General features: G+C 47.5%; 10 protein-coding genes and 2 pseudogenes across 16 annotated transcripts in view; 8 read left to right on the top strand and 4 right to left on the bottom strand.

Annotated features, from left to right (window-relative positions):
• The first annotated feature begins 4,556 nt into the window (after window positions 1-4,556).
• Window positions 4,557-22,159, top strand: LOC114607557 (zinc finger protein 777-like). Its single transcript, XM_028750868.2, has 6 exons — window positions 4,557-4,829; window positions 11,951-12,343; window positions 15,080-15,206; window positions 17,221-17,334; window positions 18,817-19,071; window positions 20,716-22,159. The coding sequence occupies exons 1-6, from the start codon at window positions 4,800-4,802 to the stop codon at window positions 21,855-21,857; spliced, it is 2,061 nt and encodes a 686-aa protein (XP_028606701.2). The 5' UTR covers window positions 4,557-4,799; the 3' UTR covers window positions 21,858-22,159.
• Window positions 22,160-24,691: 2,532 nt separating this feature from the next.
• On the top strand, window positions 24,692-49,057 carry LOC114607221 (zinc finger protein 783-like). Of its 2 annotated transcripts, none has more exons than XM_077936618.1 (8): window positions 24,692-24,745; window positions 26,904-27,009; window positions 28,332-28,721; window positions 33,761-33,887; window positions 34,730-34,843; window positions 35,561-35,677; window positions 37,504-37,617; window positions 46,846-49,057. In XM_077936618.1, exons 3-8 carry the CDS (start codon window positions 28,347-28,349, stop codon window positions 47,865-47,867), a joined length of 1,869 nt encoding a protein of 622 aa, XP_077792744.1. In that variant the 5' UTR covers window positions 24,692-24,745; window positions 26,904-27,009; window positions 28,332-28,346; the 3' UTR covers window positions 47,868-49,057. The 2 variants fall into 2 exon arrangements, with proteins under 2 accessions (XP_077792744.1, XP_028606040.2); XM_028750207.2 differs by lacking the exon at window positions 46,846-49,057 and adding an exon at window positions 40,498-41,985.
• A 2,635-nt stretch (window positions 49,058-51,692) lies between these two features.
• Window positions 51,693-69,402, top strand: LOC114607590 (uncharacterized). Of its 3 annotated transcripts, none has more exons than XM_077936620.1 (9): window positions 51,693-51,877; window positions 52,958-53,125; window positions 53,285-53,685; window positions 56,723-56,849; window positions 57,709-57,816; window positions 59,413-59,535; window positions 65,649-65,750; window positions 66,901-66,999; window positions 68,090-69,402. In XM_077936620.1, exons 3-9 carry the CDS (start codon window positions 53,293-53,295, stop codon window positions 68,806-68,808), a joined length of 1,671 nt encoding a protein of 556 aa, XP_077792746.1. In that variant the 5' UTR covers window positions 51,693-51,877; window positions 52,958-53,125; window positions 53,285-53,292; the 3' UTR covers window positions 68,809-69,402. The 3 variants fall into 3 exon arrangements, with proteins under 3 accessions (XP_077792746.1, XP_028606753.2, XP_028606752.2); XM_028750920.2 differs by lacking the exon at window positions 51,693-51,877 and adding an exon at window positions 51,882-51,938; XM_028750919.2 differs by lacking the exon at window positions 51,693-51,877 and having other exon boundaries at window positions 51,969-53,125.
• Window positions 69,403-72,775: 3,373 nt separating this feature from the next.
• Window positions 72,776-73,939, top strand: LOC144324934 (uncharacterized; annotated as a pseudogene).
• Window positions 73,940-80,636: 6,697 nt separating this feature from the next.
• Window positions 80,637-102,905, top strand: LOC114607166 (zinc finger protein 212-like). Of its 3 annotated transcripts, none has more exons than XM_028750097.2 (8): window positions 80,637-80,777; window positions 83,407-83,808; window positions 85,359-85,485; window positions 86,652-86,765; window positions 87,865-87,975; window positions 88,536-88,649; window positions 89,050-89,148; window positions 99,582-102,905. In XM_028750097.2, exons 1-8 carry the CDS (start codon window positions 80,754-80,756, stop codon window positions 100,940-100,942), a joined length of 2,352 nt encoding a protein of 783 aa, XP_028605930.2. In that variant the 5' UTR covers window positions 80,637-80,753; the 3' UTR covers window positions 100,943-102,905. The 3 variants fall into 3 exon arrangements, with proteins under 3 accessions (XP_028605930.2, XP_028605931.2, XP_028605929.2); XM_028750098.2 differs by having other exon boundaries at window positions 80,669-80,777; window positions 83,404-83,808; window positions 99,585-102,905; XM_028750096.2 differs by having other exon boundaries at window positions 80,669-80,777; window positions 83,404-83,808.
• Window positions 102,906-105,639: 2,734 nt separating this feature from the next.
• On the top strand, window positions 105,640-113,355 carry LOC114607167 (zinc finger protein 212-like). Its single transcript, XM_077916642.1, has 6 exons — window positions 105,640-105,795; window positions 107,472-107,861; window positions 108,254-108,371; window positions 109,661-109,837; window positions 110,912-111,022; window positions 112,373-113,355. The coding sequence occupies exons 1-6, from the start codon at window positions 105,772-105,774 to the stop codon at window positions 113,341-113,343; spliced, it is 1,791 nt and encodes a 596-aa protein (XP_077772768.1). The 5' UTR covers window positions 105,640-105,771; the 3' UTR covers window positions 113,344-113,355.
• Window positions 113,356-118,622: 5,267 nt separating this feature from the next.
• Window positions 118,623-136,387, bottom strand: LOC144324969 (uncharacterized). The gene is given in 3 exon segments (XM_077916599.1): window positions 118,623-127,672; window positions 129,561-129,693; window positions 135,623-136,387. Coding segments are annotated over 2 exon segments (3,804 nt in total). The 5' UTR covers window positions 129,658-129,693; window positions 135,623-136,387; the 3' UTR covers window positions 118,623-123,965.
• A 28,815-nt stretch (window positions 136,388-165,202) lies between these two features.
• Window positions 165,203-171,970, bottom strand: LOC144324972 (stonustoxin subunit alpha-like). Its single transcript, XM_077916616.1, has 2 exons — window positions 171,780-171,970; window positions 165,203-169,835 (listed from the first exon to the last, which is right to left on the bottom strand). The coding sequence occupies exons 1-2, from the start codon at window positions 171,874-171,876 to the stop codon at window positions 167,653-167,655; spliced, it is 2,280 nt and encodes a 759-aa protein (XP_077772742.1). The 5' UTR covers window positions 171,877-171,970; the 3' UTR covers window positions 165,203-167,652.
• A 10,298-nt stretch (window positions 171,971-182,268) lies between these two features.
• LOC114607877 (GTPase IMAP family member 2-like) lies at window positions 182,269-239,119 on the top strand. Its single transcript, XM_077916673.1, is given in 4 exon segments — window positions 182,269-182,347; window positions 183,954-183,978; window positions 238,093-238,389; window positions 238,392-239,119. Coding segments are annotated over 3 exon segments (636 nt in total). The 5' UTR covers window positions 182,269-182,347; window positions 183,954-183,959; the 3' UTR covers window positions 238,712-239,119.
• LOC114607677 (GTPase IMAP family member 2-like) lies at window positions 182,272-185,919 on the top strand (annotated as a pseudogene). Its single transcript, XR_013390287.1, has 3 exons — window positions 182,272-182,347; window positions 183,954-183,978; window positions 185,007-185,919. The product of XR_013390287.1 is annotated as a GTPase IMAP family member 2-like (transcript).
• Window positions 188,004-205,168, bottom strand: LOC144324968 (uncharacterized). Its single transcript, XM_077916598.1, has 3 exons — window positions 204,635-205,168; window positions 195,417-195,549; window positions 188,004-191,950 (listed from the first exon to the last, which is right to left on the bottom strand). The coding sequence occupies exons 2-3, from the start codon at window positions 195,511-195,513 to the stop codon at window positions 188,235-188,237; spliced, it is 3,813 nt and encodes a 1,270-aa protein (XP_077772724.1). The 5' UTR covers window positions 195,514-195,549; window positions 204,635-205,168; the 3' UTR covers window positions 188,004-188,234.
• A 2,256-nt stretch (window positions 239,120-241,375) lies between the features above and the next one.
• LOC144324967 (uncharacterized) overlaps window positions 241,376-244,000 on the bottom strand; it is a 6,995-nt gene continuing 4,370 nt past the window's right edge. Inside the window, exon 2 of the mRNA XM_077916595.1 lies at window positions 241,376-244,000. This exon is cut by the window's right edge and continues 1,078 nt beyond it. Within this exon, the coding sequence (XP_077772721.1) occupies window positions 241,396-244,000 (2,605 nt within the window). The 3' untranslated portion in view covers window positions 241,376-241,395.

Here is a 244,000-nt window from a genome sequence, read left to right as displayed (position 1 = left end):
GACTGTAGATCTTACCATACAACAAAATGACAAGACTGCTGTCACACTGCAGTTCCCCTAGTCACCAATAGGTGGCAGCACCAACTCCAGCATAGCAAAATGGCAGCTAGGCGCGTGAGCGAGTGAGCAAGTCGTACGGGCAGCCCAGGTGACCTGTTTAAAGGAGGGTGGGATCCACTTCAGAGAGCAACGGGGCAAAACTGTGAAGGGAGCAGGAGGGGAGGTTTGGGCGAGCTGGGAGGGGATGGCTGAGGGAGTGGATAAAGTGTGGGGGAACGGGGGTTGGCAAAAGGATTGGTGGGCTTGGCGGGCAGGGGGCAGAAGCCCCTAAAGGCAAAGGTACCCCTGACCATTAGGTCCAGTTGTGGACGACTCTAGGGTTGCGCGCTCATCTCGCTGTATAGGCCGAGGGAGCTGGCATTTGTCCGTAGACAGCTTCCGGGTCATGTGGCCAGCATGAGAAAGCCACTTCTGGCAAACCAAAGCAGCGCACGGAAACGCCGTTTACCTTCCCGCCGGAGTGGTACCTATTTATCTACTTGCAATTTGGCATGCTTTTGAACTGCTTGGTTGGCAGGAGCAGGGACCAAGCAACAGATGCTCACCCCGTCACGGGGATTTGAACCGCCAACCTTCTGATCGGCAAGTCCTAGGCTCTGTGGTTTAGACCACAGCGCCACCCGCGTCCCTAGCACATGGCTATTTGACTGACTTAATACATGTGCGTTTGTCTGCATAATTTAGCTGCCTTTCAGCGGGCTGGACTAGATGAACTTGGGGGTCCCTTCCAACTCTGCAATGGCGAACTCCGCTCTTTTTGATGCAGAATCCGGCTCGCTTCGCCCCAGTGAGACCTTGGGCTCTCTCCTTAACACCCTGCAGAATCCGAGACGCTTGTCACCCCGTTTGTTGTGGGCGGCTGAGCTCATCTCAGAATAAACAGCTCTTTTGTGAGAACGGCCTTCGTCCAAGGGACTTTCCGGCTGACTCAATGACATCCTTGTTCAGTAAGAGGGGGAGATTCAGTGGGGGGGAGCGATGCCTCAAGCGCCACCCACAAGCCCTTCTGGCCCCCGGCAAGGGCAGGGAGATGCCTCTGCCTGGATACGGCCCACCCCCCTTGCTGGTGTTTCAGGAGCTGATCAGGAACCCCCCCCCCCATTTCTTAAGTGATTTCCAAGACTATTTGGCCCTCTGCCCCCTTGGTTCCCCTTGGTTTGCACGACCCACTCGGGAAAACAATAACACATGCAAAACTCTGCATCGCTTCAAAATCTAATTAAAATTATTTAGTTCCATTAAGTATATCTGAAGGAGCGTCTCCACCCCCATCATTCTGCCCGGACACTGAGGTTCAGCGCCGAGGGCCTTCTGGCGGTTCCCTCCCTGTGAGAAGCCAAGTTACAGGGAACCAGGCAGAGGGGCTTCTCGGTGGTGGCACCCGCCCTGTGGAACGCCCTCCCATCGGATGTCAAGGAAATAAACAACTATCTGACTTTTAGAAGACATCTGAAGGCAGCCCTGTTTAGGGAAGCTTTTAATGTTTGATGCATTACTGTATTTTAATATTTTGTTAGAAGTTGCACAGAGTGGCTGGGGAGACCCAGCCAGATGGGTGGGGTATAAATAATAAATTATTATTATTATTATTAATCCCACAAAACGGATGACTTCAGTCCAGTGGTTATCAGCTACCCAAAGTCTGATTCACCCCTCAAGTGCCCTTCCCCATCGCAGAATTGGAAGTGATCTATATATATGGAAGGGATATATATGAACAACAATAAAAACATCGCAGTGCATGCCTTTTCCTTGAAAACAGTCTGTTCCTAAAAGCCTGTTGGAATAAGGTCTTCGCCTGTTGTTGGAAGGACATGGAGGGAGGCAGCCTGGTTTCTTGTGGTAGGGAGTTCCAAAGTTGTCTTGGAGCAGCCACCACAGAGAAGCCAGGGAGAGAAGGGCCTTCCCCAGAGATTTCAGATCTTGGGTAGGTTTGTAGGAGAGTTCTTTCAGATAGCCTGGACCTAAGCTGCATAGGGTTTTATCATTGGGATTCCCGCACTGCAGGGGGTTGGACTAGATGACCCTGGAGGTCCCTACACATTCTGTGCTTCTTGGAACAATAACAGCGACATGTTCCCCCTCCACCCTGTAGGGGTCGCTGCGCCGAAAAGAGCCGCCCGGCTTCCCTTGCGCAATCTGCCGACTCTGGTCACGCGGAAATTCGCTCAGCACCAAGAGGATGGGTCAAGGACTCCGCGGGGGTAGAAGCTGCACTTCCGGCTTTCAGTTGACCCTGAGTGTGTGTGTATGGGGTGGGGGCTAAATGAAGTAAATCAAGACTTAAGAGGGGGCAGCCATAGATGGAGTGGGGCGGAGACGAGCATCTTGAGTCCCTTTTCTTTGGGGAACAGAACCTGGAGCCGGGATTGCATGGGGCAAATAAATGTGTATATAAATATGTATATAAATAATAATAATAATAAATTTGAATACCACCCTTCATCCGTAGCTCCATAACATATGGGAGGCGCCTTCAGGGAGCCTGGAACACAGATGTTGCAGTGCACTTAATGATATAAATAAATAAACGCAACTACTATTTCCCCAAGGCTTCAGCTCTGTAGCTCCCTTTATTTATTACATTTGTAAGATTGCCAGAAGAAATATCAACAACCTCAGATATGCAGATGACACAACCTTGATGGCAAAAGTGAGGAGGAATTAAAGAACCTTTTAATGAGGGTGAAAGAGGAGAGCGGAAAATATGGTCTGAAGCTCAACATTAAAAAAAACTAAGATCACGGCCACTGGGCCCATCACCTCCTGGCAAATAGAAGGGGAAGAAATGGAGGCAGTGAGAGATTTTACTTTCTTGGGCTCCATGATCACTGCAGATGGTGACAGCAGCCACGAAATTAAAAGACGCCTGCTCCTTGGGAGAAAAGCAATGGCAAACCTAGACAGCATCTTAAAAAGCAGAGACATCACCTTGCCAACAAAGGTCCGTATAGAGTTAAAGCTATGGTTTTCCCAGTAGTGATGTATGGAAGTGAGAGCTGGACCATAAAGAAGGCTGATCGCCGAAAAATGGATGCTTTTGAATTGTGGTGCTGGAGGAGACTCTTGAGAGTCCCATGGACTGCAAGAAGATCAAACTGATCCATTCTTAAGGAAATCCGCCCTGAGTGCTCACTGGAAGGACAGATTGTGAAGCTGAGGCTCCAAGACTTTGGCCACCTCATGAGAAGGGAAGACTCCCTGGAAAAGACCCTGATGCTGGGAAAGATGGAGGGCACAAGGAAAAGGGGACGACAGAGGACGAGGTGGCTGGATAGTGTTCTCGAAGCTACCAGCATGAGTTTGCCCAAACTGCGGGAGGCAGTGGAAGACAGGAGTGCCTGGCGTGCTCTGGTCCAGGGGGTCACAAAGAGTCGGACACGACTAAACAACAACATGCCACTTTTTCTTCCAAGGTGCTGAAGATGGTTCACGTGGTTCTCCTGCTCCTCCCCGTTTTATCATCGCACCAACCCTGTGAGGTGGTCCAGGCTGAAAGGCAGTGAGTGACTGGCCCCCCAGCCCAGGGAGCTGAGTGTGGGATTTGAACCCATGTCTCACCACTCTGTCCCACTGGCATGCATGCATGCAACCCCTCCAAGCAAGGCTGGGTACTTCCTCCTCCTCCCCAAAACTTGCATTAGTCTCCAGAGGTAGTGCAATGGTCAGTGTCGGAGTAGGGCTTGGGAGAGACCCGGGTTCGAATCCCACCCCATGCACTAGGCTCACTGGGGGCGTGGCCTTGCGGGGAGGTGGGGAGCAGTCTCACTGGCTTCTCTCAGCCTTAACCTACCTCACAGGGTTGTTGTTAGTGAGGGTAAAATGAAGATGCCGAAGAGGAGGAGAAGAGGAAGGGTGGGATATGAACGCAGCAATCAATCAATCAATCAATCAATCAATAAAATTGGCACAGCTGGCGGCATAAAAATGCATAAAAATTAAAAAAAAGGCAGAAAAACCGCCTTAAATCCGCTGGACGCAGGCGACGGATGTAAATGAACTAATAATAATAATAATAATACTGTAACAACAACAACCACGTGCAAAAAATAAAAAAAATCAGCACGGCCGCCTTAGATCTGCTGGACGCACCTGCCTGGGGCTATTCATTCCGTTAATTTAATTTCATGAAATCCGCATGGCATAGGTGAAAATTACCCTCCAAGCTGTTTAAGAAAAGCAAGCAAGCAAGCAAGCAAATAATAAATAAATAAATAAATAAATAAATAAATAAAGCCGTCGCCCCTTATTTCTTGTTTGTGTGTCTGTGTGTGTGTGGTTATTTGCTCCCCCGCAGAGGGCGCCGAACAGGAGCCGGAAGTTCCGGGGCGCCGCTGGCTGGCGGCACAGGGTGCTCCTCTTTACCCCTTGCGGCGCCGGCGGCGACAGGAGACGCAGCAGCAGCAGCAGCGCGTCAAGCGGCGTCGGCGTCGAGCCTCGGAGCGCGCCTCCCCGGTGCGCCTGCGCGCCGCCTCCCGTGCGCGCATGCGCGCCCCCTAGCGCAGAGCGGCGCTTGGCAAGCCTGTGGCTGCGTGAGGAGCTGCGCTCGGCGGCGGCGGCCGCCTCCTTCCCTCCCTCCTCCTCCTCCTTCCTGCCTCCCCTCGCTCCGTCCGGCCTCCTCCTCCTCCGCCGGGCGGCGGGCGGACCCAGCAGCCAGCCAGCCCGCCCCGCGCCCTCCCCGCCCGGCTGGAACCTCGTTGCGGCGCCGAGCCCCGGCTGAGGGGGGGCAACAAAGGGCCATGGCTGAGGGGGGGGCGACGCCCGCACAGGTGAGGCGGGGGGGGGTTTAACCCTGTCCTGCCCGGAGGGGGGGTGTCAGGGGGGGGACCCTTCCCAGGAGGAGGGGGGGCTGGTGGGGAGGGGGACATTCGCACGCTTGGCTTGGGGGGTCCTGGTGGGGGGGCAGCTGCGTTTGGTAGGGAGAAGGATCATCTATATTCTGGGGGGGGGGGAGAGAGGAAAATGTGTGTCTTTTTTGGGGGGTCCTTAATCTGCGAGTCTTATGAAAGCTGCGTTTGGTAGGGAGAGGGATAATTTGTCCTGTGGGGGAGGGAAATGTGTGTCTTTTTTGGGGGGGAGAGAGGAAAATGTGTGTCTTTTTGGGGGGGGTCTTTCATCTGCGAGTCTTACGAAAGCTGCGCTTGATAGGGAGAGGGGTGAACTCTGTACAGTGGGGGAAGGGAAATGTGTCTTTTCTGGGGGTGGGTGGGGGGTATAGCTTGTGCCTCCCCCTCCCCAGTTAGCTGCCTTTTGGGGGGGGCAGGTGGTGGTGCTGAGTTTGAGGGGTCCCCCACCACCACCACCACTTTCCCACCCGGTGGGCCTGTCAAAAGCCGGCCCAGACAGCTGCTTGCTGCAGTCCTTGGAGGCTGCCTGCCTGTACTGGGGGGGGGGGGGCTCTGTCGTAGCTCTTGAAATCTATGCAAAAGGGGGGGGGGGGACAAGCATTTATCCCTCTGTGTGTGTGTGTGTTTTCCGCCCCCCCCCCCCACTTTCCGATTTTCCCTGGGCTTCTCCTGCCACAGTTTGGCAGATTACACCCCGCCTTCCTTCCCTTAACCTTATTGCTACCATGCAAATGGCACGACCAGCTGGTCATTTGTGGCCTGTGCAGTAGAATGAGAAGGGGGGGGAGGGAGGAGGGAGGGAAGAAAGAGAGATTTGTTTACATCAGGCTTTGTTTTCGGCCATCATTGGGGCTCGGGGCATTTGCCTTTCCAAGGAGGGCTAGCCCCCCATCCCATAACCGGCCTACTTCCTTCCTGCAATCCCTTATCCCTAAACCCCCATTCCTGTTGGGAATATCCCTCTCCAGCGAGGTGGTGCTGATCTTTTAGGAAGAGGGGCGCAGAAGAAGAAAGCGTAAGCATTTAATCCTCCGGCCCTCCTTGCTTACACAGATTTCACCCAAGGCGTTGATTTCAAGCCTTGGGCCACACCGGCGTCTGTGAGAAACCCCCTGATCTCTTTCAACCCTTCATTTCTTTCTTCCGGAGCCTGACACAGACACGAATTCTGTCTCCTGTCCTGCATGTTTCTAACCAGCTGTCAGTAGCCTTGAGTGCAGGGAGAGAGATAGAGAGAGAGATGGGATGTTGTTGTTAATATTAAGGTGAAGCCAAAACAGATCTGTCTTTGGACAGGAATGAGGGGGTTCCTGCTCTTCGTTCTATAGACCAGTTTGGAGAACAGGGTGTTATTTCTGCCTCTTCTTTGTGTGGGGAGAGATATTCCATTAGAAAATGTTGGTGGGGTTCCTCAGCAGCTGTCCTTGTTATCTCAAGATTAGGTCTCCTCTGAACAATCTCCAGTTTTCTGAGTCTTGCTCTTAAACTGTGTCTGAAATCTCAGGTGAAGGCCAGCAACTGGGAAGCGTGTGTGTTTGTGTGTGTGTTGAGTTCAGCTTGCCCTGTGGTAGAATTGACCCTAAAAACAGTACCATGGCCAGGGCCTTGCATAGCCTCCCCTCCTAAAAAAATGGTAATGAGGAAGGAGGCGTGGCCACGGGGCTGTCTTCTGATGCACCTGAGGCAAGGATACTCCTGGCATAGGATTTCCCCCTGTTCAGTACAAAGTTATTGGCTAAGGCTGCAGTCTACTCAGAAGCAAGCCCCGCTGAGTTCAGCAAAGCTCACTCCCAGTGAAGTGCGATTACGACTGCGGCCTTACGCAAAGGAGTGCATAGACATTCTGCTTCTTAATTTAGCGCTCCCCTGGGTAGGGCGCACACAGGAAGCGCTAAGGTGTTAGCCAGGAAGTGGGGTTTTGAGAGTTGATGGGGGAACTGCAGCAACCCAAAGCCTCTCTGAAGAACCACAAGCCCGGCTGGAGGTCGAAGGAAGAGAGACTGACTCAAGCTGGCTTCTGCCACGGTTTTGTTATTTGTCAGGCAGTTATTAGGGCCTTTCCCCAGCTGGAGATTCCTGGTGGTTAAGCTGGTTCATGTCTGTAGTGCAAATGGGGCTGCCCCACCAGGCAGAAGGTTGCGCTTAGCTTTGCAGATATTGAATATGTCTCGGGGAACAACGGGGCACTTTTATTTTTTAACTCCTTACTGGGTTTTTTATTTTATTTTAAACAACCACCCTGCCTTTGATATATACAGAGTATCTTCTGAAATACATGTTGTGCGCATATTAAGATACATATGTGTCACTTGTGGTAACTGAGGGTACAGTGGTACCTCAGGTTACATACGCTTCAGGTTACAGACTCCGCTAACCCAGAAATAGTGCTTCAGGTTAAGAACTTTGCTTCAGGATGAGTACAGAAATCCGGTGGCGCGGCAGCAGCAGGAGGCCCCATTAGCTAAAGTGGTGCTTCAGGTTAAGAACAGTTTCAGGTTAAGTACAGACCTCCGGAACGAATTAAGTACTTAACCCGAGGTACCACTGTATATATTTCTGTGGATTTTTTTCCCCTAGGACCCACAATCCTTACTTCCAAGTTTAGGGAGCCAAACTTAAATTTCAACTGTCCTGGTTTCGGAAGCATCCATGCCAACATAAATTGGCTCTCGCCCCCCAACCTGGTGCTCTCCAGATCTGAAGACATCAGGTCTAGATGAGTGTCGTTAAAGCTTTAGCTTCTGTTAGAAGTTCAGTGAGATGTTGAATTACAGGAAGGTACTGTGTCTCTCTCTCCACACACACATGCACAAAGTTGCACCATTTTTATTTATTTGTATGCTGGCTTTCTGCAAAAAGCAGCTCTATGAAAAATTCTAAAACCATCAATTTGAATAACTCGCACGGACAAAATCAGTTCTAAAACACCAATCAATATGAGCAGCGTGGGCATCGGTGATGACAGGGAGCATTTTGCTAGCCCAGTTCTGTTCCAGATCTTTCTTTTAACAGAGCCAAGCCAGGTAGCCTATACTCCTGCTGTAGCTCTCCTGCTTCTGGGCTAAGCACAGGAGCCAAGTGGAATCATAGAATTGTAGAGTTGGAAGGGACCGTGAGGGTCATCTAGTCCAGCCCCCTGCAGTGCAGGAATCTTTTGCCCAATGGGGGCTTGAACTGAACCCATGACCCATGAGATTAACAGTCTCATGCTCTACTGACCATGCTACTCTGATGGAGCCTCACAGTTCAGAGGCAGTATACCTCTGATTGCTAGATTCTGGGGATAACAACAGGGAAGGGCCATGCCCTGTTGCCATGCCCTGTGTGTGAGGACTGAAGGGCATTTGGCTGCCAGCCAGGATCCTAGACAAACTGGAGCTTTGAGCTAATGGTGCAAGGTGATCTTTATGCTAGCCTTTCCCAACCAGATGCTCTCCAGAGGTTTAGGGACTACAATGTCCATCAGCCCCAGCATCATACGGGAGAGCTGATGATGGGAGTTTTCATCCAAAACATCTGGAGGGCACCTGCTTTGAAAACACTTGCCTCATGTAATGCCCTTCCTCTTGTATAGGCAGATGTTGCTGCAGATGTGTCCGTGCAGGTCAATGGGCAATGCGCTTGCCCTGCCTGTTGGTTAGCCCACAGATCAAAGAAATTCCAAATTATCATTCCATCATGCTTTTTGTATGCCACCTTTCCAAAGACAAAACCATGCTCAAGGCGGCTTGCAACATTAAAAAAACTTTGGTAACTGCAGACATAGCAAAAGTAGCCATGGACAATAAACAGAAGATCAGAAAGCACACAACTAAACTGAACAATTTCCACATGAATCCTAAGAGCCAAAAATAAAGATATAAAAAATTAACAGCAACAACTGCCCCCCAACAAGACCCTTCAAACAAAACCACAGCCCATTAAAATAACAGCTCCTGTACATTCGCACACAATTGCTTGCATGTTTACCCAACAAGGGGAGCTGCTAATGAGAATGGGACCTGTTTGCCCTGGCCTTTTAGCGCTGGATATATCCCTGGGTGACGCAGGTGGCGCTGTGGGTTAAAGCCTCAGCACCTAGGACTTGCCGATCGAAAGGTCGGCGGTTCGAATCCCTGCGGCGGGGTGCGCTCCTGTCGTTCGGTCCCAGCGCCTGCCAACCTAGCAGTTCGAAAGCACCTTCGGGTGCAAGTAGATAAATAGGGACCGCTTACTAGCGGGAAGGTAAACGGTGTTCCGTGTGCTGCGCTGGCTTGCCAGAGCAGCGATGTCACGCTGGCCACGTGACCCGGAAGTGTCTGCGGACAGCACTGGCTCCCCGCCTATAGAGTGAGATGAGCGCACAACCCTAGAGTCTGGCAAGACTGGCCCGTACGGGCAGGGGTACCTTTACCTTTTACCTATATCCCTGGGTGTGCCCCGTTTGCTCTTGACCAGCTGCGCTCGGCTATTCCATCAAACACATTATCTCAGCGATCTGGTTCTGTTGTGGCTACTTGCCTAGCAAATTGAGAGTGGGGGCTTGAATTGGGAGCGCCCAGTTCACATTCTTACTGCGCTGTCTTACAGGCGTCTCCTCTGATGTAAGCCTCATTGCCGTCCGTGGGACTTGCTCTTTTGGATTAGCGTCCTTAGCAAGGGTGGGGGGGAATCTTTTGCCCTCCAGGTGCTGTTGGATCTTCCAAATGCCACCAGCCATCCAAATGGCCAACGGTTAGGGATGACAGGGATTCATTTGTTTAAAACAGTGTCACCTTCATTGGGCACAATGAAATGAAACAACGTTAAGTTCAACAGGATTGGAGAATCACAGGTTTCTTCTTGGTGGTTCACAGGGCTGGAACATCCCTCCTCCCCAGCCAGTTGTAGTTTCAAGCATCCCAAGAGAGTGCACTGAAAATGTGGGCTGCAACAACAACAAAAAGTCTTTTAAGAGTGGCACCTCAAACTTACTATGGCATAAGCTTTTGTGGACCAGAGTCTGCTTCGTCAGAAGTCTTATCCTGACCTGCAAGTACATATATACTTGGTGGTAGTGGTGGGATTATAAAAAGTGAGGTCAGGAGGATTTGACGGCTGCTCCTCTGGAAATGAGGACAATGAGCAATTATTTCTGTCCTCCTGGGCAGAGAGCATTGGCTAAGACTTCCCTTTTCCAAGGCTGCCTATCTTCCCACGAGTCAGTGTAAGGGAATACGGATAGCCAGTGCTCTGCTTCGGGGCTTGGTCGGCCACAAAGCCAAGAACAGCAGTATCGGCCTACAGCGCAAGCCTGGGAACATGAGAAAAGCCCGGTTGCTGGATGAAGCCAAAGGGGACTCATCTAGCTCAGCATCTTGTTCTTGCAGTGGCCAACCTGAATGTCCAAAGTGAAGCCCAGGGGCAGGAACCCAATGCAATGGCATTTTCAATTCCCAGCAAGTGGTATTCAGCAGCGTTCAAAATTCACCAGGCGCATTTTGCTTGCGACCAAGTGAAGATGCCTGGGAGACAATACGGTGCTTGACATCTCCACCAACTGGAGGTGCATGCCTGGGGATCCTTGGATCTGGACTGTTTTCACACACTAGCAACACATCCTGTAGAATTCTATCTGTTGTATTTTATTTGTACAATCAGAATGGATTTCAGGAGCAAAAAAGTCATATTGAAAAATACAACTTTTGAGCTCCAAATGGCAACTAGGCATTCCGTTTGGCGACTGTAACCTTGGTTTAAGGATCAATTTGGCAACTAGCTTGTATATCTGAGTTTCTAACATGGGTATTCAGAGAGAATGGAGGTAGTAGGCATCCATCCCAACAATGTCTACTCATTTGTACTCAGGCCCATTGAATTTAATAGGGTTTCCTTCCAGGTGAATGGGGTTAGCAGCGCAGCCCCATTCGCCACTGAAGAAGCCAGACGAGCAACAGAAAAAGGGACATGGGAAAAAGGCACATCTAACTGCTTTAGAAAGTGAGGTGCAAATAAAGTTGTGAAACAACAACTGCCCAGCAACAATCACATCATATGCGATATGTTATGCCCTTGGTAGGCTCCTTTGGTGATACTGTATAAAAATAGTTGTAAGAAACATTCTAGTAAAAAAACAGAATGACCCACACAGAGTTCATGCTGGGTAACCAAAATGATCAAGGGGATGGAATGACTTGCCTATGGAGGAAGGTTGCAGCGTTTGGGACTTTTTAGTTTAGAGGAAAGGTAAGAAGCAACATGATAGAAGTTTATAAAATGATGCATGGCATCTAGAAAGTGGGTGGAGAAAAGTTTTTCTCCTTCGTACCTGTGGGCACCCCAGTGAAGCTGAATGTGGGAAGATCTAGGATAGATAAACGAAAGTCCTCTTTCATGCAATGCATAGTTAAACTGTGGAACTCAGTGCCACAGGAGGCAGCAATGGCCACCAACATGGATGGCTTTCAAAGAGTATTAGACAAATTCATGGAGGGGGAGAGAGCTGTCAACGGATACCGGCCACAATGGCTGTGTTCTGCATCCACAGGCAGAGACAGCAATGCTTCCGAATTCTTGTGGCTGGAGACCACAGGAGGGGAGAGTCCTCTTCCCCTCCTGCTGGCTGGCCACTGTGAGAACAGGATGCTGGGCTAGATGGGCCATGGGCCTGATCCTGCAGGCTCTTCTTATGTTCTCAAGTGTGGAGCAGGGCATTCATATTTTCATTGCAGGACAGTGAGCACTGGAAGCTGCTTATCCTGGATCAGACCAATGGTCCATCCAGCTCACTAGCACCTTCACCAGTCTTGGGGGACCTGTGGGCCTCTAGATGTTACGGGACTACAACTCCCATCGTCCCTGACTTGGTCATGTTGGCTGCTGGAGCAGATGGGAGCTGGGAGTCGATGTTTAGAGACCAACAGGTCTGCCACCACTGCTCTACACTGTCAGTGCCTCTCCAGGTTTTCAGACAGAGATTTTTGCCAGCCCTTGCTGGAGATGCCTGCAATTGAGCCTTGGACCTCCTGCGTGCAAACCAGTTGCTGTGGCTGTTTCCCCTAACCCCCGTCTTTTTCTTCAACCAGGCATCAGAACTGGACCGGGAGCCTCGGCGACGGTTTCCTCCTCGGCTCCCCACCGACCCCGACCAAATGTTCGAAAGGGAAACGCAGACCACCGAGATCTCTCTCACCTTGGTGGCGTCCTTCCAAGCGATGGAGAAGAAGGTGGAGTCTCACGCCACGCGGTTGCTGGATTTGGAGGGCAGGACGGGGATGGCGGAGAAAAAGATAATAGACTGCGAGAAAACAGCTGTGGAAATTGGGAACCAACTGGAGAGCAAGTGGGCTGCTTTGGGGACTCTGATCCAGGAGTACGGGCTGCTGCAAAGGAGGCTGGAGAACATGGAGAACCTCCTGAAGAACCGTAATTTCTGGATCCTCAGGTTCCCCCCAGGCTCCAAGGGAGAAACCCCCAAGGTAAGGGTCTCATTGGTGCTGCAAGATAATGTTGTATCTTCCACCTAGATCCGTGATCTGAGCATGAAAACCTGAGCATGAAAACAACTAATCTAGAATGCGGCAGCTAGTCTGGTGACTGGGAGCGGCTGCCGAGACCACATAACACCGGTCCTGAAAGACCTACATTGGCTCCCAGTATGTTTCCGAGCACTGTTCAAAGTGTTGGTGCTGACCTTACAAGCCCCAAACGGCCTCGGTCCAGTATACCTGAAGGAGCGTCTCCACCCCCATCATTCGGTCCGTACGCTGAGGTCCAGCGCCGAGGGCCTTTTGGCAGTTCCCTCCCTGCGACAAGTGAGGTTACAGGGAACCAGGCAGAGGGCCTTCTCGGTAGTAGTGCCCGCCCTCCCATCAGATGTCAAGGAAATAAACAACTATCTGACTTTTAGGAGACATCTGAAGGCCGCCCTGTCAAGGGACGATTTTAATGTTTGATGTTTTATCGTGTTTTAAATATTCTATTGGAAGCTGCCCAGAGTGGCTGGGGAAACCCAGCCAGATGGGCGGGGTATAAATAATAAATTATTATTGTTATTATTATTGCGAAGCTTTAAAAGGAAATTAAACAAATGCATGGTGGATGACAAGTCTGTGAGGCTGCAATCCTATGGACTCATTGAAGCCAACTTCTGAGTAGGCATGTGCAGGACTGCATGGTCAATGAAGCTTTATGGAACCTCCATGTGCAAGAGCAGTCTATCACTGAGTGTCAGTTAGTGGGGAGGAACAGCAGGATCAAGTTATTGCCTTCAGGCCTTCTTTGGGTGTATGGTTGACTACGGTTGGAAAACAGGACCTTTGAGTAGATGGACCTTTGATCTGATCTAGGGAAAACTGGGACTTGGGAAAACAAGGCCCTGTCTAATGTCCCTGGGCAGGGCAAGTCAGTGTTGAGATTGAAAGATTAAAAAAAAACTCTTGAGCCTTTATTCTGTTTCATCTTGGTTGCATTTAGTTAACTCACGTTGAGAGGAAAGGTTTGCAGAAATAGCTCACAAGAGGGAATCTAAATTTCTTCTTTTTTATTTAAAGAAGATGAAGTGAGACAGCTGTCTAGAAGAAGCTATAATTTACATAGAGATGGAGTCTAGATTTCTGCACAATTCAGACATCCAATTTCTGCAGTTTGAAATAATTTGCGACGGTGAAATCGGTTCTGCTTAATCTATGTCTTTTGTTTGGTGGCAAAGCTCACAGAGGGAGGAGAAACAAAAAAAATTCCTTCCAGTAGCACCTTAAAGACCAACTAAGTTAGTTCTTGGTATGAGCTTTCGTGTGCATGCACACTTCTTCAGATACACACAAAAAAAATTCCTTCCAGTAGCACCTTAAAGACCAACTAAGTTAGTTCTTGGTATGAGCTTTCGTGTGCATGCACACTTCTTCAGATACACACAGTGTATCTGAAGAAGTGTGCATGCACACGAAAGCTCATACCAAGAACTAACTTAGTTGGTCTTTAAGGTGCTACTGGAAGGAATTTTTTTTGTTTTGACTATGGCAGACCAACACGGCTACCCATCTGTAAGAGGGAGGAGAGTTCTTCTAAGGCAGGGGTGTTGTTGGACTACAACTCCCATCATTCCTGGCTATTGCCTATGCTGGCTGGGGCTGATGGGAATTGCAGTTGACAACATCTTGCACATTCCTTGGGAATAAGTGATACTGAGTTCATGGGAACTTACTGCAAAGGATTGAGCTGTTGGGGATGTTTTGAATAAGGACTAGGAGGTGAGGGACTGAGAGAGTTAGGGGGTGTGCTCACTCATTTGATGCTTGGGAGGACAACCATGGTGATACTGTAGTTAGTTCACCATTCAGTCATGGTGAAGATATACATGCATGGTTAGATACTAGTTCAGAAAATAAAAATGTTCAATCCAAGATCAGTCAAGAGAATGGGAGCATTAATAGCGGTCTTCACACAAAAACATCTTGGAGGTCCCAGGCCACAGAGAGGTTAGGATGGCCTCAGCCAGAGCCAGGGCTTTTTCGGCTGTGGCTCCAGTCTGGTGGAACGCTCTGTCCCAAGAGACTAGGGCCATGCGGGACTTGACATCTTTCCGCAGGGCCTGCAAGACAGAGCTGTTCCACCAGGCCTTTGGTCAAGGCACAGCCTGAACCCCTCCTTTGGTAATTCTTCACAGAACTCTAGCCCAATGGTTGCCATCAATTTGATTTGAACTGATTTTATAATGAAATGATTTTAGAATGCTGTATTATTTTACTGTTGTTAGCCGCTCTGAGCCTGGCTTTGGCTGGGGAAGGCGGGATATAAATAAATAATAATAATTATTATTGTTGTTGTTGTTGTTGTTGTTGTTGTTGAAGCGAAGAGAGCTACTATTCACATGTGATCAGTGCCAAACAGAAGCAAATTTGGAGAGAACCTGCAATCCATGCATTTGTTTTTAATATACCTCCACCACATAGTCCATTGGCTTAGCAGTGCCTTGCAAAACACATATCAAATGGGTCGATTTATCTGAAACCATGATACGCAAGGCCTTTGTGAACCAGATGTTAAGGGGGAAAGATTGGCGTACTTTTCCATAATGTTTCCAATAAGAGAACTTACTGTGATTGATTTTGGCCCAGAGGTTTCCAGCTGGGATCCTAGCTCTTACAAAAGCAAGTGTGAAATGTTGGTTGGATGAGAAGCTTGGGGAATACTGACAGCTCTTGTGGTTGCAGGTGCCTGTGACGTTTGACGACGTGTCCGTCTATTTCAACGAAAAGGAGTGGGAGAAGCTGGAGGAGTGGCAGAAGGAGCTGTACAAGAACTTAATGAAGGGGAACCACGAATCCTTGATCTCTCTGGGTAATGTTGCGCAAGGCAGTTGTGGACTCCAGCTGGCCTGGACAGGGAACTCCATGCATCCTTCCAGGGAAGGGCTGAATTTGAGTGCCAAGCCATTTGTCTCTGGGGCCAGATAATCATGGGGCACTCTGCTTATGCCGTCCCTACTTAAGCCAGATCATTTGCTTAATCTGCTGGAAGCTGTTTCCACTCTCATTACGTCCGGCACTCTGGACCATTGTCTGTTCAGCTGATTCTTTGATTGATTGATTGATTGATTGATTGGGGAATGGGCATCCCCACCTTCCAAATCGGAATTTGCATGGTTGATCTTGTCACGTTGATAACCACCCTGGAATGGCGATTGACGTTGTTACAAGCTTGTGTCTGAACCCAGTATTCCTGTGTCTCCCTACACACATTGCCAAGAGGTTTCAGACCTTTGGCCAGAGTTATAACACGTGTTCATTACAAATACTGTATGTGTTTACTCTCAACCTTATGCCCCAGGAAGTTCACGCACAAGAGGAATAAATCGGGTTTATTACATGGACTGAAAGTGAGAGGGTATAGCGATTGTGCCTCAGGCAGCGAAGTTATAAGCAGGAAGCAACTCGTGCGAGATACACACCTTGATCTAAAGAGTAAAGAAGGATCCCTATCAAAAGCAGCCTGTGTTTTGGAACATGCCATGAATTCCAAAATTCCAGTGGAATGGTCTCCCTTGGGAGGTTGTGGACTCTCCTTCCTTACAGCAGCCTTTCTCAACCTGTGGGTCCCCAGATGTTGTTGAACTACAACTCTCATCACCCCCAGCTAGCAAGGCCAGAGCTCAGGGATGATGGGAGTAGTAGTCCAGCAACATCTGGGGACCCACAGGTTGAGAACCGCTGCCTTAGAGGTTGTTCAGCAGAGGTTGCATGGCCATCTGTCAGGGATGCTTTAGCTGTGATTCCTGCGTAGCGGTGGGTTGGGCTAGATGACCTTTGTGGTGCCTTCCAACTCTAAAATTCTGTGATTCTGTGAAACGTAAAGGAGGCAACCCCTGGGCTTCCCCCCGTATAAAAGCTGCCAGTATGCCTTGATGGGGGATAGTTTAGGGGACTGTGCTTACAATGTTCACAGCTTAATCCTGTTGGGTCTTCCTCTCTGCCTTCAGTGCCTGACAGTGATGGCAGCTTCTGTTGCTCCTGGAGTGCGCAAAGGCCACACTTCTGCTGGTTGTAGGAGGCTGGCCAGGCAGAATGGGCCTGTGATGGTGATGCCTGTTGCAATAGGGAGCAGCAGAGGTGCATCTGGCTTGAAGACTCATTAAGACAGCACTCCTGATAGCTCTCCTGATAGAGTGTGGATGTGCCCCTAGAGCCTGAAATGAGGTAGAGTCTCCCAGAATACTCAGCGTTTGAAATATCCAATCGTTAAAAACACACATCCATATAATCGGGAGGAGGCAGAATACTTTCCATTCAACATCTTGTTTCTCTCTCCCCCCCCCCCCCCCAATATTTTTTTGGGAAGGATTATTTTAAAGATTTTTTTTAGGAAAAAAAAATTTTTAAGGACTTGATTCTTTTAAAAGACTTTTTTTTGGAAGAGTTTTTTAAATAATATTTTTCTAGGTTTCTTTTATTTATTTCGACTACGGCAGACCAACACAGCTACCTACCTGAATCTATTGGCTGCCTGTTCATGCAGCAATTTGAGGCTGTGTGTTTTTGGACCTGTTCATGAAAGTAGTTCACCTCTTTCTTCTCCTTTTGTCTCATGTTTATATTTATTTGTTTGTTCATGTGCAGAATTTCTCCCCTGCCCTTCTAGCGCCCATGTACCACTCACGGTGGCTTACAACAATTTTAAATTGCAACACAATCAATATACATTTATTTATTTGTCAAAATTTATTTGCCGCTTAATCAACAGAAATCTGTAAGCGGTTTACACATAAAACCATGTGAAACAGTCATTTAAAATGCTGACTAACTGCCTCCCACCCGTCTCCTAAACTGGTGACCGTCTTGTTCTTTGTCTCCAACAGACTATGCAATTTCTAAGCCAGGCGTTTTGGCCCAGGCAGAGCCTGGTACCGACTCGTGTCTTGGAGATGAGCAGGACTCAGAAGAGCAAGGCAGTCTTCCGGATCCTACTGCAGGTGAGCAACAGGTCTGCAGGATTTGTGCTGCAGGTCTGTCTCCGTGTGTGTGGGGTGTGTGTGTCCTGCAACAAAAGGCACTGCTTTAAGTTCAGACAGAACTGTTTAGTCCTGCTTCAGTATTTATTTCTCTCTCTTTTTTTTTTTACAAACAAACCCCACTGTCACAAAACAGGTTTTATGCAAATCGTAGCCATGATGGCTGTGCTTGGCCTCCAGAATTTGAGGCAGGGGTGCTTCTGAATCCTAGCTGCTGGAAACCACAGGAGGGGAGAGGCGCTGTTGTGCTCAAATCCTGCTTGCAGTTTTCTCATGCTAAGAGCAGCCTAGCTCCCGTCAGTACGCCTTTCAACCGATGTGCAGTGACTGGGCTCAATAGCTGGTTCTGCCCCGACTGGGCCAGGTGACTGGAGCACTTTCAGAGACCTTGCAATCCTGGAAAACAGGTCCCAGTGCTCTGGACCCACAACTGCGCATTGTGAGCACCAAACTCATGCAGAGTATAAATAATGCGGAAGCTAGCTGTGAAGCGTAACTCCTTTTATTTCTAATAGCTACTACAAACTAACGAACTACTGGCTTGCATGAGTGACATCTCCCACTCGGCCATCTAGTCACAACATAGATAAGACTCTCTCCACACACAGAGTCAGGCAGGAGCAAAAGTGTACAAGAGCAGTTTCCGCCCGTTTCTTTCTCAAAACATCAGATCAGGAGATTCTTGCAATGGGAGGGGGTGAAAATATCAACAGCTCCTGCACTTTGTGCCAGCTGCAGCTTTAGGGGCAGCCCCATGTAGAGTTTGGTTAAACTCATGCTGGTAGCTTCGAGAACACTGTCCCACCATCTCGTCCTCTGTCGTCCCCTTCTCCTTGTGCCCTCCATCTTTCCCAATATCAGGGTCTTTCCCAAAGAGTCTTGTCACGAGGTGGTCAAAGTCTTGGAGCCTCAGCTTCACGATCTGTCCTTCCAGTGAGCACTCAGGGCTGATTTCCTTCAGAATGGAGAGGTTTGATCTTCTTGCAGTCCATGGGACTCTCAAGAGTCTCCTCCAGCACTAGAATTCAAAAACATCCATTCTTTGGTGATCAGCCTTCTTGATGGTCTAGCTCTCACTTCCATACATCACTACTGGGAAAACCATAGCTTTAACTATATGGACCTTTGTTGTCAAGGTGATGTCTCTGCTTTTTAAGATGCTGTCTAGGTGGGATATAAAAGCGATAAATATATAAATAGGCTACCTAGTCTGGAGTCCGCGTGGAATGATGGTGCTGCATTCCTGGTGCATCCTAGTCTAGTGGCAGAACATGCAGGTGCTGGCTGTTGAAGGGGGTTTCTTGAGAACAGCAAGAGCCGTTGCCAGCCCCCTTCCTTGCTATGTTGTCGCTGCAGGCTTTCGCTGATCCTACTGCAATTTTACATTTTTGTAAAAAATTTTTTTAAAAAAATCTCTTCCTTTCTGAATCCTTCCTCCCGCAGCTGGCATCAGGGTGGTGATCAAAACAGAGGAGCCCCATTCCGATGATTGCCCAGAAGACCTGGAGCCGCACCAAATGTCTGGGAGCTCAGAGGGGGATTTCCAGGGTCTGGATCAAGAAGCCCCCTGCAGAAGTCCTTACAGCGCAGCCACACCTCTGGGGAGCTTTGCAGGGAATAACCTCGAGGAAGTGGGCAACTACGACATGGGCTTCGGGGAAATCAAGAGAGTAACTGTCCAGCACGGCACATGCACAGGTAACAGCTTGCAAAACAGGTTTATTAAATTTCTGAGAAATCAATCAACTTAACCAAATACAACTTGATGGTTGTTCCATCAATACTGCAAACAGCCCCAGTGTTCCAAAGGACCCTTAAGACAAATAGCATAGCCAATGGACTATTTCGCTCTAGTAAGTCTCTCTCTCTTGCATGCGATTGTGGGGGTCTTCGAGTTGGTGGCCAGGTTGCACGGAACAGCAATGGGTCCAGTCTCCCTCTGGCAGCATGCAGTTGATGTGTCAGTTTTTCTAATGCATACCTGCGCATACCGTGAGTCAGGTGTCAGACCCTGGCCTGATTTCAAGCATTTAGATACAGTGGTACCTCTCAATACGAACGGGATCCATTCCGGAGCCCCGTTCGCATCCTGAGCAGAACGCAACCTGCGCCTGCGTGCCGCTTTTCGCCGCTTCTGTGCATGCGCGTGACATCATTTTGAGCATCTTCACATGCGCAGTAAGCGAAACCTGGAAGTAACCCGTTCCGTTACTTCTGGGTCGCTGCGGAATGCAACCTGAAAATGCTCAACCTGAAGCGTCTTTAACCCGAGGCATGACTGTATTTCCATCTGTGCTGCTGGCAGTAGAGCAGCACAGGCGTCCTTTGATTCTCAGTGAAGTGGGCCATGGAGCCATCAAGGGAGTCTTTGGCTGAGCTGGGGTTTGCATAAAGGTTTCCCAGCTTATATTCTGGCTCTTGCCATCCACCTGTTGGTGCATGAGTACGAACTGAGGGTAGCTCTGAGGCTGGGGAGAGCAGCACCTCACAATCTTGCAGTGCAAAATTCCTTTCCCCCTACCACTCCCCCTTGATCAGTGGTGTTCCTGGAGGGGTGGGTGGTTACCTCTCTTCTTCTCTCCTCACCCCAGCCCTGCTAATAGAACAAATTCAGCCATTCCCCAAAGCCATATAACCACTCTGATCAAGGTAATAATAATAATAATAATAATAATAATAATAAAAAATTTTATTTATACCCAACCCTCCCCAGCCAAGACCGGCATAACACCCGATATAAAAGCAAATTGATTGAAATACAACTTAAAAACAAGATTTAAAACATTAAAATGCAGCCTCATTTCAATGGAAACTCAAATCAAAAACTTTTTTTGGGGGGTGTGAAAACGTCAAGTCTTCACCAAGGCTAACTATCTAGACTGGTCCTACGTGGGCCAGAAAAAAGCCAGGGAAGTCCCCAAATAGGAGTTCCGTCACAGAAGGAGAAAGGAAAAAAGAAGAGGGGAAGGGGATCTAGTTGATTACAAGCCAAAGGCCAGGCGGAACAACTCGTGTCTTACAGGCCCTGCGGAAAGAAATCAGATCCTGCAGGGCCCAGGTCTCATGAGGCAGAGCGTTCCACCAGGCCGGAGCCAGTGTTGAAAAGGCCCTGGCTCTGGTTTCGGCTAATCTGACTTCCTTAGGGTAGTCTGCGTGGATTGCAAAAGTTGCCATTTTTAAAAAAGAAAAGAAATTTCAACTCTTTAGAATTGAGAGGGTTGCAGCGACTCATGACTGCCAACAGACTGGCAGGCTGTTTCCTGTAAATGCTGGAGAAACTTTAACCCTGAAATGTTTCCCCTGCCGATCACTCCCTGACCTTTCCTTTTGTTTCCCTCCAAGATGGCGGCATTGTGATCAAAATGGAGGAGGAGGAGGAGGAAGAAGAGGAAGAGGAGGAGGAGGAGGAGGAAGAAGAAGACCCTGTCAACTTGGAGCCACGCGGGCTGTTCTCCTCGAGGGCGGAGCCCCCCTGCTCGCTGAATTGCAACGTGGAAGTGCTGCGGGAAGAGAAGCGGGTGGTGAAGCCCTCCAGGGCCACGGTGGGCATCTGCGCCCCTCTGTGTGAAAGGGACAGTGGCGTCGAGTCGCGGCCGGTCACCCTCCAGCAGAGGAACCGGACGCGCGAGAGGCCGTACATCTGCCCGGAGTGCGGCAAGAGCTTCATGCTGCGCATCAACTACATCATCCACCAGCGCAACCACCTCAAGGAAGGCCCCTACGAGTGCCACGCCTGCGACCTCAGCTTCCGCATCAAGCAACAGTTCCTGCTGCACCAGCGGCTCCACACCGCGCGGCGCGGGGTGGCTCCCCCGCCCCGGCGGGGCCAGGCCTACCCCGAGAAGCGCAGCCTCAAGCCGCAGCCCAGGCCCCCGCCGGCCCCGGGGAAGCCCTACAAGTGCGGCGAGTGCGAGAGCAGCTTCAGCCACAAGTCGAGCCTGAGCAAGCACCAGATCACGCACGTGGGCGAGCGGCCGTACTCGTGCGGCGAGTGCCGCAAGAGCTTCCGTCTGCAGATCTCGCTGGCCATGCACCAGCGGGTGCACGCCGGCAAGAACGAGCTGTCCTTCATCTGCCCGCAGTGCGGCAAGGCCTTCAGCCGCCCCTCGCACCTCCTGCGGCACCAGCGGACTCACACGGGCGAGCGGCCCTACAAGTGCAGCCAGTGCGACAAGACCTTCAGCGAGAAGTCCAAGCTGACCAACCACTACCGGGTGCACACGCGGGAGCGGCCCCACGCCTGCGGCGAGTGTGGCAAGGGCTTCATCCGCAAGCACCACCTGCTGGAGCACCAGCGCATCCACACCGGCGAGCGGCCCTACCACTGCACCGAGTGCGGGAAGAACTTCACCCAGAAGCACCACCTCCTGGAGCACCAGCGGGCGCACACCGGCGAGAGGCCCTACCCCTGCACGGAGTGCGCCAAGTGCTTCCGCTACAAGCAGTCCCTCAAGTACCACTTGCGGACACACATGGGGGAATGAGGACTGCTTCGCCCCCTTGCTCTCTCCCATCGCACTAAAGCCCGGGGATCGGGGAACTGACGGGGTGGGGAGCTGGGGGTTGGGGGGGAATCCTCCCAGCGCACCCCTCCGCCCTCTCCCCTGCCCCATGCCCTGGGAGCACAGACTCATGGTCTCGTCCTTCAAGTAAATAACGGGTTTCAGAACCAAACTAACCATACCTGTGTTGGCACCGCGCCACCTGCCAGCCCTGAACTCTCCGCCTTGCTTCTGCCTTCCCTGCCCTGTTCTGCTCTTTTTTTTATAATAAATGTGGAGTCTGATTTTTCTTTGGTAAGCAAATGCCTTCAGGTTTTGGGTTTGTTTCACGAGTGTCTGGGAACTCTGTATCCTGGGGAAAGCCCGGGTGAACAGAAGGTGCTAGTCCTGAGTGTGTGTATGGGCATGTTTAAACCCAAGGAGAGAAAGCCCCAAAGGAGCCTGTTCAGCAGGGACAGGAGGAACCCCCAGTTTTGCCACATTTGCCTTAAGATGCGTTGTGCGGTTTGGAGGAGAGGAGCGGCATCCTTGTGTGTACCTTGCACTGTTGTTGCAAAGTTTGGGTCTTCTTGGACACTGGGCAGAATTTGACATATTATTTGTTTCCCCTATGGGAGAGAAGTTTGGATTTGTAATTACTCAGGAGAGGGGAGAAACATGCTGGGTGAAGAAGCTGCTTGTGGTTATTTCAGGAAGTCCCCATTGGTTTTCTTCCCACTGGTACATATGAAGCATCCTTAAAGGTAAAGGGACCCCTGACCATTAGGTCCAGTCGTGGCCAACTCTGGGGTTGCGGCGCTCATCTCACTTTATTGGTCGAGGGAGCCGGCGTACAGCTTCCAGGTCATGTGGCCAGCATGTCTAAGCCACTTCTGGCGAACCAGAGCAGCACACATAAATGGCGTTTACCTTCCCACCGGAGCGGTACCTATTTATCTACTTGCACTTTGACGTGCTTTCGAACTGCTAGGTTGGCAGGAGCAGGGACTGAGCAACAGGAGCTCACCCTGTCGTGGGGATTTGAACCGCCAACCTTCTGATCGGCAAGCCCTAGGCTCTGTGGTTTAACCCACAGTGCCACCCGGGGTCAAATGGCGAGTCCTCCTAGCCTGCTTTGACTGCAGGAATTCTCAGGGCTCCTAGATCTCCCCCCCCCCAGTCCCTTTCTTACTGAACCTGGGACTTTTGCAACGCAAACTGCATATTCTGCCCCATAGCTGTAGGCCATATGCCTTTATTGGGGGCATTTTAAAACTTGTGATCAAGAGGGCTAGAAATTGGGATGTTATAAGACACCATATACGGCTATGTTGGTGCTATGAGGTTCCAGATACTGAAAAGGATGCCAACCAATTCTTCCCTGGAGCCTCCGAGGGTGAAATAAAGGAGTGAGGAGCTTTGTGGTGGCTTCATACTTCCTTAACTCCAGTTCCTTAGTCCTCTGGAGTGTTGATGGGAGACAGGAAGGATGTATAGTTTCTTTTGGCCAGGGTTTAGCAGTGAATGATTTATGTTCCGCCTCTGCGGCCGGAGGCAGCATGTCTCTGAATACCAACCGCCAGGAATCACAAGTGGGGGTGACCCAGGAGGCAGCAATGGCCACCAACCTAGATGTGGCAGGGAAGACCCCTTTCAAAGCCACCCAGTGCGAGGCCAGAGGCTGCCAGTGGGGCAGGGGTCTCTGGGACTAGCGTTGACAGGTAGGTAGCTGGCTCAAAAAAGCTGCCCAGAACCTCTCTGCTGCTGCAGGAGTCTCATTTTGGGAAGAAGGTCTTACTTCACAGTGCATAGTTAATCTGTGGAACTCCTTGCCACAGGAGGCAGTGAGGCCACCAACTTGGATGGCTTTAAAAGCAGACTGGGAAAACTCATGGAAGAGGAGAGGGCTCTTGATAACTACTACAATGCTTCTGAATCTCAGTTTCTGGAAGCCACAGGAGGGAGGGTGGGCTCTTGCGCTTGGATCCTGCGTGCTGGTTTCCCTTTGGGGCACCTGGTTGGCCACCGTGAGAACAAGGGGCTGGCCTGGACAGGCAGTTGGCATGGTGCTGTCTCTAGGCTCTTCTTAGCCTTTTACGGAACCTCCAGTTCCAGAGGCAGTCTATTTTTAGAGCAGTGTTTCCCAACGTTGGGACTCCAGCTGTTTTTTGGACTACAACTCCCATCAGTGTGGAGCCAGTGTGGCGTAGTGGTTAAGAGTGGTAGTCTCGTAATCTGGTGAACCGGGTTCGCTTCCCCACTCCTCCACATGCAGCTGCTGGGTGACCTTGGGCCAGTCACACTTCTCTGAAGTCTCTCAGCCCCACTCACCTCACAGGGTGTTTGTTGTGGGGGAGGAAGGGAAAGGAGAATGTTAGCCGCTTTGAGACTCCTTAAAAGGGAGTGAAAGGCGGGATATCAAATCCAAACTCTTTCTTTCTTTCTCATCCCTAGCTAGCAAGACCAGTAGTCTGGGATGATGGGAACTGTAGTCCAAAAACAGCTGGAGTCCCAAGGTTGGGAAAACACTATGATTTAGAGCTTTTGGTTCCTGGGGATATTTAGCCAGCGTGAGAACTAGATGGGCCGCTGGCCTGATCCAGCTGGCCTCTGCTTCCTAGAGCAGCGGGGAGGGCCTTCCTCCCATCGCACCCGCTCCAGGGAACAGCAACCAGCGGAAGAGCAGGAAGCGAATTGGCCCCACTTGCCACGAACTCCTCCCTCCGCAGGTGGCGCTGCGGCGCCTCCAGCGCACAGGAAACCTCGTATCTCTTTCCTCCTTTCCCCCCTCCACTTCCTCCTGGCCGCCGCGCGCATGCGTGCTGCTGCTTCCCCACTTTTTAAAAACAGAACCGCGCATGCGCGGCAGCCGTGTTAGTGAGACGGCTCTGGTGGGTACCTCCTCCTCCTCCTCTCTCCCCGTCTCTTCCTCACCCCCCTCATTCCAACTGCGCCCCCCCACCCCGAGACCCCCGCCCCGACAGAAGCCCCCCCCCAGCCCCGCCGCGCGTCCCCTCAGAAGCCCGCCTCGTCTTGCCCTCCCCTCCCCCCTTGCAATAGACGGAGCCTGATTGGGCCGCTCTCGACTGCCCCGCCCCCTTTCCTCCTGGGGAGGGGAGACAAAAGGCCCTGGCCGGGGGGGGGGGTGTCGTCGAGGGAGGGGGCGCCGCCTGAGGTGAGGCTGGTCTGGTCTCCCCCTCAGGGGAGAAAGGGAAAGGCAGCCCGCCCAGCCCCCTGAAGGGGCCTTCTGGGGAGGGGCCCCCTCGAAAGAGTTGGGGGGGGGGCTTTGCTGGGTGTGAATATTGGGGGGGGGGGAGGCTGGTGGTGTGTGTTTTTCCCTGAGGGGAGATATGGAAGCGCCGCCTTGGTTTTTTCTGTCAGCTGGGGCGGGGCTCCTCGGAGGGGGGAGGGGAGCATCCAGGGGAGGGAGAGAGAGAGAGAGGGAGCGACGTTGTAGGCCTTGGAGAGAGAGAGAGAGAGAGTGAGTGTGTGTGCAAGATGACTGTTTGTGCAGGGAGAGGGAGGAGGGAGGTTGGGAGCCAGGGAGGGGGTGCATGAGAGAGGGAGGGAGGGAGAGAGAGAGAGAGAGAGAAAGGGAGGGAGAGAGAGAGAGCTTAGTGCTGTTGGCCTAAGAGGGACTGGCTTGTGTGTGTGTGTGTGTAAGTAAATGTAAGTGTGCAAGATTGTTGTAAGCCAGAAAATAGCTTACAACAAGAGGACTGTTTCTGCAGGGAGAGGGAGGTGGGGAGCCAGGGAAGGGGGTGGGGTGAGTGTGTGCATGAGAAAGAGAGAGAGCTTAGTGTTGTTGGCCTTGGAGGGTTTCTCTCTCTCTCTCTCTCTCTCTCTCTGTGTGTGTGTGTGTGTGTGTGTGTGTAGGATGACTGCTTGCTTCTGCCTGGCAAGGGAGGGTGGGGGAGGTTGGTTAGGAGCATCCCTGAGAGTGGAAGCTGTGTGAGTGTGTGTGTGTGAGAGAGAGAGAGAGAAATTCCGCTGGCCTGTGCTTAGAAAGACTGCTTGCTTTGCATGGCACAGAGGGGGTGGGGGGTTCTTGGTCAGTGTGCTTTTTTTTGGGGGGGGGGAGTTTGCAGTGGAGGAGGGATTCTCTCTCCATGCAGCTTCCACGTCCAGAAGGATGTGCTTATTTTTTGTATAATGGGGGTTCTGAAGGACACAAGGAAAGGGTGGTTATGTCCTCAGTGTTCTGCTTTGATGGGAGACTCATCTCTTGGGACCGTTCTTGCAGAAGTGCACATTGCCCAGATGTGCAGGCCTGAGGAGTTGCGGCTAACATCCCATTTTGAGGCGGGCTGCGGCTTAGTGCAGGGTTCTGATGCAGAGGCAGGATCTCAAGGCTGGGAATAAATAGCCTCTTAATTTGAAAACTGTCACTAATAATAGAGTTTTTTTCCGTACCAAGGAGCCACCCTTAACTAACCAGCAAGATGGAATCCCCTTTGAACAATTTGTCTTCTCCCAGGACAGCCTTCCTCACCTTGGTGCCCTCCGAAGTATTTTAGAGTACATATGAACATTCTGGTTGGGGCAGATTAGAGTTTTAGTTCATAATATATCAAGGGCACCAGGTTGGGGAAGGCTGCTTTAGCTTGACCAGATGGAAAGAAAGACATGGATTTTGTAGTTATTTATTTATTTATTTATTTGCTTGCTTGCTTGCTTGCTTGTTGACTTATTTAAGTGAATTAGTTTGGGATCCATCCATTTGGATGAAGAGTGGCTTAGAATTCTTTAAAATAATTACGGTAATTTATATAACACTTTTCTGCCAATATGCTTAATGGTTCCACCCCCCCCCCCCCCAAAAAAAAGTTCACAGCAAATGCATTCATCCTAATAGACAAAATACTATTAAAAATGGGGTTTGGGGGGAGAGGGAAAAATTAATTCACTTACAAATCCTCAGGCAATGTTACACATTTTCTACATTCACATATGGAATAGCCACCGCAGGGATGTGCATGGGGGTGAGAGATGGCAAATGACTTGAGCTGAAATGATGGAGCGGACCTTGGTGTCTCTTCTCTCCCACAGATGCAGCCAAGTTGCATAGAAGAGGGAGTTGTGGCAGGTGCAGCTGTCATGTAATAAGGAAGAAATCTGCATCTACTGAAATTATCTCTTTTACCAAGTATTCCAGGTAAACGAGTTTTGTTGTCTTTGCACATGGTTACTTCTCTGTTTTCTTCCTCTCTGTATTTCTGCTTCTTTTCAAGAACCGAAACCCCTGAACAGCAAGAGTAACAAAGGAAAATGGGATGCTTTTAGTAAGATCCATCTTAGGCCAGGACACTACGCGCTTCTGTGTCCAAACACACCAGGTGAAGAGCAGTGGAATAGACAGTACAAGACAGTACAAGAATAGACAGTACAGTACTAGACCATTGGTCTAGCTCAGGGGTTCTCAAACTTCATCCATCTGCAGGTTGTTTAGTTTTTTTAAGAATCTATGTAAAAAAATCATCTTTAAATACTTAGTTTATTTCTCTGCATGCATTTCTAAACATTTTATCTTAAAATAGTACCTTTAAGATGCATTTTGGTGTTGTTTTTTTGAGCTAAAGGCTATTGCAAAATTGGGAGAAGGGCAAACCCAGAAGATAATAGCTTTTACATCAGTGTGCTAGTCTCAGAGGTGAGAATTAGATCAGATGGCTTTAAAAAAAGCAGGCGCCTTCTGTGCCAAGTTTTTTAAGCCGCTGGAAACTTTTCTGTTTTACCAGGCCTGTGCAGGCAAATAGGAGTACATCCCCCGCAATGGGCTATTGGTCTTTATTTTTAACGTTTTTCTTTTTAACTTTCTAATATTTTATGCTTTTCTTGGATAGTTTAATTCCTTTTTTTTTACTATTGTAAACCACTGTGATAAAGCGGCACATAAATAAACAAAATTAGAATGCAAACTAAATTCCTAGTGGGCACTAAAAGCATTCTGGTGTAAAACGTAGTTAGTAGTGTACAGAAAACTAAGGGCGGTGAGTGTGTATGTGAGAACCAGTCCTAAGGATTCCACAAACAAAGCATATGCCAACCCTGGTGCCCTCCATATGTTTTGGACTACAACTCCTGTCTGCCCCAGTCAGCATCCAGTTTGGAGAAGCCTGCATTAATGAAGCTCTAAGATGCACTTTTGAGGTGGCTTATAAGCACAAACTCAAATGTAAAACCTGTAATACCAATATAAGAATTTGGTATCTCACAGGAGCTCAGTGACCAAGCATCTGATCTGCATGCAGAAGGTTTCAGTTCAACCATCAGCACCTGCAGGTAGGGGAAGGAGATACTTCCTGAAACTCTGCTGGTCGCTCAAGGTGATCCTGAGTTAGATGGACCTGTATGGGCTGATGCTGTATAATGCGGTTTCCTGCGTTCCTAACTTGCTTGTGCTTTTGGGGCGGAGCAGACAGCTAGCCAAAACAGATGGACTGTATTGATCGTTCTTCTTCTCCTTTTTATAACCAGCTTCAGTGTTTCAACATGGAGCCCCGGCAGCCGGTGCCTTCGCAACCCGAACAGAATTTTGTCCGAGATGCCAAGCAGAACATGGCCGAGCTCTCTCTCTGGACGGTGGTGGCTGCGATCCAAGCCGTGGAGAGGAAGGTGGATTCTCACGCCACACGGCTGCTGAACCTGGAGCGGCGGATGGTGACCAACGAAAAGAAATACGTGGACTGTGAGAATGCCGTGGTGGACTTTGGCAACCAGATGGAGTGCAAGTTGACTGCTCTGGGGACGCTGATCCAGGAGTACGGGCTGCTGCAGAGGAGGCTAGAGAACATGGAGAACCTGCTGAAGAATCAGAACTTCTGGATCCTGAGGCTCCCTCCAGGCTCCAAAGGGGAAACCCCCAAGGTAAGGATACTTGGGGAACACACTCTCTATCTCCCCCCTTTTACAGCATTGTGAAAAGTTCCGCAGGCTTGGAGATGTGTTATTATTAAAGGCTGCCTTCCAGATCATCAGCCAGCAAAACTTTTGTTAAGTAGAAAGGTCTTTCAGGCTGTCGGTGTGCCACAAACAACTAGCTCATGAGCCCAAAGTCTTGAAAACTTGGTTAAGCCACTATACTTGGCTTTGGTGGAGATGGTGAACTGTGCTTGAAGGCTGTCAAAGGATGGAGTAATTCTCACCCGAGAGAGGAGAAGTGTGTGGTTCTGTGGATGGCCCCCAATATGCAGTCCACAGTAAAGAAGCGAACAGTGTCAAAATCTGCACAAGTTTATAGTTATGCCCACCACAGAGAGGCTAGTAAGACGTCTGTATTTATTTTTAAGGCTTGCATTATGTGACAACAGAGCATTGAGGTTTGCTAGGCCTTGCTTCTCACTACTTTGTGGCTTCAATCCTTGCATTATTTTTTAGGTTGCCATTTCGAGTTCTTGTTTTTAATTTACCTTATTCTAGATAGCTTCTGGCAAAACTCCATTACTGTTGAGTGTTAGGTGGGAGGATCTGTGGAGGGCTTTTTTTTGCGGGGAGGGGGGAGGGGGGAGACACCAACACAGTTTGAGTGTTTCCTTAGCACATCTTCCATGTTTAGATGCTGTTTGACTGACATTATTGGAATAGTTGAGAAATGCCTTATTTGCTCTTCTAAACTAGTGGAGAAACTTGTTTTCTGTTCAGCTAGTGCGTCCCCCAAGCTCTAGAAATTATGGACACATCTTTTCTTATTGTCCTTTTCCCATAACCTCCACGGACGAATAGAGTGGTGTGGTCCAGCTATGCCTGTTGGGATTCTCAGGTACCCTAGAGAATTGTTGTGAGAGCTGTTAAATAGCATAGAGAGTGCTTAAGTAACTGCAGTAGATCACCAAAGAGGATAAAAGGCTGATGCCTGCCTCTGGACATGCCCCCTTCCCACCCAAACGTCTAGGGTAAGATGCTATAATGTCAAATGAGCTTTATGAATATCTTACCCTTAATCTTCATGAAGCAAGGGGTTAATCGCTGCAATGTATACAATACTGAATATAAGTGGAAACCAGCTTTGGGGATCTGGGAGACAGATCTGGGTGCAGGGATATCTCCGCAAAAAATGGAAAGCCCTTTGGAACAAGAAGCTATTTGAGACTGCAAAGATATATGAGAATGTCTAAAAATGCATAATATTCTTGGTATCTTGCACCCTAGAAGCGTCAATCCAAATGTTGGAGGAAAGATTGTTCAGGATTAGGTACATGTATCCATATGTGGTGGGGGTTGTAAGGAAATTTAAAGAGTTTGAAGTATTCTTGGAACGTGCTGAAGTAGTTGACAAGTTGACAAATGACCTTCGTGGGCATTCTTAACAACTTTTGATGGAAAGAATGAGATGGTGCCATTTAAAGATATGCTGCCTTTTTATTTGTGGCTGCAAGACAGGTAATTGCAAAATATTGGAAAAGTAAAAATGGAGGTTCAGCACAAGAGTAGTATTGTTACATTTGGCAAAATGCTTTGGCAGAGAAACCGACTAAACAGATCTGAGCTTCAAGGTTGCCTGAATCTGAGGGTGACTTTGCAGTTCCGTGGTTTTATTCCATGAGCTAATAGACAAGGTGGTCTTTGGAATCCACCACCCACACTTTGGACTCTTATGGACTGGTCCAGTGTGATAGATAAAAGATACTCCTTTTATACTCCGGAAACTCAGATTGCTTTCCTCCTACATTTATATTGCGAAAACAACATCTTAATTTTTAAAAATATAAACCAGTGGTTTTTTAAAAAAGAAAAAATACCTATGCGTGGGAAAGGTGTCAGTACAGTGCAGTTTCCCTTCGAGGGAAATGATGGGTTTGGAGGCACTGATGAAGTTGAGTTGCCAGCGGACTTTCACATCAATTAAGACTTAACAGACTGATTAAGACTAACCAGCCAAATCTCTAAAAGGAGGTAGCAAAGAGGTGTCTTAAGCCCTATTGCTTCAATTGCACTGGGGGCACAACTTTCAGTGGCTCTGGGAAGAATGCAGGAATGGAATTGCCCTCATGTTCCCGGTCAGCCATTCCTCTGACATCCACTACAGTACAGGCAATGGTTTGCCACCTGAAACAATGATACTTCATTAGATAGGATCATTGCCCTGACTGGAGATAGTTGCTGTTCCTGGAAATGTTCCATTTCCCTTCTTGAAAGCCTGGTGGATCAGGGTTTGGATTTGGGCAGGAGGGGATCTGCTTTGGGCGGGATGCTTCTGGGTTGATCACCCCAAGAGAACCCAGCTTCTTCTCTCAGTATCAGTGGTGCAAATTTGCTTATAGGTTGTGCTTTGAATTTGGTTTTGTGTAGAACTTTGAAATGTTCGTCAGGGAGCAACGTGGGGTCAGCAGGTAGGCCATGACATACCTGCCCTGTGAAGACCTGAGCCTTTTGCCAATGCTTCCTGATTATTACCAAGCATAATGTCCATAACTATGAGGACTAGAAACTTCACCTGAAAAGTACAGCCTGGTAATTCAGGTTCTACTCAGGATAATTAGGTTCCATGTGTACTACATAGGGCATGATGACAAGAGAGAGACCCAGGCAACATTGTATGTGTCAGCTGTGAAACGCGCTTTCAAACTCTGCTCCCCCTTGGCTTTTTTTTGGGGGGGGGGGCTCCTGTTGTTGTTTCTTCAGTTTCTATACTTCCCTTCATCTTAGGATCACAGGGCAGTTTACAACGTAAAAAGCACAAAAATACATACTATAGTCATAGTAACAAACAAAAACAGTTACCCCCCATGCAGTTTAAAAGACCATAGATAGGTTAATTATCCAAAGGCCTGGGAGAAGAGGCTGGCGGAAATGACTGGCAGAATCCGAGATCAGGGATCGGTGGAAGAAGACTGGAAGAAATTTAAATATTATTTACAGAAATATTGTAAAATTAATGAATGTTAGAATGATGTTGGATTGAAATTAAGTGGTTTCTAGCTATAATGGTATAAAAGAACATGGAAAAATGGTTTTTTATAAGTAAAAATTTAATGATATAATAACTTAAGATTAAAGATCTGGGTAGAATAAAGAGGGAAAGAAAATGCTAAGTTAATAAATTGAACTGGAATACAAAAAAGGGAGGTATGAGGAGGTCCGGGAAACAAGTTAATGAAAAATAATGTGATGAAAAGATTGATTGTTTTTAACTATCTTTATTTTGTATTTTGTATTTTGTATTTTTCTTTTTGTAATTTAAAAACCCTAATAAAAAATTTATAATAAAAAAAAAACACCAAAGGCCTGGGAGAAGAGGAATGTTTTTGCCTCACACCTAAATGTATGTGACGAAGATGCCAGGTGAGCCTAGGAAGGGCATTCCACAAATGGAGCTATTGCAGAAAAGGCCCCGCTCTCATGTTGCCACCCTCCAGACCTCTTGCAGAGGAGGCACACGAAGAAGGGCCTCAGATAATGAGCTCATGGTCTGGGCAGGTTCATATGGGGAGAGGCAGAACTTGCGGTAATGTTGTCCTCAGCTTCTTAAGGCTTTATAGGTCAAGACCAGCACTTTTGAATTGGGCCCAGAAACTAATTGGTAGCCAGTGCAGTCGGTTCAGGATCGGTGTTATATGCTCACACCGTCTTGCCCTGGCTGCTGAATTTTGTACCAACTGAACCATCTTCAGAGGCAGCCCCACATATTACACATTGCAGTAATCTATCCTAGAGGCTACCAGAGCATAGGCAACAGAAGTTAGGCTATACCTGTTCAGATTGGGGTACAGCTGATGGCGCTCTGTGCCACTGAGGCCACCTGAGCCTCAAGCAACAGCAATGGATTCAGAAGTACCTCCAAGCTGCATACCTGCTCCTTCAGAAGGTGTGTAACCCCATCAAGAGCAGGTGACCTCCCATCCATTCGGTCTAGGGAACCGCCCATCAACAGTGCTTCAGTCTTCTCTAGGTTGAGCTTCAGTTTGTAGGCTCTGGTCCATTTAATTACTGAGTCAAGACTGCCACACCTGCAGATGGAAAGGAATAGAGCTTTGTGTCATCTGCATAAATGAGGAGTGGTTTTGCCAGTGCCTCCTTCAAGCAGGCAGGGACTACCCCCTCTTGCATTAATCACCTCACTGGCCCAGTCAGCTCTTCCCTCCCTGCTGGTTTTATCAGCCAAGAGGGGCAAGGGTCCAGAGCGCAGGTGGTCGCCCTGACTGATCCGAGCATCATGCCCACGTCCTTGAGCCTTACTAACTGAAACTCATCCAACATAATAGGACTAGACAGTGCTCTGAGTAACTCTTGAGATTCATCTGCAGTAACAGTGGAGTCGGGGTCCCAGCGGATGCAAGCGATTTTATTCTCAAAATGATTTGCAAGCAAATCACAGTGAGCTACCATCAGTTTTTTCACCACCTTTGGGCCAGACAGTGAAAGGTTCTTAGGCACTACCTAAATTATTATATATTGAAGTGCCACCTTTTTTCTCAGAGCTTTACAGAGTAACAGACAGGCAGTGGAAATGGAGCTATTGCATTGAATCTGGTAGTTGCTAGATTGCTTCTTAAAAGCTAAATTCAACAAAGTTTCTAGGTGGAGATATTTATCTGTCCATATCTGGATTGGATTTGAAATTGCTTTTATATATGCAGATGTATTGCATATGGTGTTACTGTATTGTGAAATCACTTTGAGACGTTTCACGGGAACGCTATACGTATGTTAAATAAATAATAAGAGTTCACTTCATACTGTTTTTTTCTTCAAATCTCTAAACGTTGGTTGGGGAGGGAAGCATAGGAATAGCTGGTGAGTCTGCTTGCTGAGGGGAGCGATAGGCTGTGCACCCTTTCCGCTTCTCTAGACCAGAGCAGTAACATTCTGGGCCTGCAGAAGGTGATGGATTTGGAGGGGAAAGGGGCCCAGGTAAGTGCCAGGCACTCGCCCTAGAAGGTCTAAGTCTGTGGCTGCTGTGATTCCAGGTGCCGGTGACCTTTGAGGACAACTCCGTCTACTTCTCGGAGCAGGAATGGGGGAACCTGGATGAATGGCAGAAGGACCTCTACAAAAACATGATGAAGAGCAACTACGAGTCGTTGGTCTCACTGGGTAAAGAACTGGTTATTGCTCTTTTTATTAGCTGCTGATGTAAGTCATGAGGCTGGCTCCCAAGTGGTTTTTTAAAATATCTATCTCATCTGTTATCTAAAAGTTTGCCATCTACTCCCTCGTGGGGTGCAAATAATAAAATTATTATTAATCCCTGTTGCTGAAAACTGCAGAAGGGGAAAGTGCTCTTGTATTCAGGTCCTGCTTGCGGGTTTCCAACAGCCAGGTGATTGGCCGGAACAGGATGTTGCACTAAATGGGGCGTTGGCCTGATGCAGCAGGTTCTTCTTGGGTTTTTCTTATGTTCCCAGTATCTCCAGGGTGGCACAGAGCATCTTTGTTAAGGTAGCCTAGCTTAAGCATGGACATTCTCCTGGGCTCTGATCCACGTTGCTTAGGCTTTCTGCCGAACAGTGGGCTGGTGTAAACACACAGTTGCTGTTAACCACGTTTGGGGATTACTGCTTGATTTTCTGCAAGTGATAAGCTGTGTGATGGTGTGGAGACTGTGCTGCAATGCTCTGCAGTGTCCAGGACCTTGGAAACAGCCAATACAAAGCAGGGGTGACTGTGGGGAAGTAGCTGGACTCCACGACCTCCATGACTTCTGCCTGTTCAGGGATACATTCCCAGTCTCTCCTCACCTCCCCACTTTGCCCTTCCTTTGTGCACTGCAGCACCTCTGGACCTGCTCATGTAACTTCTATGGCGCACCTGTCATCTCGCGTGTTCCCTGCGGTGAATTTTCAGTGGGTACGGTAGTGCTGCCAGCATCTCCCTTAATCCTGTTCAGTACAGCAAGTGGGCTGAAGGAAGCGCTGTGTTTTCTCTTTTTCCAACAGACTATGCAATTGCAAAACCTGACCTCCTGTCCCGGATTGAGCAAGGCGAACGCCCCTGTGTGGAGGAAGAGGAGGTCCCTAAGGAGAAAGAGATTTCTTCAGAGCCCAGCCCAGGTAAGCAGCTGGAATCCCAGAAGGGCTTGGGTGGGTGAATAGGATGTACGAGGCTGTCTTAACTGACCCTTCCATCTCCAGTGAGAGCCAGTGTGGTGTAGTGGTTAAGAGCGGTAGTCTCATAATCTGGGGAACTGGGTTCGCTTCCCCGCTCCTCCACATGCAGCTGCTGGGTGACCTTGGGCCAGTCACACTTCTTTGAAGTCTCTCAGCCCCACTCACCTCACAGAGTGTTTGTTGTGGGGGAGGAAGGGAAAGGAGAATGTTAGCTGCTTTGAGACTCCTTCGGGTAGTGATAAAGCGGGATATCAAATCCAAACTCCTCCTCCTCCTCCTCCTCCTCCTCCTCCTCTTCTTCTTCTTCTTCTTCTTCTTCTTCTTCTTCTTCTTCTTCTTCTTCCAACTGGGGTTCTCCCCTCCCACCCACTAACTTCAAAATGTGCAGGAGATTTTCCTCTCTCTTCAAGAGGGTCTGCCAGGACTCCCATGTCTGAGGTTCACCTTGGTGGTGTGGGCCGCAAGACCTGTGGCCCAGGACAGGGAAGTCTTGTGCGTCTGGCGTTCTTCCTGTTACAGCGGAGCGGAATGAAAGGCCATCTTTGTGCTCCTTTGGGGTTTGCGATCGAGTTAAATTGAAACAGGCTTAGCAAGTAGTTGCAGCCTGGTGCGAAGCGGCTGACCGAACAAACACCCTCTCGTTCGTGTCTCCCGAAACAGAAGCCTTGGTTTTTAGGCCTGGCCTGGCCTGCCAGATGGAAGGGAGAGAAAATGCACATGTCATTGGAGACCAGGAGAAAGCAGAAGGACGGGCAGCTCCGAGCGACCACAGTGTTGGTGAGTGGAACCTGTAGGCTAGGCCCTTTTTGTCCAGAGTATTTCAGGGTTTCAGAAAATACAAAATCCGCTCGGAAAAGAATCTTGACTGGATTCTCCTCACGGTTTTTGCAATGGGGAAAAAACATTGAAAAGTAAAACCTAGAGGGACGCAGCTCTTGCAGCAGGGTCTAAGAAAACTTCCCCTCCGCACCCACCCCCCAAACATGAATGCTAAATATTTTCAGCTGGAATTTAAAATATGGTTTGAATAGTTGGTCTGAAACATCGTAGGGAGGAACTACTAACCCCGACGGCCATGCCCTGCCTCCACAGTCCGCATACCAGCTTCTGTCGACTGCAAGAGGGCAGAGGACTCTTGGGCTTGGCTTGCTGGCTCCCCATGGTGGGTGTCTGGTTGGCCGCTGTGAGAAGAGGATGCTGGTCTAGATGGGAAGTTGGCCCTTTTAACCCAGCAGGCCTCTTCTTAGCTTGAAATGGAAATTGAATTGAAATACTTTATTGTCACTTGTACAACTTGTATGCAGTGAGATTACACAAGCACCCCCCACTCAGCTCTCTTAGTCTTAATTCCCCTTGTTTACTGACGCACACCCACCAAACCCAAAAGTCATTTGCCCTGTTGTTCTCTTTTCATTCAGCAACCTAACAGCCCACAGATAGAAGCCGTTCTTCACCCTGTTGGTGCGACTAATCCTGCTTCTATATCTTCTGCCCGAGGGCAGGAGATCAAGAAAGTGCCGGCCAGGGTGTGAATAATCATCCCTGAGAATTTTCCTCACTCTCCTGAAAGTACAGGTTCATTACTACATTGACTTTCAATGTGGTTCTGCAGAATAAAGAGGCAACAGAATTTTCCAGCTGAATGAAAAGCCCTAGATGCTCATATTGGATAGGTTTTTTTTGGGGGGGGGGGGGTTGTATTCCTTTTAAAACTATAGCTTATTTTATGGTGAGTGGGAGTGGCCGCTGAGACCATATAACACCGGTCCTGAGAGACCTGCATTGGCTTCCAGTACGTTTCCGGGTACAATTCAAAGTGTTGGTGCTTTAAGGCCTTAAATGGCCGTCGTCCTGTGTACCTGAAGGAGCGTCTCCACCCGCATCGTTCTGCCCGGACACGGAGGTCCATCACCAGGGGCCTTCTGGCAGTTCCCTCCCAATGAGAAGTGAGCTTACAGGGAACCAGGCAGAGGGCCTTCTCGGTAGTGGCGCCCACCCTGTGGAACACCCTCCCTTCAGATGTGAAGGAAATAAGCAGCTATCCTATCTTTAAAAGACATCTGAAGGCAGCCCTGTTCAGGGAAGTTTTTAATATTTAACGCTGTACTGTTTTTAACACTCGATTGGGAGCCGCCCAGAGTGGCTGGGGAAACCCAGCCAGATGGGCAGGGTATAAATAGTAAATTATTATTGTTGTTGTTGTATAAATAGTAAATTATTATTGTTGTTGTTGTATAAATAGTAAATTGTTGTTGTTGTTGTTGTTGTTGTTGTTGTTGTTATATTACCACACACCTGCAAATTGCCTTGACACACATATAAAAGGTGATTCATAAATTGATAACAATAAAAAACAGAGGGGTAAAAATGCCTTCCTTTGGTCTGCCAAGGGCCCTGTTCATGCCACCGCACAGTTGGAAGGCAGTGCCAACCCCCTGGCAGGATCTGTGCACCCTGTATCCTGCCAAGGTGCTTTCTGAAGTCCTGCAGAGACTCAGCCAGGTGATGCCCATGTTGCTGCCCTAAAGCGAGTTGGGGGAGGGGAGAGAGACTAAATAGCCCCAAGTTGAGCTTCCTCCTAACTGCTCTTTTCATTGGCACAGACTATGGGGCTGCCGGATCTTCCTTTGGCTCTCCAGGGAAGCGGGAGCAAGAGGTGAACCTCGAGGGCCCAGAGGGCACGGAGGAAGGCGAGCTGCGCATCAAGCCTCGCGCTGGTGAGTGTTGCACCTGGCGCACCTGGGTGCAGGAGGGGCGGTGACGTTGCAGAGGCGCTTTGCGTTTGGAGTGGATCAGGCTGCCAACCCTTCCAGCTGCTACACTTGAGCCTGAGGAACATGTCTGAGCAGAACGTTGTTCTCCCCAGCCCAGTTAGTGCCGCGGCTGTGGGCCCTGTGTTGAAGTGGCCACAGTTGAGCAAATGCGCATTTGCAGTGCATGGTGTTGAAGTCAGACCCTGGAGCAAGCCAAACGCCTCTGATGCTCCCTTCTTGTATCTTGAGGGGGCTGTGTTTTATGGGGTGTTGGCCCACAGTGGGGAAAAGGGCCTTCTGCTTCAAGGCTCTGTTTGTGATGATGTTTTATGGTGTAAAAGGGGTCTCTTTGTGTAAAGCAGGATAAAAATGTCACTGAGCTACACCTACTGCTTCGTGTTATTCTCCTCACCTCAGTATCAGGTTTGCAACCTCTATGTGAGGAGCTGCCTTCCTGGTAGAACTCTGTCCTGTTGGGCAGCATCCTGTGGCCTCACAGAAAGTGTTTGTTCTTGCTGCTGCTTCACGGCCCACCTCCCAGGCAAGGGGAGCTTCCTAGCCCCTGAGACAAATTGTTCTTGACCTTAACATAAGACTGGGGTAGCCTAGGTTTTCTGCTGCTCTGGAGGGGAGGACGCAAACCAGGGGATTCAAAGGAGATTCCAACCAAACATTAGGAAGGACTTTTCTGATATTAAGAGCTGCTCGGCAGTGAGACAGACATCCTTGGAAGGTGATGGACTTTGCTTATTTGGAGGTTTTTAGACAGAGTTTGTGTGGCCGTCTGCCGGGGATTCCTTTGCTGTGATTCCTGTGTGGCAAAGGGTTGGGATAGATGATCCTTGGCATCCCTTTGAAAGGCTGTGATTCCTCGATGTAAGACACACCGTGCTAAGGGCCAGGGAAGAGAGTAGTACAGGAAAACTCTATACGTTTCTCTGCTTCTTCAGCCCATTGGTTGTACCTCTGAGCCACGTCCCACCAGTACAGAGTCTTCCTCCTTCCGTTTCCCACCCAGCAAGCCCCCTTTCTGTGAATTCTGTTGTAATGTTCAGGATGAACTTGTGTCTTCTGTGTTGCTGGCTAAAATATTCTGAGTGCTTCCTCCCCTCCTTCTCTTTTATGCAACAAATCACACTTGCAGTATCCACTGTGATATTTAGCCACCGCCCCTCCTAGCGGTGATGTTGCCCCTCTCCACATCACCCGTGTGGTCTCCCACCCTCCACCACTTCTTGTATGGTGTGCAAGCAAAATGGTCTGCTCCTGTTAAAGCGTAACCCCTGCCTCGTGGTATTCTGGGCCCTCATGGTACCTTACATCCATGACAGAGCGATTAAAGTACAAAGAACCAGAGTGCGCCGGTACCATTAAAAGAAAAATACGAAGCAGCAACATCTCAGAAAGGTTTGGATGGTCTCATCTTGGCCACCTGTGGTGCTGCCTTCAGTCTACTGATCCAGCAGCCTTGAGGAGGGCAAATGCGCTTGTCCTGTTTGACTAGCAAAGGACGAAGGAGAGCCAAGACCTGCTTTCAGGAGCCGTTTTTGTAGTGGAGGCAATCCAAGCACGCGCGTTGCCAGCCCTGGGTCATTCTGGCGCTGGCACTGAGTGCCCCCCTGCCCCCCTCACCCGAGAATGGCAAGGAGACTTGGAGGGGCACTGAGGCTCTGAACGTGGAGAGGGGGAGAGGCTGGTTTAGAGCCCACCTGGACAAAGAAATGGGCTGCTGGAAGGATGAGCAGAGCTGGCTGGCGAGGCTGAGAGGAGACGCTGAAAGAGGGAGAGAAAGAGAGAGAATGAGCACGAGCCCTTCATGTAAGAACACAGCTACTGCCTGTCCCCCTTTCTGACTTGTCTCCTGCTCTCACCTGGCGGCCGTTTGCTGCTAGGCGGGGGCAAGCGCTGATCACGTTTCCATGCTTTCCTTTGCTCTTTCGAACTGTCAGTCGCTTGTATAAATGTACCCCGAATGTGGCTTTCTTCTAGGGTATGGGGGGGGGGGGAGGCAAGTGCTTTCTTGTCCTTTGACTTAAGAATATAGTAATTTCAGGGGTTGGGCACCTGCAATGCATACACTGAGCAAGGGTCAGAAAGACCCTTTTGAGTGCACACTAGAGAAGCGCATTTTATAAGCTCAAGCCCTGTACCCTGCTAGACAAAGGAGTCCAGGGACTTGGAGCTGAAAGTGTGGACAGGTGAGAGCAGGCCTTCTGTGGCTCTCCAGAGCAGAGAGGACTTCCCAGGCAGGGTTGACGTGAGCAATGGAGAACAGCTCATGAACATTGCAGGGGGTAGGACTAGATGACTCTTTGGGTCTCTTCCAACTCTGCAATTCTATGATTCTAACGTTTTTTGGGAGAATGGAGAGCAAGGCATAATGGGGCTTGTCAGCTTACAGACCCGGTTTCTTAGTTTAAAGTAAGTGCCAATAAGACTTTTAATAATGTGTGCAAATGCCCAGTCAGGCAGCACCAACCAGAGAGTTGCCTTGTTGCTCTTTGTGCACATTGCCTGATGGAAAAGGGACTCTGTCCTCGTGACGTGGTGCGGCAGAGAGGCCATGCTGGCTGCGGCCGCCTTGTGCAGTGGTCAGGCAGGAGTGCGCTGACGACTGAGCAAAGCGGGTTCCTGCAGAGCCACTCTGGGTCCTGCCCCCGCCCTTCTGCAGAACCAGAAGGGTTTCCTGGCCCTATAAGCACCCTCCCTCTGAACAGGCAGGAGAAGGTAGCTGGGCAGAATGTTGTAGGTTTCTGGCTCACTTTTTAAGAAACGGATGTTGCGCGCGTTTGCTGCTTTGGAGAAGAAGCATTGCACCAACGCTCTTTTCTTTCAACCCACCAGATGACGGGCTGGCCTTCAAAGCAGAGGTCTTGCAGGCCCAGAAAGCGCTGTGCGAGAGCTTGGGGCTGCAGTGCACCGAAGACGCCGTCCTCCACGGCCCCCACCCAGGGGCTGCCTCCCTCGGGAGCCGCTACAGCGCCCTGATGCACCAGCGGAGGCACCCGGAGAGCCAGGCGGACGAGGCCCTTCCCGGAGAGGCCAGCTTTGGCGGCGGCGGGGGCCACAGCCCCATGGCGGGCTTCCAGCGCGAGAGGCCGGGGGAGAAACTGTTTGTGTGCCCCGAGTGCGGGAAAAGCTTCCGGCTGCACAAGAGCTTGTTGATCCATCAGCAGAGCCATGCAGCGGGCGGAGGCTACCGGCCGCAGTGCGAGAAGAGCTTCACCTACAAGCAGCAGTTCACCCTCCACCAGCGCATCCACACCGGGGGCGGCGCCTACACGTCGGTGGCCTGCGAGGAGACCTTCAAGCAGAGCCACAACCTGAAAGCCCTGCCCAGGGTGCCGGCCGGGGAGAAGCCGTATGGCAGCGCCAAGTGCGTGAAGACCTTCAACCTCAAGTCGTCCTACCGGCAGCACCCGAAGGGGCACGGGCGGGAGAGGCCCTACAAGTGCAGCCGCTGCCCCGAGAGCTTCTCGCAGAAGAAGAGCCTGGTGACCCACCAGCGGCTGCACTCGGGCCGGGGCAGCGGCAGCTCCCTGGCCTGCCTGTACTGCGGCAAGAACTTCAGCCACCCCTCGGATCTGGTGCGGCACCAGCGCATCCACACCGGGGAGAGGCCCTACCGGTGCGGCGAGTGCGAGAAGAGCTTCACCCAGAAGCAACATTTGCTGCAGCACCAGAAGATCCACCTGCGTGAGCAGAACCGGCTGATGGGGACGGCCGTCCGGGAGGCCCTGCTGGACGCCATCTTCATCTAGCGGCCCCCTCCCACCGGCGCCGGAGCTACGGCTCTGCAGGGAGGGGGGGGGGAGAAGGGCAGGGTGGGAGGGGGTGGAGAAATAAGACTGTTACCTCAGAAATTGGGCCCCCAGGGCTGCGAGGGGGCTTCTCCGCGACCTCCCTCCTAGCCTGGAGTTTAGGATCCTGTAGACTCTCGGGTACTCGATAGGACCTTTTTATTTTAAGGGTGACTAGAGATTGTTCAGAGTTGCTGAAGAAGAAAAAAACAGTGGCGTTGGTAGTAACAAAAAAATGCTTCTGGGATTGTCTTTTCTGTCTCGTTCGGAGTGTACCATACTGTAGCTGCCCCTTCCCACTATCTCCTCCCCACCGCCCCCCGGTTGCCAGAGGGACATTTTCACTTCAGAATAACTCAAGACGGACGACTGTTGGCCCAGAGACGGCGCACCCGTTCACCTTTTCTGTAAACACCGATTTCTCAGAACTGAACACTTTTATATACTTTCCCCCTGGATTTTTCTTTTTTCTTTCTTTCTTTTGGTCTGTGGAAACTTAAAAAATAAACTAGAAATGTGGAAAAAGAAATTAGCTCAGCGTTCTGGTTAGTGAATGTTTTTTTTCCCCCTGGGGAAAACGGAAACACATGGGCACCACTTGTGTTTCGTGACATTGTGGGGTGACAGTGAGGGCGTCTTCCCTGGCACTGCTATCTGTTCTGTGAGATCCTCACTTCTGCTGCCACCGTCCACCCATGTTGGGGGCCTCATACCATCTGGAACCCTGGGAGAGGGAAGCCCCCGCCCCAGAGCAGGCTCCCCTTACACATGTCCAGGCCTGTGGGATCAGAGCAAGGAGGGCACACTTGCTGGCCCCTAAGGCACTGGGAATTGCACCTAATGATTTCAGCTTTTAAAGTCTTTATTTTGCAAGCTTTCTCAAAAACCTTTAAAGCAGTTTCCAAGCAGAAAGTTGTCTTCCAAGGCATGTGCCTGTGTTAAGTCTTGTATGCAAGTCACTTGCATGGCATCAAAACAGACTTGGGGAATATTTTGCAGTGCAGATTATGCTCACATCCAGAGGGTCTGCTTCAATCTGAAACGTTAAGAGGCTGTCTCCAGAGTGGCTGCTGTAACTTGAGACAGAAGGGAAATTACTATTGCTAACAGCCAATATCAGTCGAGACCATGCAAACGCATCTTTCTTTGTAATTAAACATGGCGAGGCCCTCTCCGGTCTAAAGGTAAGGCAGAAGGAAAGGCTTAAAGACGCTCTTGTCTCCCAGACAGCCCTTTCCTCAGCGCAGCATTTCCATAGGTTTCTCCAGATATTTCTGATCTTGCATTGGGAAATGCTCTTCTCTGAAAATCAGACCGTGAACTCCTCCGGGCAGGGAACCGTTCTTGCTAGATTTTGACACTGGATTTTTGTTAATGGGGGATTCAGCTTCTCTCAAAGAACTCCCAAGGAGGGCTCCCGGCTCCCTGCAGTGCAGGATTCACAGCTAAAGAATCTGACAGATGGCCATCCAGCCTCTTGTTTCAAAACCTCCAAAGAGGAAGAGTCTACCACCTTCTGAGGGAGTCCATTCTATTGTCAAACATCTCTTGCCACCAGAAAAGTTATTCCTAATGTTGAGTCGGAATACCCTTCCTTGTCATTTGAATCTGTTGATTCGGGTCCTGCCCTCAGGAGCAATTGAAAACAAGCTTGCTGCATCTTCCATTTGATACTTCCATTTGATACCCATCGTTCAGCCCAGAAACTGAGGTCCAGCGCTGAGGGCCTTCTGGCTGTTCCCTCATTGCAAGAAGCCAAGTTACAGGGAACCAGGCAGAGGGCCTTCTCGGTGGAGGCGCCTGCTCTGTGGAACGCCCTCCCTTCAGATGTGAAAGAAATAAGTAGCTATCTTATCTTTAAAAGACATCTGAAGGCAGCCCTGTTTAGGGAAGTTTTTAATATTTAATGCTGTATTGTTTTTAACATTCGATTGGAAGACGCCCAGAGTGGCTGGGGAAACTCAGCCAGATGGGCGGGGTATAATTATTATTATTATTATTATTATTATTATTATTATTATTATTATTACTACTACTACTACTTGAAGGTGTCTATCATGTCACACCTCAAGTCTTGTCTTATCCAGGCTGAGCACCCCTAACTCATGAGGCTTGGTTTCTAGACCCTTTTATCGTCTTGGGTCACCCTTCTCTGTACATGCTCCAGATTATCAATATCCTTAAATTGTGGTACCCAGAACAGGACACAGAACTCCAGGATTGGTCTGATTCAGGCACAACAGAGCAGTTATCACTTCCCTTGGCCGAGACACTTGACTCCTGTTGATGCAGCTTAGAATAATAACGTTAGCTGTTTTTGCTGCTGCATCACACTGCTGGCTCATGTGAAACTTGCGGTCCCCTAAGACCCCCTCGATCCTTTTCACATCCGTGTGTCAGGCTTGGGGAGTGAAAGGAAAGTGTCTGCACTGCCACCGGAGGTTTCAATATCCTGCGTCTGAAAAACGGGTTGCAAGTTGGGGGAAGGATCTTGGATTAGTGATGGGACACCTGCTTGGCAGGTAGAAGGTCTCCTGCTCAGTCTCCTGCGGTCTAAGTCAGCATCCGGAAAAGTCAAACTTTTAAGAAAGAGAAGGAAGGGTGGGGGAAGCAAGTTTCTCGCCTTATGATAAAGGAAATGGCATTGAAAAACTTCACCAGTGTCAACGGGCTCTCTGGAGGCTCACATTTTGCAGTCGGAATGAAGCCTGCAAATTGGTGCTGCAATGTCATTTGAGTGGTTAGGGATGCTCTGATTCAGAAGCATTTGCACACTTTCCCCCATCTCACCCTAGTCTCTGTCTGCTAGCCAGGCACAGATTTCACTGGGGCAAAATGTCAGGTTTTAGGGCTGGGATGGGGCAAGACTAGGTTCTCAAATCCCTGCTTGCTGTGGATATAACAGAATAAATTGCTAAGAAGTCATGCATAAAGGCAGCCCTGTATCGGGAAGGTTTTTGTTTAATGTTTGGCATTTTATTATTTTTTATATTTTGCTGGAAGCTGCTTAGACTGGCTGGGGAAAACCAGATGGGTAGGGTATGAATAATAAGACGGTGATGGTGCATTTTAAGAGCAGTTGTTGCGGTCACTGTTTACAAAACATCTCGTAATATCAGGACATAACTTGCAATTATCAGGACAGATGAAAGGAAGTGCCATATTTTTCGCTCCATAAGACGCACCTAGTTTTTAGAGGAGGAAAACAAGAAAAAAAATATTCTGAACAAAACAGTGGATGTATGATTTTTGTGGTTCACGTTGTGGCCACAGACATAATATATGATTTGATGGTGAGTTTGGGGTGACCCAATGCAAAAATACTGAGGATCCATGGGCTTTTACCTCTCCCCTCCCAGGCAGCCTCCTTTATCTCTAGCATCCCTTATCTCTTTCCCTATCCCACCGATCAGCTGCTTCCTTTCAACACTCCCTTCCCTCTTGTTTGCCTTAGTGTCTTTTCCTTAGCTGGAGCAGTTTTTTGCTCCTCCTTTTCTTCTAATTTCTCTCCTCATTGATTTAGTCTTCCTGTTTCCCCCCTTTGCAAGTTTGCTGTCTTTACCTCCCCCCTCCCAGGCAGCCTCCTTTATCGCTAGAGTCCCTTATCTCCTTCCAATCGCTTGCTGATCAGCGGCTCAGCGGCTTTGTTTCAACACCCACTTCCCTCTTTCAAAAAAAAATCTGCTTTTTGCCCCTGGGCAATTCGGCTCCAGGGACCACGCATTCACTCCATAAGACACACAGACATTTCCCCTTACTTTTTAGGAAGAAAAAAGTGTGTCTTGTGGAGCGGAAAATACGGTACTTCAGGCAGTGCAGTTAATCTGTGGAACTCCCTCCCACAGGAGGCAGTGATGGCCACCAGCCTAGATGGCTTTAATAGAGGATTGGACGAATTCATGGAGGAGGAGAGGGCTATCAATGGCTTATAGCCTTGATGGCTCTGCCCTGCCTCTATGGTCCGAGGCAGCAATGCTTGTGAATGCTCGTTCTTGGAAACCACAGGAGAAGAGAAGGCAGCCCGTGTGCTCACATCCTGCTTGCAGATTTACTGTAATGGGTATCTGGTTGGCCACAGTGAGAAGAGGATGCAGGACTAGATGGGTCACTGGCCGGATCCTGCACGGCTCTTCCTATGTTCTTAATAGCCAGAGAGAGGTGTGTGTCTGAAGAATAGTCTGCAAACAGTGCCCCCTTGTGGACACAGTGTGCCTTGCAGGCCTTCCTATACAGCCGTCCCAATGTTTTGGACTCACATCAGCCCAATCCTCAAGGGTATAGAATACTGCATCAGATGGGCAATATCCTCCCCATTGGGGGGTGGGGGTTCCCAGGCTGTGGGGAAGGCTGCTGTGTGTGGATTGGAGCAATTGCGGGTGGTTGGCATCCATCTTGGAAGTCCCAAGTCGCAAGGTGGTTAGATTGGTCTCAACTAGGGCCAGGGCCTTTTCAGTACTGGCCCCGACTTGGTGGAACGCTCTGTCACAAGAGACCAGGGCCCTGCGGGACTTGACGTCTTTCCGCAGGGCCTGCAAGACAGAGCTGTTCCGCCTGGCCTTTGGTTTGGACTCAGTCTGACCCTCATGTTTCCCTCCCCTTATGGTTTTGATTTATCAGCTACTTTAAAATGAGGCTGTATTTTAAATTGGGTTCCCCCCCCCTATTATGTTTTTACTGTAATTTTACTGGTGTTAGCCACCCTGAGCCCAGCTCTGGCTGGGGAGGGAGGGCTATAAATAAAATTTATTATCATTATTATTATTATCTGTCTTGGGAGACAAGGGAGGAGTGCTCCTTTGGGGGTGAGCTCAAGCTGTTGGAAGGTAGCAGCACCTGCCGTGGCTGCAGAGACCGATGCAGGAGAGGCATGTTTTGTTGTAGCCGGGGCAGATGAAAGCGTCCGGTTGTGCTGCTGCAGCTGCACCAGGGCGTTTTTTGTCTCTGCGCTCCTCCCAGCGGTCATTCCTCCTCTGGTCACTGCTCTGGATGCACGACCTGACCATCTGTCTCCAAGCACTGGGGTTGTCTGCAAGGGATTCCCACACAGCAGGGTTGACGTTGCCAGCCTTCACGTCGTGTATACAGACATCTTTGGTCTGCTAGTGGGAAGCCAGCTCCCCGTAGAGAACATCCTTGGGGGTCCTGCCATCTTCCATTCTGTATGCGTGACCAATCCAGTGTAGATGTCACTGAGACAGGAATGTGAATGCCCCGGGAACATGGGCTTGGGAGGAGAGCACACAATAGTAATAATAAATAATAAAATTTTATTTATATCCTGCCCTCCCCTGCCAAAGCCGGGCTCAAAGTGGCTAACAACATCTTGGTTTGGTAGGCATTCCAGATTTTCAACGTCTTCATTTTTGTCTTCCACTCTCCCCTTCCCTTGCAGACCTCCCGACGGACAAGGCGCCGATTGAAGCCAAGCGAGATCCCCGAGTCCCTGAGCCGTGGGGGCCCGAGACGTCTGGGGAGAGCGCCTTCGGGGAGAAGGGTCCTCCTCGCCCAGCCGTGTGGCTGGGGAGCCACCCGGGGGAGCACAAGCGGTTCAGCCCCGTTGGACTTGCCTTGGCCGAGTGGCCGAAAGACAGCGGTGAAGCCAAGTCTCACCCGTGCCCAGACTGCGGGAAGAGCTACGGCTTCCCAGGGGTCTTGGAGGACCACCGGCGCAGTCGCTGCAGCCTCGCCCCCTCTCCGGGATGCCTCCCGCTGTCGCCCTCCGGCGATGGGAGCCTCCCGAGGCCTGGGCTGGGCTGCCAGGGAGAGGCGGGGAGTGCCAAGCCCCTTTCTCCTCTTCCTGCGCCACCTGGGGAGAAGGCCTGGGCGTGCCCCTGGTGCCAGCAGCGCTTCCGGTTGCAGGTGAACCTTCTCATCCACCAGAGCAGCCACCTGGAGGCCGGAGGCGAGCTGGGCGGGCAGGACCGCCTGGCGTGCCGCTTCTGCCCACGCCGCTTCGGGCGCTCGGACCACCTCCTGCGCCACCAGATGAGCCACACGGGCGCCCGGCCCTACCAGTGCCCCTCGTGCGAGAAGAGCTTCACGGACAAGAGCAAGCTGACCAACCACTACCGCACGCACACCGGGGAGCGCCCCTTCCGCTGCGCCGCCTGCGGGAAGAACTTCATCCGGCGCCACCACCTGGCCAAGCACCAGCGCACCCACACCCGCGAGAGGCCGCACCAGTGCCACGTCTGCCTGAAGGGCTTCATGCAGAAGCACCACCTGCAGAAGCACATCCGCACGCACACGGGAGAGAAGCCCTACCGCTGCAGCCAGTGCCCCAAGGCCTTCTCCTCCCAGCAGCGACTGCTGCTGCACTGCTGCGCCCCGACGCAGGTGGTGGTGGCGGCGGCGGAGGCTGCAGGAGGAGGCGGCTCGGCGGCGGCCGCCACCGCCCTCCTCTCAAAACATTGATGTACCTCCTGTGCCGTTCACAAGAGACCAATCTTCCAGTCTCCCGCCCTCAGAAGGGGCGTGGGGAGCAGCACCCTCGATGCCGCCAGTTTGCTTGAGAGACCCCTCGCCAGACCTCGGCTCTCCCCTGCGAGCCTTGGCGGCAGAGGGTGCGTTGCAGAGCCTGAGCTGCCATGGCAAGGCGAGCGCCTTGCAGGACAGCAGCTCCTCTGCGCCTTCAGTGTAAATGGTAAATCACATAAGGGTGGCGTTTCCCCGATGGGGACTTTGGTCGTTGTGGTGCTAACGTGTGCTTAGAAGGGGAGAAGGGGGTAGCGCATGAATGTAAGTATTAAGAAGTCTTAAAGGTGGCCGCTGACGCTGTCTTTTCTTTTGTTTCCAAGGCAATCCCAAGGCAATCGCTGTCATTGGACTACAAACTCCTCCCATCTTTCCTAGCTGGCAGGACCCCAGTGGTCAGGGATGATGGGAACTGTAGTCCAAAAAAAACAGCTGGAGATCCAAGTTTGGCAACCTTAGACTAGGCCCTGATATAGCTCAGGTGTCTTTTCAGGGTTAGGGTGGTCATCCGAAAGAGGGAGGGGATTTAGGTCTGGGGAAATTTGATGTAAAATATTAAAATGGTGACTTAGTCAGCCTGGGACAGTGTAAGCCTGGGACAGTAGAGAACAGGCTTGTGTTTCACTGCGTTTAAAAGAGCCCTATCCAACGTCTTTGGGGTTTCAAACTCTTAACTGCAGCTGGAATGGCCAGGTGACCTCTGAAGCCACACACAACCCCAGTGAAGCAAAGCTCCTTCGTCTCTTTTCCAGATGTCCAAGAGGTTCCCCATGTGACTGGGCCACGGGGCTCTTATTCAGCTGTTCTCCCATGATGCCTTGCTTCCAGATTTTGGGAGTCTGAAAAGGGCAGGACCCAGGTGGAGGCACCCACCTTGCCCGAAACCTCACCCAATGGGACTATAACGACACCTCCTACAACGTGTGGCCGTTGGGACTGTGGAACTTCTGTTCTTTTCTGAAATACTTTTCCTGCATCGATAGATTTTTGTTTCTTTAAAAACCCAAACTTTTGTCCTTTAGGAGCTGGACATTCTGTGTTGTGGTTTTGGATAGATATATTTTTTCCTGATTTTGTAATCCTGCTGTAAAGGCTTACCTGGGGGGAAAGATACACACTGGAAATGCAAATGGGAGCGTCATGTGGTTTTTCTTTCTTCTCTCCTCCTCTTCCTCCGTTCCACATTTTCCTGTTTTTTAAAGGTATTAGAAAGAACTTCTGTTCTTCTGTCTTTTAACAATCTGTCCATCCCCGTCCGTCCCGCTCTTGCAAGGAAGCACTGAAATAATTACATTCTGTGTAGGTAGAGACAGCCTTGGCCAATCGGTGGCACTTTCCGGGTGCATGGAACTACAGTTCACATTTGCCCCAACTTGGGAGTTGCAGTCCATAGCAGCCGGAGGGTACCAGGTTGGCGAAGACATTTGTGCCCACATTCCGTGCTGTTTCGAACCCGATACCTGAGCATGAATCTCCCTCCTCTCAAAACTTTCCATCAGCAGGCTTTGCACCATGCAAGGCACTGAAGATGGGGATGTGGGGTTGTGGCTGGTAGAAATCAGGGACTGAGTGGCTCCCAAATAGCCCCTTTTATTATTTTGGCCTTTCACTTTTCCCCTTGGGATCCAAACAAAGGGGTCCGTTGGTGTCGCCGAAGACACTGGAGTGACAAGTTTTGCGTCCGTGCGCCCTTCATGTGCCAAGTGCAGCCACTTGGGGCAGGCAGATCTCTCAGGCTTGGCGGTCCTTCGCTGGTTTGCAACATCTGCTTGAAAAATATTTGGATTTCATTGAGAGTAGCAAAATGGGGGTATGCTGCCCCATCCTGTTATGTGCTGCCTACCTCCCCAAATATTCTGGGCTTAGCATACCTGCTCAAAGAACCTTGAACCTGACTTCTGAAGAGTTATCCAGAATGCAGCAGCTAGACTGGTGACCAGGAGTGGCCGCCAAAACCATATAACACCAGTCTTGAAAGACCTTCATTGGCTCCCAGTACGTTTCCGAGCACGATTCAAAGTGTTGGTGCTGACCTTTAAAGCCCTAAACGGCCTCAAAGGCCAGTAGACCTGAAGGAGCATCTCCACCCCCATCGTTCAGCCCCCCAGACACTGAGTTCCAGTTCCGAGGGCCTTCTGGCAGTTCCCTCCCTGCGAGAAGTGAAGCTACAGGGAACCAGGCAGAGGGCCTTCTTGGTGGTGGCACCTGCCCTGTGGAACACCCTCCCACCAGATGTCAAAGAGATAAACAACTACCTGACATTTAGAAGACATCTGAAGGCAGCCCTGTTCAGGGAAGTTTTTAATGTGTGACATTTTAATGTGTTTTTAATCTTTGTTGGAAGCCGCCCAGAGTGGCTGGGGAAACCCAGCCAGATGGGCGGGGTACAAATAAACTATTATTATTATTATTATTATTATTATTATTATTATTATTATTAGCACCACACTCTAACCAACTGAATGAAATAATGTGTGAATGGAGTTACAGATCTTTTGACTCCAGTGGAGGGCTGACAGGTGAGACATCATGATAGGCACCTGCAGGTATCTTTAGGGCTGTTGTGTGGAAGATGGAGCAAGGACCCGAACCAGCAGAGTCAAATATCAGGAAAGGAGATTCAGACCCAGCTTGAGGAAGATCGTTCTGGCTGCAAGAGCCGTTCAACAGACCAGCTCGGAAAGCGGCGGGCCCTCAATACCAGCGGTGGAGGCTGTTAAGGAGAGTTGAATGGCCATCTCTCAGGGGATCTTTAGCTGTGAGTGCAGCGGGTTGGACTAGATGACCCATGGGCCCCTTCCAACTCTACTGTACCATGAGAGGGTTAAGCCTGAGTCTTAAGCCACAATTACGTAATAATTAGTGGGGGAGGTGTGTTTTGAGCAAAATTGTTCCCCTCTCTAATCCATAAGGGGCTGAGGACTTTCCAGACTGTACTTGTCGTTTCTTTTTTTAAAAAAAATATTCTTTTTTTTTTTTCATTCATTACACACATCTCAAATTCTTAACATTTTCTATATATTCCTCCCTCCCTTCTAGGGCTTCCCCCAACTTCCACTTCTGGTTTGTTTCTCTTTTCACCCATTTTGCTATCTCTTAACGGAAAAAGTTATTAATAACATAACATCAAACCTAAAGACATAAAAATAACAGTGACTACACCATCATCTTTCACTATCTTCTAAACATTTTCTAATGCTAATAATGTGAATGTTTATTTCAATCCTGCCATCACGTCTGTTGACTTTCTTTGTTTCTGCAAACATAATATGAATGGTTCCCAATCTTTTTCAAAGTCTCTGTTGTCTTTTTCTCTTTGTCTGTCTGTCATTTTTGCCAGTTCTACATAGTTCATCAACTTCTCTTGCCACTTGTCGTTTCTGACCATTGAAGCTGGTCAGATGTCATTAAAGGCAACAAACCACGGAGGCTAATAATAATAATAATTTGTTTCCCCAGCCACTCTGGGTGGCTTCCAACAGAATATTAAAATACAATAGTCTATTAAACATTAAAAGCTTCCCTAAACAGGGCTGCCTTCAGATGTCTTCTAAAAGTCTGCAACAAATGCAACCATAAATAAAATGAATAAAATAAAATAAAATAAAATAAAAAGTCTGCAACAAATAAATGCAACCATAGATAAGCAACGATCAGCCCCAGCAAACGCGCCCCATGGAAAGGGATGATGGGAGTTGTAGTTCGACAGAGCCCGGCAGTGCAGGGATCTCCGCGCGGTACATGGAAGTGGGCGTGTCTATGCAAATTCTTCCACCCTGTGCGCCAATCCGGTGAAGCGGGGAGCTTGCGTAGCCCTCCTGCGGCCGGCTCCCTGCGCTTCTCCTCCTGCCCTGCAGGTGGCGGTGCGGAGTCGCTCCCGGGGAGCTGCGGCTTCGTCGCCCAGGCCTGGTCCTCGCGAGCATGCGCAGTGCCGGCCCCACGGACCCAAGGCAAGTGTGGGGCTGTGCGCGGGAGACAAAAGCGGGAGAGAAGCGGCTGGGCGGGCTGAGGGTATTGCAAAGGGGTGGGGGGTGAGCGCGGAGGGGCCGGTCAGTTGCATTTCAGGGTGTAGAAGGGCTGATCATCTGTATTTCAGGGTGCCTTGGGTGCAGAAGGGCTGATCATTTGCATTTCAGAGTGATTTGGGGTGCAGAAGGGTTGATCATTTACAATTCAGGGTGCATTGGGTGCAGAAGGGCTAGGCAGCCGCATTTCAGGGTGTAGAAGGGCTGAGCATTTGCACTTCAGGGTGCCTTGGGTGCAGAAGGGCTAGGCAGTTGCATTTCATGGTGCCTTGGGGTGCAGAAGGGCCGATCTTCTGCATTTCAGGGTGCCTTGGGGTGCAGAAGGGTTGGTCATTTGCATTTCAGGGTGCCTTGGGTACAGAAGGGCTAGGCAGTTGCATATCAGAGTGCCTTGGGGTGTAGAAGGGCTGATCATCTGTATTTCAGGGTGCCTTGGGTACAGAAGGGCTAGGCAGTTGCATATCAGAGTGCCTTGGGGTGTAGAAGGGCTGATCATCTGTATTTCAGGGTGCCTTGGGTGCAGAAGGGCTGATCATTTGCATTTCAGGGTGCCTTAGGGTGCAGAAGGGCAAGGCAGTTGCATTTCAGGGTGCCTTGGGGTGCAGAAGAGCCGATCTTCTGCATTTCAGGGTGCCTTGGGGTGTAGAAGGGCTGGTCATCTGTATTTCAGGGTGCCTTGGGTGCGGAAGGGCTGATCACTTGCATTTCAGGGTGCCTTGTGTGTAGAAGAGCTAGGCAGCCTTGGGGTGCAGCAAAGCACTTTGGGGGTTCCTTGAGGACGCCTTAGGCTGGATAAAGCAGAAGAGAGGCAGGGAAGATTCCTGCTGATTATTTTGGGGTGCAGCGAAGGTGCTGAGGGTACCGCTGCTTTCGAAAGATGTTTCTGGGGGTGCTGCAGGAGCCCTACTCTGGCTTGAAAAGGGGGGGGGAGTACACCTTTGCTTTTGGGTATGGGACTTAAGGGAGGGTGGCATCTAAGCTTTTGGCTTTCTTCCCTCTTGGCAGCTTGCCAACATTCCCCCAATGCCCCCTCTCCTAGGGTGAAGGGCATCCCCAACGCGGCACACATCTCTCTCCAACTTGGGTGTTTTGGTTCCAATAAGGGGCATCAAAACCTGGCAAGCGACTCTTACCCAGGACCCTGTCCCCAGTGGTGAAATTTCACATCTTCCGGTAAGCGGCCTCTGAAAGGCATTCCTTTTCCTGCTCTCTAATAATGTTGGAGGCTCGATTCTCGTCCAGTGCTTGAATCACACAGGGTTGGTCTGGATGACCTTTGGCGGTCCCTTCCGACTCTACAATTTCCTGATTCCATTTCCTCCACCCTTGCAGAGCAAGCCATGGAGTACGAGGTTTCAGAATCCGGCCGCCAGCTGCCGTCGCACCCTGCAGCGCCCTGCAAGGCCACGTTTAACGGGGAGAGGAAGGTGCCCGTCCCGGAGACGTCTTCGTGGTCTGCCGTGGAAGCCACGGACACGGGGCTTCCTTCTCACGGCGCCCGGCTTCAGGGCCTGGAGAGGAGGATGGTGGCTGCGGAGGAGAAGTGGGTTGTCTGCGAGAGGGTGGTGGCGGAGATGGGGCAGGAGCTGGAGAGCAAGCTGTCCGCGCTCGGGACCCTGATCCGGGAGAACAGCCTACTCCAGAGGAGGCTGGACAACTTGGAGAACCTGCTGAAGAACCGCAACTTCTGGATCCTGAGGCTTCCTCCGGGCATTAAAGGAGAAATCCCTCAGGTAATATTGCCCCGGCCTGCTTAATTTGCACTACAGATTATATGTACATTATGCAAACTATGTCTGTTGAATGCTCCTTCCTTGGAGGTTTTTATTGAAATACTTTATTGTCATTTGTACAACTTGTATACAGTGAGATTACATGAGCACCTTCCACTCAGCTCTCTTGGTCTTAATTCCCCTCATTTACCCACCAAACCCGAAAGTCAGTTGCCCTGTTGTTATCTTTTCATTCAGCGGCCTAACAGCCCACGGAGAGAAGCTTTTCTTTACCCTGTTGGTGCGACTAATCATGCTTCTGTATCTTCTGCCTGAGGGCAGGAGATCAAGAAAGTGCCGGCCAGGGTGTGAATCATCCCTGAGAATTTTCCTCCCCCTCCTGAGGCAACGTTTTTCCGCGATGTCATCCAGCGGATTCATGGGACAGCCCATAATATCTTGTGCTGTATTCACCACCCTCTGTAGGCACTTCCCATCAGATGATGTCAAACCAGCGTCCCACACCGTGATGCAGTAGGAAAGGACACTTTCTGTTGTGGACCGGTAGAAGGAGATCATCAAATGTTGGTTGACATCATTCTTCCGCAAGACTCTGAGGAGATGGAGTCTCGGTTGGGCTTTCTTAACCATCTGGGTTGTATTGATTTTCCAAGTAAGGTCTTCACTGAGATAAACTCCCAGGAACTTAAAGGAAGAGACTCTCTCCACACAGCGGGGCTAGTTCTCCTCTCTTCCTCCAAAAGTCCAACACCATCTCCTTTGTCTTGCTGGTATTGAGGTGCAAGTTGTATACAGGGACTCTTTCTTTCGCTGCTATTCTTCTTCTTCATTACTTTTGCATCCCTCCTTTCCTCCACGGAGTTCAAGGCGGCTTATGTGACAATCCCCATCTTATCCACACAACAGCCCTGCGAGGTAGGTTGGGCCTAGAGATTCCAAAATAAACGTCAAGAACTTTCTGAAGGGAAGAGGAATGGACTCCATCGGGAGGTTTATTTTTATTTATTTTGGACAAAGTAATAATCATAGAACTCCCTGGAAAAGACCCTGATGTTGGGAAAGATGGAGGGCGCAAGGAGAAGGGGACGACAGAGGACGAGATGGTTGGATAGTGTTCTCGAATCTACCAGCATGAGTTTGACCAAACTGCGGGAGGCAGTGGAAGACAGGAGGGCCTGGCATGCTCTGGTCCAGGGGGTCACAAAGAGGTGGACACGACTCAACGACTAAACAACAACAAACAAAATAATCATAGATAAATAAGAATAAACACGTGCACCCCACCACCGAGACCATTCCATTGTACTATCCAGCCTCCCAAAATTTCAACACCTCTTGCGATGGTTTGACCCCTTTCCGTTTTAGCAGTACAAATTCTACAAACACCCTCCATATCCCCTCAAAATAATTTATCCTGCATATTCCCTGTCTTACCTTAAAGGCACATGTTAATTTATCATTAATAGCTATATCCCACACTTCTTTATGCCATTTTTCCATTTTAAATTCTGCTTGCCCCTTCCACTTCCTAGCTATAATAACTCGTGCAGCTGTCAATAAATTTGTGAGCAAGTCCTTCACAGCCTCTGAACCTTCCACCCTGTCGTAAATTGATAATAATGCCGCCTCTGGACTTTCGGTCAGCTTTAACCCAGTGATTTCTGTTATCGCCTTTAACATCCTTTGCCAGAAAAATTGTACATCCCCACCACATGTGAACATACTTCCCGGTTTCCTGGCATCCCCTCCAACATAACATAAGGTTTTTTGAAGCAAAGGTTGGTTGGCCGTCTGTCAGGATTTCTTTCGCTATGATTCCTGCCTTTCCCGGGGGTTGGACTAGAGGACCTCTGGAGTCCCTCCTTGTTGTCCTTCCACCTGCAAGTGAAGGCACCTTTATCCCGACAGACCTTTGGGAATGGTGTGCTTTGGAAGAAAAGGACCGCCTGTCCTGGTATGCCCTGCGGAGGACCTTAAGGTCCACAAATGACAACACTTTGGAAGTCCCAAGTTGCAAGGTGGTTAGATTGGTCTCAACTAGGGCCCCGACTTGGTGGAACGCTCTGCCACAAGAGACTAGGGCCCTGCAGGACTTGACATCTTTCCACAGGGCCTGCAAGTCAGAGCTGTTCCGCCTGGCTTTTGGTTTGGACCCAGTCTGACCCTTATGTTTCCCTCCCCTTATGGTCTTGATTTATCAGCTACTTTTAAAATGAGGCTGCATTTTAAATTGCATTTTAACCTGTATTTTAAATTGGTTTCTTTTTTCTATTATGTTTTTACTGTAATTTTACTGGTGTTAGCCGCCCTGAGCCCAGCTCTGGCTGGGGAGGGCGGGGTATAAATAAAATTTACTATTATTATTATTATTATTATTATTATTATTATTATTATTATTTATTATGCTGTGCCTTATTTATCATCTGTGTTGTTATGGATTTTCAAACATTCTTTCGGAGTTTAATTTACTTTTTAACAACGATCCCTTCTTTTTAGCTTTTGGTATTCTAGCTGTGTTGTTTGAAATGGTGCAGAGTCCTGACCTGACATGCACTGGCTGGATGTGGGGAACCCCCAAGGGAACCCCCAGGGGATGAAGGCTCAGAGCCCAGTGGTCAGAGGAAAGGAGGGAGCAGTGTTGGGAGTTTGGTGAGGTTTGGTGAGCAGGAAGAGGCTGTGGCAGAGGTCAGCCCTAAATCGGAAGCTGCGTGTCGGCAGCCTGTGGAAGAAGACAGGGACCAGCTTGCCTCTCTCCTGTCTCCCAGAAGCAGTAGAGGTCTGAAGAGGGTGGAGCAAAGAGCGCCAAGACAACTGAGCCTTAGGCTGCTGGGGAAGGAACTGGGCAAGAATTTTTCAGTTTTCTCAGCTGCTTCCTTGGGACAAGACCTCTTGGGAAGATTTGCTGAGACCCCCCTAGGCCTGAGCTGCCGTTTTTTTTCCTTGAATGAAGAGATCAAAAGTGGGCGGAGGGGGAAAGATCTCTGGACACAACAGATGGAGGCGGACGGTCTGACGTTTGGGACGCTTTCCACCCCAGGTGCCGGTGACCTTTGGCGACATCTCTGTCCATTTTGACGCTCAGGAGTGGGCCAACCTGGACGAGGGGCAGAAGGAGCTGTACAAAGGGGTCATGCGCAGCAACTATGAGATGCTGGTGTCTCTGGGTAAGTGCGCACCGACCCTTCTCGCTCTCCAGGCTTCAGGAAGCTGTCCGCAAGCCGTGGGAGAGCTGCGCGACTTCGCGCAGCTTTCCCACGGCTTGCGGAGAGCTGCCTCCACCCCGAAGCCTGGTGCGGCTATGGCAATTCCCCCACCTCCCGCAAAAGCCCACAGGAGCCATGCACCCTTTAAGGAGTGTGCGGCTCCTGCGGGCTTTTCTACGAGGAGGGAGAAGGGGCTGACTGATGCGCCAGTCTGCCCCTTCTCCCTCCTGGGGAAAAGCCCGCCAGAGCCACGTGAAGCTTGTGTGCGGCTCTGGGGGGCTTTTCCTGCCTGCCTCCCCCCTGCATTCGCTCCATAGGACGCACAGACTTTCCCCCTTAGTTTTTAAGAGGGGAAAAGTGCATCTTATGGAGCGAAAAATATGGTGATAAATCAAATCTGTGCCACACACTTTCAAACGTTTTGACTTCCATTTTTTGACTGAGCACAGCTTGTTGTGTCATCCAGAACCGACAAATGGTGGTTTAGAAGATCACAGAACATCCCTTCTGCCATTGTGTGTATATTTTACTTGGATTTGTTCATGAGGTCCATAACTTTTAATATATGCTGAAAGGGGTAGGTTCCTCCAGTGTGCAGGAATTGTGATCTTTTCAACCACAAAGGATGTTTTGCTTTGTGAAAAGAATATATCTGTGCCACACCTGCTTTTAGGCACACTCCTTCTATATTCCAATTAATGTGCATTCTCTCCCGCCCCCCATCCTCTTCCTCGCGCCCCCCCGGCATTTCTGCCCATTGTGCAAATCCCACCACCCTGTTCTGAATGAGACTGACAGCCTCTCCTTTTCCCGTGGCCAGACTATGCCATTTCCAAGCCCCGGATCCTGTCCCAGATTGAGCGAGGGGAGGAACCCCGTGTGGAAGACGTGGGAGACTCTGAGGCGGAAGAGTTGCCTGTGGATCCAGGTAGGTGGGTGGGGTGATGAGGGATCAAGCCCCTTTCTCCCTTAAATGGCCCTCTCCACTTTCCTGGCAGCAGTGTTACTGTTTGGGCATGAAAACACATGAGGAAGATGTTGAGCCAGGCAGAAGCTGCGGTCAGGCAAAGAACGATAGACACCGAGAGACAGCAGGACTGTTCAAGGTGCCCCGACTATAAAATTGGAGAAATCGAGAGAGATATAGCTGCACCGGCAGCATATCTCTTCTTTCTCGTATCCAAAAATGCAAGAAGGGCCTTTACATTCGCCAGAAGCTTGGCTCTGCCCTCACCGGTCCTGGAAGGATCCTTTTAAAAAGTCCCATGTGCTCAGAGACTTTGTGCCTGTTCATTGGGGGAGATAGGAAGCCCAGAGCACTTGTTCTTTAGATGTCCCTTTTACGAAGAGGCACGTGGTGAGGCCATTGGTCCCCTGCTGGTGAGGCTTGCTGACCTCCCGGAAAAGCAAAAAATTGACCTTTTCCTGTTAGGCAAAGATCATAAGATGACCCGGATGGTTGCCAGATTCTGTGTACAGATCTGTAGGCGCAGACCGTCCCCCGATCCAAACTACCGTATTTTTTGCTCTATAAGACGCACATTTTCCCCTCCAGAAATTAAGGGGAAATGTGTGTGCATCTTATGGAGCGAATGCAGGCTCCTTGGCTTCAAGGATAGCCGCCTGAAGCCTCGGGAGCACAGCGGTTTCAAATCCTTCCTGTCACTTTGTCCAATTATGCATAGTCCATTAATTTTGTCTGCCATTCTTCTTTCGTTGGAATTTCTTCTTGCTTCCATTTCTGGGCTAACAATACACTTGCCACTGTTGTTGCGTATAAGAACAGTTTGACATCTTGTCTATTAATGTCTTGGCATATAATACCAAGTAAAAATGCTTCTGGTTTTTTAAAGAATGTATATTTCAACATCTTTTTCATCTCATTATATATCATTTCCCAGAAGTTCTTTAGTTTCTTGCATTCCCACCACATGTGATAAAATGTCAGGTCTTGCTTTGGGCTTCGCGTTGGGGCAGCTGGTTGGCCACCGTGATGGCATGATGTTTGCCTAGATGGGCCTGATCCAGTAAGGAAGACTCTTTTTTTAAATGTACAGTGGTACCTCGGTTTACGAATTTAATCCGTTCCGAAAGTCCGTTCTTAAACCGAAACCGTTCTTAAACTGAGGCGTGCTTTCCCTAATGAGGCCTCCTGCCGCCGGTGCCCTTCCACCGTTTATTTATCACTCCTGTCCTACAAAAATCTCCAAATGGGTCCGAACTTCAATGCCTAAAACTCCTGGTAGAGGACAAGGATCTGGAGATCACGCTCAGGGTGGCCAAATTCTGACCGACTGCCATAAAGCTTAGGGAACAAGCTGTACTACAAAAATGATTAAGGTTTTAAATGATCATTTTAGGTTATATTTTAGTGATCAACTGCTGCTATGTCTGAATTGTCTCTGTTATACCCAATTGCAATTCAATGTACCCCTATTGTGTTTTATGGTTTTCCTGATACTGTAAGTGACCCGGAACTGGTCTGTGACCGTAATAATAAAATTCATTCATTCCCGGTGCTCAGGATCCCCGATCGCTGCAACGGACGCTTCTTCCTGGGATGGGGAAGAGGTCAAGGAGGAGGTGAGGCCCTTTGACGACCCAGAAGAGAGTCAAGAAATGAACCTCGCTATCGACCCCGACTTGGGTGAGTCCTCTTGACCCGGGCAGGATCCCTCGATCACTTTACTGATTTGGTTATACTATTAGAAATACATAGACCGATAATTGTGAAATTATTGCGAGGTTTAACTGTTAACTGTTTATATTTGGACAACTTTTCTTCTGTACTTTATTGGAAGGAGAAAAAACAATCATTTCCCTAATAACAATTTAAGCAATTTATTTAACTAAAACAATAACATTATAGCATATGTGTCAGGGAACTGCCATCGGAAGGACAGGAGGTGCAAAGGCTCCCTCAGGTTGAAAGAGACGGAGCAGCTGAAGAGGGAACCAGTAGGGGGCGAGCAGGAACTTCCAGGGAAAGTGAGTCGGAGGGGTGGCTCAGAGACGTTTCCAGCGAAAACAGTGGAGAGGTCTCAGGACCTCCTATAGGGACACCCACGCCTCGCCGGAAACTGTCACGCAGAGAGTCCAGAAGACGTGTTTCCGTGAAAGAGCTTTTATGTTGGAAATGTTTCCGAAAGCAACCACTTTCGGATTCTACTAGCGATTGACGCAGCCATGCCGGAGGGGCTCCGTCACAGGCAGAGGTTTGAAAACCTGATCAAACTCTGAGGGACTTGCATTTTACGCACAAGCAGCTCATCATCCCACCACAGCAATCCGAAAGTCCCTGAAAGCCAGCTTGTGCAAGCAGCGGCATCATGAGCGACCCAGCCGGAACCGGAGGAGCAGGAGCAGCTGGAGGAGGTCCAAGCCTGGAAGAAAGGTACAGGGCGTTGGAGATCCAGCTGGGCATGCAAACGGCGAGGCTTGAGGAGAGGAGGGCTCAGGATGCAGAAAAGGGAAAGGAGAAAACCACCTCGATAGCCAGAAAGGTGCCAGGATTGGTGCAGAAATTCGGGGGAGATCCCAGAAACTATCATGCCTTTAGAACTGAGATGCAATACGCTCTCAACCTGCAGTATGATGACTTCCCCGACGAGGAATCGCGAGTGGCTTTTGTAATTGGCCATCTCGAAGGGGGGGGCGAAGGATTGGGTTCGGCCCCTGATGGCAGTGAATAATGAGATACTAAAGGACACGAGGAAGTTTTTTCGTGCCATGGACCTGATGTTTTCCAGTGACATTGAGCAGGGGGTGGTACGAAGGCAGTTAATGGCTTGCAAACAGGGGAGCCGATCTGTCCGTGAGTACTGGACTGAGTTTACTATGCTGATTCATAAATTGGGGTGGGACCTATCGGCGGAACCCATCCAAATGCTTTTTGAAGAGGGGCTTTCTTCGGCCGTTAAAGATGAACTTTCCCGGGGGCCAAGGGCGGAGTCTATGGATCAGCTGACCAAATCCGCGCTGGCCATAGGAGCGCGCCAGGAAGCGAGAGCTTTGGAAAGGCGGGAAGGGAAAGGAGAACGTTGGAGGGAACTGCGCATTCCGGACATTCCAGAGCCACCTTTCCCGCCGGCAGAGCCGATGGAAGTTGGAACAGCGCGGGCGCGCGCAGTTTCAAATCCCAGTGAAGGGCGGAAGAAGGAGGGAAAGAGCGCCAAGAAATGTTATCTCTGCCAACAGCCAGGGCACTTTGCCAGAGTCTGCCCACAAAGAAAGGAATGGCAAGGGATGGCAGGAGCTGTGGGGGAAAGGGAGGAGGAAAACAAGGAGCAAGTAAAAGCCAACGCCTGGCTGCCACCGTCGGGGCACAGCAGCCAGGCCAAAGAGCAGTGAAAGTGCCCACGCCAGAACCACCCAGACCTGCTTTAGTGATAGAAGTGTCACTAGAGCTGCCAAATGGACACCCCCTACAGGTCAAGGCGCTTGTGGATTCAGGCAGCTCCTGTAATTTTATGAGTAAGGAGTTTGCAGCTGAGCACCAGATACAGACCATCCCTTTAAGTAATCCCTTGCAGGTGACCACGATTGATGGCAGAGAGCTGTTGGGAGGAGAAGTTAGCCAACAGACTGTCCCGATGATAATGAGGGTGGCAAGGCACACCGAACGGATAGCGTTTAATGTGGCCACCTTGGGAGGAGCTCCCATCATTTTGGGGATGAGCTGGCTGGCGCTACACGATCCGCTAGTGGGCTGGCATCAGAGGGTGGTCTCCTTTGGGTCAGCGCATTGCCTAGAACACTGCAAGCAGGGGAAGGTTCAGGGCGGAGACAGAGTCACCCTAGCCGGGATGGAAGTAATGGGCAGAGGGAAGGTGCCCCCGCAATACGCAGATCTGAGCAACGTATTCAGCGAAAGGGAAGCAGACAAACTGCCGCCGCATAGACCCTTTGACTGTCAAATCAACCTACTCCCTGGGGCCCAACTCCCAGTGGGCAAGCTGTACGCCATGTCCGACAGGGAGATGCAGGAGCTGAGGGAGTTCATTGACAAAAACCTGAAGCGAGGTTTCATCAGAGAGTCCCGAGCGGTGGGGGGCAGCCCAGTGTTTTTTGTGGACAAAAAAAACACAGATAAGCCGAGACTTGTGTGTGACTTCAGGGCCTTGAATGCAGTGTCGGAACCCCTGGCTTTCCCTATGCCCCGAATTGATGACATTTTGACCAGGGTAAGGAAGGGAAAGATTTTTACAAAGCTGGACCTGCGGGGGGCGTACAATCTGATACGCATAAGGAAGGGAGATGAATGGAAGACCACCATGTTCACCCCTTTGGGAGCCTTTGAATACCTCGTTATGCCCTTCGGTCTACAAGGAGGCTCCGCGTGCTTTCAAGCGTTTATTAACCACGTTCTGGGGCCTTTGCTCTACAAGAACTGTGTGGCCTTTTTAGACGACGTGTTGGTGTATTCGGAGGATGAGGAGCAGCATGTGAGGGACGTTCGAGAAGTGTTGGGCAGGCTGCAAGCCAACCAGCTGTGGGTGAAACTGGAGAAGTGCCAGTTTCATACCAAGGAGGTGGAATTCCTGGGGTACCGCTTGTCAGACAAGGGATTGGCCATGGATCCAGGCAAGGTCCAAGCGGTACTGGAATGGAAGACACCGAAGACCAAGAAGGATGTGCAAAGATTCTTGGGGTTTGGGAACTTTTATCGGAAGTTCATCAAGAACTTTGCCCACTTGACGGCGCCCATCACCGACTGCCTCAGCAGCAAGAAGAAATTTGTTTGGACGGCGGAGGCGGAGCGAGCATTTGAAGAACTGAAAAGGGCTTTCGCCTCGGAAGAACAACTTCTGCATGTGGATTTACGAAAACCCATGAGAGTGGAAACCGATGCGTCCGACCGGGCGGTAGGGGCGGTACTTCTTCAACCGGGGAGGAGCATGTCAGAGTGGAGACCGTGTGCCTTCTTCTCGCGGAAGCTGAATAAATCCGAGAGGAACTACACGGTGTATGACAGGGAACTACTTGCCATTCACGAAGCGTTCCGGAGGTGGAGACATTTATTAATTGGGGCACAACACAAGGTGCAAGTGTGCACCGACCACAAGAATTTAGAGTATTGGAGAACAGCTCGAGTGCTCAACCAACGACAAGTGAGATGGGCACAGGAATTCTCTAAATTCAACTTTGAAATTTGTTATGTGCCAGGTCCAGAAAACGTCAGGGCGGACGCTCTCTCACGCAAACCAGAGTATTGGGAGGGGGAGGGGGCGATTGAAGAGAGACATGTCATCCCTGAGGACCGCTGGGTGTGTGGGGCGGCGCTGGTGGGGCAACGAGAACTGGTAGAGGAAACGGAAAATGATGAATATGCCCAGGATAAGCTCAGAGGACTCAGGGGGGAGGGCGAGAGCCCCGAAGGTTTTGAGGAAAGAAATGGGGCATTGTATTACAAAGGGGCACTGTATATACCCGAAGGTGAATTGAGGGGGAGAGTACTCAAGCAGTTGCACGATAGCCCCACGGCGGGACATTTTGGGCAACACAAGACCATGTGGTTGGTTACCAGGGAATTCTGGTGGCCCAAGGTGAGGGAAGATGTAAGGGAGTATGTAAGAGGGTGTGACCAATGTCAGCGAGCCAAAGGGGAAAGACGGGCGCCGGCAGGGTTATTAGAACCATTACCCACACCAGAACGGCCTTGGGAAGCGGTATCAATAGATTTTATGACGGATCTGCCGAAGTCCAAGGGGAAAACAGCCATCATGGTAGTAGTAGACCTGTTAACAAAGATGTGCCACTTTGTAGCATGCTCACATGCAGTCACAGCGGAAGAAACAGCGAAGTTGTTTGTAGAACACATCTTTAGGTTGCACGGGGCTCCCTTGAGGGTGATCTCAGACCGCGGCAAACAATTTACTTCCAGGTTCTGGAGGAAGCTCATGAGCTTGCTGCACGTGGAAGTCAATTTTTCAACGGCCCGGCACCCTGAAACCAACGGGCAGGCGGAAAGAGCAAATGGCATTCTTCAACAATATCTGAGGTGTTATGTCAATGACAGAGAGAACGATTGGGTCGAAAAGTTGGCGCTGGCAGAATTTGCCTACAATAATGCGGAGAATGTGTCCACAGGGATGAGCCCCTTTTTGGCTAATTACGGGTGTCACCCCAGGGCATTTCCAGGGGAGGGAGGGGAGAGATGGAGCGTTCCAGCGGCTGAACATTTTGTAGAAGAGATGGAAGCGATCCATCATCAGCTCCAGCTCAACTTAGAAAGGGCCAAGGCACAATATAAGAAGCAGGCAGACAAGAACAGAAGGGAAGGTGAAACCATAAGGGTGGGGGATCAAGTGTGGCTGTCAACCCAAGGGTTGCCGTTCAAAGGGGGTTGTAAGAAATTGAGGCCCAGAAGATTGGGACCCTTTGAGGTCATTCAGCAGGTCAACCCGGTGGCTTTCAAACTCCGGTTACCCAACCACATGAAATTGCACCCAGTGTTCCACAGGTCGTTACTGTCACCATACAGGGGGGGACGTGAAGGGGAGCACGTCAGGGGACCAGCCTTGGAAGAGAGGGAACGCAGCAACCATGTAGCGGAAATCCTCGATTCCAGGTGGAAGGGAAATCAGGTAGAGTATTTGGTGGCGTGGGAAGGGGAACCGGAGTCAGAAAACACCTGGGTGACTGCAGGGGAGGTCAATGACGAGGTTTTAACAGAAACGTTCCACCAAAGATTCCCTAGGAAACCACAGCCGGTAGAAAGGTTTAGGAGGGAGTACTTCGGCACCACCGACGAGGAACAGGAAATGGAAGGATTCACGGAGTCGGAGTTGGAAGAGGGAATAGACTCCGAAGACGAGGAGTATCGAGAGACGAGGGACAGTAGCAGGTGGAGGGAAGTGTTCGAAACTTCGGACGATGAGGAAGGTTCTTTCAGGGGTTTTACTTCCTCCCAGCCCGGAGGGGAGGAGACGGGAGGGGGTGAAGGGGGCCCTGGAGGGGAGGTGGATGTCAGGGAACTGCCATCGGAAGGACAGGAGGTGCAAAGGCTCCCTCAGGTTGAAAGAGACGGAGCAGCTGAAGAGGGAACCAGTAGGGGGCGAGCAGGAACTTCCAGGGAAAGTGAGTCGGAGGGGTGGCTCAGAGACGTTTCCAGCGAAAACAGTGGAGAGGTCTCAGGACCTCCTATAGGGACACCCACGCCTCGCCGGAAACTGTCACGCAGAGAGTCCAGAAGACGTGTTTCCGTGAAAGAGCTTTTATGTTGGAAACGTTTCCGAAAGCAACCACTTTCGGATTCTACTAGCGATTGACGCAGCCATGCCGGAGGGGCTCCGTCACAGGCAGAGGTTTGAAAACCTGATCAAACTCTGAGGGACTTGCATTTTACGCACAAGCAGCTCATCATCCCACCACAATATGTATCCATGTGTATTAACTGATGTGGTTAAACAGTTTTTTAAAAAACAACAACCTTAGATTTAGCATACATGAAAAACTTAAAACAAATCCATATTTCCTGATGAATAGCCTTTGTACTTTTAACGTAACTTAAACAGAAAACAATCTTTAGAAAGATCTTTCCTCTGAAAGCCTTTTATTTTAAAAATCCAATTTGGATCAAAAAAATCCAATTTTTTATTTTTATTTTTTAATCATTGATTTTTATCCACACTGGTTCTTAGCTGCACTTGGGGTCAGAAGTTCCCCAAATGCCATAGCAGAAAAAAAGGGGGGGCCTGAGGTTTGATTCCCAGAAAAATCATTTGGAGTATACAGTAATTTCCTCTTTGTTTCCCAAAGAACTCCAGATTGTTCAGGACGAGACGGGGCCGCAGATTAAAGAAGAGCAAGAGGAAATCCACATTAAGGAAGAGCCTGCGTCTCCCGCGAGCCCCAGCAGCGGTGAGTGTTGAGACCTCTTGGGCACAGAACCAGGACCCCTTCTTGGATCTGGGCCCTGGGATGAGCACCAAGAACAGACCACCCGCAGCAGTGCCGTTGACCGTTCTCCGGGTTGGTGAAGCTCGTTTGACGACAATGAGAAAACCGAGCCTTGAGCGTCATCGGCCTGGTCCTGCGGAACTCCCTGACACTAGAGATTCAGCAGGCGCCTTCTGTGCCCAGTTTTTCAATGCCTACCGTACTCCGCCCTAGGCAGGCAGTTATGAACACCTCCTTCCGCTGCGGTTAATTGGGCTCTGCTTTTAAATGGTCTTATGCAGGGGTCAGCAGACTTTTTCAGCAGGGGGCCGGTCCACTGGCCCTCAGACCTTGTGGGGGGCCAGACTATATTTTGAAAAAAAATAATGAAGGAATTCCTATGCCCCACAAATAACCCAGAGATGCATTTTAAATAAAAGCACACATTCTACTCATGTAAAAACACGCTGATTCCCGGACCATCCGCAGGCCGGATTGAGGCGGTTATTGGGCTGGATCCGGCCCCTGGGCCTTAGTTTGCCTACCCATGTCTTTACTCATAGGAACTATTAAAAGAAAACCTTTACAGAAAGTTAAAGCTTAGATCAAGGGTCAGCAAACCTTTTCAGCCGGGGGCCGGTCCACTGTCCCTCAGACCTTGTGGGGGGCTGGACTATATTTTGAAAAAAAATAATGAAGGAATTCCTATGCCCCACAAATAACCCAGAGGTGCATTTTAAATAAAATGACACATTCTACTCACGTAAAAACACCCTGATTCCTGGACTGTCCACAGACCGAATTTACAGTGGAAGGCGATTGGGCTGCATCCGGCCCGCCGGCCTTAGTTTGCCTACCCATGATCTTATGCTTTTGTTTCCGTAAGCCGCTTTGAAATATATTTTTACAATGCAGCAATATACATATTTTAAAGTGATTTGATAATCAAAAAAGCAGCTCCATGTGCGATGACGTTTGTCCGCAGCCTCTGCTGTCATTGGACTTTTTCTGCATGTCGGCCTTTTCCCATCGGTAAAATGATGGTTGGATTCGGGGGGGGGGCAGGGCAGCAGGGGGCATACAAGATTGCTGAGGAATGATGACCAGTTTCGGTCTCCCCTCTCATGCACAGGGCCCCTTGTTCCTGCTTGGATTAAACAGGAGGAGGAGGAGGAAGAAGAAGAAGAAGAAGAACAGCCCATCGAGGACCAGCAGGTCTTGGTTCCAGCAGGTGAGGGCTGGCTTGGGAAGAATCATAAAATCATAGAATCTGTTGAATCGGAAGGGGCTCCGAGGGTCATCTAGTCCAACCCCCTGCAAAGAGGAGGAAGGCCTTTTAGTTTTCGGCATAGGAGCTGTTGGGGAGATGTTGAGGCTGCCTAAAGATCCATAGCATTCTTCAGCCAGACCCACGTCCTGCAAGATCTTTACTCAATCTTTCAGTGTGGCGGCACCTAAACTGTGGAACTCCCTGCCTCTTGATAGCAGCCTTCACTATGTACTCCTTTCGGCACCTGCTAAAAACTTTCTTGCTTAGGAAAGCTTTCCCAGATGTTTAGAAAGTGCCTTCTGGTTTTAGTCTGTTTTTAGTCTTATTCTTATTTTAACTTTTCAAAAGTAAAAACTTTTTTATTATAAAATTTATTTATTTATTTGGTTTTCCAAATAATTTTTTTTACAGAGAATATATCACACATAAATAATAAAAACAGGATTCCAAGGAATCTCCTGGACTTCCACCCTCCCTTTTGTGGTTCCTATTATTATTAATCCTTTCCTCCCACATCTTTTGTGATAATCCAAACTCTTTACCTCTTCCATTCAAAAGTTAAAACTTCACAGTGGTCTCCAAAAAGAATAAGTCAGTAAGATTATTAGCAAAAACAAATTAAAACATTCGGGGAAGTTCCTGGCTGAATCCCCAATCGCATCTCTCGGCAAGGTGGGGGGAACCCTGGAGAGCTGCTGTCAGTCAGTGTGGGCAATACAGAGCTACATGGAGCAACACTCTGACTCCTTTGTTAAATCAGCCCTTGATTTAGAACAATGAGGACTAGAATCTTGCTTTATTTTTGGGGGAGCTCAGCAGTAGAGGCTCTGCTTGGCGTGCAGGAGGTCCCACGTTCAGCCCCCAGTGACCTCTCTAGGTAGGGCTGGGAATGTCTCCTCGTCTGAAATCCCCCACAACGGCTGCCTGCCAGTGTAGACAATACTGAGCAGGATGGACCCAACGATCTAACAGCTTCCTGTGAGCCTCAGGAGACGTTTCCTTGCCCCTGCCCAGCCCCCTTTTCCTAAAGAGTGTTTGCTTTTTGCCCCAGCTGGACGCAGGACGCCATGTAGGGCCGAGGAGGAGGAGAAGTCAGCCGCCCAACCCAGCGCGACGGAGGACCCCGAGCGGAAAGCGGTCGAAGGCAACCTCTTCCAGTGTGAGATGTGTGCCGCGGACGGCTCTCCGCGGACGGCCTCCGCCGACCACCCCTACAGCCGCAAGCGGAAGTTCCAGTGCACAGGCTGCAACCGGAGCTTTGCGTTCCAGGGCCAGCTCTCGCAGCACCTTCTGACACATGCTCCTGGTGCCCAGTTCCCGTGCGCCCAGTGCAACCTGTGCTTCTCCAGCCAGAAGTCGCTGGCCGTCCACGAGCGCGTCCACTCGGCCGACTGGGCCCTGCCCTGCTCCGTCTGCAGCAAGGCCGGCCCACCCGCCTTCGACCAGAACCAGCAGTCTCCCGCGCCCGGCCGGCCGGCCCCCTGCCTGGAGTGCAGCGTCTACTTCACTGACCCGGCCGCCCTGGCCGCCCACCGGCGGATGCACTCGGACGACTGGCCTTTCCGCTGCCCGCAGTGCGACCGGACTTTTGTGCACCAGGGGCTGCTGCTGGAACACTTGGAGAACCACAGCCGCATGCAGAGCCGGCGCTGCCACACCTGCGGGTCGTGGCTGTCCTACAAAGGGACCCTGATGCCCAGCGGGGCCCGCCTGTTCCACTGCAAGAGGTGCAACACGGCCGGACGAGTCCCAGGGGACTTGAGGGCCTGAGGCGGGAGAATTCGACCCGCCGTCATTGAGGGGGAGGCCCTCAAACAGGCACAGGGAGCGTTCTCCGTCAGACCCTTTGAGCTCAGCAAAGTAGCCGGGGATCCCTATCTCGGGAGGAAACGGGGCGTTCTCCCCCAAGACCCGCACAACTTTGCTTGTGGCTTTGTGCAGGTGGCAGGAAGGCAGACCGGTAAATTGAGAGCCAGGCTGGGGGTGAGAAGCGAGCAGAAAGGGCTGCCCAAGATTTGGCGCGACTTTCCCTGAGCCTGGCAGGCGAGGTGGCAGCGGGCCGAGAAAGCTCTTTCCCTGCTGGGTTTCCCTGGCCCGGTTCCCTGTGCTGGGGTTTAAGTCTTGCGCCTCCCGGGAACCTCACAACAGCCTTTGCAAAGCCTCGCAGAGCCCAGTAAGGTGGGGATAGTCACTCGGGTCGTGTGTGTGTGTTTTCCTGCCTTTGCGTGCAAACCTCCAAGACGTATTGTATTTTTCGCGCTATAAGATGCACCAGATCATAAGACGCACCTAGTTTTTGGAGGAGGAAAACAAGGGAAAATATATTCTGAATCCCAGAAGCCAGAACAGCAAGAGGGATTGCTGCGCAGCGAAAGCAGCGATCCCTCTTGCTGTTCTGGCTTCTGGGATAGCTGCGCAGCCTGCATTCGCTCCATAAGACGCACACACATTTCCCCTTACTTTTTAGGAGGGAAAAAAGTGAGTCTTAAAGAGCGAAAAATACGGTAATCCCCAGGGCCTAAACTGCAGGCCTGCTGCACCGCTCTCTTTTGAGTCCTCACATGGGTCAGAAAGTGGAGCAGCGTTCCTGGGATGGCCAAGCCTCTCGTTATGAAGGAAAGGGGTCTCTCTCCCTGGCCAAGATGGGCCCAGCTAGGATTTTGCGGTGTGGCAAAGCTGTGGCCACATGCCACCCGTGGATGCAGGCGGAGAGGGCCTTGTTAACTTTCCCCCTGCAGTTCTTCTCCGTTTCTGCGGCCTCAATAAGCCCCAGTTCCTTTTCCTCTGGCAAACTTTTCTCTTTTCTCCCAGGCTCTGTCCACCTGAGGGACGCACCTGCTTGACTTGCAACCTCCGGGGCATAGATTTCTGCCCGTCCTGCAGGGGGGCGGCACGCGCTGAATGCCCAGGGATCTGTGGGGCCGGGAAGGCAACAGCGCTGAGACGTGAACCCCCATTGATAGCAGAAGCTGCAGCTCTGTGGAAGGTCTGGCCCTTGGCACAGCCTCCTCTACCTTCCTTGGGGGCCACAGGCACAAATCCCTGCAAAATACCCCCAAACGGGGAGAAGGCCTTTGCAGTGACGTCTGCAGCGGCCAGTTCTGGGGTCCTCTCCTCAAAGACAGCTGCTGAAGCCCCCTAGAGTGGCACGTTGAATGCCTGGTGGTCTGTGGGGTCCAGGCATGAACCCAGTACAGTGGGTGTAGGGCAGGGGCAAGGATATATATTGGTAGTGCCACTTCCTTCCGCATCGGCCAAGGGAAGAGGCTCCAGAACCGATGGCTCGCGTTGCCTCCTCTGTTGAACCCCCCAGCGACCCCATTTCCTCCATGCCCGCTGCCTCTGGGCTACTGAAGGCCCCCAGAGCTCCTCATTAGGTGCTTGCCGCTGCCCCCTGCCCCATAGAGGTGGATCGGGGCCTTCTTAAAGGGGCAGCCGCTCTGACAAAGGTGACCCCCTGCGGATCTGCGATGTGTGCCAGCCTTAACCTGCCCGCTCTTCAGTTTTCTGGATCCCTCTGTAGGGCTTCATCCCAGACTTCAGAGGTTCTGGTTCTGCCCTTGCACAGAACTCTCACAGTTGCTATTGCCTTTCCAAAGCAGGGGTCCAAGGAGATGTTTTGCCACAGTTCGGTTGAAACAGGTTGGCTGCTGAGCCCTTCCTGTCGTCTCCATCGTATTACGGGATATTCAACCTCTGGAAGATTTCCTTATGCACACGCCTTTTATAAATAGGAACTTGGCTTGCTTCCTTAAGCTCCGTTTGTGGCTGTGGCGTCTTCCCCTGTCCCCTTGGAGTTGTGAATCGTGCTCCTTATACCATAATCAGTGGGTCATGGAAGAGGAGGGAATTTGCCACCAGCTGAAAGGCTTTCCTGCGGGTTCCTTTCCCCAAAGGTTGACCTGCCGCTCCTATCAGCCCAGTCCCCATGGCCTGTGGTCAAGACTGACTCTGGCACCATTGCTTTTGCCGCCCTTAAAGCTGCGTCGATGGCTCCTTCCCCATTGGAGAAGCGTAAAGTTCATATAGCAAGCCATCCCTTCGGTGGGGCTGGTTGATGTTGGTTGAGAGTCCTTCTGGGGCCATCTCGACATCTGCTTTGGCGCTGGAAGGAAGCTTCTCTGCCAAATTCTGGGTGGACTTAAAGGTGCTGTTCCCCTATCCCCGGTTTGGGATTAATTCCCACTCCAGGAATCTGCTGTAACCTCTTTGCTGTGGAGCCGATACACGAGTTTAAAACATTGCTGGAATTATGAAAATAAAAATTCAGAAAAACAACCTAGTGCGTAACTTTTTCATTTTGGAGTGCCTTGTTTGAAGGCAGACCTGTTAAGGGTAGTTGTTAATGTTTGGTGTTTTATCATGTTTTTATATTCTGTTGGGAGCTGCCCAGAGTGGCTGGGGAAACCCAGGCAGATGGGCGAGGTACAAATAATTTATTATTATTATTATTATTATTATTATTATTATTATTATTATTATTATTAATTATAATTCCAACAGCCAAGCTAGTGCCAAACATCTTGCTCTGATTTCCTTTGGACCACACTAGCGAGGCCGAGAGGGGGGTCTTGTCATCTCGGCAGCCCAGGACCTCCATATACCCTGCCCAGGCTTGCACCCTGGGAGGGTCCCTTCGGTGCTGTTAACCCAGTGGTTTAACTTCACCCCAAAGCACACTTCCTTGTCTCTCTAGACAGATGGATGCCAACAACAACTGATGATGGCCACACCATTGTTTTTTTCCTCATTTATTTTATGGCCCGAGTGTGAATTCTGTAGCCTGCGGGCCACATGCCAGGCCACTCTGGTCCTCTCGCCATTTGACCAATTGGGATGCTTCCTTGAACTGTGAATTCTGCTTCTCGCTTAACTGGATGGAGAGAAGGTGATGTGGCCGCATCCGGAAAGGAGCCCCCTGTACAAGGATACCATTTGCATTTGCTGCTCCTTTTTGTCTCTTGCCCCCGCTATGTTGTTGATGCGTAAGCATCATCTACTCGTGGGTTTTCTTCTCTTTTTGTGGCAGTTTCTACAGAAACGTTTTGCTGCATCTTTTACTTCTTTACCTCATCAGCAGCAACAGCAGCACTCCAGCTATCTCCTAGTGAAATCCCCATTACAGGAAGAAACACCATTTGGTTCTGTTTCTCAGAGTCTTTTTTATTTACAAAACTTTACACTGGCCATTAATAAAGGAGAAAAACCCAAAACCAAATAAACAAACACAATCTCTTTCTCCTTTTAGCCATCCGGCCAGAGACCTAATGCTGACTTATTCACACGCTCATTTAAACTGACCCAGACTCAGCTGATCACATGCCCTTATAAGGACCCCTGTTGCCAGGGGAATTTTCTGTTTCCTAGCAACTGTTCAAAGCCAGGTTTATTCTAATCTAGAATATTCCAACAGCCCCCTCCCCAACTTGAAATACTGCCATGGACACCTCGTAATTTCATTTTATTTCTTTATTCGGTAAGGCCCAATTCCGTAGTCGGCATTTTAAATTTCACAGCAGCCAATGGCCCAATTTCAGTGGTTCTGGGGAGGGGGAGGGATGGCGTGGGAGGAGGGGCAGGCCGGGCAAGGGGCACAGGGCACAGGCAGTTAGTGACCAGCCCCTCCTCCAACCTGGGGAATTGTGGTTGGCATATCAGCCAGCCCTTGGATCCACAACTGCTGCTGTTGAATGCCAGGTTGGCCCAGAATAAAATCTCCCTCATCCATTATCTGATTATGGATGAGGAGGCTGGTCTGGCTTGTATCACACAGACCTGGGTGGGTCAACAGGGTGGAGTTGGTCTCACCCAGCTGTGCTCACCTGGGTATTCAGTGCAGCATCAGGCCAGAATTGAGGGTCAGGGAGGGCGAGTTGCTGTGGTCTGTAGGTAAAGGTAAAGGGACCCCTGACCATTGGGTCTAGACGTGGCTGACTCTGGGGTTGCGGCGCTCATCTCGCTTTATTGGCCGAGGGAGCCAGCGTACAGCTTCTGGGTCATGTGTCCTGCATGACTAAGCTGCTTCTGGCGAACCAGAGCAGCGCACGCCGTTTACCTTCCCGCCAGAGTGGTACCTATTTATCTACTTGCACTTTGACTTGCTTTCGAACTGCTAGGTTGGCAGGAGGAGGGACCGAGCAACGGGAGCTCACCCCGTCATGGGGATTCGAACCACCGACCTTTCGATTGGCAAGCCCTAGGCTCTGTGGTTTAGACCACAGCGCCACCCACGTCTCACTGTGGTCTGTAAAGACTATCTCCAGGCTTTCAGTCCAGTTGAGGGTGGGAATCTAGAGTGTGTCTTCCTCGCATTGGGCAAATGGGACAGATTAGGGATTCTGTTGGTTTACTGCCCAGCAGTCTCCCTGCCTGAGATGACAGAGCTGGTCTCGGAGGCGGTGTTGAAGACTCCCAGACTGCTGGATCTGGGAGACTTCAACATCCATGCCAAGGCAGCTGGCTCTGGGGCGGCTCAGGACATCATGGCCGCCATGACGACCATGGGGCTGTCCCAACATGTCACTGGCCCACCACCACATGGCAGGCCACACTCTGGACCTTGTTTTATTGGCTGGGCAGGAAGAGGGTGATCTGAGGATGGGGGACATTGACATCAGTCCCTTGTCATGTTCTGATCACTTCCTGTTGAGATTTAGGATGTCAGCACCTTTTCCCCTCCGCAGATACGGGGGACCTATTAGGAAGGTGCGCCCTTGGAGACTGACGGATCCAGTGGAGTTCCAAACGGCTCTGGGGGGTTTTCCAGCTGATATGACTGGTGGTCCTTGTCAAAGCCTTGGCCGACCTCTGGAACACCTGAATGGCTTGGGCTATTGATATGATTGCCTGTGAGTGTCCTCTCCCACCTTGTGGAGCCCAATCAGTCCCCTGGTATACTCCAGAGCTTAAGACGAGGAAACAAGCTGTGAGACGGCTTGAACGCAAGGGGGGGAATGATCTGAATGAATGCAACTGAACACTGGTAAAGGCTCATTATCGAGCCTACCCAGTGGCAGTGAAGGCAGCAAAGAAAACCTACTTTGCTGCCTCCATTGCATCCCCATTATGTCATCCAGCAGAGCTTTTCTGGGTTGTACGGGGCCTTTTACAGGCTGGCCCAAAGGAGGTGACAGAACCAACGGTAGCTCGCTGTGACTTGTTTGCAAAGCATTTTGAGGATAATTGAAATTGAAATACTTTATTGTCACTCGTACGACTTGTATACAGTGAGATTACACAGCACCCCCCCCACTCAGCTCTCTTAGTCTTAATTCCCCTCGTTTACTGACACCCACCCACCAAACCCGAAAGTCAGTTGCCCTGTTGTTACCTTTTCATTCAGCGGTCTAACAGCCCACGGATAGAAGCTGTTCTTCACCCTGTTGGCGCGAATAATCCCGCTTCTATATCTTCTGCCCGAGGGCAGGAGAGCAAGAAAGTGCCAGCCAGGGTGTGAATCATCATCCCTGAGAATTTTCCTCACTCTCCTGAGGCAACGTTCTTCCACTATTTCATCCAGCGGATTCACGGAACAGCCCATAATATCTTGTGCTGTATTCACCATTCTCTGTGTTGTTGTTGTTTAGTCGTTTTGTCGTGTCCGCCTCTTTGTGACCCCCTGGACCAGAGCACGCCAGGCACTCCTGTCTTCCACTGCCTCCCACAGTTTAGTCAAACTCATGCTGGTAGCTTCAAGAACACTATCCAACCATCTTGTCCTCTGTTGTCCCCTTCTCCTTGTGCTCTCCATCTTTCCCAACATCAGTGTCTTTTCCAGGGAGTCTTCTCTTCTCATGAGGTGGCCAAAATATTGGAGCCTCAGCTTCAGGATCTGTCCTTTCCGTGAGCACTCAGGGCTGATTTCCTTCAGAATGGATAGGTTGGATCTTCTTGCAGTCCATGGGACTCTCAAGAGTCTCCTCCAGCACCATAATTCAAAAGCATCCATTCTTCGGCAATCAGCCTTCTTTATGGTCCAGCTCTCACTTCTATACATCACTACTGGGAAAACCATAGCTTTTTTTGGCGCGACTAATCCTGCTTCTATATCTTCTGCCCGAGGGCAGGAGATCAAGTAAGTGCCGGCCAGGGTGTGAATCATCCCTGAGAATTTTCCTCACTCTCCTGAGGCAGCGTTCTTCCACAATGTCATCCAGTGGATGTCATCCAGTGGATTCACGGGACAGCCCATAATATCTTGTGCTGTATTCACCATCCTCTGTAGGCACTTCCTATCAGTTGATGTCAAACCAGCGTCCCACACCATGATGCAGTAGGAAAGGACACTTTCTATTGTGGACCGGTAGGAGATCATCAAATGTTGATTTGACATCGTTCTTTCGCAATACTCTGAGGAGATGTAGTCTTTGTTGGGCTTTCTTAACCACTTGGGTTGTATTGATTTTCCAAGTAAAATCCCTTGCATCCACCAAGACCTTGACTCTGCTGTTATAGCCGATGAATCTCATGGGGTGTCCAGAACACAGTCTAGTCCTGTTGTGTTGGATGAGTTTCAGTTGCTAAGGCTCGAGGATGTGGACAAGGTGCTTGGATCAGTCAGGGCGACCACCTTGCCCCTCTTGGCTGATCAAAACCAGCAGGGAGGGAACAGCTAGCTGGGCCAGGAAGGTGGAAACCTACCTACCGGTAACTACCAGCCAGTTGCTAATCTCCCTTTCCTGGGCAAGGTTCTGGAGCGAGTGGCCGCAGACCAGATCCAGGTACTTTTGGAAGAAACAGATTTTCTGAATCCATTTCAATCGGAGTTTAGGCCTGGTTTTGGCACAGAAATTGCTTTGGTTGCCCTGTATGATGACCTCTGTCGAGAGAGATAAGGGAAACGTGTCCCTGTTACTTGATCTCAACCTCTCAGCGGCTTTCGATACCATCGACCATGGTATCCTTCTGGAGCAGCTCTAGGGGTGGGTGAGATGGTCGTTCCCAGCGGGTGCTACGTGGGGAGTGCTTTTCAGCCCTGTGGAACCTTCTATGTGGGGTTCCACAAGGCTCAATCCTTTGTGTGTGTGTGGTTACTTTAGATTTTTGTTTTTGTTTTAATTTTTATTTATTTATTTACACTTATACATCATACAAACAAGCATTGAATAAAACGAACAAATAATACAAAACCAGAAGAAAATACAAAAGCAAAATTACAAGGATATAAACATAAACTACAATCGAAAATATAAAACATTATATTCTCCTAAAAATAAAAAGAACGAAAAATAATACAAAAAAAGGAAGCTTCACTACAGGTGCTCTGCGTGACTTAAGCTTCACTGCACACATCACATTCCACAACCTTAGAACATGGTTTGAATGTGATTCCCTTCACACAACCCTGGCATTCTAGAAACAGTTCTAAAATTGAGATGAGCTAATCTTCTGTGGTATATAAATGAACACACTGATTATGAGGGGCACAATTAGCAATTGTGGATTTTGCATGGCTTGGCTTGCTACCTCATCCTTCTTAAGATTGCCCTCCTGAGGCTCAATCACATGTAAGGAATCTTGCAAATGTCCTGTAGCATAAAACTCTTCCCTTTTTCTAATTTCACATGCATCACCATCAAAACATATTTCAAATCCTGATGTTGCCAAGTTAATCAGACTCAACAAATTAGACTCCAGTTGTGGAACATAAAAAACCTCAAGCACTTCATTCCTTAAACACTTAAGCTTTACCTTTCCAATGCCAGATACAGGAATGTTACCACCCCAGCTAGTGCCATAGCTTGACATTTCACATATAGTTCAAAAAGTCAAATTGTGTCTTATCATTACACATATCACCCAATGCCCCCAGGTCCAAGACCCACCAACCTGAAGTATTACTCAGTCTTGTGATTAAGGCTTTATTCATCTCGGTGTCACATTTTCCAGATTTTGTTCTCCATCTTGCACCCCAGTCTAATTTCTCTTGCTTGTCCTGTGTTTTCTTCTTCTGTAGCAATGGACAGTCTTTCTTCAGGTGCTCTTTTCAGTCAGAATTAACACATTTCCTCACTTTCAAGGCTGTAACTTCAACAGTAGTCGCTGTTGTAAACCTGCCACCACTGCATCTCCTTGAAGATTTACTGCCTATTAGCGCTGACATTGTCTCTCTGCTGTCAGCCCATTCCCGGAGCTTTCCCCATTCAGTCAGCTATTTTCCTGTTACCCCATTCAACAGTCAGGTCCTCTTAATCTTTGCCTTCTACTAAAGTTGAAATGGCATAATTTTCATCAAAGCTTGACAGGATTATGTATATTTGGGATATGGGTGTGAAGCTGAATCCATGCCCCAAAAGATCTCCAAGTGTCTGCAAGTGGTCAGGAAAAGACACCCCCTGGCTTTAAATGTTGCTGGTATAATTTGTGAGTCAGTAAGACTTTACTGCCCGGGGTCACACTAAGATAAACATTCTGCAAGGCTTTCTATATTGTTTTGGTTGTTGTTTGAAACCGGATAATTGAGATCTGTGAAGCCTCAACTCCCAAAGTAATACTTGCCTGTGCTTTCCCATCATACATTTGCCATTTTTCAAAGTCATCATCATCATCTTCATCATCTTCAGGATCATTTGGACGACAGTGGATGCCACAAGGTTGAAGCAGATGGATATTTGTGGATGCAAACTGGTTGACATTCACCTTTGGAAGCCCATTGACAGAGGTTGGCAGGCCGAAGCCAAGGACAAAGTTGCCGTGCAGAAGCCAGTGGAGGTGTCTGAGTGGATGCTGCCGGATGGTAGCCATCCCACTCAGTTGTTTGCCTTTCAGGGACGTCCGAAGCCGGCGAGGTTTTCCCCAAGACCATCCATGGAAGTCATGAAGAGAACTGCAGGGCTTAAGCCAGCCAGCTTCTGTTTTCTAAAGAAACAAATGCCTTTCCTAAATTATTTCTAAATACAAGGTCTTTCTGAAAACAAATTATATGGGAAATCAAGCTCTCTAGGATCATGGGGCGCCCTCCCTAGTAGCCGTGTGTTGTAAGAGAATCTTTGTTTTCCGTATATCCTGGTCTGGTCTCTGCTTATTTCCTGACCGGCTTGAGCCTACAAGACGCGCTCTTTCCAAAGGTCCAGTGTTCCTTAAGAAGCTGAACCCCTTAACAGAACCTTTTTTTCGTTTATTTCATCGTGTCACAGGAAGAAGGGGCTGTATCCACTTGTGACATCACAGGGAGTTGATAGGCCTCAGTTGGTGACATCACAGGGAGTTATAGACGTCGGTTGGTGATGAGTATCATTGCTTTGGTTGTGTTCTATGCAAGCAGGAGCCTTCTCCCAAGGTTTACTCTGACCCTTGAACACTACATTCCCTGTTTGCTGCAAACCTTGGGAGCTAGCAGCATGGTCAACTCCTGTTTGTCTGGAAGACAGTGAGAAGGCAGAATCCAGAAGTCGCCAGATAGAGAACAGCAGAGTGGATGATTTAGTACTTGACACACCAGCAGGAATTTGGACGTTGGTAGACAATCATCAGAAACCTCCTTATTGAGTGATGACTTTGCATGAAATGGCTGAAACAGGTACCTTCCTGCTCTTGTGTGGCACTCCAGTTGACCATCTGCTGTGGTGAGGTCTGCAGGGCCTGCTCCCTTACAAGGCCTTACAATTGGAAGCCCATTGACAGAAGTTGACAGGGCAAAGTGAGGAGAGAAGTTGTCTGATGCAGCCAGTGGAGGTGTTTAGGTGACAGTGGCTGCCGCAAGGCTGAAACCGGCTGATATTTGTGGATGCAAGCTGGTTGACATTCACCTCTCTTGAGGTGAATTTGGCATGGTCCACACCAAGGACAGGACAAAGTTGCTGGGCAGAAGCCAGTGGAGGCATCTGGGAGGATGCTGTCAGATAGTAGCCATCCCACTCAGCTGTTTGCCTTTCAGGGACGTCTGAAGCGGGCGAGGTTTTCCCCGAGACCATCCATGGAATTCATGAAGAGAACTGCAGGGCTTAAGCCAGCCAGCTTCTGTTTTCTAAAGAAACAAATGCCTTTCTAAATTATTTCTAAATACAAGGTCTTTCTGAAAACAAATTATATGGGAAATCAAGCTCTCTAGGATCATAGAGCGCCCCTTCCTGGTAGCCGTGTCACTGGAAGAAGGGGCTGTATCCACTTGTGACATCACAGGGAGTTGATAGGCCTCAGTTGGTGACATCACAGGGACTTACAGATGTTGATTAGTGACATCACAGAGAGTCTGTAGCCCATGGCAACAGCTGGGGGGGGCACCTCATTTTTAATTAAAAATAAAAATGACTGCTGAGGTGCCTTCACAACAAAATGTATGCAATTTTTATGAAAGAAATAACAACGGTATTATTAGGAGTCCAGGTTCCTGTCTTGATAACACAGTAAACGTACGTAATTAAAAGGAGGAATTATTGCAAAAACAAGCAATTAGCTCCGGATGGCTCTAGCCAAGCCTCCGGCACCCTCAGTCAGTTGACCCTTCTAAAGAATCCTTCCGTTTCTGACAGAACTAACTCAACCTATGACCTTTGCATTTCTAATGTTGTTTTCTGTCAAACACCCTCCCCTGGCGATGACTTCCTGGCTCCTTGGATCCTCTCCTTCTTCATGAGTAGACAGGTTGTCAATCTTCTCCTTCACACCTGCCTGTGCCTCTTGAGAGCCCTGTCCGCATTCCAACATGGTCTCCGTGAGAGAAATCTGATCCCGTCGGTTGCAAACTGCGGTCTGCTGCCAGCTGCATTCCTAGGCTGGGAGCTAGCGTATTCATGACAGGTATAGTTTTCGCTGGCAGTTTTCCCTCAGTGGGAACTTCTGTGGGGCGGAGAAAGAAAGTGTGTCCATTAGTCAGGGGTCCGCCCAGTGCCGCAATGCAACTCCAACTCCCATCATCCCCTCTCCGGAGTGGCTGACGGCGCTAGCATTTGGACGACGGTGGATGCCGTAAGGTTGAAGCCGATAGATATTTGTGGATGCAGACTAGTTGACATTCATCTTTGGAAGCCCATTTGGCAGATGTTGACAAGCTGCAGCCAGATATTGGATAGTGACATCACAGGGACTCCATAGCCAATGACAATAGCCCACCTCATTTCTAATTAAAATTAAAAATTGATTAAATTAATTGATTAAATTAATTAAAAATTGATTAAATTAATTGATTAAAGTAATTAATTAAAGTAATTAAAAATTGATTAAATAAATTGATTAAATTAATTAAAAATAACTAAATTAAAAATAACTAAATTAAAAATAAAAATGACTGCTGAGGTGCCTCAACAGCAAGCTGTATGCAATTTTTATTAAAATCAAAATTATAAATAAGAACGGAAGAGTTCTTGCCCGCAGCTCAGGGGGGAGGAGAAAGAGAGCGCGTCCCATAGCCAGCCACGCCCTCAGGGGGCCGCTCGGCACTTCAACTCCCATCATCCCCTCTACGGCGCGGCCGGCGGCAAGGCATGACGGGAGTTGTAGTACCTCGGAATCCGGCGGCTTCCCGCCCAAAAAAACCGCCACCCGGGGACTGAGAATGGGGAGGCCGTTCGTTCCTCCCGCCTACTGGCGGCGCTGCGCTGAACGGGAAGCGGAAGCTGCCGCCTGCCGGTCTCGCGATGCGTCTCCTCGGCTTCCCGCTGGGTAGGCGCTGCGGCGGCAGTGCGCCTGCGCAGTTCGGCCTCCGCCGCTCCCCCCCCCCCCCACGCCCGCTGCATCCTAGCGCCGCTCGCCTTGTCTGTCTGTCTCTCTCCGGAGCCATGGCTGGGGGGGCGCCTGTCCAGGTGAGGCTCGGGGGGGGGGCGGGAGGAGGGACACACCTGACGCGAGGCCTTGTGGGAAGCAGGGGCAGGAGGAAGACTCAGACCCCCCCCCCCTGTTTTACCTCAGGGATCTCAGAGGGGAGGGGAGGGTCGCCCCTCCCGCTTTGTTCATCTCCCACCCCGACCCCCAAGTCCCTCAAGGCCTCCCCTCGGGCCTCGGGGAAACGAGGGAAGCCCCCGCGGAAGCCAGGAAGGACCCTCCCCGTTTGTTTATTGAATTTATATAGCGTCCTATATCTGGAGGTCTCTTTTTTATAAAGAATTTTTATTGAATTTCACATCATTATTTTTTATCGAGATACCCGGAGGTTTCAGGGCGGTTCGCAGAATATTATTATTATTATTATTATTATTATTATTATTATTATTATTATTATTATTTTGGCTGGGTTTCCCCAGCCACTCTGGGCGGCTTCCAACAAAAGATTAAAAACAAAATAAATCAGTCAATAAAAACTTCTCTAAACAGGGCTGCCTTCAGATGTCTTCTAAATGTCAGAATATAAAAATATAAAATAGAAAGCCACAATATATATAATCAAAATATAAACAATAACATCCCACCCCCAAAAAAACTCATTTTAAAAGGGCATTTTAGTGTCTAGTCAGTGAGTTCTCCATGCCCACAAGCGGAAGAGGCGAAGGTCCTGTTCTCTCTGTTGGGGAAGGGGGCAACTCCAGAATTCCTCAATAGTCCCAGATTCTGGAAAAGGGAAGAAAAACCACAGGTCTAGGATGCTATTTGTTTGTTTGTTTGTTTTTATGAGGTGGGGTGGGTAGCACCAGACCCTCCACGTGTCCCTGTTTTCCAGGGCCAGTCCCTGGCATTCCTGTTATCAAATGTTGGAGGGTATGGGGTAGGCGTCATGTGGCGGGATAAATTATTCCCTCCACCCGTCCAACATTTTTATGCCACCTGGTTGCAGAAGTCCATCTGGGTGGTTCACAAGGTAAAAAGCACACCCCTTCTACCGGTTTAATAATAATAATAATAATAATAATAATAATAATAATTTATTTGTACCCTGCCTATCTGGCTGGGTTTCCCCAGCCACTCTGGGCGGCTTCCAACAAAGATTAAAAATACATTAAAATGTCACACATTAAAAACTTCCCTGAACGGGGCTGTCTTCAGATGTCTTCTAAATGTCAGGTAGTTATTTATCTCTTTGACATCTGATGGGAGGGCATTCCACAGGGTGGGTGCCACCACCAAGAAGGCCCTCTGCCTGGTTCCCTGTAGCTTGCACTCACCAAGTGATTCCTCTGGTGCTGATGGGCAGCAAATGGGTCAGATACAGTTGTTGGCCAGGGAGGTACTTTCCTGCAGGGGTCCTGGAAGCAATTGACTTGGAACCCCGTCTAAATACACTATTTTTGATATTTCAGTGAATCTCTCAAAATGCAAGCCAGCTTGTTAAAATTTGCATGTCCTGAATACAATGGGAAGCACGCTGAGATGAGCAAGTGTTTCTTAATGGGTGATACAATTTGAACTGATCAAGGGCAGAAGCCCTTGCTCCGCTGACTTGCTCCTGTGTGAGCTGATGCACAGACAAAGAATACAGGGAGAGTCAGATCATATGTCCATCTAGCTCAGTATTGTTTACAATGACTGGCTTTGGCTCTCCCAAGATTTCGGACAGGTTTCTCCTCTAGCCTTAACTGGAGATGCCAGGAATCTTTTGCATGCAAAACATTGAGCTGTTGCCCTTCCCCAGCACTCCTTTAACTCCCCTTCCCCACATCCAAATGAGGGACGTGGGTGGCACTGTGGGTAAACAACAGAGCCTCTTGGGCTTGCCGATCAGAAGGTTGGCAGTTCGAATCCCTGCGACGAGTTGAGCTCCCGTTGCTCGGTCCCTGCTCCTGCCAACCTAGCAGTTCGAAAGCACGTCAAAGTGCAAGTAGATAAATAGGTCCCGCTCTGGCGGGAAGGTAAACGCCGTTTCCGTGCGCTGCTCTGGTTCGCCAGAAGTGGCTTAGTCCTGCTGGCCACTTGACCCGGAAGCTGGACGCCGGCTCCCTTGATCAATAAAGCGAGAAGAGCGCCGCAACCCCAGAGTCGGCCACGACTGGACCTAGTGGTCAGGGGTCCCTTTACCTTTACCCCACATCCAATAAGAACCATGAAAAAAGACTCTGACAGAGTTCCTTTCTTGCATTGCTTCACTTGCTGCTGATCATCACATAACAAGTGAGGACAAAGACAAATGCAGTTAAAGGTCACAAAGGGAGCAGCTTCTCTTGTGACTCATGCAGTAGCGACAATGATTAAATTGCATTTTGTCTCTTGTCTCATGTTGGCTAAAGTTCATAATAAAGGTGGGGGCAGAGCAGTGACCCAGCTTGATTCCTCCTCAGGCTGCCAGTTGTATGTATCGATACCCAACCGTTCACTGGGTTTGTTCAGTACTTGGAAAATTACCACTTAAATGGCAGTATTTTTGCACCCATTTTGCCCAAGCATATGTTGCTGCCTCTGACATTTCAGAAGGAGAGAATGGGGTGGGAGGTGGGAAGGATTTTTCTGATGTCATCTGAAACGCAGGATGGCCACTGACTTTGGGTTTCTGTCTCCGCAAAGCAGGCTATGGAGTGTGATGCGGAGCCAAGGTCTCTCCTGCCCTTCCAGTCCCTTGTGAACCTCAAGCAGGCCACTACGCGGGAGATGCAGGTGCAAACGTCCGAGGCTTCCATGTGGGCGGCGGTGGCGGCCATCCAGGCCATCGACAAAACGGTTGACAACCACACCATGCGCTTGCTGCGCTTGGAGGGCAGGATGGGGTCAGCAGAGAAGAAGCTGGGGGCCTGTCAAAATACCTCAACCGAAATGGAGAACCAGCTGGAGAGCAAGTGGGCTGCGCTGGGGACCTTAACTGAGGAGTACAGGCAGCTCCAGAAGAGACTGGAGAATGTGGAGAATCTGCTGAAGAATCGGAACTTCTGGATCCTGAGATTCCCCCCTGGTGTGAAGGGAGAAACGCCCAAGGTTAGGAGTATTATTAATATCATTTATTAAATTTGTTTGCCGCCCTTCATCCATTGATCTCAGGGCAGTTCACAACATAAAATGACAATATAAAAAACACAAAATGCAATCAGCCAAAGGCTTGGTTGTCACCTAAAGGTGTATTTGTTGTTTAGTCGTTTAGTTGTGTCCGACTCTTTGTGACCCCCTGGACCAGAGCACGCCAGGCACTCCTGTCTTCCACTGCCTCCCGCAGTTTGGTCAAACTCATGCTGGTAACCTCGAAAACACTATCCAACCATCTCGTCCTCTGTCGTCCCCTTCTCCTTGCGCCCTCCATCTTTCCCAACATCAGGGTCTTTTCCAGGGAGTCTTCTCTTCTCATGAGGTGGCCAAAATATTGGAGCCTCAGCTTCACGATCTGTCCTTCCAGTGAGCACTCAGGGCTGATTTCCTGAAGAATGGATACATTTGATCTTCTTGCAGTCCATGGGACTCTCAAGAGTCTCCTCCAGCACAAAGGTGTATAAGGAAGGCTTTGATGCAAGTGCAAAACATTCTGCTACCAGAGCTAGCAAACATTATTCATGTTTACTGCATGTAATTATGCAAATTACTCCAGTGCTATAGATGCGAACAATGTTATTTGGACTGCCAGGAAGAACTTGGAGCCGTGAAAAATATTTTAAAACCCAACTATGAAACCTCCCTGTAGTCATTTGAAGTCTATCCAGAATTCTCCTCCATAGCTCATTCCAGACTCAAGAGATCAGTAAGCATGCTGTTTTTTGTACTGAATGCATAGATCTGTGATTCACAGTGCACTATTAATGCCCCCAAAATTCTTCCTGGCTGCCACCTTGGGCTTTCTGTGGGAATGCTGGAGGTTCTTCCTTTTCCTTGGGTCACAGCACCAAACAGAAAGTTGCTATCACAGTATTCCCCACATCTGTATTCCTGAATAATAGACATGCTTTCCAGATGTTTTAGCTCTGCTTGGCAGTTCACACTGTTTTCAGTGGGGCTGCAGGATGCTGAGAACTTTTGGAAACTAAATTTATTTTATCTCAGTGGCCAAAATGTGTGGCCTTGAAAACAGGATGCTTTTGTCCGTGTCAGACAAAACAAGTCCTGTTAGCACATAAAACTAAGCTCAGTGTGAACGAGTAAGTATGCCGGTTCACAGAAAGAGAACTGGCTGCTTCGTTCCTCCATGTTTTGGCTTCATGTTACATCCAAACCTGAGCTTGTGGTTTATCACCCACAGACAGATCACAAGTGGTAGGCCAAGAACAAACCTTAGCTACAACAAATCATGAGCTCAGGTTCATATGTAATACCAAGCCAAACCGTGACTTAGTTCCCAGTAGCAGGGGAAGCGGCTGTGATTTTCGCTCTGTGCACTGATACACCTGCTCATTCATGTTTGGCTAAGTGTTATGTGTGCACCAGCCTCTTTCTATGTAGAAAGTGATTCTTCCAACACCATCCAGTAACATTTCTTGCCTACCAGTTAGGCCGACTGGGTTGGGAGTCAAGAGGGTGTTGAGCTTTAACTTCTGTTGTTCCAGGTTCCAGTGACCTTCGATGACCTCTCAGTCCATTTCAACGAGAAGGAATGGGGAGACCTGGACGAGTTGCAGAAAGAGTTGTACAAGACAGTCATGAAAAGCAACTATGAGATGCTGGTCTCGCTGGGTGAGATTTAAGAAACCCTGAGTTGGGATATAATGGGATGCAGGCTCAAAGTTCTTACTTGTTTGGGTGATCATTATCAGTATCTTGAGAACTAATGTGCTTTAGTGAATAAGAGAGGCGTCTCATCTTTGATTATCTGCAACGTGTGTATTAAAAAAGAAACAAAATAAGGGCATTTGTTGTCATGGAAGAGTGTGTTCAAGCCCCTGCTCAGGCGGAGAACCTGCCACTGGACCCCTTTTTTAGTTTCTGAGCCATTACTATGGGTTCATAGCTCCAAAGAGAGTTTTATAGGCCATGCTGTCCAACCCTTTGCTTGGTTCAGGAAATCCACAGCGGGGGAGAGCCTGGAAGTGGCAGAGCAACTGGGCTCCATGGCATCACAGCAGCGTGGCACTGGTATCCAACATATCCTGGGCCAGCTCAGCTTCTCCCACCCCTGGGATGCCCAGTTTTTGGTGGGTCACATGCACTCTTGGCAAATGAAGCAAGGAGGAAGCCAGTGGAGTCATTGATGGGGGTGGGAACGGAGACATCTGCCTCATCCGACACTCCCCTCCCTTCCCCCAGCATGGCAGATAAGGGATTTGGATTGCAGCAAAGCCTATTAGAAAGTCTGTAGCTTCCTTCCCCAACCTGCTACCCTTCTGATGTTTCGGACTGGAATTCCTATCAGCTCCAGCAAGCATGACCAGTAGTCAAGGATAATAGGAACTGTAGTCCCAGACATCTGGTGGTCACCAAGTGGGGATGGATAACTCATGGGCAGCAGCCATATTTTGGCTAGTTTTGCACCTTGAAACACACCCATTCTTGATTGTGGGAGCTGTTTGATGTTCAGCTCAAGGGAGGTTGCAGCTTAGCAGTAGACTGCACACTTTGCATTTGGCAGGGGTGACTCCAGTTAGTTCATCTTACAGATATTTTTTAATGGATCTCTGGTAGCAAAGCTGCGAAAGGTTTCTTCTGCCTGAAACCTTGGACTACTGCTGCTTGTCAGAATAGATGATACTGGGCTGGATAGACTGGTGGTCTGACTCTGGATAACACAGCTCTTTCTGTCAAAGCCACGGCTTATTTATTTGCCAGCCTTCGCAATTCTCTGAGCCTTTTGTTACTGAATGGCGTATAATGACCTCCTCTTTTCCCATTCATCGATTGAACAGACTATGCCGTCGCCAAGCCAGAGATCCTGACTCGGATTGAGCAGGGAGAAGAGTTGTGTGAGAAAGGACTTGGAGATTCAGAAGGCAGTGGTGTCCCTGAACAACTTGACGCAGGTGCGTTAGCAGGCCTCCAAAACACAGAGCAGAGAGTCCTTTTGCTGCCTCATCATAAGATAAATGTTATCTTGCAATTTCTTTTGACCTTTGCCACTGGCTGTGTTGGCACCATTTGGATATGACTTGCAAGTGAAGCCTGTAGACCAATGTGGGTGAGATCCAGCTCCTCAGCCCCACTCCTTTGCCTCAAAGGATATTGGTGGGAGCTTTTCCCCTCGTATGACACCAGGAAAGAAGAAAGTTGAGGGCAGGAAATGCAGCCTTAGTAATCCTTGTTGTGTATGGACATTGTGTAATTCCTGTTTTATTGGATTCGAGTGATTGTTTTATTCTGAGAATATAAAGTGCGTCTTTTCGGCTATGAAGTGGAATATAACTAATCTAAATGAATAAATAAATGCATGGGGACATTGGGCTGGTTGCCCCTCACTTGCACTTTAGTTGTACTCAAAGTATGGAAATGAATCCACATGTTAAATCCACCTGTTTCAGTTTGTTTACTTAGAGGGCTTGAGGAGCAGAAGTGATATTTGTGTTGCAAAAGACGCACCTTTTCCAGCACGTTGACTGTTTTCTTGTTGCCTCATATGCTTCATGCCTGTAGTGCTTTTGCAACAACCTTCATACTTGGCAAAAACGTGTTTCTTTCCTGTTACAAATATTAATTTTTGTTTTGGAAGAAGTGGCCTTGTATGCCCATGATGTTGTGTTTGCCCTCACGCACCTTTTGCATCAGTGTGTATAATCTCTCCTGCCTGTTGTTGGTCCTGGGTGATACCTTTTTAACTGCAGAAAGTTCTTGCATCCAGATTGGAAAGCCATCTTATTCCACCAGACAATTTGTACATGCAAGACCGCTTGGAGAGCCTGGCCGTTTTCAGAATGTGACGTGGGCTCTGTTACGGTGCAGGGATGGTTAGAAAATGAAGACTTCTTACATGGGAACCTGGTTAGGAAAGTGATTGGAATGTATTGGGTTGTGTAATGAAACACTAAGTGTTTAAACCTCAAGTTTGTGACCAGCAGGTTGTTGTGTGTGCATGGTTTTCAGTGTTCATCAGCTGATGCACAGCAACCTCTTCTCTCTCCCATTCAGACTGCCCCGCTGCTCCAGTCGATGTTTCTTTGTGGCTTAAACAAGAGGTGGAGGAATCCCAGAATGGGGAGGCTAAGCTTCCTGAGGAGACGAGCAATGGCTGCCACATGGGTGAGTATTTAACTGCATTGTGGCTTCTACTTAGCTTTTAGGCTGCCAGGCAAGAAAGCAGGCCCTTGACTTGAGGGCTTCCCTCTTCCCAGCAGGCTCTCTTTCATTATAAAGCCAGGATTATGAGGGAGCTGCTTACACAATTGGCAGCCTGCCATATTCATTTAGTCCTTTGTGGGCAGCTTTGGAGACACAAGGCATATTTTCCGGGTGGGACTATACTTCAAAGGTTTCTCTCCTTCCTCACCTCCACCACAACCCCAAGGTCACCTTTGCTGTTTTAACTGGCTGGTTTTATGGGTTGTGTTGGACTTCACTGTGCCCTTTAGCATTGCCCCTTGAAACTCTTTCTTCCAAACCATCCATCCTTTTCTTTGCTTCACCTCACCTCCTTCCTCTGACCTCTTTCACACTCTTCCCACTGACCTTCCCTGGGCCTCCTCTTTCTGTCCCCCTCACTTGCCACACATGCTCTTCCTCCTGCTGCCTGTGGCTCTGGATGAGTTTTCTCCTTGATGGAGAAGAGCAGCGCCCTGTGACCTCCTCTCTCCTATGCGCAGGTTCTCCCATGGATATAGTAGAGTCATCCTCGTGGATTAAAGAGGAAGTGGAAGAGGTGCGCTTTGCTCCTGAGGATGGCCAGGAAAGAGACCTCGGACACAAAGGCAGCCTGGGTGAGTCCTGTCTTCGATCTCCCTTGGAACCAATTATGCTTGTCTTGTTAGGAATGCACTGAATGCGTAAATCCTCATGAAGACATTGCAAGTGGGTGAAAAGAAGCTGATTTAAATTTGTAGTGACGGCTCTAATATAACTGTTGCAGCAAACCTTCAAAGGCTTGCAGTCCTTGTTCTTAGACATGCAAATTTTCTATCCCTGGCCATGTACCACCTTTCTTTTTCTTTTTGTTTGTTAACGACGTCCAAAAGCACCTGCCAGACTGCAGATTTCCCCCTGCGGTTTGGCTAGTTATTCTCCTCCCAAGATTCCCTCATAAAGATATTTCTGCTCTGAACGTTGTGGAAAAAGTAGAACGGGACAGCCTTGGTTGCAAATTTCCTTCTTCCTCGACAGAATATCAAACTGTCACGGTGGACGAAGAGCACATGGCGGAACCCCAGGAAGGCATGTGTGCGCAGGAGCCGTTGTTCCTTGGTGAAGGGCCTAGCTCTGGTGAGTAGCAGGACAAAATTTTTTTTGCTCTTGAGAGCGTTGGTCCTTAGATTCCTCCTTGGGTGGGGCTGGAATTCTTGCAGGTAGCAGCAAACCTTCTGGCCCAGCCAGCGTGCTCTGTCTTCCCACTGTACTAACTGCAGTGTTCTGTCTCACCACCAAACTGGCACATAGTTTGAAGCAAGAAAGCTGCATTCCTAAGCCAGTTAGGGGGGAAGATGTACCAGAGAGCAGGACTGTGATGTTTGGGGGGGCTTCTGATATGATGAGCATCGGCTTGCGGAGCCTCAGGGCTGGAAGGCGACCAGCCCCTTGAAACAACTCCACATGCTCTCACATGGTAGCTTCTTCTTGCTTAAGGGTACCAGGACTTTGCGTGCCTTCTCACAAAACCATTTTTCATTTTAAAGGTCTGGATGCTCTTTGTCTCGTGTCTTTAAGATGCACAGCCGTGAGGGGAATCGGGGGATCAGACTTGCAGTCGCACACATTTATTGCAGGAGGAAACAGACTGAACTTGTACCTGATGGAGAGAGACCTCTGTGACTCCTTTAAGATTTAGTGTCCACAAGGTCTGGGATCGCTCTGCAGAGATTTAGAAGTTAGAAAGTAACTAATGGGGAGAATGAACATCCTTGCACACAGTGGTAGAAAGGATGTTCGTGGGGAAATGCAATATAAAGTTTGTGGGGAGTTAACTTTCATCCTCCTTATAACAGCTGAGTCATTGTAAACTTGCTCCGGAGTTCTGAGTCTTAATTGTATCTGCTGCATTTCAGAACCTTTTAAGATGTGACAAATATTTGCTCAGATTAGTTAACAGTGTTGGGAGACTTTCAGGCACCTCTTAATGGTATTCATGGCATTCTTTCCTTGAGCCCACCTAACCAGGTGTAACCCCAAAGCTATTTTTCAAGCTGCCACCACCTATTCCTGCTCAAGACTAAATTCTGGAGTGTCTGGGTTGTGTTATTTTAAACAAAGAAGTATACATAGGAACAGAGGGCATTCCTGCTTTAAATTTCTAATAGTCCTAATAGATTCCAATTGAATCACACACTCCAAATGCCTCACGGGATCTAAAAAGTAGTTGGGAGGAGAAGTAACTGGCAAATAGTCACCTGTGCAGTCGATTTGCACAGCAGTCAATGCCAGTTTGGTGTGGTTAGAGTGCTGGGCTGTGACCTGGGAGACCTGGCTTCCAGCCCCCGCTCAGCCATGAAGCTCACTTGGCAACCTTGGGCCCAGGTACTGCCTCAAGTAATTTCGTTGTCCCCGAGAGGGGGCAATGACAATAAAGATATTATTATTATTATTATTATTATTATTATTATTATTATTATTATTATTACCTACCTCACAGGATTGTTGTGAGGAAAAATTGGGAGCGGGAGAGGCAAAATCATGCATGCCACATTGAGCTGCTTGGAGGAAAGATGGAATATAAATTGTTGTTTAGTCGTTTAGTCGTGTCCGACTCTTCGTGACCCCATGGACCAGAGCACGCCAGGCACTCCTGTCTTCCACCGCCTCCCGCAGTTTGGTCAGGCTCATGTTTGTAGCTTCGAGAACACTATCCAACCATCTCATCCTCTGTCGTCCCCTTCTCCTTGTGCCCTCCATCTTTCCCAACATCAGGGTCTTTTCCAGGGAGTCTTCTCTTCTCATGAGGTGGCCAAAGTATTGGAGCCTCAACTTCACGATCTGTCCTTCCAGTGAGCACTCAGATATGCAGATGACACAACCTTGATGGCAGAAAGTGAGGAGGAATTAAAGAACCTTTTAATGAGGGTGAAAGAGGAGAGCGCAAAATATGGTCTGAAGCGCAACATCAAAAAAACGAAGATCATGGCCACTGGTCCCATCACCTCCTGGCAAATAGAAGGGGAAGAAATGCAGGCAGTGAGAGATTTTATTTTATTGGGCTCCATGATCACTGCAGATGGTGACAGCAGTCATGAAATTAAAAGACGCCTGCTCCTTGGGAGAAAGGCGATGGCAAATCTAGCAACATCTTAAAAAGTAGCGACATCACCTTACTAACAAAGGTCTGTATAGTTAAAGCCATGGTTTTCCCAGTAGTGATGTATGGAAGTGAGAGCTGGACCATAAAGAAGGCTGATCGCCAAAGAATTGATGCTTTTGAATTATGGTGCTGGAGGAGACTCTTGAGAGTCCCATGGACTGCAAGAAGATCAAACCTCTCCATTCTGAAGGAAATCAGCCCTGAGTGCTCACTGGAAGGAATATAAATAGGGTAACATAAAAAGAATAAATATATAAATAAGTCCATCCTTAAAGTTAGTTCCAACAAAAACAACTCACTACGGCCAGGATCCAAATAGATAATGCTCATGCCAGGGAGAGTAAGAATTTTCCCTGCTAAAGAGAGAAGCCACTAATCAATTTGAAAAGCCCCTTGTGCCCAAGATAGTAAGAGATGCTGCTTTCTTCGCACGTGGATCTTGGGCACGCACACTTTTTGTATGCTGGTTTCTGCTAAGCAACTAACTTCAGCTTTGTGTATACTTTGCTAAGAAGTGGATCCTCCTTAGGCCCTTTGCTCTCTTCCCCAGTTGTTGCTTTGGCAGGGATTTGCAGCATACTGTCTTCTCGGAACGGCAGAGGGGATTGGTTGGAACAGAGCCCTTCTAGTCAAAGTGCGAGCAATGAAGCGATGCTTCTTCTAGAGCAGAAGAGGCAATTGCTGTGGAAGGTTGGAGGGCGTGGCTGCTGTGGTGGCATGCTAGCAGATCCCAACACTTCCTGGTCAGGCAAGCTACAGGCAAGGCCAGGATCACCAAGGAAATCTCACACTGCTCATTCAGTCCCTGAGAACCAGAATCCCATTGGACGTAAAGAGTGACAAAGCCCTTCCAGATCTTGCTGAAGCCCCTGGCTGCCAGAGGAGCCGAAGCTTTTGCAGCGAGCTAGGCTGAGTTTTGCTTGCAACAAATGGTCCAGAAGCGGACGCCACCTGAAGATGTCTCCCGCGGGAAATGCCACGGTTCAGAATGGTGCATCTTTAGCATTTCCCTCGGAGGGAGACGTAACTGCTGACATTTCAAGAACTTGAAAGAAGCCTAAATGTCACTGCTCTCTGCTGGATGCGTTTGGGAGGCGCTTGGCACTGGGAAGAAGAACTGTGCAAGCAAGTTGTATAATGTGGAGCCTGGCATCAAAATGTCTCTGCTAGGCCATTTGTGGGCTGGAAGTCTTGGAGCATAGAAGTATGATATAGACGGCCACGCTTCTATCTTCTGTTTTGTGTTGGGAAGCCAAAGTGGGGGCTACCAAGGGAATCCATTGAAGCAAGAGATCAGTTGTTTGCTACCAGTTCCCCCCGATGAATTTTTTTGCGTTACTGAGCGCCCCAATTTGGTAGCTGTTCAGCATAGCTTTGTGTGTCGGGAGGCTCCACCAAACTGTTGCAGCAGGCAGGAGTCTCTTGGAATGCTACCTTGAAAGCCGCCTGCCGAAAACTGCCTGAAAACTGGAGGAAGGCGCCAGAGAAGAGGCAGCAGCCCAAGACCCAGTGGCTTTCCTAGGTTCCCAGACCCAGCCCAGTTTGCCCAGTGGGTCAAGGAGCCCAGTCATTTATTGCAACAGCTGATTCAGACTTCATCCAGGGCACAGTCATTGCTGTTGCCAGGAGGTGGAGCGGGGGAGGGGACTCCTTGTTTGGCCTGCATCCTAGATAATGAAGGGACTAAGGGGAAGGATGCTGACAAAGTCGGCTTCAAATGAATGCCACTGAGGGTTCCTTCTCCTGAAGCGAAAGCATCTTTAGGCTTCAAAAACCGGTTCAGGTTTAATAAAGCCGTTAAATTATTGTTAAATGCCTGAATGCAAGATCTTTCCTTCTAGTTCATTTCCCACGTATAGTTCTCCTGCTTATGACCCAGGTAATAAATGAAAACAACAATAATAGCAAATAATGGTAATTGTATTGACTTGCTGTGGTGAAAAATCCAGTGCTTATAATTTTAAAAAAACGTTATTTGGAAGAGGCTCCATCGTCTCCCAAGGCAGCTTGTTTCATTTCTAAAGTCAAAAGTGTTCTGTTGCTTCTGTGAAATGTCTGCAGGTCATTTGCTTGCTGGAGCCATTGGCAGCTACCATATCCCAGTTGTACTTCATTGCTCCTGCTCTCCAGCTTGTGGTATCTGCTGTGCTCTGGCTAGTGCAGTTTAATCTGATGTGGGTGTGGAGGGGCTGTGGAGGCTGATTTGTAGTTCGTTTCCTCTTAGACTGGGTTACATGGCCCTCTGGTAACACCTTCCCTGATCTTACTGGTACATGTTGAACAATTAGCAAGGTGCCCGCTGTAATGATTCCCGCCCCCAATATATTCTATGGATATCTATTAGTACAGTGGTACCTCGGGTTAAGTACTTAATTTGTTCCGGAGGTCCGTTCTTAACCTGAAACTGTTCTTAACCTGAAGCACCACTTTAGCTAATGGGGCCTCCTGCTGCTGCTGCCGTGCCGCCAGAGCACGATTTCTGTTCTCATCCTGAAGCAAAGTTCTTAACCCGAGGTACTATTTCTGGGTTAGTGGAGTCTGTAACCTGAAGCGTATGTAACCCGAGGTACCACTGTATTGCATTTAAGGCTTAAAAATGTGTCATAGTCTAGGTTGTTAATAGAATAAAGCTGTGAACTTTGGATTCTCAAACTGCTACTTTCTCTCTGATCTCCCCTCTCACCACACTTTTAGAAATAATTGTCGTGTGTGAGCAGGATGATAGCGTTGGGACAGCATTAGACCGGGGTCAAGGAAGGAGGTGCTATAATACAATGCCAAAAGCTAGGGAAACAGGGCGGGGGGGACTTAATTCCACCTGTGAATGAGGTGGTACAGCGCGGTTCATTTAAGGGAGACATTAGCAGAAAGCTGGGAGGGGTTTGCAAATTTGGAAGCAGGGAAGGGCGGGGTGAGATTTAGGTACTGAAGCAGAGGTGGGAAGTTTGGCAGGGGCATACAGGGAGAATAGGCCAAATATGGATAGTTTTCCTGCAAGGACAGGGGGGATCCTGTGTGGGTTTTCACCACCCACTTCTTCACTGCCAGGAAGTTAAAACTCGTAAGAGGTTCATTCAAGTTTCCTGGACAACTCCCTCCCAGTTTCACTGCCTTCCACCACTACTGCAAAACATTTTTCTGGCATGGCAAACACCATTTTATAACAGAAATGTCATTTCCTTTGTTCCTTCGCTCCTCTGCCTTTCCAATCCCTTCGAAGACCCACCCCCCTTGTTCCATCGGAGGGAAGGGGGAGGACCCACACTTCAGTAAGCAGTGGAGGGGGCAAGGGAACTTTGCACAGACTCCTCAGGAGTCCTCAGGGACCCAGGCAGCCTGTGAAGAGGAACCTCAGGGAGTGAATATCTTTGACATAATGGGCCATGATAGAGATAACCACACACAGAGAAAGAGAGAATTTTTATAAGGCAGTGTCTGCAAGCATTGGAATGGGAGGCTTCCTTTTTTCATAGTTTGCAGCAGACCCAGGATCATGGTTGCAGATTTATTCCCTTCACGAAGTGCTTGCCCCGTATGCTGTAATGTGATTGTGAAAACATCTGGGTTGGAAGAGATCTTGTGGGTAATTTCATGAAGGAATCCCATGAATGCATACCTGTTGGGTTTTGGCTACCCATGTGGGTTTTCTGGGACACATTGGTGATGAGGACCCAACAGAAAACCCTGGGTCCCTGTTCACAGATCTGTCCAGGGCAGCCAGCGTTTTCTTGCGGAGAGCAAATTCCTGTGTGACATTTCCACCTTGACTCTGAGGTTACAAAACTTCAGGCCCCGGTTCTGTGAGCCGCTTTAGTTCTGTGAGTTGGGTGGCCCCTTCGGCCGTCTGTGGCACCTTCAGGAAGTTCCCTGTTCCCGGTCTGGAGGGACAAAAAAACATTGTTTGGGGCCGCAGAGTAAGAGCTTCCTCTTTGCTCAGGTCCAGCCCCCTTTCTGACTTGGGTTGACGCCGCTGGCGACATGGAGCACGTCCTTCGCGAGCAACACCGAGGGCGTTTTTACGAAATGATGGAGGAGATCCTGTCCACCAAGCGAGAGGACAACAACAGTTACATTAACCGCGAAAGATACAGGACTTTGATCGAGGAGGTCAAGGAGGCGAAGAGGCTGCGCAGCAAAAAGGGCAAGCATTACCGCCGGCTGAGGCGCTTCAACGTCCTGAACATCGGCGAGGAAGAGAAGCTGGTGGTGCCCGTCTCCCCTGGGCACACCGAGGTGGTGTACTTCGTCCAGTACGAAGACTTGTTTGACATCCTGCACGCGGCACATATTGCCATCGGCCACGGAGGTCGGACCAGGATGCTGAAGGAACTCAGCCGTAAGTACAAAAATGTCACTGCTGAGGCTGTAATGACTTACCTGAAACTTTGCGAGCTGTGCCAGAAAAAGCAAGGCGGTCCCAAGAAGGGCTTTGCCGCAAGGCCAGCGTTTCGCAGCGAAAGGGATTCGCGTTGCTCCTTTGATATAATTTACATGTAGCAGGATTGGGATGCAAACTCAGAACAGTGCATCAAGATCGCCTGAGAAAACTGTTCCGCCTGGACTGCTACAACCAGGTATTTTTCACAATCCCCACTCCATGTTTTCTGCACTGCAGAGAGCTTGTATTTCAAATAACTGAAAAATTGGTGCTTGGGATGGCGCCGTAATCCTTAACGGGGAGCCACGGACTGTTGAAACACACAAACGGAGACATTTGGAAACAATAAGCTTGGTCAGCGGGAGCAAGACGAAGTCTGAAACAGTTTCGTTCAAAGCGTGAGGATTTCATCGCATCATGACGGCATGAAAAGGATTCCTTGCAGAAGCTGCCTTTGGATGGTCCCAAATGGTCTGGCGTCGTCAAACTTGATTTCAGATAATTTAAGGACTTGGAGGTCTGTCAGAACAGGATGATAGAAATTCAGGCGTGCTGATTTCGGTGCAGGCTGGTATCGCTTCAGCTCACACCCACAAATTGGGGAGGTCACTGACACAGCCGTCAACACATGGAGACCTATGGAGAGACTCTCAGCTAATGTTAAAAGAATAATAATATTTGTAAAAATAAACTCCAGGCAGGCTTCAAGGAAAGTTGTCATGAACGCCAGAACCTTCTGAGGATTGCACAAAAAGCAAAAACTCGCAAAGGACTGAGTCTTGGGAGAAGAATTGCAATTCTGAGGCTTATCGGGTTCTAACAGGCTTAATTTAAATAAAATATAAACAAATAACAGGTTCTGTTATTTTAAAAACCAGTTAGAAGGTCCCCCCCCCCCCCAGTCCAGCAGTATATACATTTTGTTCAATAATTAAGTAACAAAAATGGCAATGCCAATTTAAAAACATTCTGTTCTAAATACTTCTCTGCATTGGGGAGTGGGTAGGGAAAACACCTTGACTTGAAAGCGTGGGTAACACAGGCCTTCATCCTGTAATTTATTCTACAATGGCAAGTTTTCAGAAGAGAACTTCAGCCAGAGTTTGCTTTACTTAAAGGACTCCACCAAATATTTGCCTGTTTTGATTTTGGGCTTCCTCCTGTTGCCTTAGCCATAATTTTTTATGTGTTTAGCCCGAAGTTAAAATGGCTCTGCACCTCCCTGCATTAGAAACCCCCGAGTCCTTTTGCGTAGTAGAGAATCATCAGGGCAGGGCCTGCTTTATAAAGTTCCTGCTCCTCAGTTTGTGAAACAGGTGAGGATGTGAAGTTGGGCTCTCTCAGATGTGTCCCAGGGGAGTTCTGGCGAAACCCCTCAAAACTCACCATCTCCTGGTCTTGAGTCAAGGGCAACTTTCCTGCTAAGTCATTCAAGGATTTTATTTACTTGTATTTATAAATGTTCATATATCGTGTGCGTTGATTTTGTAAATGAAGTATTTATTTGATTTTTTAAATATATGTATATTTTAATATTAATCAATGATCCTGTCTTTTTACCCATTGTGGACTGCTTTGATTTCAAAGAAAGCAAGTTTTTCAATATGCAAGTGAAGCAGAGGCATTTGTGGTGCTGCAGCTAAATTGGCCTCCTCTGCAAGGCTGTAACTGAAAATGCTGACATTCTCCTGCTTCTAAGCCCTTTGAACCCCTCAAGGAACCTTCCAGGCCTGTCCTGATGACTGCACAATCTCAAAAAAAGATAATTTTGGGAGGAAGGGCAGTGGCAGGAATCCTGTGTCACTTGCCTCTGCCTCTGCTCTAGTAAATATTGTCTGCCGATGGTCTTCCTTTGTGCTCCGCTTAAGAAGAGTTGTTTGTACGATAACAAAAATAAAGAAATCCCAACGCCCCAAACGACAGTGAACATCAGTGCTAAAAATGTTATAGTGTAGTAAAATGGTGTTGTTTGCTATTAAATACCGATTAGCTTTGCACCTGCTTGTTTTCTTCACAGTGGTGTCAGGTGGAATGTTAAGAGAAAGTCTATTAAATTCTTTTGTTTGAAAAATGGCTTGGCATAATTCATTACCAAGATAACTTCTCTGGTTAAGGTTTGAAACCAGAAAGGTATAAGAACATAAATTCCACAGTTCAACTATGTGCCGCATGAAGACATCACTTCTTTTTGTATAGCTCAGTTGGTAGAGCACGAGACTGTTAATTCCAGGGTTGTGGGTTCGAGTCCCACATTGGGCAAAAAACATTCCTGCCTTGCAGGGAGTTGGACTAGATGATCCTTCTGGTCCCTTCCAACTCTACAGTTCTGTGATTCTGCAGTTGTATACAGGGTTGAAAATGTGCTTCATTTATCCTCTCCGTTGACAGCGACAATTGCACGTTTAAAAGCCATACTAAAAAGTAATTAAGGTTTTTCTACAACTGCTGCCTTTCCCTGGCCTGGCTTGGTAATCGTTAGCACCGTTAACATTTGAGCCTTTGGTATTTCCCACAAGCATAGTAGTAAATTTACTCTTTTTGATAATGTCATTATCAAACTCCCAGCAATACTTCTGAACATAATAAACTACCGCAAGTGCCATTGTGTTGTTCGGCATATCCAGTGCAGCCTTCATTCTTGGCTCTCATAACCGTTTGCGTTTCAAGGAAAGGCGAGCCGCAGCCAGGCTTTCTCAACCAGTGACTGAGCCCAGAGGGCCATGTCTGTCATCAGTGGCCCCTGTGACACCTCATGATGCTAGAAGGAGCAGGGCAACCGTACTGTGATTCTGAATATTGCTTTTTATAGGGTAAGGGGGCACTGGGGATAAGTTGATAGCAGGGGTTGTCAACCTGGTCCCTGCCACCCACTAGTGGGCATTTCAGGATTCTAGGTGGGCGGTAGGGAATTCTACGGCACAAGCTGAATCCTCCTTCCATCGAGCACTGGAGGGCGGTAAGGAAATTTTACCATCAAGAAAGATGCATTAGTGGGCAGTAGGTATAAAAATGTTGACCACCCCTGGTTTACGGAGTCAAGGAGGCAGTGACCCCCAAAGATTTGGGAACCACTGTTCTAAATCAAATGAAGGTGTTGGGGTTCAAAATATAAAACCCATGCTTTGAATTGGTCCCAGAAAGAAACGGGCAGGTCGTGCTACTAGCATGATAGTGGCCTCCCTCAAACAGCTGTTTGCGGTTGGCCATTTCTTTCCTTGGTCTGATTTGGTGGCTGTTCCTGAGCCCTCTTCAAAGGCAGCCTTATATATGCAGGCTGGACTTCCAGTTGGTATCACCAAAAAGATGGGCCAGCGGGTGGTAGGGGAGACCTCAGCGTCAAAAACCGAATTACTCCTGTACGCCCCTACTCACAGCTTATTCAGGGCTTGTGTTGCTGTGTCTCGTCTTAAGTCAGTTGAGTAAGAGTTGCCCTCCTCGCGAGTTTATTTGCATGCCACTTTTCCACAGCAACATACAGACTAAAACCCAGCATCTCAAGATGTTGCGTTAGCCCTTACAAAGTAGAGCACAATTTGTTGTTGTTGTTTAGTCGTTTAGTTGTGTCCAACTCTTCGTGACCAGAGCACGCCAGGCACTCTTGTCTTCCGCTGCCTCCCGCAGTTTGGTCAAACTCATGCTGGTAGCTTCGAGAACACTGTCCAACCATCTCGTCCTCTGCTGTCCCCTTCTCCTTGTGCCCTCCATCTTTCCCAACATCAGGGTCTTTTCCAGGGAGTCTTCTCTTCTCATGAGGTGGCCAAAGTCTTGGAGCCTCAGCTTCAGGATCTGGCCTTCCAGTGAGCACTCAGGGCTGATTTCCTTCAGAATGGAGAGGTTTGATCTTGCAGAAAAACTTGCACTAATGTCAGTAAGACCAGCAAACGCTTCCTGTTAAACACTGAAGTGCCTTAAAAATAGAACCCAAACATCCATATAGGAGCGAAAACAGGGCACCTTAATAGTCTGCTGTGGGAGAGAGCTTTTCCTGTGTAACGCCTGGTCCCCTTCTGTTCTTGTTCTTTTCTCTAGCAGAACAAGAAACTTCAGCAGAGACACAGGAAGACGGATGCCGCCGGAAGCCGGACTTGCTCATCGACCTGTCGGGAAGAACCACCCCTCCCAGCCCTGGCCAGAGCCTTGCCTGTGGCGCTGAGCCTGGTGCCCAGCCCCAGCCCATCAAGGAGGAGCCAGAGAACTTTATGCAGGAGCTGTACTCCTACCTGGACTGCGGGAAACGCTTCGGGCACAAGCAGTCTCTGCTGGACCACGAGACGCCCCACCCCTTCCAGTGCCTGGAGTGCCACAAGAGCTTTGGCTGGGAGGACGAGCACCAGCCGGACAGCCACCCCCCTGCCACCTGCCCCGAGTGCACCCAGCGCCTGCGCAAGAAGCGCTCCAGCCTGGCGCACGCAGCAGACGCCCAGCCCTTCGCCTGTGCCACCTGCGGCGCCACGTTCAGCCAGTGGTCGATGCAGCTCCTGCACCAGAAGTGCCACGGGCCCCACAGCCACTCCTGCGGCGACTGCGGGGCTGGGGCCGGGTCGGCGCAGGAGCTCCAGCGGCACCGGAGGGCCCACGCCGTGGTGGGGAGGGCCCACTCCTGCCTCAACTGCCCCTGCAGCTTCCTCTCCTCCTCGGAGCTGGCCGCCCACCGCCGGACGCACACTTCGAGCTGGCCCTTCACCTGCAGCTGGTGCCAGAGCACCTTTGCCAGCCGCAAGGTGCTCTCTGAACACCAGGAGCTGCACGTGGCGGCGGCGAGGAAGGTCCTGCCCCACGTCAAGCTCAGCTTCAGCTTCAACTGGCGCGAGTTCCTGGCAGAACAGATGAAGCACTGCCTGCATTCCAGTTGCTCCCCGCGGCAGGCGCTGGCCGAGCTGCTGCAGAAGAACTCGGAGCTGTGGCCCTACCCGTGTGCCGAGTGCGGCACCCACTTCTTCAACCAGTGGGCCCTTGCCAACCACAGGTGCGCTCCCTCGCCAAAGGTCGTGGCAGGGGGTGGCAGCGTGCTTTGGCAGGGGGCGGGCGCAGATCTGCCCCCAGCCACGTTCCAGTGCCCCTCCTGCGGCCTGGGCTTCCCCCAGGAAGAGTCGCTGGCAGAGCACCTGCCCAGACACAGCGGCGAAGGGCGCCCTTTCCAGTGCCCCCACTGCAAGAACAGCTACCTGTGCAAGGAGGCTCTGGCCGGCCACGTGCAAAGCCACTTCACCTGGCGGCCGGCCCACTGCTACATCTGCGACCGGGATTTCACCCAGCCGGAGGAGCTGGTGGAGCACCTCAGCACCCACGTGGTGGAGCACCCCTACAAGTGCGGCCGCTGCCACAAGAGCTTCCTGAGCCCCTTCCTGCTAGGCAAACACTTCCAGCAGGAACATGCTGCCCTGGGGTAGCCGCACGTCCGCAACTGGTTCGCTCAGCCTGAGCTGCTGGAAAGAGCACCTGCTGTCCCACGCTGCCAGGGACCCCTTCCAGGGCGATTGGGGCGAGAGAGGCTGTTCTTGCCGGCGCTGCTGGGGGAGCGTGGGAGGAAGCATACAGAAGAGGAGTCGTGCCTGGTGCAAACGGGGAAAAAGACAGAAGTGTCTTCTCTAACTGGCTGCAGAAAGGGTTCCCCAAACTGAACGTGGCTGGAAAAGACTTTGCTCAGGTGGAAAGGGCTGCCTGCATCTCGGAGGGTCTCTGGTTCACCTTCCTGTTCTTCCTCCTCCCCGCTGCGATCCTTCAGTATCACTCTCAGACTGTGCTGTCGCTGCGGGAGTTGCAATCAGTTAACTGGCAAATCGCCTCCCGCATATGGGTCCCGAGGTCTGCTTTGAGGTCCTTTAACAATCACATGGTGTGCATTTTATATGCATCCTCAAAACAGGCAAAAGGATTTTCAAAAGCAGGATGAGAACAACCGAGCATAGGTTTAAAAGCAATGCAAAATCAACAGCTAAGGCAGAGAACTTTTCTCCTAGCTTGGAAAGCTTGTTGAAACTCTCATGTTCTCACTTGTTTCCGGAAGTGGCAGAGAAGGGCTGTTTTATCTAGGGGAGATCCATGGGGTTGACTCCTTTACGGATTGTGGGCCCCTGAGAAAAGTGCCTCCCTCAGTGGTCCTGTGATGAGATTCTTCCGTTCCATTTGGAATGGTTTTATGTGGTTTGCAGTACTAATGAGTTTAATTTTTTTAAAATAGCATAGTCTGTTGTTGTAACCTGCCCGGGGACCTAATAAATAAATCTTATAAATAAGTGTAACGCTTGAAGAGCCTTTTGGAGTTGGGTGCATCAGTCCCTGTACGAACAGCGCTGTCTTTCCAGCAAGGCTGTGGCAGTTGCACTCCAGAAACCTGCAGTGTCCTCTTTTTGCGGGACTCTGGAACACAGGTCACCAGGGTGCCGTGCTAGAACACAACAAGCACAAGGGTTGCAGGGTGAGACAGCTGGAGCGAACACACCCATGCTCACACGAAAATTTTTGCAGGAAGTTTCAGAAGCCGGAAAGCCTGACCTTTTCTCTGTTTCGGAGCCTGCAAAAGGGTTGTATTACGGCAGCAACAGAAGCGTGGGAGATGGGGGAGGTAGCATGCTCTGTTCCCTTCTGAGCAGCCCAGTGCCCTCCGGATTTATTTATTTTTTGGACTACAACTCCCATCAGCCCCTGGCATTGGCTGATGGGAGTTGTAGTCAGAAACACCTGGAGGGCATGCTGGCTACCTGACAAAAGGGCGGCTTCAGCTTAAAGAGCTGCATTTCAGAGATCATTTTACTAGACGCCTTTTCATGGAAAGGCTTTTGCTCATGCAGTCGTACTGCGACCAGTAAGTTCATTCTCATCACCTTCTTTTCAGGAGCTATAAGGAGCATGAAATTGGGCACGGCCTGATCCAGATTTTTATTTTATTTAATTTATTGTTTATATACTGCCCTATGGCCACAGGTCTCAGACCCAAGCCTGGGCTTCCACAGTTGCTGCCCGCCATGAACCACCGTTGACAGGATGGGCAGCAACAGCTGCAGAAATGTTCCACGCGAGAAAATTTTATGCTCTTGCTAACAATGCTATTTTAAATGTGCATTTTCTATTTGACTTCCTTTCGTAATGTTTTCCTTTGAAATGCCTTAAGATATTTTTTTGTTAACTTCACTGCGTCAAATGTGCATTCCTTTGTAATACTTTTATTTTGGAACCTTTCAGATAATATTTCAGTTTCCTGTTAATTAAAGTATGCTTTAGATGTATACTTTATATTTGACTTCCTTCTGTAGTGTTTTCTTCTGGATTGTTTTCTTTGAGGTTTTAATGTATTTCCCCCCCTTAAAAATACAAAGTGGTATAGAAATGAAATAAATAATACGAACAACAACAGAGAAGTCTGCATTTATTTTTGTGCAGGGACAAACAGAACCCTTTATTACTGTATTTATTCATTGCTTTTTATACAAAAACGTCTCAAAGTAAGAAATAACACGAATAAATTAACAGCCAAGTATAAGAACTAAGAATAAAATGAAATCTCACAAAGTTCAGGCATGAAATGACCCTTCAGAAACACTGGACATTTATTTTTTATTTCTGCCATTTTCCTTCAGGTGGAGGAAATTGCACAGATTTGCTTTGGACAATAAAAGTGTCTCTCTGTGTTGGATTAAAACCAACCAGTTGTGCTGATCCTGCTGTGTGCTAATATCTTTCTTGGCGCAAGCAATGTTGGCAGTGAAAGCTTTAAGGTTTTAAAGAACTCCGCTCCACTCCCGACACACCCAGCCACTTCTAGGGAGAAAATAGTTCTGTATAACTTGGAAAGCCTGCATTGGTATTGAAGGAAAGAAGAAACCCATATTTTTGCCCTGGGCAACACAGGTGACTCCCTTATGAGGAAATAATGCAGCGCATTGGACTTTTTAGTTTGGAGGAAAAGATGAGAAGGAGACAACATGATATAAATTTATAGTTTATAAAATGATTCCTGACAAAGTGGCTACTGAAAAGTCCCGTCCCCCGTCAATAACTAGAACTCCTGGTCATCCAATGAACTGGAATGTTGGGATATTCAGGAATTATTTTTAAAAAAGAATTTCTTCAAGCAGTGCAGAGTAAAGTGGTACCTTGGTTCTCAAACTTAATCCGTTCCGGAAGTCTGTTCCAAAACCAAAGCATTCCAAAAACAAGGTGAGCTTTCCCATAGAAAGCAATGCAAAATGGATTAATCAGTTCCATATTTTTAAAAATTACCCCCGAAACAGCAATTTAACACGAATTTTACTATCTAACGAGACCACTGATCCATAAAATGAAAGCAATAATCAATGTACTGAACTATAAAATAAATAAGACAGTGTTGTAGATCATAAAAATTAAAATTATTCTTATTTTCTTACCTATACTTATGATGGTCATTGTTTGGATGGGGGCTTTTATCCATTTTCGCAGTCACAATCAATCAATCAATCAGTATCTGAACTGGGTTCCACACAGTCACAAAAACAAATTAACCGAAAATGCCTCAAAAACAAAAACGTGAAATAAAGAGCAAAAACAAAAGTGCCAAACTTAATCCATTCCGGAAGTCCATTTGACTTCCGAAATGTTCGAAAACCAAGGCGCAGCTTCTGATTGGAAACAATGGCCGACAGCCGCACCAGACGTTCAGCTTCCAAAAAACGTTCGAAAACCGGAACACTTCTGGGTTTTCGGCGTTTGGGAACCAAGGCATTTGAGAACCAAGGTACTACTGTAGTTAGTTAAAACAAAATGATTCCAGTAGCACCTTAGAGACCAACTAAGTTTGTTATTGGTATGACCAACACGGCTACCTACCTGTAACTGTAGTTAGTTAGTTAGTTTTATACCATGCTTCTTCCAAAGATCACAGGGTGTTTCACAACATAAAAATAGAAGATAACACAAAATACATAGCAAATGAAAAAATAGCTACCCTTCTACCAACACACTGAAAAGGCCACAGGCTATTGAATCATCGTTAAACTACAGAACTCACTCCCACAAGAGGCAATGATGACCACCAACTTGGATGACTTTGAAAGAGGATTAGACAAATTCATGGCAGAGAAGGCTATCGATCGCCACTAACCAATATAGCTGATCACACACACACACACACACCATTTGACTGGCAATGCCCATCAACTTTGTGGGAGCCTGGCCCCCTCAAATATTTTATGGGGGGGGCGGGCTGAAAGGACCTTGGCTCCTATGCTCAGAATCGTGGGTTTGAGCCTCACGTTGGGCAAAAAGATTTGTCGCATTGCAGAGGGTGGACTAGATGACACTTGGGTGTCCCTTGTTGTTGTTTAGTCGTGTCCGACTCTTTGTGACCCCCTGGACCAGAGCACGCCAGGCACCTCTGTCCTCCACTGCCTCCCGCAGTTTGGTCAAACTCATGCTGGTAGCTTCGAGAACACTGTCCCACCATCTCGTCCTCTGTTGTCCCCTTCTCCTTGTGCCCTTCATCTTTCCCAGCATCAGGGTCTTTTCCAGGGAGTCTTCTCTTCTCCTGAGGTGGCCAAAGTCTTGGAGCCTCAGCTTCAGGATCTGTCCTTCCAGTGAGCACTCACGGCTGATTTCCTTCAGAATAGAGAGGTTGGATCTTCCTGCAGTCCATGGGACTCTCCAGAGTCTCCTCCAGCACCAGAATTCAAAAGCATCCATTCTTCGGCGATCAGCCTTCTTGATGGTCCAGCTCTCACCTCCATACATCAAGGGTGTCCCTTGCAACTCTGCAATTCTATGATTCTTCAAAGGTTGCCTGTCATGTATGATCCGGCTGAGATTCCTGCACTGCAGGGGGTTGAACTAGATGACTCTCGGGGTCCCTTCCAGCTCTACCATTCTGTGAACTCTGCACATCCTCAGAGGCGCACAGGAGAGCCTCTCGCGCGCGCGCTTGGCAAGCGGAACAGCTTTCCCAGGGAGCGCTGCTAGGCGTGCATTCTTTGGAGGGTGCCCTAGCCAAAAACCTCCGATGGGCAGGATCCGCTCCTATCCTCCGCGGGTGCAAGCGAAGCTCCCTTTGCGCTTGCTCGCTTTCTGCGGCGATGCTCTCCCAGGCCCGCAGGCGGCGGTGCAGCTCCGGAGTGGCGCCGGTTCCCCTCCCTAGTCTGCCCCCCGCCTCCCCGCTTTGCAAAGCTGCTCCCGACATGCTCTGAGCTGCAGATCCCAGCGCCGGCCCGCAGCTCCTGACGGATCCCTCGCCGGGACCCTCGGAGGCGCCATGGCCGAGTGGGCGCCCGCGCAGGTAAGCAGCCGCGCCGTCCCCAAGCCCGTGCGCCCTTGCATCTCTCCGGCTCCTCCTCTGGGCTTCCTGGATCCTGCTCTTTTTGCAGGGGAAGAGGATGCACTTTGCGCCTGCCTGATCCGGACGAGCTTCCCCCTCCCTCCGGGGTACTTACCCCGCTTTTGCCCCGCTCCGCTCCCTCCTTCCCGGTGCAAAAGGGAAAGGGAACGGCGGCGTCGGTTGTTAAGCCGGCGGGATGGCGGAATTCTGCGGGTGGAGATGCGCGCTTGCAGCCTTGTGCTGTGTGAACGGGGTGCTTAAATTCGGAATCAGGCTCTTCCTTTAATGGAACTCAGCCTCTGCCTCTGCCCTCCCCGTGCCTGGTTGTGGCATTTGCACCTTTGGTGCAAAGGGACCAAGTGGGGAGCAGAGATCTCTTAAGGGGCAAGGAGAGGGCAAAAGATTATTATTATTGTTATTTTTGTTATTAGTGCTTTATTCTAAGGGGGGAGGGGGAAGGTGTTGGTTCTCACCATGAAGTTGTCACAGTAAGTGCCACACTTAATATATTTTTTTTTTTGGGGGGGGGGGTACCAGTACTACGTATCCTTGAGGTAACTGTGCCCCTGAAGGACCAGGTGTGCAGTCTGGGAATCATTTTGAACTCACAGCTGTCCATGGAGGCGCAGGTCAGTTCTGTGTCCAGGGCAGCTGTCTCCCAGCTCCATCTGGTACGCAGGATGAGACTTGCCAGAGTAGTGCATGCTCTGGTTATCTCCCGCTTGGACTACTGCAATGTGCTCTACGTGGGGCTACCTTTGAAGGTGACCTGGAAACTACAACTAATCCAGAATGTGGCAGCTAGACTGGTGACTGGGAGCGGCCGCCGATACCATATAACACCGGTCTTGAAAGACCTACATTGGCTCCCAGTACGTTTTGGAGCACAATTCAAAGTGTTGGTGTTGACCTTTAAAGCCCTAAATGGCCTCAAAGGCCCAGTATCCCTGAAGGAGTGTCTCCACCCCCATTGTTCAGCCCGGACACTGAGGTCCAGCGCTGAGGGCCTTCTGGTGGTTCCCTCCCTGCGAGAAGTGAGGTTACAGGGAACCAGGCAGAGGGCCTTCTCGGTGGTGGCACCCTCCCTGTGGAACGCCCTCCCACCAGATGTCAAAGAGAAGAACAACTACCAGACTTTTAGAAGACATCTGAAGGCAGCCCTCTTTAGGGAAGCTTTTAATGTTTGATGCATTTCTGTATTTTAATATTTTGTTGGAAGCCGCCCAGAGTGGCTGGGGAAGCCCAGCCAGATGGGCGGGGTATAAATACTAAATTATTATTATTATCACAGCCCCTTCCCAACCACAGTGATTCCATTATAACAGGCATGTCCGACAGGTAGATTGTGACCTACCAGTAGATCACTGGATGTCTGTGACAGATCCCTGGTTCCCTCCAAAGAAGATGAACCCCCAAGAAACAGGCCTTCCTCCTTCCTAAATATAATTCCTTGCATTATAATATTTATATCCTACTTTTTCTGAAAGGAACTCAGGGTGGTGCTTCAGAGACGTGTTGCAGGCCAGTCTTCCCCAACCTGGTGCCCTCCACATGTTTGGAGTGTTTTCAGAAATGGCCAAAACAAAAAGCTTAGTTCCTTTTGTGAAAAAAACCAACAACTTGTGTCCTTCCAACAGGCTCCGGAATGGGACGCTGAATCGCGGGGCGCGCCGTCTTCCCTGCAGTCCCCTGCCATCCTCGAGTGTCCGGTGGGGCAGGTGACAGAGGCGTCTGTCTGGACTCTGGTGGCCGCTGTCCAGGCGATGGAGAGCAAAGTGGACGCTTTGACGTCTCGGCTGCTGAGCCTGGAGGGCAGGGCAGGGACGGCGGAGAAGAAAATCTTTGAGTGCGAGAAGACGGAGCTGGAAATTGGGAACCAGCTGGAGGGCAAGTGGACGGTGCTGGGGACCCTGATCCAGGAGTACGGCTTGCTCCGGAGGAGGCTGGAGAACCTGGAGAACCTGCTCAAGAACCGGAACTTCTGGATCCTGAGGCTCCCACCCGGTGTCAACGGGGAGGTCCCCAAGGTAGGTGGACCCTGCCTGACGATAACAGGAGCAAGATTGCATTGGGGGACTGTGTGGATGGGTTGATGGGACCAGTTCAGTGTACAGAAAGCTGGATCTGGGAGGAGACGCGAGCTCCCCTGGCTCTCTGGCCTTGCGTTAGTCGCTGGCAGGAGCTAGCCAGCAGTAAATCACACTGTGCAAGTTGGAGTTAACTCTTTATTAGCAAAAGCAGGATTTTTTTAAAAAAAATTATTATGTTTTCCACAATTATAACAAATACCACATAACAAAACAATCACAGGGGGTTGAGCTAGATGACCTTTGGGGGTCCCTCCCTGCGCTACCCTCCTAGGATCATTCGTTTCCCAGGGTGCTCTGGGGCATCAACTTTTGTGGCTGACACCTTGCAGGTGACCTTTGATGGCAGCGCTGCCTTTTCCCAGGAGGAGCGGGAGAAGATGGAGGACTGGCAGAAGGAACTCTACAAGAAGGTCCTGAAGGGGAACTGCGAATACTTGATCTCTCTCGGTAAGAGCCCTGCATTCACCCTGGCCTGCCTCCAAATTCTCCATCACTTTGTTGTTGTTTTTTCAATTTTTTCAATTGATTTTCCAAATTTATAACAAACATATAAAAGAAAACATCAAAAAGAAACACAAACAAACAAGCAAACATAAATCCAAACTGTAATAATTCCATTTTTGTTGACATTGTTGGGTGACTTCCTTGAATCCGCCTGGCTGAATTTCCATATATATCATTGCAACAGTTTTCCAAAACTAATTTCTCCTAGAAATTACTTAGTCAATTAACCTCTTTTTTTCTTTTCATTTTAACTTTAAACATATTGTTCTATAACATCACATATTTAAATCCTAGGCCAATCTGATACTTGGAAGTAATTGAATTCACCTTCACTTTGGGGCTGTCCTCAGTCTCACCTCTTCTGTGCCACAAAATACCCGTTTTCCGCATTGGTAAGAACTCGATCGCTCAGTGTGGCAGCCTCTACACTTTGGAACGATTGATACCAGGCCAGCACCTTCACTGTAAACTTTTCCGGCATCTGCTAAGAACACTACGGTCATACCTCGGGTTGAATGTGCTTCAGGTTGAGCGCTTTCGGGTTGCGTTCCGTGGCAACCCGGAAATAACGGAGCGCGTTACTCATGTGCAGACGCTAAAAATGACGTTACGTGCATGCGCGAAAGTGGCAAATCGCGACCCGCGCACACGCAGACGCGCCGTCACATTTTACGTTCCATTCAAGATCCGAATGGTGCTCCGGAACGGATCCCGTTTGCATCCCGAGGTACCACTATACAGTCATACGTTTGCTTCAGGTTGAGCGTATTCAGGTTGTGTCCCGCGGCGACCCGGAAGTAACAGAACGGGTTACTTCCGGGTTTCGCCGCTCACACATGCGCAGACGCGCAAAATGACATCACGCACATGCGCAGAAGCAGCGAATCGCGGGTTGCGTTATGCTCAGGTTGCGAATGGGCCTCCAGAACGGATTCCGTTCGCAACCAGAGGTACTGCTGTATTGCTTAGACATAAGCAATGCTTAGAAAGTTGAGGTCATTCCAATGCTGTTTTAGTCCCTTAAAGTGCTGTTTCTTGATTTTTATGCTTTTATTTTTTTTGCAGACTGCATTGAGGAGTGGGGTTTTTTGTTTTTGCAATCAGGCCTGTATAAATTTTACGAAACAAATGAGTAAATATCCTTCTTTTCCCCTAAAAACAGCCTTTTCATCCCACTCTGTAAATTAAGGATGTCCTGTTCCTTGTCTCTTTTTTCATCCCAACCCCAACAGATTATGCAATCTCCAAACCAGATATTCTGTCCCAGATTGAACGAGGGGAGGACCTGGGTCCTGGCGAACAGCAGGATGTAGACTCCAGGGAGAACCTCAGGGATGCCAGTGTGGCTGAGAACCCCTTGCAGAAGCAGTGGAACCATCAGAGAAGCGCGGCTCCAGCGTTGGTCCCAGGTGGCTGTTCCAAGCCGCTCCTTGGCATTTGGGGGGCAGGGTTGGACTAGATGCCTCTTAGGGTCCCTTTCACCTCTACGGTTCTCTGATCTTTTGGACTAGGTCCTTTTGGACTAGGCCTCTCCAGCTATGCCCCGCGGAGGACATTAAGGTCCACAAATGACAACACTTTGGAGGTCCCAGGTCACAAGGTGGTTCGATGGGTCTCAACTAGGGCCAGGGCCTTTTCAGTGCTGGCCCCGACTTGGTGGAACGCTCTGTCACAAGAGACTAGAGCCCTGCGGGACTTGACATCTTTCTGCAGGGCCTGCAAGACAGAGCTGTTCTGCCTGGCCTTTGGTTTGGACTCAGTCTGACCCTTGTGTTTCCCTCCCCTTATGATCTTGATCTATGGGCTACTTTTAAAATGAGGCTGCATTTTAAATTGCATTTTAACCTGTATTTTAAATTGCTTTTTATCTTTTCCTATTAATTTTTTACTGTAATTTTACTGGTGTTAGCCGCCCTGAGGCCGGCTCTGGCTGGGGAGGGCGGGGTATAAATAAAGATTTATTATTATTATTATTATTATTATTATTATTATTATTATTAGTGAGCTCCATGGCCTGGTGGGGATTCGAACCTATGTCTCTCCCAGGTCCCAGTCAGACACTCTAACCACTGCGACACACTTCCAATGAGAGCAATTCTTGGGGGGGGGGGATGGTTTGTATGAAGGGTTTTTTGTTCTTGTTTTTATTATGTTTTATTATGTTTCTACCCAAATGCAATTCTGGTTTTAAATGCAGTATAAGGAGTCTCTATAGGAGTATATTGTATTTAAAAATGGGGTTTCAGAGTTTGTAGGGGTTTTTCGAATACTTTATGTAGATTTTTCAATGTCATTGTTCTGTATGGGACAATGACAATAAAGATGTATGTATTTTCAGTTTTCACCTTGTATTTTTTTCTCGTGAACCGCCCTGAGGTCTACAGATGAAGGGCCCTATAGAAATTTGATAAATAATAATGACGACAATTCACAGATCTTAAGAAAGGAAGAAATCCCATCTTCTTCTCCCATCTCCTCTGCAGGTTCTCCTGAGTCCATCTCAGAGGCTGCCTCCTCCTCGCAGGTAAAACAAGAGCAGGAGCCCTTGGCTAAGGAGGAAGAGGAGGAGAGTCCGGGAAGCAAAATAGCCCCAGGTGAGTGATCAATGGCCCTTTTTTAAAATCTGAAAGCCAGAAATGGGTAGCTGTTAGGCCTTTTATTCTGGAGACCAATGAGTCTGGCATTAACATCCCAGCAGGATCTTTCTCCATGAAAAAAGCTCTTAGATGCTTCCAGAGGATATATTGGGGGACCTTGAGGGGGGGGGTGTTTGGGGGGAAGAATGCTGTCCTGTGTCTCCTTTGTGGTGGAGATGCCTAATCTCTCCAGTCCAGTGGAGTAGGTAAAAGATCCTTCTGCCCTCACAAGAGGCCTTAATCCCTTGCATTAATAGCTGGCAAATACTGATTTCCTCTTCCTCCAAACATTTAACTTCCCTGCCGTTTTGCAAGGCAGTTTTGCAGTGAAGTAAAGCGCCAGGGATCAGGCCGAGCTGCCATCTCTGGAGCAAAATGTTGCTTTGTTTGCCAAGGCCTAAAGTCATAGAATCGTATAATCATAATCATAATCAATAAATTTTTTTTAGTTATATACCACCCTTCCCGGTTCAAAAACCGGGCTCAGGGCGGCTAACAACAAGATTAAAACACTTTATTATAAAAGCAGCATAAAATACAGTATAAAAACATGAATAACAATAAAATAAAAACATGAATAACAATAAAATTCAAAAATCAATTTAGGGGAAATAAGCATTAGATGATCCCCAGGGCTAGCTGGCTGAATTGGTCCTACTTGGGCCAGTGAGGAGGCCAGGGGAGAATTAGCTGTGGGATCCCAGAGCGGATGATCTTCATAAAAGGGGAGCGGTAGGAAAGAGAAGGGAAATAAAAGATCAGGCTGGATTCAAATTAAAGGCCAGGTGGAATAGCTGTGTGTTTGCCACCCTTTGGACTTCTTGTGGAGGAGGACACACGAAGAAGGGTCTCAGACGGTGACCACAGGCTCACCTGTGGATTTAGACGCAGATTGTGCATGGATAAATATAACAATACTTGGAATGCATTTTTGTAAAATTATAATGGCTTCTTAATACAGTGGTACCTCAGGTTACGTACTTGATTCGTTCCGGAGATCTGTTCTTAACCTGAAACTGTTCTTAACCTGAAGCACCACTTTAGCTAATGGGGCCTCCCGCTACTGCCGCTGCACGATTTCTGTTCTCATCCTGAAGCAAAGTTCTTAACCCAAGGTACTATTTCTGGGTTAGGGGAGTCTGTAACCTGAAGCGTCTGTAACCCGAGGTACCACTGCAATCGTATATTCATTGCAACAATAACAGTGCTTATTGAACTATTTACAATCTCAAGCAATTTTCCCTCCCCCACTCACTTTTTTCTCTTTATTTGTTCACAAATAAAAAATGAAATAAATTGTTGATGCAGTGGACAGCTGGCTGATGCACCAAAAATGTGGGACCCCTGAGGAGCTGGAGCCCCACTGGACTCTGGCAGAGAGATCGGAAGAGAACGTCTACCAGGACGTGAACGGCAGCTACGGTCTGGGTCAAGCGTTACCCCAGGCCTTCGCTGAAGTCTTCCCCGGGGCGGCAGAGAGGGATCCTGTCCCCCCGAAGGGACCTCACCTCCAGCGGGGTTCCCCCGAGTGCCCCTACATCTGCGCCGACTGCGGGCACACCTTCGTCCGGAAGGAGAATTTCACCCGGCACCGCCGCTCCCACCTGGGCGAGAGGCCTTTCTCCTGCCGTGAGTGCGGGAAAGCCTTCGTCCACCAGTCGACGCTGATCACGCACTACCGCACCCACACCGGGGAGAAGCCCTATGGCTGCGGCGAGTGCGAGAAGCGCTTCGGCCGCCTCTCGACCCTGGTGGAGCACCAGCGGACGCACACCGGGGAAAAACCCTACGCCTGCGGCGAGTGCGAGAAGCGCTTCAGCCGCCTCTCGACCCTGGTGGAGCACCGGCGTACGCACACCGGGGAGAAGCCCTACCAGTGTGCCCAGTGTGAGAAGCGCTTCACCCGTATGACCAACCTGACAGTGCACCAAAACACCCACGGCGGGGAGGGGGCCTATTCCTGCGCGCGCTGCGGGAACAGCTTCCCCCAGAAGGCCGGATTCCTCAAGCACCTGCGTTCCCACGCCCGGGAGAAGCTCCACCAGTGCCAGGACTGTGCCAAGAGCTTCGCCTGCAGCTCCTGGCTGCTCCGGCACCAGTCGGTGCACTCGGGCGAGCGGCCAGAGGGTCGCTCCTGCTGTCATGTCTGTGGCAAGGCCTTCCGCTGCCAGCGAAGCCTGAAACTGCACGAGCGCAGCCACGCCGACGCAGCGGGCGGCCCGTGGGCGACGCAGCCCGACAGCCAGGCTCCTTTCGTGAAAACGGAGGAGGTAGGGTGACGGAAGGGGGCAAAGGGTGAGGGTCTCCCCTTCTGAAAACCCCCAGAAAGATTCAAGGCAGGCAGCCTGTCTAGCTCTGGCACACAGCTGACTTGGGTTTGCAATAAATCTGATTGTTATTTTTATATACTTTATTGATAATAAAATGTAATATGGAGATTTGGGTGTTGTTTCTCTCTTCCCCTGCTTTTTCTACCTCTTTTCATGGCTTATTTTACCGTGTGTGCCAATAAATCTGATCATACGCAGGCAGGCGTTGGCCGAGGCAGATCTTAGTGGGGTGATTGTAACATCATGGCATGGAAGAGAGGTCCAGGGGTCATCTTTATCAACTGCACTGGCTCCCGGTGGAGTAGAGGGTCAGGTTTAAGGTGCTGGTTTTGACCTTTAAAGCCCTATATGGCCTAGGACCGCGGAGGACCTTAAGGTCCACAAATAACAACACTTTGGTGGTCCCGAGCCTCAAGGAGGTTAGATTGGTCTCAACTAGGGCCAGGGCCTTTTCAGTACTGGCCCCGACGTGGTGGAACGCTCTGTCACAAGAGACTAGGGCCCTGTGGGACTTGACATCTTTCCGCAGGGCCTGCAAGACAGAGCTGTTCCGCCTGGCCTTTGGTTTGGACTCAGTCTGACCCTTATGTTTCCCTCCCCTTATGGTTTTGATCTATGGGTACTTTTAAAATGAGGCTGCATTTTAAATTATATTTTAACCTGTATTTTAAATTAGTTTTTTTTCTCCCTCTCTTTTCCTCTATTTTGTTTTTACTGTGATTTTATTTTATTGGTGTTAGCTGCCCTGAGCCCGGCTCTGGCCAGGGAGGGCGGGGTATAAATAAAACTTCTTCTTCTTCTTCTTCTTCTTCTTCTTCTTCTTCTTCTTCTTCTTCTTCTTCTTCTTCTTCTTCTTCTGGCCAGCCCCTTGTAATGCAGGAGTCACAGCTAAATGATAATATTATTTAAGGGACCCCAAGGGTCATCCAGCCCAACCCCAAATGTGGGAATCATAGAATCATGGAGTTTATTTATTTATTACATTTCTGTGCCACCTTTTCCCCTGCAAGGAGCTCAAAGTGCTTTACATGGGTCTCCTCCTCCCCATTTCATCCTCACGACAAGGTTAGGAAGGGTCCCCAAGGGCAATGCGGGAATCTCTTGCCCAATGTAGATCAACAGACTCCTTGAACTCTGTCCTGCAATGCAGTACCGAATAATGTCTGACCAACCGGGAATATAAGTGTGAAGGCACCATACTTGAAGCCCTAAGGGGAAATTTCTAGCAGGGGAGGAACCAAACCCCCAGGAGAGAGGACTACTGAATCTTACAAATATGCTCTCTCGGCAGCCAGACTTTTAGACAACAACAAGTGGTTTGGGATTCATCTTCAGGAAGTGATTGTTAGCGCCTGAGATCCAGAAAACTGAGGGGCACAAATCTATGGTGTAACTCAATTTGGAGTACTGCGTGCAGTTCTGGATATTTTCAAATTCTACAATATCCAAAAAGGATATTGTAGAATTTGAAAAGGTTTGGAAAAGGGCATCCAAAATGACTGAGCGAGTGGAGCGACTCCCCTGAGAGTTGCAGCATGTTGAGTCTAGAGGAAAGGCGAGTTCGAGGCGACATACTAGAAGTTTATAAAATTATGCCTCTCAAAACACCAGAACTTGTGGACAGGCAGGGAAGCTGAATGTTGGAAGATTCAGGTCAGATAAAAGATGGGACTTATTCACGCAGCACAGAGTTTAACTGTGGAACTCCCTGCCACAGGAAGCAGCCATGGCCACCAACCTGGATTAGACGGGTCTCCTTAGGTTGTTTTCTGTAGATGATGAACCTGGGACTGTTGTCCTGCCCCCCACCCCCTTACACTGATGCTGTAGCCTTATGAGGCTTTGCCCTCGGGTGGGAAAAATATTGCGCCTGGGAAAGGGAAGTGGGAGTCAACAGACACTCAAGGAATAGTTTCGGAGAAAAAGGTTTTATTTCTACCATCCATGAACTGGTAGAAGGAGCAAGTGTGATAGTCCACAAAAAGCATGCACGAAATTCACAGTCATGTGCACAAACATATATACCCCTTTCCAGTTCCCTCCTCCTTTCTCCTCCCTCAGGAGTCCTGCCCATGAGTTCCTCTGAGCATGAACAGAAAGCTGTCTTGGGACTATTGGACTCTTGGCACCCTTCCCAGGAAAGGGGAGTGAGAGCTAAGGGGTCGAGGAGCCCTGGTGGTTCAGCATGTCCAAAGATGTTGCAACTAGAATGAGATAAGATTCATTTCCCAGGCCTGCTATGAACAGAGCCTATTCATTAGCCTTTAAAAGTAACATTTTGCCTATGCACAGCATCTTGTGAGAATAAGCAGAGACAAGCAGAGAAAAGCTGTTTTGGATTTTTAGAAGACAAAAGGAGTTTTGGACAGTTTTGAGGCCTGGTTGATTATTGAAGCCTGGGGTGATTTCACAGACTGGATTTGGATATTCTGTCCCTTCAATGCTCCCCACAACCTCTCTTCGTAGGGGTCCTCCCTCTCCACTAACCGTTTCCTTCCCCCCATATCATTTTTGTTAAATCTTCCAAAACATTTACCACCATATACATTTTTTTTAACGCTAACCGTTTCTGAGCAGATTTGAACAAGCTGGACACCCCCACCCCCACAGCTCAGGTGGCAGGTGGCAGTTGGGATTCCGAAGGGAGGGAGGAGGGCCCCCCAGGTGTGTGCAGAGGCTCCGCCCACTGGTCGCATGCTTCTCCCAGGAGGGAGGGGCTCCAAACTCATCCTCCCTTGCCCCCGAGGCGGGCAGTTTTCTTGAGCAGGTCCACAGCCACCCCTGCGAGGGAGGACAGCAGCTCTCTTCCTTCCGCTTATGGTGGAAACATCACTTCCTATCATATCCTTCCTATATTAACTCTCAAAGATGGACAGGCTGCCCAGAGGAGGAGAAAGAGACCCCTCCTCACATGCTCAGATTAATGGCTTGAACTCAAACGGGTAACCAGACCTCTGAGCCCAGACCTCCTATGCAGACAAGGTCTCACTGTGGCCAGCAATTGTGCTGCAGCATCTCGCACTCGCTACAGCTTCTGGATCAAACATGAGGGAAGCTCCACATAGAGCGCATGGCAGTAACTCAGTCCTGAAGTACTCAGTGCATGAACCACCGTGGCAAGGCTTCCCTGGTCCAGGAATGGCTGTTGGGCCAATCGTAGCTGGTCAAAGGCCACCTGAACGCAAAAGGTTTAAGACTCGGTAGAGGAGATGAGTTGCAGACCCCATGTGTCCCCGTTCAGCTGAACTTTCTTAGACGCCCACCTGGGATCTTCCCACTCGGCATCCTTTCCCAGGACACTCCATTCCATTCCTCCTCCCACACACTTTTCCATTTCTTCCCCAGCAGCGACTCAGCCTTCCTGGGCCGCTGGACTTTGGGCTGGCTATAGTCTCCCCCGGGGAAATATTTTTTCCTGAAAGGTGGTGGGATGTGTGCGTGTTGTGCTTCTGCAAACCTGGGGGTTCCTGCTACCCACCCAAATCTGCTAATATTTCTGCTGTTAGCTAGATAAGGATCGGCATTCAGAGAACAAGCTTGCTCTCTCTCTCTCTCTGTGTCCAATCCCTTCTGCTTTCTGTCTTATTCAATAATATACTGTAATTTCAAAACATACCACAGATTGATTGCTCAAATGGACCTGTTTCCTCCTTTTTGGCTTTGCTAATCTGCAGCCACTTTTGTTAAAATAGATATTGTTAAGTAAAATGATGTGCTGTTTCTGTGACTGACCCATTCTGTGACTGGCCCATTAAAAGAATGGGCGCGTTCCTTTCTTGTACTGCAGGCCGATATGGGAACAGGATGTGCAATTTATGAAATTTATGACTACTTGCTTGCTTGGAAATCAGACCCTCCAAGTGTCCTTATTTTCCAGAGACATTCCTGATTTACAGAAGCCATCCCAGTTTCTGATTTGATCCCAGAATGTTCCGCTTTTCCATAGGATGTCCCCATTTTCACTGGAGAAATGTTGGCGGGTAGGGAGTTATCCGACTCCCGAGTCGTCTGAGGGCAATCCTGTATAGGGAAGGGTGTGTGTTTTTAATGTTTAATGTTTTATTATGTTTTTATATTTGTCGGAAGCTGCCCAGAGTGGCTGGGGCAACCCAGTAAGATGTGAGGTATAAACAGTAAAATTATCATTATGGAATGGGATGTCCCTATTTTCATCGGAGAAATGCTGGAGGGTATGGGAAATGTCAGGAGAAACTCATTTGGCGTGTGCCTGTTACCTGCTGACTTTCAAAGGGAGAGCAGCTTGATCTCTTTTGCCCTGCCAACAATTCCCTTCTGCAGCTGGAGATTGTTCTGCCCCCAAAATGGACCAACCTTCTGCAAAACACAGTCTCTGTTTCCATTTCACTAGAAGACTATTGCAAAGTTTGCCTTGGATCCAGATTCAATAACTGCAGTTTCTCCCACCACTGCCAGATGTCACTGCAGGACCAGTCCTAGAGGGGATCAGCTGTCACCTTCTGCAAACTGGTTTTCATTTGAAAAGTCCCCCTTCCAGTCTCCCAGATTGCCATTGGGGTCCTGTCATGAATGGAGGGCCAGGATCACACACACACACACACACACACACACACACACACTCTTCCCTGCTGTGTGATGCTTGCCTTGTGAGGGGGAATACCAGAAGAGAGGCAATGTGTGGGGGGAAACAGGCACACAGCAAATTCCTCCCCTTCCATTTCGGGGCATGCATATAGACAATGGGGAGATTCCATTTCTGCAGGTGTGATTGTCAATGGAGATCCCAGGGTGTTAGCTAAATCTAGTTGATGAATCTGGGGTACACCCAACGGGGACAGACTTGGTAATGAGAGGGGGAAATCTCACATATTACCAATTCTAGTTTAGCAGAATATTCGAAAACCACAAAATGTCTGCATTTATGAACCAGAATACATTTGCCATCAGATTTAGAATAATCTGAATAAATGGTTGAAACTGAGATATTTGGCTAAGTCATGGCTGGGGAGCCATTTCCCAACCATCCTAGTCCGTGTGGTGCAGTGGTTAGAGTGTTGGACTAGGACTTGAGAGAGCTCTGCCTGAGGCAGCCATTGCCAGTCGGAATCCTGGGAAAGATGACCCCCAGGACTTCTCTGGAGTAAGGCAGGTTCATAGGCAGACTCTTCCACAGAAGCTTGCCTGGTGCTACCATCAGTTTGGCCACCTGACATATCATTACATACATAAACACAAATTGACTTCCTTCCTTTGTTCTAAGACCTCAAAAAATTTACTCTTACTGTATTGTTGTGTCTAATTAGATTACTTCCACCTTGGTACTTTTTTTTTTTTACACCATTTTTCTTTTTCTTTAACCCTGTAAAGCATCATTCATTACATACCAATATACTAACTCCAGAACAATGTTTTTTCATATACTCTTTGGCACAACCCCATTCTTTTAATAATTTCTGGTCCGATTGTCCCCTTATGTAAGCTGTGAGTCTTGCCAGATTTATGTATTCACATAATTTAACTTGCCAATCTTTCACTGATGGAATTTTTCTGCCTTTCTAGTTTTTAGCTATAAGCATCCTGGCAGCTGTTGTTGCATAAAGGAATACTTTCCTTTGATTTTCAGGGATCTCATTTGTAATTAAACCTAAAAGGAATGCCTCCGGTTTGTTACTGAAAGATAATTTAAACATCTTTTTGAGTTCTTCTTAGATTTCATTCCAGAATTGTTTAATAGGTCGGCATTCCCACCACATGTGAAACATTGTTCCTATTTCTTTTTTACATCTCCAACAGGTATTCGACTTTAATTTGTAAATTTTTGCCAATTTTACCGGAGTTAAGTAGCATTGGTACACCATTTTCATAAAATTTTCTCTTATTGTATAACATGCCGTGAATTTAATATCATATTTCCATAATTTCTCCCATTGGTCCAGCCGAATTACATATCCTATATCACATGCCCATTTAATCATAACTTCTTTTACTTCTTCATCCTTTAATTCCCATTCTAATAGTAAATTATACATTTTGGATATAATTTTTTTTGAGTTTTGTAGTAATACTTTTTGTAATTTTGATTCTTCCTTTTCAAATCCTATTACTTTATCCTGGTTGAATATTTGTGCAGTTTGGTGATATTGTAACCATGTGGTACAGTATTGGGTCACCTCATCGTATGATCTTAGTTTTAGTTGGCCCTGTTCTTCCTTTAGGAGCTGCTGGTATGTTGCCATTCTTCCTATAGTATTTATCTTTTTAATCGATATTACTTCTAGCGGTGAGACCCACCATGGGGTTTTTGGTTCTAACAACCTTCTATGTCTCACCCAGACCTTGTATAATGCATTTCTAATTACATGGCTTAGAAATTCTTTATGAACTGCCACTTTGTTATAAATTAGATAGGCATGCCAACCATATCTGTTGTTCCATCCCTCCAAATCCAAAATGTCACTGTTATCCAATTTGATCCAATCCTTAATCCAAGTAAAGCATGCTGCATCGTAGTATAATCTCAGGTCTGGGAGTCCAAAACCTCCCCGCTCTTTTATGTCAGTTAGTAATTTATGTTTGATCCGTAGCTTTTTGCCTTGCCATATAAACTTTGTTAGGTCCGTTTTCCATTTTTTAAAACAATCATCTTTACCTATTATGGGAATCATTTGAAAAAGGAACAGAAGTTTTGGTAAGATATTCATTTTAATGGCCGAAATTCTCCCCCAGAGTGTTAATTTCAATCTTGTCCAAGTTTCCATTTCTCTTTTTGTTTCTTCCCAAATTTTTTTATAATTATCTTCAAACAAATTTATATTTTTCATTGTTATTTGTATACCTAAATATTTCACTTTTTTTACAATTTGTAATCCAAATTTTTCTACCAGTTCCTTTTTCTCTTGATCTCCCATGTTTTTTACCATTAATTTTGTTTTTTCTTTATTCAAAGCAAAACCTGATACCCTTCCAAAGTTTCCCATTTTTTCTAGAGCCTTTGCTAAGCTTTCCTTTGGGTTTTCCACCATTAAAACTATGATGAGACCATTCTTAAAGAACAGAGTAGCTTTTATTTAGAGGCTGTTTCATGGCACAGCTGCAGGAAGCAGGCAAAGAGCAGTAAAACATGACTCCCCAAACATGGGAGAAATCAGTGGGCAGTTGTGGTTACAGCGTGCAGCGTTCAAAATGCAAAGTGCACAAGACATCTCCAGCAGTCTGGCAGGCTTTAAACTAAATAAGTTAAAAACCAAGGTCTTAGAGAAAAATTTAACACCGATTGAAAGGGATAGGTTTCAGAATGAGACAGGACTAACTGTGGTAAAGAAAGTGAAATATTTGGGAATTAATATGACAGCAAAAAATGGGAACTTGTTTAAAGATAACTATGAAAAATGTTGGACGGAAGTGAAAAAAGATTTAGAAATTTGGTCAAATTTGAAGCTTTCACTGTTGGGCCGAATTGCTGTGATAAAAATGAATGTATTGCCGAGAATGTTGTTTTTATTTCAGACATTGCAAATTGTGGACAAGATGGATTGTTTTAAGAAGTGGCAGAGAGATATTTCTAGATTTGTCTGGCAGGGCAAGAAGCCCAGGATAAAATTTAAGATACTGACAGATGTAAAGGAAAGGGGTGGATTTGCCCTGCCAGCCTTTAAACTTTATTATGAATCAGCAGGTTTTGGCTGGTTGAAGGAATGGCTACTTCTTGAAAACACAGACATTTTGGATTTAGAAGGTTTTAACAATGTATTTGGATGGCATGCATACTTGTGGTATAATAAGGTTAAAGCCCATAAAGCATTTAAAAATCATATTGTCAGGAAAGCTTTGTTTATGTTTGGATAAGATATAAAGATCTGTTGGAAAATAAAACCCCAAGGTGGCTGTCACCAATGGAAGCAAAAGCTTTGAAAAGGCTTAACATGGAGGCCAAATGGCCGACATATTATGAAATTTTGGAGCAAGAAGGAGATAAATTGAAATTGCAGAGTTTTGAAAAATTAAAGGATAAAGTAAGAGACTGGCTCCATTATTATCAGATAATGGAGGTATACAATTTGGATAAGAAAATTGGCTTCCAGGTGGAAAAGTCAAAATTAGAAACAGAACTGTTAGAACCCAAAACTAAGAACCTGTCAAGAATGTATAACTTGCTGTTGAAATGGAATACTCAGGATGAAACGGTGAAATCTGCTATGATTAAATGGGCACAAGATGTTGGGCATAATATCATGTTTGCTGACTGGGAACAGTTATGGACCACAGGTATGAAGTTCACGGCATGTAATGCCTTAAGAGAGAATATTATGAAAATGATATACAGGTGGTACATGACCCCAGTCAAGCTTGCAAAAATCTATCATTTGCCCGATAATAAATGTTGGAAATGTAAGGAAACTGAAGGTACATTCTTTCACCTTTGGTGGACGTGCCCTAGGATTAAGGCTTTCTGGGAAATGATATATAATGAATTGAAAAAGGTATTTAAATATACCTTCCTGAAGAAACCAGAGGCCTTTCTCCTGGGCATTGTCGGCCAATTGGTGCAAAAGAAGGATAGAACTTTTTTTATGTATGCTACAACAGCAGCAAGAATACTCATCGCTAAGTATTGGAAGACACAAGATCTACCCACTCTGGAAGAATGGCAGATGAAGGTGATCGACTACATGGAATTGGCTGAGATGACTGGCAGGATCCGAGACCAGGGAGAAGAGTCGGTGAAAGAAGACTGGAATAAATTTAAAGACTACTTAAAGAAATATTGTAAAATTAATGAATGTTAGAAAGATGTTGGATAGAAACTAAGCGGTTTCCAGCTGTAATGCTTTAGGAGATATGAAAAAAGGATTATAAATGGGTAAAAGTTTAATGGTAAGGATTTGCTGAACTAACAAACTGAAATGGAATACAAAGAAGGGAAATATGAGGAGGTTGGAGGAAATAAGGGTATGGAAGTTATGTTATTGAAAATTAATGTGTGTTTTTAACAGCTTATTATTTCGTATGTTTATTTTTTATTTTTTCTTATATTCAGAAAATGTTCTTAATAAATATCTTTTTTTTTTTTTTTTTAAAGACATCTCCAGCAGTCAAGTTTCTCAGCAGTCTCCCAGTGCAGGGAAAGAGGCAGGATCTGGTCTGACCTTGTTGTCAGCCAGCAGAGGTGATCTGGTCATGCCCTAGTCGCCTGCTGGTGAATATGGCTTCTAGGCATGGATCCTTCAGACTGGATTTCTGATTCAGCTCAAGGAATTCCTTGGTAGGGAGCCTCTTTGGCACTGCTGGTACAAACAACAATAGAATATTCTCCCCCAAAATGCAGATATATCCAGGGTTAAGTGTTTTCAAAAAGAAATTATATCCTACTGGATCTTCAAAAAGACATCTAGATGGCTAGCAATAAGAAAATGAAAGAAAAAATATTACAAGTAATCACACCCACAGAGATTCCAATCAGTCGCCAGTTGAAAATATACTCTGGAAACCCAGCCTTATGAGGAACGGTTGAGGGAGCCGGGTATGTTTAGCCTGGAGAAGAGGAGACTAAGAGGAGACAGGAGAAACATCTTCATATCTGAAGGGCTCCAGAGGGTAGGAACCTGACCCATGGATTCAAGTTACCAGAAAGGAGCTCTGACTAAATATTAGGAAGAACCTTCCAATGGTAAGAGTAGTTTGACTGTGGAAGAGGCTGCCTCTGAAGGTTGTGGACTCTCCTTTATTGAAGGTTTTTAAGCAGAGGTTGGGTGGCCATCTGTCATGGATGCTTTAGTTGAGTTCCTGCATTGCAGGCGTTGGACTAGATGACCCTCAGGGTCTCTTCCAACTCTCCAATTCTAAGATTCTATAGATAAGGAAGAATGGGAGAGAGATCAATCAGGCAGGTCAAAAACTTGCTAGGACAAAGGAGCCATAAGCAGCTCCTGTCAAGAGCATTCCTGCAACACCCCAAGTTTCCAATCACGTTCCAAAGACTGCTAGGGCAGGGAGATTTATGGGCACATAAGCAGCACTTCCATATGAGACCCCATTCACTTTCCCTATTATTATTATTGGCAGTCATCGGAGATAATACAAATCCCTGGAGAGAACAGCATTTCACCCAGCACCAGTTAGACAATAAGGTGGTAGGAACAATGACTGGGAAGCATTTTGTCTGCAGCAACAAAGGGCTTGTTCACACTTCTGTCTGTTCTGTGCCTGGGAAGCATGGTTCCCAGCAGTTTTCCTCTCGTCTCACACTTTCCAGGCACAGCTCCAAGCAACTTTGCCTTTTCCCCACTGCTTTCCCCCAGCCCGCACTTTAGTGCTAAATCAGAACAAATGGCATTCCACGGATAACCCAATTTCTGTTAGTTCTGATTCAGCACTAAAGGTTTCCCCGAGCGAAACTGGCTGGGCAAATGAAGATGTGGATAAGCTCACCTCACAACAGCTGCAAATGTTTCCACAGCCACCTTCACCCAAATACGCACAGAGAGCAAGAGACACTGGTCTGAATTACACTCACAGAACCTGAGCTCTCTGCTGATAGCCAAAAGCAAACAAAGGGTGCCTGAAAAGCTATATATGATCCCCTTTAAACCAGTTTACAACAACTCCCCCCATTTCCTAAGTTTGCCTCCTAGAGAGGACTTTTTTTCTTCGATTTGAACATACAGCTTCTGCTCTCCAGGCAGCAGAGGCTCCTTGTTGGCAATTTTCTGTATTAACTCAGCTACTTTCCTCACTTCCTTCAGGGACCGGATTTGCTCCTGATATCCAGGCTTCAGCTCCTGTTCTTCGGACATGATGAGCAGATCAATGTACTCTGGGGTAGAGAGTGGGTTGGGCTTCAGTGCAATCTCCTGAAGGCGCTGGAGGCTTTGAGATGATTTCTTGATGAGCTCTTCTAAGATGTCTTTCACTTCTTCATATTCCTCATTAAGATTTTCAAGCAATTTCTCTGTGGTCATCAGCTCACCAGAGGCACATTCATACTTTTGCTTCAGTTCTTCATAGGTCCTGCTCTCTTTTCTTGTTATATATTCAAAATTGTATTTCTGATTGTAGTGCACATTCCACACACACTGGCCCGGACAGACTGTGCATCTTGCTGTGCTCTGATCGATAGCTGCACAACCACGTTTATCTTCATCTCTAGGCTTTGAACGAGGATAGTGACAGGTGACGTGACAATACATGCAATTAGTTGCGTATTCTCCCATGCCAGATATATCCTTCTTCACTGGTACAGTTACCTCTACCTCATACGTAAAGTTTCTGTTTGCCGCCATGTCAACCTTGTGCTTGTCCAGGGCTTCCTGCGTCTTCCTCAGTTCTTCCAGCTTGGCCAGTGCAGCTTTGATTTGGGGCTGCAACCCTTCAATAGCAGCTTCAAGCTCTTTTACCTTCCTGAGCACTTCCTTTATCAATGTTAAGCTCTTCGTTTCTAGCGTGTGGGATGAATCAAAGAAGGTCTTCATGCTCATGGTGCCCATTTTCCAAAACATTTCATCAAAATTGAAGTTGCCTCCAGGCTCCACAGGATTGTTGGCAAACAGTGCTGAATTGTTGAATTTGAAGTGCACAGGGGTGCCCTTGGCATATGGTACATTGGCTTCCTCAATGGCCTCGAGAACAGGAGGGGTCTGTCCATCTGCAAATGTGATCAGGACTTTGATGTTGTCCTTTATATCTTGGCCAAAGATGGAGAGCACAGAGTCAAAAACGTATCTCTGGGCATGAGTTAAACGAGCAGAAGAGGCCTGGACGACAATACAGATGGCGTCTATATGATCAGTGCCCCCTGGGGAGGAGAAAAACTCCCGGATCTGCTTTGTTATCAACTTGTCATGCTCTATTCCTCTTGTGTCTCCAAATCCTGGAGTGTCAATAATGGTGAGGGAATAGGGGACTTGGAAACCCTTGCGGTGGTGGACAACGTAGGCGGTCACTTCTGATGTTTGGCTTTGAGCTTGGCTTCTGTTGGTATTTTCAGGAATAAGTTTGAATCGGAATTCATCTCCCCATTGCACTCCCAGGACATAATTGATCATTGCATTGATGAGAGTGGTTTTCCCTGACCCTGTTGCTCCCATCACCATAATCACTTTGTTGGGGGCCTGAATGTTCTCTTTCCCTAGCTGGTATGTTAGACAGGATCCAGAGACATCCTGTATGGGCTCCAGGGGCAGAGCATACACTGCTGGTGGCCCGTCCTCCACGCGTCTGCTGCCTTAGAGGTATTGACAAGCTACTCTCTTCTTGTCTCCTTCCAATGATGTGGAAACCTCAATCTCTTTGCTGGGCTCACTCTCAGCCCCACCGGCACACATGGCTGAGACTCTGAATCTGTAGGGTGTCTGGGGCTTCAGACCATCAATCTCACAGAACTCTGTTTTCTTCCCTGTTCTTTTTTCAGCCCATTCATCTTTGTCCTTGCTTTTTGCCTCTCCAGCCTCTTCACTGTAGTCCACTTTGTATTCCTTTATAACTGCTCCCTGGCCAATGATCTTTGGGCTCTCCCAGGCTATACTGATTTTGGAAGACTGTGCGAATATCTCTCTCAGCTCCCCAGGAGGGCTGGTAGGACGTGTCTGTACAGATTTACTCACATTGCTGGTCTCACTAAGTCCTGGTTTGCTCCTAGCGGTGTATCGAAACTGGTATTCTGTGTTTGCGCTCAACCCTCTCACTTGGAATGTCTCCTGACTGTCGTCAGTATTCACAATCTTCCAAATTTCTTCTCCTGCAATCTTGTACTCTACTTGATAGCTGGAGATTGAAGCCCTCCCATAGTCAGCTGGTTGAAATGTCAACTGCACACTCTCATGTCCAATTTGGCCAATCAGTGGAGGGAGAGGTTTTGAGGGCAGCTCAAAGTTCCTGCTGAACATCTCCCCATCTTCATAGAGGTAAATAGAAGCACCTGGGTTGTTCTGATCTGGGACAGAAGCCACAAGGAACCGGGTTTTCTCATTTGATTTATTGACCCGGGCAAAATCTGTAATGGATTTGGCAGCTTTACGAGCATTCCGAATTCTCTCTTGGTGCTTAAACCAGGCTTCATTGTTCTTGGGTGTCGACTGGCCACTGGTGGAATTTGCTGTTTCCTGAAAAAAATCTTTCTGAAGCCAGTCTTGTAAGGTGGCTAAAAATGGTTCCTCATCATGTAAAGAAGTGAAGGTAAATGAGACAACAAACTCATTCACAGGATTTAGCACGATTTCTTCCAGTTTGTTCTGGGAAGAGATTACTTCCATTCCACTTAGGATTCTAAGGTAAGAATTCACCAAATTAATTTCTTGTTGCTTGGCATCCAAAAACTCACTGAGTCTTTGGTTCTTAAAGGGAGACTGGTTAATGGACTTTAAAATGGCCACCAGAACACTTTCCTCTTTCTCCCCTCCCCGGACCAAAGGCATGATTTCTGCCAGGTGTTTCTGGAAAGTCTGCCTGTGCTGCTTGCACAGATCCTTGAATCTACTGATTTTCATGTTTAGGTCTGGGAAGTTTTCAGCAGCAGGATTCATAGCCAGATCATTGCATCGCATGTTGATTTCATTCAGATTCTCCAAGATAGTTTGAGCATCAAAGATCAGTGCTAAGCTGATCTCACGCACCATCTTAGCTGCTGTGGAATCTAGCTTGGTCAATGGGTACAGCCAAACTCTGACAGGCACAGCCTTCTCTCCATCTTCCCCGAGCTTTTGGGGCAGATCGCTGTAGACTTTCATGGCATCTTGAAAAGTCACCGGATTACTTTCCAAAGAAAAATCCCCATAGAACTTGCAGCTGAAATTCTCCATTTGGGCTTTCTCCGTCTCCTTCATCTCAACAGATGCTTCCCCTTTGACAGAGACTTTAATCAAGTTGATCGCAGCGTGGAGGCTTCCTTGTATATCTTGCACAGATTCGGAAGAAGAGATATTTCGGTCGAACACAAAGAAAGCCTGGGCTCCATACAAGATGGCAGTGACAACATGGGTGGCTGTGCGATGCTCAAAACCAGCTGGATAAGTGATATTCCGGATCCCCAAATGGCTCATGGTCAGCTGTGAATACTTGGTGGTAGCTTTGTACTGTAGAGTGACTCTGGCCTGTTTCGTGGACTTCTTGGTGTCTTGAAGGAATTTGCCTGATCCATCCACTTCAACTGTTCCACCCAAAAAACTGGCCTTGAGTGATGCAGGGACATTGAGGGCAGAGGCCTTATCATCGATGGAGTCAGATGCAATGATTTCATATTCAGTCTTTGGTTTTGGTTGGATACACAAGTCCTTCTGAAGCGAGTCCTGGTCCCAAAGGGTGATTCCTGGGATAAAGCAGAGAAATATGCAAGGCTTGAGTATGTTCACAGAAATGTAGAACACAATTAGCCTAATGCTAAGGGTGTACAGAGAAACAAGGAGTTAAAATAGAGCTATCATTGCCCACAATGTCTGCACTCATGAATTTTGTCCCACTGTCATCCCCAATGAAAGAGGTTTGTGCAGTTTTATAAAACTTGGCAAAAGGCAGGGAAAATATTTGACCAGATATGAGAGTGGAACAAATGTGAACATTTCATGAGCAAAACACTTTGGTGAGAGAACTCCAGCAGATTTAAAATCACAAAATATGCAGCAAAGCAAAGTGTGGAAATTTAGGCTGTCAGACCTTTAAAATATGTGCTTGTGAGTTCCTTCCAAAATAGTCCCCCACCCTGGCATCGGAAAAGACCACGTTTCGTAAGTTCATAATGGTTTACTTAAAAACTCTCCGAAGGTCAGATTCATGTCCTTTTCCATACAGCAGTCAGAAAACACAGGGAGTAAAACTTGGCTTAGTTACAGTGGTAAGCGCAAAATATGGTCTGAAGCTCAACATCAAAAAAACGAAGATCATGGCCACTGGTCCCATCACCTCCTGGCAAATAGAAGCGGAAGAAATGGAGGCAGTGAGAGATTTTACTTTCTTGGGCTCATGATCACTGCAGATGGTGACAGCAGTCACGAAATTAAACGACGCCTGCTTCTTGGGAGAAAGGCGATGGCAAACCTAGACGGCATCTTAAAAAGCAGAGAAATGAGAGGTGGACCATAAAGAAGGCTGAAGACTACAGTGTCTCTCACCCATGGTTTTCCCAGTAGTGATATATGGAAGTGAGAGCTGGACTATCAAGAAGGATGATCGCCGAAGAATTGATGCTTTTGAATTATGGTGCTGGAGGAGACTCTTGAGAGTCCCATGGACTGCAAGAAGATCAAACCTCTCCATTCTTAAGGAGATCAGCCCTGAGTGCTCACTGGAAGGACAGATCCTGAAGCTGAGGCTCCAAGACTTTGGCCACCTCATGAGCAGAGAAGACTCCCTGGAAAAGACCCGGATGTTGGGAAAGATGGAGGGCACAAGGAGAAGGGGATGACAGAGGATGAGATGGTTGGACGGTGTTCTCGAAGCTACAAACATGAGTCTGACCAAACTGTGGGAGGCAGTGGAAGACAGGAGGGCCTGGCATGCTCTGGTTCATGGGGTCACGAAGAGTCGGACACGACTAAACGACTAAACAACAACAAATAATTGTGGAAAGATGTATTCTTAATGGTCTGCACAGGCCTGGTGGACTACAAAGGTTTTCGGCAAGCTTTAAAAAATTGAAACAGAACACACCTGCTGAATTTTTATTGGCAGATGATGATGATGATTTGGGCCAAGACGATGCCAGCAAGGTTAAGGAGCAAAGACGCTATCACGGGCAAGAAGACTTCTTTTTAATAAATGGAAGTCTTGTCCAAATGCAGAGAACATAAAGGAACACAAACTTTGGCAAAAGATGTGGAAGCAGACAGTAAGGGATGTTGAAAATGAATTTGAGGAGCACATTTAGCACTGAAGCTGCACTGTTTGGGCCGACTGCTAATCCTGATATGAGTAATTTTTGCTTTTCAGTACAGTGGTACCTCGGGTTACAGAAGCTTCAGGTTACAGGCGCTTCAGGTTACAGACTCCGCTAACCCAGAAATAGTACCTCGGGTAAAGAACTTTGCTTCAGGATGAGAACAGAAATTCCACAGCTGCAGAGCAGCAGCAGCAGGAGACCCCATTAGCTAAAGTGGTGCTTCAGGTTAAGAACAGTTTCAGGTTAAGAATGGACCTCCAGAACAAATTAAGTTCTTAACCCGAGGTACCACTGTATAAACTCTTCCTTGCACCAGCTCTACCTGGGATGAGGGCATCTTTACGACAGTCGTACAGCATCCCCAGCAGGAATGGGCGGCCCAGGGCTGGTATTTCAACCGTGTCGTCTGATCTGTCCATGGCTCAGGTCCAGGTTGCTCTCCTGCCTTCACCTCCCTGCAAGAAACAAGAGATGTGAAGGACTCTGGAAAGATTATTGGGCATGCAAAGCGTGTGGGGAAAAGAGAAATATTGGCACTACCATCCAAAGAGTGATGCTAACATACAGTCAAAAAAGGGGGGGGAGGAGGGAATATCACATCATGGGGGTGGGGAGCGGGAATTAGACGTTTGTATGCAGTAGTTGCACATGTAGAAGGTAGCTTGTGCAACTGATCTTCTTCTTGCTTCCCTCCCATCCACAGTCCCCTGTAGCAGCTGAAGACTATCCTGTGATCCCTGCACCCTAAACCAAGGGGGGACTGTGTCATGCAGAATTGCAGTGGGAGAGGAAATCATCCTGAACCTCGGAAAGGGATCATGTGCCAATGGGGGTCTGCTTGGACAGGATTCCTAGGCCCAAAGTCAGGGGAATCCCACTGCAGCCCTGTATGGCAGACACTACACTATGCAGGCCCTCTGGAAAGGGTTTGGGTGGGCACAAGGGGTCACAGGAGCTGGAAGGGAAGAGCAATATTTTCCATGCACAACCACTGGGTGCTTCCTACACTGAATTTCCATTTGGCCGAGAATTGTGCCTGCTGAGAACATGTTGGATAGTAGAGAAATATTTTACCACTACCACCACCAGTTTTATATCCCAACTATCTGGCGCAGTATTCAAGGAGGCTATCAAAGTGGGGAACTCATACATGCAGCCAGCCAAATCACATAACGACAACATTTATGGCAGAAATCACGAATGATGCTGCCATAGCTAACAGCAAGATACACAAAGTAGTATTTGGCAGAAACAAACTGCAGTGGAAGCAGCGTTGATCGTGATGAATACAAGCTGAAATGGAAGTTGCTGCTCTCTTATATTACTCCTTGTGCTGCACCAAGAAGTTCATGGCACAATGGGAGTCAAATTACTTGTAGAAAATCTTTTGTAGAGGAACACAGAATTGTAGAGTTGGAAGGCACACCCAAAGGTCATCTAGTCCAACCCGCTGCAATCACAGCTGAAGAATCCCTGGTGGACATCCAACCTCTGCTTGAAAACCTCCAAGAAAACCTCCACCACCCCTTGTGGGAGTCTGTTCCACAGTAGAACAGCTTCTACCACCAGCTGGAAAGTCATTTCTTGACATTTGAATCCACTGGTTCAGGTCCTGCCCCCTGGACCAGCAGCAAAGAGCCTGTTCCATCTTCCCTGTGTCAGCCCTTCAGGTATTTCAAGATGGCGCTCATATCATGTCTCAATCTTCTCTTCTCCAGGCTAACCACACCCAACTCCCCCAACCACTCCCCCCAAAAGCTTGGTTTCCTGACCCTTCATCATCTTGGTCTCCTGCCCCAGCAGTGGCGGAGCGCAGGTGGGGTCAGGGAGCACAGTGTGTGTGTGTGGCAGCCGCGATGGAATCCCACTGGGATCGTGCTGCCGGGGGCGGTGTGCTCCCCCCCCCCCGCCACCCTCTTCCTCCCCCAGCACACTTCTGGCCTGTTAGCATCGTTCTTAAAAGATGCCCTGAACCTGACAGAGTACTCCAGGTGGGGTCTGACCAGGGCAGAATAGAGTGGTACTAGACTTCCCAAAATTGGGACACTAGACTTCTGTGGATGCAGCCTAGGATTGCATTAACTTTTTGCTGTTGTTGTTTTTTAATTGCTGCATTACACTGTTGACTCATGGCAGCAGATTTTCACTGTTTGAATTATGACAACCCTGAAATTGAAATTGAGTGAATTGCCCATTCCTAATTGTGCCAAAACTTTTACTTGAAGGTTTAATGACAATTAATGACCCTGGGGTTGTGTTGCTATTATGTACTGAGTTGAATAGGATCGAAATTGCAGCAGTCTGATTGGTCCTAGAACAATAGGATCCAGAATGCAACAGTCTGATTGGTCCTAGAACAATAGGATCCAGAATGCAGCAGTCTGATTGGTCCTAGAACAATAGGATCCAGAATGCAGCAGTCTGATTGGTCCGCAGGAGCCACCCAATCCAACTCCAGCTGGAAGTGAATCCGCAACCTGATTGGCCTACAGGTGAATCTCGGAACTAGCCAATCACGTGGGGCCCATTGTGCAAATAATGTATATAAAGCAGACATTCTGGGGGAACTCCATTCCTCACTACTATGAGCTGAATAAAGAGCATGAAATCCACACTGGACTCCGAGTATATTTCAGTCACTATTCCCACTAGCCTAAATTTATGCTGTGCTTAATTCTATCCTTCCATTTCTCAACAGTTTTCTCCTTCTGTGAAAGAGGCTTCGGTTTTTCTGTCTCATCCTCCTGACACTTCAGAATTTCTTTAGAATTTCAGTAGGTGTGTGGCGCATGTGATTTTTTTTCTTCCAAGTAAAAATAAATAAATAAGATCCCCAGCGCCTTGCATCCTGCCTGCTCCCTGTGCTTTCTGATCAGAAAAAGCCCCATGGGGGGTTCCCTTCCCCTGGGCTTTACTTGAAACGAGGCCACCCAGAAAGGCTGCGGAGTGCAGGCCACCAGGGAGAAGATTGTGAGAAGTAAGGGAAAGTTGCTCACAAAACCCTCCTTGGCCACCTTTAAAGTGAGCTTGAACAGGATAAAAACACTGCAACCCACCTTTGAAATTTAATTTTTTTCTTTTGTAAAGTAGATGTAAGTTGTAAGAACTGTAGTGTGTGTTCTCCCCTTTATCACATACACAGCCCAACAAGACAATGACAAGAATCCACCAACAGCATACAAATCAGTATGGCTAACCTGATCCAAAACCCCCACCCACCCCACTCACACATGAAAACAAAGAGCACCACAGCCAAGCACAAATGAACAACCACACCCATGGCCAACCCCAACCTCTCTCACCACCAAAGGAACACAGGGGAACAGCAGAGAACCTGCACAAACAATGCTGACACAAAACCCCACATATATTAAGTAAAATAGAAACATCACCACCCCACCCCACCCCACCCCCACCCATCTCACCCCCCTCCACCCTTTTTCTTCCTAATGTCTCAACAAATGAAACTGATTTGTAAAAATGTTACATTACACATACTTCTGTAAATCAATAAAATCTTTAATAAAAAAAGAACTGTAGTGTGTGATGTAAATATTGTATTGCTGTGTATTGTTGTGTAAGTTAATGTTGACTGTTTAATAAAGAGTTTTCAAGAAGAAGAAGAAGAAGAAGAAGAAGAAGAAGAAGAAGAAGAAGAAGAAGAAAACTTCCAAGCTGCGAATCATAAACTCAGAGTTTAAGGGCCAGTGGCAGAGGCCCAAATCCTGAAATAGTCTGTGTTTGGATATCATGCATTAAATCAGAGTACAGGGGCTCAGGCAAACACAGAGCACTGAATACACAACAGGGACAAAGATCACTTTCAGGGGGAGAAGGAAGTTGCGAGATGGTGGAAGCCGTTCCCACTTGTCAGCATTTCACTCCAAAAAGGCTCTTCAGAGTTGGAAGGGACCCCAAGGGCCATCTAGTCCAACCCCCCCTGCGGCCTCCCCACAAGTCGGATCCATGCAGAAACAAGGTCCTTAGTTGCACAACCCTCCCTTTCCTGGTATCCGGACCCAAAGTGGATCCATGGAAGCTGGTCAGTTTCATACAGCAGGGATCGACATCACGGGGGATCTGTTCTCCCCCCTGGGCTTTTGGGAAAGAGGTTGTCGTCAGGGCCTCCATCTTGGCCTCTGATATGTGGGCTCTTGGCAGTAGAGGAAGGTTTCCCTTGGCATCGAGCCACAATCAGCCTCAATTTATATGAGATTAGGAGAGAAGAACTGCCCTGAGATGTTTGGGTGAAGGGCTGTTGTACAAACAACAGCAGCAATAAATATTATCTTCCATTTTTGTGCATTGTGGCAACAGCAGGGCCATGCTCTGGGGGAACTCTTCAAACCCCTCACAGATGAAGGAGGAAATTCTGTGTATTCAGAGGGTGGAAGAGCTGACAGGAGTTTGCCTCCCGGTATAAATGTGATGGGGCCGTCCCTTCAGGCAGGCGTGGGGAACCCTTGCCCCTCCTGAGGCTGCTGAACTACAACTCCCACCACCCGGCCCTTTGGCCAGGCTAGCTGGGGCCGGTGGGAGTTGTAGTTTGGCAACATCTTTTGCGCCCAAAATCCCCCCCCCCCGCCTGCCCCAGGGAAAGGAACCTTTTGAACTCCCCTCACAAATCTTATTTCTTTGACTGGCCAAAGGCTCTTCCGATGCTGCTCTGGAGGGAAACATTTTGAACCTGCTGTTCTGGTGGCCTCAGGAAAAATAGCGGGAAAATCCTAGCTGTTTCTGAGGGGAAAGCGTCTAAAATTCTCCTCAGAACCAGTCCTCAAACTGCTTAGGGCAATTCACTCCTTTTGCTTCTGAGGGGGAGAGAAGCTTCTAGGTTAACAATAACAATGTTCTGCGATTTCTGTCCATCCTGCAGCATTTGCACAAAACTCAAGAGCACCACTCCCTAATTCCTGGGATTTCGGGCCTGGAAAAGCGATGAGGAAGGAGATATGCTGAATTTTAAATCATGGGAAGGCGAAAATTTATAAAAGTTTTATGAACCATATTTTAAGGAAGAATTTGTATAGAGTTTAGGAGAAATATAAAAATCTGCTGCACTTTACAGAGGGGGAACCTAAACGGAAATCAATGGAAAGTGTAGGGAGCCACGTGACAGAGTGGCTGCAATATCATCAGTTACATGAAATGTTTAGAACAGACAGGAAAAATGCTTTTATGGACCAAAGCTCACAATTTGAAAAAGAACTTCTACAAAACAAAGAGAAACCTTTGTCCCAAATGTATAATTTGTTATTAGACTGGGATGTATAATTTGTTATTAGAACTTGCTTTCTGTCCGGGAACCATGCCAAGGCACAAGAATGAAACAACTGGAACACTCTGGAAAACCCCTCACCCCCTTTCCTGCCAAGAGTCCACAATAGTCCCAACACAGCTTTCTGTTCATGCTCAGGAACCTCAACATGGGGCAGGACTCCTGAGGGAGGAGATAGGAGGAGGGAACTGGAAAGGGGTATATATGCTTGTGCACATGACTGTGAACTCGTGCATGCTTTTTGTGACTTATCACACTTGCTCCTTCTACCAGTTCATGGATGGTAGAAGTAAAAGCCTTTTCTCCGAAACTATTCCTTGAGTGTCTGTTGACTCCCATTTTCCCTTTCCCAGGCGCAATATTTTTCCCATCCGAGGGCAAAGCCCCATAAGGCTACACTTTCTGAAATTCCCAGGTGTCAAAAAAGGTTATTTATATATGCCACCACCGCGCCCCATGTTTTTTTAGGCCCAAAATGGAAAACGAGTGAGGTCCCAACCAAAGAAGAATAGCAACTTAAGTTGACAGAATATGCACAACTTGCAGACTTAACATATAGAATAAGAGAACAAGAAAAATATACATTTTGAGAAGACAGGATAATGTTTGTTGAATATATGGGAAATAATTGTGTACAGTTGAAAACGCTGGCAGCATTAAGATAAATTCAACAGTGTAAATAAGTTTTGATGGATTTAATAATGGAATACTGATTGGTATAGTTTTTGTAAAATATGAAGGAATTTATGATATGCAAAAGGAACCTTGGATAGAAAAGAAGGGAAGTCACTGATATTTTAAGGATGTAAAATGAGTATTTTCAATTGTAAAATAGAAAATTTAATAAAAATTATATAAAAACAGAAGTGGGTGAATCCTTGGCATGGATTGTGCCCCCCCTTTCCCCCTCCCTTTTAGAGCATCACCCAGAAGGGCAGACTTTGACTCCAACCACAAACTGCCCCTACAAAACCAAGTGCGAAAGGCGCATTGTAGCATTTGCAAAATATTTTCCCACCCCCCAATCCCCCACCCTCCATTCCCTCCTGCAGGAGGGATCCCCACCTCTGCTTAATTCCACCAGAAGAGAGGGGTCTTTTCACTACCTGGACTTCTGCTGGGCAGTTTTCTCAGCCTGGAGAAAGTTGCTGTTTCCCTCTGCAAATTCTGGCAGCCTCTGGCTCTCTTCATTCCTCTGAGAGGTCTGAATATGACGCAGGCTTTGAGTGCACATTAATAGCCGAATGTTGGACATATGGAAATCGAAAGTGTTTTCTTCTCAGTTGATTCATCCAATTGCACATCCATAAAAGGAGAACACAATAGCATCAAAAGAGTCCGGCTGATGGGTCAGGCAAAAGGGGTCTATCATTGTCCAGCAGCCTGATGGCTCTGCAAACCAGATGCCATGACAGGAAACTCATAAGCAAGACGTAAGCTCAATGGCTTTCCCCACACTTGGCGTATTCAGAGGCATAGGAGGCAGCCTTATACAGAGTCAGACCATGTGCCATAGACGCATTACTGCCCTTGATCGGGACACTAGACCAGTGGAGGCAGCCTGGAATAGCCTTAGCCTTTTTTGCTGCTGCATCACACTGTGGGCTCATGTGAAGCTTGCGGTCTGCTAAGGAAGGAACTGATTGACCGTCTCCTCACGACAGAAGAAAGCCAGTTGCTACCGGGATGCCATTCCCTTCCAGATGCCAGAGCACAGCTGGAATACTGTGTCCAGTCCTGGGCTCCATAGTTTAAGAAGGATGTTGAGAAACTGGAAGGTGGGCAGAGGAGGGCGACCAAGGTGATCAAGAGTCTGGAGACCAAGCCTTGGGAGGAACAGTTGATGAGGTTGGGGATGTTTAGCCCGGAAAAGAGGAGATATGAGAGCCATCTTCAAATATCTCGTCCCATGGAAGAGGGAGCAAGCTTGCTTCCTCCTTCTCTGGAGGGTAGGACTCAAACCAATGCCTTAAGGTTATGAGAAAGGAGATTCTGACTAAACATCAGAAAAAACTTTCTGACAATAAGAGCAGTTCAACAGTTGAACAGTCTCCCTTGCGAGGTGGTGGACTCTCCTTCCTTGGAGATTTTAAAGCAGAGGTTGGGTGTCCATCTGTCAGTGATTCCTTAGCTGTGATTCCTGAATTTCAGGGGGTTGGACTAGAAGACCCCTGGGGGTCCCTTCCCAGTCTACCATTCTAGGTGACATTTGAAACAAAGACATCCATGCACATGCATGTGTCAACTGGTCAACTACTCATGAGACTGATGAATGATTAGGTCAAACCTTTTCTCAGGTTCATTAACTATATTATTGTCATATCAGAATGACAATGCCTAGCTCATAGGGGGAGGAGCCAACATGGCGCCGAGGTAAGACGCGCTTACCGGTGCTCTTCGGACTTCTTTTAATCTTCTTTTAATCTTTTATATTTTTATCTTAACTGACCCAGTCAGTTTTTTGAAGTATTTTATAATTGCTGCAGCCGCATGCTTTGGAAACTCTCTGAGAGATTTGGCCTTGCTCCAGACTGTTGCAGGCTGCTCTTTGTTTCTCTCTTATCAACGGGCCGGCCTTAGCTGCTAAAAGAGTTGAGAATGCCATTATCTTAATTGCGTGTCAAGTGTTATGTTATTTTAAGAAGCGTATAATCCCTGTCCTGAGGAAAGCATGGGTCAGAAAAAACGCTTGAGAGACTTTGATGAGCCCCTATCATCCCCTAAACCAAAACTATCAAGGTTGGTGCCACACCGGAATAAAGGAGGGAGTGACCATGCCGAGCAGTGCTTTGCAGTGGAAACCCAAAATCGCTTCCTACCTCTAATTGATTTAGAAGCTACTCCAATTCCGATGACTCAAAATGTTTCAAAAGTAAAGCCTGTAAAGGAGAATACGAATGAAAAACTCTCATCACAGGAAGATGGTTTGGCATCTGATATGGGGGAGTTCCCCGGTTGTGAGCAGTTACACTTAGTAATTAAGACCCTTCACTGTATTTTTAAAAGGCTGGACGAGGTATCTTCACAATTATCCAATATCCTGCTGAAAATCGAAAAACTTGAATCAACAACACAATCTTCAGTTTGTGAGGTCAAAAACTCATTGCCTCACCCCAATTCAGATAAAATAAAGGAGACTAAAATTAAATATATCTTAAATTCCCAATTGAACAATCAGATATTAACTCTGCAACCCAAGAAAAGTTGCCTTTCTGTCAGGTCGGAAATAGGAAGATGGTCAACGCTAGAAGGGGCTAAAGACTGTTTAAGCAAACTTTTAAAAATTAAGAAACATCAGATTGACCTATATGCTGTGATGCCCCTTCTCCGGCAGACCAACTTCTTGAAGGTGATACTTGCGTTCCACTCTGAAAAGATACCATCTATTATTGCTAGGAGGAAAACGCTTTTGTCCATGGCCGACATCGTAGCAACGAGGGTTTTTACAGACAGTAAGATCAAACCCCTTCTAAATAGGTGCCCTGGTGGTGAGGACATTAGGACAAGAGACTCTGCCTTACTTCAAAATACTGTCAGGCCCAACCGCGATGACTCTGCAGCATGCCATCCTCGAACAAACTCGATATCCTCTCAAACAGCCATATATGAGGACGATAATCTGCAGTCTGCCCTTGACGAAAGGGAACTTATAGATGCGTTCAGAGCCCTCCCACCGAAAGAACAGTCGGTGATGATGCAAAGATTTGACACGCTTAAATCTCAGCTTTTGCAAGTCCAACATAGAGGGGAAGATACTAACGATGTCTCAAATAATCCCACTTGGGCTCACCGGACAGAAGTGGTTGACCTTCTTCAGCTCAGCCCCACTCTGAAATCAAAAACCATCCGACAAGACTCAAATCTTCAAGTTGTTTCTGCCCCGTGCGTTACATCACGAGTCGACCAGGCTCTGCCATCCTCACCGAACCTTCATCTATATTCATCGACCAACATACCTAAGGACGAAATTCTGATTTCCCTGCTTGACTCAAATCCCTCTTTAACTCACTCATCTCTTCTTGGAAGCAACAGAGCACACCGTCTCCACCAAGGAGGAGACAGGGGACTCCCCTGAGAAGGAGGCTAGCTCACCAACACAGGAGCCAGATATATGGAGAAACGTGACTCAAAGAAGTAGGAGGCCCAGGGTTCGCTCTGATTGTTTAGAAATACACAATCGCTTTGAGGTCCTCTCCCCTAGCATGGAAGACGAAGAGCACACTCCATTTGAGGATCTCTCCCTCATTACAGTCGATCAGGTATATGAAGACGAGCAGCAAAGTCAGTCCTCAGGGAATGTGCAGGCGACCTTGGAACGGACAGCTCACGGAAGAACCCCGACCAAACCTAAGAGGAGGCGTGTAGTGGTGATAGGGGATTTCCTACTGAGGGGAACAGAAGCAGTGATCTGTGGGCCTGACAAGATGTCTCGGGAAGTGTGCTGTCTCCCCGGGGCTAAGATCCAAGATGTAACTGAACGACTGCAAGGAATCATAAAACCCACTGACAAATACCCCTTCCTCTTGGTTCATGTGGGAACCAATGACACTGCAAGCAATAGCCTCCAGAAGATAAAAAGAGACTACGAGGCCCTCGGCAGGAAATTGAAGCAACTAAATGCACAAATTGTCATCTCATCTGTCCTCCCAGTTGAACGACGTGGCCCAGGGAGAGAGGGAAAAATAGTGGAAGTGAACAGCTGGCTTCACAAATGGTGTAAACAGGAACGGTTTGGATTCTTAGATCACGGACTGCAGTTTCTTGAAGATGGACTTCTGGCAAGCGATGGGCTGCACCTCACAACAGTTGGGAGGAATGTTTTTGCCAAAAATCTCAGAAACCTCATCAGGAGAGCTTTAAACTGACTAATGTGGGGGAGGGAGACAGTGCTCCTGAAGGTAGGAGTCTATCAATTGATGAAGATGATCATCCAAATGTCATAGACCAAATGGAGCAAACAGCATGCAGACCTAGTGGTGGGAGGAAAAAATCCTTAAATAAGAGACACGGGGGAATGATTAATGGACTTCAATGTCTGTACACTAATGCGCAAAGCATGGGAAATAAACAAGATGAGCTTGAGCTCTTGGTACAGCAAACTAAATATGACATAATAGGCATCACTGAAACCTGGTGGGATAAGTCCCATGATTGGAATGTAATAATGGAGAGATACAATCTATTTAAGAGAAACAGACCAGACAAGAAAGGGGGAGGAGTGGCGTTATATGTCAGGGATGTGTATACCTGTGAAGAGATCCAAGATTTAGAACCTCAAAGCCAAAGTGAGAGCATTTGGGTCAAAATTAAGGGAGAGAAGAATAACAGAGACCTCATTGTGGGAGTTTACTATAGATCCCCAAGCCAAACGGAGGACATAGATGATGCCTTCCTGGAACAGATGGCCAAGCATGCAAAAGGAAGGGAGATAGTAGTAATGGGGGACAATTACCCGGATATTTGTTGGATGTCAAACTCAGCCAAGAGCATAAGGTCAAACAGATTCCTCACTGGCCTTGCAGACAACTTCATTGTCCAGAAAGTGGGAGAAGCAACAAGAGGAACAGCCATTTTAGATCTGGTCCTAACCAATGTTGATGACCTGGTTAGTGGGGTAGAAGTGGAAGGATCATTAGGCGCGAGTGATCATGCTCTTCTGAAGTTTACTATACAGCGGAAAGGAGCAGCCAAGCATACTAGGACTCAATTTCTTGACTTTAAGAAAGCCGACTTCATAAAACTTAGGGAAGTGCTGGGTGAAATCCCATGGACAGTAATACTAAAAGGAAAGGGAGTTCATGATGGCTGGGAGTTTGTTAAGAGGGAGATAGTAAAAGCACAACGTCAGGCAATACCAATGAGACGGAAACATGGAAGGTGCCTAAAGAAGCCAGGGTGGCTATCTAAAGAACTTTTAACTGAGTTAAGATTAAAAAAGGATGTGTACAAAAAATGGAAAAGGGGGGAAACCACCAAAGAGGAATTCAAACAAATAGCCAGCACGTGTAGACACAAAGTCAGGAAAGCTAAAGCACAGAATGAACTCAGGCTTGCTAGAGAGGTTAAAAGCAACAAAAAAGGCTTTTATGGGTATGTCCGTAGCAAAAGGAAGAACAAAGAAACAGTGGGGTCACTCAGAGGAGAAGATGGTGTAATGCAAACAGGGGACACAGAAAGGGCTGAACTCCTCAATGCCTTCTTTGCCTCAGTCTTCTCCGATAAAGAAAACAATGCCCAACCTGAAGAATTTAGAGCAAATGATTCAGCAAAGGAAACACAGCCCAGAATAACTAAGGAGATAGTACAAGAATACTTGGCTAGTTTAGATGTATTCAAGTCCCCAGGGCCAGATGAACTGCATCCAAGAGTATTAAAAGAACTGGTAGATGTGATCTCAGAACCACTGGCAGTCATCTTTGAGAATTCCTGGAGAACAGGCGAAGTCCCGGCAGATTGGAGGAGGGCAAATGTTGTCCCTATTTTCAAAAAGGGGAAAAGAGAGGACCCAAATAATTACCGCCCAGTCAGTCTGACATCAATACCAGAGCAGATCATTAAGCAAACAGTCTGTGAGCACCTAGAAAGGAATGCTGTGATCACCAATAGTCAGCATGGATTTCTGAAAAATAAGTCATGTCAGACTAACCTGATCTCGTTTTTTGACAGAATTACAAGCCTGGTAGATGAAGGGAATGCAGTGGATGTAGCCTACCTTGATTTCAGCAAGGCATTTGACAAGGTGCCCCATGATATTCTTGTAAAGAAGCTGGTAAAATGCGGTCTTGACTATGCTACCACTCAGTGGATTTGTAACTGGCTGACTGACAGAACCCAAAGGGTGCTCATCAATGGTTCCTCTTCATCCTGGAGAAGAGTGACTAGTGGGGTGCCACAGGGTTCTGTCTTGGCCCCGGTCTTATTCAACATCTTTATCAACGACTTGGATGATGGACTCAAGGGCATCCTGATCAAATTTGCAGATGACACCAAACTGGGAGGGGTGGCTAACACCCCAGAGGACAGGATCACACTTCAAAACGACCTTGACAGTTTAGAGAACTGGGCAAAAACAAACAAGATGAATTTTAACAGGGAGAAATGTAAAGTATTGCACTTGGGCAAAAAAAATGAGAGGCACAAATACAAAATGGGGGACACCTGGCTTGAGAGCAGTACATGTGAAAAGGATCTAGGAGTCTTGGTTGACCACAAACTTGACATGAGCCAACAGTGTGACGCGGCAGCTAAAAAAGCCAATGCAATTCTGGGCTGCATCAATAGGAGTATAGCATCTAGATCAAGGGAAGTAATAGTGCCACTGTATTCTGCTCTGGTCAGACCTCACCTGGAGTACTGTGTCCAGTTCTGGGCACCACAGTTCAAGAAGGACACTGACAAACTGGAACGTGTCCAGAGGAGGGAAACCAAAATGATCAAAGGCCTGGAAACGATGCCTTATGAGGAACGGCTAAGGGAGCTGGGCATGTTTAGCCTGGAGAAGAGGAGGTTAAGGGGTGATATGATAGCCATGTTCAAATATATAAAAGGATGTCACATAGAGGAGGGAGAAAGGTTGTTTTCTGCTGCTCCAGAGAAGCGGACACGGAGCAATGGATCCAAACTACAAGAAAGAAGATTCCACCTAAACATTAGGAAGAACTTCCTGACAGTAAGAGCTGTTCGACAGTGGAATTTGCTGCCAAGGAGTGTGGTGGAGTCTCCTTCTTTGGAGGTCTTTAAGCAGAGGCTTGACAACCATATGTCAGGAGTGCTCTGATGGTGTTTCCTGCTTGGCAGGGGGTTGGACTCGATGGCCCTTGTGGTCTCTTCCAACTCTATGATTCTATGATTCTATGATTCTATGATCTATGCCAGAGCTAGAATCTTCTCCAGTTTCGACCAGATATAGAAGTAGTCCACAAGTGATGCCCCTGAGAGAGTCTTCCGCAATTCCCACCCCCGTGATGCCCCCTCAATTACCTCCTTCAAAGGAAACTGCGAATGTTACACCTCGGGACCCGCCGTCGGAAACGATTGAAGACCCGATGGGACGCATCAATAAAATCATCCGAATGTTGGATGATAAATCTGCGAGAGGGTTTACTCCGACGGACTCAACTTCTCCCTCCCTGGGTATCTCTCTGTCAAGTTGTACCAAGAATTTTGAAATGAAGAGACTTCCTGTTCAGGGATCTACTTTCAGTGCATCATCCACGGTGTGCCAACAGTCGAACCAAATTGTTAAAAACTTTAATTTGGAGGGCTCCTCACAGTTACCATCTTCCCAAAGTAAAATAACTGACTTTTTTGTTACATCTTCTGTCTTTAACAGAGAGTCTGCCCCCACTCCGTGTTGACTGTAAAAAGAACAACACAGAAGTCCCCAGCTAGCAGTCCTAAGTTGGAACATTGCTGGCTGGAAAAGGAAAAGATTAGATCCCAAATTTCTGTCCTATATAAACTCTTTTCAGATAATCCTTTTGCAAGAAACATGGGAAGAAGATAAAATAGATATGAATGGCTTTGAACTGATATCACTTCCAGCTATCCCCTCCCAGAAAGGTGGCCGGTCCAGAGGCGGTCTTGCAATCGCCATATCGCTTAAAATGAGAGCTAAACTCTCGCTAGTTCAGTCCTTTCCTCCTTTTGCTTTTACTGGTCTGATTTCAAGTGAAAAATTCTCACTATTAATCACCAATGTTTATCTTCCTCCAGGTGGTCTTATATCAGACCTTCATTATAGATGGGATTCTCTGGAAGATCATTTATTGGCATGCTATGTTATGTACCCTAATATTCCATCGATAATGGGTGGTGACTTTAATGCACGTACAGCCGCCAACTAGAATGGGATAATTAAGGCCAAGTGGTGGGTATCTCCCCCCTACCCAAAATCTGATTTAATCTCTTTTACATCAAGAAGATCTAAGGACAACAGAGTGAATGAGGCGGGAGTCCTTCTTTATCAATTGGCCATTCGTATGAATTTGAACATTTTAAATGGCAACTGCCCTCCGGACGTGCCAGGTGAATTTACTCACTTGGGCTCAACATCAAATAGTGTCCTAGACTATCTTCTAGTTTCAGATGACCTATTTTCAAACTTCTTTTATCTCAAAGTAGATAATGTGCATTCCAGTGACCACCTACCTCTAGCGGCCAAGCTAACGCTTGACTGGCACCCGGTTAGCGGTACACACCCAATTCATGTAGGTTTAAATGCCACAGCTCAAGTAAGAGGCATTAAATGGTCTATGAAACAGGCCCAAAAATATGCAGAATTCTTCCAGAGGAATATCTCCGAATCCCTTACTGTTTCATTGGCGGAGCTGTCTGAACCAAATAGGATACTGGAGTGGTTTTCCCACTTCTCTGCAGATTTAACTAGCTTCTTTACGATGCCGGCTCACCTGGTTAACCGAGATCAACCCAGGTTCGGTGCACCTTGGTTTGATGCCAAATGTAAGCAAGCTAGACTCTCCCTCTGTTGTATCTACAACAGATATAAATCTTCTGGAGCTGAAACTCTCCCCCCAGAGTACTTGCAGGCCAAAATTGCTTACAAACAGGCACAGAAGTCAGCCAAGCACGAGTGGCAGCGAAGACGTTGGCAAGCGCTGATTGCTGCCTCTAAGCTTCGCAGCTCTCGCGGTTTTTGGAATTTAATCAACAAAAGATCGAGGAAATACCCATTGACGGTTATACCAGCCCCGACATGGGAACAATTTCTAAGAAAATATTTCTCCCAGACAGACATCTCTAACATTCAATCTGATACTCTTTCAAGCCACTTGCCCATTTGGCCAGATACTGATAGTAGATTTAATAGTACTAATACTGATAGTAGATTTAATTGCTAAACTGAAAACTGATAAAGCCCCAGGGCCCGATCTGATCCCGGCGGAAGCTATTAAACAACACCCAACATGGTGGGCTAAAATTCTTGCAAAAATCTTTGATGCAATTAATGCCACGGGCCAGATACCTAGATCATGGAAGGAGTCCATCATAATTCCTATATATAAAAAAGGACAATCTATACTCGCTTCCTGCTAACCAGACTAACCCAATGGGCCGAAGATTCCAATCTGATAGGCCATGAACAGGTCGGGTTTAGACCAAATCGCGCTTCTATTGACCATGCTATAATTCTATATCTGAAGGCTTATGCCTTATCCTTGCCAGGGAATCGTTTGCCCGCGTGCCCAGGACCGAAGAGAGAGAGCAAAAAGCACCAGGAAAGTTTCTTCTTTGGAGAAAAGAGTTTATTGCAATCTGCGCACAGAGACAACCAGCAGAATAGCTTCTGAAAACTGGCTGCCAAGTAATACACATCAGCAAACTTTCTTATACTTTGAGAGCATTCACCCACCTCCCAGACGTCCCCCAAACTTCCCCAATCAGCTGACAAGTTTTCAACTTATTCCCTTTTAGGGCATATCTATATTGCTGGCTAAGCACCCCCTCCCCTCTCCCCCGTACATGTCTTTTTGCTAGCTAAGCACCCCCTCCCCTTTTCCTTGTACGTGTCTTTTCTTATCTTGCATTACTAAAGCAGGAAGCGCAAGGCAGGAAACGGCCTCTTAGCCTGCCTGGTCAGTTTTAGCTAACAGCAGCAGTTTCTGCTAGCTGGCAAGGCAGGAAACGGCCTCTTAGCCCGCCTGGTCAGATTTAGCAAACAGCTGCTGTTTGCTAGCTGTCTGGCCACAATTGCAGAAGCAAGATTAACACAGAAATTCACTTAGGTGCAGAGAATATTGAGAGTAACCCTTCCCTCTCCCTTCATATCATCTGGCGCGGAAGTATTCTTCCCCTACTCATGGTCTTCTATGTGCCGCTTTTATAGACCTGAAGGCGGCTTTTGACAGTATCTCAAGAGAGCTGTTATGGGAAAAACTGGCAAAGTGGGGCATAGAAAAAAGGCTGTTGTGGCTTATGATTAAATTACATGAAGGGACGGCCGCTAGGGTGAGGTTAACACCCGAGGGCGATCTCACAAACTCTGTACCAATAAATAAGGGGGTACGACAAGGGTGCATCCTTGCCCCCTATCTTTTTAACCTCTATATTAGTGATATGAGAACGCCCCTAGCTGAGGCCCAAACCTCCATTCATGCACCCAGGCTTGCAGACTATCGCTGCCCCTTATTATTGTACGCTGACGATGCAGTGATCCTCTCTTATTCTCGAATCGGTTTGAGGAGGGCCCTTAAGATTTTTGCATTATATTGTCAAACAAATTTACTTACTATTAACCATTCCAAATCTAAAGTCCTAATTTTTTCCAGGAGTCGTAAACTGTATAGATGGGAACTCGAGGGGAAGCCAATTGAACAAGTTTACAAATTTCAATATCTAGGAATTTACTTCCAGTATAATATGGGATGGAAAGCGCATTTCACATATTTACAAAATAAGGTCAAAGCCCTTATCTATGCTCTATTACGCTTCTTCTTTACTGAGGGGGCTATGCATGTTCCATCCGCCTTAAAAGTTTATAGTGCAAAAGTGGTTGCAACTATGGCCTATGCGGTCCCTTTATGGGGCGCCTTTGTAAACCTCTTGCCTCTGGTGACATTGCAAAATCTATTTCTAAGACGCCTTCTGAAACTACCCTCCTGTGTAAGCAACTCTGCCATTCGCTTAGAACTTAACATCCCCACCCTAGAGATTCTGATGTGGAGACATGCCTTTAATTATTGGCTGTCCCTCTGGCATAAATTGCCAAACTACTATCCTATTCAGTGCCTTTGGAGAGATGAATTCACCAGCCCATGGGCAACAAAAATCCATTCCAAACTGTTGTCTTATGGAATCTCTCCTTCCGATATTCTTAATTTAGATCTAATTACAGCTAAAAAGGTCATTAAACAAAGACTGGAGGAGGTAGATTTGCAACAAAATCTTACTACAGGTGGAGGTACATGTTCCCCGATAAATCTGGGCATTACATCTACGTCCCAGATTCCTCGATATCTGTCTACTTTATCGGCTGCATTGCATAGATTCGCATTTGTTAGAGCCAGATTTAATGTGTTCCCCTCAAATGTGCTGAGCAATAGATTCTCTAACGGTAAAACCTCTGTTTTATGCGCATGTGACAACAAATCAATAGAATCCCTTTATCATATCTTGTTTAGTTGCCCCTTATACATTGTTCCCCGATCAAGGATACTGAGTTCAATCATTCTGGAAATTGCTGCTAAACCACCTGAATTACCGTATTTTTCGCTCTATAACACGCACCTGACCATAACACGCACATCGTTTTTAGAGGAGGAAAACAAGGGAAAAAACATTCTGAATGAAACAGTGGATGTATCATTTTTGTGCTTCATGCTGTGGCCACAGACATGTGATCTGATGGTGAATTTGGGGTGACCCAATGCAAAAATCCTGAGAATTCCTGTGGATCCATGCTTTGTAACCACGTTTTTGCACCATTGCAGCCCCAGGCAACAGTGGGTGCGTGATTTTTTGGGTGCAGGCTGTAGCCATGGACATGCTATGTGATCTGATGGTGAATTTGGGGTGACCCAATGCAAAGATCCTGAGGATCCATGTGGATCCATGCTTTTTAACCACGTTTTTGGACCATTGCAGCCCCAGGCAACAGTGGGTGCGTGATTTTTTGGGTGCAGGCTGTAGCCATGGACATGCTATGTGATCTGATGGTGAATTTGGGGTGACCCAATGCAAAGATCCTGAGGATCCATGTTGATCTATGCTTTGTAACCACATTTTTGTTGGTTGAAAAGCAGAGTCCCGTGCCCAGCGGAAGGATGAGGAGTACGTACTACATACTCTATATCGCTTTATTTACAGTTCAAAGCTGGTATATTACAGAAAGACATCTTGCCTCTGCCGGAGCAGAAAATGCATCCTCTCTCCTCGACAGCTCGGAGAGAATCACAAAGTGAAACTGCAAAGAACAGTGAAAAACAGGAAACCAGTGTACGTCACATCCAGTCTCCCTTCCCGTGAGAAACTCCAACAGTACAGACTGTGGAATGTAAACACCTGTCTCGTGACAAGCCCTTTCGCTGCACAGTGAAGGAAAGCAGAAACCAACATCCTCCCCCTTTCTGTGAACATCACTGGGCAGCGTGTTCGTACAATATTAGTACAAACCCAACTTCTGCACATAGGTACAGTGTTGATCCCTTGATACAATCTTGGACAATACATCAGCAGGAATTTCATTACCTGGCATATAGGACACCGTTACGAGTCCCTTCTGAATACATTCCCTAGCATGCTGCAACTTTAATTGCAAGTGCTTCGTGCTTTGCTTACAACCTTCAGACTTCAGCAAAGCCAAACATGCTTTGTTGTCCTGGTAAACCTGGATTGGACATTTGACAGGAATTTTCATATCTTTGCACAATTGTACCAACCATTCACAATCCTTAAGTGAATAAGACAGTGCATTCAGTTCGGCTTCACAAGTACTTAAGCTAACTGTTGTTTGCTTCTTGCATGACCATTCAAACAGACCCTGATTGTACATGTAGCAAACTCCAGACGTACTTTTCCTGTCTGTAGTGTCACTTCCAAAACTTGCATCTGCAAATATCTCAAGACCACCAGACTTCTGATTGTTAAATCTCAGTCTGTAATGCATAGTGCCTTTCAAATACCGCGCTATGCGTTTCAGAGCTTTCCAATCCTTGACACTAGGATTGTTGACTTGTCTGCTTAGCAAATTACAGCTAACAGCAATGTCTGGTCTTGAACATCTGGCAATGAAGTTTAGCTTGCCTAGCACACTTCTGTACAGTGTAGTGTCAGAAAATGCTTCTTCAGTGTCATCTACCTGATAACCTGTTGTCATCGGTGTGTCTACAGGGTTAGCATCCATCAGATTTAGTTTGCTTAACACATCAGCAATTTTCCGTGACTGGTGTACTAGAATGTTACCATCTTGATCTCTCTCTATTTCTAGAGATAGGTAGTTGTTTACCTCACCAAGATCTTTCATGTCAAAGTGCTCTTTCAGTTGAGCTAGGGCGTTATTGTACATTGCGACATCTTTCCAAAAGAATAATAAATCATCAACATAAAACAAACAGTACAGTTTCTTTCGCCCCTCCTCTTTGACAAATACACATGGATCAGCTTTCCCTTGCTGAAAACCTAGAGAAAACAATACTTCAGTGAGTTTTGTGTGCCAACACCGTGCACTTTGTTTGAGACCATAAAGGGATTTCTTCAGAGCACAAACAAATCCCTGTTTTACCTGTACGCCATCAGGTGGAAGCATATAAAGTGATTCATCTAGAGATCCGTACAGAAAAGCTGTATTAATATCATGGTGACTAATGTGTAGATTTTCCTCTGCAGCTAGCTTGAGCATAAGCCTAATGCTTTCATACCTCACTGTGGGTGAGTAGGTCTCGTGATAGTCTTCACCTGGTACCTGTGCAAAACCTCTGGCTACCAATCTGGCTTTGTGTCTGACTATCTTGCCATTTTGATCTGTCTTCGCTTTGAAGACCCATTTGCTTCCAAGCAGTTTCATTCCTGGAACTACTGGAACTAGCTCCCATGTTTTGTTCCTTTCTAAGGAATCAAGCTCAGCCTTCATGGCATTTAACCATGGCTCAGCTTCCTTTGAATCCAAACCCTGGATTTCTTGGAAACTTGAAGGTTCAAATACCTTCTTGGAGCTTTTAACAGCTGTTACTGCTATCGTAGCAAACTCATCAGCAAATCTCTTTGGAGGTCTGCCTTTTGTGGCTCTCTGTGACCTGCGAATTAGCCTTAAGTCTTCAACACTCTCCTCTTCCTTCTTAGGAGAAAAACGACCTATTGTGAACAATGGTTCTTCCAATTCTTGACCAGAGCTTTCAGAGGGTCGCATAGAGGCTTTCGCACTCTTGAAATCCTCTGAATCACCCGATTCAGTTTCAGATTCAGACTCAGAACCTTCATCAGTGGGTTGTTGTGGTTGCTTTTGACTATCCTCAGTCTCATCACCGTCATCAGGATAACATTGGAAAATTCCCACATTCTCCCCCCACTTTGCATTGTACTCAACACTTCTTGTGAGCTTAATTGTCTTAGAGTCAGTCATCATTATTCTGTAAGACCCTTTCTGATAACCTAGAAAGATACCATGCAATCCACGCTTGTCTAATTTGGAGTTTTGTGGTGAGTGAACCCACATGTCAGAACCAAAAATTTTCATGTGTTTGATGTATGGCTTCTTGCCAAACATCTTCTCATAGGGGGTACAACCAATCGCTGAAGATAACCTGCGATTGTAACTGTAAACAAAACACGAGAGAGATTCGGCCCAATAACTCTCTGGAAGATTGGCATCATGCAGCAAGGTTTTTAACCCTTGAAGCAATGTTTGATTTGCCCGTTCCGCAAGGCCATTCTGCCATGGCGAGCGAGGACTAGACAAATCGTGTTGAATTCCTTTCTCAGTCAGAAAAGCTTCAAACTGCTGAGAAGTGAATTCTCCCCCGCGATCACTGAAAAGAGTCTTTATCTTCTTACCATGCACATTTTCCAACCAAGCACAGAATTCCTTGAACCTAGGAAAAGCCTCTGATTTCTGCTTGAGATTGTACACAAAAATATATCTGGAAAATGCATCAACGAGAACCATGAAGTACCTATTTCCACCCAAAGAGGGCGCTAGTGGTCCAACCAAATCTGCATGAACAACCTGGTATGGTTCCGTAGCTTGCCTACTAGACACCTTACCTTTTGCAGCCATTTTCACCTTGTTTGCTGCGCATGCTTTGCACTTCATGTGGTACCTGCAGGGTTTAATAGTCATACCTTCAACCAAGGCAGGCATTTTAGATACTGCCTCAAAATGCAAATGACCAAATTTTCTATGAAAATCGTGAATACATTCTGCATGCAAACTTTTGTTAGAACCTGCAATGCAACAAGTGTCATCCTGCACAACATCATCATAATACAAAACAAACAAACGATCAACATATTCAGCATGCAATACATAATCATTTTTCTTTGTGATGATGCACTTCCTGTTCTTGAAGGAAACGTCAATGTTCCGCTCATTCAGCTGTCCAACGCTGAGCAGATTATGTTTGGCGTCTGGCACGTAAAGCACATTCTGTATCGATAAGTCCAAACTGTGAAGAACAACAGTTCCGTAGCCTTTACTGAGAATAGTGTGGTCATCCGCCTGGTGAATCGCACCTTCCTGCGGTGTAAAAGACACAAACAGTCTCTTATCGTTGCACATGTGGTGGGTCGCTGCTGAATCAACAACGAAGAAAGATCTAGACGTCTTCTGGACCTCTGCAACCTTTGGAGTGAAGCGTGAAACCATAGCCTTGTGCTGCGTTGTCCTAGACACCGGACCTTTGCCTTTGCCTCGGCCTTTTCCGCGCGATGAGCTTTCGCTGCGCTGCTCTGTCTTGGCCCTGGGATATCTGCATTCCCTCTTCATATGGCCTAGACGTCCACATGAGTAGCATTTCACTGCCTTCAAAGCTTTGGCGCCATCTGGTGGTTCCACTGCACTATGGGACGACGTCTGTGAAGACTCCCCCTTGCCCATGCAGCTAGCACCCCGGCGATCTGCTTCATTTAAAATCACGGCAGTAACATAGTTTACTGTCAGCTGAGCAGTTGGCTGCACAGCAATCTGGGTTGCAACAGACTCCCAACCTGAACCCAAAGATTGTAGTATCATGAAAGAATACACAGCCTCTGGAAAGTTGAGTCCTCTCTGTTGCAGCTCATGTCTCAGATTTTGCATCTCCATCAGATGTAAACGCACATCTCCACCTTCAGCAAGAGCCATATTATGCAGCTTGTTAAAGTAAAACATAGTGGATCCAGCTTCTGTCCTTAAGTGAGCCTCTCTCAAAGCGTCCCAAATTTCTCTGGCTGAGGTCTTATCACGCAATAGACAGAGCTCTTCCGGGGATACTATCAATGTAAGAGTTCCCCTTGCTTTGGAATCCTTAGCTTCCCATGCATCTGTAACTGGAGCTGGGGGGGTTTCTGTAATCACCTCAAACAAACCCTCTTTCCGCAGAATTGCCTCTGCATACAGAACCCAGTCCGCATAATTTTTCTTGTTGAGCTTAGGAATCCCACAAGCATCCTGAAGGGCCATCATGACTCTGGCATTAGCCTTCAGCGTCATATATGCTGCTTTAAATCTTGCTGCGTCACTGCTGCAGCTGCTTTATTCCAAAAGCGCACTTAAAAGTTACTTTCGATTTCCCCAGCATAGTAACTTGTGCCTGGGAGCCTTTTGCCTATTCCCGGCAAAACGGCTTTAAAAGTTCAAAGTCCAGCCATAAAGCCATTAACTAGAAGCTGGCAGGCTGCCCGGAGCAGTAGCACATACCTCATCAATCACCTTTACGCGCAGAGCAGATTCCGATCCGATCTGTCCCTCTGCATTCCGATCCTTTGCCGGCACTCCGATTCGACTTCTGGAGCCCATAACCACGTGTTGGTTGAAAAGCAGAGTCCCGTGCCCAGCGGAAGGATGAGGAGTACGTACTACATACTCTATATCGCTTTATTTACAGTTCAAAGCTGGTATATTACAGAAAGACATCTTGCCTCTGCCGGAGCAGAAAATGCATCCTCTCTCCTCGACAGCTCGGAGAGAATCACAAAGTGAAACTGCAAAGAACAGTGAAAAACAGGAAACCAGTGTACGTCACATCCAGTCTCCCTTCCCGTGAGAAACTCCAACAGTACAGACTGTGGAATGTAAACACCTGTCTCGTGACAAGCCCTTTCGCTGCACAGTGAAGGAAAGCAGAAACCAACAATTTTAAGTGGGGAGCGAAGGAAAAACAAAGAAGGGACATGAGAGGGGTGTGCAGAGAAGCAGCTGGCTAAGAATGCTGGAGAGGGATTTAACGGGTGGGAGGAAAGAAAGGCAAAAGTTCCCCCCCCAAGCCAGCCATCTCTCTCTCTCTCTCTCTCTCTCTCTCCCTCCCTCCCTCCCTCCCTCCCCCCTCTCTCTCCCTCCCCCCCTCTCTCTCTCCCTCTCCCTCCCCCCCTCTCCCTCTCCCTCCCCCACTCCCTCTCCCCCAGCAGCACCGGAGCACAGAGAGGAATTAGAAAGAACGACACTCTGCTTGCCTGGAGGGGAGGGGCTTTCCCTGCTCTTTGTTCCGTTTCAGCAATCACAGCAACGAAACAGAGGAGGGTGGGCAGTAAGACCCTGAGGCAGAATGCAGGAAAGCAACCACTTCCTCTTTTCAGGTTTACCTTCTCTGTGACTCGCGATTTGACTTTTGCTTGATTTTTTGGCTCCAGGGACCACACATTCGCTCTATAACACGCACAGACATTTCCCCTTCCTTTTTAGGAGAAAAAATCTGCGTGTTATAGAGGGAAAAATACGGTACATCTAGCTTATCTACTCCAGGACATTGACTCTTATAGAACATTACAGGTTGCTAGATTCCTGATTTCAGTTCTTTCATATAAAAGACTTCATGGAATGCTGCATGATTATTAAAAATCCAGTAAACTCTATGCACCATCTTTATCTTCAAGGCCATAACACGGTACATCTAGAGATTGTAAGTAATGTGAAGGAGATTATGCGTTGAAATATTTTAGTTGATATTTTAGATTGTAAAATCCTATTTTATCTATTGATTTGTTTTACCTTGTGGGCTTATAGCTGAATAAAGTATTATCTATCTATCTATCTATCTATCTATCTATCTATCTATCTATCTATCTATCTACCATTCTAGGATTCTGTGTGTACTGTAAAAAGGAGGCAGATGAACTCCCGTATCACCCATAAGACTGTGCAATAGAGCTGATTCCCAGGCTGCAGATCGCAAAGAACAAACTATCTGCACTCTGGGAACGTGGGCTGGTTTCTCCATGGGAAGTCCTAGACAAAAATCTTAAGAAGGGCTCATCCACCCTTCCACTGCTTGTGGGGACACCCATGCCGTTTGTAAAGAAAACAAACACAGAGGAGTCTTGCACTGACTTGAAAAACCTCAATCGGGTCCTGCTACCCAACTGCTACCTGCTGTCAGTAAACTGGAGAAGCTTCTCCCCCACCTCTTTCTGGGCGTTTGTGCTGGTTGTGCAGACTCAATTTCGCCACTGAATGTGTCCTGGAAAAGGATCTGTGGTCAACCCCACCTGCACGCCAGATAGACTTCTTCGTGTGCCTCCTCCACAAGAGGGTGGCAACATGAGTACAGGGCCTATTCTGCAGTGGCTCCCCATTTGGGGAATGCTCTCCCCAAGGAGGCTCGCCTGGCACCTTCATTATGCATCTTTAGGTGCCAGGCGAAAATGTTCCTCTCCAACAAGGCCTTTGGCAGATTGACATCCAAAGCTCTTTTATATGTGTTGTGCCAGGGGGATTATTGTTTTTTGTTCCTATATTTATTACGTATTTCAACATCATCAACATCATCATCAATGCCACCCTGACGAATATACCTGTATGCCAGATACATTTACAAATACACACTTGTTGCCTTCACAGCGCATATGTTTCACTCTAGTTCTATGCATGTGAAATAATGTTTGTGCACAGTGAGAGTTAGCCACAATCGAAGGCAGGGATGCTTCTGAACTCCAGTTGCTGGAAACTACAGAAGGGGAAAGTTGTTCTTGAACTTGGGAGCATCTGGCTAGCCATTGTGAGAACAGGAGACTGGACTGGAGAGCTCTGTTGGTTAGAGCGTGGTGCTGATAATGCCAAGGTTGCAGGTTCAATCCCCGTGTGGGACAGCTGCATTGTGGGGTGGATGATCCTGGGGGTCCCTTCCAACTCTTCAGTTCTATGAGTCTGTGACTCGATGGGCGGCTGGCCAGGTCCAGAAGGGCTCTTCATATGTTCTTATGTTCTTACTGTTTGCCAAGTATCCTGTTTTGCATTGAAAGGTCACTCAAACAAAAGAAGAAAATGGCCAGCCAGAAAAGCAATACACCCTCCCTGCCTGTCGGTTTCCGCATCTAGACAGGGTGTTCTCCCCCCCCCCTTTTACTGTTTTATTAAATTTGCTTAGTAACATAACATTATTATATGCATTCTATAAAACAAAGTATACAAAACAGAATTCATTCATACTACAATGCATAACTACATAACATTAATATATATGGTTTCTGAAAAAAGGCTGACATAACAAAATCAATTCAAAATACCATCCGGTTCACTCCCCCCCCCTTTTCTCCCCCCTCCCCACTCCACCCCCCCCCCGGTCAGGCCTTCCTTCTTCATATCTTTATCCATGTACAGTGGTGCCTCGCAAGACGAAATTAATTCGTTCCGCGAGTTTTTTCTTCTTGCGAGTTTTTCGTCTTGCAAAGCACAGTTTCCCATAGGAATGCATTGAAAATCAATCAATGCGTTCCTATGGAAACCGCCTTCAGACCAGGTCCGGGGACAGTCTGTCCCCCGACCTCTTCTGAAGGCTGGGGGGGGGGACAAGGACTTTTCTTCCCACCCCCAGCCTTCAGAAGACTGTTCTGAAGGCTGGCGGGGGGAAGAAAAGCCCTTCTCCCCACCTCCCGCCCCGCAAGCTCCGGGGACAGGAGGGCTTTGCTGCCGACCGCCAGCATTTTAAAAGCCCCCGGGACAGTGGAGAAGTCAGAAGACAGCGGGACAGCGGAGAAGACAGGGGGGAAGTACTTTTAAACATTTTTTCAATTCATTATGAATAATTTCCCAATACTCTTTTACAAGACCACCACATATGAAAGAACGTTCCCTCAACCTCTTTGCATCTCCAGCACTTACCTTGTACATCTTAGCACTTCTACTCGGAGTAAAGTACCATCTGTAAATGTAGTTCTCCTTCAAAGAATAACATGCTGTAAACTTCAAGACACTTTTCCAGAGTTTTCCCCAGAGGTTAAACTCTATATTGTGTCCTATATCTATTGCCCAGTGTGTCATTGAGACTTTGACAAGCTCGTCTTTTGTTTCCCAGTCTAATAACAAATTATACATTTGGGACAAAGGTTTCTCTTTGTTTTGTAGAAGTTCTTTTTCAAATTGTGAGCTTTGGTCCATAAAAGCATTTTTCCTGTCTGTTCTAAACATTTCATGTAACTGATGATATTGCAGCCACTCTGTCACGTGGCTCCCTACACTTTCCATTGATTTCTGTTTAGGTTCCCCCTCTGTAAAGTGCAGCAGATTTTTATATTTCTCCTAAACTCTATACAAATTCTTCCTTAGAATATGGTTCATAAAACTTTTATAAATTTTCGCCTTCCCATGATTTAAAATTCAGCATATCTCCTTCCTCATCACTTTTCCAGGCCCGAAATCCCAGGAATTAGGGAGTGGTGCTCTTGAGTTTTGTGCAAAGGCTGCAGGATGGACAGAAATCGCAGAACATTGTTATTGTTAACCTAGAAGCTTCTCTCCCCCTCAGAAGCAAAAGGAGTGAATTGCCCTAAGCAGTTTGAGGACTGGTTCTGAGGAGAATTTTATACGCTTTCCCCTCAGAAACAGCTAGGATTTTCCCGCTCTTTTTCCTGAGGCCACCAGAACAGCAGGTTCAAAATGTTTCCCTCCAGAGCCTTTGGCCAGTCAAAGAAATAAGATTTGTGAGGGGAGTTCAAAAGGTTCCTTTCCCTGGGGCAGGCGGGGGGGATTTTGGGCGCAAAAGATGTTGCCAAACTACAACTCCCACCGGCCCCAGCTAGCCTGGCCAAAGGGCCGGGTGGTGGGAGTTGTAGTTCAGCAGCCTCAGGAGGGGCAAAGGTTCCCCACGCCTGCCTGAAGGGACGGCCCCATCACATTTATAGCGGGAGGCAAACTCCTGTCAGCTCTTCCACCCTCTGAATACACAGAATTCCCTCATGAGGGGTTTGGCAGGTTCCCCCAGAGCATGGCCCTGCTGCTGCCACAGTGCACAAAAATGGAAGATAATATTTATTGCTGCTGTTGTTTGTACAACAGCCCTTCACCCAAACATCTCAGGGCAGTTCTTCTCTCCTAATCTCATATAAATTGAGGCTGATTGTGGCTCGATGCCAAGGGAAACCTTCCTCTACTGCCAAGAGCCCACATATCAGAGGCCAAGATGGAGGCCCTGACGACAACCTCTTTCCCAAAAGCCCAGGGGGGAGAACAGATCCCCCGTGATGTCAATCTCTGCTGTATGAAGCCAACTGGCTTCCATGGATCCACTTTGGGTCCGGATACTAGGAAAGGGAGGGTTGTGCAACTAAGGACCTTGATTCTGCATGGATCCGACTTGTGGGGAGGCCGCAGGGGGGGTTGGACTAGATGGCCCTTGGGGTCCCTTCCAACTCTGAAGAGCCTTTTTGGAGTGAAATGCTGACAAGTGGGAACGGCTTCCACCATCTCGCAACTTCCTTCTCCCCCTGAAAGTGATCTTTGTCCCTGTTGTGTATTCAGTGCTCTGTGTTTGCCTGAGCCCCTGTACTCTGATTTAATGCATGATATCCAAACACAGACTATTTCAGGATTTGGGCCTCTGCCACTGGCCCATAAACTCTGAGTTTATGATTCGCAGCTTGGAAGTTTTCTTCTTCTTCTTCTTCTTCTTCTTCTTCTTCTTCTTCTTCTTCTTCTTCTTCTTCTTCTTCTTGAAAACTTTATTAAACAGTCAACATTAACTTACACAACAATACACAGCAATACAATATTTACATCACACACTACAGTTCTTTTTTTATTAAAGATTTTATTGATTTACAGAAGTATGTGTAATGTAACATTTTTACAAATCAGTTTCATTTGTTGAGACATTAGGAAGAAAAAGGGTGGAATGGGGGTAAGATGGGTGGGGGTGGGGTGGCAATGTTTTATTTTACTTAATATATGTGGGGTTTTGTGTCAGCGTTGCTTGTGCAGGTTCTCTGCTGTTTGCTTGTGTTCCTTTGGTGGTGAGAGAGGTTGGGGTTGTCCCAGGGTGTGGTTGTTCATTTGTGCTTGGCTGCGGTGGTCTTTGTTTTCGTGTGTGAGTGGGGTGGGTGGGTGTTTCGGATCAGGTTAGCCATATTGATTTGTATGCTGTCGGTGGATTCTTGTCGTTGTCTTGTTGGGCTGTGTATGTGATAAAGGGGAGAACACACACTACAGTTCTTACAACTTACATCTACTTTACAAAAGAAAAAAATTAAATTTCAAAGGTGGGTTGCAGTGTTTTTATCCTGTTCAAGCTCACTTTAAAGGTGGCCAAGGAGGGTTTGTGAGCAACTTTCCCTTACTTCTCACAATCTTCTCCCTGGTGGCCTGCACTCCGCAGCCTTTCTGGGAGGCCTCGTTTCAAGTAAAGCCCAGGGGAAGGGAACCCCCCCCATGGGGCTTTTTCTGATCAGAAAGCACAGGGAGCAGGCAGGATGCAAGGCGCTGGGGATCTTATTTATTTATTTTTACTTGGAAGAAAAAAAATCACATGCGCCACACACCTACTGAAATTCTAAAGAAATTCTGAAGTGTCAGGAGGATGAGACAGAAAAACCGAAGCCTCTTTCACAGAAGGAGAAAACTGTTGAGAAATGGAAGGATAGAATTAAGCACAGCATAAATTTAGGCTAGTGGGAATAGTGACTGAAATATACTCGGAGTCCAGTGTGGATTTCATGCTCTTTATTCAGCTCATAGTAGTGAGGAATGGAGTTCCCCCAGAATGTCTGCTTTATATACATTATTTGCACAATGGGCCCCACGTGATTGGCTAGTTCCGGGATTCACCTGTAGGCCAATCAGGTTGCGGATTCACTTCCAGCTGGAGTTGGATTGGGTGGCTCCTGCGGACCAATCAGACTGCTGCATTCTGGATCCTATTGTTCTAGGACCAATCAGACTGCTGCATTCTGGATCCTATTGTTCTAGGACCAATCAGACTGCTGCAATTTCGATCCTATTCAACTCAGTACATAATAGCAACACAACCCCGGGGTCATTTTAAAATGCTGGCGGTGGGGAGCAAAGCCTTTCGGCCCCCGCCGGCCTTCCTGGACCTCTTCTGAAGGCCGGAGGGGGGGCGAAAGGCTTTGCTCCCCACCGCCAGCATTTAAAAGAGGTCCCCGGAGATTTCCCTATGGGCTTTCTTCTTGCGAAGCAAGCCCATAGGGAAATTTGTCTTGCGGAACGACTCAAAAACGGAAAACTCTTTCGTCTTGCGAGTTTTTTGTTTTGCGAGGCGTTCGTCTTGCGAGGCACCACTGTACACAGTCTGTTCATTCGAGCTTGTATGTTAGGGTTGGCTTCCCCTCTTTCTATCCAGTTCCTGTAAAATGCCCATTTATTTGTGATTCTTTGGCATTTGTTTTCCCATCTATCCTCTGCCAGTATCTGTGCAAATATTTCTGATTGTACGTATTCAAAAACATAATCATTCCATTTTCCCATATTCCTTTTGGCCTTTTCTTTCCATCCCAAAGCAATAACTGCCATTCCAGCTAAAATCATAATCTTGTACAACTCTTGCTTATTACTTTTTACTTTGTTATTTCCCAGTATTCCCGAAAATAACAAATCCCTATTAACTTCCATGTTTATTTGAAATAATCCAGAAATTACCTTTATAATCTTTTGCCAATATTCCTTAACCAGATTACATTCCCACCACATGTGTGAATATAGTCCTTTTTCCTGACCACAATGCCAGCATTTGGGACTAAACCCTTTCACTATATACGCCATTTGTGCCGGAGTTCTATACCATTTTAATAAAAAAATTCTACTTAATTCTTTATACTTTTCTATTTTAATATTGTTTATATTCTTCATCAGTTCTTGGGCTGTGTTTGGATGGATCATACCTTCCTGCTCCCATGTAATCTGGATTATCCTTATCATTCTTTCTTTGTCGTTTATCATCAGTTTATATAACACCCCTGCTATCCCTTTCTCCATTATTTGTCTTTTGTTCAGCACCATATCTATTTTCATTTCTGTCCTCATCGTTTCCTCTGCTCTTTCCATTTTTATTAAATCATAAAGTCCTTGCACTTTCAGCCAATGTTGTTTTCCTATTTTTTTCTAAAAAAACTTTTTTTGTAATTAAATTCCCTTCTTCATCGAACATATCTTTTAATTTATAAAATCCCTGATCTTCTAATTTCTTCCACCATCCCGGTTCCCTTTGACCCTCCTGCATATATTTTAACGGCGTCCACCTTGAGTATGTTGGCATCTGTTATGTACTGAAGTTCTCACCCTGGGCCAGCAGGGGGATACTGTAGATAGTTTTCACTCAGGTCCACGTCAGTTATTTTAGGCGGGAAACCCTGGGTTGTTGTTGCTACAATGTTGACAGCTGGCTGCCTATAAAAGCACGCCGGCTGAGCTGTTTGCTGTTCAGTTTCTGTTCCAGCTTACAAAATAAAGAGCTGCTTTGGAGAATTTGCTGTGTCGTCTGCCATGTCTACCCACTATTCTACAGCATCCATTTCGTATTCCAATTCTTCCAGATTCCTAACACAGTTTTCCTTGGTCCTATTGTCTTCTTAAAAGCCGTATTAATATCTCTATTAAATATCCCTTCTCTTCCTATTCCTTCATTTATTGCATTCTCCAGCCTTATCCATTTAATCCCATCCTTATATCCAATATCTATTAGATTTTTCAATTGGAATGTTTCATAGTAAAATTCTAAGTTCGGTATTCCCCATCCCATCTCTTCTTGACAGTGGAATTTGCTGCCAAGGAGTGTGGTGGAGTCTCCTTCTTTGGAGGTCTTTAAGCAGAGGCTTGACAACCATATGTCAGGAGTGCTCTGATGGTGTTTCCTGCTTGACAGGGGGTTGGACTCGATGGCCCTTGGGGTCTATTCCAACTCTATGATTCTATGATTCTATGAGATGAATAATTTACTATGTCTGGGGTTCTAACTCTTTTACTTCCAAAAATCCAATTTTTAAATACATTAATCCATGTTTTGAACCATATTTTCCTAATGGGTAGTGTAATTACTTGAAATAAATATAATAATTTTGGTACCAGAAACATTTTAACTGCTCTAATCCTACCTAGAATAGATAAATTCTTATTTTTCCATGATTTTATGTCCTTCTTGATCTTCCTCCATGCTTCTTTGTAATTTACATCTGAAATCTTAGCAATATTTTTAATAATATTTACCCCCAAGTAGTTAATTTTTTCCCTATTGATATCCATCTTTGCCATTTTTGCAATTTCTTTCTCCTCTTTATTTACATCCCAAAATAAAATTTCAGACTTCTCCAGATTTACTCCCAATCCCAACTCCTCTTTAAAATCCTTCAAGATTATCATAAATTCTCTTACACCCTCTAAGGGGTTTGTAAATAATAATAGGATATCATCTGCATACATGTTTAACTTGATTTCTTCCTTTCCTTTCTTATATCCTTTTATCCTTGCTGACTTTCGTATTCTGTCTGCCAAGTACTCCATACCCAATACAAATAGTAGTGGTGAGAGTGAACATCCTTGTTTAACTCCTCTTTGTATATTGAATTGATCTGAAACCCCCTCATTCACTCTGACCACAGCCTTCCCTTCTCTATACAATTCCTGGATTGCTTCCACAAAGTTCTCTCCTAATCCTACGTCCCGCATAATATTCCATAAGAATTTATGTCTAATCGTGTTGAAGGCCTCTGATACGGAAAGGGGGGGGCATGTCTTCTTCACCCCTTCCGCCGGTCACCAGAGGGTCCGAGGCAATGACCTCAAGGGCACCTGGCCCCACATGGACCCCTCAGCCCACACACCGTTGCACAACCACCGATTTTCTTGCTTTTGGTGCCAATCTGCTCAATTTCTCTAGGACTCCATGACACCTCCCCTGTCCACCATAATCCCTCAAGCGAGGCGTCATGTACACACAGGAAGACCCTAATCCTGTCAAATCACTCTGCCAAGCCTTTCCCCTGGGCAATGCCAGGTGGCAGACTATGCATACATGGACCATTGTCTTCTCATCACCGGTACTCAGGATGTGCTTATCTGCGGATATCTCCAGCTCCGCATATTCCCCCCCTCCTCCATATGTTAATCCTATGTAACCCAACCTCTCCTTAATGTATTCATGATGTAACTGTGATGTATTTTGCACTGTATCCTGGGACATGGAGGGAAGTTTTAAATGTTCATGTCACCCCTTCCTCGCTGTTCAATCTCGCCTTGAACCTGTTGAGCAATAAACTTGGATCTTCTGCATCTTGCTCCTGTTTCCGGCTGAGCTCATTTTCCTCTGCAGGGACCCGCGGACTTAGTCCGACGAGCTGGGTGGCAGAGCAGCCTCGCACCCAGATTTTATCGTAACACCTTATACACATCCAATTTTAAGACCACCAATTTTCCTTTTACCCTGCTTGTTAATACGTTTAACACATTTCTTATAGGATGGCCTATGTATCTTCCCTTAACAAATCCATATTGATCTTCCTTAATTATTTTAGGTAGTACCTTTTCCAGTCGCCTTGCCAGGATCTTTGTAAATATCTTATAGTCTTGATTTAATAGGCTAATTGGTCTATATGACCCCACCTCTGTAGGGTACTTTTGTGCTTTTTCCAAAGTGTCTGGGGCTTTCCCCCCTTCTAAGATATTATTACCGTATTTTTCGCCCTATAGGACGCACTTTTTCCCCTCCAAAAATGAAGGGGAAATGTGTGTGCGTCCTATGGGGCAAATGCAGGCTTTCACTGAAGCCTGGAGAGCGAGAAGCGTCGGTGTGCACCGACGCCTCTTGCTCTCCAGGAAGCTATCCGCAAGCCTTCCCCCGGGCGCACCGGGGGGACACCCCGTGCTTCGCGCAGGTGTCGGCAAGCCTTGCGCGCCCCGGGGAACTCCCCCCGGGAGCGCAAGGCTTGCGGGCGGCAGCCTGCAGCACGGAGCACGGGGCGCCCTTCGGAGGACGTCCCGTGCTTTGCGTAGGTGTCCGCAAGCCTTGCGCGCCCCGAGTTACTCCTCCCGGGCGCGCACGGCTTGCGGGCGGCAGCCTGCAGCGCGGAGCATGGGGCGCCCTTCGGAGGACACCCCGTGCTTCGCGCAGGTGTCGGCAAGCCTTGCGCGCCCCGGGGAACTCCCCCCCCCGGCGTGCAAGGCTTGCGGGTGGCAGCCTGCAGCGCGGAGCATGGGGCGCCCTTTGGAGGACGTCCCGTGCTTTGTGTAGGTGTCCGCAAGCCTTGCCCGCCCCAGGGAACTCCCCCCCCCCGGCGTGCAAGGCTTGCGGGTGGCAGCCTGCAGCGCGGAGCATGGGGCGCCCTTTGGAGGACGCCCCGTGCTTCGCGCAGGTGTCCACAGCCTGCCGTCGGGCGCGTGGGGCGCCCTGAAGCAGAGTGCCCCTCGCGCCGAGCAGACATCGGCCAGCCCCACAAGCTCGGGGGACAGCGGGGAGGCGCAGCGCCGCCATCCCACTGTTCCCCGACTTGGTTTTGGGGGGGAAATAAAGGAAAAATTTTTTTCCTTTATTTCCCCCCCAAAAAAAAGTAGGTGCGTCCTATGGGACGAAAAATACGGTAAATACTTTTTAAAGTTCTGAGCCCAGGGTTTCTTTAGAAAGAAAGCCGAATTCACAGAGCATCGGGGAGCAGCGCTAAGATGAGGTCCTGCGAATTGTGAAAACGGCATCTTTGAAGCTCCGGTCCCTGCCCTAGTGCCGAAAGGGGGAAGAGGGGAGGAGAAAGCTGGCAGATTAGGTGACGATGTGGTTCTGTGAAAGTGAAGTCTTGTTTGGTGTGGATAACTAACTTCCGGAGTTGTCTCACGTGTGTGGGAGACCCAAGCCTTTACAAAGGATACCTGAAAAGCAAAAGGTTTAAGACTTGGTAGAGGAGATGAGTTGCAGACCCCATGTGTCCCCGTTCAGCTGAACTCTCTTAGACGCCCACCTGGGATCTCCCCACTCGGCATCCTTTCCCAGGACACTCCATTCCATTCCTCTTCCCACCCACTTTTCCATTTCTTCCCCAGCAGCGACTCAGCATTTCTGGGCTGCTGGGCTTTGGGCTGGTTATAGTCTCCCCCGGGGAAATAATTTTTCCTGAAAGGTGGTGGGATGTGTACGTGTTGTGCTTCTTCAAACCTGGGGGTTCCTGCTACCCACCCAAATCTGCTAATATTTCTGCTGTTAGCTAGATATTTCTGCTGTTAGCTGCTGTTAGCTTGCTCTCTCTGTGTGTGTACAATCCCTTCTGCTTTCTGTCTTATTTAATAATATACTGTAATTTCAAAACATACCACAGATTGATTGCTCAAATGGACCGCAGCTTCCTCCTTTTTGACTTTGCTAACCTGCAGCCACTTTTGTTATAATAGATATTGTTAAGTAAAATGATGTGCTGTTTCTGTGACTGAAATGCATTAAATTAATGGGTGTGTTCCTTTCTTGTACTGCAGGCCGATATGGGAACAGGATGTGCAATTTATGAAATTTATGACTTGCTTGCTTGCAAATCAGACCCTCCAAGTGTCCTTATTTTCCAGGGACATCCCTGATTTAGAGAAGCCATCCCAGTTTCTGATTTGATCCCAGAATGTCCCGCTTTTCCATAGGATGTCCCCATTTTCACTGGAGAAATGTTGGAGGGTATGGAGTTATCCGACCCCCGAGCCGTCTGAGGGCAATCCTGTATAGGGAAGGTTTGTTTGTTTTTTTTAAAAAAAGTTTAATGTTTTATTATGTTTTTATATTTGTCGGAAGCTGCCCAGAGTGGCTGGGGCAACCCAGTAAGATGTGGGGTATAAACAGTAAAATTATCATTATGGAATGGGACATCCCTATTTTCATCAGAGAAATACTGGAGGGTATGGAAAATGTAAGGAGAAACTCATTTGGCTTGTGCATGTTACCTGTTGACTTTAAAGTGAGAGCAGCTTGATCTCTTTTGCCCTGCCAACCATTCCCTTCTGCAGCTGCAGATTGTTCTGTCCCCAAAATGGACCAACCTTCTGCAAAACACAGTCTCTGTTTCCATTTCACTCGAAGACTATTGCAAACTTTGCCATGGATCCAGATTCAGTAACTGCAGTTCCTCCCATCACTGCCAGGTGTCACTGCAGGACCAGTCCTAGAGGTGATCAGCTGTCAAATGCTACAAACTGGTTTTCATTTGAATCCAGTCTCCCAGATTGCCATTGGGGATCACTCTCTCTCTCTCTCTCTCTCTCTCTCTCTCTCTCTCTCTCTCTCTCTCTCTCTCTCTCTCTCCTGCTGCGTGATGCTTGCCTTGTGAGGGGGAATACCAGAAGAGAGGCAATGTGTGTGGGGAAACAGGCACACAGCAAATTCCTCCCCTTCCTTTTCGGGGCATGCATATATAGACAATGAGGAGATTCCATTTTTGCAGGTGTGATTGTCAATAGAGATCCCGGGGTGTTAGCTAAATCTAGTCAATGAATCTGGAGTACACCCACAGGAGACAGACTTGATCATGACAGGGGAAAATCTCACATATTACCATTTCTAGTTTAGCAGATAATAATAATAATAATAATAATAATAATAATAAATTTATTATTTATACCCCGCCCATCTGGCTGGGTTTCCCCAGCCACTCCTGGTGCCTTCCAACAGAATATTAAAATACAATAATCTATTAAACATTAAAAGCTTCCCTGAAAGCCCCAAAATGTCTGCATTTATGAACCAGAATACATTTGCCATCGGATTTAGAATAATCTGAATAAATGGTTGAAACTGAGCCATTTGGCTAAGTCACGGCTGGGGAGCCATTTCCCAGGCATCTTAGTCCGTGTGGTGCAGTGGTTAGAGTGTTGGACTAGCACTTGAGAGAGCTCTGCATGAGGCAGCCGTTGCCAGTCAGAATCCTGGGAAAGATGACCCCCAGGACTTCTCTGGAGTAAGGCAGGTTCATGGGCAGACTCTTCCACAGAAGCTTGCCTGGTGCTACCATCAGTTTGGCCACCTGACAGTTCTGGATCGCAGCAAGGGGCCCGACCTGATCTGGGGCTGTCTCGACCCAGCTTGACCCAAGGCCAGATCCCTCTGAACTGGCTCAGGATTTGGGCTGATGGCTGGCTGGTGAAGGACCCTGTGTGAGAGGCAGGGAAGTAAGGATCTTCCAAGGTGGGAAGCTGGGAGAAGAAAGAGAAGCTCCCAGGTGAGAGCTGGGAGGCTCCACCCCCTTCTGTGTGGGATAAGAGTTAAGATCTACCTGTCAGAGAGGACTTTGCACCTTTCCTTCTCTTCTTTTTTAGATCAGTTTGCTTTTCAATGAAATGTAATATGAAAAGTCTGAATAAAACCTTAATTATAAAAAACTGGGGAAAGGATTTGGGCTTCAGCTGAATGTGGTGCCCAGCTCTGCTACCCAGCATGTCCTCCTGGCCCTACTAAAATCTCGTGCTGCCTCAGGTGTGGTGGAGACACTCTCTCAGCACTCAGGCTGGGTTAAGGTCCAACTGCTGGTCTGACTCCTGTATGAGGAACGGATGCCATCTTGTAATTCGCCTCAGGTAGCAAAATGTCTTGCGCAGGCCCTGCTCAGGAGACACTGATGAGACCCTTCTTAAAGAACAGAGTAGCTTTTATTTAGAGGCTGTTTCACGGCACAGCTGCAGGAAGCAGGCAGGGAGCAGTAAAACATGACTCCCCAAACATGGGAGAAATCAGTGGGCAGTTGTGGTTACAGCGTGCAGGGTTCAAAATGCAAAGTGCACAAGACATCTCCAGCAGTCAAGTTTCTCAGCAGTCTCCCAGTGCAGGGAAAGAGGCAGGATCTGGTCTGACCTAGTTGTCAGCCAGCAGAGGTGATCTGGTCATGCCCTAGTCGCCTGAGGGTGAATATGGCTTCTAGGCATGGATCCTTCAGACTGGATTTCTGCTTCAGCTCCAGGAATTCCTTGGTAGGGAGCCTCTTTGGCACTGCTGGTACAAAGAGCAATAGAATATGCTCCCCAAAAATGCAGATATATCCAGGGTTAAATGTTTTCAAAAAGAAATTATATCCTACTGGATCTTCAAAAAGACATCTAGATGGCTAGCAATAAGAAAATGAAAGAAAAAATATTACAAGTAATCACACACACAGAGATTCCAATCAGTCGCCAGTTGAAAATATACTCTGGAAACCAAGCCTTATGAGGAATGGTTGAGGGAGCCGGGTATGTTTAGCCTGGAGAAGAGGAGACTAAGAGGAGACAGGAGAAACATCTTCATATCTGAAGGGCTCCAGAGGGTAGGAACCAGACCCATGGATTCAAGTGACCAGAAAGGAGCTCTGACTAAATATTAGGAAGAACTGTCCGATGGTAAGAGTAGTTTGACTGTGGAAGAGGCTGCCTCTGAAGGTTGTGGACTCTCCTTCATTGAAGGTTTTTAAGCAGAGGTTGGGTGGCCATCTGTCATGGATGCTTGAGTTGAGTTCCTGCATTGCAGGCGTTGGACTAGATGACCCTCAGGGTCTCTTCCAACTCTCCAATTCTAAGATTCTATGGATAAGGAAGAATGGGAGAGAGATCAATCAGGCAGGTCAAAAGCTTGCTAGGACAAAGGGGCCATAAGCAGCTCCTGCCAAGAGCATTCCTGCAACACCCCAAGTTTCCAATCACGTTCCAAAGACTGCTAGGGCAGGGAGATTTATGGGCACATTCTTATGCTGGGGTGGTCAGAAGCAGCACTTCCATATGAGGCCCCATTCACTTTCCCTATTATTATTATTGGCAGTCATCGGAGATAATACAAATCCCTGGAGAGAACAGCATTTCACCCAGCACCAGTTAGCCAATAAGCTGGTAGGAACTATGACTGGGAAGCATTTTGTCTGCAGCAACAAAGGGCTTGTTCACACTTCTGTCTGTTCCGTGCCTGGGAAGCATGGTTCCCAGCAGTTTTCCTCTCGTCTCACACTTTCCAGGCACAGCTCCAAGCAATTTTGCCTTTGCCCCACTGCTTTCCCCCAGCCTGCTCTTTAGCGCTAAATCAGAACAAATGGCATTCCACGGAAAACCTGATTGCTGTTAGTTCTGATTCAGCACTAAAGATCAAGTTTCCCCGAGCGAAACTGGCCGGGAAAATGAAGATGTGGATAAGCTCACCTCACGACAGCTACAAATGTTTCCACAGCCACCTTCACGCAAATACGCACAGAGAGCAAGAGACTCTGGTCCGAATTACACTCACAGAACCTGAGCTCTCTGCTGATAGCCAAAAGCAAACAAAGGGTGCCTGAAAAGCTATACACGACCTCCTTATTTAAGCCAGTTTACAACAACTTCCCCCCATTTCCTAAGTTTGCCTCCTAGAGAGGACTTTTTTTCTTCAGTTTGATCATACAGCTTCTGCTCTCCTCTGTCTTGGAGGTATTGACAAGCTGCTCTGCTCTCGTCTCCTTCCAATGATGTGGAAACCTCAATCTCTTTGCTGGGCTCACTCTCAGCCCCACCGGCACACATGGCTGAGACTCTGAATCTGTAGGGTGTCTGGGGCTTCACACCATCCATCTCACAGAACTCTGTTTTCTTCCCTGTTCTTTTTTCAGCCCATTCATCTTTGTCCTTGCTTTTTGCTTCTCCAGCCTCTTCACGGCAGGCCACTTTGTATTCCTTTATAACTGCTCCCTGGCCAATGATCTTTGGGCTCTCCCAGGCTATACTGATTTTGGAAGACTCTGCGAATATCTCTCTCAGCTCCCCAGGAGGGCTGGTAGGAAGTGTCTGTACATATTTACTCACATTGCTGGTCTCACTAAGTCCTGGTTTGCTCCTAGCGCTGTATCGAAACTGGTATTCTGTGTTTGCGCTCAGCCCTCTCACTTGGAATGTCTCCTGACTGTCGTCAGTATTCACAGTCTTCCAATTTTCTTCTCCTGCAATCTTGTATTCTACCTGATAGCTGGAGATTGAAGCCCTCCCATACTCAGCTGGTTGAAATGTCAGCTGCACACTCTCATGTCCAATTCGGCCAATCAGTGGAGGGAGAGGTTTTGAGGGCAGCTCAAAGTTGCTGCTGAACATCTCCCCATCTTCATAGAGGTAAATGGAAGCTCCTGGGTTGTTCTGATCTGGGACAGAAGCCACAAGGAACCGGGTTTTCCCATTGGATTCATTGACCTGGGCAAAATCTGTAATGGATTTGGCAGCTTTACGAGCATTCCGATTTCTCTCTTGGTGCTCAAACCAGGCTTGACTGTTCTTGGGTGTTGACTGGCCACTGGTGGAATTTGCTGTTTCCTGAAAAAAATCTTTCTGAAGCCAGTCTTGTAAGCTCACTAAAAATGGTTCCTCATCATGTAAAGAAGTGAAGGTAAATGAGACAACAAACTCATTCACAGGATTTAGCACAATTTCTTCCAGTTTGTTCTGGGAAGATATTACTTCCATTCCACTTAGGATTCTAAGGTAAGAATTCACCAAATTAATCTCTCTTTCCTTGGCATCCAAAAACTCACTGAGTCTTTGGCTGTTGAAGGGAGACAGCTTAATAGACGTTAAAATGTCCGCCAGAACACTTTCTTCTTCCCTCCCTCCCCGGATCATAGGCAGGATTCCTGCCAGGTGTTTCTGGAAAGTCTGCTTGTGCTGCTTGCACAGATCCTTGAATCTCTTGATTTTCTTCTTTAATTCTGGGAACTTTTCAGCAACAGGATTCATAGCCAGATCATTACATCGCATGTTGATTTCATTCAGTTTCTCCAAAACAGTTTGAGCATCAAAGATCAGTGCTAAGCTGATTTCACGCACCATCTTAGCTGCTCTGGAATCTAGCTTGGTCAGTGGGTACAGCCAAACTCTGACAGGCACAGCCTTCTCTCCATCCTCCCCAAGCTTTTGGGGCAGATCGCTGTAGACTTTCATGGCATCTTGAAAAGTCACCGGATTACTTTCCAAAGAAAAATCCCCATAGAACTTGCAGCTGAAATTCTCCGTTTGGGCTTTCTCCTTCTCCTCCATCTTGACAGATGCTTCCCCTTTGATAGAGACTTTAATCAAGTTGATCGCAGCGTGGAGGCTTCCTTGTATATCTTGCACAGACTCGGAAGAAGAGACATTTCGGTCGAACACAAAGAAAGCCTGGGCTCCATACAAGATGGCAGTGACAACATGGGTGGCTGTGCCATGCTCAAAAACAGCTGGATAAGTGACATTTCGGATTCCCAAATGGCTCATGGTCAGCTGTGAATACTTGGTGGTAGTTTTGTACTGCAGAGTAACTCTGGCCTGTTTCGTGGACTTCTTGGTGTCTTGAAGGAATTTGCCTGATCCACCCACTTCAACCAATCCCACCAAAAAACTGGCTTTGAGTGATGCTGGGACATTGAGAGCAGAGGCCTTATTATCGATAGAGTCAGATGCAATGATTTCATATTCAGCCTTGGGTTGCGGTTTGATACACAAGTCCTTCTGAAGCGAGTCGTGGTCCCAAAGGGTGATTCCTGGGATAAAGCAGAGAAATATGCAAGACTTGAGTATGTCCATACAAATGTAGAACACAATTAGCCTAATGCCTAAGACTGAACAGAGAAACAAGGAGTTAAAATAGAGCTATCATTGCCCACAATGTCTGCAGTCATGAATTTTGTCCCACTGTCATCCCCAACAAAAAAGGTTTGTGCAGTTTTGTAAAACTTTGCAAAAGGCAGGGAAAATCTTTGACCAGATATGAGAGTGGAACAAATGTGAACATTTCATGAGCTTCTGTTGTACAGGCCTCAGAAAGGGGGTGGGCACTGGCTCAGCAGCAGGGATAAGATTCAATCACCACCATTTAGGGCTGTGAACGTCTCCTGATTGAGGCCATAGAGAGTTGGTGCTAGTTGTTGACTGGCACGGAAAAAGTGGGTATATATAAGGAGAATTCCCTGGGGGCCAAGATCCAAGTCGGGGCAAAACACTTTGGTGAGAGAACATCAGCAGATTTAAAATCACAAAATATGCAGCAAAGCAAAGTATGAAAATTTACGCTGTCAGACGTTTAAAATATGTGCTTGTGAGTTCCTTCCAAAATAGTGTCGTCCCCCCACCCGGCATTGAAAAAGACCACATCTTTGGTAAATTCATAATGGTTTACTTAAAAACTTTCCAAAGGTCAGATTCATGTCCTTTTCCATACAGCAGTCAGAAAAGGACAGGGAGTAAAACTTGGCTTAGTTACTGTCAGGGAACTGCCATCAGCTCAGAGGCGAGAGCAGCTGTGTTACAGTGGGGAAGAGATGCAGGGCTCGGAGGATGCTAGAGAGAGCCGCAACACCGAGCCTGAGCAAAGCGAGGGGGAGGAAGGTCTCCCTTTGCCCACGCCCTCTCTGCGCAGTCGATTTAAGCGCAGAGAGGGAAGGTGTAGGATGGGGGTCAAAAGACTGCTCTGCTGGGGAAAGTTTAAGGACCGCCCACTCCCAGATGCTGCTAGCGACTGAGCAAACATGCAATTGAGACGCTCTGCACAGTGAATGTTTTGGATAGATAATAAAGCTTTGAAAAGACCAGTGGGAGTCTTGCCTGTTCGTTCTTGAGCAACCACGCTGGCACACATAACAGTTACAGTGGTGAAAGTTGTTAAATTATTGGTACAGGAACACAACAATGGATTACAGTCCCTCCAGGTGTCCCAGTTTTCCAGCGACAGTCTTGGATTTACAGAAGCCATCCCGGTTTCTGATTTGATCCCTGAATGTTTCGCTTTCCCTTAGGCGTAGGACATCCCTATTTTCATCAGAGAAATGTTGGAGGATGTGGAGTTATGTGACCCCTGAGCCAAGGAGAAAAGTAACTAGACAACCTATAGAAGACATCTGAAGGCAGCCCTGTATAGGGAAGTTTTTTTTATGTTTAATGTGGTATTTTTCAAGAAAAAAAGATGCCAGAACTCTCCATGAATGCTTCCCTTGTTCTCTTATAATGCAATGGTGCCCACCTGAGAGGTGCCAGAACTGAGTTCTGGCAGGTTCTGGCTGAATAAAAGTCCTGTTTTTTTTACCTACAGTAATAATTGTGGAAAGATGTATTCTTAATGGCCTGCACAGGCCTGGTGGAGTAGAAAGGTTTTCAGCAAGCTTTTAAAAATTGAAACAGAACACACCTGCTGAATCTTTATTGACAGATGTTGATGATGATTTGGGCCAAGACTATGCCAGCAAGCTTAAGGAGCAAAGACGCTATCACGGGCAAGAAGACTTCTTTTTAATAAATGGAAGTCTTGTCCAAATGAAGAGAACATAAAGGAGCACAAACTTTGGCAAAAAATGTGGAAGCAGACAGTAATGTTGAAAACGAATTTGAGGAGCATATTTAGCACTGAAACTGCACTGTTTGGGCCAACTACTAATCTTGATATGAATAATGTTTCCCTTTTCAGCATAAGCTCTTCCTTGCACCAGCTCTACCTGGGATGAGGGCATCTTTACGACAGTCGTACAGCATCCCCAGCTGGAATGGGCGGCCCAGGGCTGGTATTTTAACCGGGTTGTCTGATCTGTCCATGGCTCAGGTCCAGGTTGCTCTCCTGCCTTCACCTTCCTGCAAGAAACAAGAGATGTGAAGGACTCTGGAAATATTATTTGGCATGCAAAGCGTGTGGGGAAAAGAGGAAGGCCAAAAAACGGGGGGCAAAGGGATCATGTGCCAATGGGGGCTCTGCTTGGACAGGATTCCTAGGCCCAGCTTACAAGACAAGGCTGCTCATGTTTGCTCCTATTTCTTTCCCTTTTCGTAGAAATTTAGATATCCAAGGAGGGCTTCCTTCAGAGTAGTATCCTTACCCCACATTCAAGGAGACCAGGACCACACCTGATGGGGCATTAGGTACCTCCAGCACCCAGCTGTTCATCCCACCACATTCCCTAGTGTGATATTCTACTAGGGAAGGTCATCCTAACCACCTTGCAGCTTTTTAACCTCCTTCTTAAATTGTGGTGCCCAGAACTGGACACAGTATTCCAGGTGAGGTCTGACCAAGGCAGAATAGAGTGGGACTATTACTTCCCTTCATCTGGACGCTAGACTGCTGTTGATGCAGCCTAGGATTGCATATGGGTTTTTTTTGGGGGGGGGGGTTTACTGCTGCATCTCACTGTTGACTCATTTTAAGCTTGTGGTCTACTAAGACCCCTGGATCCTTTCAACATATTCTGCCAGCAAGCCAGGTATCCCCATCTTATATTTGTGCACCTATTTATTACTTCTAAGTGCAGAAACTGACATTTTATCCCCATTGAAATCAGTGTTGTTAGTCTCGCCCCAGTTCTTTAGTCTGTTACAGTCATATTGAATATTGATTCTCTCTTATTCAGTATTAACTACCCTTCCCAGTTCAGTGTCATCTGCATATTGGATGAGCATCTCTTTCTGTCCAATCAACAAACACAAACCCTGGTTAAGTGCCAAGACTTTGCCTGTGCTCACAAAATCTGCTAAGGAGATTTCAGGCTTGCTGCCTTGAGCTGCAGTCACTATAAACCTTGTCTACATGTATGCCCTGCTGTCTTGTATGTATTCTATATTCATTATGAATTTTTTTTAATGTATTCTATATTAACCTTGTTTATGATCGACATTTTTGTATTCACTCTTAGGAAGTTTGATTCTTGCTAGATTAGAAAAATAAACATTAATGCCTACTCTCATCACCTCAGTTAAACAGAGTTCAAGGCACTACACATTTCAGCAGCACAAGAGATCTGACAAGGAAATGGGTTCTGCAATTTGCCACCTGCTCTCAGCCTCTCTTCCTGGGCAGCAGACCTTTCATTCAATCACTTTGTAAGGAGGGAAGATTTGTCCTATAAGAGTAGGGAAAAGCCAAAGGTGTGAGATAGCAGAAGTGGAGTTGGAGCTGAGTTCCACCTATGCTCTGATTGTGCTTGCAGAAAGATTTGAAGATCCCTCAATTTCTCTTGATACCCCCAGCTTTCTCCCAGGATGAGGCAAAAGGAAAGGTAGGGCAGAGAGGGAGAGAAAGAGATCTGATGCAGGTCTCCCCCAAATTGAGAGGATTAAGAGCAATCTCACACATGCTGCAGTCTTAAAATAGGAGAAATGGGCAGAGAGCAGAGAAGAATAAACAGTGGGAGATGCCATCAATGACTGAAGTACTTTTCTCATTAATTGATGGAGACTGGTAAAACAAACCAAGAGAACACACAGAAATGTCCAGGATGCAATAGCCCAGATGGTCCACAGCCGCCAGCCCCATCCCTCCTGCAAGGAAGCAACTGGCAGCAGCAGAGGTGCTCAGCATCTTAGGAGCCAGGCCAGGGGTCCCCCTAGTCCCACCCCAAAGCCCAGGTGACCCTTGCACTGCAGCCTTCATTCCTTTGCTCCAAGTCTGGGCCCTGTCAGGATGGATTCGTGGCCTTTCCAAAGAGCCAGAGAGCAGGAGGCGAGGGCATCATCAGCACAAGATCCCCGTCACCCAGTCCCCTCTGCAATATGCCAGCTGGAACCGTTTGCAGCAGCCGTGCAAAAGAAGCCTTTGACAACAAAAGAAGCCGTGACAACTTCTAATGTGCAAAAGCATCTTGCTAGAAACGTGGAAATTGGATGACTCTCCCTTTCCCTCTTGCTTGAGTGATCTCAGGGGAACAGTACGACTTGCGTTGGTCCCTTCTGAAAGCACAAGTCTGTTTCAGGCACAGAAGCCACTTCTCCTCTTATCTATTCAGGAATGACAAAGTGCAAGGGGAAGAACCTCACGCCTCCCCAGCACCAAGTTGTGGGTCCGAGGGAAATGTGGGGTTCCTCTGCCTCTCGGGTGCTTCTGCAAGCGCCCCGGAAGACTCAGTGGGGCGAGCAGAGTCGTCTCCGCTTGGCAATTCTCTTTTGGTGAATGAGAAACAAGTCAGAGAAGCAAGCCTGAGAAAGGGCTCTGGGCTGCTAGCCAGAAATATTTGGTGGCACTGCAGGGTGAGAGGGGGGCTGGATTCGCCCCTCCCCGTGTTATTCCTCTCTGAACCGAGTCCCGGGTCCACACGAGAGAGAGAGAGAGAGAGAGAGAGAGAGAGAGAGAGAGAGAGAGAGCAACGCCCATCAAGCGCAGCTGCTCTTTTCTTTGACAACGCGGAGAAGAAGGTGCGGTTCTCTTTCTGCATGTGGGAACCCCAGAGGTCGCCTTGCGCAGAGTGGGGCCCTCGCTCCGTCTCGCGCAATGTCGCCTGCACTGACTGGCAGGCGCTTCCCAGGCGCAAGTCTCTCCCCCAGGCCCACCTGGAGAGGCCGGGGGTCAAACCTCGGACCTTCTGCATGCAGGGCAGCTGCTCTACCGCTGAGCTGATTCTCCCTCTTGGCGAAAGATTCCCTTGCTCTGAGTTCGAGTGCGGATGGGCTGGAGAGAGCAGAAGAGGGAAGGGGGAGATTCCACTTTGACCGGCGAGCCGAGGTCTTGATCCCTGAATTCAGTGATTTGGGAAGAGATGCCGACGAAGGATTGGTTTTTCAGAGGGACCCTTTCTCTTTCCTCTGCCTCTCCTTTCTCTATCCAATTTAATAGAGAGATTTATTTCTTGCAGGGAGAAGCTGTGTGCCGAAAAATCCCTGGTGTGGGGCAGAAGAAGGCATTTCCATTTCTCCCCCCTACTGATTTTTTCTTTGTCTTTTTGTACCCCCCCCCCCCAAAATGGCAAAAGAGACACTTGCAGCTCTAATTCTGGGATTTGTCAGTCTCCATGTCTGCAAATTTCAGGCAATTCTGGCGGGGGGGGGAGGAGGGGAGGGGGAAAGGACTTGTTCTTTTAAAAATAAACTTTAAAACCCCTAGAAGGATGTTCCTGCAGATTGTCAGGCTCCTTTAACTGCTAATTTAATCAAAGGGGAAAGATTTATGATTATACACGCAAGCCAAAGTTTTGCTTCCGAGAGCTCTAACCCAGCCTCTAACAGCAGGTCAAACAAAGCAGACCTTGAGCATCTCTGAGGCAGGTTGAGATACAGGAGACTTAAAGTCAAACCTTGTGGCTGCTGCTCCCAGTTCCCAAATACCAACCTGTGGTCAGTCTGATGTGCGGGTCTCCCTCCGTGTGGGTCTCCCTCTGTGTGGGTCTCCCTCCGTGTGGGTCTCCCTCTGTGTGGGTCTCCCTCTGTGTGGGTCTCCCTCTGTGTGGGTCTTTCTCTGTGTGGGTCTCCTCCTCCTGCTGCTCTTGGCTGCTTCTCCAAGAACTACAGAAGACCAAATGCAGCTCCTCTGAAATTTTCCACCCAGAGGGCAGTTTTGTCCTCTCCTGTAACCAATAGAAGGAGGTGGACGTGGAGATGCTCCTTCAGGTAACAGGACCGAGGCCAATTAGGGCTTTAAAGGTCAACACCAACACTTTGAATTCTGCTCGGAAATGTACAGTGGTACCTCAGGTTAAGTACTTAATTCGTTCTGGAGGTCCGTTCCTAACCTGAAACTGTTCTTAACCTGAAGCACCACTTTAGCTAATGGGGCCTCCCGCTGCTGCTGCCTTGCAATTTCTGTTCTCATCCTGAAGCGAAGTTCTTAACCTGAGGTATTATTTCTGGGTTAGCGGAGTCTGTAACCTGAAGTGTCTGTAACCCAAGGTACTACTGTACCAGAACCCACAAATAATAGGGAAGTTGAGCCTGGCCTGTATCTGAACGGAGTGCTGCTTGAAGCAACTTGGAACAGCTTCCTGAGCAGCACCTGACGGTGACTTCTCCTCCTCAGATATTTGCCTATTTCTGGATTGCTTTAGATCAGGAGGCCAGCACTGGGATTAGGAGACCAGCATTTGATCTACCTTGAAAACGAAAGTAGGTTTCTGCCAGCACAGAAATAGCTGGACCAAGGCATTCTGCCACTGACTATAACAGCACCTGGTTTACGGGAAAAGCCTTGGAAATCGTGCCATGGAGCGGGGTGGGCAGAGAGAAAGGAGGTTTGCTGGTGCTGCAGAAATAGTGCAGAGGCTCACAATTTCTTCCCTCCAATGACAGAAGAGAATTGAGGCCTTTCGGGTTGCCACACCCCACCCTCAGCCAATCAGCACCCCAAGGTGCCGTCCCTCTCCCATGCCCCAGCCCCCTCAACTCACCTCACTTCATATCTGAACATATTTACCTTATTTCTCCAAAAATATTATTATTATTGCTATTATTACTATCTGTTGAAGCCATATACCATTTATTTTATGTTTTATGTTACAAACCCATACAAGCAGTAAACTACTGAATGTTTGCCATTGCAAAGAAAGAAAGAAAGAAAAAAGAGAGAGAGAGGGAGAGCAGACCAGGCAGGGCCAGGATGGTGCCAACCCTGATTACTTTGTGAGTTTCATTAGTTCTCTCCTGGACTCCTTTGGCAGGTAAAAGGTAAAAAGGTAAAGGGATGCCTGACCATTAGGTCCAGTTGTGGCCGACTCTGGGCTTGCGGTGCTCATCTCGCTTTATTGGCCGAGGGAGCCGGTGTACAGCTTCCGGGTCATGTGGCCAGCATGACTAAGCCGCTTCTGGCGAAGCAGAGCAGCGCACGGAAACGCCGTTTACCTTCCCGCTGGAGTGGTACCTATTTATCTACTTGCACTTTGACGTGCTTTCAAACTGCTAGGTTGGCAGGAGCAGGGACCGAGCAACGGGAGCTCACCCCATCACGGGGATCCGAACCACCGACCTTCTGATCAGCAAGTCCTAGGCTCTGTGGTTTATCCCACAGCGCCACCCGCGTCCCTCCTTCGGCAGGTGGCGGCCCCTAATTCATTGCAGGGTTGATGTTTTAACATGGAGTGAACAGAGGGCAGAGTCCCCTTCATCTTGCATATCTGCAGACCTGCAGGGGTTCAATAGAGCTGGACCAAATCTTAAACAAAAACCAGTAATGGTCTGGTCGAAATAGCTTCCTTTGAGAAACACCATGCTATGTTGTACTTCATTTGGGGGGCAAAACAAGTTACTTCTCTTGAAGTCAGGGAGGTCTTGTTCCGGTGACATTCGGTTAGGTCTGGGATTTTTTCTTTCTATGCGGTATGTGACATAGCTTAATTGGTGGAGCCATACGGACTGCTATGGCAGATAGAATAACCGAAGAACAAATTTTGAAGGCGAAATTGTGCTCTGTCCTGCTTTCGGCTTCTGGCCTGCTGGTATTCAGGAATGAAAGCCAGAGTGGCTGGGGCAACCCAAGCAGGTGGGCAGGGTACAAATAATAAGAGTGTTGTTGTTATATATAGATTATTTTTTTAAAAAAGTAAATCCATATTATGGGAGGTTTTTCAAGAGAGGTTGGGTGGCCGTCTGTCTGGGATACCTTAGGGGGTGGACTAGATTTCTTCCAGCCGTACATTTCCAAGATTCTATCACCCCTTGAACTGAGCAAGAGAAAGTGGACGATAAAAGGATTTAAAATAAATACATAGCAATTTAATTTAATTTTGATAATTCCTTCTTTGGGGGCTTGGGCATTGTTGTTTGATGTCAGTATTCCTGAAGGAGCGTCTCCACTCCCATCGTTCTGCCCGGACACTGAGGTCCAGCTCCAAGGGCCTTCTGGCGGTTCCCTCACTGCGAGAAGCCAAGTTACAGGGAGAGGGCCTTCTCGGTGGTGGCACCCGCCCTGTGGAACGCCCTCCCATCAGATGTCAAGGAAATAAACAACTATGGTATATGACTTTTAGAATACATCTGAAGGCAGCCCTGTTTAGGGAAGTTTTTAATGTTTGGTGTTTTATTGCTTTATTATTAATAATAATATTCTGTTGGGAGCTTCCCAGAGTGGCTGGGGAAACCCAGCCAGATGGGTGGGGTAATAATAATAATAATAATAATAATAATAATAATAATATATAATATATATAATAATAGTAAATAATACAACAAAAATAAAAATAGTTGTTGTTGATGATGATTCTTCTAACAGTGCCTCCATTGACCTATGACTGGAAGAATTGCAATAACGCACCTAAAGCACTCTGGTTCCCAAGATTGACAAGATTTCTGCTCCCCCCCCCCCATTTCTTCCCAATGCTTTTCCTGTAAACCAGCTTGTTTACCAGCACTGACAGACATTGGCAGCTGGTGTGTCTGACCATGCCAGAGGAAACCCAATCCATGGCAGAATTACTTTCGCTTTCTACTCAGATCAAATGTTTGTCTCCTGATGCTAATAAGTTCAGGAAAACAGACAAGAGAAGCTGCGGATAAGGCTGTCCAGGACTGTATCCAAGTGAGGGCAGAGAGGGCAGCTGTGATTGCCAAAGAGGTGGTGAAATATACTCGGAGTCGAGAGTGGATTTCATGCTCTTTATTCAGCACATAGTGGTGAGGCGGAATGGAAGTTCCCCCAGAATGTCTGCTTTATATACACGATTTACACATTGGGCCCCACGTGATTGGCTAATTCCGGGATTCTCCTGTAGGCCAATCAGGTTGCGGATTCACTTCCACCTGGAGCTGGATTGGGTGGCTCCTGTGGACCAATCAGACTGCTGCATTCTGAATCCTATTGTTCTAGGATCAATCAGACTGCTGCATTCTGAATCCTATTGTTCTAGGACCAATCAGACTGCTGCATTTTGGATCCTATTGTTCTAGGACCAATCAGACTGCTGCATTTTGGATCCTATTGTTCTAGGACCAATCAGACTGCTGCATTCTGAATCCTATTGTTCTAGGACCAATCAGACTGCTGCATTCTGAATCCTATTGTTCTAGGACCAATCAGACTGCTGCATTCTGAATCCTATTGTTCTAGGACCAATCAGACTGCTGCATTTTGGATCCTATTCAATTCAGTACATAACAGGTGGTGTGTGGGCATGGGATTGTGAAGAGGGGCGAGGGAATCTGAAACTACCCAAATTTAACTGCCCAAATTTTGTTGCTAAAAGTTAGAACAACCTGCAACACCAGCAGCTTTTGTCAAATGTCCTGATTTCAGTGGCAATCTCCCCGTTTTAGTTGCTGTTGACAGAGAGATTTAGGGATTTTGTTTATTTTGAATGGTAACCACCCTTTGCTCTTAGGAACTGGCTGGTTAGTTGTCATTAATGTGTAAATAACTCGTATCATTTGCAGTGACAAGAATCTAGAGAGTGACTTGGTGGGAGCAAGAGAAATGTCTGCTTGTTTGGTTTCAGACTCTTCCTTGGTAAGTATTAAGAAAGATGCCTGGAAAAGGCTCCAGTTTAGCAGATGGAAAGTATTTTCTGCAAGGAAACACCAGTGCATATACCAAATTCCTACAATCTTTTAAGAGGATTTACAAAGTATTGTAGCTCTGTAGCTAGGCAGGCTTGTGCAGCTGCTGGTTGAAGCCCCCTGGGGGAGATGTCTCCAGATGTGAGCCAAGGGAATCCTCCTTAATGGGCTTGGGGTGGAGGATGCAGAATGGAAAGAAGCAGAAGTCCCAGCAAAGGAGGAAGGGATGGAAAAACTTACGGAATATGCAGAAATGGCAAAACTTACCGGAAGAATAAGAAATCAGGATAACAAACTTTTTATAAAAGAATGGAAATGGATTACTGAATTTTTACAGATAAAAACATTAGCAGGATTACTGTAATGATTACTGTAAAAACCTGCAGTTTTATAAGAGTATATATTTACAGTAGATAAATAAATGAGCAAGTTAAATGAATTTGGATATGCAGAATATATTTTTGAAAAAGAATAATTTAAGGAATCGCAGAAAGAGGGGGAAGGAAGTCAAAATTTGGAAATGTTAAATTGTTTGTAAAACTAATGAAATGTATAAATTTGAAAAATATAAATAGAAGACTAAAAGAAAAAAAAGAAATGAGTGCCATGTGATGTGCCAGAACATCACCAGCGTTGGCTGGAGAGTCAACTCCCAATCTATAACAACAACAACAACAACAACAACAATAATAATAATTTTTATTTATACCCCGCCCTCCCCAGCCAAGGCCGGGCTCAGGGTGGCTAACAAGCAATAATAAAAACAAGTTGAAAGAATACAACTTAAAACAAGATTAAAATACAACATTAAAATATTGAAACATTAAAATATTAAAATGCAGCCTCATCACAGGAGGAGAAAGGAAAAAGAAAAGAGAGGGAGGGAATCAAATTGGCTCCAAGCCAAAGGCCAGGCGGAACAACTGCAGGGCCCTGGTCTCATGAGGCAGAGCGTTCCACCAGACCAGAGCCAGTGTTGAAAAGGCCCTGGCTCAGGTTGAAGCTAATCTGACTTCCTTAGGGCCCGGGACCACTAGGGTGTTGCTATTTATGGACCTTAAGGTCCTCCGTGGGGCATACCAGGAGAGGCGGTCCCATAGGTACGAGGGTCCTAGGCCGTGAAAGGCTTTAAAGGTCAAAAGCAGCACCTTAAATCTGACCCTGTACTCCACCGGGAGACAGTACAGCTTGAAAAGCACTGGGTGAATATGCTCCCATGGCAGAGACCCCGTGAGGAGCCTCGCTGCAGCATTCTGCACCCGCTGGAGTTTCTGGGACAGCTTCAAGGGCAGCCCCGCGTAGAGCGAATTACAGTAGTCAAGCCTGGAGGTGACCGTCGCATGGATCACTGTGGCCAAGTCGGGGCAGGAAAGGCAAGGGGCCAATCTAGTCAGGTTTGATGCAGAGAATGGGAATTGCACCATCTTCTCCTTTGCCCCAGGCAGCAAAATGTCTTGGGCCGCTCCTGCCTTGAGGATGGGAGATGGTGGCTGCAGCTGAGGGCAGCAGGATGAGGAAGGGATGCATCTGGCCCAAGGGAGCAACGAGCCATGGACCGTCTCCCGGGCAAAGGAAGAGAGGACCTCAACCTTCAGCCGGTGGCTTTCCCAATGGGCACCTTTCGCCAACAGGCCATTTGAACCTGGACAAAGATGGACCTGTGGGCTTGGGCCCCACTGACCTTTCCTTTCTTTGGGTCCAACCCCCATTGCCCCCAGTCCACCCCCGATTCTCTCTGCAGATTGACACCCTCATCATCTTTTAAAAAGTGATGGGGGGAGAGGCGTCAGCATGACTTAGCTTATGGGGTTTAGGAAAAGCTCCAAAGCCATTTACAAGAGTCAAATACAATCCTAAAAACGCGTAAGCATAATAAACATCTCCTTAAGGGGATCGAGGGGGCCCTGTGGGCGATGCCGAGCAACATCATGACGTCATACGTGTGATGCTGTGTGATGCTGCATGACATCATGCATGAGACATTGCTCAACACCTTGAATCTTCTGTCTTCTTTGGCGATCCCTCGTAGCTGAGTAAGATTGTCTTCCATAAACACGGTTTTAACAGTGACTTTGGAGGCCAGTTCTGGATCCACACGTCCTTCCACAGTGGGGACATTGACTTCCAGGTGGGAGTTGATCACGGTGTGGATTTGCCAAGCGTGCCTTCCTCTTAGCACGTTTCTCCCTTGCGTCCTGAGTTCGAGTGTTTTCAAAGCCCAGGACACCTTTGGTCAAGGCTGTTCTCCAACTGGAGCTCTCGCAGGCCAGTGTTTCCCACTTGTCGGTGTTTATACTACATTTTTAAAGATTTGCCTTGAGCCTTTGAACCTCTTTTGCTGACCACCAGCATTACACTTTGTGAGAACACCCTGAATATTAGGAGACTCGTCCCCCTCAGCCCCTGCCAGGCATCATTCTGTGCACTTCTCAGTATAGTATGGTGCTGATGATGTCAAGGCTGCAAGTTCGATGGGGCAGCTGCATATTCCTGCATTGCAGGGGGCTGGACTGGATGACCCTCGGGTCCCTTCCAACTCTGTAATTCTCTGATTCTGCGAGCCTCTCGTGCGCTCGCCTTTTCTCTAAGCTGAAAAGCGCCCGACGCCGCCACCCACCGCCCAAACCAGCTGCTGGTTCTCCAGGCAGCCACTGGGGGGAATTCTTGTCCTGCTCCTTCCAAGCAAAAGAGGACCTAATTCAGCTGCTACTTTCATTTTCCCTTCGGAGAAGCAGCTCGTCTCTCGCTCCCGTTCGCTGCAGGAAAACGCAAACCGGCGTGGAAGACGACGCGGGACGAGGAAGGATCTGCCGAAGCAGCTGAGGAGGTGAGGTCTGCCATCTGGGAAGGGCAGAGTGGTGGAGAGAAGGAGGGAGAAGAGGATCTGGTTGCAAAAGGAGCCCCTGCTGCAAGAGGACCCGGGAGACGCCCCTGTCTCGCTTGCAGCCCTGGGCAGCCTCTCCGCGCTCCTGGGCGCACCTTCCTCGCTCAGAAGCAGCTCCCTTCAATATGCCCAGACAGACCAGGCTGGGTCCCTGCCCTCAAGCTTCCTAGGGAGGCAGCAGCTGGGTTTAGCCTGTTGCAACAAAAGGCAAGGAAGGATCCCTGTGGAGGATCCTTAAAGGCTGATCGACCGAGTGTGGCTTAAGAGTGCGCCCGAACTGGGGCTTCTCTTCCACCACAAACAGGAACAGGGGAGTTGCAGGGTTGTGTTTGTCAGGGACCCTGTCCTCCTTCTGGCGCTTGCTGAAATTATTCCTTACCCTCCGCAATCTTTTTCCGATGAAAATAGGGACGTCCTATCCCATAATAATATTAATAGTTGTATTATTTGTACCCATCTGACTCGGTGGCCCCAGACACTCAGGGAGGCTTCCAACGTGTATATATAAAAGCATAACCAAACATTAAACAGCTTCCCTATCCAGATGTCTTCTAAAGGTTGTCTAGTTACTTATCTCCTTGGCTCGTGGGTTCCCTAACTCCAGGCCCTCCAACATTTCTCCAACATCCTGAACCTGGATGTCTCTGTTGGTTAGAGCCAAGGTTGCAGGTTTGATCCCCGTTTGGGGCAGCTGGATATTCCTGCATTGCAGGGGGTGGACTAGATGACTCTCGGGGTCCCTTCCAATTCTACAATTCTATTATTCTAAGGAAAAGCGGGACATTCTGGGATCACATCTGAAACTGGAACGGTTTCTGTAAATCTGGGACTGTCTCTGGAGCATAGGGACACTTGGAAGGCCTGTTAACCTTGTTTAGACAAGCCTATTCAGATGCTTAGACAGCTGGCGAGACTTTTAATCTGTTCTTAGGTCTTGTCATTTTAACTTTTTAACTCAGCTTTAAAGTCATTGTTAATTCTTATTAATGGTGATTTTATCTTTTGGCAAAATGCTTTGAGGTTCTTCTTCTTCTTTTTTTTACAATCAAGGGGTGCATATTTTTATGAAATGAATAAATTAAACAAACACTCCACCAGAATATAAATTTCATTATTTGCACCCCACACGCCTGACTGGGTTGCCCCAGCTACTCTGGGCGGCTTCCAACAGATCTAAACACATAATAAAACATCAAATGTCATATAAAGCCTTATATGCTTAGACTGATGTTTGCCAGGCGCTCTCTTCAGGGTGAGGGGGGTGTTCTTCTGCTTGCAATACATGAAAATAATATTTGAAATTAATAATAATAACGTTTTTAATTGAATTCTGTTTAAGTGCCACCTGAGGAAAGAGCCACAGCGTTTGGGCACAGTTCAGTGGGTGTTTCCTTTCTCATTGCTTGCAAAATATTCTGAACATTTTTATGTCTGAAATGTGCTGTTTCTCCTTTGAGATACCACATGTCTGAACTAGGGGTGGGGTGCTGGGTTTGCAGATGGAAGGCTGCCTGAGAATATCATCTTGATTTCTTGCCATTTTTTTCAGGGGAAGATGGACGGGACCAGAGGAGGTAAGGAAGGGTTCCAGTGACTCAGAGGCAGATTGACTGCTTGGGGTGGGGTGGATTATTCCAGATCTATTTCGCAGGAGTTTTTCACAGCACCCCCAATGACATTTATTTTATTTATTTGCAGAAAAAATATTGTTATACCAATGTGTAATATTTTGGGATTTGGGGAGGTGGGATTTGCCTGGGTGGGATGCCATCCTGACACACATCTGCAGGAACCTAGAAAGATGCCCTTGGCTGCATCAGGCTGCTGGTTCGCCCGGCTCATTCTTGCCTGCACTGACCAGAGCTTGAAGAGTTAATCTAGAAAAGGAACGAGCTCTTGTTCCAATTCAAGATGCCCCCAGAGGAACAGATTCCACTTCCCGGCTGTCCTGTTATGAAACGAACTTGTTTGGTTCATGCTCAGTTACAAGATGCTGTGAAGAAGTATGAAATATACTTGCGTAGCTGTTTATACCAATGGTCCTCTGGAACTATTTATGGTTTCTTGGTTAGCCAGTCATTTGAATAATTATTATTTATATGTGCCCTGAGATTTGTGGATGAGGGACAGTATACAAATCATCATCATCATTATCATTATCATAGGTACTTTGTGTGATATTTTACATGAGTTGGTGCTATATAAACACACACACACACACACTTCTGTTTTACAATTTAAAATACTCATTTTAACATCCTTAAAATATCAATGACTTCCCTTCTTCTCTTTCCATGGTTCATTTTGCATATCATAAATCCCTGCATATTTTACAAAAAACTAAACCATTCAGTATTCCATTATTGCATCCATCAAAACTTATTTACACTGTTGAATTTATCAGGTGTACACAAACGTTTCCCAATCTGTTCTTCTTCTGCTTTTATTTATACATGTGTGTGCTTTACATATCCATTCAGTCTCTCTGAGGATCAGAAAACAATATAATTCTCAACAATCACATATTAAGAGGGATCCCACCAGAAGTGGTTGCTCTGATATTTTTGCTGACCAGCTCTTTGCTGTCTTTCAAAACCCGCAGGAAATAGGGGAGAACTGAGGATTCTCCTTGTGGGCAAGACTGTAGGTGGCAAAAGCGCCACAGGAAACAGCATCCTTGGCCAGAAGCTCTTTGATTCGAAACTTCAGGCCAGGACAACCACCTTGTCCTGCCAGAGGGCGTCTTGCACTTGGAGAGGCTATCCTGTGTCCGTGATTGACACAGTGGATATTTTGGGCACCGGAGATTGCGATGAAAGGCTGGACCAGGAGACCAAGCGCTGCCTTGACCTCTCTCAGCCTGGCCCTCATGCGCTCGTGTTTGTGACCCAGGTGGGCCACTTCACCGCGGAGGACGAGGAGGCAGCCCAGCGAGTCCGGGAGATGTTTGGGACAGAGGCCATGAAGCACACCATCCTCTTGTTCACCCGCAAAGAAGCCTTAGAAGGCAACTCCTTGCAGGATTACGTGATGCAGTCAGATAACGAGGCTGTCCGGAAGCTGGTCCAAGAATGTGGGGGGCGCTTCTGAGCTTTTAATAACAGGGCGGCATTAGGAGAACGGGAGGACCAGGTCTCTGAGCTGATGGAGATGGTCCTGGAGATGGTCCAGGGGAATGCAAGGCCATACCTGGAGACGCCCATCATGGAGGCAGCGCTTGGATCTTACATGGCAGAAGGCAGGAAAAGGGCCAAGGGAGAGGGGGAAGGGAAAGCTCACAAGGGTTTCAGCTACACAAAAATATTTATCGCCTTATGTGCATGTGGTGCAGTGCTTTACCTGTTACTTTACCATTGTAATCGTTCCTCTTAATATCTCCCCTTTAGCAAAGCTGGGGATTTTTAAAGCCAGCCCACCAGCTTCTTATGAGGTGTCAGGAGAAAAACAAATAAAGTAATGAACAAACCGGATTGTCTGGGTGCAATGTCCTAAGAATCACCTGCTTAGTATTTTATTTGCCATTGTATCAGTTGCAATGCCCCTGTGACTCTGGACAAACAGAAACAATAGAGCATGTTCTTCTCCACTTCCTATATTACAGAGACATTTGTATTAGCCTCCTCTCCCCATTACACCACAAGTACTCCAAGGTGCACAGGACAATTTTATACCTCCCTGCTGCTGTCAGATCCCAACCCTGCTACAACATACGACGTTGCCAGATTCTGCACAGCAGCGCTCAAGATCCATCGGATGATGACCTGCACCACAAACACGATTTCATGAACACTCACATGATAGTGCTCTCTAAACTGATAGTTGTAGTCTTTTATATACTAATCTTTTATGCTCCTCCACATCCATTTAATGCTCCTAACCCCTCCTTTAGTTTCTTTTAGATTCTTATAGTCTTTTAGATATACGGTACAGAATGCTCCCCATGCATGGTGAATAGGCTGAGCGTAATTTCTGGAAAGGTTTGCACCTCTAGCGGTGGAAATCAGGTAGCGGACTTGCAGCATGATTTTGCATGAGTGATGGAGGGGGGGCTGAGAGAGGATCTCCCACCCCCTTCCTTGCCCAGCTCCAACACAACAGCCCTGCAGTGCTGCCCGTGGGTCTTATTCTCTGGGGGTTGCTGCTTTCAGCTCAGATGCAGAGGTACCTGGGATGCACCAAAGCAATTACTTAAAAAATAAATTAATCTCCTACCCAGCGAACCCTGCGCTTTTGGGTCCAATGGGCACCCAAACTGCTGGGAAGAACAGGGTTGGCTTGCAGCTTGGCTTTCAGAACACCAGTGAATCTAGGAATGGCCTTCAACTGGGTGGCTGTTGAGGGTTCAGCAGCGTTAGTTGGCAGAAGTGGCTCACTAAAGCAGACGACCTAGAAGAAGGATTTGGCGGACTTCCTTCCCGCTTGCTCTTATACCAGGGATGAGGACGCAAAAGTGCCTTAAAATTCAAGTCACAGGGATGTGCGGAGATTCTTGGCTCTGAAGCAGGGAAGACCCCAATAATCCCCTCCTCTGCGCTGGCTGACAAATCAGTGGGGGCTCCGAGGTGCGGCAGGGGGGTTGGGTAGGGCGGGTCTAATGGCGCGACCCACTCCCCACTCAGCCAAGAAGTTCAGCGGGTGCCTTGGGCTCCGTCACTGCCTCCCCTCCGTCAGGCAGGGACCCTCATGCATCCCCTGCTTTGGAGACGCGAGGGGGCGCAACGCTCTCTCCTTCCCCTCCCTCCCTCCCCCCGCCCCGTTCACAAGCCAGATCCTCGAGGAATTTGAGCAGTTCTCCTGGAATTGGAGAGCTCAACCCTTTCCTCCTCCCCCTCGGCAGCGAAGGAAAACAAGCGCTGGATCGCACCTCTTGGGGAGCTCAGGGAAGCATCCTGACTCTTGATTTTGCGCGTGTGGGGAGGTTGCATCTCTCTCCGCCCCACCTGCCCCTGGCTCGCCCGGTTGCGTAGCTTGGCTACAGCCCGAGTCCTGTAATTCCAGGCAACCCATCCTGCAGCGGGGGGGGGGGGGGGGGGTTGGCGGCGGCGGAGGAAACAGCCTCTAAGATCTCGGGCTGGCGGAGAAAGAAGTTTGAGGGGCGGCCGGGTCCCTGCAAGGCCGCCCCCCTCCGCAAGCCAGATGGGGGTGGGTGATGGGGAGGCAAGGCCCCCACTCCTTGGGCTAAGACGTCCCAGGCCCATGTCCACTCCCCGGAGTGGGAGATTTCACTGCGCTTCAACCCCTGCATGCGCGCAGCCACGCGCACGTGGGAATTCAAGCCAGTCCCGTGTACATCCGCCGCCCTCGCGCGAGTCATCGGCCATATCCCCGTTTCTCGGCGGCTCCCGCCCAAGTTCATGTTTTTCTAAACCCCAGAAGAGGCTGGCGGTGCTGCTTGGGCTGCGCTTGGCCCGGGATGCGAGTTGCAAGCTAGTCTGGTCCTCCTCAGCCCCCCCCCCCCATTCTGCCAAAGAGACTCAGCAAGGGGAAGGGGGGCTGTTGCCACCTGCTGCTGCACCCCCAGAATTATTCTTCGGCCTCTGGATCTTGCCAAGTGTGGGGGGGGGGGAGGCCAGGAAGATGCTCTGGGAGCAGAGCCCCCACGCAACGCCTCCAGGGGGCGCACAAAGCAAAACGGACGCCTGGCCGGAGAGAGAGAGGGACGAACTGGAAGAATAAAGATCCGGTAACCTTTAATAAATGCATTGACAATATCTCTGATGGCGTTCTAATAACATTAAACAGGTCAGTGTAGATCCAGCCTGAGAGTCCCTGTACTTAGTGAAAAGGATACAGAGATCTAAGACTAAACAGGAGCTGTTGTGTTGCCCCTTCATTTAGGGAGAATATTCATCGCCCTTCTCTTCCAATAACTGGCTAACAAGCAGAATTTTCCTTTGTCCCCCCTTTCGCTCATCATCTCCTCCTCCTCTGGCAGCAAAGCCTCCTTCTTTGCAATCTTCTGTATGATCTCTGCTTCTTTCTTCACGTCCTTGAGCAACTGGATCCTTTTCTGATATCCAAGCTTGTGTTCCTCCTCTTCGGACGCAATGAGCATGTCGATGTATTCTGGAGTGGAGAGCGGGTTGGGCTTCAGGGCAATTTCCTCCAGGCGCCGCAGGCTTTGAGACGCTCTCTCGATGTTTTTCATCAGATTCTCTCTCACCTCGATGTACTCTTGGCTGAGGTGCAAAACCAGCTCCTCCGCTGTCATAACCTCATGGCAGGCGTGCTCATACTTTTTCTTCAGCTCCGCATAGCTCTTCTTCTCTTTCCTTATTTCGTCCTTAAATTGGTAATCCTGGTTGCAGTGGTCGCTGACTGAGCACTTGCCGGGACAAACGTTGCATGTTCCTGATAATAAATTGATAGCGGAGCAAAAGCGGTTCAGCAGGTCCCATTTAGCCCAGCAAGGATAGTGGCAGGTGACCTCACAGTTCTTGCAGTTGGTTGCATATTGATGAGCTCCAGAGAGGTCTTGCTTCACTTTGACGGTGGCTGGGAACTCAAACTCAAAATCTCTGTTGGCCGCCATGTCAGCTATGTGCTGGTCAAGGACTTGTTCCGTTTGCTTCAGTTCTTCCAGTTTGACCAGCCCAGTTTTGATCTGGGGCAGCAGGCCCTGCACAACCGTCTCCAATTCTTTCCGCTCCCTGAGAACTTCCTTCGTCAAAGACAAACTCCTCATGTTCAGTTTGCTTAGCGAGTCAAAGTAGGTCTTCATGCTGATCATACCCATTTTCCAAAACAGTTCGTCAAAGTTAGGGCTCTCCCCGTCCCCCACGACATTGTTGGCAAACAGGGCGGAATTGTTGAATTTGAAATGCACGGGGTTCCCCTCGCCATCTTTGGCGCATGGAATGTCAGCCGTCTTAATGGCCTCAAGGACCAGGGGAGTCTGTGAATCTGCAAAGGTGGTCAGGAATTGGATGTTCTCCTTGATATCTTTCCCAAAGATGGAGAGCACGGAATCAAAGACGTATTGCTCGGCTGCTGTTAAGCGATTTGTGGAAGCCTTGACCACGAAGCAGACACAATCGATGTAGTCGATTCCTCTTGGGATGGAGAAAAACTCACGGATCTTCTCCTCTAACTTTTTGTCCTGCTCTATTCCTCTCGTGTCTCCGAATCCTGGAGTGTCAACAAAAGTGAGAGAGTAAGGGATCTTGAGACCCTCTTGATAGTTTACCACATAAGCCCTCACTTCGGATGTCTGGCTTTCTGCTTGGTTTCTGCCTGTCACTTCATCGATAAGTTTGAATCGGAATTTATCTCCCCATTGCACGCCCAGGATGTAGTTGATCATCCCATTGATGAGAGTGGTTTTCCCTGACCCTGTTGCCCCCATCACCATAATCACTTTGTTGGGGGCCTGAATGTTCTCTTTCCCTAGCTGGTATGTTAAACAGGATCCAGAGGCATCCTGTATGGGCTCCAGGGGCAGAGCATACACTGCTGGTGGCCCATCCTCCACTCGGGTGCTGCCTTGGAGGTATTGACAAGCTGCTCTCTTCTCGTCTCCTTCCAATGATGTGGAAACCTCAATCTCTTTGCTGGGCTCACTCTCAGCCCCACCGGCACACATGGCTGAGACTCTGAATCTGTAGGGTGTCTGGGGCTTCAGACCATCCATCTCACAGAACTCTGTTTTCTTCCCTGTTCTTTTTTCAGCCCATTCATCTTTGTCCTTGCTTTTTGCCTCTCCAGCCTCTTCACGGCAGGCCACTTTGTATTCCTTTATAACAGCTCCGTGGCCTATGATCTTTGGGCTCTCCCAGGCTATACTGATTTTGGAAGACTCTGCGAATATCTCTCTCAGTTCCCCAGGAGGGCTGGTAGGAAGTGTCTGTACAGATTTACTCACGTTGCTGGTCTCACTAAGTCCTGGTTTGCTCCTAGCGGTGTATCGAAACTGGTATTCTGTGTTTGCGCTCAACCCTCTCACTTGGAATGTCTCCTGACTGTCCTCAGTATTCACAATCTTCCAATTTTCTTCTCCTGCAATCTTGTACTCTACTTGATAGCTGGAGATTGAAGGCCTCCCATACTCAGCTGGTTGAAATGTCAGCTGCACGCTCTCATGTCCAATTTGGCCAATCAGTGGAGGGAGAGGTTTTGAGGGCAACTCAAAGTTGCTGCTGAACTCCTTCCCATCTTCATAGAGGTAAATGGAAGCACCTGGGTTGTTCTGATCTGGGACAGAAGCCACAAGGAACCGGGTCTTCCCATTGGATTCATTGACTTGGGCAAAATCTGTAATGGACTTGGCAGCTTTCCGAGCTTTTCTCTGTATGTCTTTTTCCTGAAACCAAGCATGCCAGTCCTCCGGTGCATTCTGGACTCCTGTAGGATCTGCTGATCGTTTCTGAAGAAAGTGTTGTAAGCTGGTTAAAAATGGTTCCTCATCATGTAAAGAGGTGAATGTAAATGAGACAACAAATTCATTCTGGTGGTTAAGCACTACCTTTTCCAGTTTATTCTGGGAGGAGATGATTTCTATCCCACTCAGGATATCAAGGTAAGACTCGACCATATTTATCTCTCGTTCCTTGGTGTCCAAAAATTCATTGAGTCTTTGGCCATTGAAGGGTGATTGATTTATGGATGTTAAGATGTCTGCCAGAACTCTTTCATCTTTCTCCCCTCTCCGGATCAAAGGCAAGATTTCGGCCAGGTGTTTCTGGAAAGCCTGCCTGTGCTGCTTGCACAGATCCTGGAATCTCTTGATTTTCAACTTTATTTCTGGGAAGGTGCTAGCGATGGGATTGGTAGCCAGATCATTGCATTTTATATCGATTTCACTCAGTTGCTCCATGACGGTTTGGGCATCATAGATGAGTGCTAAGCTGATCTCACGTACCATCTGAGCTGCTCTGGAATTCAGATTGGTCAGTGGGTACAGCCAAACTCTGACAGGTACAGCCTTGTCCCCATTGGTACCCAACATTTTGGGCAGAGCAGTGTAGACTTTCATGGCGTCTTCAAAAGTCACTGGATTGCTCTCCAGAGAAAAATCTCCATAGAACTTGCAGTTGAACTGATTGGCATGCTTTCTTTCCTGGTCATTCATGTGGCGGGCTGCCTCGCCTTCAATAGTGACCATTTTCTTTATCATAACTTTGAGGCTTCCTTGTATGTCTTGCATGGACTCGGAAGAAGAGACATTTCGGTCAAACACAAAGAAAGCCTGGGCTCCATACAAGATGGCAGTGACAACATGGGTGGCAGTGCACTGCTCAGAAACATCTGGATAAGTGACATTTTGGATTCCCAAATGGCTCATGGTCAGCTGTGAATACTTGGTGGTAGCTTTATACTGCAGAGTGACTCTGGCCTGTTTCGTGGACTTCTTGGTGTCTTGAAGGAATTTGCCTGATCCATCCACTTCAACCAATCCCACCAAAAAACTGGCCTTGAGTGATGCAGGGACATTGAGGGCAGTGGCCTTATCATCGATGGAGTCAGATGCAATGATTTCATATTCAGTCTTTGGTTTTGGTTGGATACACAAGTTCTTCTGAAGCGAGTCCTGGTCCCAAAGGGAGATTCCTGGAATAAAGCAGAGAAATATGCAAGGCTTGAGTATGCTCAGACAAATGTAGAACACAATTAGCCTAATGCCTAAGACTGAACAGAGAAACAAGGAGTTAAAATAGAGCCTTCATTGCCCACAATGTCTGCACTCATGAATTTTGTCCCACTGCCATCCCCAACAAAAGAAGTTTGTGCAGTTTTATAAAACTTTGCAAAAGGCAGGGGAAAAAATTTGACCAGATATGATAATGGAACAAATGTGAACATTTCATGAGCTTCTGTTGTACAGGCCTCAGAAAGGGGGTGGGCACTGGCTCAGCAGCAGGGATAAGATTCAGTCACCACCATTTAGGGCTGTGAACATCTCCTGCTTGAGGCCCTAGAGAGCTGGTGCTAGTTGTTGACTGGCACGGAAAAAATGGGTATACATAAGAAGAATTCCCTGGGGACCAAGATCCAAGTTGGGGCAAAACACTTTGGTGAGAGAACCCTAGCAGATTTAAAATCACAAAATATGCAGCAAAGCAAAGTGTGAAAATTAAAAATGGTGAGTTCCTTCCAAAATAGTGTCGCCGTCCCCCCCAGCATTGAAAAAGACCACATCTTTGGTAAGTTCATAATGGCCAATCGGGATTCAGGCCTCACCATGGGACTGAAACTGCCTTGGTCGCGCTGGTTGATGATCTCCGGCAGGCTAGGGACAAAGGTGAGAGCTGTTTCCTAGTTCTGCTGGATCTCTCAGCGGCTTTTGACAGCATCGACCATAACATCCTTCTGGACCGTTTTGAGGGGCTGGGAGCTGGGGGCACTGTTATACAGTGGTTTCGCTCCTTTCTCCTGGGCTGTGTCCAGAAAGTGGTGTTGGGGGATGAGTGTTCAGACCCCTGGGCTCTCACTTGTGGGGTGCCTCAGGGTTCCATCCTCTCCCCCATGCTTTTTAATATCTATATGAAGCCGCTGGGAGAGATCATCAGGGGGTTTGGGATGGGTGTTCATCAGTATGCAGATGACACCCAGCTCTACCTCTCTTTAAATCAGAACCAGTGAAGGCGGTGAAGGTCCTGTGTGAGTGTCTGGAGGCAGTTGGAGGATGGATGGCGGCTAACAGATTGAGGTTGAATCCTGACAAGACAGAAGTACTGTTCTTGGGGGACAGGGGGAGGGCGGGTGTGGGGGACCCCCTGGTTCTGATGGGGTAACTGTGCACCTGAAGGACCAGGTGCACAGCCTGGGAGTCATTTTGGACTCACAGCTGTCCATGGAGGCGCAGGTTAACTCTGGGTCCAGGGCAGCTGTCTACCAGCTCCACCTGGTATGCAGGCTAAGACCCTACCTGCCCACGGACTGTCTCACCAGAGTGGTGCATGCTCTGGTTATCTCCTGCTTGGACTACTGCAATGCGCTCTACGTGGGGCTACCTTTGAAGGTGACCCAGAAACTGCAATTAATCCAGAATGTGGCAGCTAGACTGGTGACTGGGAGTGGCCGCCGGGACCACATAACACCGGTTCTGAGAGATCTGCATTGGCTCCCAGTAGGTTTCCGAGCACAATTCAAAGTGTTGGTGCTGACCTTTAAAGCTCCAAACGGCCTCGGTCCTGTATACCTGAAGGAGCGTCTCCACCCCCTCGTTCAGCCCAGACACTGAGATCCAGCTCTGAGGGCCTTCTGGAGGTTCCCTCATTGCGAGAAGTAAGGTTACAGGGAACCAGGCAGAGGGCCTTCTCGGTAGTGGCACCCGCCCTGTGGAACGCCCTCCCAGCAGATGTCAAGGCAATAAACAACTATTTTACTTTTAAAAGACAACTAAAGGCAGCCCTCTTTAGGGACGTTTTTAATGTCTAATGCTGTATTGTTTTTAATATTGAGTTGGAAGCCGCCCAGAGTGGCTGGGGAAACCCAGCCAGATGGGCGGGGTATAAATAATAAATTATTATTATTATTATTATTATTATTATTATTATTATTATTATTAAAAACTCCTCAAAGGTCAGATTCATGTCCTTTTCCATATAGCAGTCAGAAAACACAGGGAGTAAAACTTGGCTTAGTTACAGTGGTGAAAGTTGTGAAATTATTGGTACAAGAACACAATAATGGATTACAGTCCCTCCAGGTGTCCCTATTTTCCAGGGACAGTCTCGGATTTACACAAGGCATCCTGGTTTATGATTTGATCCTGGAATGTTCCGCTTTCCCTTAGGCTTAAAGGTAAAGGGACCCCTGACCATTAGGTCCAGTCGTGGCCAACTCTGGGGTTGCGGAGCTCATCTCGCTTTATTGGCCGAGGGAGCCGGCATACAGCTTCCGGGTCATGTGGCCAGCATGACGAAGCCGCTTCTGGCGAACCAGAGCAGTGCACGGAAACGCCGTTTACCTTCCCGCCGGAGCGGTACCTCTTTATCGACTTGCACTTTGATGTGCTTTCGAACTGCTATGTTGGCAGGAGCAGGGACCGAGCAACGGGAGCACACCCCATTGCAGGGATTTGACCCGCCGACTGTCTGATTGGCAAGTCCTAGGCTCTGTGGTTTAACCCACAGTGCCACCCGCGTCCCTCACTTTTCCTTAGGATGCCCCTATTTCCATCGGGGAAAGGTTGGAGGGTATGGAATTATGTGACCCCCTAAGCCAAGGAGAAAAGTAATTGTACAACCTATAGAAGACATCTGAAGGCAGCCCTGTATAGGGATTTTTTAAGTGTTTAATGTGGTATTTTTCAAGAAAAAAAGATGCCAGAACTCTCCATGAATGCTTCCCTTGTTCTCTTATAATCCAATGGTGCCCACCTGAGAAGTGCCAGAACTGAGTTCTGGCAGGTTCTGGCTGAATAAAAGTCCTGTTTTTTTACCTACAGTAATAATTGTGGAAAGATGTATTCTTAATGGCCTGCATAGGCCTGGTGGAGAAGAAAGGTTTTCAGCAAGCTTTAAAAAATTGAAACAGAACACACCTGCTGAATCTTTATTGACAGATGTTGATGATTTGGGCTAAGACGATGCCAGCAAGGTTAAGGAGCAAAGACGCTATCATGGGCAAGAAGACTTCTTTTTAATAAATGAAAGTCTTGTCCAAATGAAGAGAACATAAAGGAACACAAACTTTGGCAAAAGATGTGGAAGCAGAGAGTAATGCTGAAAATGAATTTGAGGAGCACATTTAGCACTGAAACTGCACTGTTTGGGCCGACTGCTAATCTTGATATGAGTAATTTTTGCTTTTCAGTACAGTAGTACCTCGGGTTACAGAAGCTTCAGGTTACAGACTCCGTTAACCCAGAAATAGTACCTCGGGTTCAGAACTTTGCTTCAGGATGAGAACAGAAATTGTGTAGCGGTGGCGCGGTGGCAGTGGGAGGCCCCATTAGCTAAAGTGGTGCTTCAAGTTAAGAACAGTTTCAGGTTAAGAATGGATCTCCAGAACGAATTAAGTTCTTAACCCGAGGTACCACTGTATAAGCTCTTCCTTGCACCAGCTCTACCTGGGATGAGGGCATCTTCACAACAGTCGTACAGCATCCCCAGCTGGAATGGGCGGCCCAGGGCTGGTATTTCAACTGGTTTGTCTGATCTGTCCATGGCTCAGGTCCAGGTTGCTCTCCTGCCTTCACCTCCCTGCAAGAAACAAGAGATGTGAAGGACTCTGGAAAGATTATTTGGCGTGCAAAGCGTGTGGGGAAAAGAGGAAGGCCAAAAAAGGGGGGGAGGTAATGTCTCATAGGGGGCGGGGGGGGGATTAGACGTTTGTATGCAATAGTTGCACATGTGGAAGGTAGCTTGTGCAACTGATCATTTTCTTGCTTCCCTCCCATCCACAGCCCCCTGTAGCAGCTGAAAACTCTATCCTGTGATCCCTGAACAAAGGGGACTGTGTCACGCAGAATTGCAGTGGGAGGGAAAATCACCCTGAAACTGGGAAAGGGGTCATGTGCCAATGGGGCCTCTGCTTGGACAGGATTCCTAGGCCCAAAGTCAGGTGTGAGGGATGTGTCTGCTGCCAAGCTAGTTAGGAGATAACATTCCAGGCACCAAGCCACTTCTGTCCGGTAGATTTATTACTGCAAATTCCAAGCCAACACCGGGGCTCCCCAAACGCGTCCGTGTTGCATTACTCAGTTGACGCTTCTGAATCCTCATGACTTTTTCTGGATCAGCATGCCCAGCGAGACAGGGAATGCCTCTTATTTCCTCTCTTCTGAAAATAGCTAGTTCCTGGAACAGACTGGCCACTCCCTAATTCAGTCTCTGATTCAGAGGACAGGCTGGAAAAAGGCTGGGCTCTCGGTAAGTGCTCCCATGCCCCCCCCCTTCTCTGGCTGCCTCCCCTTCCCTGACATCCGGTGAACCCCACTGCAGCCCTGTATGGCAGACACTACACTATCCAGGCCCTCTGGAAAGGGTTGGGGGGGCACAAGGGGTCACAGGAGCTGGAAGGGAAGATCAATATTTTCCATGCACAACCACTGAGTGCTTCCTACACTGAATTTCCATTTGGCTGAGAATTGTGCCAGCTGAGAACATTTTGGATAGTAGAGAAATATTTTACCACTACCACCACCAGTTTTATATCCCAACTATCTGGCACAGTATTCAAGGAGGCTATCAAAGCGGGGAACTCATACATGCAGCCAGCCAAATCACCAGCAACAACAATAATTATGGCAGAAATCATGAATGATGCTGCCATAGCTAACAGCGAGATACACAAAGTAGTATTTGGCAGAAACAAGCTGCAGTGGAAGCAGCGCTGATCGTGATGAATACAAGCTGAAATGGAAGTTGCTGCTCTCTTGTGCTGCACCAAGAAGTTCATGGCACAATGGGAGTCAAATTACTTGTAGAAAATCTTTTGTAGAGGACCACAGAATTGTAGAGTTGGAAGGCACACCCAAAGGTCATCTAGTCTAACCCGCTGCAATCACAGCTGAAGAATCCCTGATGGCCATCCAACCTTTGCTTGAAAACCTCCACCACCCCTTGTGGGAGTCTGTTCCACAGTAGAACAGCTTCTACCACCAGCTGGAAAGTCATTTCTTGACATTTGAATCCACTGGTTCAGGTCCTGCCCCCTGGACCAGCAGCAAAGAGCCTGTTCCATCTTCCCTGTGTCAGCCCTTCAGGTATTTCAAGATGGCGCTCATATCATGTCTCAATCTTCTCTTCTCCAGGCTAACCACACCCAACTCCCCCAACCACTCCCCCCAAAAGCTTGGTTTCCTGACCCTTCATCATCTTGGTCTCCTGCCCCAGCAGTGGCGGAGCGCAGGTGGGGACGGGGAGCACAGTGTATGGGGGGGGCAGCCGCGATGGAACCCCACTGGGATCGTGCTGCCGGGGGCGGTGTGCTCCCCCCCCCGCCACCCTCTTCCTCCCCCAGCACACTTCTGGCCTGTTAGCATCGTTCTTAAAAGATGCCCTGAACCTGACAGAGTACTCCAGGTGGGGTCTGACCAGGGCAGAATAGAGTGGTACTTGACTTCCCTAAATCGGGACACTAGACTTCTGTGGATGCAGCCTAGGATTGCATTAACTTTTTGCTGTTGTTGTTTTTTAATTGCTGCATTACACTGTTGACTCATGGCAGCAGATTTTCACTGTTTGAATTATGACAACCCTAAGAGAAATTGAAATTGAGCGAATTGCCCATTCCTAATTGTGCCAAAACTTTTACTTGAAGGTTTAATGACAATTAATGACCCTGGGGTTGTGTTGCTATTATGTACTGAGTTGAATAGGATCGAAATTGCAGCAGTCTGATTGGTCCTAGAACAATAGGATCCAGAATGTAGCATCTGATTGGTCCGCAGGTGCCACCCAATCCAACTCCAGCTGGAAGTGAATCCGCAACCTGATTGGCCTACAGGTGAATCCCGGAACTAGCCAATCACGTGGGGCCCATTGTGTAAATAATGTATATAAAGCAGACATTTCAGGGGAACGTCCATTCCTCACTACTATGAGCTGAATAAAGAGCATGAAGTCCACACTGGACTCCGAGTATATTTCAGTCACTATTCCCACTAGCCTAAATTTATTCTGTGCTTAATTCTATCCTTCCATTTCTCCAGTGGCGTAGCGTGGGGGGTGCCAGGGGTGCCGGCCACACCGGGCGCAACATCTGGGAGGGGCGCGAGTCCAGAGGGCCCAGCCGCGTCGTGCCCTCGGCCCGCCCCTATTGTCAGAGTGGCCGGCTAGCCTCCGCCTGCTCCTACCTTGCCCACCCGAGGACTGCGGCAGCGCCCGCCCCCGTGGCCACCTACCCCCGCCTCGCCCATTGGCTTGCCTCCCTCGGCCCCGCCTCTCTCCGATGGCGGCGGGGGTGTCCTGCTCGGCGCCGTTGCCTTTTTTCAGGAGGTAGGGAGGCTGGACGGGGAGGTGGAGTTGGAAGCGGGCAGAGAAGGAGGGGAGCTCGTAGCCAAAAGGGCTGCGCCGGCCGGCAAAGTGCCGGGGAAAGTTTGGAGAGGAGAAACGCACCGTCATGATTTCCCGGTGGAAGCGGCAGGATTAGGGATGGCGAAGCGTAATTACGCACCAATTTCGCTGGGTGAGAGCTTCGGGGATCGATCGGCGGAAATGGGAATCAATTGGAATATGAGAAAGAGAGAGAGAGAGGGATCATCATTCATAGGCATAGATTTGTAGGGTTAGGGGGTGCAAATCCACGGGTTAGGGGGCGCAAATTACTTGCCTTGCCCCGGGTGCTGACAACCCATGCTACGCCGCTGCATTTCTCTTTTTTTTTTTTTAATTTTTTATTAGTTTTACAAAATTTTAAGAACAAACAGACACTTAAAAAGACATACAAACACGTATAATTTCATAATGTTTTTCATAAACCTCTTTTCTGAGACTCCCCCGTACCCCCCCTTTCTGCATCTCAATGTCCATAGTTTTATAGCAACTCCCAATTGTTACTTTCCAACCTCTGTCCTTAGTTATCTCTGTAATCTGACCTTATATCACTGTATCCCTTTGTTCCCCAAAACCATAACATTCTAACATTCATCAAGTTTATAATAATCCTTAAGATAACTTTTAAATTTTCTCCATTCTTCTTCCACCGTCTCTTTTCCTTGGTCACGGATTCTGCCTGTCATCTCGGCCAGTGTCATATAGTCCATCACTTTCGTCTGCCATTCTTCCAGAGTGGGTAGATCTTGTGTCTTCCAATACTTTGCGATAAGTATTCTTGCTGCGGTTGTAGCATACATAAAAAAAGTTCTATCCCTCTTTGACACCAATTGGCCGACAATGCCCAAGAGAAAGGCCTCTGGTTTTTTAAGGAAAGTACTTTTAAGTACCTTTTTCATTTCATTATAGATCATTTCCCAGAAAGCCTTAATCTTCGGGCATGTCCACCAAAGGTGATAGAAGGTACCTTCAGTCTCTTTACATTTCCAACATTTGTTATCGGGCAAATGATAAATTTTTGCCAGCTTGACTGGGGTCATGTACCACCTATAAACCATTTTCATAATGTTTTCCTTTAAGGCATTACATGCCGTAAATTTTATACCGGTGTTCCATAACCATTCCCAGTCAGCTGACATAATGTTATGGCCCACATCCTGTGCCCACTTAATCATAGCTGATTTGACTGTTTCATCCTGAGTATTCCATTTTAGCAACAAGTTATACATTCTTGATAAATTCTTAGTATTGGATTCTAACAGTTCAGTCTCTAGTTTTGATTTTTCCACCTGAAAGCCAATTTTCCTGTCCTGTTTAAAAAGCTCCATTATTTGATGATATTGAAGCCAATTTTGTACTTTATGTTTCAATTTCTCATAACTTTGTAATTTCCACTTATCTCCGTCCTGTTCCAAGATTTCCCAATACTTCGGCCATCCGACCTCCATATTGAGTTTCTTCACTGTTTTAGCCTCCACTGGTGACACCCATCTAGGGGTTTTGTTTTCCAACAGATCTTTATATCTTATCCATACATTAAACAATGCTTTTCTAACAATGTGATTTTTAAAGGCACTATGCAGCTTGATTTTGTCATACCATAGATATGCATGCCAACCAAAAACATTGTTAAAACCTTCCAGATCCAAAATGTCTGTGTTCTCGAGGAGCATCCATTCTTTCAGCCAGCAAAAAGCTGCTGCCTCATAGTACAATTTTAAGTCCGGCAGGGCAAAACCCCCTCTTTCTTTAGCGTCTGTCAGTATTTTAAATTTAATTCTGGGCTTTTTGCCCTGCCAGACAAATTTCGAAATATCTTTCTGCCACCTCTTAAAACATTCCATCTTGTCAAGAATCTGCAAGGTCTGAAACAAAAATAACATTCTAGGCAATACATTCATTTTAATCAGTGCAATTCGGCCTAATACGCCGCTGCATTTCTCAACAGGTTTCTCCTTCTGTGAAAGAGGCTTCGGTTTTTCTGTCTCATCCTCCTGACACTTCAGAATTTCCTTAGAATTTCAGTAGGTGTGTGGCGCATGTGATTTTTTTCCTTCCAAGTAAAAAGAAATAAATAAGATCCCCAGCGCCTTGCATCCTGCCTGCTCCCTGTGCTTTCTGATCAGAAAAAGCCCCATGGGGGGGTTCCCTTCCCCTGGGCTTTACTTGAAACGAGGCCACCCAGAAAGGCTGCGGAGTGCAGGCCACCAGGGAGAAGATTGTGAGAAGTAAGGGAAAGTTGCTCACAAAACCCTCCTTGGCCACCTTTAAAGTGAGCTTGAACAGGATAAAAACACTGCAACCCACCTTTGAAATTTAATTTTTTTCTTTTGTAAAGTAGATGTAAGTTGTAAGAACTGTAGTGTGTGTTCTCCCCTTTATCACATACACAGCCCAACAAGACAATGACAAGAATCCACCAACAGCATACAAATCAGTATGGCTAACCTGATCCAAAACCCCCACCCACCCCACTCACACATGAAAACAAAGAGCACCACAGCCAAGCACAAATGAACAACCACACCCATGGCCAACCCCAACCTCTCTCACCACCAAAGGAACACAGGGGAACAGCAGAGAACCTGCACAAACAATGCTGACACAAAACCCCACATATATTAAGTAAAATAGAAACATCACCACCCCACCCCACCCCACCCCCACCCATCTCACCCCCCTCCACCCTTTTTCTTCCTAATGTCTCAACAAATGAAACTGATTTGTAAAAATGTTACATTACACATACTTCTGTAAATCAATAAAATCTTTAATAAAAAAAAGAAAGAACTGTAGTGTGTGATGTAAATATTGTATTGCTGTGTATTGTTGTGTAAGTTAATGTTGACTGTTTAATAAAGAGTTTTCAAGAAGAAGAAGAAGAAGAAGAAGAAGAAGAAGAAGAAGAAGAAGAAGAAGAAGAAGAAGAAAACTTCCAAGCTGCGAATCATAAACTCAGAGTTTAAGGGCCAGTGGCAGAGGCCCAAATCCTGAAATAGTCTGTGTTTGGATATCATGCATTAAATCAGAGTACAGGGGCTCAGGCAAACACAGAGCACTGAACACATAACAGGGACAAGGATCACTTTCAGGGGGAGAAGGAAGTTGCAAGATGGTGGAAGCCGCTCCCACTCGTCAGCATTTCACTCCAAAAAGGCTCTTCAGAGTTGGAAGGGACCCCAAGGGCCATCCAGTCCAACCCCCTCCGTCGGCCTCCCCACAAGTCGGATCCATGCAGAAACAAGCTCCTTAGTTGCACAACCCTCCCTTTCCTGGTATCCGGACCCAAAATGGATCTATGGAAGCTAGTTGGCTTCATACAGCAGGGATCGACATCACGGGGGATCTGTTCTCCCCCCGGGGCTTTTGGGAAAGAGGTTGTCAGCAGGACCTCCATCTTGGCCTCAGATATGGGGGCTCTTGGCAGTAGAGGAAGGTTTCCCTCGACACTGAGCCACAGCCAGCCTCAATTTATATGAGATTAGAAGAGAAGAACTGCCCTGAGATGTTTGGGTGAAGGGCTGTTGCACAAACAACAGCAGCAATAAATATTATCTTCCATTTTTGTGCATTGTGGCAGCAGCAGGGCCATGCTCTGGGGGAACCTGCCAAACCCCTCATGAGGGAATTCTGTGTATTCAGAGGGTGGAAGAGCTGACAGGAGTTTGCCTCCCGGTATAAATGTGATGGGGCCGTCCCTTCAGGCAGGCGTGGGGAACCTTTGCCCCTCCTGAGGCTGCTGAACTACAACTCCCACCACCCGGCCCTTTGGCCAGGCTAGCTGGGGCCGGTGGGAGTTGTAGTTTGGCAACATCTTTTGCGCCCCAAATCCCCCCCGCCTGCCTGCCTAGGGAAAGGAACCTTTTGAACTCCTCATGATGAACTCCCCTCACAAATCTTATTTATTTGACTGGCCAAAGACTCTTCCGATGCTGCTCTGGAGGGAAACATTTTGAACCTGCTGTTCTGGTGGCCTCAGGAAAAAGAGCGGGAAAATCCTAGCTGTTTCTGAGGGGAAAGCGTCTAAACTTCTCCTCAGAACCAGTCCTCAAACTGCTTAGGGCAATTCACTCCTTTTGCTTCTGAGGGGGAGAGAAGCTTCTAGGTTAACAATAACAATGTTCTGCGATTTCTGTCCATCCTGCAGCATTTGCACAAAACTCAAGAGCACCACTCCCTAATTCCTGGGATTTCGGGCCTGGAAAAGCGATGAGGAAGGAGATATGCTGAATTTTAAATCATGGGAAGGCGAAAATTTATAAAAGTTTTATGAACCATATTCTAAGGAAGAATTTGTATAGCTTTTGGGAGAAACATAAAAATCTGCTGGAAAGGAAAACACCTTTATGACTCTCTCCTATTGGGGCTGTTACAATTAAGAGAGCTAATATGGACAGACAATGGGCAACTTACAGGGAACTGCTACAATTTAGGGAGGGGAACTTAAACGGAAATCAATGGAAAGTGTAGGGAGCCACGTGACAGAGTGGCTGCAATATCATCAGTTACATGAAATGTTTAAAACAGACAGGAAAAATGCTTTTATGGACCAAAGCTCACAATTTGAAAAAGAAGTTCTACAAAACAAAGAGAAACCTTTGTCCCAAATGTATAATTTGTTATTAGACTGGGAAACAAAAGACGAGCTTGTCAAAGTCTCAATGACACACTGGGCAATAGATATAGGACACAATATAGAGTTTAACCTCTGGGGATAACTCTGGAAAAGTGTCTTGAAGTTTACAGCATGTTATTCTTTGAAGGAGAACTACATTTACAGATGGTACTTTACTCTGAGTAGACTTGCTAAGATGTACAAGGCAAGTGCTGGAGATGCAAAGAGGTTGAGGGAACGTTCTTTCATATGTGGTGGACTTGTAAAAGAGTATTGGGAAATTATTCATAATGAATTGAAAAATGTTTAAAAGTACTTCCCCCCCCCCCAAACCAGAGTCCTTTTGTAGGAGGTGAGGACAGGTGACCCCACCTCGAAGTCACCCCCCCTCCCCAAGCAGGCTCAAAGCTTCTCAAAGCTTTTCAAAATCATTTTTCTCAGCAGCTAAGCATCAGAAACATTCCTCTCTTCTGTAGCAAAGGTAGAGAACAGCCCATTGTTTCTCAGGCCTTTCTCAGGCCTTCTGGCCTTGCTAAAGAACCACATTGCAACTTGCTTTCTGTCCGGGAACCATGCCAAGGCACAAGAATGAAACAACTGGAACACACTGAAAACCCCCTCACCCCCTTCTTTCCTGCCAAGAGTCCACAATAGTCCCAAGACAGCTTTCTGTACATGCTCAGGGGAACACATCATGGGGCAGGACTCCTGGGAAAGGAGGAGAAAGGGGGAGGAAACGGGAAAGGGGTATATATGTTTGTGCACATGATTGTGAACTCGTGCATGCTTTTTGTGACTTATCACACTTGCTCCTTCTACCAGTTCATGGATGGTAGAAATAAAAGCCTTTTCCCCGAAACTATTCCTTGAGTGTCTGTTGACTCCCATTTTCCCTTTCCCGGGCGCAATATTTTTCCCACCCAAGGGCAAAGCCTCATAAGGCTATACTTTCTGTTGGGGATAATTCACACTGAAATTCCCAGGTGTCAAAAAAGGTTATTTATATATGCCACCACCGCGGCCCATGTTTTTTTAGGCCCAAAATGGAAAACGAGTGAGGTCCCAACCAAAGAAGAATAGCAACTTAAGTTGACAGAATATGCACAACTTGCAGACTTAACATATAGAATAAGAGAACAAGAAAAATATACGTTTTGAGAAGACAGGATAATGTTTGTTGAATATATGGGAAATAATTGTGTACAGTTGAAAACGCTGGCAGCATTAAGATAAATTCAACAGTGTAAATAAGTTTTGATGGATTTAATAATGGACTACTGATTGGTATAGTTTTTGTAAAATATGAAGGAATTTATGATATGCAAAAGGAACCTTGGATAGAAAAGAAGGGAAGTCACTGATATTTTAAGGATGTAAAATGAGTATTTTCAATTGTAAAATAGAAAATTTAATAAAAATTATATAAAAACAGAAAGGGGAGAATCCTTGGCATGGATTGTGCCCCCCCTTTCCCCCTCCCTTTTAGAGCATCACCCAGAAGGGCAGACTTTGACTCCAACCACAAACCGCCCCTACAAAACCAAGTGCGAAAGGCGCATTGTGGCATCTGCAAAATATTTTCCCACCCCCCAACTCCCCACCCTCCATTTCCTCCTGCAGGAGGGATCCCCACCTCTGCTTAATTCCACCAGAAGAGAGGGGTCTTTTCACTACCTGGACTTCTGCTGGGCAGTTTTCTCAGCCTGGAGAAAGTTGCTGTTTCCCTCTGCAAATTCTGGCAGCCTCTGGCTCTCTTCATTCCTCTGAGAGGTCTGAATATGACGCAGGCTTTGAGTGCACATTAATAGCCAAATGTTGGACATAGGGAAAGGGAAAGTGTTTTTTTCTCAGTTGATTCATCCAACTGCACATCCATAAAAGGAGAACACAATAGCATCAAAAGAGTTCGGCTGATGGGTCAGGCAAAAGGGGTCTATCATTGTCCAGCAGCCTGATGGCTCTGCAAACCAGATGCCATGACAGGAAACTCACAAGCAAGACGTCAGCTCAATGGCTTTCCCCACACTTGGTGTATTCAGAGGCATAGGAGGCAGCCTTATACAGAGTCAGACCATGTGCCATAGACTCATTACTGCCCTTGATTGGGACACTAGACTTCAGTGGAGGCAGCCTGGAATAGCCTTAGCCTTTTTTGTTGCTGCATCACACTGTGGGCTCAGGTGAAGCTTGTGGTCTGCTGAGGAAGGAACTGACTGACCGTCTCCTCACGACAGAAGAAAGCCAGTTGCTACCGGGATGCCATTCCCTTCCAGATGCCAGAGCACAGCTGGAATACTGTGTCCAGTCCTGGGCGCCACAATTTAAGAAGAATGTTGAGAAGCTGGAAGGTGGGCAGAGGAGGGCGACCAAGGGGATCAAGAGTCTAGAGACCAAGCCTTGGGAGGAACAGTTGATGAGGTTGGGGATGTTTAGCCCGGAAAAGAGGAGATATGAGAGCCATCTTCAAATATCTCGTCCCATGGAAGAGGGAGCAAGCTTCTTTCCTCCTTCTCTGGAGGGGAGGACTCAAACCAATGCCTTCAAGTTATGAGAAAGGAGATTCTGACTAAACATCAGAAAAAACTTTCTGACAGTAAGAGCAGTTGAACAGTTGAACAGTCTCCCTTGCGAGGTGGTGGACTCTCCTTCCTTGGAGATTTTAAAGCAGAGGTTGGGTGCCCATCTGTCAGTGATTCCTTAGCTGTGATTCCTGAATTTCAGGGGGTTGGACTAGAAGATCCCTGGGGGTCCCTTCCAAGTCTGCCATTCTAGGATTCTGTGTGTACTGTAAAAAGGAGGCAGATGAACTCCCGTATCACCCATAAGACTGTGCAATAGAGCTGATTCCCAGGCTGCAGATGGCAAAGAACAAGCTATCTGTACTCTGGGAACGTGGGCTGGTTGCTCCATCGGAAGTCCTAGACAAAAATCTCCAGAAGGGCTCATCCACCCTTCCACTGCTTGTGGGGACACCCATGCCGTTTGTAAAGAAAACAAACACAGAGGAGTCTTGCACTGAGTTGAAAAACCTCAATCGGGTCCTGCTACCCAACTGCTACCTGCTGTCAGTAAACTGGAGAAGCTTTCCCCCCACCTCTTTCTGGGCGTTTGTGCTGGTTGTGCAGACTCAATTTCGCCACTGAATGTGTCCTGGAAAAGGATCTGTGGTCAACCCCACCTGCACGCCAGATAGCCTTCTTCATGTGCCTCCTCCACAAGAGGGTGGCAACATGAGGACAGGGCCTATTCTGCAGTGGCTCCCCATTTGGGGAATGCTCTCCCCAAGGAGGCTCGCCTGGCACCTTCATTATGCATCTTTAGGTGCCAGGCGAAAATGTTCCTCTCCAACAAGGCCTTTGGCAGATTGACATCCAAAGCTCTTTTATATGTGTTGTGCCAGGGGGATTATTGTTTTTTGTTCCTATATTTATTACGTATTTCATCATCATCATCAATGCCACCCTGATGAATATACCTGTATGCCAGATACATTTACAAATACACACTTGTTGCCTTCACAGCGCATATGTTTCACTCTAGTTCTATGCATGTGAAATCATGTTTGTGCACAGTGAGAGTTAGCCACAATCGAAGGCAGCGATGCTTCTGAACTCCAGTTGCTGGAAACTACAGAAGGGGAAAGTTGTTCTTGAACTTGGGAGCATCTGGCTAGCCATTGTGAGAACAGGAGACTGGACTGGAGAGCTCTGTTGGTTAGAGCGTGGTGCTGATAATGCCAAGGTTGCAGGTTCAATCCCCATGTGGGACAGCTGCATTGTGGGGTGGATGATCCTGGGGGTCCCTTCCAACTCTTCAGTTCTATGAGTCTGTGACTCGATGGGCGGCTGGCCAGATCCAGAAGGGCTCTTCATATGTTCTTATGTTCTTACTGTTTGCCAAGTATCCTGTTTTGCATTGAAAGGTCACTCAAACAAAAGAAGAAAATGGCCAGCCAGAAAAGCAATACACCCTCCCTGCCTGTCGGTTTCCGCATCTAGACAGGGTGTTCTCCCCCCCCCCTTTTACTGTTTTATTAAATTTGCTTAGTAACATATCATTATTATATGTATTCTATAAAACAAAGTATACAAAACAGAATTCATTCATACTACAATGCATAACTACATAACATTAATATATATGGTTTCTGAAAAAAGGCTGACATAACAAAATCAATTCAAAATACCATCCGGTTCACTCCCCCCCCTTTTCTCCCCCCTCCCCACTCCAGCCCCCCCCCCCGTCAGGCCTTCCTTCTTCATATCTTTATCCATGTACAGTGGTGCCTCGCAAGACGAAATTAATTCGTTCCACAAGTTTTTCCTTCTTGCGAGTTTTTCATCTTGCGAAGCACGGTTTCCCATAGGAATGCATTGAAAATTAATCAATGCCTTCCTATGGAAACCGCCTTCAGACCAGGTCCGGGGACAGTCTGTCCCCCGACCTCTTCTGAAGGCTGGGGGGGGGGGGACAAGGGCTTTTCTTCCCACTGCCAGCCTTCAGAAGGCTGTTCTGAAGGCTGGCGGTGGGAAGAAAAGCCCTTCTCCCCACCTCCCGCCCCGCAAGCTCCAGGGACAGGAGGGCTTTGCTGCCGACCGCCAGCATTTTAAGATCGCCCGGGACAGAGGAGAAGTCAGAAGACAGCGGGACAGCGGAGAAGACAGGGGGGAAGTACTTTTAAACATTTTTTCAATTCATTATGAATAATTTCCCAATACTCTTTTACAAGTCCACCACATATGAAAGGACGTTCCCTCAACCTCTTTGCATCTCCAGCACTTGCCTTGTACATCTTAGCAAGTCTACTCAGAGTAAAGTACCATCTGTAAATGTAGTTCTCCTTCAAAGAATAACATGCTGTAAACTTCAAGACACTTTTCCAGAGTTTTCCCCAGAGGTTAAAATCTATATTGTGTCCTATATCTATTGCCCAGTGTGTCATTGAGACTTTGACAAGCTCGTCTTTTGTTTCCCAGTCTAATAACAAATTATACATTTGGGACAAAGGTTTCTCTTTGTTTTGTAGAACTTCTTTTTCAAATTGTGAGCTTTGGTCCATAAAAGCATTTTTCCTGTCTGTTTTAAACATTTCCTGTAACTGATGATATTGCAGCCACTCTGTCACGTGGCTCCCTACACTTTCCATTGATTTCCGTTTAAGTTCCCCCTCCCTAAATTGTAGCAGTTCCCTGTAAGTTGCCCATTGTCTGTCCATATTAACTCTCTTAATTGTCACAGCCTCAAAAGGTGTTTTCTTTTCCAGCTGATTTTTATGTTTCTCCCAAACGCTATACAAATTCTTCCTTAGAATATGGTTCATAAAACTTTTATAAATTTTCGCCTTCCCATGATTTAAAATTCAGCATATCTCCTTCCTCATCGCTTTTCCAGGCCCGAAATCCCAGGAGTTAAGGAGTGGTGCTCTTGAGTTTTGTGCAAATGCTGCAGGATGGGCAGAAATCGCAGAACATTGTTATTGTTAACCTAGAAGCTTCTCTCCCCCTCAGAAGCAAAAGGAGTGAATTGCCCTAAGCAGTTTGAGGACTGGTTCTGAGGAGAATTTTATACGCTTTCCCCTCAGAAACAGCTAGGATTTTCCCGCTCTTTTTCCTGAGGCCACCAGAACAGCAGGTTCAAAATGTTTCCCTCCAGAGCCTTTGGCCAGTCAAATAAATAAGATTTGTGAGGGGAGTTCATCATGAGGAGTTTAAAATGCTCCTTTCCCTGGGGCAGGCGGGGGGGATTTTGGGGGCAAAAGATGTTGCCAAACTACAACTCCCACCGGCCCCAGCTAGCCTGGCCAAAGGGCCGGGTGGTGGGAGTTGTAGTTCAGCAGCCTCAGGAGGGGCAAGGGTTCCCCACGCCTGCCTGAAGGGACGGCCCCATCACATTAATAGCAGGAGGCAAATTCCTGTCAGCTCTTCCACCCTCTGAATACACAGAATTCCCTCATGAGGGGTTTGGCAGGTTCCCCCAGAGCATGGCCCTGCTGCCCCCACAGTGCATAAAAATGGGAGATAATATTTATTGCGGTTGTTGTTTGTACAACAGCCCTTCACCCAAACATCTCAGGGCAGTTCTTCTCTTCTAATCTCATATAAATTGAGGCTGATTGTGGCTCGATGCCAAGGGAAACCTTCCTCTACTGCCAAGAGCCCCCATATCTGAGGCCAAGATGGAGGCCCTGCTGACAACCTCTTTCCCAAAAGCCCAGGGGGAAAAACAGATCCCCCGTGATGTCAATCTCTGCTGTATGAAGCCAACTGGCTTCCATGGATCCACTTTGGGTCCGGATACCAGGAAAGGGAGGGTTGTGCAACTAAGGACCTTGTTTCTGCATGGATCCGACTTGTGGGGAGGCCGCAGGGGGGGTTGGACTAGATGGCCCTTGGGGTCCCTTCCAACTCTGAAGAGCCTTTTTGGAGTGAAATGCTGACAAGTGGGAACGGCTTCCACCATCTCGCAACTTCCTTCTCCCCCTGAAAGTGATCTTTGTCCCTGTTATGTATTCAGTGCTCTGTGTTTGCCTGAGCCCCTGTACTCTGATTTAATGCATGATATCCAAACACAGACTATTTCAGGATTTGGGCCTCTGCCACTGGCCCATAAACTCTGAGTTTATGATTCGCAGCTTGGAAGTTTTCTTCTTCTTCTTCTTCTTCTTCTTCTTCTTCTTCTTCTTGAAAACTCTTTATTAAACAGTCAACATTAACTTACACAACAATACACAGCAATACAATATTTACATCACACACTACAGTTCTTTTTTTATTAAAGATTTTATTGATTTACAGAAGTATGTGTAATGTAACATTTTTACAAATCAGTTTCATTTGTTGAGACATTAGGAAGAAAAAGGGTGGAATGGGGGTAAGATGGGTGGGGGTGGGGTGGGGTGGCGATGTTTTATTTTACTTAATATATGTGGGGTTTTGTGTCAGCGTTGCTTGTGCATGTTCTCTGCTGTTTGCTTGTGTTCCTTTGGTGGTGAGAGAGGTTGGGGTTGGCTGTTCATTTGTGCTTGGCTGCGGTGGTCTTTGTTTTCATGTGTGAGTGGGGTGGGTGGGGGTTTTGGATCAGGTTAGCCATATTGATTTGTATGCTGTTGGTGGATTCTTGTCATTGTCTTGTTGGGCTGTGTATGTGATAAAGGGGAGAACACACACTACAGTTCTTACAACTTACATCTACTTTACAAAAGAAAAAAATTAAATTTCAAAGGTGGGTTGCAGTGTTTTTATCCTGTTCAAGCTCACTTTAAAGGTGGCCAAGGAGGGTTTGTGAGCAACTTTCCCTTACTTCTCACAATCTTCTCCCTGGTGGCCTGCACTCCGCAGCCTTTCTGGGTGGCCTCGTTTCAAGTAAAGCCCAGGGGAAGGGAACCCCCCCCATGGGGCTTTTTCTGATCAGAAAGCACAGGGAGCAGGCAGGATGCAAGGCGCTGGGGATCTTATTTATTTATTTTTACTTGGAAGAAAAAAAATCACATGCGCCACACACCTACTGAAATTCTAAAGAAATTCTGAAGTGTCAGGAGGATGAGACAGAAAAACCGAAGCCTCTTTCACAGAAGGAGAAAACTGTTGAGAAATGGAAGGATAGAATTAAGCACAGCATAAATTTAGGCTAGTGAGAATAGTGACTGAAATATACTCAGAGTCCAGTGTGGATTTCATGCTCTTTATTCAGCTCATAGTAGTGAGGAATGGACGTTCCCCCAGAATGTCTGCTTTATATACATTATTTGCACAATGGGCCTCACGTGATTGGCTAGTTCCGGGATTCACCTGTAGGCCAATCAGGTTGCGGATTCACTTCCAGCTGGAGTTGGATTGGGTGGCTCCTGCGGACCAATCAGACTGCTGCATTCTGGATCCTATTGTTCTAGGACCAATCAGACTGCTGCATTCTGGATCCTATTGTTCTAGGACCAATCAGACTGCTGCAATTTCGATCCTATTCAACTCAGTACATAATAGCAACACAACCCCGGGGTCATTTTAAAATGCTGGCGGTGGGGAGCAAAGCCTTTCGGCCCCCGCCGGCCTTCCTGGACCTCTTCTGAAGGCCGGAGGGGGGCGAAAGGCTTTGCTCCCCACCGCCAGCATTTAAAAGAGGTCCCCGGAGATTTCCCTATGGGCTTCCTTCTTGCGAAGCAAGCCCATAGGGAAATTTGTCTTGCGGAACGACTCAAAAACGGAAAACTCTTTCGTCTTGCGAGTTTTTTGTTTTGCGAGGCGTTCGTCTTGCGAGGCACCACTGTACACAGTCTGTTCATTCGAGCTTGTATGTTAGGGTTGGCTTCCCCTCTTTCTATCCAGTTCCTGTAAAATGCCCATTTATTTGTGATTCTTTGGCATTTGTTTTCCCATCTATCCTCTGCCAGTATCTGTGCAAATATTTCTGATTGTACGTATTCAAAAACATAATCATTCCATTTTCCCATATTCCTTTTGGCCTTTTCTTTCCATCCCAAAGCAATAACTGCCATTCCAGCTAAAATCATAATCTTGTACAACTCTTGCTTATTACTTTTTACTTTGTTATTTCCCAGTATTCCCGAAAATAACAAATCCCTATTAACTTCCATGTTTATTTGAAATAATCCAGAAATTACCTTTATAATCTTTTGCCAATATTCCTTAACCAGATTACATTCCCACCACATGTGTGAATATAGTCCTTTTTCCTGACCACAATGCCAGCATTTGGGACTAAACCCTTTCACTATATACGCCATTTGTGCCGGAGTTCTATACCATTTTAATAAAAAAATTCTACTTAATTCTTTATACTTTTCTATTTTAATATTGTTTATATTCTTCATCAGTTCTTGGGCTGTGTTTGGATGGATCATACCTTCCTGCTCCCATGTAATCTGGATTATCCTTATCATTCTTTCTTTGTCGTTTATCATCAGTTTATATAACACCCCTGCTATCCCTTTCTCCATTATTTGTCTTTTGTTCAGCACCATATCTATTTTCATTTCTGTCCTCATCGTTTCCTCTGCTCTTTCCATTTTTATTAAATCATAAAGTCCTTGCACTTTCAGCCAATGTTGTTTTCCTATTTTTTTCTAAAAAAACTTTTTTTGTAATTAAATTCCCTTCTTCATCGAACATATCTTTTAATTTATAAAATCCCTGATCTTCTAATTTCTTCCACCATCCCGGTTCCCTTTGACCCTCCTGCATATATTTTAACGGCGTCCACCTTGAGTATGTTGGCATCTGTTATGTACTGAAGTTCTCACCCTGGGCCAGCAGGGGGATACTGTAGATAGTTTGCACTCAGGTCCATGTCAGTTATTTTAGGCGGGAAACCCTGGGTTGTTGTTGCTACAATGTTGACAGCTGGCTGCCTATAAAAGCACGCCGGCTGAGCTGTTTGCTGTTCAGTTTCTGTTCCAGCTTACAAAATAAAGAGCTGCTTTGGAGAATTTGCTGTGTCGTCTGCCATGTCTACCCACTATTCTACAGCATCCATTTCGTATTCCAATTCTTCCAGATTCCTAACACAGTTTTCCTTGGTCCTATTGTCTTCTTAAAAGCCGTATTAATATCTCTATTAAATATCCCTTCTCTTCCTATTCCTTCATTTATTGCATTCTCCAGCCTTATCCATTTAATCCCATCCTTATATCCAATATCTATTAGATTTTTCAATTGGAATGTTTCATAGTAAAATTCTAAGTTCGGTATTCCCCATCCCATCTCTTCTTGACAGTGGAATTTGCTGCCAAGGAGTGTGGTGGAGTCTCCTTCTTTGGAGGTCTTTAAGCAGAGGCTTGACAACCATATGTCAGGAGTGCTCTGATGGTGTTTCCTGCTTGACAGGGGGTTGGACTCGATGGCCCTTGGGGTCTATTCCAACTCTATGATTCTATGATTCTATGAGATGAATAATTTACTATGTCTGGGGTTCTAACTCTTTTACTTCCAAAAATCCAATTTTTAAATACATTAATCCATGTTTTGAACCATATTTTCCTAATGGGTAGTGTAATTACTTGAAATAAATATAATAATTTTGGTACCAGAAACATTTTAACTGCTCTAATCCTACCTAGAATAGATAAATTCTTATTTTTCCATGATTTTATGTCCTTCTTGATCTTCCTCCATGCTTCTTTGTAATTTACATCTGAAATCTTAGCAATATTTTTAATAATATTTACCCCCAAGTAGTTAATTTTTTCCCTATTGATATCCATCTTTGCCATTTTTGCAATTTCTTTCTCCTCTTTATTTACATCCCAAAATAAAATTTCAGACTTCTCCAGATTTACTCCCAATCCCAACTCCTCTTTAAAATCCTTCAGGATTATCATAAATTCTCTTACGCCCTCTAAGGGGTTTGTAAATAATAATAGGATATCATCTGCATACATGTTTAACTTGATTTCTTCCTTTCCTTTCTTATATCCTTTTATCCTTGCTGACTTTCGTATTCTGTCTGCCAAGTACTCCATACCCAATACAAATAGTAGTGGTGAGAGTGAACATCCTTGTTTAACTCCTCTTTGTATGTTGAATTGATCTGAAACCCCCTCATTCACTCTGACCACAGCCTTCCCTTCTCTATACAATTCCTGGATTGCTTCCACAAAGTTCTCTCCTAATCCTACGTCCCGCATAATATTCCATAAGAATTTATGTCTAATCGTGTTGAAGGCCTCTGATACGGAAAGGGGGGGGCATGTCTTCTTCACCCCTTCCGCCGGTCACCAGAGGGTCCGAGGCAATGACCTCAAGGGCACCTGGCCCCACATGGACCCCTCAGCCCCCACACCGTTGCACAACCACCGATTTTCTTGCTTTTGGTGCCAATCTGCTCAATTTCTCTAGGACTCCATGACACCTCCCCTGTCCACCATAATCCCTCAAGCGAGGCGTCATGTACACACAGGAAGACCCTAATCCTGTCAAATCACTCTGCCAAGCCTTTCCCCTGGGCAATGCCAGGTGGCAGACTATGCATACATGGACCATTGTCTTCTCATCACCGGTACTCAGGATGTGCTTATCTGCGGATATCTCCAGCTCCGCATATTCCCCCCCTCCTCCATATGTTAATCCTATGTAACCCAACCTCTCCTTAATGTATTCATGATGTAACCTGTGTAACCCAACCTCTTCTTAATGTATTCATGATGTAACTGTGATGTATTTTGCACTGTATCCTGGGACATGGAGGGAAGTTTTAAATGTTCATGTCACCCCTTCCTCGCTGTTCAATCTCGCCTTGAACCTGTTGAGCAATAAACTTGGAACTTCTGCATCTTGCTCCTGTTTCCGGCTGAGCTCATTTTCCTCTGCAGGGACCCGCGGACTTAGTCCGACGAGCTGGGTGGCAGAGCAGCCTCGCACCCAGATTTTATCGTAACACCTTATACACATCCAATTTTAAGACCACCAATTTTCCTTTTACCCTGCTTGTTAATACGTTTAACACATTTCTTATAGGATGGCCTATGTATCTTCCCTTAACAAATCCATATTGATCTTCCTTAATTATTTTAGGTAGTACCTTTTCCATTCGCCTTGCCAGGATCTTTGTAAATATCTTATAGTCTTGATTTAATAGGCTAATTGGTCTATATGACCCCACCTCTGTAGGGTACTTTTGTGCTTTTTCCAAAGTGTCTGGGGCTTTCCCCCCTTCTAAGATATTATTACCGTATTTTTCGCCCTATAGGACGCACTTTTTCCCCTCCAAAAATGAAGGGGAAATGTGTGTGCGCCCTATGGGGCAAATGCAGGCTTTCACTGAAGCCTGGAGAGCGAGAAGCGTCGGTGTGCACCGACGCCTCTTGCTCTCCAGGAAGCTATCCGCAAGCCTTCCCCCGGGCGCACCGGGGGGACACCCCGTGCTTCGCGCAGGTGTCGGCAAGCCTTGCGCGCCCCGGGGAACTCCCCCCGGGAGCGCAAGGCTTGCGGGCGGCAGCCTGCAGCACGGAGCACGGGGCGCCCTTCGGAGGACGTCCCGTGCTTTGCGTAGGTGTCCGCAAGCCTTGCGCGCCCCGAGTTACTCCTCCCGGGCGCGCACGGCTTGCGGGCGGCAGCCTGCAGCGCGGAGCATGGGGCGCCCTTCGGAGGACACCCCGTGCTTCGCGCAGGTGTCGGCAAGCCTTGCGCGCCCCGGGGAACTCCCCCCCCCGGCGTGCAAGGCTTGCGGGTGGCAGCCTGCAGCGCGGAGCATGGGGCGCCCTTTGGAGGACGTCCCGTGCTTTGTGTAGGTGTCCGCAAGCCTTGCCCGCCCCAGGGAACTCCCCCCCCCGGCGTGCAAGGCTTGCGGGTGGCAGCCTGCAGCGCGGAGCATGGGGCGCCCTTTGGAGGACGCCCCGTGCTTCGTGCAGGTGTCCACAGCCTGCCGTCGGGCGCGTGGGGCGCCCTGAAGCAGAGTGCCCCTCGCGCCGAGCAGACATCGGCCAGCCCCACAAGCTCGGGGGACAGCGGGGAGGCGCAGCGCGCCATCCCACTGTTCCCCGACTTGGTTTTGGGGGGGAAATAAAGGAAAAAAATTTTTCCTTTATTTCCCCCCCCCAAAAAAGTAGGTGCGTCCTATGGGACGAAAAATACGGTAAATACTTTTTAAAGTTCTGAGCCCAGGGTTTCTTTAGAAAGAAAGCCGAATTCACAGAGCATCGGGGAGCAGCGCTAAGATGAGGTCCTGCGAATTGTGAAAACGGCATCTTTGAAGCTCCGGTCCCTGCCCTAGTGCCGAAAGGGGGAAGAGGGGAGGAGAAAGCTGGCAGATTAGGTGACAATGTGGTTCTGTGAAAGTGAAGTCTTGTTTGGTGTGGATAACTAACTTCCGGAGTCGTCTCACGTGTGTGGGAGAGACGCAAGCCATTACAAAGGATACCTGAAAAGCAAAAGGTTTAAGACTCGGTAGAGGAGATGAGTTGCAGACCCCATGTGTCCCCGTTCAGCTGAACTCTCTTAGACGCCCACCTGGGATCTTCCCACTTGGCATCCTTTCCCAGGACACTCCATTCCATTCCTCTTCCCACCCACTTTTCCATTTCTTCCCCAGCAGCGACTCAGCATTTCTGGGCTGCTGGGCTTTGGGCTGGTTATAGTCTCCCCAGGGGAAATATTTTTTCCTGAAAGGTGGTGGGATGTATACATGTTGTGCTTCTTCAAACCTGGGGGTTCCTGCTACCCACCCAAATCTGCTAATATTTCTGCTGTTAGCTAGATAAAGATCGGCATTCAGAGAACAAGCTTGCTCTCTGTGTACAATCCCTTCTGCTTTCTGTCTTATTTAATAATATACTGTAATTTCAAAACATACCACAGATTGATTGCTCAAATGGACCGCAGCTTCCTCCTTTTTGACTTTGCTAACCTGCAGCCACTTTTGTTATAATAGATATTGTTAAGTAAAATGATGTGCTGTTTCTGTGACTGAAATGCATTAAATTAATGGGTGTGTTCCTTTCTTGTACTGCAGGCCGATATGGGAACAGGATGTGCAATTTATGAAATTTATGACTTGCTTGCTTGCAAATCAGACCCTCCAAGTGTCCTTATTTTCCAGGGACATCCCTGATTTAGAGAAGCCATCCCAGTTTCTGATTTGATCCCAGAATGTCCCGCTTTTCCATAGGATGTCCCCATTTTCACTGGAGAAATGTTGGAGGGTATGGAGTTATCCGACCCCCGAGCCGTCTGAGGGCAATCCTGTATAGGGAAGGTTTGTTTGTTTTTTTTAAAAAAAGTTTAATGTTTTATTATGTTTTTATATTTGTCGGAAGCTGCCCAGAGTGGCTGGGGCAACCCAGTAAGATGTGGGGTATAAACAGTAAAATTATCATAATGGAATGGGACATCCCTATTTTCATCAGAGAAATACTGGAGGGTATGGAAAATGTAAGGAGAAACTCATTTGGCTTGTGCATGTTACCTGTTGACTTTAAAGTGAGAGCAGCTTGATCTCTTTTGCCCTGCCAACCATTCCCTTCTGCAGCTGCAGATTGTTCTGTCCCCAAAATGGACCAACCTTCTGCAAAACACAGTCTCTGTTTCCATTTCACTCGAAGACTATTGCAAACTTTGCCATGGATCCAGATTCAGTAACTGCAGTTCCTCCCATCACTGCCAGGTGTCACTGCAGGACCAGTCCTAGAGGTGATCAGCTGTCAAATGCTACAAACTGGTTTTCATTTGAATCCAGTCTCCCAGATTGCCATTGGGGATCACACACACTCTCTCTCTCTCTCTCTCTCTCCCCTGCTGCGTGATGCTTGCCTTGTGAGGGGGAATACCAGAAGAGAGGCAATGTGTGTGGGGAAACAGGCACACAGCAAATTCCTCCCCTTCCTTTTCGGGGCATGCATATATAGACAATGAGGAGATTCCATTTTTGCAGGTGTGATTGTCAATAGAGATCCCGGGGTGTTAGCTAAATCTAGTCAATGAATCTGGAGTACACCCACAGGAGACAGACTTGATCATGACAGGGGAAAATCTCACATATTACCATTTCTAGTTTAGCAGATAATAATAATAATAATAATAATAATAATAATAATAATAATAATAATAATAAATTTATTATTTATACCCCGCCCATCTGGCTGGGTTTCCCCAGCCACTCCTGGTGCCTTCCAACAGAATATTAAAATACAATAATCTATTAAACATTAAAAGCTTCCCTGAAAGCCCCAAAATGTCTGCATTTATGAACCAGAATACATTTGCCATCGGATTTAGAATAATCTGAATAAATGGTTGAAACTGAGCCATTTGGCTAAGTCACGGCTGGGGAGCCATTTCCCAGGCATCCTAGTCCGTGTGGTGCAGTGGTTAGAGTGTTGGACTAGGACTTGAGAGAGCTCTGCCTGAGGCAGCCGTTGCCAGTCAGAATCCTGGGAAAGATGACCCCCAGGACTTCTCTGGAGTAAGGCAGGTTCATAGGCAGACTCTTCCACAGAAGCTTGCCTGGTGCTACCATCAGTTTGGCCACCTGACAGTTCTGGATCGCAGCGAGGGGCCTGACCTGATCTGGGGCTGTCTCGACCCAGCTTGACCCAAGGCCAGATCCCTCTGAACTGGCTCAGGATTTGGGCTGATGGCTGGCTGGTGAAGGACCCTGTGTGAGAGGCAGGGAAGTAAGGATCTTCCAAGGTGGGAAGCTGGGAGAAGAAAGAGAAGCTCCCAGGTGAGAGCTGGGAGGCTCCACCCCCTTCTGTGTGGGATAAGAGTTAAGATCTACCTGTCAGAGAGGACTTTGCACCTTTCCTTCTCTTCTTTTTTAGATCAGTTTGCTTTTCAATGAAATGTAATATGAAAAGTCTGAATAAAACCTTAATTATAAAAAACAGGGGGAAGGATTTGGGCTTCAGCTGAATGTGGTGCCCAGCTCTGCTACCCAGCATGTCCTCCTGGCCCTACTAAAATCTCGTGCTGCCTCAGGTGTGGTGGAGACACTCTCTCAGCACTCAGGCTGGGTTAAGGTCCAACTGCTGGTCTGACTCCTGTATGAGGAACGGATGCCATCTTGTAATTCGCCTCAGGTAGCAAAATGTCTTGCGCAGGCCCTGCTCAGGAGACACTGATGAGACCCTTCTTAAAGAACAGAGTAGCTTTTATTTAGAGGCTGTTTCACGGCACAGCTGCAGGAAGCAGGCAAGGAGCAGTAAAACATGACTCCCCAAACATGGGAGAAATCAGTGGGCAGTTGTGGTTACAGCGTGCAGGGTTCAAAATGCAAAGTGCACAAGACATCTCCAGCAGTCAAGTTTCTCAGCAGTCTCCCAGTGCAGGGAAAGAGGCAGGATCTGGTCTGACCTAGTTGTCAGCCAGCAGAGGTGATCTGGTCATGCCCTAGTCGCCTGAGGGTGAATATGGCTTCTAGGCATGGATCCTTCAGACTGGATTTCTGCTTCAGCTCCAGGAATTCCTTGGCAGGGAGCCTCTTTGGCACTGCTGGTACAAACAACAATAGAATATGCTCCCCCAAAATGCAGATATATCCAGGGTTAAATGTTTTCAAAAAGAAATTATATCCTACTGGATCTTCAAAAAGACATCTAGATGGCTAGCAATAAGAAAATGAAAGAAAAAATATTACAAGTAATCACACACACAGAGATTCCAATCAGTCGCCAGTTGAAAATATACTCTGGAAACCCAGCCTTATGAGGAACGGTTGAGGGAGCCGGGTATGTTTAGCCTGGAGAAGAGGAGACTAAGAGGAGACAGGAGAAACATCTTCATATCTGAAGGGCACCAGAGGGTAGGACCCAGACCCATGGATTCAAGTTACCAGAAAGGAGCTCTGACTAAATATTAGGAACAACTTTCCGATGGTAAGAGTAGTTTGACTGTGGAAGAGGCTGCCTCTGAAGGTTGTGGACTCTCCTTCATTGAAGGTTTTTAAGCAGAGGTTGGGTGGCCATCTGACATGGATACTTTAGTTGAGTTCCTGCATTGCAGACGTTGGACTAGATGACCCTCAGGGTCTCTTCCAACTCTCCAATTCTAAGATTCTATGGATAAGGAAGAATGGGAGAGAGATCAATCAGGCAGGTCAAAAGCTTGCTAGGACAAAGGAGCCATAAGCAGCTCCTGTCAAGAGCATTCCTGCAACACCCCAAGTTTCCAATCACGTTCCAAAGACTGCTAGGGCAGGGAGATTTATGGGCACATTCTTATGCTGGGGTGGTCAGAAGCAGCACTTCCATATGAGGCCCCATTCACTTTCCTTATTATTATTATTGGCGGTCATCGGAGATAATACAAATCCCTGGAGAGAACAGCATTTCACCCAGCACCAGTTAGCCAATAAGCTGGTAGGAACTATGACTGGGAAGCATTTTGTCTGCAGCAACAAAGGGCTTGTTCACACTTCTGTCTGTTCCGTGCCTGGGAAGCATGGTTCCCAGCAGTTTTCCTCTCGTCTCACACTTTCCAGGCACAGCTCCAAGCAATTTTGCCTTTGCCCCACTGCTTTCCCCCAGCCTGCTCTTTAGCGCTAAATCAGAACAAATGGCATTCCACGGAAAACCTGATTGCTGTTAGTTCTGATTCAGCACTAAAGGTTTCCCCAAGCGAAACTGGCCGGGCAAATGAAGATGTGGATAAGCTCACCTCACGACAGCTACAAATGTTTCCACAGCCACCTTCACCCAAATACGCACAGAGAGCAAGAGACTCTGGTCCGAATTACAGATGTGAACATTTCATGAGCTTATGTTGTACAGGCCTCAGAAAGGGGATGGGCACTGGCTCAGCAGCAGGGATAAGCTTCAATCACCACCATTTAGGGCTGTGAACATCTCCTGCTTGAGGCCCTAGAGAGCTGGTGCTAGTTGTTGACTGGCACGGGAAAAATGGGTATACATAAGGAGAATTCCCTGGGGGCCAAGATCCAAGTTGGGGCAAAACACTTTGGTGAGAGAACATCAGCAGATTTAAAATCACAAAATATGCAGCAAAGCAAAGTGTGAAAATTAAAAATATGTGCTGGTGAGTTCCTTCCAAAATAGTGTTGTAAATTCATAATGGTTTACTTAAAAACTCTCCAAAGGTCAGATTCATGTCCTTTTCCATATAGCAGTCAGAAAACACAGGGAGTAAAACTTAGTTACTGTCAGGGAACTGCCATCAGCTCAGAGGTGGAAGAGCAGCTGTGTTACAGGGAGCCTCCAAAAATCGTGCATAGCAGCTCTTCCTATGGCTTGGAGGGAAGCCATGCCTCCAGTGGGGAAGGGGTGCAGGGCTCGGAGGATGCTAGAGAGAGCCACAACACCGAGCCTGAGCAAAGCGAGGCGGAGGAAGGTCCCCCTTTGCCCACGCCCTCTCTGCACAGTCGATTTAAGCGCAGAGAGGGGAGGCGTAGGATGGGGGTCAAAAGACTGCTCTGCTGGGGAAAGTTAAAGGACCGCCCACTCCCAGATGCTGCTAGCGACTGAGCAGACATGCAATCGAGACGCTCTGCACAGTGAATGTTTTGGATAGATAATAAAGCTTTGAAATGACCAGTGGGAGTCTTGCCTGTTCGTTCTTGAGCAACCACTCCGGCACACATAACAGTTACAGTGGTGAAAGTTGTTAAATTATTGGTACAGGGACACCACAATGGATTACAGTCCCTCCAGGTGTCCCAGTTTTCCAGGGACAGTCTCGGATTTACAGAAGCCATCCCGGTTTCTGATTTGATCCCTGAATGTTCCGCTTTCCCTTAGGCGTAGGACACCCCTATTTTTATCAGAGAAATGTTGGAGGGTATGGAGTTATGTGACCCCTGAGCCAAGGAGAAAAGTAACTAGACAACCTATAGAAGACATCTGAAGGCAGCCCTGTATAGGGAAGGTTTTTTTATGTGGTATTTTTCAAGAAAAAAAGATGCCAGAACTCTCCATGAATGCTTCCCTTGTTCTCTTATAATGCAATGGTGCCCACCTGAGAGGTGCCAGAACTGAGTTCTGGCAAGTTCTGGCTGAATAAAAGTACTGTTTTTTTACCTACAGCAATAATTGTGGAAATATGTATTCTTAATGGTCTGCACAGGCCTGGTGGAGTAGAAAGGTTTTCAGCAAGCTTTAAAAAATTGAAACAGAACACACCTGCTGAATCTTTATTGGTAGATGATGACGATGATGATGTAAACAGGAACGGTTTGAATTCTTAGATAACGGACTGCAGATTCTTAAAGATGGACTTCTGGCAAGCGATGGGCTGCACCTCACAATGGTTGGGAGGAATGTATTTGCCAAAAATCTCAGAAACCTCATCAGGAGGGCTTTAAACTGACCAATGTGGGGGAGGGAGACAGTGCTCCTGAAGGTAGGAGTCTATCAATTGATGAAGATGATCATCCAAATGTCATAGACCAAATGGAGCAAACAGCACACAGACCTAGTGGTGGGAGGAAAAAATCCTTAAATAAGAGACACGGGGAAATGATTAATGGACTTCAATGTCTGTACACTAATGCGCAAAGCATGGGAAATAAACAAGATGAGCTTGAGCTCTTGGTACAGCAAACTAAATATGACATAATAGGCATCACTGAAACCTGGTGGGATAAGTCCCACGATTGGAATGTAATAATGGAGGGATACAATCTATTTCAGAGAAACAGACCAGACAAGAAAGGAGGAGTGGCGTTATATGTCAGGGATGTGTATACCTGTGAAGAGATCCAAGATTTAGAACCTCAAAGCCAAAGTGAGAGCATTTGGGTCAAAATTAAGGGAGAGAAGAATAACAGTGACCTCATTGTGGGAGTTTACTATAGATCCCCAAGCCAAACGGAGGACATAGATGATGCCTTCCTGGAACAGATGGCCAAGCATGCAAAAGGAAGGGAGATAGTAGTAATGGGGGACTTCAATTACCCGGATATTTGTTGGATGTCAAACTCAGCCAAGAGCATAAGGTCAAACAGATTCCTCACTGCCCTTGCAGACAACTTCATTGTCCAGAAAGTGGGAGAAGCAACAAGAGGAACAGCCATTTTAGATCTGGTCCTAACCAATGTTGATGACCTGGTTAGTGGGGTAGAAGTGGAAGGATCATTAGGCGCGAGTGATCATGCTCTTCTGAAGTTTACTATACAGCGGAAAGGAGCAGCCAAGCATACTAGGACTCAATTTCTCGACTTTAAGAAAGCCGACTTCATAAAACTTAGGGAAGAGCTGGGTGAGATCCCATGGACAGTAATACTAAAAGGAAAGGGAGAAAAAGACACCCCCCTGGTGGTTATCAACAATTGATATCCTAACAATTAAAAAACTAAACATGGAAAGTCAAAGGTGGACCTATGAAGACCTCCTGGTAAGATCAGATAAAGGATGGAAAATCAGACCATATGAAGATTTAAAGGATAAATTAACGGGATGGTTACAGTTTCATCAAATTAATGCCTTATGGAATGAGCATAAAAAAATAGGGATGAATGAGAAAAAATCCAAATATCAGGTGGAAATACTAGAAGGAAACTCCAAACTTTTATCCAAAATGTATAATCAATTACTAGATTGGGATACCAAGGATGAAGAGGTGAAGGTGGTTATGATCAAGTGGGCCATGGATCTTGGATATAATCTAGATTACGACAGGTGGGTGAAACTCTGGAATAAGGACATGAAATTCACAGCTTGTGTTGGACTCCGAGAAAATATGGAAAAAATGATGTACCGATGGTACATCACCCCAGTGAAACTGGAGAAAATGTATAAGACCGGAGACAAAACTTGCTGGAAATGCAAAACAAAAGAGGGTGATTTCCATCACATGTGGTGGGCCTGTGAAGAAGTGAAAAGGTTTTGGGGACATATCTATGATGAACTAAAAAGATTTTGAAATATACTTTTCCTAAAAAACCCGAAGCCTTTCTCTAGGAATGGTTGGAGACGAGATCAGGAAAGAAGACCAAACTATGTTCCAATACGCAACGGTAGCAGCCAGGATATTGCTAGCACAAAACTGGAAAACACCTAATATCCCAACTATTAGAGAATGGCAAATTAAGTTATTTGAATATATAGAACTAGCAAAGATGACACAGAAGATCAGGCATCAAAAAAATGTAAAATTTATTAACGATTGGAACAAATTTATTACATACATGGAAACAAATTTAGGAAACATTAAAATCACAGTAGGTGTAACATAAAACCTGCGATGTATAGATAAAGGTTGTAAAAGGATACCGCAGAAGATAATGTGGGGATATAGCTCAAATCATGGTGGAGGGAAGTCAATTTAACGTTATGCTATGAATTAATGTTTCTCTCTGTTGTTTATTTATGTACTTTTGTTCTCTTTTTTTGTACGTTCGTGGTTTTGTTTTACTTTATGTTGTTTTTCTCTTAAAAAACCCCAAAATAGCTTAATAAAAAGAATTTAAAAAAAAATACTAAAAGGAAAGGGAGTTCATGATGGCTGGGAGTTTGTTAAGAGGAAGATAGTAAAAGCACAACTTCAGGCAATACCAATGAGACGGAAACATGGAAGGTGCCTAAAGAAGCCAGGGTGGCTATCTAAAGAACTTTTAACTGAGTTAAGATTAAAAAAGGATGTGTACAAAAAATGGAAAAGGGGGGAAACCACCAAAGAGGAATTCAAACAAATAGCCAGCACGTGTAGACACAAAGTCAGAAAAGCTAAAGCACAGAATGAACTCAGGCTTGCTAGAGAGGTTAAAAGCAACAAAAAAGGCTTTTATGGGTATGTCCGTAGCAAAAGGAAGAACAAAGAAACAGTGGGGTCACTCAGAGGAGAAGATGGTGAAATGCAAACAGGGGACACAGAAAGGGCTGAACTCCTCAATGCCTTCTTTGCCTCAGTCTTCTCCGATAAAGAAAACAATGCCCGACCTGAAGAATTTGGAGCAAATGATTCAGCAGAGGAAACACAGCCCAGAATAACTAAGGAGATAGTACAAGAATACTTGGCTAGTCTAGATGTATTCAAGTCTCCAGGGCCAGATGAACTGCATCCAAGAGTATTAAAAGAACTGGCAGATGTGATCTCAGAACCACTGGCAGTCATCTTTGAGAATTCCTGGAGAACAGGCAAAGTCCTGGCAGACTGGAGGAGGGCAAATGTTGTCCCTATTTTCAAAAAGGGGAAAAGAGAGGACCCAAATAATTACCGCCCAGTCAGTCTGACATCAATACCAGGGAAGATTCTGGAGCAGATCATTAAGCAAACAGTCTGTGAGCACCTAGAAAGGAATGCTGTGATCACCAATAGTCAGCATGGATTTCTGAAAAACAAGTCATGTCAGACTAACCTGATCTCGTTTTTTGACAGGATTACAAGCCTGGTAGATGAAGGGAACGTAGTGGATGTAGCCTACCTTGATTTCAGCAAGGCATTTGACAAGGTGCCCCATGATATTCTTGTAAAGAAGCTGGTAAAATGCGGTTTTGACTATGCTACCACTCAGTGGATTTGTAACTGGCTGACTGACCGAACCCAAAGGGTGCTCATCAATGGTTCCTCTTCATCCTGGAGAAGAGTGACTAGTGGGGTGCCACAGGGTTCTGTCTTATTCTACATCTTTATCAACGACTTGGATGATGGACTCAAGGGCATCCTGATCAAATTTGCAGATGACACCAAACTGGGAGGGGTGGCTAACACCCCAGAGGACAGGATGACACTTCAAAACGACCTTGACAGATTAGAGAACTGGGCCAAAGCAAACAAGATGAACTTTAACAGGGAGAAATGTAAAGTATTGCACTTGGGCAAAAAAAATGAGAGGCACAAATACAAGATGGGTGACACCTGGCTTGAGAGCAGTACATGTGAAAAGGATCTAGGAGTCTTGGTTGACCACAAACTTGACATGAGCCAATAGTGTGACGCGGCAGCTAATAAAGCCAATGCAATTCTGGGCCTCATCAATAGGAGTATAGCATCTAGATCAAGGGAAGTAATAGTGCCACTGTATTCTGCTCTGGTCAGACCTCACCTGGAGTACTGTGTCCAGTTCTGGGCACCACAGTTCAAGAAGGACACTGACAAACTGGAACGTGTCCAGAGGAGGGCAACCAAAATGGTCAAAGGCCTGGAAACGATGCCTTAAACTACAAAGGGGAAAAGGTGAAAATAAGAACAGTTCAAGATAAAGAATACTTTTTGGAGAGAAATCAAGAGGACCTGCAGAAAGGAACAGTAGATCCAACATCAGAAGGAGGAGGACTAACAGATATTGCAAATTTATCATTTGGACTAGAACCACCGACCGAAGAGGAACAACAACTTGGAGCAGTCGGAGGAATAAATACCCAATAACAAAATGTCTCTGCAACTTCTCAGCTGGAACTGCAATGGTTTGAACCTTCCCAGGAGAAGACGTCAAGTTTTTCATATTCTGAAAAGAGAACAATTGGACTTGATATGTTTACAAGAAACCCACGTAACTAGAACACACAGAAAACTGCTTGTAAATAAAAGATTAGGACAGGAATTTGTTTCGTCAGATAAAGTTAAGAAAAGAGGAGTGGTGATCTATGCAAAAGAAAAATTGGCCCCAAAGATGAAATTTAAAGATGAAGAAGGAAGATATTTGGCAATTGAGATACAACTTCAAGGAGAAAAATACTTGATAATTGGAATATATGCACCAAACGATGGGAAGGCGGAATTTTTTAAGAAGTTACATGAGACTTTAATGGACTATCTTGACTACAAAGTAATAATGATGGGAGACATGAATGGAGTGGTTTCTACAAATATGGACAAAGCACAAAGACAGGTAATCTCCAAAGAAGGAAGGTTACCAAAGACCTTTTTTGAAATGACTGAAAATATGGACTTGATTGATATTTGGAGAACTAGGAACCCTCTCGAGAGAGAGGGAACTTTTTTCTCCGAAGCAAAAATGACCTGGACAAGAATTGACCAAATTTGGGTAACTAGTACTATGGCACCAAAGATAAAAAAGGTAGAAATCTGCCCAAAGACCTGCTCCGACCATAATGCTGTAAAGATGGAAATGAAACTGACAACAACTGGATCCTTCAGATGGAGAATGAATGACACCCTATTTAGAGATGAAGAGATCTACAAAAAGCCCCCCAAAACATTGAAAGATTACTTTGAAATAAACTTAAGAACAGAAGTGGAAAAAAGAACAATCTGGGACGCAAGTAAAGCTGTGATGCGAGGCTTCCTAATACAACAGAACAAGATAAAGAAGAAAAAACAAAATGAGAAGAAAGAAAAAATCCTGGAAAAATGAAGGAAGGAGAAAAGAAACTGAGGTCAAAACCAAAGTCTCATGAGATTTTGAGAGAAATTAAGTATTACCAGATGCAATATATGGAGTTGATGAACCAAGAAATAGAATGGAAAATTAGGCAAATGAGACAAAGGACATTTGAATCAGCAGACAAATGTGGGAAGCTTCTTGCATGGCAACTGAAAAAGAGGCAAAAATTGAATACAGTGACCAGCTTAGAGATGGATGGAAAGAACATTTATAAACCAAATGAGATAAGTAATTGTTTTCAAAGTTTTTTTAGAAAATTATATGCACAAGGGCCAGTTGACGAACAAGAAATAGAAGTATTTCTCAAAAAATATGGACTACCAAAAATTTCAGAACAAAGTAAATTGATATTGAATGAGAAAATAACAGAACAAGAAATAGAGGGTGCCATTCAAAAGATGCAAATGGGAAAATCTCCAGGACCAGACGGCTTGACGGCTAGATACTATAAAGCGTTGAAGGAATGGTTGGTGCAACCATTGAAGGAAGTTTGTAATGAAATATTGGAGGGGAAAAAGGCACCGGAATCGTGGAAAGAAGCTTTCATTTCACTTATACCGAAAACTGAGACTGAAAAGAACCAGGTTAAAAACTACCGCCCTATATCATTACTTAATGTGGATTACAAAATTTTTGCAGACATTTTGGCAAAAAGACTGAAGAAAGTGTTGATAGGAGAGATTCATAGGGATCAAGCTGGCTTTCTCCCAGGAAGACATATGTCAGACAATGTGAGGAATATAATAGATATTTTGGAATTGTTGGAAGTGAACATTAACAGGAAAGCTGTATTGATTTTTGTGGATGCGGAGAAAGCCTTTGACTATATCTGTTGGAGTTTTATGAAGAAGAATCTCCAAGGGATGGGGGTAGGCCAAGGTTTTGAAAACGGTATAGGTGCAATATATTCTGAACAGAAAGCAAAGTTAATTGTAAACAATGTGGTTACGGAAGAAATATCTATAGAAAAAGGAACACGACAGGGATGCCCAATATCCCCTCTACTTTTTATATCAGTCCTGGAGGTTTTGCTAAATATGATTAGAGGGGACCAGTTGGTTAAAGGAATTCAGGTTGGAGCAAAAGAGTACAAATTAAGGGCATTCGCAGATGATTTGGTATTGACCCTACAACAGCCAGATATTAGTACTAAAAGAGTTTTAGAACTAATTGAGATATTTGGTCAGGTAGCAGGATTTAAATTGAACAAACAGAAAACCAAAGTGCTGGAGAAAAATCTAACAAATATTGAAAAAGAGAGATTCCAGAGTGAAACAGGCTTAGGGATAGCAAAGAAAGTGAAGTACCTGGGGGTGAACTTAACATCTAAAAATGTGAACTTATTTAAAGACAATTATGATAAATGTTGGACAGAAGTAAAGAAAGATCTAGACATATGGTCAAGGTTGAAACTTTCCTTGTTAGGCCGAATTGCTGTTATTAAGATGAATGTATTGCCTAGAATGCTGTTTTTGTTTCAGACATTACAGATAATGGACAAGATGGACTGTTTCAAGAAGTGGCAGAAAGACATATCTAAATTTGTCTGGCAGGGCAAAAAGCCCAGAATAAAATTTAAGACCCTAACAGACGCAAAAGATAGAGGGGGATTTGCCCTGCCGGACTTAAGACTCTACTATGAATCAGCAGCGTTTTGCTGGTTGAAAGACTGGCTGCTTCTTGAGAACACAGACATTTTGGACTTGGAAGGGTTTGATAATAGATTTGGTTGGCATGCATATATATGGTATGACAAGGTAAAACTGCACAAAGGCTTTAAAAACCATATTGTTAGGAAAGCATTATACAATGTCTGGATGCGGTATAAAGACTTACTGGAAAGTAAAACTCCCAGGTGGTTATCACCAATGGAAGCCAAGGAGGTGAAAAAACTTAATATGGGCTCTAAATGGCCTAAATATTCTGAAATTCTAGAACAAGATGGTGAAAAAATAAAATTGCAGAGTTTTGAGAAATTAAAGTCCAAGGTGAGAGATTGGTTACATTACCTTCAGATAAATGAAGTATTTAAGCAGGACAGGAAAAAGGGATTCCAAGTGGAGAGGTCAAAACTAGAAACAGAATTATTAGAACCCAATACTAAGAATCTGTCAAGAATGTATAACTTGCTGTTGAAGTGGAATACTCAAGATGAAATGGTGAAATCAGCTATGATTAAATGGGCACAAGATATTGGTCATGACATCGTGCTTGCTGACTGGGAGCAGTTATGGACCACCGGTGTTAAATTTACAGCATGTAATGCCTTAAGAGAAAACATTATGAAAATGATTTACAGGTGGTACATGACCCCAGCCAAGTTAGCAAAGATCTATCATTTGCCCAATAACAAATGCTGGAAATGTAATGAAACTGAAGGTACCTTCTACCACCTTTGGTGGACCTGCCCGAAGATTAAGGCCTTCTGGGAAATGATCTACCGTATTTTTCGCACGATTGGACGCACCGGACCATAGGACGCACCTAGTTTGTTTGGGGGGAAATAAAGGAAAAAATTTTCCCCTTTATTTTCCCCCCCAAAAGCAGGTCAGGGAAACCGAACCAGGTCGAGGAACAGCGGGATATTGGCGCTGCGCCTCCCTGCTGTCCCCAAGCTTGTGGGGCTGGCCGATGTCTGTCCGGCGGGCGGGGAGCTCTGCTTCAGGGCGCCCCATCCGCCAGGCAGCAGGCTGCTATCCGCAGCGTGGGGAGCCCTGTGGGGAACTCCTGCAAGCCTCCCCACTCTGCGGATGTATGCCTGGCGCGAGGGGCGCTCTGCTTCAGGGCGCCCCACCCGCCAGGCAGCAGGCTGCTATCCGCAGCGTGGGGAGCCCTGTGGGGAACTCCTGCAAGCCTCCCCACTCTGCGGATATATGCCTGGCGCGAGGGGCGCTCTGCTTCAGGGCGCCCCACCCGCCAGGCAGCAGGCTGCTATCGGCAGCGTGGGGAGCCCTGTGGGGAATTCCTGCAAGGCTCCCCACTCTGCGGATGTATGCCTGGCGCGAGGGGTGCTCTGCTTCAGGGCGCCCCACCCGCCAGGCAGCAGGCTGCTATCCACAGTGTGGGGAGCCCTGTGGGGAATTCCTGCAAGGCTCCCCACGCTGTGGATGTGTTCCCGAAGCGCCTGGAGCTCTGCTTTCAGGGCGCCTGGCGCTCCGGGAAGCAGGCTGCTATCTGCAGCCTAGACACGGCTAGCGGAGCGCTAATCCCGAAGCCCCAAGCTTCGGGATTAGCGCGGCGCTTCGCTAGCCCTGGGAGAGCCCCGCGACGTCGCGACTCTTTCTGGTGCAGATGCCTGTTGAAAATGGGGCTGGTGGAGAAGTGGGACTAGTGGAAAATGGGACTGGTGGAAAAATGGGGCTGGTGGAAAATGGGGCTAGTGGAAAGTCCATTGAAGACGCACAAGTGCAGTGTGCTAATGTCCCACCACACAATGATTGTATTCATCTGTGGCACCGAAAATTTTGTCACGCTGGGTGGTCGTCTGTGCGAAAAGCCGCAGAGAACACCATTGGTTGTAGGTTCAAGGCATGTGACAGATACCTTGATTGTCAAGCCTGTAAGCAATCTAAGGTCACAACATGCTCATACCCCAGGTCAGAGAGGCGAACCAACAAACCCTTTGAACTTGTGCATGCAGATTTGTCAGGACCCATGCCAACACCTTCTTTAGCTGGGTCGAAATGGGTTTTGGTTCTGATTGACGATTTTTCGAGGTTTTCTTGGGTTTTTGCGCTTCAATGTAAGTCAGAAGCAGCTGCACTGATCAGAGATTGGATCACAGCGATAGAGCTGCAGTTCTCTACCAGGGTGATTTCCTTTCAATCTGATCGCGGGGGTGAGTTCACAGGTTCTGCGCTGCAATCGTTTTTCAGGCAGAAGGGTATCAGTCATCGATTGACTGCCCCCTACAGTCCGCAACAGAATGGGATTGCAGAGAGGAAGTTTCGCACACTACAGGAATCAGCAAACGCAATGTTGGCAGATTCGGGGTTGCCACAGCGTTTTTGGGCTGAGAGTTATCGGACAGCATGTTTTGTGCAGAATAGGGTGTACAATTCCAGTGTAGGCAACACACCGTATTTTTTGTTGCATCAGAAGAAGCCGAAGGTGGGGTTTTTTCATGTTTTTGGGTCTCCGGCTTGGGTTCTCACTCCAAAGGCCATGCGCAGAAAGGGTGAGCCAAGGTCTAGGAAAATGATCTTTGTGGGCTATGAGCCGGGTTCAAAGGCGTGGCGTTTCGCATACCCTACTGGCAACCAGTCTAAGCTGCTTATTAGCGGCAATGCTGAGTTTTGCGAGCAGAGTGGGTGGAAACGTCTTCACGGGAACCCAGATGTTCTGTCAGACTCAGATGAGGAAGAGGAGGAAGGCGAGGCTGAACCGGCTGCTGATGCGCACGGTCCACAGCAACAGGGTCCAGCGCCAGTTTCTCCAAAAGGGAGTCCCAGGACCCCTCCACAGGTTTCTGTCAAGTCTGAGCCAAAGAGTGAGCCATCCCCGCCTGCAGAACCAGTTGTGAGGCCAAAAAGGCGCAGCAGGTCAGAGGGGGAGGTTTCTGACACAGGAGATGGTAGGGTTGATCCAGGTGAATCAGGCGCAGTTCCAGAATTCACGCTGAGGAGGTCAGCAAGATCAACGAAAGGAAAGCCACCTGAAAGGTATGAAGCCACTAGTGTTTGGGTTGGTGTGGCTAGGTGTGAACCTGAATCCTTTGAGGATGTTCAGAAGTTGCCTCAGCAAGAAGCTAGCAAATGGCGCGAGGCGATGCAGAAGGAGATGAACTCAATGGAGTCTCATGGTGTGTTCTCACTCACACAGCTGCCGGCTAACCAGCGAGCTGTTACTTGCAGATGGGTTTACCGATTGAAACCCACAGAAGCAGGAGAACCACAGTATAAAGCGAGATTAGTGGCCCGAGGATTCTCACAGAAAAAGGGGGTACACTTCACGGAAGTGTATTCGCCAACCTCGAGAGCAGAGACTCTGAGAATGCTTTTGGCGATAGCAGCACAGAGAGGTTGGAAGGTGAACCATTTTGATGTAGATGTCGCCTACCTGAACTCAGATCTCAAGGAGGAGTTGTACATGCTTCCTCCTCCAGGGTTTGAAGTCAGTGAGCCAGGTGTCGTGTGGCGGTTGCACAAATCCATCTATGGATTACGTCAATCTGCCAGGAATTGGAATATGTGTCTACATGAAGCCTTAGAGGAGCTAGGTTTTAAGAGATCTCTTGCAGACAGTTGTCTTTATATTAGAGGTTCAGGCTTAAAACAGCAAGTGGTGCAGGTGTTTGTTGATGATATCTTGGCAATGGCACAGACAGGTGAACAGGTGGAGAAGTTTGCTAAAGAGCTTGGAAAACGGTTCAAGCTGAAGCAGCTTGGAGATGTCAAGTCTTACCTAGGCGTCCAGATAGCGAGGACTGAGGATGGTAGTTTTTTGCTTTGCCAGAAAGGTAAGATTGAACAGTTGCTTGAGAAGTTTAGGATGAGTGATTGTGCAGGAGTGAGAAGTCCTATGGAGACTAGTTTTGTGAAGGACAGTCAGCAAGTAGAACGCGCTGCGTTCGAAAATACTGAAGTGTTTCAGTCAGCTCTAGGGAGTCTGTTGTATTTGTCCCAGTGGAGCAGACCAGACATAGCATTTGCTGTCAATCTGCTCAGTAGAGAGGCTGCAAGTCCTAGTGTACAAGCCTGGAATGGCATCAAGAGAGTTCTGAGGTATTTGCAGGAAACCAAAGACTTTTGTCTTAGGTTGTCAGCTCAAGGAGAAGTCAAACTGACTTGCTTTGTGGACTCGGATTGGGCTAACTCTGAGGATCGCAAATCAGTATCAGGTCTAGTGAAGTTTGGGGACTCAGTAGTTGGGTGGAGGTCCCGGAAGCAAAGTCTCATAGCGCTTTCGTCTACTGAAGCTGAGTTCAGTGCGCTATCAGATGCTTGCAGAGAGCTGGGGTTCTATGTGTGTTTGGTCGAAGAAATCTGTGAAGAGGATTGTCTGCCCGTTGTGGTGCATGAAGACAATCAACCATGCCTTAAATTAGCTGAGACGGGGCAATTCAAGGCGAGGACGAAACATTTGGACATACGTTTTCAAAATGTGTGTCAGAGCGTTCGTGAGGGGCTAGTTGCTCTGAAATACTGTCCCCCAACCAAGAACCTCGCTGATGGTTTCACAAAACCATTAACCTTCCAGAAGCACGAGGAGTTCTGTGAGGGTCTGTGTATGGGGAAAGCATTGTTGGCTATTGTCCCCAGATGCAGGACAAGAGGGGGTGTGGAGTTTGGAACTGGCAGGGTTAAAACTCCGTGGTGCCCTGTATCTGGGAGGAGCTCTGGGAGGAGCTTAATGCAGGGAAATGCGTCACAGTGTGTGTCTGTGTTCAGTTCTACTTTCACTTCTGACTGAGACAGACACAGCTCAGCTCAGAGGAGCTGTGAGGGTGCTTTTGGGAAAAGCACGGAGGGAAAATGCCAGAAGCTTCCGATGGTTTCTGATGGATTTATTGCTTTGTAAATAAAGCTACTGCAGATAAGAACGAACTGCCTATGGACTTGATTTATCCCTTTCTCACATGGACTCAGGACCGCTGCATTACTCTGCTAGGCCAGCTCAGAGCTTCCAGGGATACGGAGCTGAACTGGGAAGCTTGCTGGACCCAATATTCCGGACGGGGAATTTATTTTCATCCCCAGAGGGGTGGGGTGCTGGGTTTGCAGATGGAAGGCTGCCTGAGAATATCATCTTGATTTCTTGCCATTTTTTTCAGGGGAAGATGGACTGGACCAGAGGAGGAACGTGACTCAAAGAAGTAGGAGGCCCAGGGTTCGCTCTGATTGTTTAGAAATACGCAATCGCTTTGAGGTCCTTTCCCCTAGCATGGAAGACGAAGAGCAGACTCCATTTGAGGATCTCTCCCTCATTACAGTCGATCAGGTATATGAAGACGAGGAGCAAAGGCAGTCCTCTGGGAATGTCCAGGCGACCTTGGAACCGACAGCTCACAGAAGAACCCCGACCAGACCTAAGAGGAGGCGTGTAGTGGTGATAGGGGATTCCCTACTGAGGGGAACAGAAGCAGTGATCTGTGGGCCTGACAAGATGTCTCGGGAAGTGTGCTGTCTCCCCGGGGCTAAGATCCAAGATGTAACTGAACGACTGCAAGGAATCATAAAACCCACTGACAAATACCCCTTCCTCTTGGTTCATGTGGGAACCAATGACACTGCAAGCAATAGCCTCCAGAAGATCAAAAGAGATTACGAGGCTCTGGGCAGGAAATTGAAGCAATTAAATGCACAAATTGTCATCTCATCTGTCCTCCCAGTTGAACGACGTGGCCCAGGGAGAGAGGGAAAAATAGTGGAAGTGAACAACTGGCTTCGCAAATGGTGCAAACAGGAACGGTTTGGATTCTTAGATCACGGAATGCAGTTTCTTGAAGATGGACTTCTGGCAAGCGATGGGCTGCACCTCACAACGGTTGGGAGGAATGTTTTTGCAAAAAATCTCAGAAACCTCATCAGGAGGGCTTTAAACTGACTAATGTGGGGGAGGGAGACAGTGCTCCTGAAGGTAGGAGTCTATCAATTGATGAAGATGATCATCCAAATGTCATAGACCGAATGGAGCAAAGAGCATGCAGACCTAGTGGTGGGAGGAGAAAATCCTTAAATAAGAGACACGGGGGAATGATTAATGGACTTCAATGTCTGTACACTAATGCGCAAAGCATGGGAAATAAACAAGATGAGCTTGAGCTCCTGGTACAGCAAACTAAATATGACATAATAGGAATCACTGAAACCTGGTGGGATAAATCCCACGATTGGAATGTAATAATGGAGGGATACAATCTATTTCAAAGAAACAGACCAGACAAGAAAGGAGGAGGAGTGGCGTTATATGTCAGGGATGTGTATACCTGTGAAGAGATCCAAGATTTAGAACCTCAAAGCCAAAGTGAGAGCATTTGGGTCAAAATTAAGGGAGAGAAGAATAACAGTGACCTCATTGTGGGAGTTTACTATAGATCCCCAAGCCAAACGGAGGACATAGATGATGCCTTCCTGGAACAGATGGCCAAGCATGCAAAAGGAAGGGAGATAGTAGTAATGGGGGACTTCAATTACCCGGATATTTGTTGGATGTCAAACTCAGCCAAGAGCATAAGGTCAAACAGATTCCTCACTGCCCTTGCAGACAACTTCATTGTCCAGAAAGTGGGAGAAGCAACAAGAGGAACAGCCATTTTAGATCTGGTCCTAACCAATGTTGATGACCTGGTTAGTGGGGTAGAAGTGGAAGGATCATTAGGCGCGAGTGATCATGCTCTTCTGAAGTTTACTATACAGCGGAAAGGAGCAGCCAAGCATACTAGGACTCAATTTCTCGACTTTAAGAAAGCCGACTTCATAAAGCTTAGGGAAGTGCTGGGTGAGATCCCATGGACAGTAATACTAAAAGGAAAGGGAGTTCAAGATGGCTGGGAGTTTGTTAAGAGGGAGATAGTAGAAGCACAACTTCAGGCAATACCAATGAGACGGAAACATGGAAGGTGCCTAAAGAAGCCAGGGTGGCTATCTAAAGAACTTTTAACTGAGTTAAGATTAAAAAAGGATGTGTACAAAAAATGGAAAAGGGGGGAAACCACCAAAGAGGAATTCAAACAAATAGCCAGCACGTGTAGACACAAAGTCAGAAAAGCTAAAGCACAGAATGAACTCAGGCTTGCTAGAGAGGTTAAAAGCAACAAAAAAGGCTTTTATGGGTATGTCCGTAGCAAAAGGAAGAACAAAGAAACAGTGGGGTCACTCAGAGGAGAAGATGGTGAAATGCAAACAGGGGACACAGAAAGGGCTGAACTCCTCAATGCCTTCTTTGCCTCAGTCTTCTCCGATAAAGAAAACAATGCCCGACCTGAAGAATTTGGAGCAAATGATTCAGCAGAGGAAACACAGCCCAGAATAACTAAGGAGATAGTACAAGAATACTTGGCTAGTCTAGATGTATTCAAGTCTCCAGGGCCAGATGAACTGCATCCAAGAGTATTAAAAGAACTGGCAGATGTGATTTCAGAACCACTGGCAGTCATCTTTGAGAATTCCTGGAGAACAGGCAAAGTCCTGGCAGACTGGAGGAGGGCAAATGTTGTCCCTATTTTCAAAAAGGGGAAAAGAGAGGACCCAAATAATTACCGCCCAGTCAGTCTGACATCAATACCAGGGAAGATTCTGGAGCAGATCATTAAGCAAACAGTCTGTGAGCACCTAGAAAGGAATGCTGTGATCACCAATAGTCAGCATGGATTTCTGAAAAACAAGTCATGTCAGACTAACCTGATCTCGTTTTTTGACAGGATTACAAGCCTGGTAGATGAAGGGAACGTAGTGGATGTAGCCTACCTTGATTTCAGCAAGGCATTTGACAAGGTGCCCCATGATATTCTTGTAAAGAAGCTGGTAAAATGCGGTTTTGACTATGCTACCACTCAGTGGATTTGTAACTGGCTGACTGACCGAACCCAAAGGGTGCTCATCAATGGTTCCTCTTCATCCTGGAGAAGAGTGACTAGTGGGGTGCCACAGGGTTCTGTCTTATTCTACATCTTTATCAACGACTTGGATGATGGACTCAAGGGCATCCTGATCAAATTTGCAGATGACACCAAACTGGGAGGGGTGGCTAACACCCCAGAGGACAGGATGACACTTCAAAACGACCTTGACAGATTAGAGAACTGGGCCAAAACAAACAAGATGAATTTTAACAGGGAGAAATGTATAGTATTGCACTTGGGCAAAAAAAATGAGAGGCACAAATACAAGATGGGTGACACCTGGCTTGAGAGCAGTACATGTGAAAAGGATCTAGGAGTCTTGGTTGACCACAAACTTGACATGAGCCAACAGTGTGACGCGGCAGCTAAAAAAGCCAATGCAATTCTGGGCCTCATCAATAGGAGTATAGCATCTAGATCAAGGGAAGTAATAGTGCCACTGTATTCTGCTCTGGTCAGACCTCACCTGGAGTACTGTGTCCAGTTCTGGGCACCACAGTTCAAGAAGGACACTGACAAACTGGAACGTGTCCAGAGGAGGGCAACCAAAATGGTCAAAGGCCTGGAAATGATGCCTTATGAGGAACGGCTAAGGGAGCTGGGCATGTTTAGCCTGGAGAAGAGGAGGTTAAGGGGTGATATGATAGCCATGTTCAAATATATAAAAGGATGTCACATAGAGGAGGGAGAAAGGCTGTTTTCTGCTGCTCCAGAGAAGCGGACACGGAGCAATGGATCCAAACTACAAGAAAGAAGATTCCACCTAAACATTAGGAAGAACTTCCTGACAGTAAGAGCTGTTCGACAGTGGAATTTGCTGCCAAGGAGTGTGGTGGAGTCTCCTTCTTTGGAGGTCTTTAAGCAGAGGCTTGACAACCATATGTCAGGAGTGCTCTGATGGTGTTTCCTGCTTGGCAGGGGGTTGGACTCGATGGCCCTTGGGGTCTCTTCCAACTCTATGATTCTATGATTCTAGGTAAGGAAGGGTTCAAATAACTCAGAGGCAGATTGACTGCTTGGGGTGGGGTGGATTATTCCAGATCTATTTCGCAGGAGTTTTTCACGGCACCCCCAATGACGTTTATTTTATTTATTTGCAGAAAAACTATTGTTATACCAATGTGTAATATTTTGGGATTTGGGGAGGTGGGAGGTGGCTGGGTGGAATGCCATCCTGACGCACATCTGCAGGAACCTAGAAAGATGCCCTCGGCTGCACCAGGCCACTGGTTCGCCCGGTTCATTCTTGCCTGCACTGACCAGAGCTGGGAAAAGGAACTAGCGCTTGTTCAAATTCAAGATGCATATTATAAATCCCTGCATATAGTTGTACCTTCAGGTACGCTTCAGGTTACAGACTCTGCTAGCCCAGAAATAGTGCTTCAGGTTAAGAACTTTGCTTCAGGATGAGAACAGAAATTGTGCTCTGGCGGCACGGCAGCAGCGGGAGGCCCCATTAGCTAAAGTGGTGCTTCAGGTTAAGAACAGTTTCAGGTTAAGGACGGAACTCCAGAACGAATTAAGTACTTAACCCGAGGTACCACTGTTTTTTTTTACAAAAAACTAAACCATTCAGTATTCCATTATTGCATCCATCAAAACTTATTTACATTGTTGAATTTATCAGCTGTACACAAATTTTTCCCAATCTGTTCTTCTTCTGCTTTTATTTATACATGTGTGTGCTTTACATATGCAGTCATTTTCTCTGAGGATCAGAAAACAACATAATTCTCAACAATCACATATTAAGAGGGATCTCACTAGAAGTGGTTGCTCTGATATTTTTGCTGACCAGCTCTTCGCTGTCTTTCAAAACCCGCAGGAAATAGGGGAGAACTGAGGATCGTCCTTGTGGGCAAGACTGGAGGCGGGAAAAGCGCCACAGGAAACAGCATCCTTGGCCAGAAGCTCTTTGATTCAAAACTTCAGGCCAGGACAACCAACTTGTCCTGCCAAAGGGCGTCTTCCACTTGGAGAGGCCATCCTGTGTCCGTGATTGACACAGCGGATATTTTGGGCACAGGAGCTTGCGATGAAAGGCTGGACCAGGAGACCAAGCGCTGCCTTGACCTCTCTCAGCCTGGCCCTCATGCGCTCGTGTTTGTGACCCAAGTGGGCCGTTGGAGGACGAGGAGGCAGCCCAGCGAGTCCGGGAGATGTTTGGGAGGGAGGCCATGAAGCACACCATCCTCTTGTTCACCCGCAAAGAAGCCTTAGAAGGCAACTCCTTGCAGGATTACGTGATGCAGTCAGATAACGAGGCTGTCCGGAAGTTGATCCAAGAATGCGGGGGGCGCTTCTGCGCTTTTAATAACAGGGCGGCATTAGGAGAACGGGAGGACCACGTCTCTGAGCTGATGGAGATGGTCCTGGAGATGGTCCAGGGGAATGCAGAGCCATACCTGGAGATGCCCATCATGGAGGCAGCGCTTGGATCTTAAATCTGCAGGAAAAGGGCCAAGGGAGAGGGGAAAGGGAAAGCTCGCAAGGGTGTCAGCTACAGAAAAGTATTTATCGCCTTATGTGTGTGTGGTGCAGTGCTTTACCTGTTACATTACCATTGTAATCGTTTCTCTCAATATCTCCCCTTTAGCAAAGCTGGGGATTTTTAAAGCCAGCCCACCAACTTCCTTTGAGCTGTCAGGAGAAAAACAAACTAATTTCCTAATAAACTAATGAACAAACCGGATTGTCTGGGTGCAATGTCCTAAGAATCACATGCTTAGTATTTTATTTGCCATTGTATCAGTTGCAATGCCCCTGTGACTCTGGACAAACAGAAACAACAGAGCATGTGCTTCTCCAGTGCCTATACTATAGAGACATTCGTATTAGCATCATCTCCCCATTACACCATAAGTACCCCAAGGTGCACAGGACAATTTTATACCTCCCTGCTGCTGTCAGATCCCAACCCTGCTACAACATACGACATTGCCAGGTTCTGCACAGCAGCGCTCAAGATCCTTTGGATTATGACCTGCACCACAAACTAGATTTCATGAACACTCACATCATAGTGCTCTCTAAACTGATAGTTGTAGTCTTTTATATACTCATCTTTTATGCTGATCCACATCCATTTAATGCTCCTAACCCCTCCTTTAGTTTCTTTTAGATTCTTATAGTCTTTTAGATATACGGTACAGAATGCTCCCCATGCATGGTGAATAGGCTGAACGTGATTTCTGGAAAGGTTTGCACCTCTAGAGGTGGAAATCAGGTAGCAGACTTGCAGCATGATTTTGCATGAGTGATGGAGGGGGGGCTGAGAGAGGATCTCCCACCCCCTTCCTTGCCCAGCTGCAACACAACAGCCCTGCAGTGCTGCCCGTGGGTCTTATTCTCCGGGGGTTGCTGCTTTCAGCTCAGATGGAGAGGGACCTGGGGTGAACCAAAGCAATTACTTAAAAATGAATAAATCTCCTAGCCAGTGAACCCTGCACTTTTGGGTCCAAGGGCACCCAAACTGCTGGGAAGAACAGGGTTGGCTTCCAGCTTGGCTTTCAGAGCACCAGTGAATCTGGGAATGGCCTTCAACTGGGTGGCTGTTGGAAGGTTCAGCAGCGTTAGTTAGCAGAAGTGGCTCACTAAAGCAGACGACCTAGAAAAAGGATTTGGCGGACTTCCTTCCCGCCTGCTCTTATACCAGGGATGAGGACGCAAAAGTGCCTTAAAATTCAAGTCACAGGGATGTGCGGAGCTTCTTGGCTCTGAAACGGGGAAGACCCCAATCCCCTCCTCTGCGCTGGCTGAGAAATCAGTGGGGGCTCCGAGGTGGGGCGAGGGGGGATTGGGTAGGGAGGGTCTAAGGGCGTGCACCCACTCCCCACTCAGCCAAGAAGTTCACCGTCAGGCTGGGACCCTCTGTCAGGCTGGGACCCTCATGCATCCCCTGCTTTGGAGAAGCGAGGGGGCGCAACGCTCTCCTCCTCCCTTCCGCCCCCGCCCCATTCACAAGCCAGATCCTTGAGGAATTTGAACTTTTCTCCAGGATCAGGGAAGCCCCAGGAGGGAGCAGGGGGCTCGGGATGCAGCAGGAGGAGCAGTTCTCCTGGAATCGGAGAGCTCAACCCTTTCCTCCTCCTCCTCGGCAGCGAAGGAAGACGAGCGCTGGATCGCACCTCTTGGGGAGCCCAGGGAAGCATCCTGACTCTTGATTTTGCGCGTGTGCGTGTGAAGGGGAGGTTGCATCTCTCTCCGCCCCACCTGCTCCTGGCTCGCCCGGTTGCAGAGCCCGAGTCCTGTAACTCCAGGCAACCCATCCTGAAGGGGGGGGGGTGGCGGCGGAGGAAACAGCTTCTAAGATCTCGGGCTGGCTGAGGAAGAGGTTTGAGGGGCGGCGGGGTCCCTGCACGACTGCCCCCCTCCGCAAGCCAGATGGGGCTGGGTGATGGGGAGGCAAGGCCCCCACTCCTTGGGCTAAGACGTCCCAGGCCCATCTCCACTCCCCGGAGTGGGATATTTCGCTGCACTTCAACCCCTGCATGCGCGCAGACACGGGCACGTGGGAATTCAAGCCAGTCCCGTGTACACCCGCCGCCCTCGCACGAGTCAGCGGCCATATCTCCGTTTCTCAGCGGCTCCCGCCCAAGTTCATGTTTTTCTAAAACCCCAGAAGAGGCTGGCGGTGCTGCTTGGGATGCGCTTGGCCCGGGATGCGAGTTGCAAGCCGGTCTGGTCCTCCTCAGCCCCCCCCCCCCATTCTGCCAAAGAGACTCAACAGGGGGAGGCGGGGGCTGTTGCTGCCCTGCTGCTGCACCCCCAGAATTATTCCTCGGCCTCTGGATTCCCTCTCCGCCCACGAAAGGATCTTGCCAAGTGAGGGGGGGAGACCAGGAAGATGCTCTGGGAGCAGAGCCCCCCCATAACGCTCCCAGGGGGCGCACAGAGCAGAAGAGACGCCTGGCCGGAGAGAGAGGGAAGAATGGGAAGAATCCAGACCCAGGACCCTGTAATAAATGCCTTGACAATATATCTGATAGCGTTCTTATAACGTTAAACAGGTCAGTGTAGATCCAGCCTCAGAGTCCCTGCACTTAGAAAAAAGGATATGGGGGGGCTGCTTATACAGAGATCTAAGGCTAAACAGGAGCTGCTGTGTTGCCCCTTCATTTAGGGAGGATTACTTGGGTACCAATAGGAATTTTCTTTTGTCCTTCTTCAGTTCATTCAGCATCTTCTCCTCCTCTGGCAGAAGAGCCTCCTTCTTCGCAATCTTCTGTATGATCTCTGCTTCTTTCTTCACATCCTTGAGCAACTGGATCCTTTTCTGATATCCAAGCTTGCGTTCCTCCTCTTCGGACGCAATGAGCATGTCGATGTATTCTGGGGTGGAGAGCGGGTTGGGCTTCAGGGCAATTTCCTGTAGGCGCCGCAGGCTTTGAGACGCTCTCTGGATGGTTTTCATCAGATTTTCTCTCACCTCGATGTACTCCTGGCTGAGGTGCCAAATCAGCTGCTCTGCTGTCATAAACCCATGGCAGGCGTGCTCGTATTTTTTCTTCAGCTCCGCATAGGTCTTCTTCTCTTTCCTTATTTCATCCTTAAATCGGTAATCCTGGTTGCGATGGTCGCTGACTGAGCACTTGCCGGGACAAACGTTGCATTTTCCTGAGAAGAAACTGATAGCGGAGCAAAAGCGGTTCAGCAGGTCCCAGGTACCCCAGCAAGGATAGTGGCAGGTGAACTCGCAGTTCTTGCAGTTGGTTGCATATTGATGAGCTCCAGAGAGGTCTTGCTTCACTTTGTCGGTGCCTGGGAACTCATACGCAAAATCTCTGTTGGCCGCCATGTCAGCTTTGTGCTGGTCAAGGACTTGTTCCGTTTGCTTCAGTTCTTCCAGTTTGACCAGCCCGGTTTTGATCTGGGGCAGCAGGCCCTGCACAACCGTCTCCAACTCTTTCCGCTCCCTGAGAACTTCCTTTGTCAAAGACAAACTCTTCGCGTTCAGTTTGTTTAGCGAGTCAAAGTAGGTCTTCATGCTGATTATACCCATTTTCCAAAACATTTCGTCAAAGTTAGGGCTCTCCCCGTCCCCCACGACATTGTTGGCAAACAGGGCGGAATTGTTGAATTTGAAATGCACAGGGTTCCCCTTGCCATCTTTGGCGCATGGAACGTCGGCCGTCTTAATGGCCTCAAGGACCAGGGGAGTCTGTGAATCTGCAAAGGTGATCAGGAACTGGATGTTCTCCTTGATATCTTTCCCAAAGATGGAGAGCATGGAATCAAAAATGTATTTCTCGGCTGCTGTTAAGCGGTTTGTGGAGGCCTTGACCACAAAGCAGACGCAATCGATGTGGTCAATTCCTCCTGGGATGGAGAAAAACTCCTGGATCTTCTCCACTAACTTTTTGTCCTGCTCTATTCCTCTCGTGTCTCCGAATCCTGGAGTGTCAACAAAAGTGAGGGAGCAAGGGATCTTGAGACCCTCTTGATAGTTTACCACATAAGCCATCACTTCGGATGTCTGGCTTTCTGCTTGGTTTCTGCCTGTCATTTCATCAATAAGTTTGAATCGGAATTCATCTCCCCATTGCACGCCCAGGATGTAGTTGATCATCCCATTGATGAGAGTGGTTTTCCCTGACCCTGTTGCCCCCATCACCATAATCACTTTGTTGGGGGCATGAATGTTCTCTTTCCCTAGCTGGTATGTTAGAAAGGATCCAGAGGCATCCTGTATGGGCTCCAGGGGCAGAGCATACACTGCTGGTGGCCCATCCTCCACGCGGGTGCTGCCTTGGAGGTATTTACAAGCTATTCTCTTCTTGTCTCCTTCCAATGATGTGAAAACCTCAATCTGTTTGCTGGGCTCACTCTCAGCCCCACTGACACACATGGCTGAGACTCTGAATCTGTAGGGTGTCTGGGGCTTCAGACCATCCATCTCACAGAACTCTGTTTTCTTCCCTGTTCTTTTTTCAGCCCATTCATCTTTGTCCTTGCTTTTTGCCTCTCCAGCCTCTTCACGGTAGTCCACTTTGTATTCCTTTATAACAGCTCCCTGGCCAATGATCTTTGGGCTCTCCCAGGCTATACTGATTTTGGAAGACTCTGCGATTATTACTCTCAGTTCCCCAGGAGGGCTGGTAGGAAGTGTCTGTACATATTTACTCACGTTGCTGGTCTCACTAAGTCCTGGTTTGCTCCTAGCACTGTATCGAAACTGGTATTCTGTGTTTGCACTCAACCCTCCCACTTGGAATGTCTCCTGACTGTCGTCAGCATTCACAATCTTCCAATTTTCTTCTCCTGCAATCTTGTATTCTACCTGATAGCTGGAGATTGAAGCCTTCCCATACTCTGCTGGTTGAAATGTCAGCTGCACATGGTCATGTCCAGTTCGGCCAACCAGGGGAGGGAGAGGTTTTGAGGGCAGCTCGAAGTTGCTGTTGACCATCTCCCCATCTTCATAGAGGTAAATGGAAGCACCTGGGTTGTCCTGATCTGGGACAGAAGCCACAAGGAACCGGGTCTTCCCATTGGATTCATTGACTTGGGCAAAATCAGCAATGGACTTGGCAGCTTTACGAGCTTTTCTCTGTATGTCTTTTTCCTGAAACCAAGCATTCCAGTCCTCAGCTGCATTCTGGACTCCTGTAGGATCTGCTGATCGTTTCTGAAGAAAGTGTTGAAAGCTGGTTAAAAATGGTTCCTCATCAAGTAAAGAGGTGAATGTAAATGAGACAACAAATTCATTCTGGTGGTTAAGCACTACCTTTTCC

Source organism: Podarcis muralis, chromosome 12 (genome assembly GCF_964188315.1).
Source record: "Podarcis muralis chromosome 12, rPodMur119.hap1.1, whole genome shotgun sequence".
In the NCBI taxonomy this organism is placed as follows: domain Eukaryota; kingdom Metazoa; phylum Chordata; class Lepidosauria; order Squamata; family Lacertidae; genus Podarcis; species Podarcis muralis.
This window is presented reverse-complemented; position numbering and strand designations above follow the sequence as displayed.

What these genes read in the sequence shown, in the direction of transcription:
- LOC114607557 (XM_028750868.2), top strand. Translation starts at nt 4,800, where the DNA reads ATGGCTGAGGGGGGGGCGACGCCCGCACAG. An exon ending in CCAAGGGAGAAACCCCCAAG is followed by an intron (nt 12,344 to 15,079) that starts GTAAGGGTCTCA and finishes TTGTGGTTGCAG; the next exon opens with GTGCCTGTGACGTTTGACGA. An exon ending in CGAATCCTTGATCTCTCTGG is followed by an intron (nt 15,207 to 17,220) that starts GTAATGTTGCGC and finishes TGTCTCCAACAG; the next exon opens with ACTATGCAATTTCTAAGCCA.
- LOC114607221 (XM_077936618.1), top strand. Translation starts at nt 28,347, where the DNA reads ATGGAGCCCCGGCAGCCGGTGCCTTCGCAACCCGAACAGAATTTTGTC. An exon ending in TTCTTCAGAGCCCAGCCCAG is followed by an intron (nt 34,844 to 35,560) that starts GTAAGCAGCTGG and finishes CTCCCGAAACAG; the next exon opens with AAGCCTTGGTTTTTAGGCCT. An exon ending in TCCGAGCGACCACAGTGTTG is followed by an intron (nt 35,678 to 37,503) that starts GTGAGTGGAACC and finishes TCATTGGCACAG; the next exon opens with ACTATGGGGCTGCCGGATCT.
- LOC114607590 (XM_077936620.1), top strand. Translation starts at nt 53,293, where the DNA reads ATGGAGTACGAGGTTTCAGAATCCGGCCGCCAGCTGCCGTCGCACCCT. An exon ending in TGAGATGCTGGTGTCTCTGG is followed by an intron (nt 56,850 to 57,708) that starts GTAAGTGCGCAC and finishes TCCCGTGGCCAG; the next exon opens with ACTATGCCATTTCCAAGCCC. An exon ending in CGCTATCGACCCCGACTTGG is followed by an intron (nt 59,536 to 65,648) that starts GTGAGTCCTCTT and finishes TGTTTCCCAAAG; the next exon opens with AACTCCAGATTGTTCAGGAC.
- LOC114607166 (XM_028750096.2), top strand. Translation starts at nt 80,754, where the DNA reads ATGGCTGGGGGGGCGCCTGTCCAG. An exon ending in TGAGATGCTGGTCTCGCTGG is followed by an intron (nt 85,486 to 86,651) that starts GTGAGATTTAAG and finishes TCGATTGAACAG; the next exon opens with ACTATGCCGTCGCCAAGCCA. An exon ending in CGGACACAAAGGCAGCCTGG is followed by an intron (nt 88,650 to 89,049) that starts GTGAGTCCTGTC and finishes CTTCCTCGACAG; the next exon opens with AATATCAAACTGTCACGGTG.
- LOC114607167 (XM_077916642.1), top strand. Translation starts at nt 105,772, where the DNA reads ATGGCCGAGTGGGCGCCCGCGCAG. An exon ending in CGAATACTTGATCTCTCTCG is followed by an intron (nt 108,372 to 109,660) that starts GTAAGAGCCCTG and finishes CAACCCCAACAG; the next exon opens with ATTATGCAATCTCCAAACCA. An exon ending in GGGAAGCAAAATAGCCCCAG is followed by an intron (nt 111,023 to 112,372) that starts GTGAGTGATCAA and finishes TTGTTGATGCAG; the next exon opens with TGGACAGCTGGCTGATGCAC.
- LOC144324972 (XM_077916616.1), bottom strand. Translation starts at nt 171,876, where the DNA reads ATGGACAGATCAGACAACCCGGTTAAAATACCAGCCCTGGGCCGCCCA. An exon ending in TAAAGATGCCCTCATCCCAG is followed by an intron (nt 169,836 to 171,779) that starts GTAGAGCTGGTG and finishes GCTTTATCCCAG; the next exon opens with GAATCACCCTTTGGGACCAC.
- LOC144324968 (XM_077916598.1), bottom strand. Translation starts at nt 195,513, where the DNA reads ATGGACAGATCAGACAAACCAGTTGAAATACCAGCCCTGGGCCGCCCA. An exon ending in TGAAGATGCCCTCATCCCAG is followed by an intron (nt 191,951 to 195,416) that starts GTAGAGCTGGTG and finishes GCTTTATTCCAG; the next exon opens with GAATCTCCCTTTGGGACCAG.